The sequence below is a fragment of the Callorhinchus milii genome, unplaced genomic scaffold, assembly GCF_018977255.1.
Source record: "Callorhinchus milii isolate IMCB2004 unplaced genomic scaffold, IMCB_Cmil_1.0 Scaffold1, whole genome shotgun sequence".
Lineage (NCBI taxonomy): Eukaryota > Metazoa > Chordata > Chondrichthyes > Chimaeriformes > Callorhinchidae > Callorhinchus > Callorhinchus milii.
In genome coordinates this window covers 72,751,721-73,040,078 of record NW_024704742.1, presented here as the reverse complement: position 1 = coordinate 73,040,078, position 288,358 = coordinate 72,751,721, and the positions used below count along the sequence as shown (strand labels likewise).

Here is a 288,358-nt window from a genome sequence, read left to right as displayed (position 1 = left end):
AAAGACAAGTTAACTAAAACTCCAGAAAAGACAACTTTACATTCTTTATCTTGACCATTGCTTAAAAAAAAGTTTGCTGAACAGAAAGTGTTCATTGTTACCTTTACTTTTCACAACCTGAAATCTATTTCATATATTGACTGGTCTGCAAAGGGGGCTCAGGCACAGGAAAAAGTCCTCGGAACCTCTGGTCTTGCCGGAAGTTCATTCATTTTGCAAAAGTATTCTCCAGCTCTACATTCACAGTCCAAATTAAATATGATGCTTACATTTATGTTATTCATGCCACCAAGGAGTTTAAATATCTGAATAACCCTCTTTTGCAATCTTCTGGTTGACTACATCTCTTCATAACTGAATGCTCTCGGATCCAGGATAATTCCATTTTCAACAAATCAAAACATTACATACATGGGATTCACTCAAATTGTCTACACAATAGAAGTAAAAAATCTAGCTTGGTAGTTAAGCATGCTTGAATTATGTTCCAATATTTGACTGCCTTTTTAATAATATTCAACCTTAACTGGATGCTGTTATGCATGTTGTGTAAACTTTATGCTAAACATGGGAATATTTAACATAATTTGTAAATTGTGAAGGGATTGCAGATAATAATAATCCTTGCATTTGATAAAGCACCTTATCATGTCTTCGGGACGTCTCAAAGCGCTTCACAGAATATACCATAAAGTGAATTGACTGCATATTTTGTGGGTGAAACGTAGCAACAAATTGCACACAGCAGTGTCCCAAAACCAGTCGTGGATTGAATGACCAAATATTTTTATTGATTTATTTATTTTGAAGTGATTATTTCCCCCCAGAAAAGCGACCTGCTAATCAACTAACAACCGGGTTTCTACTTACTGCTAAGTGAACAGAGGGGTGTGGAATAAGGAAACTTGCCTAATGTTTCACCTTGCCCGGGAATCAAACCCAGGTCTCTCGCTTGCTGTTCGGTTATTCGCTTTATCTTTTTTGTTTAGTTAAGTCAATATCGCATTAACTAGCAGTATAGTGCAGAAGTCCAATGTGCAGTGCAGCCAGCTTCTCAGCCAACTATTAAAAAGTGAGCCGAAGGAGTGGCAGTGGGATCCTGTCTCCAGCAAATCTGGGAGCCAGTCAGTGTGTTAATCATGTTAAGGTCGCACCAAATACAATGCATGTGTTAATTGGCATCATTTTGCATGAATTCACACATTGCAATTTACAACCCACCATTAGGGAAGTACAGGAGGAGAGTAATAATGCAGAACAAATGTGACACTTTGTATCTTCTTCTAAGATCACTTGCTTACCTGTTTGGGCTGTTCTACGATCTGAAGATAAGGTCCATCAGCTGGAAGAAAGATACAGAAATGATTACACCTTTATACAACAAAATGCATATTAAAAAACCAATTGTCAATACTGTCAATAATTAAAATATTGAGTAAATACTGGAAATTTAGCTGAAGATTACCAACTACATTCTCCCCACCATTGAAAACACTACTAGCCTCGCAGGCTTTAAGACCAAAAAAACGTTTTGGACTTGGTCAAATTCAATTTGCTGATCAGAAGATAGTGAACAACAACAACAAAATTACATTTGTATAGTGCCTTTCACATTGGGAGGACGTCGCAGTAGTTAACAGTAGTTCTTAAGTTGAATAAAAGACCAGAAGTGATAATAATCCTTACAATTGATATTGTGTCTTTCATGTCAGAAGGATGTTTCAAAGAGCTTCACGGGACATACTATAATGTGTAGAAAGTGTAGTGACTGTGTATTTTGAAGGTGAAACTGGCAACTAATTTGCATACAGCAATATCCATTGCCAAATACCCAGATAAACCAAAGAAATACATGATTTACATGTACAGACAACATTTTCACGAAAGGATGGACATTGATCAAGTGAGCAACTAACACACTTGGACTGGGAACCCTAGGTTTAATACATAAGACTGTAAGGAGATAGTTGATCTCAGTTAGAGTGGCAGTAAGGGTGCTAAACTTATCCTCAGTGCTCCAGAATAGAGAGAAGAAAATTATCCCAGATTCTCGCTCCTGATCCTTATCCTGCAACACGTTGGAAAGTACATGTGGACTTTGGGCGAGGATTAAACCAGCTTTGCTGTGATTTCCACTTGTGAATAAATTTATATCAACGCCTTGGGATGTCCTCCCGACGTGAAAGGCTCTATACAAATGTAATCTTGTTGTATATTAGATTTTTCCCATTAAAATCACACAATTTATTGTCAATACAATACAATTTACATATATACAGCGCCTTTCACGTAGAGAGGATGTCCCAAGATGAATTCACAGCACTGGATGGACACCCGAGCTAATGATGGGAGCTGAGGGGAGTGAGGAGCAAAAGATGATCAAAGAGGTACATTTGAGACGGACCTTAAAGAGGGGAGGGAGCGAGTGAGTTAAGGGACTCTAGGATGGAGTTCTAGAAAGCAGGAGAGGAAAGAGCAGAAGATAACAGTGTTTTTATATTGCTTTGTAATCAAATATTGATATTCTTTGTCTTCAAACAGCAATGCTAGGAATGATGGTAGTGAAAGCTAATCCTAGCAATTGCAAGTATTGATAAAATACTGCAGTGAACTGTGTACAGGCCACCTCACAACAACCAGATTTATTTACAAAACTTTTATAAATGTCATCCGATGTGCTCATGGGTAAAAGGCACCTCACAATGCAGCACTTGATCGTACATACTGGAAAGCTGATCTCAGTCCGGGCAGCAAATTCCTTTTAGTTAAGAGAGGGGGACATCTGCCAGAGTTGTCACTGCTCTGGAGCTCCCAGCTGGAAAGTGTGTGTATGTGGATGCTGAGCTTAGCTGTGATCTTCCCATAGTCTGACAGTCTGACAACACTCAACATGAAGACTCAACGTCAAGACTCACTATCAAATGTTGGCCGCATGGCAAGGTATTATTGCATGCTCAGGACCCATGAAACCATACCCCAATAGAAGGAAAATTAGTCAAAGTCTTAGTCAAAGTCAAATTAGAAAAATTAGTCTACGGTCTTCTGGAGAAGAGAAAATGGGGGTGCGGGGGATAGAAATTCAGATACGGGGAAATAGAAGCTGTAGACATAAAATGACATTTTTAAATGTTTCTACTACTTTCAAAGGAAATCTCAATCAGATAAATCATGGGCTATTATCTAAAGCCAGACAGGGTAACAAACTTATAGCAGGCACTAACGTGAGAGTGTGATCAAAGTCAAGAGACTTCTCATTCTCATATTCTCATACCATCAAACAGTTCCTTTCGTAGTACAGAAAATAAGGGCAGCTAAACTGAGTCACCAATCTCTCTCCCTCAATTTGTTTTTTTCTCCCACAGTGGAAATCTTTACACAATTTCTGTTCACAATTTCAAGCAGAGCTGGCCGTAAATCTGTTTATTACATTTCAATCCTCTCTCACAGTAAAGATAGTTGCACAAATCTACAACCATTGTACTGTTAATAACTGCAAGCAGGAAAACCACAAAAGAAAATGCAATTCTCAAAATATAAACTAAATGTCAGAAATGTCACATGCTTCCTATATCCCAGTCACAAACACTACTATTGCAAACAACTGTGAGATGAAAAGGATGACATTTGGTAACAGATCTAATGGAATATTGAACCCTTTGTAAAAAGGAACCAAAATTTTAGGTGATAATTATTGTCTGGTTTCTGGTTTGAGAAAATGATTTTATAAGGCGGGGGTAGAAGTCTTATTTTTCAGTAAGTTCAGAGACAGCACCTAAGTGTATTGGGCAGGCTCCGGTCTGCTTTACGTCCCCCGCCTCACTCGCCCCACTATTGGCGGGTGGGCCTTCTGGAACTCCATCCCACAGTCCCTCTGCCTCTCCCCTCCTTTGCCTTCTTCAAGACCCATCTCAAGACCTTCCACTTCAACTGTGCTTTCAATCCAGCTCGGGTCCGAAACTGTGTCTATCGAGCGCCTTGGGACGTCCTCCCAACTTGAAAGACGCTATACAAATATAAGTTTGTTGTTGTTGTTGCATTGAGTCTACAAAACCAAGTCTATACACATACGAGGAACACTTTGAGGTACATTTCCCATTTTTAAACCCTCATGCCCTTTTGACTCTCCTCCACTTCCAAGAAATAGTAAGAACCTTTGCATTTGATATATTGCATTTCAGATCAGGAGGATATCGCAAAGTAATTCACAGAATATAATGCAAAGTGTGGTAACTGAGCATTTGGAGGCAAATGCCTAGAACCTGCTCTTCCCTCAGCAGTAAGAGCAATTCAGGAAAAGAGTAATTTCAAAAGAGGGACATTACCACAGATAGCAATGCCCTTTTATGCTTCCTTTGTAAATTGTGGCATGTGTATGGGAAACAATGAAGAACGCTTCCTTCCTGAGAGGAGGTGAGATTTCACCTGGTCTTCAAGAAGCCCCAGTCTGACGGTAAAGACCGATTTGGATAATGGTTATGAAAATAACCTAACAAATTAAAAGTCATACTTTAGGAAGAGTAGATCTTGTCTGACTAACTTCAGACTGGAATAGAATGCAAATGATTTTGCCCCATATACATTTATAAAGTAAATTAGAATTCTTCACACCCTGACACCCTCCTCACTCCAAATATAAGTTACTCCAAATTCTCAGTTTTGTAATGCGTTACAAAAGGGGACCACAAACAACTATACTTATATAGCACTTTACATGATTTATATGTATTTATGTATCATTTTACTGGATTTATATCAAACCGTTGGTGCAAGATAGTGTCTTGGAACACTGTTTTAACTGACACATCTCTTAATGGGAATACTTACGCGTCTGCAGTGGAGGGTCTGTTGGGCCAATTGGACTATTGAACATGCCGGCAGAATAGTTGTCCATGTTAAACATCTACAGGAAGGACAGAAAACAGTCAGCAAGTGGAAGCCACATCCAATTGCGCAGGAAATTATAGTTATAGCTTGTTTCAGCTGTCAAAGTTATCCTTTCAAAACCAGAAATAAATTCACTATTTTGTACGTAGATAAGGCATTTGAGATAATCTTTAGATTTGCATACGCTATCTAACAATATGCTTACTTAAGTTTTTTTTCTTATTTTTACATAAGATTCTTGCCCAATTAGGCATATTTGGCCAGAAGGCTTTTCAAATGAAAAGGGAGGAAAAGTAGCAAAAAAAAGCATTTTCAATATGATGAGAAAGTTTAATCAAATCCATTGAAGTTCAATGTTCTAGAACAAGCGAGTGCCCCATCTGTGGTATAATTATGGGTCTTTTCTATCCCAGTGCAGCCGAGATGCTGTGAGTATCAGCACTGTGACTGGGTGGGAAGAATCCTTCATTGTGTATGGGTGTATTCTGTAGTGCATGTGCATCTTAACCAGCAATAGGATTTATTAAGCTATCTTAATCTCTTTTCGAGATTTGGTTTGATGGCCTAATAATGTGACCATTGTTTTCATATACATATTTATCAAGTTACAGACAAACGGTTAAACTCTGCTGGATTGCTGCCTCTTTTACCTTGGCTAAGCAAATTTTCCAACCTTACCATCCCTAATTCTGCCCGCTATAATGATTACTTGAATTGACCAATAAGATCACAAACACATTTTCAACCCCTTAATTTTTCCCAATATTTCAACAGGAATAATTTAATCTGTTCAAGCAAAATGAGCTGTAACCAAACTAGTTCAATTGCTGCTTAAAGCTGTGAGTGAGACAATAGAAGCACAAAATTCCACCTAACTTAGCCTGCAAGACAATTTTATTTTAAAATCTAAGATGGTTCAGACTTGTGGCAAATACTCAATTTAATCTTAATTTCTGCAGTTTTTTTTAAAAAAACTTACATTTTAAGACAAAATGGTCCTGCAGGTTAGACGGTCCTCCCATGGAGGATTTTTAATGCATCAGTTAGTCCTTTATCTAGATCTCCATTCAGTGCTTTTACATCTTTATAATTTATTTCTGATTTGAACACAATATTGATCAATTCACTTATGTTTGTATCTCAAGAATGATGCTGCAGTTGATTATTTTCATTTTTATCCCTGTGGAGAAGCTTCTGAGCTCTGCTTGGTTTGCCCTCAGCAACAACACAGATAACAGCTGCTCAGCAGTATAATGGAACGAAGCTTCACCACTAATGGATGCCCATGCACTTGCTGCTACTGAATTTTTTCTGTGATCTGATCCCATCAGATCGCCCTTAATTAAATCACACCCCAAACCTCCAATACTTACTCGAAGCTGGTATGTATCATCTTCAGCCATTTTATTAACCTAAGAAAGGAATGAAAAGAATATTTAGTTTAAAAATCAATGTTCTTTACATAAAATGCTGTAGTACAGACATTGCATTGTGACTATTCTTCATATACAACTTACTGACAACTCTTTGCCTTTGGTAATTAATCCAAAGGACGGTTGGAATCATTTACCACTTATGACATCTTTGGAAAAAACTGGACGAGAATTTTAAGTAATGGATATCCTGAATTATCACACATCCAGGCAAATATGAATTCTACAGAACATCCAATTTGGCTGCCTGGCGAAAAAGGGTCTTATAGAGAAGCTTCTGAGCTCCGCTGTTTCCCGCCAAGAAAGGCGCTCAACTGAAAGCCAATCATCTGTGGTTGTCAGGTTGTCAAATTGTGCTAAAGGTACTCCTCTTCTGTAAAATTAAACACAATTATCCACTACAATTTGGCTCATAGAAGTCGCTCAGCCTCTTCATTGCCATCTTCCTCATTCCTCAAATAGATTCAATGTTAAAAAATGAAAAACAACATTACTTTTGTCCACTGCATACCTAAACATATTATTGACAGAAAGAATAAAGGGTGTGATAATTCCTTTCATAAGCATCGAAAAGGATCAGAGTGGAAATTGTGAAGAGGATATTATATTCCTTGTAAAAAGAAACTACCAGGAAGTGCTTCCAGTAACAAAAGCATTAATGTAAATGTATAGGTATAAACAGAGATGAGGAATACGTGTTGGGACATTCTCACGACGTGAAAAGTGCTCTATAAATGTAATTTTGTTGTTGTCGTTCTAGTTTCATTGTGTTGTCTTAAGGCATGATATAGCTCAGCATCTTTGAGGTCCCAAACAAAAAATGTGCTAATTGCAACTCAGTTACAATGACTTTAGACAAGGATGACACCTCTGACAAATTGCAGCAAACCCTCAGACTGCACTCATGTGTCAGGCTGGACTATGGGTTCAAATTCCCAACATGGAGTCCCGTAGCGTATTGGTTAGCGCTCTTGCCTCGCAAGTGTGAGGACCCAGGTTTAATTCCTGAGTAGGGCGAAACCTTAGGCAAGTTTTCTTACTCCACAAGCCTCTGTTTATCTAGCAGCAAGCAATAACCCGATTGGTGATCCACTTTCTGAGAAATAAACCTTCCGAAAAAAAAAATTTGGTCACACAATCCACGGCTGCCGCATTTAGCCCATAAAATATTCAACTAATTCACTTTACAGTATATTCTGTGAAGTGCTTTGAGACGTCTCAACGACATGACAAGATGCTATATCAAATGCAAGGATTATTATAATTACTGTAAAGTGAATTGACTGTATATTTGTGGGCGAAACACGGCAGTCAATTGCGCACAGCAGTGTCCCACAAACAGTCGTGGATTGAGTGACCAAATTGTTATTGTTTTTTTTCTTGAGGGATTATTATCAGGCGTGTAGAATAAGGAAACTTGCCCAAGGTTTCACCCTTATTATTATTATTATGGGGCTTGAACCCACAATCGTCTGACTCATAGGTGAGAGTGCTACCAACTGAGCAAGGCTGGAAACTGATGACTGGCACTGGTACTGTGTCGTGCCAATATATGTCACAGATCTCAGGGCAGTTGGGGAGAGTGGAGAAAGGGGAAAATGGATCAGGAAACTCAGATGAACTGGATTCATGAAATGAACAGAAAGGTATGACTATCTATATGGAGGCAGACCAATGGTACTCAGAGACACAGTTATAGTTTTAAGTGTAATTGTAGACTAAAGAGGCTTTAATGGAAACAAATAATTGGTCAGTTTGTTCAGAGAGAATAAGAACATTGTTCTGGGATGATTCAGCCCACCAAACGAAACTATGAATTGTTTAACTTGTTTTGAGATTTATTTTCCAAAATGAATCAATCTTCTCAGTGGCCAGGGGTAATAGGCGATAAATCGACACAATGTAAAAATCACAGGATATCTGTGTAAAAATTCACTAACCACACACTGGTGGTTAAAGTTTGTTGTCGAATCTGTGTTGATCTTTTGGTAAAGGTAATTACCAACATGAACTTAATTTGTGTAAAGAAGTAACTTTAAATAGGGTTAAATTTGTGGTAAGATAACAAGACACATTTTACAGAAAAAAAAGTGCTGGTCATCAGTTGCCAGTCTTGCTCAGTTGGTAGCACTCTCACCTCTGAGTGAGACGATTGTGAGTTCAAGCCCCATAATAATAATAATCCTTGCATTTGACATAGCGTCTTATCATGTCTTATCCTGACCCCTGAGTGTCCAGCACCTTGGGACGTTCTCCCGATGTGAAAGGCGCTCTATAAATGTAATTTTGTTGTTGTTATAACAAAGGACAAGAAAATTGAAGCACAAGAACATTGAAACAAAAAGGGCTATTCATCTCATCTGCATGCTATTCTTAAGCATACCTTGTACAACCTTTACTATGACAATGACTTTAATAAGGAAGTCATCCCAAAGTTCTTCACAGTATATACAGTACTGAAGAGTGCAGTGACTATTTTTCTAGGCAAACGTGTGCTTTGCAGGTGAAGCAACAGCCAATTTGTACACAGCAATGCCCGACAAATAACCATGAAGCGAATGACCAGTTTTATTTGGGGAATCGGTGCCAGGAAATTGGGAGAAACTCCTTTCTCGTTTCAAACAGTACCATGAGATCTTACACATCCACCTGAACAGGACCTTGGTTTAATGTATCATCTGAAAGATGGCACCTCAAGCAATGCAGCACATCCCCAGCACTGGATTGGAGTGTCAGCATAAACTGTGAGTTCAATGTCCCGAGGTATAGCTTGAATCCACAACCTTCTGACTCTGAGGCAAGAGTTCAAGCATCTGAATCAGCCTGATACACTTGTTGAATCGCTTTAGTGAGATGATTAGCCACAGATAAAGTGCACAGACACAACTCCTTAAAACTTCTCCCTGATCAAAAGGTAATTTACGAAAACTACCTGCAGATCCAACACCTCAGCCTTCATTGAACCCAGATCAGTTCCATCTGCTGATTAGATTTCAATGGACTCAGGAGCAGAGGATCGATCCACTGTACTTAATAGTGTATTGGATCATCTAAGCCTACATTTATCCTTGTATAGTGTGTGTTGGTATGGCTCAGTTGGTAGCACTCTGACCTTTACACAGAGCCTCGGGTTCTGTAGAACTTGCCCTATTTACCCAGCATGGAAAGCCTGTATTAGTGTTTTTTAGCTGTCCATTTGAAACTTATGTTACAACCTTGTTTCCTCCTCAAGTATCAAGCACTCCGGTGGCATGATCTCAATCCCCACCATATTTATCATAGGATAGTTTTTAAAACAAGTGACGGCAGATGAATCCAACGGGTAACAAAAAGAAGAAGTTATTGAGGAATGTGACTGGTTAGTCTCTGACTTACCCTATGAAACTTGAACAAAACTGGTTAAAAAGTAGAGGACGTTTAGAAAGCAAAACCCAATTAAAAGCTGGGACATAAATGTAACAGAATATGAAGAGGGAATCCCTAACAATATAGTTTCACGTGTTTTCAGTGTGAGCGTATTTTTTGTTTTGAAATAACTGTTTCAAGAAGTGACTGTTTCACTTTGCAAACAATAAAAACATAGGTTTATCTACAGTCAGATCCTGTTATAATGCAGTGGTGTGTATCCGTTAAAAAAAACAGGCCCTTTATTAAAATGAGTAAGGTTATAAAAATAGCCTCTGGTCAGTACTTCCATGTGTCAGGCCATTGTCACCATCAATCCTATGAGTGTTTCCAGTTATTTCTGAGACACCACTAGACATCAGGACTGCTAGTCATTGCTAGAAACCAGAGTGTACTGCACTTCTGATATACAATCTATCAGTCCATGGTATCTATAAATGGGCCCCCACAACTATAATATAAAAGAAAACCCTCAATGCTTTATAGAATATATATATATATTATTTATATATATTTCCTTCCTCATTCCCTTCACCTCTCTCCCTCTCTTCCTACTTTCAGGTCCCTTCTGAAGACCTTTCTTTTTGACTGCGCCTTTGGTCACCCTCTTCCCCCTCCCCATGGCTCGGCCCCGGGATTCATTACTGTGAAGCGCTCTGAGACGCCGTCCGGCGTGAAGGGCGCTATATAAATCCAAGTTGTTGTTATATATATATTTATAGAATGAGATTAATTAGAAATCAAGTGAACATTGTTACGTAAATGAGATGTCCAATAAATAAATTTCAATAAGTGGTGGAATTCAAGGGAAGATTAAGACTCCGGGTTTGGTTGAAATAGTGGCAGAGGTTGGAAACCTTTAACATCCACCTGAATCATAAGGCATTGGGACCTAAATTCCTAAACAAAGTGATGTCTCAAAAATAACTAGTTTTCATACAGAAAACAACCATTTAATGGCTATGTTGTGGTATGTTGTGCATTTTGTGCAGTGTTCACTCACAAATACACGGTCACTGCATTTTACAGTAACATGTACATGGTCTTCAGAAAACTTGTTTAAAGATATTTTTTTAAAAAGTTACTTTATTAATAAAGAAAAACTACTGTTTTTAACAAAAATGTGAATTATGCCAACAGGTTTATGAAAATACTAAGCAATTTTGGAAATGAATTGGTTATTTAGATACGAGATAGAAATGTTTCTAAATAGTACAATACTATACATTAGGTAAGTTGTATAGTTTTGCACCATTTAGAAACATTTGTAACAACTTGTACTATTGTATCTAAAGAACCATTTCATTTTTAAAATTACTTAGTATTTTTACGCTTGTAGGATACTAATACAGCAGTATCACTGATTATTGAAACAACTCCTGTGCTCCTTAAAATTACTATTCATTGTAATAATTAAAATGTTACATCAGCTATTCGATTATTTAATTCCCAAGATTTTGATGCTGAGAAATCCCGCAACATGGAAAAACAGGAACAGGAGGAGGCAATTCAGCCCATCAAGACTGTCTTACCAGTTTATTAGACCTTGTCAGTCCTTTAAATCCCAATGCCCTACCCTTTCACTATTTCCCAAGCCAGTCAGGAGCTCCGAGTGGATCCAGTAATTCAGTTTCCTGGTGTTTGCCTTTGGGGGCCTCAAAACTTAACCTTTGCATGGGGTCTCCAAAAGGCAAACACCTTCATTGCCCCTTAATATCTTTAGTACATGATAGAAAAACATATTAGCATCTTAACTTTCTAAATCCTGCATAATTTTCAATATGCCTGGCACAATAGGCTGGTTCCTTGAAAATCATTCCTTGTTATTTTTTCTCCAGCACTCTCTCCGTTAAATTCTACAATTACTCTTGTAGTTCCCTGCATTCTCTTTAAATTCTTAATTGCCTTTTATTTCACAAGGGAAATAAACAATTCCTGTGGGTTCCATTCACCCTCCCCTCAGGAAAATCAGGAATAAGTTTCCCAGGTCAGAAGTGTAATGAACATTTTACTGTAATAATAAAAATCCTTATATTTGGTATAGCACTTTTCATGTTAGGAGCATGTCTCAAGTGCTTCACAGGATATACGGTAAAGTGGAGTGACTGTTGGTAAACGGGGCAGCTAATTTGTACACAGTAATGTTCCACTTAAAGCCATCAAGTGAATGACAAATTTTATTTGGGGAATTGTTGGCCAGGACCCCGGGAGAAATTTCCTTCTGTAGGGAGGCTGGCGGCCAAAGGCCATTTCACAGTTTGGTCGTGAGTGGAATAGAAGCAATATCCCCCAGCCTTCCAACAAGGGAAGTTAATTTTCTTATACTGTAAAAATTTAAGAATGAAAAAAAACTCTTGCTGGATTCCTTCTCTAATGGGTATGGGATTCAGCTTTAAAGGTTTATACAAACAAATATTCACAGCATTTATACTAGACCCACTTTGAATGGGCCTTATCTTCTCATAAATCCAAATATTTGTTGCCAGACACCTGTAAAGAATAATTAGGCTCAATTCAAAAATAAAGAAATGAGTCATGCTTCCATTAACATTCCCAACAAATTTCACCTACGCAAAACAGTAGAAATCATGATTCATCTTTGACTGTAGGAAACTGCTTCTTTTTAGGTAAATTTTACACAGTTGCACAATTGTACCGGCTCTCACATATATACACATTGTTTCAATATGAGGTGGTTATTTATAAATGTACCAAATATAAAAGCTGTAGACTAATACGTGGGAGTTAAATATCACCGATTTTCTATCTTTTAAGTAAGAAATACACAGTGTACAACTTATACTAAGAATATTTCTTGCATTCAATGAAGTGCTTCTTCATGTCGTCAAAACATTTCATAGCACATCACAATAATTTTACTGTAAAGTGTTGTGGGTGTATTTGTTGGTGAACATGGCAGTCAATTTGTACACAGTGACGCCCCACAAACAGCCATGAAGTAAATGACCAATTCTACCTGGAGGATTGTCGGTTAGGTCAACTCCCTTCTCTTTTCTAACAGTGTGGTGGGATTTTAACACCTACCTGAACAGACAGGTGGGACCTCATTTAAACATCTCATTGGAAGGACAGCATTAATAACCTGCAGCGATCCTCTATCATTGCGTTACTGTGCCAGCCGAGACAATGAGCTCAATGTACTGATGTGGGGCTTGAACACACAATCAGCACATAGTTAATGTACATGAAAAATGCTTCGAAATATTGATGTAAAGGAACCATAAGTAATTGCAGGATTATTTGTTATTACAATAAAAAAATCTAGTAATGATTTAATTTGAATACTGCCACTAATAAAAATGGGCTGTTCCAAGTTATTCACATCTAAACACAACTACTCAACATTGTTGGAGATAATCCAACCATTGATGATAAAATATACGTTGCAGGCCTCCCCCTTGTTACATTGTTCTTTCACCACAAAAGTAACAAGAACAAAATAAATGTTTTTCATAGATGCTTTCAGTGGCAATATGTCCAGGTTTATAGCTGAAGGCTGCCAAGTCTTTTGGCCATCAGCTGTTATGCTTGTAGAGGGCTTCCTCAGCCATTAGAGGATCTACAACTGTCAGCATGACAGCCAAACCTCAATTTCAAGGCAAGCACCATGGTCAAGCTACAGCTTTATAGTTTTATAGCTGCTGTAGAAACAGCATAGAAACAGGCCTGGTCAAGGTGACAAATAACATTCTGTCCATCTGTGACCAGGGCTCCCTCTGTCTCCTCGTCCTCCTTGACCTCTCTGTTGCCTTTAATACCATTGACCACTCTTTCCTCATCCACCGTTAATCCTCTCACTTCAACTCCCTGCTTGTTGGTCCAACTCTTCCCTCCACAAGCTGCAGATCATCCAGAACTCTGCAGCTTGTATCCTCTCCGGCACCAGTTTCCGTGACCCTATCACCACCACCCTCACCAGGCTTCATTGGCTTCCCATTCCACAGAGGATAGAGTTCAAAATCCTCATCCTCACCAACAATGGCCTTGCTCCTTCCTACCTCTATCTACTAACCCCATATCAACCTGTCCGCTCCCTCCGCTCAGCAAGCTATGGCCTTTGCCATGTCTCCCATGCCCCCTGGCCTGCCACACCATCAGAGGTTGGGCTTTCAGCCTCTCTTCCCCCACCCTTTGGAACTCGATCCCACATTCCCTTCACCTCACTCCTTCCCTTGCCTCCTTCAAGGCACGTCTCAAGAACCCCCTCTTCGACCGTGCCTTCAGCCACCCTCCTATCCTCCACCCTCCCTGATCCCAACCACCCCCCCCGCTCGGGTCCAAATCCCTGACTGTCCAGCGCCTTGGGACTTCCTCCCTGCATGAGTTAATTTTGTATTGGATAGAAATCCCGGTGCGACTGACCATTTCCCAACCTGGTCTGGTCCCCCACTTGTACCCACCCATATACACCATATTATAATAATAATAATCCTTGTATTTGATATAGCGCCTTATAATTTTGTTGAGATATCTCATTCTCAAAGCGCTTCACAGAATATACTGTAAAGTGGACTGATTGTATTATTTTGTGGGTGACACTATAATAATCCTTCATAATAATCCTTGCATTTGATTTAGTGCCGTATTACATCTTCTAGATGTCTCAAAGTAGACGTACATTTACAGAATATACAGTAAAGTGAATTGACTGTATATTTGTGGGCGAAGCGTGGCAGCCAATTGCGCACAGCAGCGTCCCACAAACAGTCATGGATTGAAATGACCAATTTATTACTAATACATGGATATTTTTGAAGGGATTATTACACCCGGAAAGCAATCTGCTAATCGACTAACAACCGAGTTCCCAGTTACAGGTCAACAGTGGCATGTGGAGTAAGGAAACTTGCCCAACATTTGCCCTGGCTGGGAATCCAACCCAGGTCTCGGACTTGCTGAGGCTAATGCCCTTAAACACTGAGCTCCTCACTCACTCACAGATTTCTCCACAATCCAGAGCCACACAACAGAAACGCGGGCTGTACATTGCTGGGCACCAGGTGAGATGATGGCAATGAATTAAAGCACATAAATAAAATGTAAAAGAGTTAAAAAGCAGCGGAAACCTCCCCCCCCCCGAGTGTGACAGTGAGAGCGAGGGGTGTGTGCGGGGGGGGAGAGCTGCTACTCTACAGCCAACAGCAGAGAAACAGGAGCAGAGAGAGGCAGTAATAATCCTTGCATTTGATATAGCGCTTTGATATAGGCAGAGTAGCCGGGGACAGGCAATCTGTAGCCCTGTTGGCACATACTCAGGGGATCGGGTGAGGAGCCCGGGCTGCTCGGCACAGACGCCACTCGCGGCCTATAGAAGCTGCAGAGCAGCTCTCACTCTCTCTCACTCTCTCTCTCTCACGCTGAGCCTCGGGGATGCGGAAGTGAAGTCCATCATTAATATTGTGACCGGATTTTTTTTAGTAGCAAAATTACAATTTAACGGAGGTTAGAAGAGGGGCAGAGAGTGGGGGAGGGGGGGGGGGGCAGAGAGGGGGAGGGGGGGGCAGAGAGTGGGGGGGGGGGCAGAGAGAGGGGGGGCAGAGAGGGGGGGGGCAGAGAGTGGGGGGGGCAGAGGGAGGGGGGGGCAGAGGGAGGGGGGGCAGAGGGAGGGGGGGCAGAGAGAGGGGGCAGAGGGGGGGGACACAGAGAGGGGTGTAGAGAGGGGGGAAGAGTGTGGAGGGGGACAGAGAGAGAGGGGGGGAGAGGGAAAGAGAGAGGGGGGAGAGGGAGAGAGAGAGAGGGAGAGGGGCAAAGAGGGGGGAGGCAGAGGGGGGGGAGAGTGTGGAGGGGGACACACAGAGAGAGAGAGGGAAGAGGGCAAGAGAGAGGGGGGAGAGAGGAGGGAGAGGGTAAGAGAGAGGGGGGAGAGGGAGAGGAGGGAGAGAGGGAGGGAGAGGGAGGGAGAGGGCAAGAGAGAGGGGGGAGAGAGGAGGGAGAGGGAGAGAGGAGGGAGAGGAGGGAGAGGAGAGAGGGGGAGAGGGGAGAGGACAAGCAGCACAGAGTGTACAGGGGGTGTTGTCGGCTTCAGTCACTGAAGTTACTCACAGAGACGGGGAAGCGCTGCCGCGGGCGGGTCAGCCTCGGCTGTGAGGAGAGTGAGGGCCGTGCGGTGCGGTGCCGTGCGGTGCCTGTCCCTGTCACTGCCTGCTCAGGAGGCTCCTGCCATGTGACGCTGCCCTGCCCTGCCCAGCCCTGCCCTGCCCTGCCCGCCGCTGCTGCCACTGCTGCTCCGCGGCTGCCCCGCCAGCCGTCCCCGAGCTGGAATTTCCCCACCGCCTACCCCGCTCCCAGAGCGCCCCAAGCGGCCACTTAGCCACATAGCACACGCCTCCCCCCCTCCCCCCTTCCCCCTCCCCCCACACACACCCCTCCCCCCCCCCCGTGTTAACTCCACTTGCGCCCACAATGTTAACCCCTCCTTCGCTGAAGTGCCGGAACGTTTCGCCGGCACAATACACAGTCACTACACTTCGCTGTGCACCCCGCAAGGTATTGGTTAAGACGCTCGCCTCGCAAGCGAGAGGACCCGGGTTCGGTTCGGTTCGGTTCGGTTCCCGGGCCCGGGGCGAATCCTCAGCCAAGTTTCCTTACTCCACGCTCCTCTGTTTGCCGAGCAGGAGGCAGGAACCTGGCCCTTAAGCCGATTGCTTTTACCGGAGGTAATAACCCCTTCAAAAAAATAATAAAAGAATAATAATTTGGTCACCCAATCCAGGGCTGTTCGAGCGGCACTGCTATACGCAATTGGTGGCCGCGTTTTGCCTACAGTTAATTCACTTTACGATATATTTGTAAAGCGCTCCGAGATGTCTCGACGACGTGAAAGGCGCTACGCCAAATGCAAAGATTATTTATTCTTATTATAACCTTCGGGTGAAAGAGGACCCTTCTGCTCATTGGATCTCATCCCTCCAGAATGCCCATCCTGCCCTCTGCCCACCTCAACATCAAGCTGCTTTTTTTAAAAATAAATGAGTCCTCCCATCAAGATCCGGGTATTAAAAAGAAGATTCCTGGTGCCTGTTCTCGAATTACCCCATGCAATCATACACCTGTGTGTCCTCTTGTTCTGCGGGTCCCAGTGACGTGGATGAGGGAGGAGAGGTGTTGGAGGAGGATAGTATGATCAACTGTGTTGAATGCAGTGGAGAGATCCAGGAGGAAATGAGGCAGAGGGAGTCCTGGTCACAGAGGGAGAGAACAAAAATTGTGACTTTGACGAGTCCTGTCCCTGTGCTGTGGACAGGGCAGAAACTGGACTGGGAGGGCTGGTGTAGGGAGTGGAGGGAGAGGCGTAAGCAAAGTCGTTTTGCAACAATGTGGTACAGAACTTTGGCCAGGAAAGGCAAGTTAGAAATGGCCTGTAGTTTGCTAGATTACGGGAATCGAGGGTGTTTTTTTTTAAGGAGGGGACTAATGACAGCTATTTGAGGGGCAGTGGGAACAAAACCATAGGAGAGCAACTGGTTGACTGTGTCGGCCAGCAGGGCGCAGAGCAAAGGGGAGTTTAGTGACCAGCAGCTGGATGGGGATCTGGTTGAGGAAGCAGGTTGGTGGACTTCATATGGGTGATGAGTTAAGAGTGGAAGTTAAGGCTGAATTAATCAATTGCCAAATTCTGGAAACTCTAAAGTGGCACAAAAATAGAATTTCTCCTCAACTGTTGGTTCCTCATTGGGTTGAGTGTAATTTTTTTGGTCAGCTGAGTGTCTGACACATGCAAAACCCATCACCACGAGTTCCATGTATTCCACCTACACATGGAAATTTCCCCATTTCTGGAATGGAATGTGTGTATTCTCTCTTGGAGGGATTCATCCTACTTATTTAATTCCAACAACAACTTGCACTTGCATGCAGGGTGGAATCTCTGAGCGTATTTGGCACAAATCCAGAGAATATTAGGCACAAATTGGCAAGAGTGAAGGCTTGGAGACCTCAGAGTAAGCATTGGGGGTAGTGCTGGGATTTATTAATAATAATACTAAAGCGCTTCATAGGATTTACTCTGAGGTAGTAACTGTGTATTTGTAGGCGAATGTAGTAGCTCAATTGCACACAACAATGTCCCACCAGTGAACCATGACCAATTTTATTTGGATTGTTGGCAGTGGCAGCTCATCAAGTGAGGCACTGCCTCATTTAGAACTTCAGGAGCACGGGAGCAAGGAGCAAGACAGTACCAATTTGGGAGCTAAGGGAGCAAGACAGCAATGCCGTGGGAGAGAGATCAGGACCAAGAGAGTATGCGTGAAGGGCGCTTTGCCATGATAACAAGGTAGCTTGGTTAGGCAAACTCAGACGGCCTCATCTGTCAAAAAGATCACCAGCCACCACTGATTGTTGGCCAGGACACCGGGAGAAACTCCTTTTTCTTTTCCAAGTACAGCACCTCCCACAATGCAACAAGCCCCTAGCACCACATTGGAGTGTCAGCTTAGACTATGTGAGTTCAAGTCCCAATGTGGGGTTGGAACCCACACCTTCTGACTCAGGCGAGAGTGCCATCAACTGAGCCAGATTGACACACAACCAACTCAAATCACAATTGAGAACATTGCCTGGGAAGATTTCTGCTCCCTATCCAGCTCGGGCATCCTATCCTTGAGTGCCCTGGCTTGCAGGGTTAAATAGGAGTCTACAACAACAACAAGTTGAAGGTGCGAACGCATGAAGGGATTTTAAAATGATTGAAAGGATTTTGAAATTGATCTGGTTGGTAATTGGGATCCAGTGGAGCCTGACAAGGACTGGTGTGATGGGGGTATGGAGTTTTGTGCGGGTGAGAATCCGGGCAACAGAGTTCTGAATTAGTTGAATTTTGTGTATGGTGGAACTTGGGGACCAGCAAGGAGGGCATTGGAAAAGTCCAGCCGGGAAGTGACAAGCTGGGAAGTTAAGTCTGAAGCAAAAGTCTTCAATTTAAATCGAGCCAACTTTGCTGGTATGAGACAGGATTTAGCCAGAATAAACTGGGAGACTAAACTTAAAGATTTTACAGTAGACCAGCAATGGCAGACATTCAAGGAGATAGTGCAAAATTCCCAACGAGCACATATTCCTTTGAGGAATAAGAATGCCATGGGAAAGGTGGTGCAGCCATGGCTAACTAGAGCAGTTAGGGAAAGTATCAAATCAAAAGAAAAAGCCTATAAAACAGCGAAGATGAGTAGTAAACCCGAGGATTGGGAGAACTTTAGGGAACAACAGAGGAGGACCAAAAAATTGATCAAGAGGGAGAAAATAGATTACGAGGGCAAACTAGCAAAGAACATAAAAACAGACTCCAAGAGTTTTTACAAATATATAAAGAGGAAAAGGCTAGCGAGGGTGAATGTGGGTCCATTACAGGCAGAGACCGGAGGAATTATAATAGGGGACAAAGACATGGCAGAGTCATTAAACAAGTATTTTTCTACAGTCTTCACCGTAGAAGACACTGGAAACATACCAAAAATAGAGGACCAAGAAGACAATGTTAGCGAGCAACTTAGGGAGATTAACATTAGTAAAGAGATGGTTCTAGGTAAATTGTCGGGTCTTAAAACCGATAAATCCCCTGGACCGGATGGCCTGCATCCGAGAGTTTTAAAGGAGGTGGCTACTGAGATAGTGGATGGCATGTCTATAATCTTCCAAAAGTCTGTGGATACTGGAAAAGTTCCCATTGATTGGAAGATTGCAAACGTAACTCCACTATTTAAGAAGGGTGGGAGAGAAAATAGGGAAAACTATAGACCAGTTAGTTTGACGTCAGTTGTAGGGAAAATTCTTGAGTCCTTAATAAAAGACGTAGTTATGGGATACCTGGAAGACCATAAAAAGATTAGGCAGAGTCAACATGGCTTTACAAAAGGGAAGTCATGCTTGACTAACCTTTTAGAATTTTTTGAGGATGTATCCAGCAGGTTGGATAAGGGGGAACCAGTAGATGTGGTATATTTGGATTTTAGGAAGGCATTTGACAAGGTGCCACACAAAAGGCTGTTACTCAAGATCAAGGCCCACGGGATTAATGGGAAAATATTAACATGGATAGAAGAGTGGCTATCGGGTAGAAAGCAGAGAGTAGTGATAAACGGATCATTCTCGAATTGGCAGGATGTAACTAGTGGAGTGCCACAAGGATCAGTGCTTGGGCCTCAGCTATTTACCATTTACATCAATGATCTGGACGAGGACATTGAATGTAATGTGTCTAAATTCGCGGATGATGCTAAACTAGGTACAGAGTGAGCTCTCAGGATGATGCAAAAAGATTGCAACAAGATATAGATAGGCCTGGGGAGTGGGCAAGTAGGTGGCAGATGGAATTCAATGTTAGCAAGTGTGAAATTATTCACCTTGGTAGCAAGAATAAAAGAACAGATTATTTTCTGGAAGGGGAGAAGTTAGATAGTGTTAGTATTCAAAGGGATTTGGGTGTCCTTGTACACCAGTCCCAAAAAGTTAGTTTGCAGGTGCAGCAAGCAACTAAGAAGGCGAACGGCATGTTAGCGTTCATTTCAAAAGGTTTAGAATATAAGAGTAGGGAAGTCTTGCTGCAACTGTATAGGGCTTTGGTGAGACCGCACCTAGAGTATTGTGTGCAGTTTTGGTCTCCTTATTTAAAAAAGGACATACTTGCCCTAGAGGGGGTGCAGCGTAGATTCACTCGGTTAGTTCCTGGGATGAGGGGACTGACCTATGAGGATAGGCTGAATAAACTAGGGCTGTATTCTCTAGAGTACAGAAGAATTAGGGGGATCTTATTGAAACTTATAAGATTCTTAAAGGGCTGATAAAGTAGACACAGAGGGACTGTTTCCCCTGGTAGGAGAATCTATAACCAGGGGTCACAGTCTTAAAATTAAGGGTCAGCCTCTTAGAACAGAGTTGAGGAAACATTTCTTCACTCAGAGGGTAGTGAACTTATGGAATTCACTACCCCAGAAGGCTGTAGATGCTCAGTCCTTGAACATTTTCATGACTGAGAGTGATAGATCCTTGAAAAATAGAGGGATTAGGGGATATGGGGATAGGGCAGGTAATCAGAGTTAGGTGAGAAGATCAGCCATGATCTTATTGAATGGCGGAGCAGGCACGAAGGGCCGAATGGCCAACTCTTGCTCCTAATTCTTATGTTCTTATGTTCTTAAAGGTGTGGATGAGGGTTTCGGATGCATTTGTTGTGAGGTATGGACGGAGGCGGACAATATGACAGAGGTGGTAAAAAGCGTTCTTGGTCATGGAATGGATGTGGGGTAGAAAGGAAAGCTGGGGATCAAATCTGATGCCTAAGTTGCACACGGGTTTGGAGAGTCTGAGGGAGAGCCCGGGGAGGTTGAGGAGTTCAGGCCCACAGGAGAGAAGATGTTGATGGGAGCCAAAGAGTATGGCTTTGGTCTTGCCAACATTCAGTTGCGGAAATTTCTGCTTATCAAGGCCTTGATATCTGTCAAACAAACTGACACAACATCAGTGGATTGGGAGTCACAGCTGGAGGAGGAGAAGTAGATTTGGGTGTCATCCCCATACATGTGGAAGTTGACCCCATGTCTGCGGATCACATGAGCGAGAGGGAGCATGTAGATGAGGAAAAGAAGGGGGCCAAGGATGGAACCTCAAGGTACTCTGCAGGTGAGTGGTTGGGGTGGGAAGGAAAAACATTTGCCGAGATAGAAGTGGAGGCAGTTGGTTAAGTAGGACTCGAACCATACGAGCGCCCTGCAGATGATTGGGCACGGGTGGGAAGAGAAAATGTTTGCGTTCCCTAATTCTTGTCCCACCTTATGCCTCTGCTCCACCCCTAACCGCACCCCACTCCACTCACCTAACTCAGTTTGAAATCAGAGTGCAGTTTTATCACAGTATTTGCTACATCAAAGTGATTCAAGACTCTATCTCAGCTGATATTGGTGATGTTTGTGTTACTCTGAAGTCAGATCACATTGAATCTAAATAAACTGTACAGTACTATTTCCCTGTGAGGGTTTCACTCACCAAAATAGGTCATATTTTGCAATCAAAGTGAGTGGTTGTTACTATATTTAGTAAGGCGTGGTAGTTATGTCATGGGTAGAAAACAACAGTTGTAACTGCAGCAGCAGTTCCTCAACTATCCTTTCTACCCCACATCTGCGCCATGACCTGCTCTGCCTTCCCTGACCTCTGCAAAGTCGCCTGGTTCCGACATTGTCTCATACCACAGGCCACCAAAACCCTCATACATGCCTTCATTACCTTGAGACTCGACTATGCAAACTCCCTGCTTGTCGGCCTCCCCAACTCCTCCCTCCATAGGCTGCAGATCATCCAGAACTCTGCAGCCTATGTCCTCTCCTACACCGGCTCCGTCACCCTATCACCCCCATCCTTGCCCGACTCCACTGGCTTCCCATCACACAGAGGATACATTTCAAGATCCTGGTTCTCACCATCAAAGCCCTCCACGGACTTGCTCCCCCCTACCTCTCCGACCTCCTAACCCTCTACCATCCTGTTTGCTCTCTCTGCTCAGCGGCCTCCGGCCTGCTTCTCGTCTCCTGCCTTGCTCGCCCCACTATTGGCGGGTGGGCCTTCCACCACTCTGCCCCCACCCTCTGAAACTCCATCCCACAGTCCCTCTGTCTTGCCCCCTCCCTTGCCACCTTCAGGACCCACCTCAAAACCTTCCTCTTCGACCGTGCTTTCGATCTACCTGCTTCACCCCCCACTCACCCTCCACCCTCCCCCACCCCGAGCCCCAGCTCAGGTTCGTAACTCTGTCTGTCCAGCGCCTTGGGATGTTCTCCTGACGTGAAAGGCGCTATACATATGTAATTTTGTGGTTGTTATTGTTAGTGTTTTTTACCTCAGTTGCCTTAGCCTATTGTATAATGATTCCTTATACTGATAAGCTGCAGTGTGGGATGGTTCAACTCTACAGTAAACCAATGTGTGTTTTTTGCTGAATTTGTCTCTAAACGTTGACTTCCGCCAACCTGTACCTATTCCCTACCCCACCTACGTATATATAAGATATTATCTTATATATTATCTTATACTTATACTAAGTTAATTATCTTATACCACACTGGAGTATAAGAATTCCATGTGTGTCGAACTCCTGGTTACCAAACAATAGTACCTCACATTTGGAAACAATATTGAATTAACTGCCAATACTGCAGCTGGATCTTCACTTAGCATTCTGAGCTTTGATTGACATCTGTTACCAATTTTATGATGGTTTCAGATCAAGAAAAAAATGTTTTCATTTCATTGAAAATTTTCAATAATGGTAGAGACCAAAAAAGAAATGTACAGCTTGTTTCAAATCAACATATTTTAGAGGTTTGGGTTGGTGACAAGCTCAGCTTTAACATCTTCTTCCTGTTATAGTGGATCTTCTACATCTGAATATCCACTAAGTAATCCAACTGTGGCCATTGTTTCTTCATAAATGATTATCTTAAACAACCCAAAAATTGACAAAGCCATTCTTGCCAGTTCCTCAGAGAAGTTTGTTGAAATTATCTGAAATTAGATTTTACATCTTTAATGTCAAATGTTTAGTTTAATGAATTGTACTCAGAAGTTTGCCTGAGAGCACAACACTCTGGTGATTATTTATAATAATCCTTTCATTTGATATACAGTCAACTTCTGATAACTTGACCCTGCTTAACTTGTCACTACCACTTAAGTAGCTATGCTGCCAATATCCTGGCTGCATTTCCATGCAAAATGTTAACAACAACTTCAACAACAACTTCCATTAATATAGCACCCTTCACACAGATAGCATCCTGGAGTGATTCACTGTGCGGAGCGAAGGGGAGAGGGAGAGAGGATGTGACCTTAAGCAAGATCACGGACTTCGTTTGACTTGCTCTTTGCTTAATACCTGAGTTCAATTCCAGGCAGGGCGAAACCTTGGGCAAGTTTCCTTACTCCACACCCCTAATAATAATCCCTCCAAAACCCCCAAAAACAATAATAAATTGGTCATTTTCAATCTACGACTGTTTGTGGGACACTGCTGTGTGCAATTGGCTGCCGCGTTTGCCCACAAATATACAGTCAATTCCTTTGGAATGATGAGTTCTCCAGAGTTTTTTGCCTTATTACATCATCGAGATGTCTCAAAGAGCTTCACGGGTTACGTTGTAAAGTTGTGTGACTGTGTATATTTTTGGGGTGATCCAGTAGCCAATATACACACAGCAATGTCCCACAAACAGCCATGAAGTGAATGACCAATTTTATTTGCTGGATTGTTGGCCAGGACACAGGGAGACATTTCCTTGTCTTTTCGAATAGTGCTATGGGATCTTTAGCATCCATTTGAACAAGCAGATGAGACCTCAGTGTCAAAAACATATGAAGAGCAACTGCCACATTTGGAAATGTGAGCCCAACGCAGATAATTGCACTGGGTGTGGCTTCCCATGCCACTGGCAGCGGATCAGACAAATTATGTGTCATTCACTGCAAAGTGAATTACACACTGTGCAGTGCAGTACAAATGCTCGGGGCACTCTAGCCTCCTACACCTGCCAAATACCTGCAGAACGTGGCTGTGTAATAATAACAATAATGCTGACAATTAAACTCCAAAGAGTAACTGTGAAATAATTTGAAAGAAGTGTGTTTTTGTTGCAAATGCGGGTGATTAACTGTGTTTCAGTGCCAAGGTTTTAGCAAATTGGTAAATAGGCTGACGATTGCAGGCTAGCGGGGTGGAGGGTGGTGGAATGTGGTATTGGTAATCGTGTGTGTGTGTGTGTGGGAGTGGGTGGTGGGGCGGGGGGGGTGGGTCGGGGGGCACACCCATTTTACAATATCTAACCCAGATCAGCAATCAACCAAACTGAACCAAACGCAGCCGAGAGCAGGACAGAACAATCCAACCCAGCCAAAGTAAACTAAACCCAAGTCTTTACTTGCTGGTTGTGTCACTCTTCAGGTTGTTCTCCGTGCTGCTCCTCACCAGATTGTATGAGGCATGGAGACGAGGTCTGAGGGGGTTACGGATTTTGTTGATGCTTCTATTTCCCGGATAACTCGCGAAGAGTGCCGTAAAGGCGACGGAGTGGCAGATACGTCATACCTCCCGCTCCACCAATTTTTTCATCACTCTCTGCACTGTGTTGTATGAGGAGCGTGACGGGAAGAGAGGTGCAGCCGGGAGGTAAAGCCGTCAACAGTATCCAGGGGCCCCCTCAAACCCTGGGGTCCTAATCAATTTCTTGTCTGGTTTATTGGTTAATCCGGCCCTGTAGCCTAGTGTCCATAATCATGTACAGCAGCCGTTGCTGTCTACTTTGGCAGCATTACAATCCTCCAGAGATTTGTGATCAGAATTATTCCATTGATGATGATAAGTAATGTAATCTGTGCAAACTTCTCTAATGTTGAAATGCTATGTAACTGTCAGGGATGTCTCGTTGACTGTTCAGTACTGTAATTATTACTTCACTCATAACATACTCTATGTGAGAACACAAACTGTGCTTCAATACTGCTCAGAGTCCAATCTTCTTATTTTGCCAAGAAACTGCTTAGATCCCTAATAAAAATGGAAGTGTATTGCTCGGCTGCTAAATTGTGTTACCCTGCATATGAGTTTCAATGGATGTTAATTGCATTATATGCAAAGGAAATGGAACTAACGTTCACATGCTATTGGCAGCTGAGTCTGTAATGCCACCTGCAGCCTAAAGGTCTTACTGCAAAAAGTATTTTCAGGATCATGTTTGTATATTAATGCAGCAGTCACACTGATTTGAAAATAAATACAGATTTCTACTGAAATTGCCTGATTTTTATGGTGTCAAATTCCCCCCCTGAATGTCTTCTGATGTTTTGGCATTAAAAATAATCCCACCTCCCCCCTCCCCACATACTCAACCTAAAAATATCCAGGTGGGTAAAAACTGACTTGAATATTCTTTAGCAATATTCAGTGGTGAAAAAGTGTTTATGTCTTAGCAGCTATATAGCATTAGACGAAAGAGGTCCAGAGAACGATCCAAATATTTTTGGAATTTCACATGCTGAATTTAATAATTTTCCACAATTATGTGTAATTTCAATTTTAAAAACAAATAGAAATGTCAGTCTTCAGTAGATGTCAGCCTGAATCAGTTGGTACAGCTCTCGCTTCTGAGTCAGAAGGTTGTAGATTTGAATTTATATATATATAGACATTTTGATTCTGCATTATCAGGGGTACCCTCTTTCAGATAAGATGTTAAACCAATGTCCCGACTGCCTGTTAAAGATCCCAAGGCACTATTCAGGAGTTACTCCCAGTTTCCTGACCAACAATCATTCAGTTAAAATTGATGGCTGTTTGTGAAGCATTGTTGGGTGTAAAAAAAGTTTGCCTACAAAATATCTGTATGTACTTCACAGAAACTTTGAGAGGTGATAAAGCTGCTATATCAAATGTAAGGATTATTATTAATGCCTTAAACGTTGGATTTGCACTCGTTGTAGCTGCAAAGGCAAAGCTGCATTAAAAAGACATAAAAGGAGTGATTGTCCAATTGTTGTTAAATTTACCAACTTTGCCAGTGTGAGCTCATAATGAGAAAATCTTATTCTAACCATACCAATCAAAGGTCGATAAAGTGATAAATACAATAGGAAATTACATTTGTATAGCGCCTTTCACATCGGGAAATGAAATAGTTGGACAATAACATTGGACAAGCAGCAATGAATTGAAGGACCAATTTGTTTTGAGGTAAAATTAGCTAATTGGTGAGGATGCCAAAAGATCTCCCAGCTCTTCTTCAAAATTGTACCACAATGCAGGCAGTTTAATAAACCTTGCATTTTGTATTGGAATGGATAGCTTTGATATTTGACATTTTATCTGAAGGATAATCTCTTAGGACTACACTGTAGTGTCCTTCAACAAGATCTCAGTATTTCCATGGAATGTCAGCTTTGATTATGAACTGAAATTAGTCAGTTTGACTCAGATGGCAATACTATTTCCTCGGAGTCAGAAGAGTACAAGCTGAAACCTCACAGCTCACCATCTAGAGTAGACTGATACATGTTGCAGCTTTAAGGGAGGGCTGCATTGTCAGAGGTGACATCCTTTGGATGAGATACTAAATGAAGGTCCCATCTATTGGTTCTGGGGATATTAAAGATTCCAAGATATTAAGGTGTTTCTCCTGGTGTCCTGGCCAATATTCTTGCAGATAAATTATGCATTCACCTCCTGGCATTTTTGGGACGTTATTGGGCTGCCATGTTGGCCTACCATTTCAATGGAACTTGAACCCACAGCCTTCTGACTCAGAGGCAAGATTGCTACCAACTGAGCCAGGCTAACACACAGAGATTCAGATAATAATCATCTCTGGCATTCCTCCATTCTCAACCACAAAGGTTGCCCTTTTTAACTCTGAGCAGTCATATTATTCTTTGACTCTTATTTCTTAGGTGCTTTGCCATAAGTCTTTATGTTCACTACCAGTCTTTTTCATATTTCATGTATCTTTCTTAATCTTTCCTTCCCTCTAAATTTTTAATAACTTCTCATAATTTGTTCAGTATTATGGGTTCAATGTTAATCATGTGTTATTTTTTGTTCTAACCTACTAGAAACCTTTGATGCATCTTATTTACTTCTCATTAGAGTGCATTTAACCTATTCCTTATGCATCTCATATTCAAATAATTCCCACTGCTGCTATACAGTTTAATTTGCCTATTTTTCCAACTCTTTTATAAGCATTAGGTCTCCCTTCATCCCACTGAAATTTGCTTTCTTCCAGCTCTAAATCTTTTATGCTCGACTTCTTTCTCTAATTTCACTGTGAACTTAAGTAAGTTATTGTCACTTGAGTATTTCCTAAATTCTCATTTTATCTGAATTAGTTGCTCTGTTTTGTTGTCAGAACCTGATCTTTCACTTCTTTTTCTGGTGGATGTTTGATACATTGATCAAGGACATTTCAAGAATTCTTCACCATTTTGACCTAAATATTTGCCTTAAATCACCTTTGGGACAATTAAAGTCTCCCTCAAATCTCATCCTGAATTTTTTCCTGCTATTTATTTGTCTACAATGAGGTAGACTGATTCTGTATGAACGGCACTTTCTATAGTATCCTTACTAATACTGCCATTGTGCTTTTAATAGTAACACTTACTCCACTTCCCTTTTTTCCTCTCAATCTGTCCTGAAAATTCTGTTGTTGGATATTTAGTTCCTTTCACAAGATCGCAAGAGAGGGTTTAGATGAATAAAGCCATTAAATCATTTGATATCATCCTTCCAAGATAAACATCTTAACATTTTTCTTAATAGCATCCAACTGGTTCTGAATAAATCCAACACCTTGATCTCAATCTGGTAACCTATTCCAGTAATTAATGGCCCTCTATGTGTGAAGTATTACTTCCTGGTGTTAGTCCTGAAATTGTTCTGAACCTGTGTACACTTGTCCTGCTGCACTGATGTATCTGAAGGCATTGTTCTGGGTTTAATTCTTAATCTCATTTAGCATTTTATATAAAAGAATTCTCTAAAATCTCATCTGAGACATCCATCTGAGTCATTAATTATGTTTAGTGTAAATCAATATTTTCTGTTAATTGTAGAAGATTTTGCTCACTTATCAATATACTTATAATCCAAGATTCATGCACAGTTAATCACTCTTGATAAAAGACAATAGAATTGATTGAAGGGCTGTGTGTGTGTTGCATACGTAACATACATTTACAATTTAATGATAATAAGCCTTGCATTTGATATAGCGCCTTCTCCCATCTTTGAGACATCTCAAAGCACTTCACAGAATAGACTGTAAAGTGAATTGACTATATATTTTGTGGGAGCCAATTGCACACAGCAGTATTCACAAACAGTTGTGGATTGAGTGATCAAATTAATATTGTTTGGATTTTTTTGAAGGGATTATTGCCCCGGAAAAGCGATCTTCCAATTGACTAATAACCGTGTTCCTACTTACTGCTAGGTGAACAGAAGTGTGTGGAGCAAGGAAACTTGCCCAGTGTTTCACCCTGCTGGGAATCGAACCCAGCTCTTCACGCTTGCGAGGCGAGTGCCCTAACCACTAAGCTACAGGACTCCACAACATTTATATAAACAACAAAATTACATTTATAGAGCGCCTTTCATGTCAGGAGGATGTCCCAAGACGCTGGACAGTCAGGGGTCAGGACCCGAGCATGGGGGAGGGGTGGGGTCGGGCTGAGGGAAGGCAGAGAGGTGGGAGGGTGGCTGAATGCACGATCGAAGAGGGGGATCTTGAGACCGGCCTTGAAGGATGCAAGGAAGGAAGCGAGGTGAAGGGACCATGGGATGGAGTTCCAGAGTGTAGGGGCAGAGAGGCTGAAAGCTTGGCCACCGATGGTAGGGCGGGTCGGGCGGGAGACATGGAGCAGACCAGAGCCCAATGAACGTAGGGAGCGGGCAGGTTGGTAGGGAATCAGCAGGTCAGAGATGTAGGAGGGGGCAAGGCCATGGATGGCCTTGAAAGTGAGGATGAGCATCTTGAATTCGATCCTCTGAGGGATGGGGAGCCAGTGGAGTCGGGTGAAGGTGGGAGCGATGGGGTCATGGAACCTGGTGGGTGAGTGTTTTGGATGATCTGCAGCTTGTGAAGGGAAGAGTTGGGAAGGCCGATGAGGAGGGAGTTTCCATTATCGAGCCTTGATGTGACGAATGCATGGGTGAGGGTTTCGGCAGCCTAAGGGGTGAGGCAGTGGCGGAGTCTGGCAATGTTGCGGAGGTGGTGGTAGGCAGTGCTGGTCATGGCATGGATGTGGGGAAGAAAGGACAGTTCAGGGTCAAGCAAGACATCCAGGTTCCTGACTGTCTTAGTGAGGTAATAATAAAAATAAAAATAATAATCCTTGCATTTGATATAATTTTCACGTTTTCTATACGTCACAAAGCGCTTTACAGAATATACTGTAAAGTGAATTGACTATATACTCGTGGGCAAAAAGCAGCAGCTAATTTCACACAGCAGCTTCCCACAAACAGTTTGGATTGAGTGACCAAATTCTATATTTTTTTCTTGAGGGATTATTATCCCCGGAAAAGGATCCGCCAATCGACTAACAACCGCCTCCCTACTTACTGCTAGGTAAACAGAGACAAGGAAACTTGCCCAACATTTCGCCCTGCTGGGAATAGAACCCAGGTCTCTCGCTTGCGAGACAAGTGCTTTAACCACTGATCTACAGGACTCTGCATATAGTGTCTTTGACATTGGGAGGACATCCCAAAACATATTCCACTGGAGCTGGGGATGGGAGCTGATTGGGAGGAGAAAGATGACCAAAAGCACGGTCAGAGAGGTACGTTTTTGGCTGTGCCTTCAAAAAGAGCAGGAAAAAAAAAAGAGGAGGAAGCGAGGGGACTTATATTTATACTTCAAACCTGACCATAATCTGCAGTGAATCTTCAGATCACCATTGTAGAAGTAAGATAAGTTATTTTTCAAAAGGAGATTGTAAAGAGATTATCTTAGTCAATATCCAAACACTGTTACTCAGTATTAGTCAATGTAAATTCCACTGGTTGAGGCGTACATAAAATACCCAATCTCACCTTTTCCCAGAAAGCCCCTATTTTTCATTGCCATTTGAAAGTAGTTTTTCATTCACCTTAACCACAGTAGTTCTGAATTGTTTTTGATAACTCCAAATGTAGATAAAGCATTTCCTGTTTTTTCTGCACGGTTTCCAGCTATCTATTTAAATATTCATTCCAGTTTCACTTCATTTCTCCACTTATGATAACTGAAGTAGATTGATCACATTTTCCTTTTGATTGTAAGACACAGCTGGTATGAATCTTGCTATGACTTCAACAATTCATGGTTCATGATGTGAACAACAAGCAATAAAGCATCTCATTATGCTCAGACCAACAGTAAGGCAAGGAAAGGCCAAACCTATTTTTCAACTTATTCTTTCTAGTTAACATTGCACTGTACCATAATATTAAATACAATGTTATAAAAAATAGATAGAGGTAACACTTAACTTTAAAACAATACCAAATCAGAGATTCACAGACTTACATTCAGGCCATTGTGTCAGCTGTCTGAAAGAACGATCCATTTAATCCTACTCCACTACCTTTTCTTATATCCTTTCACATTATTCAAACTTTTGTTCAGTTTGATTTTATGAATTTGTCCTTCTGACCTGCTCGACCTCCTTGGCCTCTCTCTCAAACTCACCATATCAGTGTGCAACCTTGTCGTTCAGTTTGATTCTCAGCTCTACTTCCTTCCTCACATTTGGTACCTGACAAAGACTAATTTTCTTTACCTTTGCCACATTGCCCGCCTCCGCCCCATCTCACAAAAAAACACCACTGAAGCTCTCATTCACTCCTTTGTTACCTCCTGATAACTTCTCTAACTCACCTCTCACCAGTCTCCCCTATTCCATCATGCACAAGATGTACCTCATTCAAACCTACTGTATGCATCCTTGCCCGCACCAAACTCTGCTTGCCTATCAACGACAACAAAATTACATTTGTATTGCGCCGTTCACATTGGGAGGACATCCCAAGGCGCTGACCCCTATCCTGGTTAGGGACTGGATGTGGGATGGGAAGGTCAGTGGCGGATAAAAACTTGTTGTCAAAGGTGTGCACAGGTTGGGTGAGTGTGAGGGATAAGCGGGGAAGGTTAAGGAGTTCAGAACCGCAGGTGAGAACATGTCGAAGGGAACCAAGGAGGATGGCTTCTGTCTTGTCTGTGTTCAACTGCAGAAAGTAGGAGCTTATCCATGCCTTAGTGTCAGAAAAGCATGCAGTCAGAGCATCGGTAGGACTGGGCTCATGACTAGAGGAGGAAAAATAGATTTGTGTGTCATCTATAAAGATATGGAAGTTGATCCCATGAGATGATGACATTGCTGAGAGGGAGCATGTAAATGAGAAAAAGGAGTGGCTACACTACAGGTGGCCATGTGGGGGCAAGAGGAGACAAAATGGTGGCGCTGTGTCAAGTATGACTTGAACCAAGAAAGGACAGTACCATTGAGGTGGATAAAGGAGGACAGATGGTCAAGGAGCAGGCACAGTCAAAAGCAGAGAAGAGGTTCTGGAAAATAAGGGGGCAGAGGGAACCCTGGTCGCAGAGACAGAAGATGTCATATGTGACCTTGATGAGTGCTGTCTACGTGTCTACATGAAGGGCATTGCTTATAATATAGCTTTTATGGATTCTTCCTGAACCACTGTTTATGGTAGGGCATTTCATATCTTAACAACCCTCTGTGTAATAAAAATAACCTTTCCCTTGTTTGTTGATGATCTTAAAATTTTTGACTTATAGAAATAATTTCTCCCTGTTTACCTTATCATAACCCATCATAATTCTGAAAACCTCTATCAGTGCTACTTTCAACCTCTGGTCTAATGAAAATAATACAAATTTCTTATCCCTTTTATCATCCTAGTAAATCTCTGTAACTTTCTTCAGAAGATAATGAAGAGGGAATAATGGAACATAAGAAATGCTAGACGAAAAAAAGACCAAGGTCAATCTTGCTCATCTTCCACCCATCTGGTGGTTGCAGGTACATATGTCCCAAACTATCTATGTACTATATTCTATAATGTTATTTCCTAAAAGAAAACTATCTCATCTGTGTTTGAAGGAATCAACATTTCCTGCTTCAACTGTCTCCCTAGGGAGCCTGTTCCACAGGTTTACTATTTGCTCATTGAAACAGTGTTTGCGTAGATTTGTTCTGAAAAACATGAAAGAGAAATAGAAAGGAAATAAAACAGAAACATTTTTATTGTTTGATTAAATGTTCTGGGATTGATGGAAAAAGACTTAGCAAAAATAGATCAGGGCACATATAGCACGTCCGTGTGTTCATTGGCTTAATGCCTGGAACATGTCTCACGTAAACCATGATAACCAAGCAGAGACTATTGATAAGAAAATTGCCTGGTTCGATTCTGAGCCAGCTAAGTACAAAGTTTACAACAACAGCAACAACAAGATTACATTTGTATAGCACCTTTCACATCCGGAGGACGTCCCAAGGCGCTGGACAGTGTACAGCATTTCAGTTCAGATGAGGAAAATGAGAGGCTGACCACCAAAGAACGTTGTGAAGAAAAAGGTAAACTGCAGTAGATTGGGGGCAATAGCACAAGTAAGGAAGCAGAGGGAGTATGCAGATTATCAGTCTTCCAATAGAGCAAAGATTACTTTTCCACATTCACAAAGAGCATATCCAGGAATCTGATCTGTGCAGCTGAAGGTTTAGAGTCATAGCAAGTGTAAGGGAACAGGAGCCTGCTAAAATGGTGCTTATTTAACGGTTTAAGGCAGAATAAGGTGAAGGGGAGCTTTTTACATTATCAAATGTACATTACCAGCAGGTGTAAGGGTGTATAGACATATCAAAGGAACACCAATAGCAGAAAGGTTTTTGGAATTTTATGCACTACAAGCTACAAAAAAGCATACCACATAAATCATATATCCACTGTTCTGTACAAAGTGAATCTCAATATTTCATGCATCAACATCCACTTAGGTATTATCCACCAACTAAAACTTAGCTAATCTTCCATCTTTCCTTATTTGGAGTCCTGTAGCTCAGTGGTTAGAGCACTCGCTTTGCAAGCGAGAGACCTGAGTTCAATTCCAGGCAGGGCGAAACCTTGGGCAAGTTTCCTTACTCCACACGCCTAATAATAATCCTTCCAAAAAACAAAAACAATAATAAATTGGCCATTTTCAATCTACGACTGTTTGTGGGACATTGTTGTGCGCAATTGGCTGCCACGTTCTCCCACAAATATACAGTCAATTCACTTTATAGTGTGTTCTGTGAAGCGCTTTGGGACGTCCTCCCGACATGAAAAGCGCTATATCAAATGCAAGGATTATTATTATTATTATGTAGAGTCCTGTAGCTTCGTGGTGAGAGCACTCATCTTGCAAGTGAGAGAACCCAGGTTTGATTCCCGAGAAGGGCAAAACCTTAGGCAAGTTTCCTTACTCCATGCACCTCTGTTTACCTTGCGGTAAGTAGGAATGAGAGTGTCCAAATCTGCCTAGGAATGTTGCAAGCCATCATCTTGAATTGCTGCTCAGTGGGGCTGCTGTTTTCCATGCTGGGAACAGGTGCTGCTTTACAGGTGATGACTTACGTCATTATCTTATAAAGAACTTCAAAAATTGTCCCAAGGACATAGGTCACAAATAATGATAATCCTTGCATTTGATAAAACGACTGAGGTAAGATGCCTCAAAGTACTTCACAGGATATGCTGTAAAGTGGTTTGACTGTATATTTTGGGAGCAAAATGCCCACAAAAACACCCACTATGCCCACATAGGGGCCACGTTTGTAGACAACACCTTCCCAGTCATTACATTATTTTAGGCCCAGATGAATAGATGCATAAAATGCCATCCTATTTCAATAATTAAGTCAATAGTTAGGCCAGTATTCCTTCTCCCCAGAAGACTTGCACCTTCTGTGAGGTAGTTGTTGGCAGTCTCTTGTTTGGAGCTATTGTTCTCCCTGTGTTTCTTCATGACTGTGTATGTCGCCTTTTGATGTTACTATTCTGTTGTAGCCTGTGGCTTACTTACCTTCACCTTCTACTAGTAAAAATAGAATTTTTCTAATCCAGATTCTGGGAAACTATTCTTGTTTTTGAAGAGTAATTTTCTGTGGCATTTCATTCAGTGACAGCTAGGTCAAGTTCAGATCAAGTACCCTTATTTTCTCTTCTTAAAATGATAAACTAACATAATTTAATCTAGTTTAGCGCTACATTTAGTAATGCGGTAAATTACCATGCAGCACATTTTGGCAGAGTAATACCTTCAGCTGAACATTGAACAATGATAATTTGGAAAGTGTTCAACAGAAGGTGACAAGAATGGCTCCGAGCTTTAGGATTCTATATGATGAAGAAAGGCTGGCAGAGCTGAACCTTTTTTTTACATTGGATAAAAGAAGAATAAGGGAGGCATGGTTCAGATCTTTAAAATGCTGAGAACTTTAGATAAAGTAGAGATACACAGAGTATTTGACTTAGAGAATAAGTCTATTTGACTGATTTGACTGATTTAGACATTAGTCTAAAATTAACAGGTCACAAGTGAGACTAGAAATAAAAAGGATTTGTTTCTGTCTCATAGAGGAGTTGATGTTTTTGATAGTGATTGTGGATAACTGATGATCTCCACTGATTCAAAGACCCTCTTCACTCAGATTGCTGTTGCAAATTGAATCCAATGAAGACAAATACACTACATGAGAGAGAAAGGAACAGCGGGATATAGGCATGGGTGATTAGCAGGAGTGGAGGTTCATGTGGAGCAAGTTTCCTTACTCCACATGCCTAATAATGATCCCTCCAAAAAAAATAATAAATTGGTCATTTTCAATCCACGACTGTTTGTGGGACATAAGGACATAAGAACATAAGAATTAGAGCAGGAATAGGCCATTCGGCCCCTCTAGCTTGCCCCGTCATTCAATAAGATCATGGCTGATCTATAAGTCCACCTACCCGCCTTATCCCCATGTCCCGACACTGGTGTGCGCAATTGGCTGCCGCATTTCGCCCACAAATATACAGTCAATTCACTTTACAGCATATTCTGTGAAGAGCTTTGAGACGTCTAGAACGCGTGAAAAGCGCTATATCAAATTCAAGGATTATTATTATTATTATTATTATTATGTGGAGTATAAACACTGGTCCAGATTATTTGGGCTGAACGGCCTATTTCAGTACTGTAGATGCAATGTAAATAGTAATAATAACCTTTGTATTTGATATTACATCTTATTATCTCATTGAAGTGTCTCAAAACGCTTCACTGGATTTATTGTAAAGTATAGGATGCAAGTGCAGACCCTGACACAAAAAGCATTGGAGAGGCAGGGGGAAGGCTGAGCTCTTGGGATTACTTTGCTCTGCATCGTCGATTACTGCATTTCGACAGAGGAGATGTTGGACTTCATTCAATGTCATCCCACAATCACAGAATGCAATCGAAAATTATAACACAGGAGGCTATTGAGTCCACCTAGCCTATGCTTATGCTGATGCTTGCTAGTTTTTCCACTGATAATTCTTTCCACTATCCATTCCAATCTCAATGTTCAACACAGGTAAAGGATTACAAAGCAGCTTAATTTTTTTACCAACTTGTCCTTTGCTCCATTTTATTACAGGTGTAAATCTGTCATGGTCAGTTTTCATCAAATCTGAGAGGAGGAAACCAATAAAACTGAGAGAAGTATTTAACTGAAGTTGCATAAGATAGTTTTTACTTCTAAAAGAATGAAGAAGAGTGAAGCTGGAGAATAGAATTTTGTTCGTCCTGTAGTTAAAAGGAACTGTTTTTCTATTGACTTGGCAGTGCTTCAGGTTATGCTCAATTGGATTACACTGTTGTGTTTGAGTGAGTTTCTGTGTGAATGAAATTTTGTTGGTCTCTTCACTGCTGTGTTTAGAAGTCGTTTGTGCAATGTTTGCCTTAGCTGCTTACAGTATATTATTCATTAACTCTGTGCTCAGTCAAAATGTTGCTCCAAAGGCATTCGTTGAGGACATCCTTAACCAATATGGTAACGATGAAACACTCACTGCAAAGCAACACCACAAACTACTGGATAAATTGGGAATTGTCAATGTGCAAAAAACAGATGCAGACGCATTGGAGGACATCATAAAATCACGGATAAAGGTAAGGAAATGCAAAGGTTAGTCAATACTAAAGCAAATATCCAGAAACAGGTAACAATTCATGGCACTGTAAGGTTGGTACAGTTAATTGGAAAGGGTATATGCTAGGCAAAGAAGAATCCAATATTTCACTTATTTTAGTGATACAATATATTAGTTTTTCCTAGTGTTTTTCCAGAATGAAGGATAATGATCATTGCACTTGATATTGTACCTATTTAATTGAGAACGTCTCAAAGTACTTTGTAGCATTTCTGGAAAGAGTAGTGACTGTAAATCTATAGGTGAACGAAGGACCGCACTACCGACAATGCAGCACTTCCTCAGTACTGCTGGCAAGTGTCCAAAGGAAGGTGACAAAGATGACTCCAAACTTTAGGATTCTATATCATGAGGAAAGGCTGGCAGGGCTAAACTTTGTAAAAAAAAAATTGTAAACTACTTCTAATTAGAGCAGATTACTGATGTAAGAACTAATGATACTGTGAAGCCCTGAGTATTCTATATCCTAGATATATTACACAAAGTGTTACTTACTGCATAGATTGAGGATAACCTGGGCACAAGTTTGATCAATGTGAACTGGACAGTAATACAGAGGAACAAAATACTGTATTATTTATGGGGCTTTATTCTTTCCTCAGTCTGCAGTATCTGTACCACTCAAGTTCTGTATTTGCTGTGTAAGTTATTGCAGTTTTTCCTTTTGTGTTGCAGTGCTTGTCCTCTGCAAAAACATTACACCTGAGGGAGCAGAATGCCTCAAATCAAGTGTTGCCCAAAGATTGGAGAAATATCTACAATACTATTCTACAGAAAACAGTGGTTGAGTCTTCACGCATCTCAAGTGAGACAGTAAAGAAAAAGCCATCTGCCACCGAAGGTAAAACATGCCCCTGCACGCTTCATCTTAGTACTGCAACCATTTCTTTTAAGAGCGTAAGTGAGTAAACTTGATTGTTTTGATTCTGATGTGAAGTAAAAGCTCGCTGATAACAATCAAAATGGACTTCAGCCAAAATGACCAGGTAGATACTGAGGTGCAGTATTGTGTGAGTAGCAAATTGGCCCACAAGTGAGCTGAAAATGCAGTATTACTGTAAAGATCAAAAGCAAGATGTTAGCATCAGAAAGTGGCCTGACCACCAGTAGTAATGTAATTCTCCACACATAGATCTCAACAGCATAGAAACAGACCATTTGGCCCAACTAGTCCACATGAGTCTAAATGGTCCGAGCTTCTCGTGCCAATCGCAGTAATACTCAACTATCGTAATAATTAATAATAATAATTCTTACATTTGATATACAACAACAAGATTCCATTTATAAAGCGCCTTTCATGTCGGGAGGACGTCCCAAGGCGCTTATAGGGCCTTATAATAATAATAATAATAATTCTTGCATTTGATATAGCGCCTTATCACGTCTTCTAGACGTCTCAAAGCGCTTCACAGAATATACTGTAAAGTGAATTAACTGTATATTTGTGGGCAAAACGCGGCAGCCAATTGCGCACAGCAATGTCCCACAAACAGTCGTGGATTGAAGTGACCAATTTATTATTGTTTTTTTTCTTGAGGGTTATTATCACATCTTCAAAACATTTCAAAGCACTAACATTATTTACTGTAGAGTGCAATGACTATTTTCTAGGCAAATATCTATACTAGTGTGAATTGTTGGGATATTACTCCTGACAGAATGGTCACTAGGTATTAAGGGCAATATATGGATGTGGATTCAAAATTGGCTGAAGGAAAGGAAGAAGGGGAGCGAGGTCAAAATATGAAGAGTTCTAAATGGGGTGCCTCAGGGGTCTGCCCATGGGCTAATAACTGACAAATGAAGTTTAATATTAATAAATGTAAAGCACTGCATATAGGAAACACAAGTGCTCATGAATGGACAGAACTTGCCATTGGGGATGCTGAAAGAGATCTAGGAGCGTTAGTTAACTTGTTGCTCACTATGTCAAAACAGTGTGAGGAAGCAATAAACAAGATAAACAGGATTCTGGCCTGTATTGCTAGATCAGTTGCGTTTAGATTGTGCTGACTTGTCAGAAATCCTTAATTTTAGTCTTGATTTGGGAGACAATTCTTTATAAGAACTGCACGAATACGGTATCCAAAGTAAGATTGTATTAAAACAACTTCCACCATTCTGTATGATCTGAAATTTAAAGACAAAATAGTCTTAGAGTCTAAGATTAGGTTGCATTTCAGAATGAAAATTGAAGGTTTTGCACTAAATTAGCTAATCTCAGCTCGGGCCGAAATAGGCGTGTTACAAAGTCTCTTTTAAAATTGCATTTCTATTGTTATCCTTTGCCAAATACAGTTAGTATTTGACAAAGGATTGTCAAAGTCCTGATTCGTAGAGTCATGTAGTTTAGTGGTTAGAGCACTCACCTCACAAGCGAGAGGACCTGGGTTCAACTCCTGGCAGGGCGAAACATTGGGCAAGTTTCCTTACTCCACACACCTCTGCTTACTTAGCAGTAAGTGGGAACCTAGTTGTTAGTCGATTGGTGGATTGCTTTTCAGGGGATAATAATCCCTAAAAAAAAGCAATAATAATTTGGTCACTCAATGCACGACTGTTTGTGGGACACTGCTCTGCACAATTGGCTGCCCCTTTTTGCCCACAAAATATGCAATCAGTTCGCTTTACAGTATAATCTGTGAAGTACTTTGCAATGTCTAGAAGACGTGAAAAGCGCTATGTCAAGTGCAAAGATTATTATTATTATAAGTAGGAACCCGGTTGTTACTTGATTGGCAGATCGCTTTTCCGGGGGTAGTAAGCTCTTAAAAAAAATTGGGCACTCAACCCACGACTGTTTGTGGGACACTGCTGTGCACAATTGGCTACTGCGTTTCGCCCACAAAATATAGTCAATTCACTTTACAGTATATTCTGTGAAGCGTTTTGAGATGTCTCAAAGATGTGATAAAGTGCCATGTCAAATGCAAGGATAATTATTATTTTTTAATTCTGTTCTGTTCACAGTGTGGGGTTTCGGGTTCCTGACTGTCACTATCATCAACCTTACCTCCCTGTTTGGTGTTGCACTTATTCCTCTCACCAAAAAAACATATTTTCCAAAGGTTATGATCTGCTTTATGGGCCTAGCCATTGGGTCAGTTTTCTCCAATGCTATTTTACAACTTATTCCAGAGGTAAGGAGCTTTCTGTGTCAGTCGGTGCTGCCGTCCATTATGAAGAACATTCTTCAATTAAGAGTCTGTCACCCTGAGTTCTTGTGGTAAATTTAGCGCTTTTCACAAATAATCATCATGTTTGCTTTGTGGTCAGCCAAGTGTCAATATTGAGTCAAACGTAACTTGAATATTAAACTTAATATACTATCCCATCCATGGAGCACTTGTGTTTCCTATTCTTGGATGCTATACTTAGTACTTTATAATTATCAATATTAAACCTCACTCTGAAAGAATAACTGTTATGATATGAATTTGCCAGTTTCAAGAATGTCCCATACACCTTCCCTAAAACCTTCCAGCAAATGGGAAGTGACCGAGACAATCACGGGCTGGGATGTGCAGGAGACCTGCGGAGTCCTGTAGCTCAGTGGTTAGAGCACTCACTTTACAAGCGAGAGACCTGAGTTCAATTCCAGGCAGGGCGAAACCTTGGGCAAGTTTCCTTACTCCACACGCCTAATAATAATCCCCCCCCAAAAAATAAACAATAATAAAATTGGTCATTTTCAATCTACGACTGTTTGTGGGACATTGCTGTGCGCAATTGGCTGCCGCGTTCGCCCACAAATATACAATCAATTCACTTTACAGTGTGTTCTGTGAAGCGCTTTGGGACGTCCTCCCGACGTGAAAAGCGCTATATCAAATGCAAGGATTATTATTATTATTATTATTCCTTAGCTTGTGAGATTAACCAGCTCCAGTAACCTAGCAACAATGCAAGGAGGAGGAGAGATCCACTCTAAAGATATTTAGGTCAAAAAGCAGCAATAGTTGAAATATCAAAATTACATTTGTATAACGCCTTTCACGTCATGAGGACGTCCCAAGGTGCTTAAATGAAAGAATGAGTGCCTTAAACATAGTTGTTAAAAGAAACAGAGGGGAAGGGAGGAGAAATTTTTTCATACAGTGAGTTGTTCGGATGTGGAATGCATTGCCTGAAAGGATGGTGGAAGCTGATTTGATAACAACTTTTAAGAGAGAAGTAGATAATTATTTGGGGAGGACAAGTTTGCAGGGCTATGGGGAGAGAGCGGAGGAGTGGGATTGATTTGGATAGCTCTTTTCAAAGAGCCGGCACAGACACGATGGGCCGAATGGCCTCCTTCTGTGCTGTATAATTCTATGTTCTATGGTTAATCAGGGTCCCAATCATTTGCTGCCCAATCCATCACCATGGTTCCTGGCACAGTACATTAGCACTATATTAATATTAGTAATAAAAACCTTGGAAAAGATGGACTTTGAATAGGAAAATAATGCTGTAATGAATCCTACCCTTTAATGAGTAACGGTAAAGGATCTTACTCTAGTAATGTGGCAATGTTTGCAACAGAAAAAAAGATCTGCAGAATTTGTATTTTAACAAAACATGTCTTACGTTTCCCCCCACTCCAATTCCAGTAGTGTCAACATTTTTCTTGATAGAGAATTCCATGGAATTTAGACAGTTTTTAGCTCAAAGTACCAAAAGAGAGCTCAACTTCACAACCTTCTGACTCAGAGCTGAGAGTGCTATCAGTTGCACCAGGCTGATATCTAGAGGAAGGATTGTTTCCGTTACAAGATCCCAAGGACACTGTTTAGTGCTTCTTCCTGGTGAACCACATTCAGTTTATCTGCTTTAATCTCTCAGTGGTGGAAAAATAGTGAGGTGGAAAATGCAGCATGTTATAACATCACTCGCAATGATTGGACAGTCAAATACATTCGGTATTATCACTGGTTTCAGGGGGGAGATTTACCTCTGAACCCAGTGATAACTATTGACTGCTTCTGAGCGTAATTTGGTCAACATTCAGTGAGAATTATCATAAGGAATGAATCTGAGGGAATACTCATTTCCTTCCTCCTATATGTAGGCATTATGAATATCCCTGTTAGTGCTCTATAATTATAATTAAAATAACTACTTGGCATCCGTTATCCAAGGGCACAAATGTTGTGCACTTTATGGAGTTAGTTTAATGCGTTTCATTTTATAAATTTGAACTCTGAGGATTCTGGAATCCGGGAATGTGCCGGCAAAGATTGTTTGTTGCACTTTGCTGGTTCCAATATTAAATTATTAAACAAAGAAATAAATATTCATGCACAATTCTAATGTTTACAATTTACGATGTTCGACACCCTAGTGATAATTACCACAAGGAACACATTAACAAACAAATTTCATATCTTAATCCATTGCCAGCATAAACTCACCCAGCAATCAGTACATGTCCTGTAGCTCAGTGATTAGAGCACTCGCTTTGCAAGCGAGAGACCTGAGTTCAATTCCAGGCAGTGTGAAACCTTGGGCAAGTTTCCTTACTCCACACGCCTAATAATAATCCCTCCAAAAAAAAACCATAACAATAATAAATTGGTCATTTTCAATCTACGACTGTTTGTGGGACATTGCTGTGCGCAACTGGCTGCCGCGTTCACCCACAAATATACAGTCAATTCACTTTACAGTGTGTTCTGTGAAGTGCTTTGGGACGTCCTCCCGACATGAAAAGCACTATATCAAATGCAAGGATTATTATTATTATTATTATTATTATTATTATTATTATTATTATTATTATTATGATGATGATGATGATGATGATGTCGATGGCCGCATGTTTACCCCAAACCCCTCTCACCCCCACTCCCATGACCTCAACACAATGGTAGAGTCAAAGACAATCCCAAAGTAAAACTGCTTTGGGATTTAAAAATAGGGTTTCAACACCAGACAACAGGAAACTGACTAAATAAAGTTAAAGTTGGCTTTTTCTCCTTTTTTAGCGATTATTTGCCTGGATAGGGGTAATGGGGATAATAATCATAATCCTTGCATTTGATATAGCACCTTATCACATCTTTGAGATGTCTCAAAGCGCTTCACAGAATATACTGTAAAGTGAATTAACTGTATGTTTTGTGGGTGAAACGCGACAACCAATTGAGTACAGCAATATCCCACAAACAGTCATGGATTGAATGACCAATTTATTATTATTTTTTTTACGGAATTATTCCCTCCAGAAAAACGATCCACCAATCGACTAACAACAACAACAACAACTTGGATTTATATAGCACCTTCCACGCCGGACGGCATCTCAGAGCGCTTTAAGTAGGAACGCTTTACAACCGGGTTCCTACTTACTGCTAGGTAAACAGAGGCGTGTGGAGTAAGGAAACTTGCCCAATGTTTCGCCCGGTCGGGAATTGAACCCAGGTCTCTCGCTTGCTGAGGCGAATGCTCTAACCACTGAGCTACAGGAGGATATAGAGACTCCTGTTCCTGCCTCCTTTCTAAAAGTCTCTTCCAAAACTTTTTGTCTTGTAACTTCTCTCTCTAGCATGAAAATCCACTTAAAATGCATCTTTTTGTCATGCCTTTGGTCAATACCTTCCAATTTTCCCTAATTTCCTTTCTGGTCATCACCACAAAATACACACTTTACAGTGAATCCTGTGAAGATCTTTGGGATATCTTCCTGACATGAAAGGCAGTATATCAAATGAAACTACTACTACTACTATTATTATTGTTATTATTATTATTATTATTGTTGTTGTTATTATTATTATTATTATCATCATGCTCCTCATCTTTGTGGATTACTTCATGATGTTCATCCTATGAGAAAGGTAGAATTTAAGTGTAAGTTAACACAAAAGTCTCATTTAGGAGTTTAGGCACGAAAATTGTCCTTTAGTCCATTTTGCCTTAAAATGTTGATCCTTTTGCTTTTAATTATTGTGGAATTATAATGAGATATTTAAATATATTCCCAAATGACTGCATACTTCTCATATCTTTTGACAATGAGACCTATTTTATATGTAATATAGACCATAAGAAAATGGCTAATAAGGACAAACTTAAATAATTTGCAAATGTCTGCCCATTTCCCTTCTGCTTCTACTAAATATCTCTGTGTTTTTTTTAGGCATTTGGACTTATGCCCCAAGACAATGATTATATTTTGAAATCAGTGGTTGTGCTTGGTGGATTCTATCTCCTTTTCTTCATAGAGAAGATACTTAAAATATTACTTCAGCCTGATGAGCAAGTAAGACAAAAAGAATGTCAACCTTTGCTGTGCCGGTCATTGCCAAGTGTTATAAAATAAAGCAGAGGTGTTGTATGATGCAGAACCATACATGGCTCTCCTCACAATCATCTCTGGCCTTTGGAAAATGGACTGCTTCTCTCACGTGTTCCTTGGCTTTGGATGTTCACTAATTCCATGCTGATGCCTCCCATATTAACCTGTCCGCTTTTTCTGCTCAGCAGGCTCCGGCTTGCTCCATGTGCCCAGCCTGGCCTGCCCCAACATCGGCGGTCAGGCCTTCAACCTCTGAACCCCCACCCTTTGGAATTCCATCCCACATTCCCTTTGCCTCGCTCTCTCCCTTGACTCCTTCAAGGCATGTCTCAAGACCCTCCTCTTTGATCACGCCTTCGGCCACCTTCCTATCTTCTCTGCCCTCCACCCTTCCTTTCCCACCGCCCCCCAGCTCGGGTCCAAATCCCTGACTGTCCAGTGCCTTGGGACATTCTCTTAACTTGAAAGGAGCTATACAAATGTAATTTTGTATTGTATTGTTTTCTTACTCTTTCGCAACAGAAGGTTGGGCATTGCTATAATGAGGTGATGACACTTAGAAAATAGAGAGGAATGACAGGTACACAGACCTGTGACCCATCACTGCGAGTTCTAGCATTCATGACAGAATCTCTTGGTTGGGACTGTTACCCTCAACTGAACGTTCAACACTCACTCTGTTCTGTCCATTCCATGTAGTGATATTCTTGCCTTAGGTACTATGTTGTGTCACTGGCATAGGTTGCCAATTTGCTGCAGTGTACTTATAAGTACCTTTAATGAAATTTAAAGGTTTCATTTAATGTTTTTATGTATGCATGCATATCAAAATTACATGAGAGGTATGAGGATAACTACCACTGAGAGGTACTAAATAGAAAAATAGCTCACAGTAACCCATTCACTTCACAATGCATAGAATGATATAGCACGGAAACAGGCCATTCAGCCCAAACAATCCATGCTCATGTTTCTATACCACATAAGCTCCCACCCTTCCTATTCCCTTCTCCAATATCTCTATATGCCCTTCTTCCTCAATGTGAGCATCCAGTTTTCTCTTAAATACATTAATGCTTGTTTACTTCAACCACAGCTTCCAGCAGTGAGTTCAACACATTCTGACCACCCTCTGTGTGTTGAAATTCCTCCTGAACTACCTATTAGATGGAGTCCTGTAGCTCAGTGGTTAGAGCACTCGCCTCGCAAGCGAGAGACGTAGGTTCGATTCCCAGCAGGGCGAAATGTTGGGCAAGTTTCCTTACTCCACAAGCCTGATAATAATCTCTCAAGGTAAAAAAACCTAAATTGGTCACTTCAAACCACGACTATTTGTGGGACACTGTTGTGCGCAATTGGCTACCATGTTTTGCCCATACAGTGAATTCAATTTACAGTATATTCTGTGAAGTGCTTTGAGACGTCTCGAAGACGTGAAAAGCGCGATATCAAATGCAAGGATTATTATTATTAGATCTACTACCAGCAAACTTATATATATGCCTTCTCATTTTTGGCTCACTCACAAGTAGAAACATGTACCTTATAGAATTGTTTCAGAATCTGAAGAAAAATGAGATTGAAATAGAGAAAAAAGGTTTGTTACAATTACATTTTCCCCACATTCTTAATTAGCTGCGTACATTAAGCAAACATCAAAGTTGATTTTGTTTACTAGTATATGTAGCCAAATCCACACACACTTGTAAAGAAAGTTACAAAGAATATACAGCACGGAAACAGGCCACTTGGCCCAACCAGTCCGTGCACATACACCACTTAAGTCTTCATTTATTTGTTACTCCCTCCCATACTCTTTTATTCCCCTCTCGGTCATGTGAAGGTCTAGCTTCCTCTTGAATGCATATACACTAGCTGATTCAACCACCACTTTAGGCAGTGAGTTCCACAGTCTCACCGCTCTCTGTGTGAAGTAATTGCTCTTAATTCTCTGGTCGCAATCTTAAATTTGTGTCTCTTGTTGCAGACTCCCCAACCAGTCGAAACAGCCTATTTATGTTAACCCTTTTATAATTTTAAACATTTCTGTTCGCACCCTTCACATATCTCTTCTCCAACGAAAAAAGGCCCAGTCTATTCTGACAGCAGTAAACTGTCAGCCCTGGTATCATCCCCTACCTACCTGCCCGTACTCTCCGTTCCTCTGGCTCCGGTCTGCTCCACGTCCCCCGCCCCAACCGCCCTACCATCGGTGGTCGGGCCTTCAGCCTCTCAGCCCCGAGGCTCTGGAACTCCATCCCCCAGTGCCTTCGCCGCCTCCTCCCTTTCTCCTTCAAGGCCGGTCTCAAAACCTTTCTCTTTGACCGAGCCTTCAGCTCCCCTCTCGACTCTCTTCCCCCTCCTCGCCCCTCCCTTCCCTCCCCTCACCCTGACCATTTCCCCCCTCCTCGCTCCCTCCCTCCCCCTCCCCTCACCCTGACCATTTCCCCCTGCTCGGGTCATGACCCAACTGTGCAGCGCCTTGGGACGTCCTCCTGACGTGAAAGGCGCTTTATAAATGGAATCTTGTTGTTGTTGTTGTTGTTAAACTTACACTGTACTCTTTCCATCGCTTCTATATTCTTCTTATAGTGTGGAGACCAGAATTGGATATAAAGCCCAATATCCCATTGGCCTTTTTATAGCCTTATCTACCTGTGTAGCTACTTTTAGAGAGTTGTGGATCTGAATCCCCAGATCTCTTTGCTCCTCTATTCCTATTAGATTCCAACGGTTTCTTTAATTTTCTTGCGGATGTGAATTTTGTTGCATTTTCCTATATTAAACTTCATTTACCAATTAAGTGTTATTTGCCATGTCTCCTGTTCTTACTCATTGTATCTTTGTTCATGTAGCACCACAGTCATTTTAGGCTTCCTGATCAACAAGCTTCTCATGAGAAGAATGGTGGTATTTCGATGGTGATCCAGACAAATATAATTTCTAATCCTGGCAATGACACCATAGTATTAGAGAGTCCAGTGAATCACTCGTGGAATGAAAACAATATTGCTACTCAGGTAACAATACCCAAACATTGTTATGAAACATTGTTATGAATTTAAGAACAAAATGTAACCTAGAATAAAATATGACTATCCAGTCCATACAGCCCACTGAACAAGTTTTTACATGTTTTGTTTGATTTACTTGTTTCCTCAACTGAACTGTATGCCATCAATTGTGATGATTTGTTTTGTTTATAGTCAAGTGATATAACAACAACAACTTCCACTTATATAGCGCCCTCCATGCAACGGTAGCGACTCAGAACCTTAACAATGGCGGATCCTGACTCCGAGCCGGGGGTGGGGAGGGTGGGAGGTGGTCGTAAGCACGATCGAAGTGGAAGGTTTTCAAGCGGACTTGAAAAAAGGGGAAGAGGGGGCAAGGCAGAAGGATTGAGTAAGAGTGTTCCAGAGCTTCAGAGTATAGTGGCTGAATGTGTGACCTCCGATGGTGGGGCAGAGGGTGCGAGGGACGAGCAGGAGGCTGGTGCCAGTTGCACGGAGGCGCTGAGTGTTGGATTGGGGACTGAGGAGGTTGGTCGGAGAGGTAGGGAGGTGTCAGGGAGTGATGGGATATGAACATGAGTGTAAGGATCTTGAAGTCGATCCATTTGGTGATGGGGCATCAGTGGAGTCTGGCCAGAACTGGTGAGATGTGGGTACGGCGTTTGGTCCAGATCAATACGTGGGCGCCAGAGTTTTGAATGAATTGGATCTTTTGAATAGTGGAGCTGGGGAGACCAGCGAGGAGTGCATTTGAGTACAACAACAACAACAACAACAACTTGGATTTATATAGCGCCTTCCACGCCGGACGGTGTCTCAGAGCGCTTCACAGTAACGGATCCCAGGCCCGAGTCAGGGGGAGGGGGAGGAAGGTGACCAAAGGCGCGGTCGAAAAGAAAGGTCTTCAGCAGAGACCTGAAAATAGGAAGAGAGGGGACGAGGTGAAAGGAGTGAGGAAGGAAGTTCCAGAGCCTCGGGGCACAGTGGCTGAACGCACGGCCGCCGAGGGTGGAGCGGAGGACTCGGGGGATGAGGAGGAGGCCAGACCCAGAAGAACGAAGGCAATGGGCACTGTCTTGAGGAGAGAGGAGGTCAGAGAGGTAGGGGGGTGTGGAGGAGTGCAGGGACTTGAATACAAGGGTGAGGATCTTGAAGTCAATCCTCTCTGGGACAGGCAGCCAGTGCAGTCTGGCAAGGACTGGGGTAACCGGGAGCAGAGTTTGGTGCGGGTGAGAATGCGGGCAGCAGAGTTTTGAATAATCTTGATTTTATGAATGGTAGTGGAGAGGAGGCCGGTGAGGAGGGTGTTTGAATACTCCAGCCGAGAGGTGACACAGGCATGGACCAAGGTTTCAGAGAGAGGTATTGGCTAAGACGGGTGTTGTGTCGGAGGTGGAAGAAAGCAGTGCTGATGAGGATCCGGATGTGGGAAAGGAAGGATAATTGTGGGTCGAATCTGATGCCTATGTTGCGTACGGGTTCGGAGAGTTCTAGGGGGAGGTTGGATAGGCAGAGGAGGTGGGAACCGTGAGATTTTAGATGTTGACGAGAGCCAAAGAGTATGGCTTCCGTCTTGTCAACTGTCAGCTGAAGGAAATTTGTGCCCTGAGATCGGACAGGCAGGCTGACAGAACATCAATGGACTGGGGGTCGCAAAGAGAGGTGGAAAAATAGAGTTGGGTGTCGTACGCATACATGTGGAAATGTACCTCATGTCTGCGGATGACATCCCCAAGAGGGAGCATGTAGATCAGAAAGAGGAGGGGGACAAGGATGGATCCCCGCAGGTAACCGGGTGAGAGTGGGAGGAGAAGCCGTTTGTGCAGATGTACTGCTGCCGGTTTGTGAGGTAGGACTCGAACCAGGCGAGTGTGGTCCCACTGAGGTGGATGATGGAGGAAAGGCAGTGGAGGAGGATGGCGTGATCGACTGTGTCGAACACGGTGGAGAGGTCCAGGAGGACAAGGAGGCAGAGGGAGCCCTGATCACAGATAGAGAGGATGTCGTTTGTGACTTTCACAAGCGCAGTCTCTGTACTGTGGGCAGGGCGGAAACCGGACTGGAGGGGTTCGATGAGGAAGTGGGAGGAGAGGTGTGCGCGAAGATGATTGCCAACAAGGGCTTCAAAAGGTTAGAAATAGGGCGATAGTGGCTGGGGTTTGAGGGATCTAGGGAAGGTTTTTTGAGGAGGGGGGTGATGACAGCAGTTTTGAGAGGGCAGGGACTGATCCGGAGGAGAGGGACTGGTTGATGACATCAGCCAATAGTGGGCAGAGGAGGGGGAGCTGAGTGACCAGCAAGTTGGTGTGGAGGGAGTTGAGGCAGCAGGTGCTGGGTTTCATGGAGGTGATGGTGGGTGAGAGGGAGGAGGGAGAAATGGGGAGGAAGGAATGTAGGATGGGTATGGTGGTAGGAGCAGATGATGGGGAGGATAAGGGGACAGAGAGGGGGTGGTGGTTGGTGACAAGGGACAGGTGGATGAGGCTGCCTGGTGGATGTTGTGTATTTTAGATAAAAAAAATTCCATGACTTACTCGCACTTGGCATTGGATATGAAGATTGAAGAGGCCTGTGGGGCAGCACGGAGGAGGTAGTGGGTGGTGGAAAAAAGGATTTTAGGGTTGTGTTTAGCCTCCAAGATGATGTTGGAGTAGAAGGTCGTTTTTGCGCGTGTCAAAAAACGGCGGTAGCTATGGAAATGCTCGAGCCACAGTTGGCGGTGAACTATCAGGCCAGTTTTCCGTCATCTGCGTTCGAGCAGCTGGGTTTGGGTTTTCAGGCGGCGGAGATGGTTGTTGTACCAGGGGGATCGGGTGGGATTGGAGATGGTCCTGGATTTCAGGAGGATGAGGGAGTTGAAGGTGGAGGAGAGGTGATCATGGAGCAGTTGGACGGCTGCTTCAGGATCTCCACGGGTGGAAGGCCAGAGGAATAGGATGTTTGATGATGAGAGGGCCTTTGTGAGGGTCTTGGGGGGTAGCCTTTTCTAAGGGCGGTAGAGGATGGTTGAGGGCTTGGTGGAGGAGAGAGGGATGTGGGAGGAGAAGGAAATGAGGAAGTGGTCCAAGATGGCCTTGTCCACTATGCTGAGGTCAGAAATGTCAAGGCCATGGGTGATAACGAGGTCAAGGGCATGACCACGGTTGTGGGTAGATGAATTTATATGAAGGGTGAGGTTTAGGGAGGAGAGGAGGGCAGTGAAAACGTCAGAAGTGGTGCAAGAGGAGTTTAGGTGGAGGTTGAAATCGCCCATTATGAGCAGGCGTTCGGAGCAGAGGGATAGGGAAGAGAGGAGAGTAGAGATGTCTGTGTGGAAGGAGCTGGGGGGCTTAGGGGGGTGGTAGACAAGGAGGATTTTCAATGGGAGAGAGGGGTGGAAGAGGGTGAGGTGCTCGAAGAAGGGGAAGCAGCCAGAGGGGTAGGGGATAAGACCAAGGGAGGCTTTGGAAATGAAGGCCACCCCGCCGCCATGTTGATTTGGACGGGTGGGTGTAGTGGAAGGTTTAGCCTGGAGGGTAGCCTTCAACTAGGGGGTCATTGGAGGAGAACCAGGTTTCGGTGAGCCCCAGAATGTCAAGGTGCTCGTCCAGGATGAGGTCATGGATGGTAAGGGCTTTGTTTGAGAGGGAAGGGACATTTTGAGCAAACCAGGCGGGAGGTGACAAATGCATGCACAAGGATTTTGCCTGCATTTTGGGTAAGGTAAGGTTGGAGGCGGGCAATGTGGTGGAGGTGGAGAATGGTGGTCCTGGTCAGGGACCAGATGTGGGGGAGGAAGGACAGCTGGGGGTTGAAGTGAAAGCTTAGATTGCGCACTGGTTCGATGAGTGTGAGGGAGAGCCCAGGGAGGTTGAGGAGTTTAGATCTGCAGGAGTGAAGACATTGACGGGAGCCAAGGAATATGTGCCAAGTGGATGTTCTCAATATTTGAGGCAAAGAAGTCTAGGAACTCTTCGCACTTGGCGTTTGATGTGAGGATAGAGGGGCTTGAGGGGGTGCACAGGGGAGGTGATGGACGGTGGAAAACAGCATCTTTGGGTTATTGTTTGCCTCCAAGATGACTTTGGAGTAAAAGTCAGTTGTGGCCTGCGAAAGGGAGAGGCGGTAGGTGAGGAGGTGCTCGAGCCACAGCTGGCGGTGAATCGTGAGACCAGATTTCTGCCATCTGTGCTCGAGCATCCAGATTTGTATTTTGAGTGAGCGCATATGAGTGTTGTACCAGGGGGAGCGGTGGGTTTGGAAACAACCCTGGATTTCAGGGGAGCCAGGAAATTGAAGGTTGTGGAGAAATAGTCATTCAGCAGCTTGATGCTACATCAGGATCACTGCTGGTGGAGGGCTGGAGGGAGAGGGGGTCTAAGGCACAGAGGGCATTTGTGAAGAACTCAGGAGGAAACTTTTTCCAGGGGTGGAAAATAATGGTGGAGGGCTTGGAAGAGGGGAGGGGGATGTGGGATGAGAGGGAAATGAGGAAGTGGTCCGAGATGGCCTTGTCTGTCAAGGACAGATCAGAAATGTCAAGGCCATGTATGATGATGAGGTTGAGGGAGTGGCCATGGTTGTGGGGTTTAGGGAGGAGAGGAGGACAGTGAAATCTGAGGAGGTGGTGCAAGCAGAATTTAGCTGGTGGTTGAAATCACCCATTATGAGCAGGTGTTCAGTGCAGAGGGACAGGGATGAGAGGAGAGAGGATATATCAGTGAGGAAGGAGCCAGGAGGTTTTGGGGGGGATGGGTAAACTAGGAGAATTTTGAGGGAGTGAGGGAGAGTAGGGATGAGGTGCTCAAAGGAGGAGAAGCAGCCAGAGGGGCTGGTGGGAGGATGGAGGAGAGAATGGTATAGAGAGGATTTGGGGTTGTGGGGGAGAAGTGAGCGTGGAGTTTGAGAAGCAGGGAGAGTTGGGGAGGATATGGATGAGGGAGGGGAAGGGGTGTTTGCTTTTTGGAGGCGGTTGCTGCGGAGAGAGTGAGTGATGGGACAGTTGATGTGGCTGCTCTGGGGACAACCAACACTGGGCCTGGTGGAGCATGCCCAGGCTGGAGCAGAGGGAGGTAATGGTGAAGTCCAAAAGAGAGAGAAGATGAGGAGGATGGTGGGAGAAAAGGACAGAGTGGGAGTAGCCGAGTGTGAGGGGTAGGAGCAGGAACATTTACAGGGGCCGCGGCTCGGGTCGGGTTGGCAGGGAAAACGCACACGCAGAGACTGGGAGCAAGCGATTAGCAGGACAGCATCAGCCCCTGGGCTATGGGAGACAGTTCAGTGGGGGCAGAGAGGAGATGGTGGCCATGGCTCAGGTGCCAAAGTCCAGGAGGGAAGGGAGGACAAGGTAGCAGAAGGATAGTGAAATATACCCTTGTGACGTCACACCGTGACATTCAGATGTTTTTTAGGCAGGGGATTTTTATCTATATACTAGATAAATATATAATATTTGAATATTAGAAATCTGTAAACAATGAGTCCCAAATTCCATCCAGTTTTGACTTGTTCAGACCATTTTGTCCTGAACAGTGGCAAGCTATGCGGTTTTAGCTGGTTAGACTCCAGCAGTACACCAACGCACACTCAGTTGTCCCCTCCCGGCTGACCCCCCAAAAATTATTTTGAACGTTAAGATGCAAGTGTGGACAATTCTTCAATTTAGTCTTAATTTGGGAGCCACTTTTCCACTGTTTTTTTAAAAGAGAATCAGCTGCAAATTGGACTGACTTGAAGAATTTTGTACCAGATTTATACAATCTTCAATTTTAAGACAAAATAGTCTTTCAGGTTAAGACTTTTTGGAATTTCAGGACCAATATCTCAATGATATGTTTCTTGCTCTCATAATTGTTAAATTGCAAGAAATACAGTATGCTGAATAACTGCACTGCATTAACTTCTACAGTAATTATAGCATGAGCAGATAACAATAAGCACAAGTGCAAGTCCTGAGATTGCATATGGATCTTTATTTATCATTATCATCCTTGGGTTTGATAAAGCACCTAGTCACATCATTGCAAAGTCTCAGAGCACTTTACAGGAGGCAAATCAATTTTTTGGGTGAACACAGCAACCGATTTGTGCACAGCAATGTCCCACAGACAGCCATGAAAGTGAATAATTAACTTTATTTGGGGGATTGTTGGCCAGGACACCAAGAGAAGTTCCTTTCTCTTTTCGAATAGTGCCATGGGATCTTTAACGTCCACCTGGACAGGCAGATGGAACCCTTGGTTTAATGCCTCGTGCGTAGGACAGCACCTCCAACAATGCAACACACCCCAGCACTGCATTAAATAATAAAAAAAAATCCTTGCATTTCAAACTCAAAACTATGATTTCAAAGCCCCAATGTGGGATTTGAACCAACAACCTTCTAACTCAAAGGCGAGAGTGCTATTATCAGCTGAGCAGGTTGACACTTAATTGTTTTATGTACTGTTTGTTTGCTGTGGCCAGAGTGTATATTCATTCATACTGCTTCTCATCTTTCAGAAATAGCAGTGTGATCATAGATGTATAGAAAACACATTTAATGTTTTCCATCACTGTGTGAGCCTGTAAGCAACTTTTACCAAAACTTTGCTAAGAAGATGAAATGAATAGAAAGTTTACTGCTGGTTTAACGTGAATCATTTACTTCATTCTGTTACTGTATTACAGGAAGCACAGTCACAGCAATCCAGTCCATGGTTTAGGAGAACTAAATTATCTGAAATCTCTGCTTTAGCCTGGATGTTAACATTGAGTGACGGTACCCATAACTTCATTGACGGCCTTGCCATTGGTGTTTCATTCACAGTATCCATAGCGCAGGGGTTCAGCACGTCTATTGCAATACTGTGTGAGGAATTTCTTCATGAGCTGGGTAAGAGAATTCAAAAAGATGTTTTAATCCATTTTACTTCCTCAAGGTGAACCCAGAACAAATATACAGTCAATTCACTTTACAGCATATTCTGTGAAGCGCTTTGAGACGTCTAGAAGATGTGAAAAGCGCTATATCAAATGCAAGGATTATTATTATTATCATTATAACAATAAACAACACATTGCACTTATATAGCACATTTTATATAGGAGGATGTCTTAAAGTGTTTCCAGATGCCTGGACTGGAGGGAAGACATGGGGGGAGGAGAGAGGCGGCTGAAGTTTCAGTCAAAGAGGTAGAATTTTACATGGCTTTTGAAAGCAGAGAGAGAGAGATGAGGGTGGGTAGAGCAAGCCAAACAGATTCAGAAGAAGGTACCAGAGAGCGGAGCAAAGTGCCAGAACATCCACTCACCAATGGTATCGCGGAGATGGTGGGTAACATGAAACAATCTTACAGATGAAGTAAGACTCACTTGTGAGCCAAACAATAACAGTCAGCTCCTGATTTCAATTGTGGTACTGTAGGTAGTATGGAGACCAAGCATTTTGAAACAGGAATTGACAACTCGTCCCCAGGGTGTTGGGGGAATCTCTGCAGTCCAATGGCATTTCCCTGCCTTTGGCTGCTCGAGAATAATCAAAGGAAAGAGAGCACAGTACCAAATGCTAGCCTTGTCATAGCTCTAGAGCTCTTGTGTTGGTCAGGCTGAGAATGGAGGAACTGAGAGATAATAATAATAATAATAATCCTTGCATTTGATATAGCGCTTTTCACGTCTTCTAGACGTCCCAAAGCGCTTCACAGAATATACTGTAAAGTGAATTGACTGTATTTTTGTGGGCGAACGCGGCAGCCAATTGCGCACAGCAATGTCCCACAAACAGTCATGGATTGAAAATGACCAATTTATTATTGTTTTTTGTTTTGGAGGGATTATTATTAGGCGTGTGGAGTAAGGAAACTTGAGATGGGCGGGATGAGCAGAATTAAGTTGGTGGGGAATGAGATTGTGGACTGTGTTAAGAGCACACTGATCATGACAAATTTCCAAGATATTAAATAAGTAATAAGAATTTTAGGTCGTAACTTTGAGCTAATTTGTATAAAAACTCGTGGTGCATTGTAGGTGATGAAAGTTAGAAATGTAGCTCATGGTAGGAACAGGAGTTGTGGGCTCAAACCCTACATTGGGACTTTGAGCTTACAGTCTAGACTGACATTGCAATGAGGTGCTGGAGTGTGCTGTACTGTCAAAGGTGCCATTCTTCAGATTTGACGTTAAACCAAGGACCTGCTGCCTGTTCAGATGGACATTAAAGATCCCATGGCACTACTCTAAAACAGAAGGGAGTTTATCCTGGTGTCCTGGCCAACAATCCCCCAAATAAAATTGATCATTCACTTCATGGCCATTTGTAAGACATTGCTGTGTGCAAATTGGCTGCTGTGTTCACCTACAAATTACACAGTCAAAAAACTTTGCAGGATATCCTGTGAAGTGCTTTGAAATGTCCTTCTGATATGAAAGTTGATGTATCAAATATTAAGATCATTATTATATTACAGCAACAGGAGGAAGGGATCGAAGATTTTGTTTTTTTGACGTGAGTTAAACTAGAGAGGGGGGAGAGATGGAGAAGCAGAGAGAGGTTAGTTCCAGAGGTTAGGGACATAGTAATTGATAGCTGGTAGTTGATCATTAATGGTGATACGGAGACAGAAAAGGATGTGCAGCAGGCATGAATGGAGAGGGTGAGCGGAAGAGTGGGGTAGGAAATGATCCCAGATAGGGAGGTACTAAAGTATGAAAGAATTTTTAGGTAAGTGTGATACACTTTATTTGGCAATGAAATATAATAATAATAATAATCCTTGCATTTGATATAGCGCTTTATCGTGTCTTCGAGACATTTCAAAGTGCTTCACAGAATATACTGTAAAATAAATTGATTGTATATTTTGTGGGTGTGTTAGATGTTTTGAAGGAAAAATTGAAAAGTTGAGCTAGATAGACCTATGTTAATTATGCAATGCTGAATAACAGGCTATTGAAGTACCACGATGATCTGTACCAGGTCCTTTATCACTCGTTAAAGGTGTAGAGGTGGGGACTGGGAGCCTTGTTTTTGGAGGATGTTTAGAGAAATGTTACATTTTGTGGAGAAGAAGCTAGAAATATTAACACAAACCAGACAAGTTGAACCCTGATAAAGCGGAGTTTAATATGAATAAGTGTAGAAATTAAAACTATTAATATTAAGGTTGATTAGAGGACCCCAGGTGAGGAATGATTACAGATGACACATACTGAAGCATATCATCAGTAATAAGGCACACACTGAAAGTAGCTTGCAATGAAATGTTAGTCTTGTTTAACCTAAATGTTCACTGTTTAACATGTTTTTCCTTAATTATTTTAGGAGATTTTATGATCCTTTTGAACTCAGGTATGACTATTCCCCAGGCTCTAACGTTCAACTTTCTGACAGCGTGTTCCTGTTACCTCGGTTTGACGTTAGGCATAGTAGTAGGAAACAACTTTGCTCCAAACTACATCTTCGGGCTGGCTGGAGGAATGTTCCTGTACATCTCTCTGGCTGATATGGTAAGATACTAACAGGAGAAATTGTGCTGATTAGTTAGCTGGCAATCGTTCAGAAGTATAAAATATGTCTTCAAATTAAATAAACATGTTTTAATTCTCAAAAGTGCAAAATGAATTGTTAGCATGTAGCACTCCAAATCAGATACAGCACCGACAAGACACAGATGTTACTGCAAAAGTTCTCCAAAGTTTCTTCCCTCACATCCAATTCGTTTCTTTTTTTAAAAAAGTGTGTACAATTATTCTCTTAATTTTCTCCCCATTGTCATATCATTCTCTGCTCCTTGCCTCCAGTCTTTGTTCTGAGGTTCTGGAGATTGAATCATGAAAGTAACATTTTTAGTATATTATATCAATGAGAGGAATCCCCTTAGATTATTCCCCTTGAAATATTGTAGAATGTTGAGTATATTTTAATTTTATATTTCCAGCTACTTCCAATATTGTTAACAATTATAATAAAATGTATTGTTTGAAATGAGTCACACAATGAAGGCAGAAGATACAATTATTTGATTGAACAGAACAAAAACATTTGTTTTATTATAAAAAGTTGCTTAAAAAAGAGTTTAAAGAACACTGGGGAAAGGTTTGCGCCGTTTCATTCCACATCCCTTGTGTTAATAGCACAGATATTGATTGACTATTGCAGGAGGCACCATAGTTAATACTGATCCTGTTACAAGATTGCAAGATTGGTTTGGATGAAGAAGGCCCTTCGGTCATTCTGATCTCATCCCTCCAAAACACCCACTCTCCTGTCCTTCCATCGCAGCATCAAGCTATTTAATAAATGAGACCAACCTCCAGACTTTAACCACCCTTCCCGCCAATCTGTTCTATGCATTAATTATCCTTTGGGTAAAAAAACACTTCCTGTTATCTGGTCTGAAATTGCCCTTTACAACCTAACACCTATGACCTCTTAATCTAGTGTTTCGGTGCATCCTGAAGAATTGTTCTGGGTTACTAATTCTATCCCATTTAAATTGTTTACACCTCTGAATTGTCTTCTCTTAAGACTGAAGAGCTCCAGCTTGTCTAATCATTGCTATCTTACCTGGCTAGCAGTCACTTTCCAACGGGGTTCTGTGATAGTGATCAGGAACAGGAAACCTTTCATGTACCTTCAGTCCACATAATTGCAGTATCCCCACTGTTTTCCTTTCTCAGAATGTGAACATATCTGGGACAGAATCTGAGACCTTCCTGATCTATGTGTTTCTATTCTGTGCGATGAATTTTGTGCATTCAGTACAATTCTGTGTGGTCTGTTTACTTGATTCAGTCTTATCCTCTTGAACCATTGTCAAAACCCTTTATACGAACTTCAAGATTTCGCCTACTATAGGGGATCCTTGTTAAATTGGGATCATCTGGGTCCACTGGCCACGTTGTAAGGAAAGCACTAAAAATGGCCAATTTCTGGGTTGTCAGGTCTCTGCTGACATCACTTCCTGCTTGTTGTTGCATGCACGATTTGGACAGAAAGCACCTCTGATATTGTTTCCTTTGCACAGAATGCACAGAAAATGATCTTATTAGTGACCTGACAAGCCCATAATTCTGCAATTTTTTACATGGGCAGTCAAGTAGTCAGTGCCAGAATCTGAGTGTAATGCATTTCTGGTAAAGCACAGATCTTCTGTGGAGTGCAGCGCTAAACAGAACAGGCCCACATTTATTTGTGCTATGATGTTTGTCACCAGAGATTTAATACTATTAACATAAAGAAAGTTTTGGTACCATAAAAAAAGAGCACTGTATGGTTTTGGTTTCTTCTGAAAATATAACGCCATATTTATTTTGTTTAGTTTCCAGAGATGAACCAACTCGGTAAAGAACTAGAAACTGGAAGAAAATCAGAAATAATAATATTTGTTATCCAAAATGTTGGTCTGTTTACTGGATTCAGTCTTATACTCTTGATAACTTGGTTTGCTGGTGATATCAAATTAGGCTAGGCAAGTAATAACCTAAAATGACACTTTAAGTTTTAATCATGTTAATGTGTAAATCATGTCACTAATTATCTGCTCCCTTGTTCTGTAGGTCAAGGTGTTATATAATATCATGTTAAATAGATAATGATGATCCCAGCATTTGGTATAATGGCATTGGTAATATTTCCGTAAAATGCTGTGCTTATCAGACTCAACCACTGCTTCCTGGGCACTCAGCCATATATGACAATTTAAAACAAAGTTGAGACAGAATAATTCTGTGTGTTCATCTACAAAACACAGTCTACAGAAACATCTTGTGAAGCACTTTGTCACGAAAGCTGCTATACCGAATGCAAGGATTATTATTATTATTAGGATAACTATAGCATTTTACAGATACCTTTGTGAAGCCCATTAACACATTTGGATAAAATAGATGCTAATAGATATAATGTGTCAATTGCAAAGATTATTATCATTATTATGTGTATCTTCAGATTAATAGAAATCCTCAAATCCTCCTCCTATAACTGCATCTCTCCAGAAGACTATGTCTTTGCAACTTGAAATGGTAGTGCCTTAGTTATCCAGAACCAGCAGCTCTGGATTTATACTTACATTGATTCAACATTGAACCCTGATTCCTGAGCTCTTTAATGGGATCCAATAGTTAGTCATTTCTAATGGGTTTCACCAAGGAAACCAAGTAGGGATACAGTATTTTGTCATTTCATAATTAGATTGTGATATGACAATAACACATCTCCACTTTGATTCATTAATTCCTTAGTGAAACCATTAGAAATGAATATATATTAGATCCCATGTATCATAAGATCTCATCACACTATTCAAAAGGAAGAGAATTTTCCCTGATTGATATGTTGACATGTTTGTTTGCTGTGTCAAACAGCTGCCACACTTGCCAAGAAAAGCTACACCTAACCTGAGAATGAAGAACCATGAAACATTCTGAGATATTTTGAAACAGCAAAGGGCTGTAAAAAATCATTTTTTTTTTACATGTGCTACTGGAGGGTTAGAATCATAAAAAGAGGCCATTCAACCCATCGAGTTGTGCCGGCTCTTAGAATAGAGCAATTAATGTCAATCCCACTCCCCAGCCCTTTCCCCATAACCCTGCAAACCCGTCCTCCTCAAAAACCCATCCACCGCGTTTTTAAAAGTAGTTATCGAATCGGCCTCCACCACCCTTTCAGGTAATGCGTTCCAGATTCGAACAACTCGCTGCATGAAAAAATTTCTTCTCACCTCCCCTCTGCTTCTTTTAGATACTATTTTGAATCTGTGACCTGAATCACTGACACACCCATCAGTGGAAACAGTTTTTCCCTTTCTAACCTTTCAAATCCCCTCATGATTTTGAAGACCTCTATTAGGTCTCCTCGTAATCTTCTCTGCTCCAATGAGAATAATCCCAGCCTCTCGTGCCTTTCCCCATAATCAAGGTCCCTCATTCCTGGTACCATCCTCATAAATCTCCTCTACACCCTTTCCAATGCCTTAACATCCCTCCTACAGTGTGGTGCCCAGAACTGGGCGCAGTATTCTAACTGAGGCCTAACCAGTGTTTTATATAGGTTAATCATAACCTCCTGACTCTTGTACTCTATGCCTCTATTTATAAAGCCTAGAATCCCATTTGCCCTTTTTACAGCCTTATCTACCTGTCCTGCCACCTTCAAGGATTCTTTTACCTGCACCCTAAGGTCTCTCTGTTCTTTTCCCCCCCTAAGATTGTATTACCAGCCTATATTGCCTCCCCTCATTCTTTCTACCAAAATGCATTACTTAGCATTTCTCTACATTGAAACTCATCTACCATGTGTCTGCCCATTTTACCATTCTGTCTATGTCTTCCTGCAGTTGGCTCCTATCCTTCTCACTGTTTACCACCCTACCCTACCGTTGAGAATTTGTTGTTTCTCTTCCTCTGTGGTTAACACATTTAAGAATATAATTTAAGAACAGAAACAATTGCACAAGGTCCTTCTGTGTCCTGACTGAATTGATGTAGCAACAAGGCAGCTTATGCTGATCCTTTCACTTCCTTTACTGTCTACCAGCTCCTCACCACTGGCACAGTTTTGATACTCTTGTCTAGGTTATTACATTAAAGCTGGTAATAAACCACCATTGTACTGAATATGGAGGCAATATAAAGTATAAGAATTGTGGTTTAGTTGAACAATACAAGTTATATGTGAGCGAGCAATGGGCTTCAGAAATGTTAATGTTAGTGATAGGACTTACTCTCATCTCTGATTACCAAGCAACATTTAGCACTTGTTTGTACTTTATTAACGGTGTTATTAAATGACTAAACAACAAAAATTACACTTCATACTAAAAAAAACTTTGTGAGAAGTGCTTTGATATATTCTGATGAGGTATATCAAACATTATTATTGTAAGAAGTATTATAATTTTCTGAGTTGCAGATAACGTTAATTGTATTTGTCTGTAGTGTTTCTGTGGAGATCTCTGTGATACATCCAGCAGATTGTATCTCTTTTGGTTTTGTTGGATCACAGTGTGCGGTACTAATAATGGTCTCCCCTTCCCCCATCCGACATCATCCTTTTTCCCCTTCATCTTCCTTGCAAATCACAATGACTCAGCTGGTAATATCTGAAGTGCTTTGAACGTGTGCAGATTAAAGATTGAATTTATGGAAAACTGATTTTGAACTGTGCATTGTGTGATGGAGCTATCACTGCTTGCCACATCATGAGATTTTTTTTGATCATGAAATTTGATGATAGAACCTGCTATCGATTGCTGTCTACTGTTATTGTTGTTGTTGTTGTTGTTGTTGTTGTCTAATAGGACATTCTACCAGAGGGAAATCACTGAAATAGAAAACTATGAAATTGTGAATTGTTTGCATAATAATAATTCTTGCATATGTTTCAGTGCTTTCACGTCAAGAGGACATCTCAAAGTATTTCATAGGATTTACTGTAAAGTATAGTCACTGAGTATTTTGTATGCGAACACACACAGTCCACGGAGTGTTACAAGGAACTGACAATACAATGGGTTGAATGACCTCCTAATATAGAACATTTCGTCAACCTGTCCCTCTCCTCTGGCTCTGTTCCCATTCCCTTAAAAACTGCCACCATCACTCCCACCTTGAAAAAACCCTCCCTCGATGCGTCGCAGCTATCAAGCTACCGGCCCATCTCCAACCTCCCCTTCCTGTCCAAGGTTCTGGAACGAGTTGTCGCCTCCCAGCTGCACTCTTTCCTCTCCACCCATTCATTATTCGAACCCCTTCAGTCGGGTTTCCGTGCTGCCCATAGCACAGAAACTGCCCTGGTCAAGGTCACCAATGACATCCTGACCATCTGTGACCAGGGCTCCTTCTGCCTCCTTGTCCTCCTCGACCTATCGGCAGCATTCGATACGGTCGACCACGCTATCCTCCTCCACCGCTTGTCCTCCCACCTCAACCTTCAAGGCCCTGTCCTTGAGTGGTTTAGGTCGTACCTCTCCCACCATCTTCACTTTGTTTCCACGAATGGCTTTTCCTTCAGCCCCCGCACTGTCTCGTGCGGTGTCCCTCAGGGCTCTTTCCTCGGTCCCCTCCTCTTCACCCTCTATATGCTCCCCCTGTGGTGACATCATCCGCAGACATGGGGTTAACTTCGGATGTATGCAGATGACACCCAACTCTACCTTTCCTCCTCTACACTCAACTCCACAACCACCGATGTCCTGACAGACTGCCTGTCCAACATCGAGTCCTGGACGAGAGACAACTTTCTTCAGCTCAACGTGCGTAAAACTGAGGCCCTCCTGATTGGCTCGCGTCAGCGCCTCCACTCCTTAGGCGCTGACAGCATCAGCATCCAAGGCTGCACTATAATAATAATAATAATAATCCTTGCATTTGATGTAGCACTTTTCACGTCTCAAAGTGCTTCACAGAACACACTGTAAAGTGAATTGACTGTATATTTGTGGGCGAACGCGGCAGCCAATTGCGCACATCAATGTCCCACAAAGAGTCGTAGATTGAAAATGACCAATTTATTATTGTTTTTGGGTTTTGGAGGGATTATTATTATTAGGCTCTTTGTGGAGTAAGGAAACTTGCCCAAGGTTTCACCCTCTGCCTGGAATTGAACTCAGGTCTCTTGCTTGCAAAGCGAGTGCTCTAACCACTGAGCTACAGGACTCCACACCTCTCAAAGCCAGTCAGGAACCTCGGTGTTCTGTTCGACCGTGAGCTGTCCTTTCTCCCTCATATCCGCGCCACAACTGGCACCGCCTTCCATCACCTCTGGAATATCGCCAGACTACGGCACTACCTCACCCCTCACGCGGCTGAAACTCTGGTCCACACCTTTATCACCTCAAGGCTGGACTATGGGAACTCTCTCCTCACCGGCCTTCCCGGCACCTCCCTCCACAAGCTGCAGGTCATTCAGAACTCTGCAGCTCGTGTACTGTCCCGCACCAGGCACCGCGACCACATCACTCCCACCCTCGCTCGCCTCCACTGGCTCCCCATCCCCCAGAGGATCGAATTCAAGATCCTCATCCTCACCTACAAGGCCATTCACGGCCTCGCTCCCTCCTACCTCTCCGACCTACTATCCCCCTACTTACCTGCCCGTACCCTCCGTTCCTCTGGCTCCAGTCTGCTCCACATCCCCCGCCCCAACCGCCCTACCATCAGTGGCCGGGCCTTCAGCCTCTCAGCCCCGAGGCTCTGGAACTCCATCCCCCAGTGCCTTCGCCGCCTCCTCCCTTTCCTCCTTCAAGGTCGGTCTCAAGACCTTTCTCTTCAACCGTGCCTTCAGCTCCCCTCTCGACTCTCTACCCCCTCCTCGCTCCCTCCCTTCCCTCCCCCTGACCATTTCCCCCCTGCTTGGGTCCTGACCCAACTGTCCAGCGCCTTGGGACGTCCTCCCGACGTGAAAGGCGCTCTATAAATGGAATCTTGTTGTTGTTGTTGTTCTATGGTTTCAATCTAAGAGACTATCTCAGAGGTCAAATCAGTGTGATAAACCAGGCTCAAACTTCATGGTATAATCCCAGCCCCTCAATGTACTGTCAATCTGCAGTCTGTGTGCTGTATTGTGCAACATTCATGAATATTGATGTACAGATGATAAAATCATGTAATATGAACATAGGAACAGGAGGTGGCCATTCAGCCCTTCAAGCCTGTTCCACCAGTTAAATAGATCATGGCTGATTTGTACCTCAACCAATCCTTTCAATTCCAATTTCCCGCTTTCTCCCCATATCCCTTAACACCCTGACCTACCAAAAATCTGTCCATCCACAACCTTTTGGGGGAGAGAATTCCAGATTTCTGTCACCTTTTGAGTGAAAAGATATTTCCTGATTTCACTCTTAAATGGCCTGGTTCTAATCTGAAGACTATGCACTTTGTTTTGGATTCCCCCAGCAGAGGAAATAGTTTCTCTGTATCTACCCTATCAAATGCCTTTATCATCTTAAATACCTCGATCAAATCATCCCTCAACCTTCTAAACTCAAAGGAATACAATCCAAGTTTATGCAGCCTTTCCTCGTAACTTAAGCCTTTTAGGCCTGGTAACATTCTGGTGAACCTGTGCTGCACCTCCTCCAGGGTCAACATATCTTTCCTGAGGTGTGGTGCCCAAAACTGAACACAGTCTCCAAATGGAGACTGTGTTCAGTTTTGGGCACCACTTAAGCATCATTTCTTCCACTTTGCATTCCAGGCCGCTTGAAATAAATGCCAACAGTCCATTCGCCTTTTTGATTACTGTACTAATGAACATGAATGTATGATTTAACAATCTTTAATAAATTAATTGCACACAACAACTTGGATTTATATAATGTTGGGTTATATGGGAAATAGGAACATTTCCCAAGTGAATGGTTCCCGACCACCCTTGTGATTGGCTCCCAATACTTACCACCTCGGAGCCTGTCAACTGGCTGAATGACAGCTTGGACCAGCCAATCACTGCCCAGAGCCCTGCCCACGTTGATGAGCGACAGGTACGATAGGCAATTACTGCCCGGGTCCCACCCTCCTATTTAAACCCTGACAAAGTTTTAAATGTGTAGGGTTTTATGCTGTATTGGTGCCCCCACAAATTGGCGCCCCCATTTTACCTGAAAATCCCAGAGCCCTTTCAGGGAGCCAGTCTTCCACTGATAGTGCCTTTCACACAAGGTAGCATTTTAGAGTGCTTAACAATGGCAAAATTTGAGACTAAGCGGGGATAAAGGGGAGGTGACCACAGTCACGGTCAAAGAGGAAAACCGTTGGGTGTGATCTGAAGACGGGTAAAGAGGGGGCAAGGTGGAGGGATTGAGGCAGGGAGTTCCAGAGGATCGGGGCATAGTAGCTGAAAGCACGGCTGCTGATTGGGGAGTGTTAAAGTTGAGGAACGTGCAGAAGGCCCAAGTTAGCTAAGTAAAGGGGTGAGTAGAGGAGCTGCACTGAGGGTGAGGTATGGTCAGCGGCAGGCAATGGGGCAGAGGTGGAGGAAAGCATTTCTGGATAGAGACCACATCATTTACTATTACAAATTTAATACTGATTAAATAATCTTGAGTCATTCAGAAAAGTTAAATGGCTCATTTCCACCTTTTAACTGATTTATTTCTACAATTTCACTTTAAATTCAATGCTTCAACTGGGTTGAATTACTGAATTTGAAGAGTCATGCAGTTCAATTGGTTTTGGATTAACTCTAATTCAGTTTTGTGGCCAAGAGTTTTTTTTATTAAAATGTTTTAATAAAATACAACAGACTTTGTGAAACTGAAGACAGTAAATTAAACTGTCAGAGAACAGGAGATTTTGACAGGAGACAAATATACTTTGGATGAGGTAGTCAACTATAGACAAGTATGATGCTTCTTTTCTTAGACAATATTATAACTTGGTTTGATGTAATGTGGATTTGCTTTTGATGTAATGTGGGCTTGCTTATAGCTTACATGGAGTGCAGATCACAATTATTACGTATGCGTATAGTCAGCGGTTCGCTTCCGCCCGTTGGTTGGCTCTTGTGCTAAAAAATGACTGATTCCCAGGTCCACGCCGTCAACATTACTTCCTGCACATGTACATGCACAGTGAATGCAGAAGAGCTGATGAATTATTCTGGCCCTATCATAAGGTGGGTAGGGATTTTCCAGAATCCACAAAATTTACAGTCAATTCACTTTACAGTATATTCCGTGAAGCGTTTTGAGACATCTCAAAGTCACGATAAGGCGCTATGTCAAATGCAAGGATTATTATTATTAAGAGTACCGCAAAGTCATAATTTGTTTCTTCAGATAGAAGAACAATACATATCAGCCTGGCTCAGTTGGCAGCACTCTCCCCTCAGCACTCTTGCATTGGGACTTGGAACTCATATATTCTAAGATGACACTCCAAAACAGCACTTGAGTATCTCACATTATAAGAGGTCAAGAGAACATTAAAAACCCCATGGCACTATTCTCCCAGCTCTTGGCCAGCAACCTCCTAGATAAAATTAGTCATTTGTTTCATGGCCATTTGTGGGACATTGCTGTGCACAAATTGACTGCTGGTTCTTCCACCGAATACATTCACTACATTTTACAGCATATCCAGTGAAGCTTTGAGACATCCTCCTGACTTGAAAGGCGCTGTATCAAATGTAAGGATTATTATTTTATTATTAGCACACATTAGAATCTGCACGAAGGATTAGGAAAATACTGTATTCACAATGCAAAGCTCATAAACTGATCAAATTTATAAAATGATGATGTTCAACTCTGTAATTTGTACAATAGTACAATGTTTCTGAAGGCCCCGTTGTTATCTAAATAGTCACAATCAGTGAATTATAGAATCATAGAATAATACAACACAGAAGGAGGCCATTCGGCCCATCGTGTCTGTGCTGGCTCTTTTAAAAGAGCTATCCAAATCAATCCCACTCCCCCGCGCTCTCCCCATAGCCCTGCAAACTTGTCCTCCAGTTGACAAATTTAAATTGTTTATCAATCTGTGCCACTAGACCTGTGCAAATCAAATTCCTGATCTGTCCAGCGCCTTGGGAAAGTGAAAAGCGCTATACAAACATAATTTTGTATTGTATTGCATTATCACTGAGAACATTCCCTACATTTTTAGAAGTTCTCCTATTATTGCAGAGTTGCTGTTGATTGGCGTGACACACTCCATTTATAGGCAGGAATTGTGACTCCTGCTAGCAATATCACAGACATTTTAGTCACAGTCTGTAGAAGGTGTATGAAGGTCAAATGGGGTTCAAGTTTCATCATTACTCTCACTCAGGGTAGCTTTACATCACTTGATTTGGGGATCACAATAGATCAAGGTACTCAATGATATGACATTCACTTGAAATTAATGGTTGACGCTAATAAATCCTGAGCACAAAACAATATGAATGGGATTTGAAATCTTCATAAAAAAATGTAGAACCAGGAGGGAAGCAATCCATTCACAATTACCATTATCTACTAATCAAAGTCTCCAGCACAGACCTTTGTCAACTATACAGAGAAATGATTTGACGTATTTTGCAAATCTTTTCTCAAACTGGTGAGAACTGTCAAGGGAGACGAGAAGATCAATTTGTCAAAGGAAGAGAAAGATGTAAAACTGGAAGTACAATAGTTATCACAGGGTGATAAAAGGCTTCATGCGTTTGCTTATAATGTCTGTGCAATAGATAAGAAAACTGTAAAATGCAGACAATCACTGAAAGACATGAATCAACATTTCATATGAATCTCTTACCCATTAAAGGAAGCAGACATTTTTCTGCTTCTGAATGATAAGAGATTATGCAGTGGGTTGACTTGTCCGGCAGACACTGCTATCTGCATTAGCTTTTCATATAGAAAAGAAAAAAGATAAGGAAGATGAAACGCTCTCACAGGGATACATTTTCAGAATTTATAATTTGCAGATAGAGGTGGTCGTGAGGCTCAGTACATTGTAACAGCTATCTTGTTTTTAGTCTTTCTCCAGGCACATGAGAAGTGTGAATTGCAGGTGTAAAGAGTTTAGTTAGCTGCCACAATTATTTTTCATATTTGGAAATTGGCATTGAGAATACCGATTTTCTGCCAGCAGTATTCCTTATCTTGACCATGAGCACAGCGTTTCAACTCCAGCAAAATATTCAAGCTGAATGCTAACTTCTGAGAGTACAATTTACTGAGTAAAAAAGCAAGAGCTTGACTGCCAGTCAACACTGGCTGGAAGGGAAACAAAATAATTTATAGCCATGTACATCTTAAATTACATTTCTTTGAAAAAGAAGGGAGTTTCTCCCAGTGTCCTGGCCAACATTCCCCCAAATAAAATTGATTACTCACTTCATGGCTGTTTGTGCGATGTTGCTGTGTGCAAATTAACTGCTGTATTTGCCCACAAAAATATAATTACTGAACTTTATGATATATCCAGTGAAGTACTTTGGGATATCCTCCTGATGGGCAAGATGTTACACCAAATGTAAGGATTATAATAATAATAATTATTATTATTAATAATAAATTTAAATTCCTTGTTCACCTCAGGCCTGAATCCCATATAGTCTAAAAGACCTCCTTGGTCCCCACCCCTCCCGAATCCAACCCCCAGCTCAGGTGCAAACCCTCGACCTGCTGTGATAAACGCTATATAAATGCAAGTTGTTGTTGTTAGAATTGCTGAATGTGCAGAATTTTGGAAATGTCTGAAATTCTGTCTTAATTTGGGAGCTGGTTTATTTGAAGAACTATGGAAAACTGGCTTCCTAATTAAAAGTGAATTTAGGATTTTAAAAAATTCCGCACAATCTTCGATTTTAAACATTTATTTCTATAACATTTTGTGGGTCATTAACATGCACAAATTAGCTGTTGCTGCCATTTTGTCCTACAAGACACACAGTCACACTTTATAACATATCCTGAGAAGTGCTTTGGGACATCCTTCTGATGTGAAAAGTGCTATATCAAGTGTACGTATTATTATTATTTTAAGGACAAATAGACCTTCAGGCTTAAACTAGACAGAATTTTAAGCCATCTAGAATATATTCATTGGCTGTTCTTCATGGAGAGCAAAAACATTATGAACAAAATAACATAAACCCAAGAGAAGTCCTGTTGTCAGTATTATTCCAAGACATGATGTTTTGCAATTAGAGTTCCCCTTCAGCAGATCTGGTGATCTCAAGTAGGATATCAGGGAAAGATTGAGCTGAGACCACAAGGAGGCAGTCTGCTCAAATTTATTTCCTTTTGCTGTCAACCCCCAATGTAACTAACCTGATTGCTCACTTAAACCTTAATTGAGACTCACTTGCTTGAGCACAGACAGGTTGTGCAGAGAGAAGCCTAAAGTGCTGCTGTTACAGGGATAGATGCAATATTGTAGTCATGTGATCTTAGCAATGTCTTGTTAAAAATATTAACTTTCAAATTCGATGTGCAATTTAAGGTGTCAATGTCAATTGTATTTAATAATCATTACATTTGGTCTAGCACTTTTTGCATTGGGAGGACATACCAAAGCACTTCCCAGGATATATATTGTACAGTGCAATGACAGTGTTTTGTAGGCAAATGCGGCAGCCAATTTGTGTACTGCAATTTCCCATAAACAGCCATGAAGTGAATGACCAATTTTATTTGGGGGATTGATGGCCAGGACACTTATAGAAACATTCCCTGTTCTTTATGAAAAGTACCCAAGGCTTTTTAACATCCAACTGAATAGGCAGACTGAACCTCACATTAACATCTCTGATGTTATGAAACATTAATGAAACATCTGACATTTCAAATGTCATTTCAAATCCAACATTTCTGCAGCACTGCATTGGAGTGTTATCCTGGATTATGTGAGCTCAAAATCCCGACATGGGGCTTGAACCCCAAATCCTCTGCCTCAGAATCGAGAGTGCTACCAACTGAGCCAGGCTGACACCTTGTATTTGTTAGGCCTGGCCAACAAACATCAATAAAGCCTTGACCAGTAATAAACTAAACATGAATACATAATGGAAATAAAAAATTGTGAAGGGTATAAAAAATTCAGTGCAATTCTATAAGACTGTTAAAAAAAGGAGGAAAATCATCTCAAGAACAGAAGTGAAACAATCAAAAGCTCCATCGTCATAACATTGTCATCTTAAAGTAACTAAAAAAAGTTTCTTAAAGCTAAATGACAGCAAAACATGGAAGCAACAAATGTAATGCTGAAGGTATGTAATTAATCATGTCAACTTCTGCCATACGTATGGTAAGTGAAGGTGTCAGTCTGGCTCAGTTGGCAACATTCTCACTTCTGAATCAGAAGACTGGAGATCTGAGTCCCACCTTTCAGGACTTTGAATTCACAGTCTAGGCTGACACGCCAATACTGTGCATTAAACCACTATTCCATCTCAACTATTTAGCTGGATGTTAAAGATCTCATAACATTAATCTAAGGGAGTCTGTCCTGGTCAACAATCCTCCAGGTAAAACACTGGTCATTCACATGACTGTTGTGGAACAGGTTTGCTTTGTTCATTTAAAAATACAGTCACTATACTTTACAGAAAATGCTGTGAAGTGCTTTTTGATATGATGAGGCATTGTATCAAATGCAGGAATTGTTATTATATTAGCTTTTTAAAGGGAGAAAAAGCAGTCTCACAAACCAAAATTTAACAGTTTATCTGAACACCAAAGCAATGTAAATTAATCTAAAGTTTATCTCCACTTCACAAGTGTAGAGGATACATCAGCTGCTCCCTCTCCTCAGTGGGTACTTGCCTGCTTCACTCCTCCCATCTTACCTACCATCAGTGGTTCGTTTTCAGCGTATTTGCCTCTGGAACACACAAGAGTCCCTCGAACTCCTCCCCTCCCTCAAATATTTCCTCTTTGAATCTGTTTTAAGTCAGTTTTCTCCTCCCCACCCATTTCAGCTCCCACACCCAATTTGGATGCCACGCTAGAATGGTCAAGCAGCTTGGGACGTCCTCCTGATGTGAAAGGCGCAGTATAAATGTATATTTTTGTTATAATTTATATTGCATAGTACAATTGAAGTTGAAATGAAATGCAAAGAACAGTAAGGTCGCTTCTAACAATAGTTCTACTTTTTGAATGGCACTGTTACTATACATTTCATAAAAGCTTCTAACAATATAAAATGTCAATTTTATAAAATTGTATTTGATTGATGAACATTTTTGCAACACCTCTATATAAATTATCAACTTATTTCTGTGACTGGGGGCACTTTGCTTTCTGCCGCTTGTTCAAATCCTAGGTAGTCACTTGTTTCTAAGGAGCTAGAGACATTCTCTACCAGAGTGTAGCAATGTGCACATTTAAGGGTAAGACGGGTAAGACGTTAAACCGAGGTTCTGTTTAACCTGCGTGCATAAATTGCAATTCACTTCATGACTGTCTGTGGGATCTTCCAGTATGCAAATTGGCCACTTTTATACAATATACAATATCAAACACATACAATCACTACATTTGACATCAATTAATTGTGAATGACTTTGAGACTTTTGGAAAGGTGCAATAGTCATTGTAATAGCGTTTGTAGCACTCTATCAGATGGAAGGATTATTAAGTATCATAGAAAATCTCTGGTTTCCTTTTTTTAAATTAAAATGTTGAATTGTGTCCAAAAGCGTGTGCACCACAGAGAAGCACTGAGTCATATTACAGATTTGATCATGTGTTCTAGGTGTAATGCTGTTCTGATGATCTCAAAAGACAATCTCAGGAAGTGCCGAGTTTGAGTGAAGAAAACTTTCCAATCTGGAGGCAGGATTGCTCCTGTGGTGCCAGCGCCTGGCTCTTTCTCTGTCTGATGTGTTAGGTGTGTGTGAGCAGATCCTGGAGGATCGGAGACAATTGCAGCGAGCGGGAGCCGGTGTAGCCAATCTCCACAACAACAACATTTCTGTGCAACTGCGAGGGTCACAATGTGGTCGCCCTGCCCGAGACAGGGAGAAACCCAGGACAGAGCTTGTACTCCAGTCACACACAAGTAAGTGTCACCGCACCTGCCGAAACCTGTGGGCTGGGGCTTGGCAGCTGTACATTTACTCAATTTACATGTGTTTTCAAATAAAAGTTTTTAAAAACTTGTGTTTTTATATAAAATAAAACCAGAACTTCTCTAAATGGAAGATATATCTTTAGACAAGAAGTAACAATTTTCATAGTTCCCTTTTTGTCTCATGACCAGGTCAGTGAAACTTGAAAAACAGTTTTGATCCTTTCAAATAGGATGCAGAGCTAAACTTCAGCTGGACTTTTTCTAAGAGCTTTTCTCTTTAGCCGAATAGATGCTGTGGAATTTGTTCCACTATCCCACAGTTTAAGTCTTGCAAAACTGTATACAGTATATTTTAACTTTATTTGTGAACTGGTTTTGAATATTTCCCTGCATTGCTCTCTGAATTAGTCTTTATATGAACAATTTATCTCAGCACATTTTGGAGCTGAACGATTTTATTACTCAGAGTAACAACAACTTGCATTTATATAGTGCTCTTCACATAGGATAAGGTCTTGGAACTCTTTACAGTGACAGGGCTAGATGCTGGGAAAGGGGAATGAAGGAAGGATAATAATAATAATAATCCTTGCATTTGATATAACGCTTTTCACGTCTTCTAGACGTCCCAAAGCGCTTCACAGAATAAACTGTAAAGTGAATTGACTGTATATTTGTGGGCGAACGTGGCAGCCAATTGCGCATAGCAGTGTCCCACAAACAGTCGTAGATTGAAGATGACCAATTTATTATTATTTTTTGTTTTGGAGGGATTATTATTAGGCGTGTGGAGTAAGGAAACTTGCCCAAGGTTTCGCCCTGCCTGGAATTGAACTCAGGTCTCTCGCTTGCAAAGCAAGTGCTCTAACCACTGAGCTACAGGATGAAGCAATGTGAAGTAGGATTTGTGTTGGGGCTGAAAAACAAAGGAAGAGGAACATTGCATTCACTTTTTAGGAATTAACTGTGATGTTGTGGTGGACTCCAAAGATCCCATAGCACTATTAAAAANGGGAAGCCAGTGTTCTGACCAACAATCCACCAGTTAAAATTGGGTTATTCACCTCATGGCTATTTATGGGACAATGCTGTGTGCAAATTGACTGCTGTATTTCCCTACAAAATAGAGTCACTACACTTTACAGTAAATCCTGTGAAGCTCTTTGAAATGTCATCTGTGTTCTGGGTGTAGTGCTGTTCTGATGATCTCAAAAGACAAGTACTGTTGCTTTGAGACATCCTCCTGAAGTGAACGCTGTCATGGATACAGTGGTTCTAGCTGGACATACAACAGGAAGCTTACTAGTTAGTGGAAATTACAAACTCGCTGGTAAAGCTCAAACTAGTGCATACTCTTTGATCCCCAACTCTTGGTTATTGCTAACCTGGGCTTTATATTCTAGAATTAGGTAAATATTCCACTGAGAAGAGTGTGTACATTCCATTACAGATAAATGTAGTTGACATTACAATATTATGAACTCTCAGTCTGGCTTGGATTCTCTTACTATATTTGTAAGACACCTAGCAGACAAATTTTTTTTTGCATAAACCTGTGTTAGACTGCAGCTGCCACTTGTCCAACCATTTCTGTAATCTGTTACGGTAGTCAAACAAAAACAGTTTTTAATTTTTCGATAGGTCCATTAAAACAAGGAATACATGTCCTTACGTTTAGCGATTGATGCATATCAGAATATCTATAGTAACAGTGGTTATCAGAATAAAATTCAATGCAGTTTAATTTCTGAGTAAAATAATTCTGGGTTTGTAGGATCTCCTCCATCCAGTTTCTAAGGATAAACCGAGTTAAGCTTATTGATGACCTGGAGACGGTAATAGACTGGCTATTGGACAAAGCTCTACAACAGCAGTTAGTTTCAAAGGATGAATATGAAAATGTGAAGTACACGAATGGACCAAGAAAGAAAGTCCGAGTGATACTGGACATCATTGAACTCCATGGAGAAGAGGTGGCTGCTCTATTTTGTTCACTTCTGCCTGACGATAAATCAAGAGGCATACAAAAAAAGCAAACCAGCCCTCATGGTAAGTACTGTCCCTTGGAGATGTTTTCCTGACTTGAAAGGCACTATATATTGTATTGTGCTGTAGAGGCGGAGAATTCAATATGTGATATGACAACTTTTAATGTTGGGTTAACCTGGCATATCCTGAACAAGCACCAAAATACTGGAATCTGTGTAGATCAAAGGTCATTCACATGTCCATTGGATGACGTGAGAGGCACAATATGAATGTAAATTTGTTGTTTTTTTACACTATTTTGGAAGTCTAAAAAGGTTCTAATTTCAGATCTTAATAATAATTCTTGCATTAATCATGGCTATTCACATGTGATTCAGACTTGATATAAATTCTGAAAACTGAATCTAGTCACTGAAAGCTGGTTCAATGTGAAATACTAATCTTGTTTGAAATGTTAAAACTTTCTTTCTTTACTTCATTTCCCATCCCTTCAGAATACTGGCCAGTGGTAAAAAAAGAAACACAAAGGAGTTCTTAGTCGGAGAAATGAGAAGGTTGTGCACTACAACACACGGCCTGGAGAGAAAACCCATCGGGCTGAGCAGTTCATAAACTTACTGCTTTATTGAAGGGCACTACAGTCCAGAACTAAAAAAGCATGAACTGCTGACATTTGGGCAGCAGCACACATACTTGCAAGAGAAGAGCACTGAGAGAATGGCAATTGAACCAAACCAGTTATTTATGCCGATCAATGACCAAAGAGCTCCAAGCAAAATTCTAGTCTCTGGCATTGCGGGCATAGGCTAAACCTTCCTCTTGCAAAAGATTGTTTATGACTGGGCAAACAACCAGATCTTCGAGAACTTTGAGTTCCTCATCCACTTCACGTTTCTGGATCTTAATTTGATCAATAAAGCGATGAGCTTCCGGAGTGTGATTTTAAAAAAGCATGGTCACTTGTCAAAAGTGCTGGACTTTGTGTTTAAAAATACACAGAAGCTGCTGGTGATTCTAGATGGCTTTGATGAGTTTAAATTTTATGACCGTTTCGATGGGAATTATTACATTATTACTTGACCCCGATGAAGAGAGTGACCTGCCGGTCATCATTAACAGTCTCCTCCATGGTGAACTTCTTTTCTATGAACCTGGTCTGGAGGCTTGTCATATTGACCTGAAGGATTTTGTCAGTAGTTTTCTGGACCAAACCTGTGTCCAGGAGCCAGAATTGGGGGAGGGAGTTTTCTCATTCACACACTTTCCTTTGATTTCTCTCAGGTCTGCTGTCAGACAGAAACCAGACTCTGCTCTCCAAGCATATCCTTTTGGATGAAGACACAAAAACGGAGTCCTATCTCTGTTGGTTACTAGCTGAGATCACAGAGCACTGTGAAAATGGATCAAACATCTTAAATCTTCTGCACTGTCTGTTTGAACAACAAAACCATTCTTTAGCAGAGAAGATAACCCCCAAAAGCCTACGCATCAATGTTAGTGACAACGCTCTTGGTCCAATCGATCTCAGTGTGTTGAAGTACTTTCTGGATATGAAGAGTGAAGACCTTGTCGAACTGGATGTGACAGCCACGAACAAGAATGGGGCTGCACTGAGGAGTTTACAGCCCTATGTGTACCGATGTGAGAAACTGTGGTAAGCACTTACATTAACAACCAGCGTTTTTAATTTCAATCACTTGAGCAACAAAGCTGTGGCTTAGTCTTGCTCTAAATGTATTGTGGAATTACCGAGCTCTCATAGCTGAGGGAAGGAAATCAGTTTCAGTCATGTTTAAACTAATCATCTTAGTTAAAGGTGACTGTTTCACTTACAATTCATGAAATAATTGGGGAAGGGATCTTTGAGAACTCAACTTGAGAGAATTAATATAGCTGAGACTTTAAACTCAGAGAACTAATGTCAGCTTCAGACTTGTTCAAAAGAACATTTAAGATTAAATCATTTCAAATGAATGTATTTAAAGCTATTGTTAAAGGTGTGGGAAGAGAGCACTCTAGCCTCTGAGTCAGAAGCTTGTGGGAGGACTTGGAGCTCGTGATCTGGGCTGATACTTGGTGCAGTTTTGGTGGAGCGGGGGAGGAAGGGAAAAACAACCAAGTTCCTCTTTAGCATCCTTTACTGATGTATGACAACCAGATGCAGAGAGGTTTGACCCAGATGTGAGATTCTCTATTTGAGTGGCCTGCAGACATTCACAGCCAAGGCTCACATAGGAATAATGGCCATTGAGGCAGGGTACCAGAGGGCAATAACAACAACTTGCATTTATATAGCACCCTTCACGTGGGCTTGTGTTTCAGAGTGCTTAAAACAGTCGCTATGGATGAGTAAGATGAGACCAAATGAGGAGCAGAGAGGTATATATCATGGGGAGAACGTTAGAAAATATAACCAGACTAAATTTTAAAAAATAAAATAAAATACCAAATTATCTCACTTTTATTGTTTGAATTGCTTCCCTGATTTTCAAGGTGCGGAGAAAATAAACTGGATTCAGAGGCAATTCAAATCCTGTGTGAACTCCTGGAATCGGCAAACCTGCGTCATCTGGGGTAACGTTTTGTGGGTTGTTGTATAGCTGAGTTCTTCAATAAGTACAGCCCCAATCAACTGGTTCACACTGAGCTTTTGTTAATATTTGTTAATATCCTGTACTTTGGCTGCTTTAATTAGATGTAAGAAGCTTGATGCTGTAAGCGCAATGTGGAAAGGTCAGTATTCTGGAAAGATGAAATTATCCAAAGAGTTTTTTTTCACTTGAACTGTTCTTTGAAGGACGTCTAAGAGTCAATAGTTGTCACCATAGAGCTGATTCTACAGACTATTCCTACAACTCTGGTTCAGTGTCAGGGAATACTCTTGACACTTGCAGTGCTACAGAACAAGTGACAGAGCCTCTGTGAGTTCCGTGAGACCAGTCAACCCATTTATCATCACGTCTCATGCGTTTCGCCCACAAAATACAGTCAATTCACTTTACAGTATATTCTGTGAAGCACTTTGAGATGTCTCGAAGACATGATAAGGCACTATAACTAATATAAGGATTATTGTTATCATTTGTGTTACTGCCCTTCTCTTTAAAAAAGTAAAGGTTAAATTTATGACATTCTAAGTGGATGTGAAAGTCTACAATCAGGCCACATTTCATGCTACTTTGCCAGACTTTGGCCAAAAATTGGCCAAAAAATTGACTAATTCTAATGACTGGGAGTCAAAAAGTTGACTTGCTAAGAATTTTAGCAAGTTTTACAATAAGTGTCAGTCAAACTGACTGTGAGAAGTCTGACGGGGGAAACCATTTTCCTGAAGTTAGGATGGTAATTCAGTCCCAAACCCATCATTAACAAATGTAAAAGGACATTATTTTTAACAGGAAAATTCTTTACCATTTCTTAATTATTATCACCCACCACTATTTTCATCCAGAATTAATAGAAATTAATCTTTGCACTCAACTGCCAGTTTAGCAGGATAGCTTTTTGCTTTGAGTTTGAGTAAATCCTGTGGTGTCAGCCGGGCTTGTCCCAATGTTGTGACTTTGAACTCACAGCCCAGGCTGGCATTCCATTGCAGTGGTGGGGGAGGGAGGCATTATTAAAGATGCCATCTTTTGGATGGGACAATATACAGGCCTACCCATTTCTGTCAACATGTCACAAGCAGGCAATAGATATTCTGTGATTAAAATCTCTGTACCATGGATTAACATGTATTTTTATTCATTTACTGAAAAAGTCATAAATTTAATTCAAATTCTTGAACCATTTATTTACATGTATTTTCATTACCTTATTTACAAAAATAATCATACAAGTAAAAAATAGTAATTTAAGAGTACACTGTCGACATCAACTGTAATAAAATAATGCCTTTAATACTGTTTGGGACCTAAACAATTTGTCGGTATAAGATGTGCCAGAGTTTATGTCGACATTGACATAGATGATAATTTTTCGGTATTAATGTATAGGGAAGAGACCGGGCCTTTTGGGCCGATGTAACAATAATCCTTGCATTTGATATAGCGCCTTATCACATCATCGAAACATCTCAAAACGCTTCATAGAATATACTGTGAAGGGTGACTGTGTATTTAAACGCAGCAGCCATTGCTGGGTGCAAATTAGCTGGTGTGTTTCCCTACCTATGAGCAGTGACTATGCTTTACAACAAATCCTATGAAGCTCTTCGAGATGTTTTGACAATGTGATTTATCCCGGAACAAAGGATTTTTAATGCCTGTTGGCAGTAGAAAAGGCTGGAAAGAAAAACCACTCCTGGTTTTACGGACAAAACATCGAGAACAACAACAACAAAATTACATTTATAGAGCACCTTTCATGTCGGGAGGATGTCCCAAAGCGCTGAACAGTCAGGTGTCGGGGCCCGAGCATGGGGGAGGGGTGGTGTAGGGGTGAGGGAAGGCAGAGAGGTGGGAGGGAGACCAAAGGCATGGTCGAAGAGAAGGGTCTTGAGACCGGCCTTGAAGAAGGCAAGGGAGGAAGCGAGGTGAAGGGACCGTGGGCTGGAGTTCCAGAGTGTGGGGGTAGAGAGGCTGAAAGCCTGGCCACTGATGGTAGGGCGGGTCGGGTGGGAGACATGGAGCAGGCCAGAGCCCGCTGAACGGAGGGAGCGGGCAAGTTGGTAGGGACTCAGCAGGTCAGAGAGGTAGGAGGTGGCAAGGTCATGGATGGCCTTAAAGGTGAGGATAAGGATCTAGAACTCGATACTCTAGGGGCTGAGGTGCCAGTGGAGTCGGGCAAGGGTGGGAGTGATGGGGTCACGGAGCCTGGTTCGTGAGAGTACACGAGCTGCAGAGTTTTGGAGAAAGGTGCTGGGTGGGGGAAGTGGGAGGAAGCCTACTTCCATACATCTGGGTAATTCATGTTATTCATATTTGATTTTTCAGGAATTGCGTAACTTAGACTGCAGCTACACTCTATTGTTATGAATCTGTGACTGTTGTGATCATGTTGGACTGACATACTGTTAATTCAGATGAAAGTATTTATTTTCTTCTCACACACAGTCTTGGCTGGACAAACATTGGAAACAATGAGCTAAGAGAGCTCCAGAAAGCAATGAAAGATAACAAAACTCTTCTGGCATTGTGGTAAGCTTTATTATCCTCCCATCACAGTATCAAGCTGTTATTTAAATTAGTTCAATGTCCTGGCCTCAACCATCAACTTAACATATATGTTCTTAAATATACTATTTGCTAATGAAGTAGTAATTTGAAGTATAGCCCTTTAAAACATAGGTGAAAGCAGAGGAAATCCATAGATACCACTCCTTCTTTGTGGTAATAGAATTTTTATTGAGGGAGTCCCATTAGAATTCCATATGTCCAGTGGGATTTCTTCCCGGGAAGTTGGCCATAATGGAGTAGAGTTATTGTGAGTGGGAGTCACAAGATTGGTTTGGATGAAAAGGCCATTCAGCCTATTTGATCTCATCATTCCAGAATACCCGTCTTTCAGTTTCTTCCCATCACAGTATCAGCTGTTATTTAAATGAGTCCAGTGTCCTGACCTCAACCACTCTTTCTGGTAAAATGTTCCAGTTGCTCACTGTCTGAGTAAAGACAAACTTCCTGGTGTCTGTCCTTTATTTGCCCTTTACAACTCTAAACCTATATCCTATTATTTTATTGTCTTGGTTCATCACAAAGTGTTGTTCTGGGTTTACTTTTTCAATCATATTTAACATTTTATACACCTCTGTAAGATCCCTTTTGAGATGACTTTTTTCAGCAATGAAGAACCCTAGCTTGTGTAATTGTTGCTCATAGCTCAATTCATAGCTCTAACAAGTTGGGTCATCTTTGTTGCTCTCCTCCTCACTGCATCTGGGGCCCTGGCATCTTATGTTGTGGTAACTAGAACTATGTGCAGTCGACTGCAATGTTTTTTCTGTTTCGGGATGGAATCCTTTTTTGGTGACTCGGATTCTTTGTCAAGGATTCCCATTTAGAAATACCTCAAATTGGACTCCTTTATCTGTGAAGTGTTCAAAAGGGTTAAATAAAGAAGATATGGGAAGGTCAGTGAATACTGTGCTGCATTCCTTAGTTGCCTCTCTATTAATTCAAACCACTTTACTAATAATGGAATTGAGGCTGTTCACTCAAGTGCTTTGAGATGTCTTGATGGTATGATAAGGAGCTGTATCAAATGCAAGGGTTATTATTATTATATTTTCATCAAAGTAAAAGGTCAGATTGATGTCTCCCAGCAAATGTTTTTTTTAATTTCATTTTAAGGATTGAAGGAAATAACATTGACTATGAAGGGATTTCTAGATTTTCCGTGTTCTTGAAGAACAATTCTACGTTAAAGAAAGTGGTGTATCTTGATCATGAAAGTGGGATCTGGGGAGGGGAAGGTTGTGGCTGGACAGTAACATTAACGACTCTAAGAACTCTTGTATCTATTTGTAGCTGATTGTCAGCACAGTTGGTAGCATTCTCATACTTGTTCTAAAAAGCCCCACAGGATTGCCAGTTCAAGCCCCATGTTGGAACTTTGAACCCACAGTTGAGGCTGACACTCCAGTTGTTATTGGGGGTGTGCTGTAGGGTTGCATTTGCTGTTGTTTGTATGAAATGCTAAACTGAGGTCCAGAATATGTTCAAGATCTTAAAGATACTACGGCACTTTTTGAATTTCAAAAGAAAAGGGAACTGCTCTGGTCAAGGTCACAAATGACATCCTGACCATGTGTGACCAGGGCTCCCTCTGCCTCTTCATCATCCTCGACCTCTCCGCCACCTTTGAAGCACCGTGGGAAGGACCTCCAACACACTGTAAAGTGAATTGATTTTTCACCGCCTCGCCCTCTCCACCTCAAATAACCTTCAAGGTTCTGTCCTTGACTGGTTCAGGTCCTACCTTTCACACTACCTCCACTTCGTTGTGGCAAACGGCTTCTCCTCCAGCCCCCGCACTGTCTTGTGCGGTATTCTTCAGGGCTCTGTCCTCGGTCCGCTCCTCTTCACCCTCTACACGCTCCCCCTTGGTGACATCGTCTGCAGACATGGGGTAAATTTCCACATGTATGCGGATGACACCCAACTCTACCCCTCTGCTTCGACCCTGAACTCCAGGACGACTGGCGTCCTGACCGACTGCCTGTCCGACATCAAGTCCTGGACGAGGACAACTTTCTCCAACTCAATGTCAGCAAGACCGAGGCCCTCCTGATTGGCTCGCGCCAGCGCCTCTGCACCTCAGGCGCTGGCAGCATCAACCTCCACGGCTGCACACTCAACCTCACTAAGCCAGTCAGGAACCAGGGTATCGTTTGACCCTGAACCTTCGACTCTCCTTCTCCTCCCCCCCCCCTCCCTCCCCCCCCCCCACCCCCCCCCCCCCCCCCCCCCCTCCCCCCCCCCCCCAACTGTGCAGCGCCTTGGGACGTCCTCCTGACGTGAAAGGCGCTCTATAAATGGAATCTTGTTGTTGTTGTTGTTGTTGAACTGTCCTTTCTCCCCCACTACCGCGCCATGACCGGCACTGCCTACCACCACCTCTGCAACATTGCCAGACTCCGCCACTGCCTCACCCCTCAGGCTGCCGAAACCCTCACCTATGCATTCGTCACCTCAAGGCTTGATTACGGGAACGCCCTCCTCTTCGGCCTTCCCAACTCTTCCCTTCACAAGCTCCAGATCATCCAAAACTCTGCAGCTCGTGTACTTTCACGCACCAGGCTCTGCGACCCATCACTCCCACCCTCGCCCGACTCCACTGGCTCCTCATCACCCAGAGGATCGAGTTCAAGATCCTTGTCCTCACCTTTAAGGCCATCCATGGCCTTGCCCCCTCCTACCTCTCTGATCTGCTGACTCCCTACCAACTTGCCCGCTCCCTCATTTCATCAGGCTCCGGTCTGCTCCTTGTCTCCTGTCCGAGCTGCCCTACCATCAGTGGCTGGGCTTTCAGCCTCTCTGCCCCCACACACTGGAACTCCATCCACGGTCCTTTCACCTCGCTTCCTCCCTTGTCTCCTTCAAGGCTGGTCTCAAGACCCTTCTCTTTGACTATGCCTTTGGTCTCCCTCCACCTCTCTGCCTTCCCTCACCCCTACACCACCCCTCTCCCATGATCGGGCCCCGACACCTGACTGTTCAGCACTTTGGGACGTCCACCCGACGTGAAAGGTGCTCTATAAATGTAATTTGTTATTGTTGAACCTGGTGTCCTGGCCAACATTTTCCAAATAAAATTGGTCACTTGAATCATGGTTGTTGGTGGTACATTGCTGTGAGCAAATTGACTGCCACTTACACCTACACCAATGCTTTATAGAAACTTTGAGACATCTTTGACATATATTACACTGTATTAAATTAAGGATTATTATTTTTAGAGGATAGTTTTTGATTTTGCAACTTTATATGTCAGGTGAGGTGGAATGGAATGGCCTAAATAAAATTCTAATAAAGATGAAATCATACAACACATAATGCCAAATATCTTGATTATACCACAGTAAAAATATCCTCCAATAATCGTTCTTGTATTGGATTCAGTGTTTAGAACACTGATACACTTTAAGGTGCTTCCTAGGTAAATGTCATCAAGTGTCATCAAATGACTGTTTATTTAAGGCAAATGTGGTAGTCAATTTGAGCACAGCAAGTTCTCAAAAACAGCAATGAAGTGATTGTTCAATTTAACTGGAGGATTTTTGGCCAGTATATTGTTCAGTTGAGCTCCATTATAAGGCACAATTGGCAGTTATTGCCTCTGCATTCACCATGCAGGCACACAAGAAGTGGGATCAATGGCAACCTGATGACCTCTAGGTTGGTCATGTGGTCTTTGGGTGGTCAGTGGGTTGAAGCACTGGTGGAGTTGACATTTTCAAATGTTTTGGGATGTTTAAGCAAACCTGCTTTATAACCAAGTACATTATAACAAGGTTCCACTGCATTAGCATTGTGTTTTTGCATGCCTTAAACAGTGGATTATATAATGTGACAAAGGCAATGTGTGGTCTGCTGTGTTCCTTTCATCAGTCTGACTTGACATTTGATATTGTGACCCCATTTTTTAGGTTAATTGGAAACAAGCTTGAAGAAGAGGATGTTGAAAAGCTCCACCAGAACCTGCTCGATTCTAGTCTTCTGGTCACAGGCTTCAGTAATGATTGTTTGTGGGAGGGATGGTGTGATTGGATACTCCAGAGGTGTCAGGTATGTGACAGTGAGACCCTTGTCTATTTCCTCATTAAAATCTTTCATGGGATCAGCCAGAATCAGAGTTTTGTCTGGATGCCAAAGTGGTGTGAAGATCTCCAGGTATTGTTGAAGGACAGGATAGGTACCTGCAGAAAGGAGGATATCAAAAAGAAACTGGAAAAGCTTGAACATACCATTAGCCTGCATTGCTGAGAGAGATACTATAAACAGTATGACCAATGTCACCTATCACTGAACTCATCCTATCCCTAAAACCAACCACCTGCTCCCTTGACCTCATCCCCACTCCACTCCTTATCTCCCAGCTCCATTTTCTTGCCCCACACATCACTGACATCATAAACCTGTCCCTCTCCTCTGGCTCTGTCCCCATTCCATTAAAAACTGCCATCATCACGCCCACCCTGAAAAAACCCTCCCTTGATGCGTCGCAGCTATCAAGCTACCGGCCCATCTCCAACCTCCCCTTTCTCTCCAAGGTCTTGGAAAGAGTTGTCGCTTCCCAACTGCGCTCTTTCCTTCACCATTCTCTTTTTGAACCCCTTCAGTCAGGTTTCCGTGCTGCTCATAGCACAGAAACTGCCCTGGTCAAGGTCACCAATGATATCCTGACCATCTGTGACCAGGGCTCCCTCTGTCTCCTCGTCCTCCTCGACCTATCGGCAGCATTCGATACGGTCGACCACGCTATCCTACTCCACCGCTTGTCCTCCCACCTCAACCTTCAAGGCACTGTCCTTGAATGGTTTAGCTCTTACCTTTCCCACCGTCTTCACTTCGTCTCAACGAATGGCTTCTCCTCCACCCCCCGTACTGTCTCATGTGGTGTCCCTCAGGGCTCTGTCCTCGGTCCCCTCCTCTTCACCCTCTATATGCTCCCCCTTGGTGACATCATCCGCAAACATGGGGTTAACTTCCACATGTATGCGGATGACACCCAACTCTACCTTTCCTCCTCTACTCTCAACTCCACGACCACCGATGTCCTGACAGCCTGCCTGTCCGACATCGAGTCCTGGACGAGAGACAACTTTCTTCAGCTCAACGTGCGAAAAACCGAGGCCCTCCTGATTGGCTCACGTCAGCGCCTCCGCACCTCAGGCGCTGACACCATCAGCATCCAAGGCTGCACTCTCCACCTCTCAAAGCCAGTCAGGAACCTCGGCGTTTTGTTCGACCCTGAGCTGTCCTTTCTCCCTCACATCCGCACCACAACTGGCACCGCCTTCCATCACCTCCGGAATATCGCCAGATTACGGCACTACCTCACCCCTCACGCTGCTGAAACCCTGGTTCACGCCTTTGTCACCTCAAGGCTGGACTATGGGAACTCTCTCCTCGCCGGCCTTCCCGCCACCTCCCTCCACAAGCTGCAGGTCATTCAGAACTCTGCAGCTCGTGTACTGTCCCGCACCAGGCTTCGCGACCACATCACTCCCACCCTCGCTCGCCTCCACTGGCTCCCCATCCCCCAGAGGATTGATTTCAAGATCCTCATCCTCACCTACAAGGCCATTCACGGCCTTGCTCCCTCCTACCTCTCCAACCTACTATCCCCCTACCTACCTGCCCGTACCCTCCGTTCCTCTGGCTCCGGTCTGCTCCACGTCCCCCGCCCCACCCTTCGGTTCACCTTCACAGGTCTGGAATTCCCCAGTCCTTCCACCTCCCCCCCCAAGTCCCATTTCACCGAATCCTTTTACCTACCAAAACCATTTTTGCTCCTCCCTTTCACCCTGACCATTTCTGCTCTCATGACCACTGTCAGCGCCTTTTCCTGTGGGCTTTATGGTTTTTTTTGTTGTTGTTGTAAAGATCCATTCACAGTCCATTCTCCCCTAACCCCCACCAGGCTTCCTGTCTGTCAGAAGATCCTCAGCCTCATCTTCAAATGACTCCATGGCTTTGCACCAGCATGTTTCTACGATCTCCTATGAATTCTCCCTCATTCACTCCCCCTGCCAGCTGTAACCTGCTTCATGTCTTCATGTCAACGACGAGTGGGCATTCAGGCACTTTGCCCCTGCCCATTGGAACGTTCTCCTGAAATCCTTCTGCCTCATCTCTTCTCTCTCCGGTTTGAAAACCTGGCTTACCTCTTTAACTCACGTTGTTCAGGTGGATATTAAGACCCCAACAATTTTTCAAAAATAGAAGGGAGTTTCTCCCAGTGTTCTGGCCAACAATCCTCTAAAACAAAAAATGGACATTTGTTTCATAGCTGTTTGTGGAACATTGCAATTGTGCTTCCATGTTTGCCTACAAATACGCAGTCACTCCATTTCACAGTAAATCTTGTGAAGCACTTTGAGTCTTCCTTCCAACGTGATAATGTGCTATCTCAAATGCAAAGATTTATTATATGTTAATATTATTATTTCAAACATCTGCCTTGCCCCAGCTCCTTCTCACCTCTGATCCATTGGATATTTTAATTGTATATATGAATGACTGCTGACATTGCTGTTTATGTGCTATGTCTTACTGATATATAATTTTTTTTTACGTGGTTGCTGTTTGACTCACTATTGTACCATGACTTGTCCATATATGTAAAATGTTTGTGTATAGGAGTGTTGAGTAAATCATACAAGCCTTTTCCCAATATGTACAAGTAGAATAAAAAGCATATGAAAGTTTGCTTATTTGGACTGATGATAATTTTACCATTGAGCAGGAATAGTCATTTAAGCTGTATCTGTATTTCCAATGGTCCATGTTTCTCTGTTTGGTTTAATTTAACACTTTGGTATCTGAACAGCCCTAGGAGTCGAATACATTTTGGTTGCCAAAAATAGTGATTTTTGATGAGTTGTTAAAATTGTTTTCCCATGAGACCAGGACTTCCCAAACCTTCTGGTTCCCCCATAACATTAGGCAGCTTGACCGAGGCCCTCACACAATAAATCCAATTCCTCACCTGCCTCGCTGGTATACTGCCCCTTGTTGTCAATGGTGTCCTCATTCTTCTGCAGGTTTTATTTATATTTGACAATACAGTTCTTAAATTTCTAGAGTTAAGTATGTGAGGTGACCTTCATAGTAATTGTAATCTTGGAGTGTGACACAAGAGCTGTGTAACATGTAATTAGCATTGCTTGGACTGTGAGCTAATTTTCCTAGCAACTAATTAAATACTCTAAAATGACCCCACCATTATCTGTTAAGCTCCAAAAAGCTTTTAATCCAAACCATTATCCCGCTCGCACATTAAGTGAATGATAATGCAGTGAATTAAAGTGCAATTACACATCTAGAGGAATTCCCTGTTTTATTCTATTGTAATAGGTTAGCCAGTTTGGCAATTTTAAAGGCTCATCCACAGCTTTATTAAATCCAGGCTCAACTACGCCAACACACTGATTACCAGACTCCCGAGCTCTTTCCTACACAAGCTGCAAACTATCCAAATCTTCAGCCTGTGTACTCTCCTGTACAAGCCTCTGCAAGTTTATCACTCTCATTCTTCTTTGGCTTCACTTCCTCCCCAGCCCCCAGTGTTCAAGATTTTCATTCTCGTATTTGAATCCTCCCATGATCTTGTTCTACTCTATCCTCACCTACTTGATCCTTACCAACCCGGTCGTTCCCTTTACTCAAGCAACACTAGCTCACTTCAATTCCCCACTCTATCGAAACGCAAAATACTGCAGATGCTGGAAAATCTGAAACAAAAACAGAAGTCGGTGGGAACACTCAGCAGGTCAGGCAGCATCTATAGGGAAAGGAAAGTGAGTCAACGTTTCGGGTCCATGACCCTTCATCAGAACTGGGGCATGTTGGGAGAGAGAGGCTTTTAAGGGCTAACAGAGAAAGGGGAGGCAGAGCAAGGAAGACAAAGGAGAAAATGGGGTAGAGGATAGGGGTTGATGGGTTAAAGAGATGTTAATGATGCAAAACAAAGCGGGGGGATTGCAACAAAACTGGGGAATAGAGGTGTTAATAATACAAAACAAAGGGTGGGGGGGGGGAGAAAAATTGCAACAAAATAGGCAGACTAAAGAGAGAAAAGGTGTATCTGGGACCCAGATGATGTAGTAATGGTCACAGAAGAGGGGGAGGAGGAAGGTGATTTTAATCTTTCCTCCCCACCCCCCCTTTGTTCTGTAGTATTAACACCTCTATTCCCTCTGACGAAGGGTCGTGGTTCCAAAATGTTGACTCACTTTCCTTTCTCCATAGATGCTGCCTGACCTGCTGAGTGTTCCCAACAAATTCTGTTTTTGTTCCCCACTCTATCCGCCCTGCCATCTCTAGAACTCCATTCCCAGGTCCCTACAACTTGCTCTCTTCCTCTCCTCTTTCAAGGAATGTCTCAAAATGTGGCTGCTTGATCATCTTTCCATTCCCCACACCTCCCATTGGCTCTCACCCTCAGCCCTGGCGCGCGGTGCGCAGCCAGAATTGTTGAGCACTTTGTGCTTTTGCCAAACAGCATCTATTACTTTCCAGGATTAGGTAAAGAAGATGAATTCCTGCAGGGAGAGAGTGCACAGTTCATTACACAACGGGAAATTTCTATGCGGAACTCTGTCTGGTTTCAGTAGTCTTAAGCACGGCAAAGGGTTTCTGTGTGTCAGACCAAGCTCTCTCCCCCACTTGTTCCAGTAGTTTAGTTTATGCAAATGTGCGCTAGATTTGAAGTTTATGAAATGAAACGTCTTCAAGAGTTGTACTTGTTCTTTATTGACAAGCTTTACATAAGAACATAGTAACAGAGGGCAATTTGACCTGTCAAGTCTGTTCTGTCAATTTATTGGATGTTGGTAGATCTTTTAATTCCATCTCCTGGCCTTTTCTCCATAACCAAGTATCTATCCATCTGGCTCTTAAGCATTTCAATCGACCTGACATTTAATAACATGACAGACAAGTGCAACTGCAAACTCAGTCGTAAAATATTTGTCAAAGTGCTACACAGAAAGTAAAAAAAGAGATAACAGTCTGAGAGATAATCAGGAGATAAGCTAAAACAAAACAAATCTGTCCTTGATGTTTCCCAGTTTGTGAGTCTTTACATTCTTATACTATAAAATATCACTCAATGGACTAGGTTTTTTGTAAGGACCAATAGTGCCTGCTCCTGATAAAAATGACTGATATTGCTTGAGCTGCTTACCATATGTATTACCAAAGGTAACCTGGTAGCTCAATATCTGCTTCAGCTAATAGCCTTCTAATAAATGTTATAAACAATATACATTCTGAATGCTCTATGTGCAGATTGAAAAGTATTGTGTGCTGAAGTCAGATATCTCAGTAGTTGCTCAGGATGCAGAAAAGACGATCCAGGCTGCATAAATCTACAGAAAGCAAAGACAACATTGAGAAGCAGTTTCACTTTTATGCCTTTAAATACTGTAGGTATGAAAGGCAGACTTTAACAATAATAAAGTAACAGAATCAAAAAGCTTTTTGTTTCATTACAAACTGGGCATCAAAATGGGTGAATTAAATATTTAATAGGAGGTACAGGACTGCTTGAGATTAATGATGCGGTGAGAATCACCAAGTCCTGTCCAGTTACCAAGCTAGCCAATTATATGTTGGCCACGAAAACATCATATTACCTCTTATTACTAATAGGGTACTTGCAAAATCTAAGAAAATCACTTGTAATTAATCTTACTTAAGCTGAATAAAGAACTCCAATATTGTTCACACTAGAAATGTTAAATTGATCCCAATTTTAACAACCCATGGTACTTAAGTGTTATGTCTAGACTTTTGGGTTACAAGCTCTTCCTTGGAGAAGTTGACTGGCAAATAACATGAAGAATGGCCCTTTGCTGGTTAACTCAATGGACCTTTTTGAATATTGGTTTGGTGGCCAGGCCTCCAGGAGATGGGATTTGACCAGGTGAAACTCCCGCCTTTTTACATTGTTTTGTGTGCTATGAAAAACAATTTTTTTTTGTTCTCTCTAGTGCAGGGAAATGGAGATAATTATAGCATCCTGCTAGATCAGCAAACCCCACATTTGAATGTGGAACTTGTGTTTTTTCTGTAGCCTCGTGCTTCATCAGGTGCCTTTACCAATTGGACCACCAATGAAGCTCTGGTCTGTTTCTAATATATAGGATGTGAAACTGTCTGTTAAAAATTCCAATACACGGTAAGTATTACATACATATCTACAATACACACAGAAGTACTTGGATTTAGTGGGACAGATTATAATAGTAGTGGGAGAGATTGTACAGAGGATTGTTGTTATATAAAGATCCATGCCTTTAAAAACAATGTACATGTTACCTTTATTTTGGTTGTGGTCTGGCATACAGTCCTGCCATTTTAGTCGCTCCTGCTGGACTTGGATGAAGAGCCTGAAACACAAAGCATTTAATCTTAGTAATAAAAGTTAGGTTTGTGCTAGTGACTTCAAACTTACTTTTGATGCATACACATGTTTATTGGATCATTTCATCAATTTCTCTGCCTGTGTCCCAGTCGTACAGGTGATAAACAAAAAGGTCACAATCTAACAGGTGAATTAGTATCAAAGAAATGTGTTGTATTTCTGAGATATAAGGTAATGAGCAACTTGGAAGAAAATGCTTCCATATATTTGCAGGCTCTGCGAATCTTCCCAAATGTAGGTGGGAGTCTGACTACCATTAGATTGTAACCTTCCAAAGTGAAAGGTGTTATGTAAATTTATAATTTGCATTGTACTACATCAGGCTGTTTGCTGCTCTGGTCAAGACCTGGATACAGTTCTGGTCACCTCGACATAAAAGGGCTATTCAGGCCATAGAGGCAGTGCAGTGGAGGGCAAACAAGGATGATTCCCATTGTTAGGGGAATGAGCTCTGAGCAACAATCAAACAAACCAACTCATAGCAGTGTATACAATTTTAAATGGGATTGAAAAAGTAAACCCAGATCAATACTTTAGGATGCACCAAAACAATAGAACAAAATTTTGAGTTCTAAAGAGTAAATTCAGGCAGATACCAGGATGTGTTTCTTTACTCGGAGGATAATTAATGACTGGAGCAGGTTGTAGGAAGACTGGTTGAGGCCAGGACACTGGACTTGTTTAAAAAGCAGCTTGATTGTGTGAGTGGGTGTTATTCTGGAAGGATAAGGTCGGGTTGTCTGAAGGGCCTTCTTCATCCAAACTATTTTTGTAATCTTGTGAGAAAAGACTCATTCTGGGGAGGTTAGTGGCCACAATATCATATAGATTTTCCTGCTCTCCTGAACCCCATGCCTTTTCCTGGGTATAATTCTACAAGTTTACCTTCTGATACCTATCCCAAGTGATTATCCTTCATGTGTGATTCTACGACAGTAAGTGTTGACAGGCCATTTATGCAATCATGGAGACTTCACAACTTAGGAATCCTCACTTAACCTGTACATAACCATATATCCCAGCAGGGGTCAGGAGAGAGAATCATGGTTGATCTCTCACTTTGCTGGTCTAACATACTGGCTCGTACCATTGGTCTGACTGAGATTTGCTAATTAAACTATCAAACCTCAGATATACAAGTGCTGAATTGAACAATAATTTAATATTAATGTAAGGAAAAGTATTCTTATTTCCCATGTTTACTTGTTTTGAACTGCTTCAAATGATTTCATGTGTATTACAAATACCTTATTTAGCTGCCAATTGTGAAATAATGTCTAGTGTTAAGTAATTAAAAAAAATAAAGTGAAAACTTGCTGCCTCAGAAACTAAAAGAGTAAACTCATAGAAGTGTGCTGTGCAGAAGGAGGCCATTTGATCCATCGAGTCTAAATTGGTTGTCAAAGCAAGCAGTTCATTCAGTCCCACTGCTCCACCTTATCTGCATACTCCTTCAAGCCGTTATCTTTCATTTATGTGCCTACTACCCTCTTGAAAGCCGCAATGGACTCTGCTTCTAGCCCTTACTTGTCAGGGCACTCCACATCCCAGCAACTCTTTGCACTTTAGTTTTTAAAGGCTGAATGCTACTGTAACTTCTCTATCTGCAAAGTAGACTTTATTCCTTGTACTTTTCTTTGCATTAAAACAGTGCTGCAAAATATAAAAGTGAAGAGTTTCTCCACATTCCTATGCGTGCTGTTGGACAGTTGGTACCCATTCACAATGGGGTAACCTGTTGAAAGTGGGAAATATGATTTTTAGAGAACCCAGGTGGCCATTAGTCTGCAACTCTACCGTTAATGGTCTTGCTGATGATGGTATGCTGTACACATCTTGTGGTTTCGCATTCATTTCTGCAAAGAGAGAAGATTGTATTTTAGCCACACAACATTATTGCTGCTATAAGTAAAAGCACATTAACAATGGCCTAGAATTCCAGCAAATCACTAGAAATAAGCCAACAAAAGCTTTATTATTATTATTATTATGGCTTAACAGCAAATATATTAACAAATGTACCTATTGTCCCATGTCTCCGAGTTTCCTCATCAGCTATTTGAGGGACATCTGTCTTCAGCGCGGTGGGAGAACCCGTAGAGGACAGCTTATGACATGCCAGCCAGCTTGATACTGCAGAGGTTCAAGTCCAATGCCATGTACCAGTCTACTCAGAACCAGTTGCTTTAACCACATCCCCATGTGAGGGGCTTTGGAAAATGGATGTTCCCACTGTGAAGCCAACTCTGCCTCCAGGTGCTTAGCAACAGGTCAGTGTAGGTCAGAGCCCTCCCTCCCTGCAGGCATTTCCCCTGTTTACCACAAATCCGCCTCTGTTTGGTCCTGAATTTCACAAATGGGTCGAATGAAACCTCCCCATTGCATGCTCAGGAGCTCATAGCTATTAAGATGAATTGTTTGTACACATATATTATACACCACAAGCTTGACTTGCATTGGGACCTCATTGTCTTTGAAGAGGGACGAGAATGACCAGAGTGCTCTTTGCTCATTCTCAGGACAGTGTCTAATAATAATACTTTCATTAGATAGCACCTTATCATGTCTTCAAGACGTCTCAAAGTGCTTCACAGAATATACTGTGAAGTGACTGTACTTGTGGGTGAAATGTGGCAGCTAATTGTACACAGCAGTTTCCCACAAACAATCGTGGATTGAGTGACCATATTATTATTATTTGTTGAAGGCATTATTACCCCCGGAAAAGCATTCCACCAATCCACTAACATCCAGGTTCCTACTTACTGCTAGGTAAACAGAGACATGTGGAATTAGGAAATTGCCCAACATTTTGCCCTGCCCGGGAATTGAACCCAGGTCTCTCGCTTGTGAGGAGAGTGGTCTAACCACTGAGCTACAGGACTCCACAGTTAAAGTTGGTGTCTATCACAACCCTAGATACTGATATGAAACAACATTTGGAACCTATGTCCTTGTAACTTTCAATCAATCCCTTTGAGATCTCCTTTTGAGCCATGCAGAGCCATAATGTTGCATTTGGGGGAATCCACCATCATATCCCATTGCATGGCCTAGTGTTCAAGATAGTGAGTGTGGAACATAAGATCCTCAGGTGAGTCCACCATCAGAACAACATTATCTGTGAACAGAAGTGCTGAGGTTCTGTCAGGAATGCCTGGAACAGACATCAAATATCTTGATGCTGAAAGAAACTGTTGAGCAGCCAGTGAGGATGAACAACACAGCTGGTGACTGTAGGATATGCCCAGCTATTCACAACCATGTGATCAATTGCTTTACCATTCTGAACCTCTTGTCAATGCCATATAAGTGGCAACCTTGAAAAGGAAGCAGAGCGTACCACTGAAAGAATTTTACTCAACCTTTGAACCTCCAGTCCCTAACACATTTCAACTTCTCATAAGGAGCAATCACAAAACCATCATGAGGCTATCCAATGAGATCCTCCTGCGCTCAGCACCATGAAGCTTCTGATATATGATATATGGATCCCACAAGCCATGCTCTAGAGTATCTTTGCCCAAATATGGATCCCCTGTGCAATGTTTAGAACCATTAAACAATGGAACTTATAGACAGCAGTGTTGCCTTTAAAACGTATTCCTTATAGATTTTGTTAGTGAGTGAATAAATACATTTTATATGATTGCACAACAGGCTTAGTTGTCAAAGATCTTGCTTCCAGACTATGAATCCTATCGTCTTCCCATTCTAGCATTTACTATTACTTAAAAACATACAGTATATTGGCCTCAATCACGCTTACATAATCTGTTCTAGTTGTTAATTACCTACTGTATGTGTGTGTTAAAAAAATAAATATAGATTGGGTGTTTATCTGAAACTGATCCTTCACAACCTTAAACTTGCTGACATTAAGATACTGCTTCAGATACCTGAACAGCTTGTTTCTGATCTACTTTCGCTATCCATTTAGTACTTCATATATTTCTATAAGGTCTTCAAGGACCCAGCACAGCACAGCTCTAATTGCTACAACATATCCGAGCTGCCCAGGTGTTAGATGAGAACAATGAGATTGATGCTGAATATCATGGGGACAAGCTATAAGAAATGACCAGATAATCTAGGTCTCAGGCCTTTAAAAGAGGCGACTAAGAGATGTATAAAATGCTAAATGGAAATGAGAAAATAAACCCAGAACAATGCTTTAAGATATGCCAAGGCTGCAAGATGACCAGTTGAGAGTTCCTTTTTATAATTACTTAGGGCGATATTAATATTTTTAATTTCTTGTCAAATGTTGCGAGGTGGAGCATGTCAGATCTGTAACTCACTCCAGCTAATTAATAATATATTCTTAAGAACTAAAGGTAGTCGCCTGGTTCTTGACAAAATGTAGCTGCAGTTCATTTTTCACTTCTATTGCAATGTAACTTAAAGCTGGTTAGATGGTGTGTGCAAGCTATTTTTATTGCTTTAGTGTGCACAAGCAAACCTGAGATAGGATTAGCAGATTATTTGTTCATCTCAGAATTCTGGTGTTATTGAAGCCGAGTAAGAGCCAGAACAGACATCTGTTTAAGCACAGTGTAGCGATCAATTGGAAAGGGTTACTAGGAAGGATATTAAGGTCAGGTTACTAAACTATTGAAGAAACATCCTAATGTTATAAGGAAAAAATGGAAAGTGGATAATCAAGAGTGATGCAGATAAACAAGGTTCCTTCAGCCCATTTGATCTCTTCCCTCCTTATCCACCTTATCGTCCGCCTCCCATTACAGCATCAACCTTTTTTTTAAAAAAATGAGTCCAATGTCCTGGCCTCAGCAATCCTTTTGGTAACCTGTTCCAGTTGTTAATTACCTTCTAGGTAAAGAAAAAATTCTGTTTTTTTTTAGAGTTGTGAAAGGAAAATTGTCTTTCACGATCCTAACACTATTCTCTTATCCTGTTATCTTGGCATATCTGAAAGTATTGTTCTGGGTTTATTTTCTTAATCCCACTTAATATCTTGGGTTCTCAACATCTCTTTTCAAGCAGTAAAGCCCTAACTGGCTATTCATCTCTCAAAGGTCATTCCTCTTACACAAGGGATCATTATTGTTCTCCTTTGCACTGCCTCTAAGGCCCGGACAACCCCCTTATGTTGAGGTGACCAGAACTGTCCACAGTACTCCAAGTGTGACTTGACCAGAGCACCGGAAAGCCTGAGTGTGGCACCTGGGGATCTGAACTCTACTAATCATGCAATTTTGGAAGTTTAAGATTAAATGGGCCAAAGTAATGCATTCTCATCTGTAGCTATAATGTGATCCTTAATTTTTAAGATATCATAACTACTTACCATCTGAAAGATGAATAATTTTGATCCTGTCTGTGAAAAAAAGAGGATATTATTAATAATGGGGCATATCTGTTGGAAACTAATCGGTTGCCTTATATCTCCTATATCAGCCGAGAATGCGAGCTCAAGTCTCAACCTGCGACTTAAACTCACAACCTTTTGACCCAGAATCAAGAGTGCTTCCAACTGAGCCAGGCCAACACCTGTAATAGAAGGGGACCCCCATGCATCGCTGCAGTTTCCTGTTCCTCAGTCCTTCCCTGGTTTCTCACTGCTCTCTTTGCTAATCTGCAGCAAAAGCATCTCATTTCGTTCTCCTCATGACTTTAAGAGCAGTGTTATTGCACTGAGGTGCTGTGCCACAGGGTTCCTCTCAAATGCATAGCGAGCTGCTTAGAGTCAGGGAACCTACGCTGAGGGAGGAAGAGTAGAGTAAAGCTTATCGGTCCCATACGCACACATACCCCACACATGCTTCTTGCATTCAGTATGGCAGTTTTCATATTAAAAGGCCAAAACAATTTACTGTGAAGTGGAGTGACTATGTATGATGAAGTGTCTTGAAGACATGATAAGGTGTTATTGTCAAATGCAAGGATTATTATTATTTGTGGGCGAACGCGGCAACCCAATTGCACACAGTGGTGTCCCACAAGCAACCACAAAATGAATGACCAAATTTTATTTTGAGGATTGGTAGCCAGGACACCAGGGTCAGGGGTGCTATCATTCAGATGAGATGTTAAAGCAAGGTCTTGTCTGCCTGTTCAGGTGTATGTTAAATATCCCATGTCACTTAAAGAGAAGGGAGTTTCTCCTGATGTCCTGGCCAATAATCCCACAGATAAAATTGGTCATTCATTTCATGAGGTGGCCTTGAATGGGAAGAGGGAGCGGTGACTGTGAGGGACTCTGGGATGATGAAAACGTGCTACCAATGGTGAGACGGATGGGTGATGTGAGGCAGGTCAGGTTGTTAATGTTGTAGGAGGTCACAGAGGTAGGGTGGGGCGAAGCCATGGAGAAAATTAAAGATGAGGAAAAGGATCCTGAATTTAATCGGCTGATAACTGAGTACAGTAATGCTTAATACAAATAAATATGTTCCTTCCAAATTGAATTAAAATGACTAATAGACGTGTTTTTTTTGAACGCAGTTCAGTATGTCTCCAACCTCGTACTGGTAGTAACGGGACAGGAAGATAACATTGTGTACTTGAAAAACTCTTCTTGATGCTTCTATGCCACGTACAGTAATTTAATGAAATGGTATTTCAAGGAACTGTATAAATAGGAATAAAAAGTCTGCTTTAAGGATCACTGCTGTAGTTGACACATTTCTAGATTAAACAATGAATTCAAAGGTTCTTGGTATTACCGTACAGAAATTCATCCTCGTGCCTGTCTTTTATAATGTTCTCTCGGAGATTACGCAACTTTCCCTTTAAAAGAAGAAAAAGGAAATATAAAATCCAAACTTCAGCATCTTCATTTTTCATTGCCACCCCTGACATTTCACACATTTCAGTTGTTGTAACCTGACCAGACTCTGGAGTTATGCTGCGGATCTCTAACAATGCATTAGCCAAGCTGAGTTTGCAGCAGTCTTGCTTCTGAGTCGGGAGGTTTGGGTGCAAGCCTCACTTTAGGACTATAAACTTAGTCTGGGCTGATATCCCAACACAGTGCTTGGGAAGAGATGCATTGTTGAAATCCCGTTTGCCTGTTCAGGTGGAAGTTAGGGATCCCATGGCACTATTCAGAAAGAGAAGGGAGTTTTTCCCAGTGTCCTGGCCAACAATTGCCCAAATAAACTTGGTCACTCACTCCTGGCTGCCGCGTTCGCCCACAAAATACACAGTCAATCAACTTTCCAAATGTAATTTGTTGTTGCATATCCTTTGAAGCACTTTGAGTTGTTCTGATGACCTGATAATAATAAATAATCCTTCCATTTGATATAGCGCTTTCCATTTCTTCCAGACGTCTCAAAGCGCTTTACAGAATATACTGTAAAGTGAATTGACTGTATATTTGTGGGTGAAACGTGGCAGCCAATTGTGCAAAGCAGTGTCCCACAAACAGTCGTGGATTGAAGTGACCAATTTATTATTTTTTTCTTGGGGGATTATTATCAGGTGTGTGGAGTAAGGAAACTTGCCCAAGGTTTTTCCCTGCTGGGAATCGAACCAGTGCTCTAACCACTGAGCTACAGGATTCCACAAGACTCCATAAGATGTTATATCAAATGCAAGGATTATTATTATAATAAAGGGGCAAAACATAAGGGAGTCACTAGAGAGTTTAGGGGGTACATCTTTACACAGATAGTGATAAAAATGTGGGACTCACTGATACACACATGAAGGAAAAGGGAATGGAGGGGTATGGTTTGAGGCGAGGAAGGGGATACCAATATACCTGTGGTGGCTTGTGTGAAGTATAAACACCAGCATGGACTAGTTAGGCTGAATGGCCTGATTTGGTATGTAAAGTGCAGAAATGCTTGAGGTTAAAGAGAAGAGGTTAATATTTATTCTGTTTCTCTTCACCAGTAGCTCTTGGTTACAAAGATGCTCCGTTAATATTTTTATTATGGTTTATCTCAACTGGTGAGATGCAGGATGTACATTCCTGCAAAGTATTCAAACGACATCTCTATTTGTCTGTCCTCTGCTCTTCCAGCTCTGGTCTACTGCTTGATCCTTACTCCCTCTAGCCCACTATCATTCAGCAGCTCTGCCCCTCCTCTCTGGAACTCTTTCTCCAAAATCCTCTTAAAAATATATCTCTTTGAAAGTGCCTTTGGTCAACACCATAAAATTGCCCCTCATTCCTCCCTGCTTGATGATACCCATTATCTTTATGAGCACTTTGGGACATTCACCCTCAGTGAAAGTTATTGTCAGGGCTATAATATTGGCCTCAGCACACATTCATACTCTTGATCACTATCCATAGAGCCATTGACATGTATATACATTGGTTGAGAACAAACTTGAGTTCGGCTGCAATGGCCCTTTGACTGAAAAGCCAACAGACAGGCCCACACATTAGTAATTGCCAAAAGAACACCTGTCCCTGTACCTCAGTAGAATGAAAAATGAATCAAATGCCTTCAGGAGAGGGGGTGGGAGGAGACAAACGTGAAAGATAAGAACAAGTCACAAGCTAACTTTTGCAATTGCAAGGATTATTATTAATTAGAAACGTGCTGTTATCGTCTTCAAGATGAGAAGAGCCTGCCACCTAGTGGAGTGAGCACTGACTGAGGACAGGAAAATTTATTAGATTCATGATCAACATAGAATTCATGGGTAAGAGATTGCAGTAGAAAATCGCTAAGCACTTATTTGTTTGGGGACCACAGAAACAGCATGGAAGGCTAATCTGCCTTTGTCTCCACTAACGGTTTCTCCTCTAGTCACCGCACTGTCACATGTGGCGTTCCTCAGGGCTCTGTCCTTGGTCCCCTCCTTTTCAACATTTACATACTCCCTCTTGGTGACATCATCCATAGATATGGGGTCAACTTCCACATGTATTCAGATGATACCCAACTCTACCCCTCCGTCTCCACCCTCAACTCCAGGACCACTGCTGTCCTCACAGATTGCCTGTCGGACATTAAGTCCTGGATGAGAGCTAACTTTGTGCAGTTGAATGTCAACAATACTGAGGCCCTCCTGCTTGGCTCCTGTCAGTTCCTCCATACCTTGGGTACTGACAGCATCACCCTTCATGGATGCAGTCAACATCTCACAGAGCCAATACGGAACCTCGGCATCCTGTTCGACCCTCAGCTGTCCCTGCATCCCCCACATCTGTGTCATGACTCGCTCTGCCTTTCCCCACCTCTGCAACATCACCCGGCTCCGCCACTGTCTCTTACCGCAGGCCACTGAGATCCTCATCCATGCATTCATCATGTCCAGGCTCGCCTACACAAACTCCCTGCTTGTTGGCCTCTCCAACTCCTCACTCCATAGGCTGCAGATCATCCAGAACTCTGCGGCCCATGTCCTCTCTCGCACCAGACTCCAAATTCCTATCACCCCCATCCTCACCCAACTCCACTGGCTTCCCATGACACAGAGGATATAGTTCAAGATCCTGGTCCTCACCTTCAAAGCCCTCCATGGTCTTGCTCCCCCCTACCTCTCTGACCTCCTAACCCCCTACCAACCTGTCCGCAACCTCCGCTCACCTGGCTCTGGCATGCTTCACAACCCCGCCTTGCCCGCCCCACCATTGGCGGGTGGACCGTCAGCCACTCTGCCTTTACCCTCTGGAACTCAATCCCACAGTCCCTCTGCCTCGCCCCTCCCTTGCCTCCTTCAAGACCCTCCCCTTCGACCGTGCCTTCGGTCACACTCCTACTCCTACCCTCCCGTCCTCCAGCACTCCTGATCCAACCACCAGCTTGGGTGTGGATCTCTGACTGTCCAGCACCCTTGGGACGTCCTCCTGATGTGAAAGGTGCTATACAAATGTAATTTATTGTTGTTGCTGTCGGTTCTTTTAAAAAGCAAACCTTTCAGTGCTATTTTTCCTACCTTTCTCCATACTCCTGAGTTTACTCCTTTTTAGATATTTATCTACTTCCATTTTGAAAGCTAATATTGATTCTGCTTCAACCACTGCTCCTGACAAGGCATTCCATATCCTAACTACTGTGTGCATGAAAAAAATTCTAACACGAAAACAGATAAATGATGGAATCTTTCTAACTTCCATTACCCTCTGGCTACACTGGATGAGAAGTATATTTGCTTACAAAATACAAGGTCACTGCGTGCTGCAGTATATCCTATCTCAAATAGGTAATAAAGTGCTATATCAAATGCAAGACATTATTATTTTAAAGGATGGATTAGCTCTGACTTCTTCCAAACATTTTACACCCAGTAATCCTGTGAAGAAAGTAATTCACTCACTGATCAAGATGACCATTTGTTCATTTACTAACTATCTTAACTTGGTGCCCTCTAGCTACTGACTCACCGACCAGAAGAAATGATGTCTCCCTATTGACTCCCTATCAAAATCCTTCGTAATTTTGAAGACCGCTCTCAGGTCAATCTTCTTTCTTCTAATGTAAAAAGTAAATACAAACTAGAAGTTCTCTTGAATGAGAACTAGAGAGTGAGGCTCACACAGATTTTTTAGCACCTGTCAACATGAAATGGAGCTACGCATGGCAGCTATTTATCTTGATCAGTGAGTGAATTACAGTGAGTTATCCCCAGCAAGTAAGAAAAGCCAAATAGAATAAGGCAGTTTTAACCTTTCCTGGAAAAAAAATCAACAGGAAAATGAAAATAAAATAATAATCTTTGCATTTGATGTTGTGCCTTTCCCTGTTGAGAGGACTTTGCAAATTTCTTCACAGAATTTACTAGAGTGCAGTGAATGTGTATCTTGTTGGCAAATAACAACAGTAACAACAACTTGCACTTGTATAGCGCCCTTCATACGGGGCAGCATCTCGCAGCGCTTATATCTGAGGTGAATGTCCTCCCGGCATGAAAGGTGCTATACAAATGTAATTTTGTTGTTGTTAAGTAAATAATAAAAATGATTTTTGGGGGTCATCTAGGTGTCTGACAAGCGGAAACCAGGCAGAGCTCCGCATTTGGAAATGTCCTTGTCTTTCAAATGCAAATGCACAGTCCCCAGAGGGATACACCCTATTTACCTAATTTCGGAGAGTATTCGGCGCAGGTTGGGAAGAGCCAAGGTTTGGGGACCCCAGACTGGTTGTTGGGATTCTGCTGGTGTTTAATCAGCTAAAACTGCATAGCTTGTCATTGAAAACACTGTCTGGCAAACTTCCTACTGCTTGTCCAACTATGATAACCCTACCTGTTAGGGCTTTGGCTTGCAAGGGTAATAGGAGCTGGGTGGAAAGAACAAAAAGGAAAGACAAAACAATAAAAAGAAAAGCCCATTTTGTGCAAAACCTCACAAGAAGCAATCCCTCCATTTACATTGCTTCCTCAAATAATGTTTTGATGCCAATTGTACCAGCAAGTTTTCTCTAGGTATAAGAGGTGACCGCTAAATTATTTAGAGGCAAACGTGTGGATTGGGTTCTAAAAATAGTTTTTTTTTAAATAATGTATTGAGTCTTGTAGCCTCAGGAACATGGTTTGCTCCTGGACCTGTTGTATGGTGTCTTGATCCTTTTGTTCTCTCTGCCACTGTTTGAATTTTTCCTCAGCTTCATCCAGTTTCAGCATGCCCTTCTTGACTTGTTGTTGCAAATGGATGAGCTGCTGCTGGGCTGGGCTCTGGAGTTTTCCAAATGTATCATACGTGGGGCTTTCGCCTCTGGCAGCTGGTTTGACACAAAGAGGTCAGTTAGAAATATGGGCTGCTTCAGTTGGCAGCAACAGGATAGAACCCAATGTAATTATTGTGATAAATGACTTTGAGTTTTCAGTTAGAACTGGGCATTACAGAAATATAACTTGTGTCCAAGTCTATAAATACAACAGGTATTTTGAAATGTGCATCAATATAAACCATCTCTTCACTTGGCAAACATTCTGGTACAGTTAAGCTATGCTATCTGAGATATGACATAATTGATGTGGTGCCAAGCCATTGTATTGGTTTGATAAAATATGATTGGGAATTGATGCTTAAAAAGGGAATTTATTGAAGCATATCTGACACCTCTTTGTTGCTGCAGGATTACAAATCTGCTTGTATGGTACAAAGCCATCTGTTTGCCGAGTACTAAGAGTTTTTAATCATCTATCTTCTAGTTCCAGAGCAAGATACAACAGAGGAGCCATGGTCTATTGACGTGATTAACCTTTGCCCAAAATTGGTAACCAAAATTTTATTTGTTAAATCCTTTTGTGCAGTCTGTAAAATTCAGCTTTTTCATGGTCTGTCAGACAGGCTGTGTTTATCAGCCAAAAAGTGGAGTTGATAATGTAACAGTCCTGTTGGCAACACAATAGACGGAGGCTTCCCTGGGCTCAAAGTGGCTGGGAGCCAGCAGGCTTTGACAAAGCATGTGCTACCTTCAATTCAAGGATAGGAGTGTGCTACACTGTTGAAGATGCCATGCTATCATCCTGTTCAGGTGGACTGTAGTGGCACTACTTAAAGAGATGGGAGTTTTCCTGCTCATTTCCTGCATGTCCGTTGGCTTTTTGCGCTACGATCGTTTGTAGCCAGCTGAGGGTCACCTCCGATGTTATGTCTTGCTTTGCAGGACGTGATGTTGGGAGGAACCTAAATGGCTTAACGCTTTGCAGGAAATCGAGCAAATCTCATGGCCCATAATAGTGCAGGAGAACTACCCTGTACTATCTCCAAGCAACACAACTGAGCAAACCTATCAACCTCCAGTAGCTACTGTGTGGCTTTGTAAAGTAACAAGCTTCTTACCATCTCGGGGCACAGCATACAGTTTCTCATCGGCTTCCTTTGTAGTCTTTTGCTGAAACACTAACAAAATAGCAGATTAGTATTTATTAAAAAATCCTTTGCAATAATATTTAAATTTGCACAGACCTTCAATTTGTCAAATGATTGATGTGAATGCAATATGACTGACTCAGTTAATGAAATTGAATGAAAGCAAAGATAGGAGACAACAACAACAACATTATATTTGTAAAGCGCTTTGCACGTCGGGAGGATGTTGCAAGGCGCTGAACAGTCAGGGATCAGGACCCAAGCGTGGGGAGGGGTAGGGTTGGTATGAGTGAGGGCAGAGAGAGTTAGGACGGTGGCTGAAGGCACGGTCAAAAAGAAGGGTCTTGAGTCGTGGCTTAAAGGAGGCAAGGGAGGGAGCAAGGCAAAGGAATTGTGGGATGGAGTTCCAAAGAGTGGGGGCAGTGAGGCTGAAAGCCCGGCCGCCGATAGTGGGGCGGATCGGGTGGGAGACCTGGAGCAGGCCAGAGTCTGCTGAATGGAGGGAGTGGACAGGTTGATAGGGGATCAACAGGTCAGAGATGTAGGAGGGGGCAAGGCCGTGGAGGGCCTTGAAGGTGAAGACAAGGATTTTGAACTGTATCCTCTGAGGGATGGGGAGCCAGTGGAGTTGGGTGAGGGTGGGGGTGATAGTGTCACCGAACCTGGTGCGGGAGAGAACACGAGCTGCAGAGTTCTGGATGAGCTGCGGCTTGTTGAGGGAAGAGATGGGGAGGCCGACAAAGAGGGAGTTTCCGTAGTCAAGCCTTGAGGTGGCGAATGCATATATGAGGGTTTTGGCGACCTGGGGGGTGAGGCAATGGTGGAGTCGGGCAATGTTGAGGAGGTGGGGAAAGGCAGAGCAGGTCATGGCACGGATATGGGGGAGAAAGGACAGTTGAGGGTTGAACAAGATGCCCAGGTTCCTGATTGGCTTGGTGAGGGGGAGTGTGAATAAAGCAGGCAGATGTTTGCTCAGCAGAAGTAGTGGCCAAGGCTGTAGGGAATCAAAGCTTGGCTGAGGTGAGCCCGTGGAGACTTTTGAAAGTGGGGAAAGAATATAGAATTTGATTGGGGGGAGGAGATGGGAGCCAGTGGATTTGAGCAAAAGTGGGATGATAGGCTTGCGGAGCCTGGTGTGGGAAAGGACATATGTTGCAGAGTTCAGGATTGTCTGTAGCTTGTGATGGATGAGTTGGTGAGCAGGGCATTTGAATAGAGGTGATGGAGGGAAAATGGGGTCAAGGTGGTAGGTTTCATGTAAAAAATGAGAAGAGGGATGTGGGAGAGGCAGAATTAAAGATGTGGAAGGAGTGGTAAGCGGAGTCTAGGATGGGGGTTGTGGTTCTGTGCTGGAAGAGGTAGCGGAGGTACAGGTAGTTGAGGGAATCCACTCTGTTTTTGACATTAGGAAGTCCATCGTCTCCTGCATTTGGATTTGGGGATGAAGATGGAGGTTCATGGTGATATTGTATATTTCCGGGTGAACAAAGCAGCCAATTTGACATGCACAACAGTGTTCTCACGAACAGCCAAAAAATAACCAATTTTATGTGGGTGAGTGCTGTACTTCACTTCACGGTTGCCTGTTGAACATTACTGTGTACAAATTGGCTGCTTTGTTTGCCTAGAAAATGCACAGTAACTACACCTTACAGCAAAATCCTATGAACATAGGAACAGGAGGAGGTTGTTCAGCCCTTTGAACGGCCTTCTCCTGTTCCTGACGTGTTTGAGATGTTCTCCTGACATGAAAGGTACTATATCAAATGTAAAGGATGCACTAATGTTGGCCAGGACACCTGTAGAAACTCCCTTCTCTTTTCGAATAGTGCCATGGGACCTTTAATATCTACCTGAACAGGCAGACAAGAGCATGGTTTAAGCTTTCATCTGAGGAATATCAGCAATTTTCAGACAGGTTTAAAACTTAATTATTATTATTATAATAATAGCTGTCCTGCAGTTCAGTGGTTAGAGCACTCGGTTTGCAAGCGAGACACCTGGGTTCAATTCCAGGCAGGGCGAAACCTTGGGCAAGTTTCCTTACTCCACATGCCTAATAATAATACCCCCAAAACAAAACAATAATAAATTGGTCATTTTCAATCCAGGACTGTTTGTGGGACATTGCTGTGCACAATTGGCTGCTGCGTTTCGCCCACAAATATACGGGCAATTCACTTTACAGTCTATTTTGTGAAGCGCTTTGAAACGTCTAGAAGACGTGAAAAGCGCTACATTAAATGCAAGGATTATTGTTATTAATTGAGGAATTTCTCCCAACCTAATAATTCAACCTTGTGTTGTACATGGGAAAAATGTAGGGGAAAGGGTTGAGGGTAGTTAGCTCCAGTGGAGGAGCTGCTATCAGTATAAACAAAGGACAATATGACCTCTTCCTATGCTGTAATTTCAACCCAAAAGATATTCTATACATGCTGTATCCATGGTTACAGCAGCATGGGAACTATTGCATTCCACAGGGAATTTGATCCTACAGATAATACACAATAAGTAAATTGTGAACTTTGAAATGTTATTTGGCTCAACAAATCCCATCATTCAGTAAACCATCCAAAACCCGGTCTCTATCCGTCCTGTCTGTTCTCATGACCAATGAGTGACTATAATCCTGGGGAAGGGAGGGGAGGGGAGGCAAGTGTGTCCTCCTTGGGGCTGAGTTGGCTCTAAGGTGACATGCCTGTCAATGGAAAATCAGAATCAGGATTGAGTTGATCTTTTGTGATGGTTTTGGTAGTCTGGTTTCTGAGTTGCATGTGGCTGCACTATTCCAAAGCACTGCTGATGACAGACTAGCCAATCGTGCTTGTTGGCAGGACTTGGATAACAACAACAACAACAACAACAACTTGGATTTATATAGCGCCCTCCACGCCGGACAGCGTCTCAGAGCGCTTCACAGTAACGGATCCCGGGGCCGAGCCAGGGGGAGGGGGAGGAAGGTGACCAAAGGTGCAATCAAAAAGAAAGGTCTTCAGCAGAGACCTGAAAATAGGAAGAGAGTGGGCAAGGTGAAGGGAGTGGGGAAGGGAGTTCCAGAGCCTCGAGGTCGCCGAGGGTGGAACGGAGGACTCGGGGGACGAGGAGGAGGCCAGACCCTGAGGAACAAAAGCAATTGGTACTGTTTTGAGGAGAGAGGAGGTCAGAGAGGTAGGGGGGTGCAGAGGAGTGCAGGGACTTGAATACAAGGGTGAGGATCTTGAAATCAATCCTTTCTGGGACAGGCAGCCAGTGCAGTCTGGCAAGGACTGGGGTAATAGGAGAGCGGAGTTTCCTACAGGTGAGAATGTGGGCGGTAGACTTTTGAATGATTTGAATTTTATGGATGGTAGTGGATGGGAGACCGGCGAGGGGGCATTAGAGTAGTCCAGCCGAGAGGTGACAAAGGCATAGACCAGGGTTTCAGTGGCTTTTGGAGCGAGGTATTGGCGGAGACAGGCGATTGGTCGGAGGTGGAAGAAAGCTGTGCTGGTAAGGGACTGGATATGGGGGAGGAAGGATAATTGGGGGTCGAACCTGACGCCTAGGTTGCTTACAGGTTCGGAGAGTTTTAGGGGGAGGTCGGGTAGGTGGAGGAGGTGAGAGCTGTGAGATTTTACACGTTGATGAGAGCCAAAGAGTATGGCTTCCATCTTGTCATCATTCAGCTGAAGGAAATTTGTGCTCATCCAGCCCCTGAGATCTGACAGGCAGGCTGACAGAACATCAGGGGACTGGGGGTCGCAAAGAGAGGTGGAAAAATAGAGTTGGGTGTCGTCTGCATACATGTGAAAATATACCCCATGTCTGTGGGTGACATGCCGAAGAGGGAGCATGTAGATCAGAAAGAGGAGGAGGCCAAGGATGGATCCTTGGGGTACCCCACAGGTAACCGGGTAAGAGCGGGAGGTGAAGCCGTTTGTGCAGATGTACTGCTGGCGGTATGTGAGGTAGGACTCGAACCAGGCGAGTGCGGTCCCACTGAGGTGGATGACGGAGGTGCAGTAGAGGAGGATGGGGTGGGGTGATCGACTGTGTCGAATGCGGCGGAGAGTTCCAGGAGGACAAGGAGGCAGAGAGAGCCTTGGTCACAGATAGAGAGGATATTGTTTGTGACTCTCACAAGCACAGTCTCTGACTGTGGGCAGGGCGGAAACCGGACTGGAGGGGTTCAAAGAGAGAGTGGGAGGAGAGGTGTAAGCGAAGTTGGTTGGCAACAACACATACTAGAACTTTTGAGAGGAAGGGCAGGTTAGAAATAGGTTGGGTATAACAATCACTGGGAACAGGGATTCTTCCCATTTAACTTTGGTTAACATTGTAAATCAAAGCCATAAATAATAAGGTGGTTCGTGCTGCATCAATAGTGGGCTAGTTAGCCTCCAGTGGTACTCAAATGCACATTCTGGGGTCCCTAAACCTTGCTCTCACCATCCTGCACCTGATACTCTCTGGAATTAGGCAAGTAAAGTACATCCCTTCAGGGAAAAAATGCACTCTCCATTCCATTCTTTTCAAAGGTGGTTCACATATGTGGAACTCAGTGTGGTGATAGCACCCCCATCCTTGCCCGACTCCACTGGCTTCCCATTGCACGGAGGATACAGTTCAACATCCTGGTCCTCAGCTTCAAGGCCCTCCATGGTCTTGCTCCTCTCTACCTCTGCGACTTCCTGACCCTCTACCATCCTGCTCACTCTCTCCGCTCAGCGGGCTCCGGCCTGTTACACGTTCCCCGCCATTGATGGACGTGCCTTCTGCCACTCTGCCCCCACCCTCTGGAACTCCATCCCACAGTCCCTCTACCTCGCCCTCTCCCTTGCCACCTTCAGACCCATCTCAAGACCCTCCTCTTTGACTGTGCTTTCGATCTCCCTGCTTCCCTCCCCTGCCCTCCATTCTCCCTGACCCCGAGTTCGGATCCAAAACTATTTGTCCAGCACCTTGGGACGTCGACCCGATGTGAAACGCGCTATAAAATGTAATTTTGTTGTTGTTGTTTGGATACAGTCAAACACACCAATGGGTTTATTCATGTATCAAATACCCAACTGACCAAATAGCAGTACTTTTAAAAAAAAAATCAGGAGATCACCTCCCACAATGAGTAATATGGACAGTTTTTTTTTGAAAATCATGAGCTTCAGATTATTTTCTTTGTACTAACTGAACACTTCAGGCACTCGTTTCTTTTAATGTCTGATGCTGGCAGAGGCATTTGTATACTATATGGTATCCTAGCAGTATTGGTGTGGGATTATGAAACAGTTTGCTGTTAAACAACCTTTCCTGTGCGAGACAATATAATGCTCCATTCGGTTTTGAAAAGATCCCAGAATAGATAAGGCAAGACAAGATATTACCAAAGATGCAGACAGCCCAAATCAGGTTAGTAGTGATTTTGCTTTAAAGATTAGCACAGATATTTTGAGATCTGATATATTTTCATCCAGTTTTAATGAACATTTTCTCTTTATTTAACTTTCCTGTTGACCTTGCTGACTGTCAGTACTTTATCAGAACTATTATAGACATTGTTCTTCCCTATCATATTCCTGGTGAGCTTCAAGTATGCATTCACAGATGCTATGCATTTACTTCCTGCGACCTTTCAGCTGAAAGTGGAAGATGGTATCTATATATCTATATCTATATTAGTTCCATCATTGCTCACCGGGTACATAAAAGATTTGGACTCAGATTTAGGAGGTATGGTGTTAACTTGCAGATGACACCAAACTGGAAGATATGACAAATAATGATGAGGAATGCAAGAAAATGCAGGAAGACACAAACAAGCTTGTAGAATGGGTAGATAGGTGGCAGATGAAGTTCAATATAGAGAAATGTAAAGTGATTAATTTTGGTCGGAGGAATTAAGAAGCCATTCATAGGTTATATATGGTAAGAACCTAAAAGGAGTAAGGAAGCAAAACGATCTGGAGATTCAGATTAATAAATCTCTAAATCTAACAACATGGATGGAATGGACCATAAAATATGCAAAATTGGCAGTTTCAGTGCTGTAGTATAGTTTATAGATACCGGTGTGTTTGGTAGAGACAAAAATCAACACCAATTACAAACTTTCCTTTATATAGCGCGTTCATAGAATAACATTTCTGAGTATTTTACAGAGATGGTGACAGACACTAAACAGTAGGAGTGAGGGAGAAGGTTTGGTGAACTGTAGGTACAGTTGAAGTGGTAGATATATATATATATATATGTATGATGAGATGGAGGGTTTGATGGAGGGATTTCCAGAGGTTGGGCGCATAGCGGCTGAAGGCTTGGTTAACAATAGTAGGGTGAGGGACATGTAGCAGGCCCCAGTTTTTCTATGGTGGGTGGGGTGGGGGTGAGTCAAAGGTAATGATGACGAGGTGCAGTATTGCAGGGGGTTATGATAGTTGGCAGTTCTTATAGAAATTGTGGTCAATAGGAGGACTCCACACATGTAACTACAAAAGGTAGTTTAACTTGGAGTTCTTGCATCAAAACTAGTGTTGCAACATATCAGTTATGTGAAGAATACTGCAGAAATTTGATGTAGTTTTCCAGAGGATAATGATGATCTCCTAGTCTAGGCTATTATTCCAGTGCATTACTAGGAAAACACTGCCTCATTGGATGTGCCAAACTTAGCAATGGATGTTGAACCAAGGTCCTGTCTGTCTGTTCACTATTCAAAACTAGAATCTCCTGGTGACCTAGCCATTAGGACTTCAGATTATTGGTCATTTGCCTCATGCTTGTTTATGAACCTTGCTGATGGAAATGGCTGCTATGTTTGTCTACTAATCCAGTCACAGCATTTGACAGAATTTACTAGTGAAGCACTTTGAGACATTTCAATGTGATAAATGGTGATGAGAAATGCAAGTCCATCTATAAAAATGCAAGTGGGGAATTTCCAAAGGTTGATGGTTATCTGGGCAGAACTCCAGGTTCTCAGTCTGTTCTGGAAATGGTGTTGTCTGTTAAACTGTGGAAGGTCTACATCAGTGTTTGGAGAGAGCAGAATTGACGTGCAAATGTTATTGATTCAAAGAACCTGGAGCCGCCCAACTGGAATTTAGAGCCAGAATCACTGATCCCTAGCCTCCTGATCAATTGACCATATGGCCCAGAATGTTATTTTTATTGCTATTTGCTAAGAATGAAAATAATAATCAATATTCCTAGCATTTGATACATCACCTTATCACACTGAAACATCTCAAAGTACTAAACAGTTGTTGATGTTAAGTTGATGTTAAGTATAAAGCATGTGTAGTTGAACATGGCAGCCAATTTTTGGACAGCCAGGAGATGAATGACCAATTTCCTTTTTATGTGACTTTAGTGTGTCCATTTATTTTCTCAAATTTTTCCTTCTCACCAGCAACAACAAATTATATTTGTATAGCGCCTCTCACATCAAGAGTATGTCCCAAGGTGCTGGAAGGTCAGGGATCCACACTTGAGCTGGTGGTTGGGAGCAGGAGGGGTGGATATGCTCCTGGTCTGGCTTCCTCTTGCTGAGCTGCCACTCCACAGTTATTGGTTGTGCTTCAATAACCTGCCCACATGGCCATTATTTATTTTTGAACCTTGGCAGTGAGTCCAGGGCAAACTTCTCCTTTCAAATAGACACTTTAACATCTAGCTGAACAGGCAGACGGTTCTTGGTTTAACATCTCATCTGAAGGACGACACCTCCGACAACACATTGCTACCTCAGCATGTCACTGAAGCGTCAGCCTGGAATTTAAACATGAAGTCTGAACTGAGACTTGAACCAGCAACTTTCTGACCCAGACGTAAGAGTGATAACAAAGGAGCCAAGCTTATATCTCAAGAAATGAAATACAGCACATTTTTTGCTGTTGCAGAGAATGCAAACAAAATTCAGCAGTGGTAGATCATTGTGTTGAATCAAGAAGAAAAAATATTAACTTCTGCATTTGGAGCAGTGTGATCAATGTGCTCCCAAAACCAACTCCTTGAATGTTGGCAGATTTTCAGCTGGTGCAGCAGCTACAGTTAACCTCAATGGCTGAGCAGGCAGATGGTGCGTCAGTTCAACATTTTATCCATAAGTGCACCTTGTACAATGCAGTCCTTCCCCAGTACTGTATTGACTGTCCTCAAGACCAATATGGAGCTTTAACCCACAACGGGACTCAAACCTGTACTTGTCAAAAGTTTTGGTAATCAGACAAGTTCAAAGTACTCTAAGGCACTGTTGAAGACCAGCCAGCCTCATTAGCAGGATATGGAGGGGCAGACCAGTCGCTGAAGATTGGGTTTCTTCCCCCTCAGCTGCTGTTAATCTTGGAAGCCATAGCCCTAATGGATATGGTGGTCCTTTTGGGCCAAGCAGCAAGATCCTTGTCAATGGCAAGCTAGCAAACTGCTTGGTTTTAGTTGGCTAAACCCCGACACACACTCTGGAGGTGCCCAAGCTACAGTTATTGCTAATCTGTACCTAATACTCTGGTGTTATTTAATAGTAATAATCCTCACATTTGGTATTGCGTGTTTGAAATTGGCAGGATATTTAAAAACAGGATAAACTCTAAGCCCAGTGATGGCCGTCAATTTGCGTACAGCAATGTCCCACAAACAGTCATGAAATGAATAACCAATTTTATTTGGGGAGATTGTTTGCCAGGACACTGGGAGAAACTCCCTTCTTCTTTTCAAGCAATACCATGGGATCTTCAACTTCCGCCTGAACAGGCAGACAGTTCAACGTCTCATTCAAAGGATGCACCTCCAGCAATGCAGCATACCCCCAGCAATGCATTGGAGTGTTAGCCTAGACTATGAGTTTCAATTCCTGATGTGGGGCAATTTCTGCAAGACTGACATGCCTCAAACTAATGAGCAAGCCAAGTACGTCCCTCCAGGCAGAGAATGTGTGTTACATTCATGAATATGTAGACTCCCAGTAGTTTGGTTGGGAGACTCGTAATGAACATGGTGATGGGCTTCTGCAAGTCAAACACTCGGCTTGATTGACCCCCCAAAACGTTTTGGTACCCACTGAGCCCAAGAAATCTGGACACATAGAAGGGATCTAAAATGAAACCAAAATAGTTGTGCTTTTCTAGCATTAACACCCATTCAAAAGTGGAGTAAAGATTTTATGAACTTGGTGCTCATTAGTTTGAGGCATGTCAGTATTGCCAAATTATTTTTTCCAGTTTGCCTTCAGCAACAGCACTCTGCACATAGTTGTTAAATGTGCCTTAGTCACTAGACATTGCCTCCCGCACCAATGTGACACAGTGTAACCTGACTTCCCTTTTAAATGCTGATAACCTTCCTACCCATTTCCTACATTTCAGTATTTACTTCAGGTTTTGAGCTTTGGCAGTATCTGATCTCAGGCAGTCTAATTTCTCACACCAATGATCCTCATGCCCTTATTAAGTGAGGTGCCCAATTAGTGCTTACAATGTTAGTGATGTTTTGCTCAATCCCACTGTGAACTCATTCCCACATTTGACTACCTCGACTGCCCCCTGTTCTGTCATTTAATATCATCTGAAATATTATTTTAAAATGTGGATGGATATGTCTGCAGCAAAGAACATTTCCCCCTTTATCCCTCATGTCTATTTTCATCTGCAGTCTAAAACTTATCAGTGTACGTGATGACAGGTTCCATCCCCAATGTAATCTTCCAGGAATATCAGGCGATCAGCCTCCAGTGCGTAAGGTCACATTTAATTTTGCTAAGTGACAAATTAGAAACTCTACTTGTCAATGTATTTACATTGCTCAACAGTTAGAAGTGTGTGGAGACAAGTTACAGCTTACAAGTTTACAGGTAGCTGAAAACCTGGATCTTTTGGGGCTGGTGATGCATAAGCTCAGTGCATGCAGCTCACAAGTGGGACTGAGAGGATTGTACCTTCAAGGCTGTTCTCAAATCTCATTCTGAAAGGTACAGGCCTCATTTTAGCAATGTTTTGCAAACCAGGTTTAAGTCGGGGAGGGGGGAGTACAATGGGGCCTAAACATATTCTTATGAGGGAATCAGGACTCCTGTGGGAACTCTGATTTGACATGTATATCTGGATTGAAAATCCCAGGATTAAGTTGACACTATTTGTGATTGTTGTTACAAATATGACTTTTTAAGGTCTCAATAATAGCTGACATATCCTCAATATGATGCTATGCTTTGTGATAGCTTTGTGATAACACAGTATAAATAACAAATTAAAAACAATGCACCAAATATATAAGCACTGAGGTAAAGAACCAGAATATTCTCTTTGACCCCCAGGTGGCACTCCTGGTCAGCCTTACAATGCACATAAGGCAGACATTAACCCCTCTGAGTATAATATGCTGAAATAAGATCTAGATGTTTGAGATTAAACAGTTCGATGATGATGATAAAATGAATCAAACTAAAGGTAACACTTAACGATTCTATTGAGTTTGCACTAAAGACTTGAATTGATACGCTTCCTATTTTTGCTGAAAGCTGCAGTATCCAAACATTCTGAAATGCATCAGTCACTGCTAATACACTTCTGAAACAGGAAGCAAAATTATGGGTAGGATTAGGCCATTTCATTCTTATTTAAGTTTATTTTTAGAAACATAGAAACAGGAATAGGCTATTCAGCCCCTCGAGCCTGTTCCGCCGTTCCATAAGATCATGGGTGATCTGTACCTCAACTCCAATTACCCACTATTGCCCCTTATCCCTTAATACCCTGACCTAATCAATATCTATCCACCTACGTCTTGAAAATGTGAATGGATCCAGCACCCACAACCTTTTGGGAGAGAAAGTTCTAGATTTCCATTACCCTTTGGGGTGAAAAACTACTTCCTGATTAGGATTAGGATTAGTAACTCTGAGGTGTTTATCCTCCCCTGAGCTTATGTCACTTTTGAAATTGTTTAAGAAAAACGTGAAGCTAAGATACTGCTTTTATTTTGCTTACTAAATGTTTTAAAAATATATTGATGCATAAAATGGCAATGTTTCCATGAATTTGAACCCTAATTCTACAATTTATTAAAATACATTCTACCAATGTACTACTGACAACCTTTTGGGTGATATGATGCATAATGATAGAATAATTTTGATTTCTGTACATTATTGCTATGCATAAAATTACACACTTGGTCACCCCATATTGTAATGTTAATATTTAAATTTTCTTAACTTGCATTTATAGCATTGTTCAAACAGCAAGATTGTTACAGAATTTTACATTGTAAGAGTTGGCAGGTTAGAGGCTTTCTCTCCAGAGATGAAACGATTAAGAGGGGATAGAGGTGTTTCAAATTCTGAACGGATTTTATAAGATGTCCAAGTAGTAACAAGGACTGCTTCCACTTATTGATGAGTCCAAAACGAAGATAGCGAGTAGAAAATCCAAAGGGATGTTAAGGAGAAACTTCAAGTAGTGGGTGGTGAGAATACAGAACTCAATGCTGGAAGCTGTGGTTGAAGCAAAAAGCATCAACAAGTTTAAGAGGAAACTTGATGCACACACAAGGGAGAAGGGAGCAGAGGGATTTGTGAAAACATATTAGGAAGGGTGGATGCTCTTGAGGAATACTGGTGTGGAACAGTTGGGCCTATTGATCTGTTTCCGTGTTGATACATCCTACATAATGCTGTGAACAGTCAAACACAAGTTAAATGCAAAGTTGAATTTTGGCTAAAGTTTGAAGTTCATTTTTCAAAAAACTTCAATTAACGTCTTAGTTACAGACATCTGCATGTGCTCATCGGGATAGTGTAGCAATCAACATTTTTATGCTTCACTAACCATGATAGCAGGTAAAGCAACCTGACACAAGTGAATCTTATAACATCCCTGTAGTGCTATAATCATCTGTGAGGAACAAATTGATAACAGTTGGATAACAATGTGCTGTTATGTACATTTCTGTACTTAGTGAATACAATTTGTAGCATGGAGAGGTCTCTAATAGCTCTGCTGTCTGTTATTGTGACTCTACACTAGAGAAAGCTGCGGAGAGACATTCTCTTTGACTGAAAACTGGATATAAATCTGAACAATTATAGGGGTGGCGACATTGGATTTCAAATAACACCTTGCCTTGGCAAGATGGGATTTACTAGCAACTAACAGAAAATTAAAATATATATTTGTATGTGTGTATATGTTCAACTAAAATAGAACAAATTGCATTAGTTACTTGTTCTAATTTAGAATAATAGAGAAAATATATTCTTCTAATATATTTGAACAATATATTATTCATATATTGTTCAAATAATATATTTTATTATACCGCTGTCTTAACTACAACTAGCTGGGTTTTCATGTTAATGTGTCTTTTTGGCCAGCTGGGTGTCTGTGACAGGCAATGGAAACCATTGCAGTACGTAAGAGTATCCAAACTAAACAGAGTTCCACAAATGCTTGGATATTTCCCTCTGTATAGAACAGGTGTTCACTCTCTCCACAGAAGCATGCACCATCATCATTACCTAATGCATTACCTAATCCCAGAAAGCATTAGGTGCAGGTTGGCAAAAAATAATGTGTGTTGATGATTTTTAGCCAGTTTAACCAGCATAACCAGCATATCAAATGCAAGGATTATTATAACATTGAATAAATTAGGCCCAAATCGACAGATGTCATTAGCAAGCTATATAATACTCTACTGTCAGGCCTTGAGTATGGCATACAATTCTGGTCAGGTCATCAAGACATACAACAGCATGTTGTAAGGAATGAGATAACACAGAGGATGATGATTCTTTAAGAAAGCTGGTGTCCCTGCTAACCCTGGTACCAACTCTGCCTTGAAGTGATGGATTTGAGTGTTATCCTTCTCTTGCTTGGTTGGGTTCATCAACAGATGGTTTGTATCTTAGATGAGGATATTGGTGCTTTATGGTCAATCAGGAGGTAATTATCTCCCGAGAATGTGTCAAAAGAATGATGTTGGAGGATGCTTTATAGTCCCTGGCTTGCCACACACATAATGTTTTACCTCTTGACCCCACTTGGTATCATACAATAAATAGGGATTGGCATATTTTGGGGTGAGAACACTGTTGTCACATGTGCAATGTTTCTCGTAGACAGTTGGACAAATGATTTCTCTGATTCATGTCTCTCTGCATGTAGAAATTGTTTAGATTTTTATCCAAGTTTCGGTCAGAGGGAATGTCTCTCCGCAGCTTTCTCCAGTGTGGAGTCACAATAACAGACAGCAGAGCTATTAGAGGCCTCTCCACGAATTGTATTCACTAAGTACAGGAATGTACATAACAGCACACCAAGCACACTGTTATTCAATTGTTATCAATTTGTTCCTCACAGATGATTATAGCACTGCAGGGATGTTATAAGATTCACTTTTGTCAGGTTGCTTTACCGACTATCATGGTTTGTGAAGCCTAAAAGTGCTGACTGCTGCATGATGCTGGTGTGCACATGCAGATGTCTAAAACTAAGACTTTTGGGATATAAAAGAGGGAGTTTTAATCAGTGTTAGTGAGATGTAGATCTGACTGACTTCCACTGATTGCTGTTCTCCCATGGAAAGCTAACTGATCACTACTTTATTCACTGAAACCTGGTTGCTATGATTATTGTGCCTAGTGATAGTGGTTCAATGCTTTCTGAATAACCATTGACTGTTGAACTGTAAATAAAGGAAACAATGGTTTAACATCCAAATTGCATGCACTATTTCATCATTAATTAATAAGAATGTTTCTTTACAAGGCGGTGCAGAGGAGAATGATTAGCAAGCTAGGGCTCCTAAGTGTTGAAAGAAGATGACTCAGAGGGAACCTTATAGAGGTATATTAAAATTTTAAATAGGATTGAAAAGGTAAACCCAGATCAATGCTTAAGGATGCACCAAGACAGTAGAACAAGAGGACAGAGGTTCATAATTGCAAAGGGCAATTTCAGCACAGACACCAGGAAGTTTTTCTTTACCCAGAGGGTAATTAACCAATGAGGCAAGTTACCAGGAAGGGTTACTTAGGCCTGGACTAAAGAGTCATTTAAAAAATAGCTCAATGCTTTGATGAAAGAACAGTAGGGTGAGAATTCTGGAAGGATGGGATCAGATGGGCCAAAGGGCTTCTCATGCTAGTCATGACACCCTATCCATTTGGGCTCTGACTTGTAGGATTAACAGGAGTTAGAAGTGTGAAGAAACCATACTTTAGTGAAAGTTCATTCCCAAATATAGTTTTAGTCAAGCACGAAGCACTAGAAAAGGCTTGATGAGGCTAAAGGTCTCCTCTACTACCACTTCTATGAAATAGGTTTGATCATTATAATAACAATCCTTGGATTTGATAATTATTTTGTTAGTCATTGAAATCTGTGAACAATAACATTTATATAGCACCCTTCATGTAGAACAAGGTATCAGAGTGTTTAATAGGAACAACTGAGAGAAGTTGCTCAATGATTTTCCCTTTACTTTGGGACCTCCACTAGCTCAATGGCTTTGTGGAAATAGGAACTTCCCACGTGGAGATTTGTAGACACAAATGTACATATTTTTACTCCACGCTTCAAGCACATTGTCCAAACAATGACTGAAAGTAATATGCCTAAATGTTACACTGGTGTATGTTAGGAACATACCTTGAGCTATAAAGGGGGTATTTCCATACTGAAGTGTGCTTGGTCGAGGTATAGGTGCTGGTGGTCTTTTTGAAACATTGGCAGAAGATTCCTTTTTCATTGCCCCATTGCTGTTCTCTTCTGGTAAAATCATATCGTAGGGATCATCATCCAAAGCCAAGGTGTAAATATCCTCATTATCGTATTCTTCAATGTCTTTCACACTTGAGTTGTCTTTTCTTTCTTTAGCTGTTGAAAGTTTATAACAAATCTGGTTGATTACAGCTTTCTTTCCTATTTAAATAATATTGGATGAATTTAATGTAACACCTTTCACAAAGGGAGAATGTTTCAAAGCGCTTCACAGGATTTACTGTAAAATGCAGTGACTGTTTATTTTGTTGGTGAATGCGACAATCAATTTATTCACAGGGATATCCCGTGAACAGCCATGAAGTGAAAGACCAATTTTATCTGGGGGATTGTTAGCCAGGAAACCATGAGAAACTCCCGTCTCTTTCCGAATAGTGCCATGGGATCTTTAACAGCTCAACAGGCAGACAAGACCTTACTTTAACATATCCTCCAAAGGATGGCCCCTCCGACAATGCAGAGTGCCCAGCATTGCTTTAGCGTATAGCCAAGCCTCTATGAGTTCAAAGTTCCAATGTGGGCTTGAACCCACAACCCTTTAGACTCTGAGCCGTGAGTGCTACCAACTGAGCTAGTCAAAACCATTTAGTTATTACCTGGGCCAATAGAAAATGTGGCTGCACTTTTACTGCGGAATCCGCCATAACGCCCCAACTGCTCCAAACCCGCTACAAATTAAGTTTCTGGCTCGCGGGCCACTCGCGGGTTACCTGATGTCACTGTGGGCCTAGCGGCTCTGGACACATGTGTGGGGCAACCGGCAAATGGGCTTCACTTGGAGCTCCCGCTGTTGTCTGTGTATTTATGTGATTGTTAGTGTCTGTGTGTGTCTCTGTGTTTGTGAGTGTCTGTGTGTCTCTCTCTCCACGGTATGTCTGTGTGTGTTTGTGAGTGTCTCTCCTCTGTATGTATGTTTGTGAGTGCATCTGAGTGTATCTCCTAAATGTGCACGTGTGTGTGTGTGTGTTTCTGAGTGTCTCGGTGTGAATGTGTAAGTGTCTCACCTCTGTCTGTGTGTGTGTGTGTATGTATCTCTGTGTCTTTGAGTGTGTGTCTGTCTGTCTGTCTCTCTTCTCTGTCTCTGAGAATGTGTGTCTCTCCGTGTCTGTGTGAGTGGTGTGTGTCTCTCTGAATCTGTGTGCTGTGCCAGCCATGAGAGACAGGAGGTGGTAAGCTCCTGTAGTCTCGTTGTGTTCCCCTCACCAAAAAAAAAGGGCTACCCAGTTTATGTTAAAGAAGTAATTAATTTTTTTGCAACAATCTAATATGTGTTATTTCCTTATGTTTAGTTTTTATCAACAAAATTTAAAAAAAAGGTTGGCAGTAAAATGCACCTCAATAGCATCAATATTAAGCCACAGTTTTCTGCAAAATTTGTCAAAAATTTCCCCGCAATTTTTAGCAAATATTTCCCTACTTTTCTATTGACCCAGGTTATTAAGCAACATACATGTTTTTTACAATAAACTGTTAAATACATGGAACTTTCAACTAAGATTGGACAGAGATTAATAGATGTAAAAGTTGTAACCAAATGTCAACATTTCATGTGTATACAGTAAAGAGCAGATTATCCACACTAATTGGGAACTGTTATGGATGATTGAAAGGTTAAGGGATGATATGAAACAAATTAACAGGTTAGATAATGGCTGAACCACTCTTCTGTTTGGTAGAGGAATCCATTACAAAGGGCACAGCCTTAAAATCAAGGTGATCAGCACTGAGTTCAGCAAACATTTCTTCACAAAGGGGTTTGTGGAGATTTGGAATGCTCCAGAAGAGGAAGCAAAAACGATGTTTAAAAGAGAGATGAACTTAGGTGGTAGAGGTACAAATGGATATGGCGAAAAGGCAGGGATAAAAGGTCAAGACCTAATAAACTGGTGGAATAGACTCACTAGGCCAAATAGCATCCCCCTGTTCCTGTTCTCATATGTTGCTAAGAACACAAGCTTCACAGAATATACTGTAAAGTGAATTGACCGTATATTTGTGGGCGAACGCGGCAGCCAATTGCGCACAGCAATGTCCCACAAACAGTCGTAGATGGAAAATGACCATTCACATTTATTTTTAATAAACTACACAAGACTGGAATGTAGAACAACAACAACAAGATTACATTTGTATAGCGCCTTTCACGGATGTAATTTAATCTACCATTGCTACATAAAAAACTGAATCTTTAGGCACTCAATGACTTGTTTTAGTCAAAAGGTCAGCAAGACTCCAACACACACTCTGGGGTCCCCAAGCCTTGGCTCTCGCCAACCTGCACCTATTATTTTCTGGGATTAGGTAAGCAGGATGCCTCTCTCCTGGGAGAGGGCCACATTCCATTCCAACAATCTATCTCTGGAATTTTCACATGTAGAAGCATGGAAATCTCATCTTAGTTTGGATACTCTTAAGCATGTTGATAGGTTTCACATGTGTCAGACACCCAGCTGATCAAAAAAAACTTTACTGAATCCTACAATTGATTTTGTAGGAATTTAGGACATGAGAAGGCGATTCTGCTTCTCATACCATATGTACCAACACTAATACAATGGGTCATAAAGCCTCCTACTGTGTCGTAGTTTTCTGTGGAACAAGGATTGCGGCTCAACTAATTATCCAGAGAACCTGTTGTGGAATAAATATTTTTACAATATGTTTTGCAAGAGTTTCTATTGTCACTAGTGGAGCTGATTCTAATAGGAAATATATATTAATAATAATAATTGCATTTTTGCTGCTGAGTAAAAATCTACATGGGTAAATAAAACTTTCATTGAGTGCAGTACTTGACTGGTACATATGGTCTGTTGCTGTGCTACCAATGTCCTGTACCTATTCTATACAGAAATCTTCACTGTCAGCCTCATAACTTAAATTGCAAAAGCTAGTCATAGCACCTGGGAGTTATATTCCAAAAATGTTTGGAATCTGTTTTCAGGAAAACAATGGTCAAACAACGTAAATTTAAATTACACCAATGCAGACAAAATAGGCCATGGACTTTGCAGAATAAGATTAATTAAAAATGAAGTGAATATTGTTATGGAAGCAAATGTGTGAAATGGGAGGAAGTATCAATTCATGTTCACATGAATTGCAAGGTAGATGGGACCCAAATGATTGTCTCAATTGTAATCGGGATGATGATCCAGAAATAAATCAATAAATACATGCGGAAAGAGCAGGGAATTGGGATGAGAGTAGATGCCAATAGTAGAGGAGTTAGTACCAGCTAATTGACAGCCTCTCTTCAGCAATGGAATCCCAGGAGGTGGAGGCCAGGACACAGTGACTCATTTTAAGAAGCAAGTTTGATACTATGATGGGGAGGTGATGGGTTTGGTATTATGGAAGGATGAGATAAAATGCTTGGGCTTGGTGGGCAGAATGGCGCAATGCTGCAATTTTTATGATGCTACAACGTATACATAATACAGAATGTTGTTATAATAATAATCCTTACATTTGATATGGTGCCTTATCATGTCATTGAGACGTCTTAAAGCGCTTCACAGAATATATGACTTTCAATAATAAGTGTAATTTAATGACACATGCTTACAATTAAACCTATTTTGTAGCAAGGATTTTATTGAAGCTTTTTGACTATGTTGTGGGCAAATGTGTATTATGTAGGCAAATCTGATATCATAATAATCCTTGTATCTGATATAGTGTTATCATGTTGAATGAAGTACCTCAAAGCATGTCACGGTAAATTATCTTAACAACAACAAGATTACATTTGTATAGCGCCTTTCACGTCGGGAGGACGTCCCAAGGCGCTGGAGAGTGTACTGGATTTCAGACCCGAGCTGGGGTCAGGGAGGAGAGGGGGTGACCAATGGCATGGTTGAAGAGGAGGGTTTTGAGGCAGGACTTGAAGGAGGCTAAGGAAGGGGCGAGGTGGAGTGATTGGGGGATGGAGTTCCAGAGGTTGGTCGAAAGCTTTCCCACCAATGGTGAGCCGGGTGGGTCGGGGGATGTGGAGCAGGCCAGAGCCAGCTGAGAAGAGGGAGTGGGTGGGTTGGTAGGGGGATAGGAGGTCACAGAGAAAGGGTGGGGCGAGACCATTGAGGGCTTTGTAGGTGAGGACTAGGATTTTGAACTGGATCCTCTGAAGGATAAAGAGCCAATGGAGTCGGGCGAGAATGGGGGAGATGGGGGTCACAGAATTTGGTGCGGGAGAGGACACGGGCTGCAGAGTTCTGGATTATCTACAGCCTGTGGAGGGAGGAGTTGGGAAGGCCGACAAGCAGGACGTTTTCATAGTCGAGCCTGGAAGTGATGAAGGCATGAACAAGAGTTTCAGCGGCCTAAGAGGTGAGGTAGTGGCGGAGTTGGGCAATGTTACGGAAGTGAGGGAAGGCAGAGCGAGTCATGGCTTGGATGTGGGGAAGAAAAGGCAGAACAAGACACCTAGGTTCCTGACTGGCTTGGTGAATTGAAGTGTGCAACCATGGAGGTTGATGTTGCCAGAGCCTGAGGTGCTGAGGCGCTGGCGTGAGCCAATTAGGAGGGCCTCAGTCTTGTTCACATTCAACTGTAGGAAGTTTGCTCTCATCCAGGACTTGATGTTCGACAGGCAGTCTGTCAGCACAGCAGTGGTCCTGGAGTTGAAGGTGGAGGCAGAAAGATAGAGTTGGGTGTCATCCGGATACATATGGAAGTTGACCCCATGTCCCTGGATGATGTCACCAAGGGGGGAGCATATAGATATTAAAGAGGAGAGGACCAAGGACAGAGTCCCGGGGGACGCCAGATGTGACAGTGCGGGGGCTGGAGGAGAAACCGTTAGAGGCAACAAAGTGGAGACAGTGAGAAAGATAGGAATTGAACCAGGCAAGGGCAGGTCCGTGATGATTAAGTAAGGAATAGAGGCGGTATATGAGGATGGAGTGGTCGACAGTGTCAAAGGTGGCAGAAAGGTTGAGGAGGACAAGGAGGCAGAGGGAACCCTGTTCACAGATGTTCAGAATGTCATCAGTGACTTTGACCAGGGCTGTTTCCGTGCTGTGGGCATAGTGACTGTGTACTTGTAGTTGAATGCAGCAGTCAATTTGTACACTGCAATGTCCCACAAACAGCCATGAGATGAATGAGCAATTTAACTAGACAAGTTGTTCGCTGAGGCATTGAGTTCAATTTCTTTCTCTTTTTCTCTAATGTTTATCTGAACTGGCAGACTGGACCTAGATTTAATATCTTCAAATAATAAAACCAAATAGGTTAGCATTGATATTGTGGTCTGGCAAGCTTTCCAGCTGCTTGTCCAACAAGGACCCCCTACCCGTTAGGCTTTCGCTTACATGGTTAACAGGAGCTGAGTGGAAGGATTCCCTGCCCCCGAAGACAGGTCTGCATTTCCAAGTCCTACTGATGACCCGGGCTGTCACCAGTAGTGCCCTGTACTGGGTAAATGTTGCAGTTTGTTAACACCCATGTGCTAATTAATACTGATCTTTCACCTTGCAGATTAGAGTATAGAGTCCTGTAGCTTTAGTGATTAGAGCACTAGCCTCAAAAGCAAGAGACCTGGGTTCGAGAGAAGTGAGGAAAGTAGAGAGGTGGACCTGAACAGACAGACCGGATCTCAGTTTAACATATCATATGAAGGATGCCACCATTGACAAATGCTCCCTGTGCACTGTATTGGAGTATCAGTTAAGACTGTGAACTCAAAGTTGTGATGTGGAGTTTGAACTCAAAACCTCTGACTTAGAGGCAAGAGTGCTACCAGTTGAGACAGGCTGCCACCAGCTTCACTGAAGAAAACCAAATCCGTACCCAAAAGACCAGCTTCTCAGATGCTTCATTTGAGAATTGTTGGGGAGATCAACTACCAATACACCTAGGGAGCAGTCAATGTGCTAAATATTATAGGGTGGCTAAATTTATTACCAGAACATTGAAGTTAATTATCAATTTATAACATCACAACATGTGCCTCAAATCTGTATTCAGCACTCAGTCACTTCTCTTTCCCCTACTCTATTCTATGATGTACTGCATTGGAATTAATAATATTAATTATAATAACAGTAATCTGCATTTGGTATAGTGCCTTATCATGTTGGAAGATTTTCTCAAAGCACTTCACAGGAATTACTGTAAAATGGAGTAACTGTGTATTTGCAGGCAAATGTGACAGCCAATTATGCGCATAGCAATGTCCCACATACATCCATGGAATGAACGACCAATTTTATTTGTGGCTTGTTGGTGGGGTCATTGGGTGAAACTCCCTTCTCTTTTCGATTAGTGCCATGGGATCTTTAACATCCACTTGAACAGGCAGAAGGGATCTCAGTTTAACGTCTCATCTGAAGGAAGGCACCCCCCTCAGAACTACATTGGAGTGTCAGCTTAGACTATGAGTTCCCGACATGGGACTTGAACTCATAACTTTCCGACTCAGATGCGAGAGTGCTACCACTGAGCCAAGCTGACACAATCCTTGGACAGAATTCGGACAGAAATGTAAAGCTGAGAGTGTTATATAAAAAGTAAATATTTCATGTTACATAAACCACTCAGTACTCGAAGGGTTTGTGTGAACTTTAAAAGAAAATTTAGTGGTACGGATTGAGCTGAACCACACAGTGACTTAGTGTTGAGGACAGCATAGCTGTTATTAGATGTTTGAGTGGTCAGATGTCAGGAGTCACACACAGCTCAGCTTTTCTTTGCACACAGTTTATTCTATGGATTTTCCTGTTCCTATTCACTCTTGTGTGCAGCCACGTTCTGCAAGTGCCTCCTTCAGATGTTTCTATTTGGCATCTCCTCAGCACAGGAAGTTCTTCCAAAAGGAAATTCCTGTCCAGTTCTGTCATCTCAGCACAAGCTCTCAGTTTAATTAGGAAAAGTGGTCTCATCTGCATGTCACGTCTGGTGCCAGTGAAACAGCCAGGCATCAAACGGCCACAAATGGTATATGTTAAACACGCTTTGACTTTTGATATGTTTGAATGTACAAAATATGTTCACTAAAACAAATATCAAGCCTACATACTTTTTCTTAGGCACGTAGAGTACCATTCACACAGTGCGTTGCTGTATTTTTTTTACAGCTTTCAAACCACTCTAGGTCTAGTGACCTGACTCTTTTAGCAAACTGAGGAGGTTCAGCAGTAAGTCTTCTGTTTACCTAGTTCTCTCCCAAACCAATGTGAAGCCAAAGTATATTAATCTTGTTGATTCGCATGTCTGCTTTTATGGCTACGCACAAGTAATCTCTTTGATCGTTTAACTATCGTGAGTCATAAAACCATAATTCTGCTAAAGTTCTTTTTCATTTGTAAAAGATTAATTATTTTCTATCCTTGCCATTCGGTGGTCTCCCTGTGTCAGATGCCCTTTTTCCTGCCAAAGAAAGCAGGCAAGCAATCTGCTCCCATCGCTCAAACTAATAGTGCTATCTAATCGCACACAAAAGCTGCGTGGAGTGACTCTCAATTTGAGTCTCTCTATCTCCGTGACTTAGTCTCTCCAGGACTCCCTCCCCACAGAGACACAAATGAGATCAATAAGTTTCCATGTGCACGAATCCACACTCCTATCCCTCCATCTTTCGGTGTATTGACTTTCAATGACAGAACTGGCCAGTGAATAAGTACAAATTCTAAGGCACATGGTAATGGAAACCCATTGACATGAACCATATAAAGGTTACAACAGCATTGAGCAATGCACTACAATAACTATTTTACATTTTTAACCATTTTAGTACAGAAAGACTTTTATATTTCAAATCTTAAAGCTTCTGCTGGAAACAGCCGACTGTAGAACTTTATAGCCTGCCCTGACATTAATCATTGGTTACATTGACGCAAGTTAGAATTGGCTTCAAGATTTAAAAAAATAAATGTGCTTTTTGTTCAAGTTCTATGGCACATTGCCGGCTCTCACTTCTTTTACCCTTCTGACATTATTTCCTGTGTTAGAACTTAATGATGGTGTGTGGGTGAAGACTTGATTCATTATGGAGCTTTATCACATTGAAAGATCTCAAAGCACTTTACAGGTAACTACTGTCAGATGTAGTGACTAAATTTATAAGCTCTTTGTACCAGCAAGATCTCACAAGCAGCAAGAAGGTAAGGAACAAATTTATCAGGAGGACATTGATACGGGCACTGGGAGAAACTTCCCTCTCTATTGGATCTTGAAAGTCCACCTAAAAACAGGCAAGCAGATCTGGGTTGAACGTCTCATCCATGTTCAATGCAGTATTGACAAACAGGGAAAATGTGGGTTTGTGCTCTACTCCTGACACATTGAGTTCCTAATCCTAGTGCTGGGGAAGGTGCAGGCAGAAGCTTGACCTTTCTCCACATCATAACAGATTCTCCTTCCACATCATAATAGATGTAATCTGGTTAATTTTTAACCAGCCTGGACATTTTTTGAACTGCCTTACTGGTGAAAAGATTTAATGTGCCTTTTTTTTTTACAGTGATCATACAGTATGCGCATCCCTCCCACCCACCCCTGACCCCTATGCATTGTGCACATTGTCTTTAGCAAGATGGACACCCCACCCTCAGTTCCAGGTCACTATTCCATTTGCAACAGTTACACAGCAGAAAATGGTCAGCTACTTGCCTGGGTTATAAGGAGAGGCCTTAAGAGATTTAAAGAAAGGGAACAGAAAAAGAAAAGAAGTTAGGTTATACAGCTCATTTAAGGAAATTGAAGACTCAGAGCATGCTTACCATTGGGAATGTGTGTCATTATTTCATAGACATTTTCCTCTTCGTCCAGACCTACGGAGTCCACATCATAATTACTCTGCAGTGTTTCGTGCCGTTGATCCTCTGATCTTTCAAATTGTAACTATAAAACAGCAAGGGTAGGAAAACGTTATTCCACACGATGTAGTACAAGGATTCTTATCTGTAAAAAAAACTTGTATTTTATATAAGTGTCTCAAAGCACTTCACATAATTGCTGTCAAGTGTAGTGGCTGTATTTATAGGCAAAATAGCAGCTAGTTTGCACAAAATAATAAAGTTCCCTGAACAGCTATAAAGTGAATAGCCAAATAATTTGGAGGATTCGCTGGACAGGGCAACCTGACTCTTTTCTGAATAGAGTCTTGGGATCTGTAACATCCATCTGCACAGAAGGACAGAATCTCGGTTTACTGTCTCATCCAAAGATTAGCACCTTCAATAGTGCAACATTCCCCCAGTATTGACCTATTTTGTCAGACTCCAAATTGGGCTTAAACTCTTAACCTTCTGACTTAGGCGGTCGCAGAGGTAGGGGGGAGCAAGGCCATGGAGGGCTTTGAAGGTGAGGACCATGATCTTGAACCGTATCCTCTGAGTGATGGAAAGCCAGTGGAGTCAGGAGAGGATGGGTGCATAGTCAAGCCTGGATGTTATGAATGTGTGTATGAGCATCTTGGCGGGCTGCAGTGTGAGAAAGTGGTGGAGCCGGGTGATGTTGTGGAGGTGGTCGAAGGCAGAGCGGGTCATGGCATGGATATGGGGTATAAAGGATAGTTGAAGGTCAAATAAGACGTGAGGTGGAGTGTGGAACCATGGATGGTGATGTTGTCAGCGCTTGAGATGTGGAGGCGCTGATGGGAGCCAATCAGGAGAGCCTCGGTCTTGTTGACATTCAACTGAAGAAAGTTAGCTCTCATCCAGGACTTGATGTCTGACAGACATTCTATCAGGACAGCAGTGGTCCTGGAGTCAAGGAAGGAGGCAGAGCAATACATTGGGTGTCATCTGCGTACATGTCAAAGTTGACCCCATGTCTGCGGATGATATCATTAAGAGGGAGTATATAGATATTGAAGAGGAGGGGACCAAGGACAGAGCCCTGAGGAATGCCACACGAGACGGTGCGGGGGCTAGAGGAGAAACCATTTGTGGAGATGAAGTGCAGGCGATGTGAGAGGTATCATCTGAACCATTCAAGGACAGCGCCGTGTAAGTTGAGGTAAGAGGAGAGGCAGTGGATGAGGATAGAGTGGTCGACGGTGTCGAAGGCAGCAGAGAGGTTAAGGAGGACGAGGAGGCAGAGGGAGCCCTGCTCACAGAAGGACAGAATGTCATTTGTCACTTTGACCAGGGCTGTTTCTGTGCTGTGGGAGGCACAAAAACCTGATTGAAGGAGTTCGTAAAGGCCGGAGAGGAAGGAGTGAAGCTGGGAAGCAATAACTCGTTCCAGGATCTTGGAGAGGAAGGGAGGTTGGAGATGGGGCGGTAGGTTGAGAGCAGGAATGGGTCCAGGGAGAGGATTTTAAGTATAGGGGTGATGATGGCTGTTTTTAAAGGGGTGCACTACATCAAATGTAAGAATTATTATATTTGTGGTGCAGAAAAAACCATGATCAGATATCTAGATGATGAGAAAAACAGGACATTTCTCTGTAGCTCAGTGGTTAGAGCACTCGCTTTGCAAGTGAGAGACCTGAGTTCATTTCCAGGCACAGGGCGAAACCTTGGGCAAGTTTCCTTACTCCACACGCCTCATAATAATCCCTCCAAAACCAAAAGCAATAATGAAATTGGTCATTTTCAATCTACGACTGTTTGTGGGACATTGCTGTGCGCAATTGGCTGCCACGTTCGCCTACAAATATACAGTCAATTCACTTTACAGTGTGTTCTGTGAAGCGTTTTGGGACGTCCTCCCGACGTGAAAAGCGCTATATCAAATGCAAGGATTATTATTATTAATATTATTATTTGTTTTAATATGAACAGATTTGCACAAGGTTTGTGTGATCTCTGTACTTTAGCCTGAGTTCTGTCTTATGAATAGGAGGGAACCAATGACACAGAGCAAAAATTAGTACGCAGAGTGTACAAATTGTTTGATTCTGAAATACAATACAATTTACATTGATATGGCACCTTTATGTCAGGAGGACATCTTAATTTATTGTCCTGGTAATTGCCCTGTGTTGTGAAAACTATGTACATTGTACATTGGAAAAACTTGTACATTGGAAAAACATATTGCAACAACCGTGGTGTCTCTAGCTTTATACGGCTGTAACATGGCAGGTACATAAGGTACCAGCGGTGAATGCATGTACCTTGTTGACACAAGGTTGTCAGGAAACATAAAATGTGGTTTGGACTGGAATTCTGTAATATTTCTATGGCTGTAACAATCCCCCTTCTCTGCTGATATGGTTTTACCTACAGGAACCAATTACATACCTTGCAGAACACACCAAGGCAGCCATCATGGGGAACACATTAAACGTTTTAAAGCATATTTTCATGAAGCATTTATTGCAGCCCTGCACATATATACAGTCAAAACCTGCCTTTTCTTTCAATATTACATGAGAAAGAAAAACCTGACTAATTGTACCTATTCTCTTGCTGGGAATAACTTTTTGTTGCTCCCAAATCTTTCTTTAGGCTGCTGTCACCTAGCAACGAGGCAATTCAGCTTCTAAATCATTGTTCCCACTGTTACTTGTTATTGATATTATGAAGAATGACAAGAAACAAACAAAATAATTGTTGCCGGCATTAAATAATTTATGAGATATCTATTTCTATAATTTTACATTGACATTGTAAATGACGAGTGAAAAAATTGTGTGCATGCACAGTAGCTTTTCATTTACATAGTTTATTATGAGTCGGGAGCTCTCCTCCCCCACTTCAGCCAAACTGAGAGTAATAAGGCCAGATCCTTTCCTGCGTCTGTGATGCAGTAAAGCATTAGTTACTACTCAATAATTCATTGTGCAGAAAAAGATGGTGCCTCCAATATTGTAATGCTTAAAAAATCCCATGTGCTTGGACATTAATGGTAATACTTTACAGAACAATATGGTTTGTGTTGCGACATGTGAATGGAATATGTTGAATGCAAGCAGTAATCTCTGATTTTAATGTTAGCTGTGTATTGTGGAAAAATTGCTGAATTACATCTGGGAATAAGAGAGAAACAGGTGATATTTGACATTGAGCCTGACCAGATGGACGAATAAAAAAAAATCCTTGCATTTGATACAGTGCCTATTCAAAACATCTCAAAGTGCTTCATGGAATATATTGTAAAGTGTAGTGACTTTTGTGTCTCTTGTGGGCGAAAATCATTCGGTTCAATCTCCTCTGAGACCTTATAATCCGTTTTTATTTTAGAAAATATTTAAAATGATAGAATTCTATCGGGTTTTATCGTAACACATATTCCTGGGATAATCTAAAATCTCATTTTATTTTATTATTTTGACATTGATATGTCAATGTGCCACTCAAATGTTAACAGTTATAAGAAAGCATTCCACGTACTGTGTGGAATTAAAATAGATGGAGCTGAGCCTCAACAAAGCAAAGAGCAAAATAATAGCGAGAGTGAGAGAAGAAAAAGACCCATTCTCAAACAAGATGGGGTGAAATTTACAGCATTTCATGGCGCATTTGATATGACACCTTTCACCCTTGTATCTTGTGGAGTCCTGTAGCTCAGTGGTTAGAGCACTCGCTTTGCAAGCGAGAGACCTGAGTTCAATTCCAGGCAGAGGGCGAAACCTTGGGCAAGTTTCCTTACTCCACACAGAGCCTAATAATAATCCCTCCAAAACCCAAAACAATAATAAATTGGTCATTTTCAATCTACGACTGTTTGTGGGACATTGCTGTGCGCAATTGGCTGCTGCGTTCGCCCACAAATATACAGTCAATTCACTTTACAGTGTGTTCTGTGAAGCGCTTTGGGAAGTCCTCCCGACGTGAAAGGCGCTATATCAAATGCAAGGATTATTATTATTATAATGAATGGATTTACATGTACAAGGTATGTTGATTTTACCATACTTTGAACAATATAATAATTTTTTTTGCATTTGATATAGTGCCTTATCACATCATCAAAATATCACAAAGCATTACTCAAGATTTATTATAAAGTGTAGTGACTGTATTTTGTTGACAAAGCAATGTAATATTGATAAGCATTTCATACAGTGCAAATGCTGCAGTCACGAAGGAGAGACCAATTGTAATATATTATGTATTCTACCCATGCTCAGCATTTGGCAGAATGGTGTGAACCTGAAATGGCAGATATGTTAAAGAGTATGAGTTGCAATATATAATCAATTGAACTGGATTCATGGATTTTTCATTAGATTACTCCTGAGTCCACAGATTCACACTTTAATTAATTGGCAACCATGATACAGATACATAAAATTGTAAAGCAGTCTGCCTGTAGATCTCTCAAATATCAGCAGCAAACAGTGATTTACTTTTTCAGATATTGTATAAACTAATACTGCAATTCTTCCGGAAAGAATTCTCTTAGCTTATTTGATAAATTATGTCTTTGGTGCAGTATCAATAGCTAAGATATTACAGGAATAAAATTCCACCTAGTCTTAGTCTGTTAGACCATTTTGCCCTAAAATGTAAGATTTACATAGACTACACAACATAGAAATATGTCAGGATATGTCGGATTGAGCCCGAATCTTATTCTTGTGTCCCCTGGTTACATATTCCCCCCNAAAAGTTGTAACAGCCTGTTTATGTTAACCTTATCAAACTGTTTTATAAACATCTGTATTATGTTCCTTTTTAAATGTCTCTTCTCTGGTATTTATACTCAATGATTCTCCACCCACTCCTTACTCCCACTCCTTAAGAATACTATTAGGTTATATCAGAAATGTACAAAGTACATACAATTTGCAATATGTCCTGCTGTCTGCCTGTTTCCATTCCTTCACAAAGAACTGAGAGGATGCAATAGTGCTTTTGAATAAAGCTATTCTGTAGGATTGCTCGGCTGCCGCAGACTTTTAAGACCATGAAGAAGAGCAAGCTATGAATCAACAACAACAAAATTACATTTGTATAGCGCCTTTCACGTCGGGAGGATGTCCCAAGGCACTGGACAGTCAGTGTTTCGGACCCGAGCTGCGGGTCGGGATTGGGGAGGGTGGAGGGCAGGGGGAGAAGGCAGGGTGATCGAAAGCCTTATCAATAAGAATCACAATTTCTCTTTTCCTACAAAGATTAGGCTATATTTATGGGACACTGAGGGGTTTAACTTGTAATATTCACAATAAGATTTATTGCATTAATTATGTTCTATGTGTCACCCTGGCTCAGCGGTAGCACTTTCGCCTCTGAGTCAGAAAGTTGTGGATTCAAGCCTCACGTCTACGCTGACATTCCAATGCAGCTCTACAGTTGTTGACAGTATATCATGTGAAGCGCTTTGGGACATCCTCCCGATGTGAAAGGCATTTTACCAAATGCAAAGATTATTATTTTTATTTGCAGAATTCACAAGGTGTGAATTACGAATACCAAATCTGAAAAGGTGAGTAAGCGGATGGTCCTGCTGTGGTTTTGAGTTCTGACGAAAGTCAGCAACCCGAAACGTTAACTCGCTTTCTTCTCTCCATAGATGCTGTCTGACCTGCTGAGTATTCCCAGCGACTTTGTTTTTAATCTCTAAGTGCTTTACTAAGACTGAATGGGAGCCTGAACATGGTGGAAGATGGGGAGAGGGGTAGGCAAGAGGTCGCCAAACGCACAGTCATAGAGAAAGGTTTTTAAATGGGTTTTGAGAAGATTTTAGGGAGAAAATTCCAAATTGCTGTCAACACTATTGGCTTATTGTATCCAACAACCTGCTTGTTCAAGATCCTCCTCTTCGACCTCCACTTCAGTCACCCTCCCACCCCCAACCCTCCCTGCCCTCCATCCGTCCTGAACCCAACCCCCAGCTTGGGCGCAAATCTGTGACTGTCGAGTGCCTTGGGTCATCCTTCTGATGTGAAAGATGCTGTATAAATGTAATTTGTTGTTGTTCATCATTTAAAAGCATTATTTTTGCTGTCACAAATTAGAAATACAATAAATGTAGGATAATATGTAGGGAGTGAGTGACCTTTGATTTGTACCAGAAGGAGGTAAAAGGAAGGTCTTACTGACTTACAGTTTGGGAATTTACTGCAATCGATAAAGTGAATACATTTGGTGTGTATGAATGACTGCAAGGCATAAATCATTTTAGATGAAAAAAAAGTCTCTGCAATATATTTTTATTCCAACGGCTTGAATGTTTTATTAAATCTAAATGTTAGTGAAGCATAATTAAGAGAAAAAACATTCTTGCAAGTTAGACGTTGATCTTTAAAATTACATGAAATCTCATTTAAAAGCTAATGCAAATGGGTCTTGGAAGCACATTTTAATTTGAAAGCAAAACTTGGATAGCAATCAATATCTTTTCCATTAAATACTATCAGACAGCGATATAAGTTGATTAGTAATGTACAGATTTGCAGGAAACTTCAGACTATGGTTTAGATATTGCTGTAAAAGTGATAGTTGACTGCCCTCATTTTTTCAGAGGTCCATGTTACTACTGGACGCAGTGCATCTTTCTTGGCATTATAGACCATCCACTGAATTTATAGCTCACACCCTTATTGCAGGTCTACACAGCAGGAATCAGCGAAAAAACATGACTTTCTTTACAAAAGAGCTTAACTGGCTTCAGAATTAAGGCTGTAATTATGAATTTGCCAAATTCAGGATTCTCTGAAATGTTAAGAAAAAATCTAGAGACAGGTGAAATTTTTTTTATGATTCTAATCAGGGGCATTTCCCTGCCTCTATCCTTGCAAACCCCAAAACTTTTCTTTTGGAAAGAGGGTTTCCAATCACATTCCATGAGATCTGCTCCACACACTGCAGTGTATGTCTTGACTGAGGATCCTATCTTTTCACCCAGATTCTGTCATTATGCCCATTGTATTGCGAGCAGAGCCTCAAGGAGATTATAATTGCTTGTTAACCTCGTTCCTTCCACTCACTCAAATTCCATTCCTCTTCTTCCCCCACTCTTTCCTCAGACTTACCTTAGCTTCCCATTCTAAGTTTTTATGGACGTACTCCTGGTTACTGGTATGATACCTACCATTCATTCACCAAAATGCCATGACAGTAAGGTATATTATAATGATGTAGGGAAAACAATAGCTTGCAAGTGTGCATACAAAATTTTTCAAAAGCTCATAAGATCAGTTCAGCTGAAAAATGCCCATTAGTTCACCTGATCTCATCCTTCCAGAATATTCACCCTAACAGACTCCCATGACTGCATCAAGCTGTGTTTATTTTTACTGAGCTCAGTACCCTGCCCTCAACCACCCTTCCTGGCATCCTGTTCCAGTAAATTAATCTTTAGGTAAAGAAACACTTCCTGTGTGTGCTGCCTGTACTGAAATTGCCCTTTGCCTGAACATCATTTTACTATCATGCTAATTTTTGGGGCTTCTGAGCAAATATCTCAAGATTGTCTAAAGAGGCAGGACACCCCGATTAATAGCTCACACTTCCCAGATTGGTAAATTCGCCCATGGTTGGAGAATACCCTTCCCCCATTGGGAATACCAATGGTTCAATGATTCAGTATAAATCTGATACTGATTTTGTATTTTATTACACAAGGAAGAAACGTGATTTAAATAACTCTTTATTTGATGAAGGTAACTATCATTGAAAACAGTGAGTAGACTCAAGTAGACTAATTTTATTGCATTGCTTGATATATGCAATAAAATTATGTGCCAAAATGATTTTGTAACACAAGGAAAACTGATAGAAACTTTGGAAGTTCTGCAGAACTGGTGAGAGTTGAGCCAAAAATGTGCTTGATTGTGAAACCTGGAATCTGCCAGATACTCTGGGCTGTTCTGTACCATCGTTCTGTCCGTGCATTGTTTCTAATGGGTTACTCTGGAGAATAATTGTCCACCTTTGTGATACATCAGAACATACTGTGTCACAGAGACAAGAGAAGAAGCTGAATCAGTGAAATGCTGCAATGTGTTTTGGGTCAGCCTTAGCTTAATAACTGATTCATTGCTGTGGCATATGGCGATGTCTCCTAATGTTCCAGTTAAAAGCTTTTGTGGCAACAGTGCATTTCATTCATTTACTGAAAGTACTAAGAGGTCAACTTTCATTTTGATTTTCAGCTTCTTTAAAGTATTAAGATACTTAAATTGCCAAGACACATTCACATTTTTCAGTTTTTACCTCATGTGACTTCTGAAAGTTAGCTTCAGTGATCTACTGCATTTTTTTTAACCTCTCAGTGGGCTCATGCTGTAGTTGTATTTCTGGGAGAGTGGGAAGAGAGAAAAAGTTACTTCAATGGAGGAGAGAAAGAGATTGTCTAGCAGTGGGGAGATAGATGGGTTGGCAATGGGGAAGAGAGGGGGCTGGCAGTGAGGAGAAAGAGAGGGGCTGTCATTTTAACATTATAACTCCAGCTGTGAGACTGAGAGTGGTTTAGGTCGTACCTCTCCCACCGTCTTCATTTTGTTTCCACAAACAGCTTTTCTTCCAGCCCCTGCACTGTCTCGTGCGGTGTCCCTCAGGGCTCTGTTCTCTTCACCCTCTATATGCTCCCCCTTAGTGACATCATCCGCAGACATGGGGTTAACTTCTACATGTATGCGGATGACACCCAACTCTACCTTTCCTCCTCTACCCTCAACTCCACGACCACTGATGTCATGACAGCCTGCCTGTCCGACATCGAGTCCTGGAACAGAGACAACTTTCTTCAGTTCAACGTGCGCAAAACTGAGGCCCTCCTGATCGGCTCACGTCAGTGCCTCCGCACCTCAGGCGCTGACAGCATCAGCATCCAAGGCTGCACTCTCCACCTCTCAAAGCCATCAGGAACCTCGGGGTTCTGTTCGACCCTGAGCTGTCCTTTCTTCCTCATATCCGCGCCACAACTGGCACCGCCTTCTATCACCTCCGAAACATTGCCAGACTACGGCACTACCTCACCCCTCACGCGGCTGAAACACTGGTCCACGTCTTTATCACCTCAAGGCTGGACTATGGGAACTCTCTCCTCGCCGGCCTTCCCGGCACCTCCCACCACAAGCTGCAGGTCATTCAGAACTCTGCAGCTCGTGTACTGTCCCGCACCAGGCTTCGCGACCACATCACTCCCACCCTCGCTCGCCTCCACTGGCTCCCCATCCCCCAGAGGATCGAATTCAAGATCCTCATCCTCACCTACAAGGCCATTCACGACCTTTCTCCCTCCTACCTCTCCGACCTACTATCCCCCTACCTACCTGACTGTACCCTCCGTTTCTCTGGTTCCGGTCTGCTCCACATCCCCTGCCCCAACTGCCCTACCATCGGTGGACGGGCCTTCAGCCTCTCAGCCCCCAGGCTCTGGAACTCCATCCCCCAGTGCCTTCGCCTTGCTTCCTCCCTTTCCTCCTTCAAGGCTGGTCTCAAGACCTTTCTCTTTGACCGAGCCTTCAGCTCTCCTCTCGACTCTCTACCCCCTCCTCGCTCCCTCCCTTCCCTCACCCTGACCATTTTCTCCCTAAGGCTCGGGTCCTGACCCAACTGTCCAGCGCCTTGGGACATCCTCCCGACGTGAAAGGCGCTCTATAAATGGAATCTTGTTGTTGTTGTTGTTCTTGTTGGTATTCTACATTGGAGTCCTGTAGCTCAGTGATTGGAGCACTCACCTTACAAACTAAAGGATCTGGGTTTGATTCCTAGGCAGGGTGAAATGTTAGGCAAGTTTCTTTACTCCCCATGTCTCTGTTTACCTAGCAGTAAGTAGGAACCTGGTTGTTAGTCGATTGGTGGACCACTTTCCTGGGGGTCATGCTGTGGGGGGCCGGGAGGTCATGTACTTCCCGGTAGCAGTTACTATTTATGAATTCAGGTGGTAAATATTGCATTAGAAATCCCATAGTATTTTGTCTGAGTACCTGTTATCCACATGTCTTTCATATCTCTGAGGGGCCAATCCCAATCAGTGAACGTGTTGGGCTCTCTACTGAAAAGTGAAAACCTGGGACATAATTTGTTGCTGCCTGTAAATCACAGTATATTATACTCGGTAATGATTCCAGGCTTAATTATGGAGTCCTGTAGCTCAGTGGTTAGAGCACTCGCTTTGCAAGTGAGAGACCTGAGTTCAATTCCAGGCAGAGGGCGAAACCTTGAGCAAGTTTCCTTACTCCACACGCCTAATAATAATCCCTCCAAAAAACCAAAACAATAATAAATTGGTCATTTTCAATCCAGGACTGTTTGTGGGACACTGCTGTACGCAATTGGCTGCCGCGTTCGCCCACAAATATACAGTCAATTCACTTTACAGTATATTCTGTGAAGCGCTTTGGGACGTCCTCCTGACATGAAAAGCGCTATATCAAATGCAAGGATTATTATTATTATGCTAACTCTCTGCTTGTCAGTCACCCCAACTCTTTCCTCCACCAGCTGCAGATCAGAACTCTGCAGCTTGTGTCCTCTTCCATATCAGCCTCAGTGACCCTATCACCCCCATCCTCACCCAGCTCCACTGACTTCACATCCCCCAGAGGATAGAATTCAAAATCCTCATTCTCGCCTTCAAGGCCACCCACTTCCTTACTCTTCCCTATCTCTGTGACCTGCTAATTCCACACCATCCTGTCTGCTCCCTCCACTCAGCAGGCACTGTCCTGCTCCATGTCCCCCGCCCATCCCACTATTGGCGGTCGGGCTTTCAGCCTTTCTGCCTCCATCCTCTGAAACTCCATCCCACAATCCTTTTGCCTTGCTTCCTTCAAGGCCGTTCTCAAGTTCCTCCTCTTCGACCACACCTTCAGTCATCTTTCTACTCCTACCTTTCCTGCCCTCCACATCTCCTGATCCCAAATCCCAGCTCGGGACCAAATTGTTAACTGTCCAGCGACTTAGGACATCCTCCTGACATGAAAGTTGCTATACAAATGTCATTTGTTGTTGTTTGTTGTTGTACATTCTTTTTGTCCCAACAATTTTCTACCCATAATAATAAGATCTTAACATTTTTGATACAGGGCCTCATCATGTTGCTGAAAGATCTCCAAGAACTTCACAGGATTTGTTTCGTTGTGAATGACACAATGCCACAAAGTTGCCTCTAATTTCATGAATTTCAAATCTCTTTTGAAAATCATGTAGGTGATATCCACTGAACTCCTTTCATCTACCATCTCACATTTTCTGTCAAGCATCACTGTTAGACCAATTAGATATGATCTACTTTTCACAAACCCATGCTTACTCCCTCTGATCATCCTGGATGTAGATATTGCTCAGTCCATGATAATATAATCCAATAATGTTCCTACTGTTAACATTTTCATATACATAGCCTTTTCACATACAAACTACATTCACTACAATTTACACTGTGACGTGCTATGGAGTCCTGTAGCTCAGTGGTTAGAGCACTCGCTTTGCAAGTGAGAGACAGGGCGAAACCTTGGGCAAGTTTCCTTACTCCACACGCCTAATAATAATCCCTCCAAAAAACAAAAACAATAATTAAATTGGTCATTTTCAATCTACGACTGTTTGTGGGACATTGCTGTGCGCAATTGGCTGCCGCGTTCGCCCACAAATATACAGTCAATTCACTTTACAGTGTGTTCTGTGAAGCGCTTTGGGACGTCCTCCTGACATGAAAAGCGCTATATCAAAAGCAAGGATTATTATTAATAACATTATTCTAAAATTCACAGCAACCACTAATTTCTTGAAATGTTCTTTTCTCCCTTTCAGAATAACAATTTATTAACTTCCAATTCTCCAATATCAACCTTGAACCCATGGATGCTTGAAAGATTGTAATGGATTGCTAATCCCTTTCTTCTTTGCTTCAGTAACTCTCTGGTCCTGAGGATTTGTCAAGGTTTAGTGCCATTAATTTATGCATTACAATAATTTTGGTTATGTTAATTCCTAAAAGTTTCCCCTTCTCACCAATCTCTTGCCTTCCCCATACCTCTGCCATTGTATTCTCTCGACTGACAATGGAGACCAATTTGAAATATTTATTTAACACGTCCTTATGTTTTGCTCGAATAAGATTTTAATTGGCCCAACGTGTATGATACCACTCTTGCTTTCTTGGTATCTTTATGTATTTATAGAAGCTTGTGCTATTTCCCTTGATACAATCTACAGGCTTTTAGTTCACACTCCCTCTTTGCACTCTTAATTATTTTCTCGGTCTAGTTTTTGCTTCTTTGTGTAAACCTTCCTGCAGCTGATGCAAAGCTGATGTCATGAGACTATCTCCAGGAAGGTGATGGGATTGATCTCTTACGACTTCTCTAAACTGAAATCCTGTAGCTAAACTTGAGTTTCAGCCATTGAACCAGTAAAAGCTTTGTCGTAAGAAGAGTTTGCACATGTTCTGGTATCAATAGAAAACAATAATATAATTATAACAATCCTTACCATATCACGGTGCCTTATCATGTCTTTGAAACGTCTCAAAGTGCTTCACAGAATATAATGTAAAGTGAATTGACTGTATATTTTGTGGGTGAATTGCAGTAAGGATAACATATACAAACTATAGTATAATGCAATCATTTCAGCAGAACAATAAAGATACTGCAGCACCCAGTTAGGAAACAACAACAAGAACAACAACAAATTGCATTTGTATAGTGCCTTTCATGTTGGGAAGACTTCCTAAGGCACTGTTCAGTCAGGGATTTGGACCCTAGCATGGGTTTGGGATGAGGGGGATGGAGGGCAGGAAGGGTAGGGATAGGAGGGTGGCCGAATGTTAACATGGAACAATCATGGATGTAGAAATTCCACCTGGGTCTAGATTTACTCTAATTATAACAATCCTTGCATTTGATATAGCCTTATCACATCTTCGAGACATCTCTAAGCCCTTCACAGAATATACGGTAAAGTGAATTGTCTGTATATTTTATGGGTGAAATGCAGTAGCCAATTGGGCACAGCAGTGTCCCACAAACACTGGATTGAGTGACCAAATTATTATTATTTATTTTTGAAGGGATTATTACTCTTGGAAAATGATCCACCAATTGACTAACAACTGGGTTCCGACTTACTACTAGCTAACAGAAGTGTGGGAAGTAAGGAAACATGTCTAAGGTTTTGCCCTGCCCAGGAATCGAATCTGGGTCCTTTTGCTTGGAGGATAGTGCTCCAACCAATATGGGACTCCAAATTTGGTAAATTCACCCACAAAATAAGTATTTTTGAAAAAGATGAAAATAAGTTTTATTTTTAATTGGACCACCCACACTGAGCAATCTCTCTGTTGTATGTTACCACTTCATTTTCAGTTAACCAAAAAGTTAATCCATATTGAATTGTGGGAGACCACATTGATACACATTGTACTAATAAACATAGACTGTACAGAACTAGAATAGTTCTGTGAGCTCTGATTATTATCAGCCTCATGTGTAATATAAACTAGTTGGACCAAAACTATCTAAATCCTTCCTCCATAGTCTCCCCCATATCCATCTAATCCCTTCTCCCTCATGAATGTGGTTTATTTGTTCCACTAACCTCCTTGGGTGTGAGATAAGCAGGATCTCCTTGGAGCTGAACAGGCTCAAAGATGACATGCCTGGCAACAGAATATCAGAATCGAGCCAGCCCTCTGTAATAGTTTCTAGTCCAGTTCCGGAGCCAGGTGGGTCCACAGTATTCCAGGGCACTGCTGATGACAGAACAGCCCAGCCTGGCTCAACAGCAGGACCTGGAAGGGCAGACCATTCTCTGGGGGCAGGGAGTCACCCCATTCAGTTCCTATTAACCATCCTAGCCAAAGCTCTAAAGGATAGGGTGGTCCTAGCTGGACAAGCAGCAGGAAAGCTTGCCAGAGAGCAATATTAACGGTAAGTTATGCTGTTTTAACTGGTTAGACTCCCGCAGTTACCCCAATGGACACTCTGTGGTCCCCAAACCTTGGTTCTTGCCAACCTGTGCCTAATAATTTTCGGAGTTAGGTAAGCAAGGTATGTCCCTCCAGGGAGAGAGTGCACATTCCATTCTCTCTCTGGGATCTCCAGTGCAGATGGGATGCATTCAATTTTCAGTTTAGTTTGGATATTCTTACGCATGGTGATTTGGTCAGTCAAAAATTAGGACTCACAAGGCAGATGGAATAGAAAATTAATAACAGTGAAATAATGGGAGATGATGATCTAGAAATAAATAATAAGATTGTACTTATTGTAATTAATTACAATCCTAGCATTTGATATAGTGCCTTAGGTTGTCCTTCAGCAATACCTTAACGCACATGCTGGGGTCCCCATCCCTTGTCTCTTTCCAACCTGCACCTAATACTTTCCAGAATTAGGTAAGCAGGATGCATCCCTCCAGGGAGAGAGTGCGCATTCCATTTCAACAATCTATCTCTGGGATTTCCATGTGTATTAGGATGCTTGGAAATCTCAGCTTGGTTTGGATACTCTTAAGTTTGATGATGGGTTTTCCGCATGTTTCAGACAACCGGCTGATCAAAAAAAATGTATTTGTTCTCTTCAGTTGCAGGATATTATATTTAATTTTAGCCTGAATTGTATTCCTCCAGTTAAATAGAGAGAGTACCTCTGGGTGACAGGATGTGCTTAAATAAGAGGCTTCAGAATGTAACTGTTCTTTACGTAACCATGGTCAATAGTGGAAAATCCCTCCCATGAGCCACATGAAACTGATTAGGGTTACGGCAAAGCGGCAAGAAGAGTTCCTCTGATTGAGAACTCTGCCGCCTATATTCTCACACGTACTGAACTCCATACCCCTATCACACCCATTCTTGCCACTGGCTCCCTATCACAGAACAATTGATTTCAAGATCCTCTCACTCGTCTTTAAATCCCTTCATGCCCATGCCTTTCTGGTCTGCTTTCTCCCCACTCCACTACCCACTGCCTCCGCTCGGCTGGCTCTGGCCTCCTGCTTGTCCTTCGTCCCCTCCACTCCACCATCAGCGGCTGCGTTTTCAGCTACTTTGCCCCAAAGCTTTGGAACTCTGTTGAGGCGTATCAAAATGCTTCACAGGATATAATATAAAGAGCTTATGACTTTTGTGTATATTGTGAGTGAAACACGGCAGCCAGGTGTGCACAGCATTGGAGTGTCAGTTCAGACTGTATGATTCCAAATGCCGACTTGGGGCTTGAACCCATAACCTTCTGACTCAAAAGGCGAGAGTGCTACCATTATGCCAGGCTGACACATATTGCAACAGAAAGAAGTGGTGTTCTGGACACTAACTGGGCATTAACTATGATTCTATTTAATAAGAGACTAAATACAATGAAATAAATGACCCCCTGGCTTTGGTGTTATGGTGAGACCAATGATCTCTGTGTTAAATCAACACAAATATTCCACCATTGTGGAAAATGATGTATTTGAGACATATTTGTCAGTAAACTGGAAAGCAGTATTCAACTGCTGCCTCGAAGCTCATAGAACATTATGTTTCTTCCTCAATTGCCTGGTTCCGACCTAGGATGGCGATCAAATCATTTTCAAACTATAATTTTCAAACTCAGCAAATTCCTAGGCCTGAAACTAGTCAATAATTAACAATTAAAGTTCCACAGTTTCATAATAGATTTGTTGCGGTAATTACCGTATCAAGTGCCAGCCTCTCTCAGTTGCCTCTGAGTCAGAAGGTTATGGGTTCAAGCTCCATGTCAAGACTTTTAGGTCATAGTCCAGGCTGACACTGTAATTCAATGCTGGGGGAGGGCTGCATTATTGGAGGTGCCATATTTTGGATGAAACATTAAACCGAGGTCTAGTCTGTCTGTTTAGGTGGATGTTAAAGAACCATGACACTATTTCAAAACAAAAGGGTGTTCCTCTTGATCTCCTGACCAAGAATCCCCAAATACAATTGGTCATTTACTTCATGGCTCTATGTGGGACATTGTCGAGTCCTGTAGCTCAGTGGTTAGAGCACTCGCCTCACAAGCGAGAGACCTGGGTTCGATTCCCAGGCAGGGTAAAATATTGGGCAAGTTTCCTTACTCTACACGCCTCTGTTTACCTAGCAGTAAGTAGGAACCCCGTTGTTAGTTGATTGGCAGATCACTTTTCCAGGGGTATCCCCAAGTCTTGGCTCTTACCAGCCTGTACTTAATTCATTTCAGAATTAGGTGATCATTGTGTGTCCCTCCAGAGGAGCCACCAATCCATTCCAGACACAAGGAAATCTCCATGTTTCTATGGCATACATATATGGATTTATTTCTGGATACTCATAAACACGATGATGGGTTTCTGCATGTGCTGGACATCCGACTGGCCAAAACAAATCCTATAAGTTTGGTATAATGTTTGTAAATTGTTTGGCTGCCATTGTGTATTGGGGCTAAGTGTGTACTGGGACAAATATCCTTTTTTAAAGGCCATGACTAGAATCTGAGTGCCACTTTACAGGATATGATTTGAATTAATCTGATATCCTATTTTTAGATGTTCAAATATACATTCCTCATGAATGGAAGCTTGGTGATATTTGGGTCCAGACATATTTGCCAAAGCCTGAGGGGGTTCAGAATTGAAACCAGTCAATAAGTATTGATTGAAATTTCTTTGTTTCTCAACAGATTCAATGTGATGTGATATACCAAATCTATTGTGAAATGTCACTTTTTCACCCTGTTCTGTTTACCTTTTATGTTGGGGGATAAGGATTGCACTGGAGTTCTTTAAACAAATGATATTAAGAGGAAAAAGTAAACCACAAATATCAGCACTAACAAAGCTGAAGGCACACACTAACCCTCAGGAAGAACAAACACAGCTATAATCACACGAAGCGTTATCACTCTAATCTGATGTTACTGGCATTAAATGTAATGGCAACGTATTTGCTTATTTGCTTTAGAATAATCTTCCCTCAGAAGTAATAAATTCTTTAGATAGAGATTGAAGGATATTGTTTCACGTAGTTCAAATAACTGACAGTAAACACAGCACGTTCAACTCAGGCTTTTTGCAGCTATTCTAACATGAGAGAGTGTGCACAGGATTGCTATGGCAACCGCAAGCTGAGGCACATAGCTGTCACGAGAATTAATTGCTGAAGAATGTTCTTATAATAATAACCTTTGCATTTGATGTAGAACTTTCACGTAATTTCCAGGATTTACTGTAAATACCACTGGATGTGTTTTAAACACCTAGTAGTACTTTGGCACAAGCTATGGTGCATCTTTCCGTTCAACATTAATTCCAGTGGAACCTCACCTTGTCGGCCCTTCAGTAATGAGTTAACTCACTATTCATGACAATTATTTGGTCTATCTTTTTTTTATTATTTGTAACTGAAAATCCCCAAATCCCAAATTCACTGAAGAGAGGCCCTCCTTAATAACGATAAAATAGTCCAACCTATTGACTGCCTTAAGAGTGAGTTTCCACGGAATACTGGATCTTCAGAGAAAACTATAGGGATTATAGGTTTATAGGTTAGAATATTTTGTATATTTTGATACATTAGTGATACAAATGTTCCTGGATTCTTCACTGTGCTGCTCTTGTTTCTCATTTTCCTGCTTGACTAACTGGCCTACTGTGTGTCCCTCACCCCATGATCTAGATGAGTCTTCAGTGATTACATACCCACCCTCTGGAACTCCCTCCCTCAACCCCCTCTATCTTGCCGACTCTATCTTCAAAACCCACCTAAAAAAATCTCTTCAACAGTGCCTATGGTCACTTCCCCATTACATACAGCACCCAAACAGGCCATTCAACCCAGCTGGTTTATTCCAGTGTTTATACTCCATAAGAGCTTCCAACTAGCACAGTCTTAAAACCTACCTCTTTGACCGTACCTAACCCTACGCTTCTTCACCTTCACCTTCCCTTTTCCACTCCCCTGCTTAGGATCCGACCCTTGTCTTCGGAAAGCACGCCAACATGTTTTCTTAAGTGAAGGACACTATATAAATAGTTATATAGATGATAGATAGTTATGCCTTCACCTCTTATATGTCATTAAAACTGTCATTTGGAGATTGGAGCAGTTCCTGGTTCCAATGTAATCTGGTTTCCAAGTGACATCATAGACACAATGGACTCTTCTGTAAGCAAACAAACTGTAGCGGACATTATCAATCAGTAGAATCTGCTTCACATGGATCAGGGCAAAGCCAGATCCATCGGTACTGAGAAGCATCAAAAGACCATTTCTCCTCCTCACAGAGACCAACTGCAACACGTCAGTGGTATTGACTTAAAAGTTGCTGACTCTGATGCTAGACAGGCCGTGGAATGATTTTATGATGGAGCAGCTGGATTGTAAGTTTCGCAGAAATGGAAAGTCAACTGCGTTAATTAATTTAATCAATTCTTGACTTTCTCTCAAATTAAATGTTTAAGTTGAGAATGGTGAAGAAGCTATTTCATTTACTGAGTACTATTGATTTCACAAACTATACTGCAAGGAATGCAGCCTGAAGGAAGTTGGATTTTGTAGACTGGCTGGCAATATGTCTTGTTTAGCGGAGCTCTCCTCATGTTTGATACCTGGAAGAATTCATTTAAATCCATGTTGTGCTCACTTGCCAGTGATGCTAAATGAGAGAGACAAAGTAAACCCAGCATAATAATTCCAGATGCACCGAAGCAGCAGGACAAGAGGGCAAGGGTCCTTATTTGAAAGGAAGTTAAGATAGATATCAGGAAATATTTCTTACCCAAAAGGTAAACAACAACAGGAAAAGCTAACAAGGAAGGGTGATTGATTCTGGACTCATTTAAGAATAATCTTGTTGTTGTAATGGGAGGACAATAGGGTTGGTGTTCTGGAAGTGTGAGATTGGTAAAACACATTCAATGAAGTTAAGAGCTTTCTTCAATTGGAAGTTGTTTTCCCGGATTCTGTGACAACCCCACCATAATAGCTATTGGCGATTGTAAAACAAATTCCAATTGTGTTTTGTGTATCTGCAAATGTCTTCCTACCTTTGTCTTACTTACCCTGTTGATTAATGTCCAACATGCACACATGTATGGGTTAAACATACCTCGTTCAGTTATCTTTCTCCTTCCCCACTTCCTCAGCTCTCACCCCCAGCTAGGACCCATCTAACATTATTAAGTGCTTTGACCATGACCTTCCAACATGAAAGTCGCAATATAAATGTAAATCTGTATTGTATTAACTCGCTCCAACTTGGTATCTTTCCATTATCAAATCGGGTTCACTTGTGTCAGAGTCAGATCTTACGAGGTATGGAGCTGGGACACATGGTCACTGCACAATAACCATAGTCTCTGGAATCACACTTGTTCCGTTTGTGTCAGACAAAGCAAAAAAAAAGCAGACTATTGGGAGCCAGAACTCCTTCCTGAAAGTACAAGCACCAAGGCTTATGAACATGCTAATATATGTAACAATTTTGCATGGATGCCGATTGCAAAGAAACCACAACATCAGTATATGTTTATATTTATGTTTCTAAGAACAAGAGCAACCAAATATATTCCAGGAAGTTTTTGCTCTGATAAAAATCTGCAGCTTGGTAATAAAAGCAGGGTGAAAACAAGGTTACCTGAGTGACTTCTCTTACAGCTGTACTATAGTACTTTTATCACGCTGCAAGTACAGATAATACCAATCCATCTACAGTGATAGTGTAATGTTACAGTAATCTTTTAACTAGTTATGCAAAAGAGAAGCTTTATTTTTCATCTTTTAATAATAATGTAATAAAAATGATCCTTGCATTTGATATAGCGCTTTTCACGTCTTCAAGACATTTCAAAGCACTTCACAGAATATAGTGTAAAGTGAATTGACTGTACATTTGTGGGTGAAACGTGACAGCCAATTGCACACAGCAGTGTCCCACAAACAGTCGTGGATTGAGTGAATAAATGATTCTTTTTTTTTGGTTTTATTTTCTTGAGGAATTATTATCAGGCATGTGGAGTAAGGAAACTTGCTCAAGGTTTTGCCCTGCCAGGAATCGAACCCAGGTCTCTTGCTGATCTAAATGAGAAACATTTGGATATTTCTTAGTAATCCTGTATTCTTAATATTTAGATGTAGACAGCAATATTTGGTTAACAAATGCAATTGTGTAGGTGTCAGTTCGTAGCACTTGTGCCTCTAATTAAGAAGGTTGTGAGTTCAAGCATCACACCGGCAATTTGGAGCTCATATTTTAGGCTGACATTCCAAGTGCTGAGGGTATGCTGGTTGCTGTAGATGCTGTTCTTTGGATGAGACCTTAAACTGAGGTTTGCTTGTTCAGGTGAAATCGTGTCCTGGCCAAAAATCCTCCAGATAAAATTGGCGATGTATTCCCTTCGCTTCCAGTTTCACCATAAGGACTTCACTAGTTTGAAGGCCCTGTGGAAATCGATGAACACAACATAGATGGGTTCCCCTGAGCTTTACAACATTCCTTGATTTCAAGAAAAGCCAGAGCCTGCCCCATACACACCTCACAAGAACCGAACCCAGCCTGTTCCTTTCCAATCAAACCGTGAGCCTCCAATGCGTCCAATAAATGTGCAGTGACTACGTAAAGCACCGCCTAAAGAGTTACTGAAATTAGTGAGGTTCTTTTGTAGGTCTATGCCCTTCTTGTGGATAGATACCACAATTGCCTCTGAAACTCTGAGAAATTAAAGTGAAATGTGCAGCAATATCAAGCAAGTTTCAAGCTGGCTCAGGCGGCAACAGTCTTAGCTCTGAGTCAGAAAGTTGTGGGGTCAAACCTGAAATCAGGACTCTGAACTTAGTGAAGGCTGACACCTCAATCCAGTGCTGGGGGGAGTGCTGCATTATTGGAAGTGTTATCTTTTGGATTAGATGTTAAACCGAGATCCTGTCTGCCTGTTCAGGTGGATGTTAAAGATCCTAATATTCACTATTCCAAAAGAGAAAGGAGTACCTCCCAGTGTCTTGGGAAACAACACAAACAACACCAATATCAACAACTTGTATTTATACCCATGTTAGCGTCTCTGGGCTTTCTGTGGAACGTTGCTGTGCACAAATTATGGTGCTGCTTCACCTACAAATACACGGTGACTCCACTTTACAGTTAAACCTGTGAAGTTCTCTGAGATGTCCTCCCAACGAGAAAGGTGGCATACCAGTGCAAGGATGATGATTATATGATTTAATATGATTATAATATTAAACTATCACAGAATCAAGATGGCAATTTCTGTTCCGCAAATAAAGGCAAAAGTCTCTATTATAGATCGTTTGTGGTTTGCAAAGTTATACAGTACATCTGTTCACAGAACTTAATGTGGCTATACGACAATATTGTTTTTGTTTCTTGAAACAGATATGTGGCATCTCATTTAACTGTTTTCGCTTTAATATTTCTTTAAAAGTTAAATTATCTTCCACTGATACTGAGGTGTGAGCTCCACCTTACAACTTGTATTTAAATCATTTCAGTCTTGCAATTAATTAATAAGCTCGCTACTATTCCATCTGTTCATACTCACAAAATCCATGCCCTTAGTTACCATTTCCAAAGTACAGAACAGTTATTATAATTCCAGTAAATTAGCTGTTTGTCTTTTCTGCTCATTGTCCATTATTATCACACAAATGCCACAATGGAACTGAAAATGTGATATTTGTAAAATGTTAACCATTGCCTTAATGGTGACATCCAACTTGCAAATGCAATTGGATTAAAACTGGGAACAAAATCCCAATTACTGAAGAACAACAAAGGCCATTTTGTGACTGGCATTTTCTTTTTGACCTTTGTTGGAACTTTCAATCCTTTACCTGGCTGAGCCACAGCCTGAAAGCAAAACACCAGCAGCAATTTGCAAACCACAAGATATCAGCACTATGATCACCCCTTTGTGAATATCATGACTACAAACCAAGTACGGTAGGTCCAGATTCCTGGCTGGTCACTTACTGTTGAAATATTCATACAATCATTGTGACACAGTTTTAAGTATTTACTCTTATTTTCAAACTGCTAATGGCATTGCACAGTATATTCATTCATATTAATTTCCTCAATTTATATTTTTTTATGTTTTTTGTTCACAACTAGATTCAAGGTTCAGATGAAGAAAGTCCTTTGGCTCATTTGATCTCATTGTTCCAGAACACCCACCATACCATCCTCCCATCACTGCATCAAGCTACTTTTTAGATAAGTCCAGTGTCCTTGCCTCCATCTCATCTCTTGGTACTCTGTTCAAGGATGGTGAGGATGGGGTGATAGACTCGGGGAGCCGGTTACGGGAGAGGGCACAAGTTGCAAAGTTCTGGATAGTTAATTACCAAGTCGTTAGGACACCTTACCGGTATTTGTCCTGAAATTAATCTTTGCAACCCTTTGCAGCCACAGGCGCGGATAGCATCAAACTACTTGGATGCGCACTCCTCCTTGAGAAGCCTATGCGGAACCTTGGTGTCTTGTTCAACTCTCAACTATCCTTTAAACCTCACATTTGTGCTATGACTTGCTCTGCTCTTCTGCCACCTCCATAACATTGCTTGTTTCTGCAATTATCTCTCCCTTTAGGCTGCCGGGACCCTAACCTACTCAGTGGGCATCGACTGGCTTTGCATCCCCGCCCCACCTATCCCACCAATGATGCTTAAGCTTTCTGTGAATCTGCTCCCACTCTCTGGAACTCTATTTGGAGTCCCTTTGGCTCACTCCTTCCCTCGCCTCCCACAAGGTCCATGTAGCTTAGTGATTATAGTACTTGTCTCGCAAGGGAGAAGACCTGGGTTCGATTCCCAGGTATGACGAAATGTTGGACAAGTTTCCTTAATCCACATACCTCTGTTTACCTAGCAATAAGTAGGAACCTGGTTGTTAGTTGATTGGTGGATCACTTTTCCGGGGGTAATAATCCCTTAAAAAAATTATAATTTGTCATTTAATCCACGACTATTTGTGGGACACCTGCTGTGCACAATTGGCTGCCATGTTTTGCCCACAAAATATACAGTTAATTCACTTTACAGTATATTCTGTGAAGCTCTTTGAGATGTCTGGAAGACATGATAAGGCTCTATATCAAATGCAAGGACTATTATTATAAGGTTCATCTCAGACATTTTTCCTTGACCATGCTTTCGGCCATCTTTCACTCCACCACCACCCCACTCCACGTTCACTCAGCTCCCCCACCCCCCCAACTCAGGTGAGATGTTCTCCCAACATGAAAGCTGCTATATAAATGTAAATTATATTGTATTGTAATTTGTATTGTGCCCTCTTATTCTGTTGCACTGATATATATTTGAAAGTATTATTCTGCCCTTAGTTTCTCAATCTCATTTAGAATCTTATATACCTCTATAAGGTCCCCTCTGACTCATCTGAAGAGCTCTAGCTTACTAATTGTTGCTCATAACTCATTCCTATAACACTGGATATCATTTTTATTGCTCTCCTCTGTACTGTCTCTAGGGCCTGGATTTTTGGGGGGTTTGCCGGGTGTTTGACACATGCGGAAACCCATCACCATGCTTAAGAGTATCCAAACCAAACTGAGATTTAAATGCATCCCACTTACACATGGGAATTCTAGAGATAGATTATTGGAATGGAATGTGCACTCTCTCCCTGGAGGGACACATTCCTGTTTACCTGATTTCAGAAAGTATTAGGAGCAGGTTGGCAAGAGACCAGGCTTGGGGACCCCGTTGGAATGTAACCAGCTAAAACTGCATAGCTTGCCATTGATATTGCTTTCTGGCAAATTTCCTCGCTGCTTGTCCAGTTAGGACCCGCTTCCCGTTAAGGCTTTGGTTTGCAGGGTTAACAGGAGCTGAATGGGATGACTCCCTGACCCCAAGTTACTGGTCTGTCCTTCCAAGTCCTGTGCTGTTATCAGCAGTGCCCTGGAATACTGCGGATCTGCCTAACTCAGGAATTGGACTACGACAGCACCTCAGAGGCTGCCTTGATTATAACATTCCGTTGCCAAACATGTCACCTTAAAGCCAGTTTAGCTCCCTGGAGACCCTGCATACGTTGCCCCTGAGGAGGATGATAGCCCCCCTATATCAGGGCAATCAGAACAGTATGCAGTAGTCTAGGTATGGCCTGACCACAGCACTCTGGGTATGATTTCTTGGGTTCTTTAATGTCCACCTGAACAGGCAGACCTTTCCAATGAGGTATAAATCATGTCTCTACGTCAATTGGTTATTGAGAGCGCAAACAGACATTTTTGTTGTATTAGTATATATAATGTAATATATAATAATGGATAGAAGAAGATAGATAATAAAACTTGCATTTGATATAGCGCCTTATCACATCGTTGAGACTTCCCAAAGTTCTTTTAAAGGATGTACTGTAAAGTCAAAAACAGAAGTCGCTTGGAACACTCAGCATTCTTTCCTCTCTCCATAGATGCTGCCTGACCTGCTGAGTGTTCCCAGCCACTTCTGTTTTTCTTTTCAGATTTCCAGTATCTGCAGTATTTTGCGTTTGTCCTGTAAAGTTGTTTGACTGTTTATTTTGTCAAATGTAATGTGACAGCCAGTTACACACAGCAGTGTTCCACAAACAGCCATGGAGAGAGCGACTAGTGGAAAAAAGTGGTCCTGGTCAGGGAATGGATGTGAGGTAGAAAGCAAAGCTGGGGATCGAACCTGATGCCTAAGTTGCACACGGGTTCGGTGAGTCAGGTAGAGCCTGTGGAGATTGAGGAGTTCAAACCTGCAGGAGAGAAGACGTTGACAGGAGCCAAAGAGTATGGCTTCCATCTTGCCAACATTCAACTGCAGGAAGTTTGCCCTAATCCAGGCCTTGATGTACGTCAAACAAGCTGTCACGACATCAGAGGGCTGGGAGTCACAGCTAAAGGAGAAGTAAATTTGGGTGTTATCTGCATACATGTGGAAGTTGACCCCCTTTCTGTGGATGACATCACCAAGAGGGAGCATATAGATAAGGAAAAGAAGGGGGCCAAGGATGGAGCTTTGGGGTACCTACAGGTGATTGGGTGGGGCGGGGGGGGGGGAGGAAACACCATTTGCCGAGATGTATTGTATTGTTGGCGGTTTGTTAAGTAGCACTCAAACCATGTGTGTGTGGTCCACTAAGGTGGAGAGGTGATAGAGGAGGATGGCGTAGTCGACTATGTCGAACGCAGCGGAGAGATCCAAGAGAATGAGGAGGTAGAGGGGTTCACAGGTAGACAGGACCTCAGTTTAACATCAGAAGGATGGTATCACTGACAATGCAACACAATGTAAAACCTTAGTTTAACATCTCATATAAATAATAATCTACTTGTTTCCCATTGCAAACTGAGAACCACAGCAATACTCCAGTTGAGGCATATATAGGAACATTGGTAGGCCATTCAGCCTGTAAAGCTTGCTCTGCCATTAGATCATGGCTGATCTGTAGTTCAGTACAGTTTACCTGTCTTCTCCATAGCCCCAGACAACAACTACAATAATAATAATCCTTACATTTGGTATAGCACCTGTTCACTTTGGAAGGATGTCTTCAAGCACTTTACAGGATATATCTGTCAGTGACTGTATTTTTTAGGCAAAATGAGGCAGCCAATTTGTACACAACCATGTCCTACAAAAAAGAGTGAAGTGAATGACAATTTTATCTGGGGGATTATTGGCCAGGACATCAAGAGAAATTACTTATTTTTTCAAATAGTACCATGGGATCTTTGACGTCCACCTGAACTGGCAGATGGAACCTCAGTTATGTGTTTCATTCAAAGGACAACACTTCCACCAATTAACATGCCCCCAGCACTGCACTGGAGTATCAGCCTAGATTAATTGAGTTCAAAGTCCCGACAATCTTCCTACCAAGAGGTGAAAGTTCTATTACCTTGAACCAGTCTGATATCCTTTCTCGCTAAGTACTTGTCTGCTTCCTTTGAAAACCTTCCCACCAACTCTGCAATTAACAATGCTTTGAGGTAGTCAATTTCAGTCTTAGCCTTTAGTACCTGTATACCTGGCTTAATAATAATAATAATAATAATAATAATCCTTGCATTTGATATAGCGCTTTTCACGTCGGGAGGACGTCCCAAAACGCTTCACAGAACATACTGTAAAGTGAATTGACTGTATATTTGTGGGCGAACGCAGCAGCCAATTGCGCACAGCAATGTCCCACAAACAGTCGTGGATTGAATGACAAAATGATTATTTATTTTATTGAAGGGATTATTACCCCTGGAAAAGCAACCGCCAATCGACTGACAACCGGGCTCCTACTTACTGCTAGGTGAACCGAGGCGTGTGGAGTAAAGAAACCTGCCCAATGTTTCGCTTTGCCCCTGAATCAATCCTAGGTCCTCTCGCTTGTGAGACAAGTGTTCTAACCACTAAGTTACCGGACTGCACAATTATTATTATTGAAAGCAGGTTTTCTGCAATTCTTCAAAAGAAATTAAGACTCAATTTAAGAATTTTACATAATTCTGTGCATTGTATGACAAAATGCTCTCATTGGCTAATATTAGTATAATTAATATTATCAGAATACAGGCTAAGATTGGGTGGAATTTGGGGCCTGTGATCCTAACCTTGGTGTTGGTCAGGCAGTTTTCTTTCTGCACTGTGCTGTAATCAGGTGACTGTGCTGCTGGTTTGTTTGCTACAGGCAACTATTTCTGCTAACTTTACCTGCTGCCGCTTGCCAGTAAAGCAATTACACGACTGGAAAACTAATTTTATTCTCCTCACTCATGCACTGTAAAAGTTCCCTCGTCTTTAATTTATCATATACTGTATCATGGTGTATTCCGAGCTCAAAGATTAGATTTTTTACAAATTTACTAATGTGAGATGCGTGTCAGAGAACAGAGCAAATGTCAACACGTCATGACGTCATCAGATCAAGCTAGCCATCAGCACCAGTTAAAGAGAGGAGAGGGAGTGTCTGCACCATTCTATCAAGAAGTGAATCTTGCCATCAATTAAGTGGGGAATTGCACCAATAACTTAGAAAGAGAGTCTTACTCTTCAAATCCAGGACAATTGACAGACTGTCTGACTGACATCAAGTCCTGGATGAGAGCTAACTTTCCACAGCTGAATGTCAGTAAGACTGAGTCTCACCTGATTGGCTCTCGCCAGCGCCTCAGTACCTTAAGCACTGGCAGCATCAGCCTCCATGTTTGCACACTCCACCTCACCAAGCTATTCAGAAACCTGGGTGTCTTGTTTGACCCTCAACTGTCCTTTTTCCCCCATATCTGGGGTGTGACCGGTTCTGCCTTCCCTCACCTCCGCAACATTGCCCGACTCCGCCACCTGCCTCACCCCTCAGCTGCCAAAACCCTCATACGTGCATTCGTCACCTCAAGACTCAACTACGGAAACTCCTTCCTTGTCGGCCTTCCCAGCTCTTCCCTCCACAAGCTGCAGGTCATCCAGAATTCTGCAGCTCATGTCCTCTCCCACACCAGGCTCCGTGACCCCATCACCCCCACCCTCGCCCGACTCCACTGGCTCCCCATCCCTCAGAGGATACTGACAACTTTCAAGGCCCTCCATGGCCTTGCCCCCTCCTACCTCTCTGACTTGCTAACCCCCTATCAACCTGTCCACTCCCTCCATTCAGCAGGCTCCGGCCTGTTCCAGGTCTCCCGCACCACCTGGCCTACCTTATTCCAACCCTGCCCCCCACGCTCGGGTCATGATCCCTGACTGTTCAGTGCCTTGTGAAATTCTCTCGATGTGAAAGACGCTTTACTAATGCAATTTTGTTGTTGTTGTTGTTGCTAAACAGCGATTCCAATTGTTAGCACGGCCTAAAGAAGGAATCTCACCATCAGTATCCCTTAAAATAATCCTTGCACCTGATATAGCACCTTTCATATCAGCAGAACTTATCAAACCATTTCACAGGGTTTACTGGGAAGGGTATTAACTGTGCATTTTGTAGGTGAATATCAGAGAGGATTTGCTCTATCAAAGGCCCATTGTTAGTGGGATCTCGCTGATGCAGTTCCACTGCCTTATTTGCCAACATCACGACATTTGGAATCCTGTAGCTCAATGGTTAGAGCACTCGCTTTGCAAGCGAGAGACCTGAGTTCAATTCCAGGCAGGGCGAAACCTTGGGCAAATTTCCTTAATCCACACAGAGCCTAATAATAATCCCTCCAAAACCAAAAACAATAATAAAAAATTGGTAACTTTCAATCTACGACTGTTTGTGGGACATTGCTGTGCGCAATTGGCTGCCGCGTTCGCACACAAATATACAGTCAATTCACTTTACAATGTGTTCTGTGAAGCGCTTTGAGACATCTAGAAGACGTGAAAAGCGCTATATCAAATGCAAGGATTATTATTATTATTATTCTACATTAAACACAGTGTTATTTCGACATTATCATTCAGCTGGCTCCAGCCTCCTGCTTGTCCCTCGTCCCCTCCGATCGACTGTCGGTGGCCGTGCTTTCAGCCACTACACCCCGAAACCTTGGAACTCTCTCTCTCAATCCCTTCACCTTGCCCCTCCTTCCCCATATTGAGATCATGACTGCAGATCTACCTCTTCAACCGTACTTACGGTCACCTCCTCCCTCCCACTAGCTCAGTGTCAAGCACTGCCGCTGTTAAGCGCTCTGAGATTCTACCTTGTGTGATGGGTGCTATATAAATGCAAGTTGATGTTGTTGTTTTGGGTTCTGACTACCTTGTGATTCAGGTCTGTACGCCCGAAAGAAATATAAAGAGAAGACAGAGAGGTGGAAGGACGACCGAAGGCACGACTGAAGAGGAGAAATGTAAGTTTTTATTATAAATGGTAAGTAAATAAATAGAGGAACTGATAGATTTATAAACCCCGAAAACTAGCAAAACTTGCAATATCTCCTTCCTACAGAGACCATTACAGTCTGTTGCCTAACAGAGATAATTCACTGTGTTACCATGGTTACTAGAAGCTAGGAGCTAACACATTTAAAACAGTTATGTAATATAAGGATCTACTGATCAGCTCGCGCTCACTGAGAGATAAAATGTTTAACATCTTTTAGGTTAATGCAATTAGAAGAACCCCGTTAACCTTGCCAACAATTTCAGTTACAGAAGTGATAAATGCCGATTATATCCGCCTATCTCATGCAAATAATAGGATCATAAAGCGATTGTTTGCAGCAGGATTTTCTAATAACAACTCAGTGTCTCTAATGGGAATTTCTGCTGGGAACTGGAGGTATTTCACGACTGAGTGCAAGAAACCTACAATCTGATTCTAAAATTTCAGTTATGACTCCATGATAAAAAGTAAACAAATACTAATGCTGGCAGAACCATTCATTGCCAGAGGCGCTATCCTTCAGATGAAACATTAAACCGAGGTACCTTCTACCTGTTCAGGTAGACGTTAAACATTTCATTATGACTACAAGTAAGAGAACGACTATATGATTGAAGCTGACACTCCAATGTAGTCACACCAATAGCAATAGCACTATTTGAAAGGAGAAATAAGTCTCTCCGTTGTCTGAGTTCAACAATCCCCCAAATAAAATTATCCTCCTTAGTGGGGAGGTAAGTGGGGTCTCCTTGGAGCTGAACTAGCTCCAAGGTGACATGCCTGGCAATGGAATGTCGGAATCGTCTGTGGCATACTCTAGTCCGGTGAGCCTTTTCCTCCAGCCCCCGCACTGTCTTGTGTGGTGTCCCTCAGGGCTCTGTCCTCGGTCCTCTCCTCTTCACCCTCTATATGCTCCCCCTGTGGTGACATCATCCGCAGACATGGGGTTAACTTCCACATGTATGCGGATGACACCCAACTCTACCTTTCCTCCTGCACTCTCAACTCCACGACCACCGATGTCCTGATGGCCTGCCTGTCCGACATCGAGTCCTGGACGAGAGACAACTTTCTTCAGCTCAACGTGCGCAAAACTGAGGCCCTCCTGATTGGCTCACGTCAGCGCCTCCGCACCTCAGACGCTGACAGCATCAGCATCCAAGGCTGCACTCTCCACCTCTCAAAGCCATCAGGAACCTCGGGGTTCTGTTCGATCCTGAGTTGTCCTGTCTTCCTCATATCCGCGCCACAACTGGCACCGCCTTCCATCACCTCCGGAACATCGCCAGACTACGGCACTACCTCACCCCTCACGAGGCTGAAACTCTGGTCCAGGCCTTAATCACCTCAAGGCTGGACTATGGGAACTCTCTCCTCGCCGGCCTTCCCGGCACCTCCCTCCACACTGCAGGTCATTCAGAACTCTGCAGCTCATGTACTGTCCCGCACCAGGTTTCGCGAACACATCACTCCCACCCTCGCTCGCCTCCACTGGCTCCCCATCCCCCAGAGGATCGAATTCAAGATCCTCATCCTCACCTACAAGGCCATTCACGGCCTTGCTCCCTCCTACTTCTCCGACCTACTATCCCCCTACTTACTTGCCTGTACCCTCCGTTCCTCTGGCTCCAGTCTGCTCCACATCCCCCGCCCCAACCGCCCTACCATCGGTGGCCGGGCCTTCAGCCTCTCAGCCCCGAGGCTCTGGAACTCCATCCCCCAATGCCTTCGCCGCCTCCTCCCTTTCCTCCTTCAAGGCCGGTCTCAAGACCTTTCTCTTTGACTGTGCCTTCAGCTCCCCTCTTGACTCTCTACCCCCTCCTCGCTCCCTCCCTTCCCTCCCCTCACCCTGACCATTTCCCCCCTGCTCGGGTCCTGACCCAACTGTCCAGCGCCTTGGGACGTCCTCCCGACGTGAAAGGCGCTCTATAAATGAAATCTGGTTGTTGTTGAGCCAGATGAGTACGTAGTATTCAAGGGCACTGCTGATGACAACACAGCTTATCGGCAGGACTTGGAAGGGCAGGGAACCCTTCCACTCAGTTCCTGTTAACCCTGCAAGCCAAAGCCCTAACTTGTAGGGTGATCTTAGCTGGACAAGCAGTGGGAAAGCTTAAAGTTCTATCAATGCCAAGCTATGCGGATTTAGCTGGTTAGACTCCAGCAGTTACCCCAGTGCACACTCCGGGGTCCCGAAGCCTTGACTCTTACTAACCTGAACCTAATATTCTCCTGAATCAGGTAAGCAGGATGTGTCCCTCCAGGGAGAGAGTGCTCATTCCATTCCAACAATCTATCTCTGGGATTTCCATGTGTAGATGGGATACATGGAATTCTCAGCTGGTTTGGATACTCCTAAGCATGGGGATGGGTTTCCACATGTGTCAGACACCCGGCTGACCAAAAAATAAATAAATTAAATAAAATTGTCATTCACTTCATGGCAGTTTGTGGGACATGACTGCGCGAAAAATGATTGCATGTTCACCTACAAATACACACTGCATTGTGAAGCACTTTGCGATAATTTGATAAAGTGATACATCAAATGTTATTGTTATTATTAAAATGCTGACATTGAAAATATGTAATTTCCTTACACATTTGCCCTTAAAGTTCAACAAACCTGAATATCTATTAAATATCTGCATTTCATTCCTGGTGCAAAAATGGTCCACTTCATCAGGCAGCAGGTCTTGATATGAAAGGGCCATTGTTTCAGGTGAGAAGACATACATTGATGTGTACGACGTTAGAATAACAATTTCAGTTACAGGGAAATGTTACAAATAAAAATTGTTTTCCCTACTGACAAGTCTGACATTTGTAAATGAAATTATATCCATGTCTGTAATACAAATACAATTGACTCGTAAATTAACTCAGGCATCAAACTTCCAAAAAAAAGTATGGAAATCAGGGAGTAGTGAAACAGTCAAACCTTACCAAGTGCTTAATATGATTGGGTGGATGTCTTGTGGGGTCAATATTCTTTCTCTACGTAGAAAAGGCCTACAGAATTTTCATTGTTTATACAAATTTCATATTGTCCCCACTCCCCATATTCTGTGATGCACCTTAATCAACGTTAAAAAGTGCTGCACACAATTTCTTTATCATTACCTTATACTCGAGAAAATTTATGTTTACTTGGGCATTACTGGATATCCTGAGTGATTCACAACTTTTAATATGTTTCTGTGGTTACAATGCTCAATGACATTTTCCTATGTGAAGGGTGCTATATGAATGGAAGTTGTTATTGTTTGTAACTAGCTACACCAGATCTCTCCTGTGTTTAATATATTTCTACTTATTAAGTTTATTTTCAGACTACCTGCTGTCTAATTGAATGCAGTAGTAAAATACGTTACTTCTGGGTGGGTGGAAGAAGCAAGTTTATATTTTTATTGTAACCCCATGGCCCTTGGTCCTGTCTGAGTATTCTGGTTCCTAAATGTAACACTGGGGAAAATGCAGAAAATAGCAAGCATCAACATCATCTTATAAAGGGTCAAATATCAGTAAAATGTTTCTATATTTAAAAGGAACATGTAAAAGTTTGGAACATATGAAGTTGTAGGTTATAACTTTAAGTTCCCCGAGGCTAGAATTCCACATGCTTCTCTTTAAACTTAAACTGTTCACTGTCATGAAAGGCACTACATAAATTCAATTTATTGTTGTTAGCAAAGTGCAGGAGAACTTATTTCAGAAAAACAGTGATAGGTAGTGGAACAAATTACCAACACAGATGGTGGAACAAGGAGCTAAAAATTGTTTCAAAAAGGAATGAGATAAATGCCTGGAAATTAAAAAGATTCAGGATTATGAGTCAATGAGATAGTTGCGTCAAAGGATTGGAAGATTGGATAGATTCATTCTCTGCTTCTGTCTGAAACTGTTATTCTGCAATAGGTCACTGAACCGTAACGGTTAAATATTAAAATAGGGGCAATCTATACTGATTGGAATGACATTACATTTGTTAGGTATGTTTCTGTATGTGGCCTCACTTTATAATTGCACTGCCCAAATAGTCACTGTTCTTAAACATCTTCAGAATATAATAATAATCCTTACATTTGATATATCACCTTATCACATTTTTGAGACATCTCAAAGCGCTTCACAGAATATACTGTAAAGTGAATTGATTGTACATTTTGTGGGCAAAACGTGGCAGCTAATTGAGCACAGCAGTGTCCCACAAACAGTCGTGGATTTAATGACCAAATTATTTTTATTTATTTTTGAAGGAATTATTACCCCTGCAAAAGCGATCCGCCAATTGACTAACAACTGGGTTCCTACTTACTGCTAAGTAAAAATAGGCATGTGGAATAAGGAAACTTGCCCAACGTTTTGCCCTGCCGGAAATCTAACCCCAGTTCTTTCACTTGTGAAATGAGCGCTCTAACCACTGAGCTACAGGACTCCACGAATACACCAGTCGGTGAGGTTATGCAGCTTTAGGTGTTCAGAAGTACAGTAATTTTACTTTAATGAGTCATATTCTTAACTGGGCCAAAACAAAAAACACAATCTTGTTTCTTATGCAAATTGGAGTAGTTTCTCCAGAAGCCTTATTTAATCAACTGAATTTGCCTGGGGGTAAACACAGACACATGACTGCACTGAAGAATTATAAACAGCCAACTTCTAATAAAGACGCTTCATCATAGTAACACACTACTACACATATAATCCATCCTAATCCTGTCTGACAGGTGCTGTGGAATAGTAATGTGAAAGTGAGAACACCATCATTTTTATAATAAACAATTACTGAAGGCACCACATTAGACCTGAATACAATACTAATAGTATACACGTGGAGGGTTTGCATTGAAGAGTTCGCTTAAGATTACTATAATAAAATTAAAACTACCTAGCTTACCATTACGAATATTGGCTGGCAAACTGCCTGCTCCATATCCAACTACGACCATTCTACCCTTTAGGGTTTTGGTTTATTGGGTTAACAGAAGCCAGCTAAGAGTATTCCCAGTGACAGTGATCCGTCTGCTCCTCCAAGTCTTGCTGATGAGCCATGTGACTGGTCTGTCATCAGCAGTGCTCTGGAATACTGTGGACCGGTCTGTCTCAGGAACCAGACTACTGAGACCATCACAGAGGATTGACTTGATTCCAATATTTGACTAGTATTTGGATCAGCTCCTATACTTATACCTTTATATTTTTCAATCTTCTGTGGAAAGGTTCTGCAAACCCCGGCAGCTCAGGACTGATTGTTCTACATTGCACTAGACTATATTATTTGTATTGTTGACTCAGTTGTTAGCACTCTCACCTTTGAAGCAGAAAGTTGTGGATTCAAACCCCATGTCAGGTCTTGAAACTCATATAGTCTAAGATGACACTCCAATGCAGTAATGCAGGTGTTAGAGGCGCCGTCCTTTGGATGAAACATTAAACCAAGATCCCATTTGCCTATTCAGGTGGATGTTAAAGATCCCATGGCACTATTTAAAAAGACAAGGGAGTTTCTCCCGGTGGCCATCATCCCTCAAATAGAACTAGTCATTCAAATACGCCTTTCACATCAGGACATCCCAAAGCACTTCACAGGATATACTGTAAAGTGGAGTGTCTATGTTTTTGGGGGGGCAAATGTGGCCTATTTGCATACAGAAAAGTCCCACAAACAGCCATGAAGTGAATAGCCAATTTTATTTGGGGGATTGTTGGTGAGGACACTGGGAAAAATTCCCTTCTCTGCAATGCAATTTTATCTTTGATGATTCATTTCAATCCAAATCACACCACTGGGCTGGAAACATACTGATCAAGAAAGTTCTCCTTTACATATTTCAAGAATTCTTTCCCCCCTTGCCCTTTAAACTGATTTTTCCCCTGTCTATGTTTTTCTGAAGTTGTGAGTTAATACATGTTGTTGGAACAAAGTTCTTTGCTCTGCATTCGATCCCTACCTGAACTAGTATGAGGGCTTGAAACTGACAGTGAATGACAAAGGTGGAAAAACCTACCATTTATCACCACTGACATCCCTCACCTGGCTGGGGTGAGTCTGGTTCAATTGGTGGCACACTCACTTCTGGGTCAGAAGATTCAGATACCACATCACCAGCGTAGTGCTGGGGAAGTTCTGATTGTCACAGTTCTATTAATCAGATGAGACATTAAAGTAACGTCTGGTCTGCCTTGCTAATTAATCATTAAAAACTCCTTGACATTTATCCAAAAGAGAAGAGAATTTCTCTGGGTGTCCTGGCCAACAATCCTCCAGATAAACTGATCAACAACAACTTGGATTTATATAGCGCCCTTCACGTGGAGGCCTTTCTTGGAGCGCTTCACAGTGGCAGAGCCTGACGCAGAGCCAGGAGAAGGGAGGAGGTAAACAAATGCACAGTTGAAGAGGAAAGTCTTCAGGTGTGATCTGAAAAAAGGGAAAGAAAGGGCAAGGCAGAGGGATTGAGCAAGAGAGTTCCAAAGTTTCAAGACATAATGGCTGAAAGCCTCATGTGGGTCCTTGCTGTGTCCAAAATAGTTGCAGTGTTTAACCTATAAAAAATAGTCACTGCACTTGACAATCACTATAAAGCACTTTAAGTATTTAGATATATAATTTGGTAGAAAAATATATTTGTTCTAAGTATGTACACACCAACAGCAACAAAATTACATTTGTAAAGCTCATTTCACGTTGGGAGGATGACCCAAGGCGCTGAACAATTGAGCGTGGGTCGGGATGAGGGAGGTCGGAGAGGTAGGAGGGTGGCTGAAGGCATGGTGTGTACACAGACACCGACAAGCATTTGAAATGAACATTTCACATTTTTTAAACTAGTTCCGATTAAAACGATGGTCACGTTGCATATACAAAAATGGAACCCTTTAGGTATCAGAATCACTATTGGCATTACCCAGATTCTGTTGCTGTGGCTACCGCGATTCACGCACAAAATACAGTCAATCCACTTTACATATATCCTATCAAGTGCTTTGAGATGTCTGGGTGATGGGACGTCCTCCTGACGTGAAAGGCGCTTTATAAATGGAATCTTGTTGTTGTTGTTGTTGTTGGGTGATGTGATAAGGTGCTATATAAAATGGAAGGATTATTCTTATTATTTATAACCCTGATATAGGGCCTAATGCAAAATTATACAAAAGTAGGTCAAGATCAGGGAGTAAAGAAAGAACTGAAAAGGGACATAGTAGCAGGTGCAAACCCTAAACATCATAACGTATTACACTAGTCTAATTAATACTGTAGCAAGTGTGTAGTTAGAGGAAGTTATAACCAAAGATAAAAATAAGGATGAACAAGAAATGGTAAACATATTAGATCACTACCTCTTGATGATTGTGGCAACCTGTGCAAAACATGTCTCCAACATTTGCCTACAATTACACACTTGAAAGCAATTTCTTGTGTACTGCTTTGAGATGTTTTGATGTAATAAAGCCCCATATCAAATACAAAAAATAATATTTGGTACTATTATTTACTGCAGTTTACCCTTAAAAAATCTAGCCTTTCTCTAAATATGTTTTAGTTGTACCTAGATATCATAATGCTTATCATAATTCTTGTTTTATGGTACTTTAGAGTTGATATAAAGTCAGCACTGTGTTGGGTACGCTGACTAGGATCAGTTCAAGAACTAGATAACAATAACTTTATATAGTGCCCCTTCATGTATCGTAGCATCCCAAAGCGCTTGACAGTGGCAGAGCACGATGCTGAGCTGGGTGGAGGTGACCGTAGGCATGGTTGAAGAGGAAAGTCTTCAGGCGCGACCTGACGATGGGCAAGGAAGGGACAAGGCGGAGGGATAAAGGAAGATTGTTCCAGAGTTTCAGGGTGCAGTGGCTGAAAGCACGGCCACCGATGGTGGAATGGAGGGGCATGAGGGACTGATGTGATGGGGATACGGAGTTTAGTTCATATGAATGTGTGGGCGGATGAATTTTGGAGGATTTGGATCTTGTGCATGGTGGAGCTGGGGAGACTGGCGAAGAGGGCATTTGAGAAGTCGAGTTTGAAAGTGACGAAAGCTGCATCTGGGATGAGGTATGGTCGGAGCCGAGCAACATGGTGGAAGTGGAGGAAGGCGGCTCTGGTCAGGGACCGGATGTGGGGAAAAAAAGATAGCTGTGGGTCGAATCTGATGCCTAGGTTGTGCACTGGTTCGGTGAAGCTGAGGGATAGGCTGGGGACGTTGAGGAGATCAGAGCAGCTGGACAGAAGATGTTGATGGAAGCCAAGAGTATGGTGTCCCTCTTGCTGACATTTAGTTGCAAGAAGTTTGCGCTCATCCAGGAAGTTTACCCCGTGTTTGCAGATGACATTGCCAAGAGGGAGCATGCAGATGAGAAAGAGGAGGGGGAAAAGGATGGAGCTACCTAACAAACTGCCTCCACTTTGTCTCTTTGAATGGTTTCTCCTCCCACCCCAGCCGGTCACCTGTGGCATATCCCAGGACTCCCGGATAATCTTAAGAAAAATTCTAAGAGGAGGCAAGCAAGGCTGGGGGGACCAAAAAGAAGCAAAACACAGGGGCTGGCACTTGGAGGCACTTCTATTGAGGATGGTTGTGATGCTTTTAGGAGCAGAGACCTTATATGAGACTCTTATTGCAGGAGTGGAGCTTCCGATACACATTGTGGAATTAAACTCTGGTGTTGGTCTTGTCGATGGAATGGAACAATGGAGGGAAACTCTATTCGGAGAAAAATGTGGGGAGCAGGGGTCAGTTTTCTCTTTATTACGGCTGTCAGAGATGGTTCACCCTTCAAATTTTCCTTCATTGCTCAGCATCTCTGGCTCAGCACTTCCTCCCAATGTGAAAGGCACTATATAAATGCAGTTTGTTATTGTGTTGCTGAGTTCCTCCAAGTGAGACTAGGAAGTTACCCTGCAGGTTATTGTGAGATTGAACCAATGTCTTTTACATGGGTCTTTTGTGCTGGATACTATTAAGGAAGAAAGTTGTTGATGAAAAGGTTGACTGATCTGCAGCAAATTCAAGCACTTGTTATATTTATACTTTATAGCTTTTCCTTTACTTAATATAGAGGAAGTCTATATACATTGACTTTACTGGCAATGGCTTTACTGGCAATGGTTAAAAAATAGTTGTATTCTTATCTAACAGAAACATCTGTTAAAACAGTATCTTCAAACAGTCATATCTAAAATCTGTTGAGAAATATGAAATGTATTTATTATTGACAGAAATAGAACTCACAACCACTGAATTGAGAACCATTCATCAAAAAACAGCTATCACAACGAATGGCGTATTGAACATCAGAAACCTTGTCTCATATTTCTTAAAGACTTGGGAACAAAGGAATTTCATAGCAAGAGAAGGACATTCAGATCCACCATAGTCTAATCACTGTCAATGCTGCTGAATGTCAGGACGATATTGACCATACATGACATCATTGATAAGCCTGCTCATGTCCTCACTGACAGTCACATACTTGCACCTTCCAGCAAGAGTCTCTAGAGAGCAATCAGAGGCAGGAATCCACTCTAAACTGAAGTGTAATGAGATCTGAGATCACAAGAGAGAGGTTTGTCTGAAAAAGGTCCATTGGATCTCTTTCGGAATATCCACCCAACCATCCTCTTATTTCAGTATCAAGCTGTTTCTTAAATGAATCCAATGTCCTTAGATCAACCACATTCCTTCGCAACTCATTTCAGTCATTCATTACCTCCCAAGTAAAGAAATATTTCCTGTGGGCTGAAATTCTGTTTGGTGTCTTAAGTAATGGTAGATAACAATGGAAAAACCACATTAAAAAATTACATCGCTCAAGGTGCTATATGTTAAGTCTAATGGAGTCAGTCCTGAACCTGCCCTTCAGATCTCTAAACCTGTGCCCTGGTGATAGCGTTTGACTGATATCAGGGTTCTCCTCTGCAAAGTGGAAGAAATATTTTCAAAGAATCTCTAATTTTTACCAGTTTCAAGTGGTCAAAAAGAAATGCATTTATATTCGCTGTAATTAACATAAATAGTCTGTTTTTAACAAAATTAGGCTGTTTCCACTTGTTTGGGAGTCCATAATCGGAGACATAATATAAGATAGTGACTAGCGGATCTAAAACAGAATTTAGGAGAAACAACTTCAAGCAGAGGATAGTGGGAATGTGGAATTTGCTGCCTGAAGTAGTAGTTCAATCAGATAGTGTAGATACATTCAAGAGGAAGCTAGACCTTGAGGGAGAGGGGAACGGAAAAATGTGGGAGGAAGTAAGGAATGGGAGGAGACTTGTGTGGAGTATAAACACCGGCATGGAGTGGTTAGGCTGAGTATCCTATTTCCGTGCTGTACACTCTGTGTAAATCATTGTAATTCATCAACCATGAAGATGAAAGATGTTTACTAATTGAATAACAAGACACTGGGACCATTATTTCACTGGTGTATAATGAAAATAATAATCATTGCATTTTGTATAGTGCTTTTCTTGCTGGGAGGATGCTTCACCTGATTTTATTGTAATGTGTAATAACTGTGCATTCTGTAGATGAACATGGCAGCCAACTTGCAATGTCACACAGCAATGTTTTACAAACAACCATGAAACAGACCTGAAGTCATACCTTTGATAAACAGTGATAAACAGAAATGATCCACTAACAACCCCACCATCTTCTTCCCACTCCCCCCCCCCCCCCGTATATGAATATACTAATCAGAAATTAAGTATATAATTGTGTATCTCTATGTTAAAGAATGTTGTGATTCTCTCACATTGTTAGGAGAGACTTTGTTAACCAGCTTGTGCTCACACCACAAACCTGAACACCCAGAGCATTTGCTTAACTACATCATAGAACGTCTTGACCCTGAGGAAAAAAATCATTTCTTTCCAAAATAAATCATAAATCACTGAGAATGAAGAATGCTGTAGAGGAAACGCATAATTATATAGCTCTCTGTACTGCAAAGAAAACTTCAATTCAAAGAAAATTCAATTCAGAGCAATGTTTTTCTCAAGTACCTGAAAAGAATGAATTATGAAACATGAAAATGGATTTGAACCATCGATTCATTCAAATAATAAAATTCTATAAGCTACAGTCTTTCATACAGTGCTAGATTTCATTGGCCTCGAAGGGTGGTTGAGATTTGCTAAAATGTTGCTCACCAAGGAATGGTACACCGCATAATGCCCGAGGGTTGTGGTATCCTGTTTTTCAGGGATGAGGCAGTATAAATATTACTGTGGTTCTCGAGGCACTGACAGCATCATTAAAATTATTTATAAAGGCACAGCAGCCTTCGCCCTTGCAACATCCATCTCACTATCAAAGAGTGACTTAAACGCTGCAGTGCATCACTGAGTAGAATAAATCTGCATGGCTCAGATGGTAGCATGCTCACCTCTGGGTCAGCGGGTTGTGAGTTCACACCCCCTGTCTGCAATCTGAAGTTAAACTCTAGGTAATTGTAACACAGTATTGGGGGAGCACTGCATTGTGAGACGTGTTGTCCTTTGTATGAGACCATGTCTGCCATTTCAGGTGGATGTTAAAGATCCCATGGCACAACTTGAAAAGAGAAGAGAATTTCTTCCAGTGTTCTGCCCAACAATTCCCAAATAAATGTCATCATTCACATCATGCCTGTGTGTGGGATGTTGTGTGCAAATTGGCTGCTGCATTGCCGACAGATATACAATTATTACACTTTGCAGCAAAGTGTAAAGTGAAGTGCTTTGAGAAATTTCAATGTTATAGGCGTTTTATTTAAAGGAAGGATTATCAGTTCACTTTGATATATTGGTAATTATTTTTTAATTCCTGACTGAATTGTATCCCTGCACTTAAGTCTTTCACTTAAATTGGACATGGTGTGCTGGGAAAAGCCATAATTTTCTATTGAGTAATGGTTTCAAAGTAAACATTATTTAAATCGTTACAAAACTCTGTTCGTATCATTTTGTGGACACAAAACTTCATGCTGATAGTCCAGCTACACTGACACCAATTCATGATGCTTTGTGTTGTTCATGGGGGTGAGGTCTCAGGGAGCATAGTGCCTCTCTCCCCATCCATTATGGTAAATGGCCATTACATTAGAGCACCTGGAGTACTGCATACTGTGACATAAGGGGCTGCTCAGGTGGAGCCAAGAAGCACAATAGAGCAACAATCATAATCCCCAGTGTTAGAGGAATGAGCAATAATGAGACAAACTAGGGCTCTTTAATCTAGAAAAGAGATGTCTCGGTGGGGGATCTTTTAGACGTATAGATTTTATATGGGATTGAAAAACCTAAGACACTACTTTTGAACATGCCAGAGCAATAAAACAAGAAGATATAGGTTCAGGGTAACAAAGGGCAGTTTCAGGATAGATACCAAGAAGTATATCTTTACCCAGAAGATAATTAACAACTGGAACAGGTTTTTGGGAAGGGTGGTTGAGCCCAGGACACTGGATAGAATAAGGATGTTCAAATATGGAATGTTTATCACATATAGCATTTGAAGCCAAGTGCATAATAATAATCCTTGTATTTTATATAGCGCCTTATCACATCTTCGAGATGTCTCAAAGCGCTTCACAGAATATATAGCAAAGTGAATTGACTGTATATTTTGTGGGCATCACAATATTTAAATGGTAATTGGATAAATACTTGATGGAAAAAACTTTAAGAGTTTTGGGGAACAGGATTAGATTAGATGGCTCCAGTGGAGGAAACTAGAAAAATGGGTCAAATGGCCTCCAACATATTTTCCATAATATTTTGAGAAAAATGTAACAAGTGAGTCAAGATTAGAACTGCAAAATATACTGTTGTCAGGTGTCTGTCGCACCATACCTTGTTAACAAAGTTCTTGCTTAGAACTCAAGTGCAGCAGAAAATAATACTTACATATGTACATATGTATACTCATATATGAGATGCTGCAGTTCAGCCATGCTAGACATGAAATGAAAGGATTAACTGGAGGCGATTACATGATGATAATAATAATAATCCTTGCATTTGATATAGCGCTTTTCACGTCTTCTAGACGTCCCAAAGCGCTACACAGAATATACTGTAAAGTGAATTGACTGTATATTTGTGGGCAAACACGGCAGCCAATTGTGCACAGCAGTGTCCCACAAACAGTCATGGATTAAAAATGACCAATTTATTATTGTTTTGTTTTTTTGGAGGGATTATTATTAGGCTCTGTGTGGAGTAAGGAAACTTGCCCAAGGTTTCGCCCTGCCTGGAATTGAACTCAGGTCTCTCGCTTGCAAAGCGAGTGCTCTAATCACTGAGCTACAGGACTCCATGATGGCCCTTGATTGCTTTTTCTCTAATTAAAACAACATCTTTTATTGCACAATTCAAACGTTGTCACTGTTATATTATGAATATCTTTGTCTGTCATACTAAAGTGTCATTTTCAAATCCAACTTGTGTCGACCCTACCACTCTTCCATACTTAAAACAACTTTTATGGAAAACAGCTTATTAATCGCTAGGAAACTGCACTAACATTTCAGCTTGAACACATTGTTTATTATGCCTCTGCCTGCTTGATTCACTAGCTTTTCCCCTTTGAGTATTGGGGAAAACAGAGAGATCTATTGGCCTTTTTGTACAAAGATAGATATTTTAAGCACAGAAAGAGGCCCGTCGCCTCTAGAAAACCTATAGCAATTTATTAAGGAGAAAGCATATTACATTAATTTATTTATAGATATATTAGACTGTCGAGCAAACACCTTACATCTGTGCCTTTATTGTAGAAATAGCTGTGGGTGTAATGCAGTCATGCACATCTGTTCCATTCTCTGCTTCAATATTTATTGTGAATATTTGCAGCTGCTGTTTATCACAAAGGTAGATTAAATTTCAGTGAAACATGCTCGTAGCAGCCATTTAACCAGGGTTTATCGCTGCATGCTGCCCGTGTGAATGTACCATGTTAGGCACCTCCTTCAGAATAGTCTCTGTGTTCTAATCGTAAATCATTGTGAAAATTCTTCCTGTCATCAGTAGAAGCAGCTACTTCATTATCTTAGGAGCTGGTGAACTGGAGTATTAATGCTTTCACTTCTGAGCCCCAAGTCTAAATAAGACCCAGCCATGAGCCTAACTTGAGCAAAATTTCTTTGCGAGCCTAATAGACTGCAGTTCTAGCTGCTGAGAGCTCATAGAAGCACACTTTCTGCATACCATTTCTGTAGGCTGCAATGTTCATTCCTACACAGGGAGAAAGGTATAGATTGCAACTTTCTAACAGTCTGCAATTAGACAATTTGGTTTTCAATTTTAAGAATAAGCAGAATTGTGGGAAACTCTCAAATCCAGTCTGAATTGGAAAGCTAGTTTTCCGAAGCTCTTAAAAAGAACTAGCTTCTAAATTAACACTGAGTTGAAGAACGTTCTACAATAGAACACAGTTGTACATTTTAAGACAAAATGGTCTTCTTGGCTTAGTATAGGTGGAATTTCAAGCCAATGATATGGATTGTTCTGATTATTCCGTCTATCCAAACCAAACCAAACCACGTGTAGGTGGGATGCATGGAAATCTCAGCTTGGTTTGGATACTCTAAAGCATGATGATAGGTTTCCACATGTGTCAGACACCCGGCTGATCCCCCATCTTTTAAGAAAAAGACTGACTAAAAGATTGTCAGAGTTATGAACAGCTGTCAACTTCTTTGCAATCACTCAATGATGATAAATGAACCTCTGGAAATTGCTTACATTTATTACAAACCCAATTGCATAGAAGCATGAAACATTTTGTAATTTATTATGTCTTTAGAACAAATGAATCAATATCTTTTTATCCTTTTTGCAAATAAATGTTGAAAGGGAATATTGTTGAAGGGGCTTCAACAAGTGCTTCCCTTATAAAGTACTTGCTAGTGGCTCAGAATTCAGAATTTCTTTTGACAGAAATCTGCAAGTGGTGTTTTGAATGTTTCCCCCTCCTTTGGTGGCTCTCCGTTTGGGTCTCCATAATCAGTAGGAGCACATCATTGACATCACAACTAGGCACTACCAGGGCGCAGCTCAACAGGACATCCTGTAGATCAGCAATCAAGACAATCCTGAGTGTCAAACAGGAGATGTCCAAGGCAGCAAACGTTACCAGCACACAACGCAACTCAGCCACTAGGTTTCCAATCCAGACTTTTAGTTTTCTGCCCTCAACAATCAAATGAAATAAATTCAGATACTGATTTGCTTGACTTTTACATTCATTGTGAAAGTAAGGATTGGCTACATTTTGAAGCTTCTAAGCCAAATTAATAATAATAATCCTTACATTTGGCATAGCGCCTTTCATGTCAGGAAGATGCCCAAAGCTCTTCACAGGATTCACAAGATATACTGTAAAGTGGTGTGATGTGTGTTTTGTGGGCAAATGCGTGAGCCAATTTGCAAACAACAACAACTTGGATTTATATAGCGCCCTCCATGCCGGACGGGGTCTCGGAGCGTTTTACAGTAATGGATCCCGGGACTGAGCCAGGGGGAGGTGGGGGAAGGTGACCAAAGGCGCGGTCGAAAAGAAAGGTCTTCAGCAGAGAAGAAAGGTCTTCAGCGACGTAAGATAAAAAGCCATGAAATGAATGATCAATTTTATTTGGGGGATTGTTTGCCAGGACACCAGGAGTGAGACACCCCCTTTTATTTTCACCCAGAGGATCTTTAATATCCACCTGAACAGGCAGACAGGACCTCAGTTTAATGTTTCATTTGAAGAATGACACCTCCAACAACAACAATTTGCATTTCAATAGCACCTATCACATCAGGAGGGGTTTGCACCCAAGCTATGAATTGTGATCAGAAAGGGGTGGAGGGCCACAGGGTTGGAGGAGGGGAGATGACAGAAGGCGCAGTCGAAAAGGAAGGTCTTGAGATGGTCCTTGAAGGAGGCAAGGGAGGGGCCTAGGCAGAAGTACTCTGGGACGGAATTCCAGAGCATGGGGGTAAAAGGGCTCAACGCCTGACCACCAATAGTGGAACAGTTAGAGCAGGGGATGTAGAACAGGCCAGTGCCTGCAGAGCGGAGGGAGGAGACAGGTTGGTGAAGTGATTCAAGAGGAAGCTAGATATACACATAATAATAATAATAATAATAATAATAATAAATAATAATCCTTGTATTTGATATAGCACTTTTCATGTTTTCTAGATGTCTCAAAGCGCTTCACAAAATATACTGTAAAGTGAATTGACTGTATATTTGTGGGTGAAACAAGGGAGAAGGGAATAGAAAGATGTGGGAGCGAGTAGGGAATGGAGGTAGATCAGAGGAAGACCCTAGAGGGGTATAACACCAGCATGGACTTTTGGGGCCAAATGGCCTATTTCAATACAATGTAATTGACTCTTCAAAATGAGCTGCAGTGCAATATCAAGATTCCTTCAGAAACTGATGTCGCTGGTTAACAACTTCTCACACAATATACAATCACTCCACTTTATAGTAAAGTCTGAAGCATTTTGAGACGTCCTTCCGGCATGAAAGACAGTATATCAAATGTAAGGATTATTATTTTTTATTAAAACATGGATATGGATTCAAAATTGGCAAGGAAGCAGAAAGCTGCAAAGGGAATTGATAGAGTATACACATATAACTTAATAGATGGGATAGAACTTGCCAAGGGGGAAGCTGAAAAGCACCGAGGGGTGTTAGTTGACATATTGCTCACCATGTCAAAACGTGTGAGATAGCAATAAACCATACAAACAGGATGCTGGGCTAGATTGCTAATCAGTTCATTTCAAATCCCTAAAATACATACTTACAACTTAAAATGATCTGGTCAGAGTATATCTAGTATATCTAGTATATCTAAATACAGTTCTAGGCGCTGCAACAGAACTGGACCTAGAGGCAATGCAGAGGAGAGCAACTAGGCTGATCCCCAATTTAAGAGGAAGGAATAATGCGGAAAGATCAGATCAGATAGAGCTACTTAGCCTTGAAAAGTAACGTCTCTGAAGGAACTATGAAAACAACAGCTTGCATTTACACAGTGATTTACAAAATAAGATTAATTAGAAATTAAGTGAATTGAATTTTGTTATATGGGCAAACATGGCAACTAATCTGTGCCAGCAACACCTGCAAACAACAGTGAGATGAATATTCAATTTGGCGCTAACTGTGGAAGGGAATTAATATAACTCAAGCTAACCAGAGAAAAACAATGCTATCTTGAAGTAGTGAGATGGGGGGATAGAATACGTATCATTCATCTAAAATAAGGACAACATTTTAAAATTAAATAAAGAATCCTTGTGTTCGATATAGCAATGGGATGGGTCTTAAAGCATTTCACAGGATTTACTGTGAAGTGTAGTTACTGTGTAGTTGTAAACAAATGTGGCAGCCAATCTGTGCACAGTAATGTCTCACAGCAACAGTTGTCTGGCTTTAGCTGGAAAGATGGAAAATCTGGCAGCTATGGGAAAATGAAAAATAAAATCAAGAAATCCTGTGTACACATACTATGTACACATGTTGTGGATGTATTGCTGAGCACGAATCCTGTGTGCATATGAATTTCAGTCCTGTGCCTAACTATAGCCCAGTTTATCTGGCTCCCACAGAGCTCTTCGTAGAGAAAATATTGTTGTGATATCAATATGGCAGCATTTTCCCCATTTCATCCTGTCACTACTTCATCCAGTTTGAAAGCTTTGTCTTTCGCCCACTTTGAATTTAAAAGGCCTGAGAGTGGGCATGAGAAGTACTCGCATTTCATGCACACTTTGAATGCACATTGTCTCTTTGAAAGGAATATCCAGTGGAGAACCCTGGGCTTGTTGGCTTTGATCTCTACAATGCAAATAAATTAGCTGGGAGTTTATGGAAATAACAAATATCTGTTATATTGGCCAACACTGAGAATATCACTATGGAGTCAAGGTTACTCCTTTGACCTGCATGGTTTTACCTCTTTTAGAAATAAGGTGCAGTTAGGAATTGTGTTACCGCAGGCTGCCGAAACCCTCATGCACGCATTCGTAACATCCAGGCTTGACTATGCAAACTCTTTGCTTGTCGGTCTTCCAAACTCCTCCCTCCATAGGCTGCAGATCATCCAGAACTCTGTGACCCGCATTGTCTCCTGGACCAGGCTCCACGACCCTATCACTCCCATCCTTGCCCGACTCCACTGGCTTCCCATCACACAGAGGATATACTTCAAGATCCTGGTCTTCACCTTCAAAGTCCTCCATTGTCTTGCTTCCCCCCTACCTCTGTGATTTTCTAACCACCTACCAACCTGCTCCCTCCCTCCGCTCAGCGGGCTACGGTCTGCTTCACATCCCCCGCCTCACCCGCCTCACCATTGGTTGGCGTGCCTTCAGCCACTCTGCCCACCCTCTGGAACTCCATCCCGCAGTCCCTCCACCTTGCCCCTTCTCTTGCCTCCTTCAAGACCCATCTCAAAACCCTCCTCTTTGACCGTGCTTTCGATCACCCTCCTCCTTCCCCCCTTGCCCGCCACCCTCCCCGACCCCAACCCCCAGCTCGGGTCACACTGATACATTGGCTTGTCTCGATTCCAAAGTTCTTTTGCCAAACATGTCACTTTGGAGCCAGCTCAGATCCAAGGAGAGCTATTTTATCTTCCCCTGAAGGAAAATAGTCATGAGTTGGTCATTTAACATCTGACAAATATACTCTACAAAGAAAACGCAGACCTTTAACTTTGATCTGCAACACAGTTAGTTCAGAAGCAAGCTTCACAGTAAATACTGTGACGACACACAGAGCTAGTCAGCAATCACATGTCAAGGTAACCAGGTGAAAGATTCCACATTTCTTTGAAATAACAACACCAGGGCAATCCCTTCATGTCCACCTGAATCACAAAGCAGATGGAACCTAAAATCAATAACACATAAAAAAATGGGTTGTTCAATGCTTCATTGCATTTTTATACTGCCTGTAACTTTGAGATGTCCTTCATAGATAATTGCTGTTAAATGCAATTGCTGTATTTTGAATATAAATGCAATTTAACTACCACAGTGTCCCACAAAATAATAAATAATAAACTTAATATAGAATGGAAAGTAGTTAAATGTATATTTTTGGAGGGGGGTTGAATTTGGTACATTTTATATTTGAAGAGCCAGTTCAAAAATTGGTTATCACGTTATTACATTTTGGTCAATTCATTCCAAATTGCTAGTTGGTTAGAGATGAGGTAATTTTCCACAATGGACTGATGGAGGAGTTAGTGGTTAATAATATGATAGTAAAGTAAATCAGTCACTTCCATTTGAGTCTAATTTGCAGTGTCTCTTGACAGTATTACATAATCACAATTCTGAGGCACAAATGTGAATTCTTTCTGGTAACTATGTGAATGCCAACCTGCTAAAACTCCATTCCAGTGCAATGCAGTTTTGTTTGCTACTCACTGGCATTGAAGGAATCCCAGCTTAAAAACCATTATTAAAGCATCTCATTAAGAAATGACGCAAATTAGATGGCGCTGTTTGTAGTAAATACTTCTTTCCTACAAGGTTGGCGATAACAGTGTCCATTTGCAGACGGGGCAAATCAACCCACAATCAGAGGCATGGGAATGAAGTGCAAATGCATACATCTTCCAAACTATGGTTTCATATGCCTCCCGTTGTCCTTCAACAGGAATTGGTCAAGCACACATCTTGCTCAGTTAATTTGAAGAGAGAAACACTCCACCAGGATAATCAGAGTTCACCCCCAAACAACAACAAAAGAACTTGCATTTATATAGTGCCCTTCATGCAGGGCAGTGACTCGGAGCATTTAACAGTGGCGGAGCCTGACACTGAGCCAGGGGGAGGAAGGAAGTGACTATAAGCACGGTTGAAGAGAAAGGTCTTCAGTTGTAATTTACAAGAGGGGAAGGAGGTGGCAAGGTGGAGGGATTGGGGGAGAGAGCTGTGGGGCATAGTGGCTGAAAGCATGGCTGCCGATGGTGGCGTGAAGGAGATGCGGGACAAGCAGGCGCTGTATCAAATGTAAGAATTAATATTATTGAATTAATTATTCTTCATTAATAGGTATCGGGAGCACCATTTGTATGGATGAGGTAAATGCAGAGCAAGGAAAGTTCAGTGTGGCTAGCTGCTAAAGGAAAAGGCATCAACAATGACTGAGAGAATATTTCATTTGGAGCCTTGACAATATTGGATTAAGCGTTGGTTTCTTTGTGGCCTGGAGCAAACCCAAATATAAGAAGATTGATGGGAACAATACATGAGCCAGCCAACAAAAAACAAATAAGTGAAAACTCTCAGATGGAAAGAGCCTAATAGGCTTAGTATTGCAAAACACTCAGGCTAGGAACAGGATGAGTGGTGTTCCCACTGCTGCAGTTTACCAGGATTCATTTATTATAACTTGCCAAGCTTCAACACTATGCTAACATACAGGAAAAAATTCAGATATTTCATTTGCAGTCAGAGTTTATAGCTCCCCTCTGTTAGCCAACTCCATAATTGAGATATAAATGACAATGTGCATTACTTGACTGCTAAGAATTAGGAAGCCTCGATATTAAGAGGCACTGATCAGTGAGGGGAATACACCAATCAGCTGTGATATCATTACCGTGCAAATGTACCGGTCTCCAGTAAAAATGGAAAGCACAAGAATATCTTCAGATCAGTAAAAAAAATTTCAGCAGTGAAATTATATTGGTAGTTATTGTGAATGTCTATATCGGTGCTAAAAGGGTTAACCCGATCATTTCTCAGATACCAGGTTTTAATATCAAAGCAAAAGCTCAACTGCACCATAATCCAATTAATCATGACGGAGAACAATTAACATGTTGAGCAGCACTGTAAGCGTGAAAGACTCTTAGTGATACAAACAGGTTGCCATGGTTTCATGCAGTATGCCGAAAATGACCAGAAGAGAACCATTGAGACTGTATTTATTCTGTGGGTGTGAATACTCCATAAACTCTGAATGGAGCTTTGCTGTTAAAATGGTGTGAGCACCAGCCATTCTTTTAGAGGTTTTCTGTGTATCATCTGTATATGCCCGCAGGCATCTTTTGTACTGAATCTTTTGAACGAATAACAACAGATCTGTTGTTAGCTTGGCTCAGTTGGTAGCACTTTTGCCTCTGGAACACAAGGTTGTGAGTTCAGGTCCCATACTAAGAATGAGCTCATAGTTCAGACTGACACTCTGGTGCAGTCCTGGGGAGAGCTGCCATGTCAGAAGTTCTATCTTTCAGATGAGATGTGAAACAAAATTCCTGTCCACTTGTTCATTAAAGGCCACATGACCATAGTTGAAAAGAGAAGGGAATTTCTTCTGATAGTCTGGCCAACAATTGTTCACTTGCCTTTAAGTGAGGCCTAAACCTCACAGTTACTTAAAATCTATTTCTGGGCCAAGGAGGGTGTGAGTGTCTCCCACTCATCCCCAGAAAACATACATTAAGCAAAATCACTCAGCAACTAAAATTTACATTTTAAAACAAATGTTAGATTAACAAAAATGGCTTTGGTCAAACTCTAAGAGGACAATTCTCCTTACCTGGACAGCAGTGGACAACCTGCTAATAGCTATAATAATAGCTTGCATTTGGCATAGCGCCTTTCATGTTAGGGGAATGACTGAAAGTGCTTCACGGGATTTCATATAAGGCATAGTGATTGTATTTTGTAATTGAATGCAGCCGTCAATTTGCACACAGCAATGTCCCATAAATAGCCGTAAACTGAATGACCAATTTTATTTGGGGGATTGCGGGGCAGGACACTATGAGGAACTCCCTTCTCTTTTCGAACAGGGTCATGGAATCTTTAACATCCACCTGAACAGGTAGACAGGAATTTGGTTACATTTCTGATCCAAAGGATTATCAAAGATTCCTTGTTTAATACATGCACTTTAAAATTACTGCAAATTTTACTCTAACATTGAATTTCCTATGGGTTGAAAGAAAGTTATATGAAGATATATATAAGAAGATATATGCTCTGTTGTTCCAGTTTTGTGCAACCAGGATGTTAATCAAGTCTCCAGGCAACTTAGTTATTTCTGACGATTGACATTATCCTACTTATTTGTTTTTCACAAATCTGTTTGCTCAGAATACATCTACATATGGTCTCATTCAAACCATAAAGACAATTCCAAGTTAATAGGTGATTTGGTCAAATAGAGTGTTGTAAAGATAAGGCTGAACTGCAGCTTGTTACCTCTTTGTGTTATATTCAGACAGCTGAATAAATGATGTTCACATCTAGTGAACTATCTCAAGTAAAAAGAGAGATAGAAAAAGAGGTATATAGATAGGGGGGCACAGCTCCTTATGATTATGTGACAAACACCTGCTGATTCTTAAGGGAACTGATGCAGGGGTAGCAGTTGAACTCGAATCGGCAGAGACCAACTGAGGATAGATTATCTCTTCTTCAGTTAAGTATGCAGAGTAATGGTGATGTAGCACCCAAATTAGTAGTGATGTTGCTTTATGTGGTATGTGTCCAAATGAAAGTTGAGGGAAATCTCTCAACATGTGGTGGGGAAAGCTCTTGGTTTCAGATATCTGTTCGAACCCATGAACTGGTAAGAGAAAAAGATTATTCATTTAGACTTTTGTTGCAATAAGTAACTAAGAATTTTCTGAAATGATCTACTTCTTTGCTGTTTTGAGCAAACAAAGAAAGGGCTTGGCATAATGCAATCTGTCTTTAGGAGGATGAGTCACTTGATTAAACACTTCAGCAATAGTTGAAGTGTACCTACCATATTTAAGGACTTGGAGCTCATTCAATCAGCAAGCTAAGATCTGAGCTGGATTGCTTTAAAAATAAAGGACAAAGCCCAAAACTTTAAAGGGCAACTCATTGCTCAAATTTCAGAGAGATCCCTGGCAAAGCACCACGGGTTTTGTGAATTGTCTCATTTGTCTTACAATGGTCTGACCAGTCAAGAGATGATGTGGTGCCAAAATGGCTGTCACATGTAGGCTAACACTGAGGTCCTATCTGCCAGATGAATGTTAAATATTCCACAACACTATGCAAAAAGAGAAGGGAGTTTCTGCTGGTGTACTCGCCAACAATCCTCCAAATAAAAATTGGCCATTCACTTCACAGTCACTAAACTTCAGAGTAAAACCTTGTGAAGTGCTTTGAGATATCTTGAAATGTGATAAGGTACTATATCAAATGTAAATATTATATTGAGCTTTTTTTAAACACCCTGCCCAATATAAACCAGGTTAACCCCTCCACATCTCTGTATTGTGTTCATAGCAGTAGTATATAATAATAATAATCCATGCATTTAATATAGTGCCTTATCCCGTCGTTGCGACATCTCAAAGCGCTTCGCAGAATATACTGTAAAGTGGAGTGAGTGTGTTTTGTGGGCAAAATGAGGCAGCCAATTGCACACAGCAGTGTCCCACAAACAGTCATTTATTGAGTGAGTGATCACATTTTTTTGGGTGGAGAGATTATTACCTCCAGAAAGCGATCTGCCAAACGACTAACAACCTTATTGCTAGGTAAACAGGCAGCATTGTATTTCCATACACATTCAATATTCTTCCCCATCCTCATTGATTTATTTGATGATCATTTAGAATTTATTTCTTCATTATGCTTTGTGTGAAAGGAAAATATTACACTGGTGAACTCAGGTCATTCTTCTAATTTTCTGGTTAAATGAATTGTCTGGGCAAATCAGTCAACAATAATTTAACAACCACTGCTGGGGGACAGATGCTTCATAGAATCTTTTGTCAGTTCTAGACTAATTGAAAATGGAGAATTAGCTCCTTTTTAAGCAATGGTCAGATGTGAGCAGGACCCAGAACTCATTCACTAAGAGCACCTAAAAGATAAGATTCTGAAATTGGAATGACCAGTGTAGGAAAAAAAACACTCATTGAGACAGCAACATCCATCAGAGATCTGAATCTGCATCAGGGTTAAAAAGAAATACTGGCACTAGATGAGATCCTAAAGCATATCTGAGTTGCAGTTGCTGGGAAACCATGCTTTAAAAACACACATTATCTTTTGAAGATAGTATGAATTTCAAAGGGTTTAAAATAAAACCCTTGCAATTTTTGATACTTTAATTAATTAGTTTCCTTTACCCAATGTAAACGTATAAACATAAAAGTAGCAGAGAACAACTCACAAATATAGGAGCAGTGCCAATATTTTAGTTGCAGTGCAGCCCTAGAAAGGAAAATGAGCTGTAGTGAACTGAACAGTTCTTTGGTGAAAAGGTGCAAAAGGACTGAGAATCCTTTAATTATAACTGTTGATGGTAATTTTAAAACAATGGTTCAGTATTTCCTCTTCAAACTCCAGCATTGTCTCTGAACCTTCTCTCCCATCCAGGACTTCCTGTCCTCTCTTTTGTCCACCCTGTTATATTTCTCTTTCTCTCTTACATTAACTCCATCATAGAGGCGCTTATAACACACGAAGATGCACAGCAATGTGATCCTAGCCAACAATTCCCCAGATAAAAATGGTCATTCACCTTATGGCTGTTTGTGGGACAATGTTGAGTTGCCACGTTTGCCCTCAAATACACAGTCAATATATAAGAGTTTTGAGACTTTTTTTGATGATGTGATCAAAACACCTCAACTGTCATCTTTCGTAGCTGGAGTAAAACCTTATTTTCAGTAATAAATGAATGGATTCTACTCTTGCTCAGGAGTGCACATTTTCACTTCTAGAAGAACGTGCACCATAAAGGAGGCCATTCAGCCCATCATGACTGACTGGCTAGATGGCCTGAGCTGGAAAAAGCTATATGTTTAGAACCACTTCACTGTCCTTTCCTCATACCACTGTAACCACAATGGTGAACCCCCATAGTCAGAGCCAAGTTTAACATGGGGGTGGGGAGGGGAAGAGATCTCAATGGCCTCCAATGCCAATGATGGAGACAGGCAAGACTGACCACTTGTAACACCTGGGTTTGTGCTCTCATTCATGGTTCCCACCCTGCTCACAATCTACTGCCCCATCTCCAACCTCCCTTTCCTTTCCAAGGTCCTTGAAAGAGTTGTTGCTTCCCATCTTTACTCTTTCCTCTCCTGCCACTCCCTTTATGAACTCCTCCAATCGGGTTTCTGTCCTGCCCACAGTACAGAAACAGCCCTGGTCAAGGTGACAAATGACATTCTGTCCATCTGAGACCAAGGCTCCCTCTGTCTCCTTTGGCCACCCTCCTACCTTTACTGCCCTCCACCCTCCCTGATCCCACCCCCCACCCCACCCCTGCTCGGATCCTAATCCCTGACTGCTTAGCACCTGGGACATCCTCCCGAAGTGAAAAGTGCTAGACAAATGTAATTTTTTATTTTATTGTATTGATCAGGTTTTCAGTTTCTCAGGCGTGCGATCAACCGATGCAATGCACTCTTCACAACAACCTTGACCTAACAGTAGCTGGATCGAAACTGAACAAATCCTAGGATCTCTCTGGCTTTGTTCTAGAAGCTAAAGGCCCACTTTTGCCCAGTTCTAAAGTAAGAAAGATTGGGGCAGATCAGTTAACAGCTTTTACCATCAAAACTCAGTCCTTCTCAGGTACAGTGCACCTAAAGGTAAACTTATGGCTAAGTCGGTCATTGGGTTTCTTTGAAATATCGACGGCAGAGCAATAATCACTTTAGGTTCACTTGAGTTAAAAGGCAGACAGAACCTAATAATGACTCAAACAAAGAATGGGATGATGTGGAAATAAATAATAAACCTGTGTACAATATCAAATGTTATGCTGGCAAACTTGGCAGCTAATCTTTTGCAGTGAGGTCCACAAACAACAAGTGAATTTACAATTGAGGAGGAGGATGAAAGTAAAAATTGGGGAAAAATAAATGAAAGACAAGAGGCAGGGATCGTAATTGAGGTAAGGGATGCTGGGTTAAGCTGGAACATGAACAAGGTGATTATTGAAATGAGTAAATATAACAAAGCACGAGAGAGTGGGGGCGGTGTGAGTGTGGGAAGATATTATCTCAACAGAAAGAAGGGAAGTAAGTATTCAGGCTGGTACAGCAGAGTTCATTTGCATTGATGGCTGTGATAAAAATAAAGGAGAAGGTGATGCTTTTTTTTAACCTTTTCTTGCACAGAAGGAAACTGTAAAGCGGAACGTGTTTCTATAGATAAGGGAGATCTGTAAAAAGGCCAGAATATTAATCATGGGAAATGTAATTGACCTAGATACTAAGTGTGACTGCAACAGTGGAAAAAACTAAGGAAGTGTGCATGCCGCTGGAGATAGTGCTGGGTGGCTTCCTTACACTGTTTGTGAGTAGCCGATGGGGTTAGAGGTTATTCTGGTGACATCATGGGATATGAGCCCCTGGTAAATAAGACTGAAGCTATAGAGCAGAGAGAATCTTTTGATAATAATGTTACTGGATTGAAAATTCTTTTTGACTAAGTGGAAAGGGCATGAGGATGTTGGACAATGTTTTAGAAAAGAGTTACTTGGGAATGCAAATTTGATTCAGGAAAATTCAAATGTTGGGGAACTCTACAGCAAAAAATGACAAATTCTCAAGCCGTGTAAATTCAACGCAGTAAAGTCAAAATGCATTTCGCTAAAGATGTAAGGAGGATCTGTAAAAAGGCAAAGTAGCTGGTCATTTAACAACATTAAAAAAATTGGCAAGTAGGAGAATTAAAATGTTTAAAAATTAAGGGAAATATTTATTTTAACAAATAAAAAGCAGTACAACAACATCAAATTACAGTACCTGTCTCTGAGGTTCCTCATGCTTTGATAGTTCTGATCTTAACCTTCCTTGGGTCAAGATTCTAGCCTTAGACTCTTTTCTAATTTCAAATGTATTTATACTGCAATTGAGCCTCCTATTACCGTCTACTATATCCCTATGCTCCCTTTTCCCTCATGCATTCATTAATTTTCTCTTATGTTTGTTGATTTTTTTTGCTTCCACATTCTTATCACCCTCTGCATGAAGAAGTTTTTTCTAGACTCCCTTTTTAGATTTCCTACTGCTTTTCTTATATTTATATCCTCTTGTTTTGATCTTACAAGTGGAAACAATCTATTAAAACACTCACCTAACCACAACTTGATTTACTTTCTTTTCTCCACTGTACTTTTCAAACTTTGGGATCCTGATATGGGTCTAGCCTCTTCAAGTGGTTCCATAGCGAGAGGACCCAAGTTCAATTCCTGGGCGGGGCAAAACTTTAGGCAAGTTTGCTTATTCCACACGCCTCCACAGCAGTAAGTAGGAACCTGGTTGTTAGACTATTGGTAGATCGCTTTCCAGGATTTATATTCCCTCAAAAAAAATTGTCCCTCAATCCACAACTGTTTGTGGGACACTACTGTGCAAATTGGCGGTTGGGTTTGCCCACAAAATACACAATCAATTAAGTTTACAATATATTCTGTAAAGCACTTTGAGACCTATCAACAACGTGATAAGGTGCTGTACAAAACACAAAGGATTATTATTATAAGTAGGTTCTCAAAAAGTTTTATTTTAAATGTACGTGGAGTAAACTACTGAGGCTAGGATGTTGGACTTGTTATTTTAAAACAAAAATAAGGTGGATATTCCAGAAGGATGAAATCAAATGGGCCAAAGGATTTTCTTCATCTGAACCATTCATTATTATTATTAAGAAGGAAGAACTTCCTCAGTTATGGTTGAAGCAAAAAAATTAATGTATTTCGGAATAACATCATTAATCATACTGATCCTTGAATTTTATATAGTATCTTATGTCATCGAGACATCTGAAAGAACTTCATAGGATATTATTGTGAAGGTGTGGTGACTGCATTTGTAGGCAATTAACTTGTGCATAGCAATATCACAAACAGTCATGACTGTCATGAGGGCTTTCCTCTACAACTGTGCTTACAGTCACCGGCCCTTTCTGCCCAGATCAGTGTCAAGCTCCACCATTGTTAAATAAATTGAAATGCTACCTAGCGTGAAAGTCGCTATATAAATGCAATTTGTTGTAAATAGTAAATGATCAATTTTACTTGGGGGATTGTTGACTAGGACATGGGGAGAAATTTCCTTCTCTTTTTGAATAGTGCCATGAATTCTTTAAGATGTCACCTCAGTGTTACGTCTCATCCATAGGACAGCACCTCGAACGATGCCACGCACCTCAGCTGTATTAGAGTGTCAGCCTGGACTGTGAGCTCAAAGTCCTGAAGTGTAAAAGAACTCAGTGGCTTACTTAAATGTCAGAGGCAAATAGAAATCTGTACTTAAGAAAATATCACATACAGGTCTTGAACAAATACTTGCATTTATGAAGAATTGCGTTTCGTCAGCAAAATATACAGTCAATTCAATTTACAATATTTTTTGAAACGCTTCGAGACGTCTCAATGACATGATAATGCAAGGATTATTATTGCATCTGCCTTTACATTATCATTTCTGTGGCACTAATGGCAATAAGAAGTGTGCAGATAAATATAGAAATTACATCATGGCCAAACCCACCAGATCCCAACAGCATGCATTCACTTGTGTTTCTAATAGTTCATTTGGCTCTGGAGAGGTTCCCGAGGATTGGAAAATGGAAAAATACTTTTGAAGAGTCATGCGCCATGCTTGGAAACTTAGATCAATTAATCAGTTGGAAAAAATCTTCAAAACAACTGTAAGGAATCTAGTGAGGGAAGCACCTGGACAGCAGCACCAGGAATCGGGAAGGGACAAGTTTGTTGCACAACAAAAACAGTTTTATCAGCAGTTTTTTTNGCCTCTCAAGCATTTTGATACATGTTTAAATGCATCGCTGTGCTTCAGAGTATCCAAACCAAACTGAAAGTTCCAAGTATTAGGTCAGCAGCAATTTGCATTTATATCATGTCTTTCACTTGGAGTAGCATCTCGGACTGCTTACAATAGCAGAGCTTGACGCTGAGCTGGGGACATGGGGGAGGTGACTGTAGACACGTTTTGAAGAGGAAGGTTTTCAGGTGTGATGTAAGGACGGGCAAGGGGGAAGCAAATGGGAGGGATTGAGGCAGAGAGTTCCATAGTTTCAGGGAGAGTAGCTGAAGGTTAGCAAAAGTCAAGGGTTGGGGACCCCCCAAAATGTGCTGTAGGATACTGCTGGAGGTATCCAGAAAGAACGGTGCAGTTTGCCTTTGCAAACACTGAGTTGGAAGCTTCTTGCTGCCTGTACAGCGAGGACCACTCTACCATTGGTCTTTGGCCAGCAGACTAACAGGAGCTGAGTGGAAAGAATCCCTGCCTCCAATGACTGGTCTGCCTTCCAAACCCTCCTGTCGAGCCAGATTGGCTGGTTGTAAGAAAGCATGAAAAAAGAAGCTATTCAGCCATTCGTGTGACTCTTGCCCCAGAACTTGCAAAGCTCACCCTATCACAGACTCCAGCTCCTTTGGGAAAGTATCATGTTTGATAGGTCATGAACTCCAAACAATACAATGTAATACTTATATTATATTAATAGAATATATTTGAACCAAGTCGCAAGTCAGCAACTGGAAGAATCTGACTCTCACCATCACCCCCTTGATCTAGGTTACTTATACTCTCAATGTTCTGCTTTCAACTTTGAGGCCTTGCAGCCTATTCCCATTCCTGGACATCTCTCTCATTCATTCGACAAGAACAATTTGCATTTATATAGCATCCCTCACGCAGGGTAGCGACCCAGAGTGCTTGACAGTGGTGGAGCACGATGGCAAGCCGGGGGGGGAGAGGAAAGGTGACCTTAGGAACTGTCAAATGGGAAGATCTTCAGACACAATCTGAAGATGGGGAAGGAAAGGGGAAGGCTGAGGGTTAGAGGAAGAGTGTTCCAGAGTTTTGGGGCATAGTGGCTGAAAGCGCAGCCACCGATGGTGGAATGGAGGGCACGAGAAAAATGCAGGAGGCTGGAACCAGTCGAACGGAGGCAGTGGGTTGTGGATTGGGGAGTAAGCAGGTCAGAGAGGTAGAGAGGTGCCAGGGCACGAAGGGATTTGAAAACGAGTGTGAGGATTTTTAAATCAATCCATTCGGCGATAGGGAGCCATTGGAGCCTGGCTAGAACTGTTGGGGTGGGAGTACAGAGTGAATATGTGAGCAGTGGAGTTTTGGATCAGCATCTTGTAGATGGTGGAGCTGGGCATTTGAAAAGTCAAGTTGGGACAAGTGTATCATCTGCGTCTGGGTTAAGGTATGGCCAGAGGTGGGCAATGTGGCGGAGGTGGAGGAAGGTGGTCCTGGTCAGGGACGAGATATGGGGAAGGCAGGACAACTGTGGGCTGAACCTGAGGCCTAAGATGTGCACTGGTTTGGTAAGTCTGAGGGATAGGCTAGGAAGGTTCAGGAGATCAGAGCCGCAGGACAGAAGACAATGGTGGGAGCCAAGGAGTATGGCTTTCATCTGGTTGATGTTTAGTTGCAATAAATTTGCGCTCATCCAGGCACTGTCGTCTACTAGACAAGCCAACAGAACATCGGCGGACCTGGAGTCGCAGCTGGAGGAGGAGAAATAGATTTGTGTATCATCTGCATACATGTGGAAGTTTATGATGACATTGTCGTGAGGGAGCGTGTAGATGAGGTAGAGGAGGGGGCCAAGACTGGTGCCCTGGGGTACACCACACATGACCGGGCGGGGGCGGGAGGAGAAATTGTTTGAAGAGATAAAGTGAAAGTCTTAAAGTGCTTCACAGGATATACTGTAAACTGTTTTTTTTTGAGTGAACCTAAATTGTGAGCTCAAATCTTGATGTGTGGTTTCCACCACAATCTGCTGACTCTGAGACGAGAGTGCTATCAACTGAGCCAGACTGACATAAAGTTAACATCCAAATTGAAGTGTATAAAGACACAACAGGACAAATTGGATGTGGTCTTTAATGTACATGACTGCTGTGTACAATCAATGTAAAGTATACTTTACTGTTGTCTGTGCACTACATACAGACATGCAAAAAAATTGGTTGTTTTTTGTATGTCTGTACAAAATGTACCAGTACCAAATGTAAAAATAGACACTTACAAAGCAATATATACAACAGTTGTATTTGTATAGCGCCTTTCATGTCAGGAAGGCAAGGACGTGCTTTAAACGTGATCTCGCCAATTTACAACCTGTGGAAGCATGTCAGCAAAAAGCCTCATTCAATCTTAGAATTGTCACACAAGTTAATTTGATTTTATTTTGCTTTCTGTATTTTGCACACATGGGTCACTGGTCAAAATAAGCTACACTACATACTTGTCAATAAACATGGCAGAGTTGCAAACTACATCTGATGCATTCCTTGGGGGAAATCTGCTGAGATTGATGTACCAATAAACTGTCTATGATACTCATCATCCACTAAAGTGTATTCTGCAATTTATGCATGGTGCCCTTTTCCAATAGAAAGTGGCAGTATTGCATTTATTTCCTGAAGGGACTCCTCACTTTTCCGTTATTTTCCCAACCTCTTGGTTTTCTGTTATTTTCTGGCCCTTCATTTTCCAGGTACTTTCCTAATGCCAAAGGCGATGGACTTTTAGCTATTTGTCAAATTAACAATTGAAAAAGAGAAGGCAGTTGCTTTGGGCCAAACGTTCTCCAGATAAATTAATCATTCCCTGTATGCTTCTTTATGGTACATTATTGTGCACACACTGTCTGCCATTCGCTTGCAAATAGTCACTGCATAGCAACGTTCTTTGAAATGCCTTCAGTCATTTGAAAATATTTAACGCAAAATTTATTAGCATTCAATATTTCAACTTAAATTAGTTGCCGATTGATAGGTTTATCGATGCCACGATTAAGGATTCCACCAAAAACCTACAATTACAACAAATGGAATATGAACTTCTTTTTGTGCTGGTTTTTGCACATCTCGACATAGCCACAAACTTCTCAAGACGCCAGAAGATCTTGGTGTACATTGTAAATGCTGGTATTGCAGCAAACTGAGACTGTGTAATGGGCAGTCACAGTTGTAGATTAGAATAATGTATAGAATATGAATGTGGTTACTGACCAGAAATCTTCCAATTTTGAGTAGTAAAGTTTCACGTTTGCTGTGGTTATAGAATAACCTACAGAATTTAAAAAAGTATACAATACAAATTAGCATTTGTATAGTGCCTTTCATGTTGAGAGGTTGTCCCAAAGTGCTTGACACTGGCTGGGCATCTGAGCTGGGGTGGGCGCTGTGGTGGTGGGGGCAGGGGGGTGGGAAATGCATCATATCTGATACATTCACATGACAATTTATTTGCCCTTTTATCTTAAACCTGGTTACAACCATTGTCAAGAACATGTGATCTTACAACAAACAAACAACAACAACAACAAGATTCCATTTATAGAGCGCCTTTCACGTCAGGAGGACGTCCCAAGACGCTGCACAGTTGGGTCATGACCCGAGCAGGGGGAGTATTTGGCTAATGTCTGCAACTGATGTTTAGAATGGGTATTTATTTTATGTGTAAACCATTTTAGGTGTAAGGTATTCCACCCATTAAGGTGAAAGCAGTTGTCAGACTGGATCAGTTGGCAGCACTCTTACCTCTGAGTCAGAAAGTTGTGGGTATAAAACTCATGTCAGTCCTTGAGCTCAAAATGCAGCACTGGGAGTATTTTCAATGTCTGGAATGCCCTTCCTTCAAATGAGATGTTAAACCATGGTCCTGCCAGCCTGTTCAAGTGGATGTTAAAGATCCCATGATGCTATTCAGAGGCTATAAACAAAATGCAAAATACTGCAGATGCTGGAACTCAGAGACTATAGTTTCTTCCAGTGTCCTAGCCAACAATTCACCAAATAAAATTTGTCATTCACTTTGTGTTTGTAGGACATTGCTCTGTACAATTTGGCTGCCAGTTTGCCTAAAATATAGTCACTACACTTTACAGTAAATTTTGTGAAATGTTTTGAGCCATTTCAACAAGATAAGGTGCCATGAAAAATATCAGATTATTCTTATTCTAAGCATATCAGCATTGGGGTAAAAATTCCATTGTGATTTTTATTGGGATTGTACTTGTGCAGCATGTGCTGGATGGAATTGTTACCCCTAGGTCTCTACACACAGTGATGGTGTAAATGGTAATTAGCAATTTAATTTAAAATAACAATAAACGAATGATACTACAGTGAAGCCTAGAGGTTAAGGTCACAATTTCCCTGAGTAATGCTAAGTACATGTAAAATAAGAGGTGATATTTTCATTAGTAAAATAAAGTTTGAAAACTTCGGACTTTTAAAACCTTTAAAAGGTGAGACCTAGATGTTATTGTGAGGAGGTGATTCTTGAGAAAAAGCCCATAAGATAAAAAGCGATCAGAGTAAGTGAGGACATAGAATAAACTCGTAAATAAACAGTGTTTGCTCTCAATTAACAGCAGTTTGCTTCATGTTCCCCTTCTAACGGCAGGCGAGTTTCCAGCCATCATAATAATAGTAATCCTTGCATTTGAACTAGCACCTTATCACCTCATTAAGACGTCTCAAAGTACTCCACAGGATTTACTGTAAAGTCGATTGACTATTTTGAGGGCGAAACACGGCAGCCAGTTATACACAGCAATGTCCCACAAACATAAATAACCGCAGACCAAATTTAATTCATTAATAGTATTACATTAAAAATTAAATATTTAACTATGAAATTGCCTTATTAATTATGAGTACAGAGTACATGGACAAATTTACAACATTCATTGAATGCAGCAATGCACTAGCTATATGGAATATACTGAACCCTTGGTTATGTAATAACAATAATAATATTACGTACAGCATAAAAGTTGAGACCTTTTTTCCCTGTAGGGTTTATTGATCATATCCTACAACAAAAACAACAAAATTACATTTGTATAGCGCCTTTCACGTCAGGAGGACATCCCAAGGTGCTGGACAGTCAGAGTTTCGGACCCGAGCTAAGGGTCGGGGTGTGGGAGGGTGGAGGGCAGGGGTGAAGCAGGGTGATCGAAAGCACAGTCGAAAAGGAAGGTCTTGAGATGGATCTTGAAGGATGCAAGGGAGGGAGCGAGGCGGAGGGACTGCGGGATGGAGTTCCAGAGATTGGGGGCAGAGTGGCTGAAGGCCCATCCGCCAATGGTGGGGCAGGCGAGGCGGAGGACGTAAAGCAAGTCGGAGCCCGCTGAGCAGAGGGAGCGAGCAGGATGATAGGGGTTTAGCAGGTCGTAGAGCGGGAGCAAGACCATAGAGGGCTTTGAAGGTGAAAGCCCTCTTACTCTGGGCTTTTATCTTCAATATCCTACTCTGGTGGTGGGAACTTTTCTCACTTGTATCTTATAGGTTTTCTGTCTCCACTCTGGAATTCCTTCCTCAAGTCCACCTAACTCATTCCCTCCCCACATTGAAACCTCACGTCAAGACGTAGTTTTTTGTTTGTAATTTTGGTCAAATTACCCCTCCTACCGTTTCAACTCCGAATCCCAGTTTGGGTGCCCAGCCATTAATGTGAGGTGCTTTTTGAGACACCCTAATGATTTGAAAGGTCCTCTATAATTCTAATTTCTACTGTTTTGCATTACATTTTCAGAAAAACAACTAAATACGTGCCTTCTTGCAAACAGAATTGTAGAACAAAGGTGTTGACTCAGATTAGCAGTGCTTTCCAAGATATAATGATCTCTGCTGGTGGTGATGGGGGACAAACCATTGAAATTTACACTACAGATCAGGTCTTTCAGCCTGTTGTGTCTGTGCTGGCGTTTTGAAAGAGTATGGTATCTCGAGGGAATCTTGTTGGTTGATGGAAGAAGGCCAGGGTTAAACAATGGAGGTGTGGGGATGGATGAATATTCTGGAGTTTCTGTTTGAATGTATTTTGATTAAAGACATATCTATACCATAACTGTTTTGCCCAGAATGTGGATTGAGTGGGATGGTGTCCATGATGGAGTAAAAGATTTTGCGTGGTCTGTGGGCTTGAATGGCCAAACGGCCTTTTCTCATTAAATGATTTAAATGGAATCAATAACTAAAATCCCACTGCCTTGCTTTATCCCATACCCCTTCAAGCCTCTATCTTTCATATACCTGTCTAAATATATAGTCAATTCACTTTACAGTTTATTCTGTGAAGTGCCTTAGACTTATCAAAGACATAATAAGGCGCTATATCAATTGCAAGGATTATTATTATTTCCCTCGTGAAACCTGCAGTGGACTCGGCCTCTACCACCTTACTTGGCAGGACATTTCACATCCCAATAACTCTTTGAGTGAAAAAAAACTCTTGAGCTCTCCCTTTTCTTGCGAGTATCTTAGAACTATGTCCCCTAGCCACTGACGTCCCTTCCAGTAGAAACAAATTTTCACTATTCATCCTGACAGAACTAGGAGTTGCAATGCCGGGATTTTAGGAGATCATTACCATATGGGATCCTGGGATTACAACCCCTAGTTCTGGAGTTTTGAATCCTGGGATCCCGTATGGTAATGGGATCATGAAATCCTAGGATTGCAATGCCTGGTCAAAACCCCTCATTTTGTACATCTCTATCTGGTGGCCTCTGAACCTTCTTTACTCCAATGAAAACGGAACAAACTTCCACACAGTTAATAGCTACTTGCTGAAGTATCATGAACTCCAGTATGAATCCAAACCTTCAGGAGAGGCAAGAGACAAAACTAGTAGTAGTTAAAATCTTCAAAATGCTAATTGGATATTAAGTAAGTTATTAATTTCATTGAATGAGCAATATACTGACTGCTTTGAATAATTGAAAAAATGCCTGACTGTACTTTTTATTTAAAAACATTGACTTTTGTTTACAGCTGTTTATAGAATGTACTTGAAATTGCTGATTGACATTTCAGTGATTGTTATATAAACCATTATTTGTGCGGTGCTATTAATCTGGACATTTAAGGCTGCATCCTCACACCTTGTTCCTCTTTGCAGGCTTTTTTTTCTAAATTAAGGGCTTGGCTCAATAGTCCTTAATATCCACAATATTCAAGAGCTGGAAATTTGTTCAAGGTATGAAAACGGTTGTGTTGTGGCCCTAGTGAAAGCAGTTATGAAGCAGAAAGGCAGCTAAGGTTTGCATACGTAGAATTACATAGAACGCTACAGCATGGAAATGGGCCATTTGATCCAGCTAATCCGTGCCAGTGTTTAAAGTCACATGAACCTTCACCCTTTCTAATTCCCTCTCCTATACTCATTGTTTCTATTTTCTTGTCCTTCCTTGTATGCATTGTTTCTTCTTAAATATATTGATGCTTTCTGCTTGGCAGTAAAGAAGCATGGGAATAGAGAGAGAGAGATAAATCGCAGAAAATCCTGGTAAGATCCACCGGGGGTCATATTTGGGTGTTGGGTGTTTAATTCTGGTCAGTATTACAGTAAGGATATTCTGGAACTGGAAATCTATGGCAAAAAACGACCAATTTATAAATGGGATTACTCACTCAATATGAGGAGAGGTTGTGGAAACTGCTCGAGCTCAATGAAGAACAGAAAGTTCTGGGGAGAGTTTACTGAAGTATTCAAATGACTAAAAAAAGGCATAGCTAAACAAATATGTTTAACGTAGTCCAAAGATAACAAGAACGGGGAGACATGGACTCGACTTCAAAAGAAGGTAAGTGAAACTATCTTACATAGTGGGGGGATTAGACTATCCAGAGAAATTCAAGAGAAAATTAAGATAGCTGTTTGGCTTTATTTTGATATTTTAAAATTTTATACTTTTACTTTGGGACCAGCTAAATGTACATTTTGTGGTTTGCATAAAGACCATGGCTGTCGTCTGTGTAAAGCTTAAACTACTGATGCAATGTTAACAAACTGATTACCTGTGAGTCATCCTGTAATTCTGGAATTTACTGCATTTCTGGGGCACATGAGCTGCTCATGTAGACAGCTGTTACAGTTGCGCTGATAAAAAATATATTGCACATTTAAATAGTTACTCAAGCAGATGTTTGCAGAGAAGTGTAGAGATCTCTAAAATTGCAGAAATCTTGGATGAATAAAAGATGCTTCATTAGCACTTTGCTTAATGAGCGCAGAGTAATGCTACCGGTGGTGCATCTGTTCTGATGATTCATTGTTCCATTTAGCAAGAGAGGGATTAATATACAGAATTTCCATCCATCAGTATTTACACAAATGTTACACATGTGATGCAGGATCATAATGGATTATGAATACAATTGACGTTATGCCCTTTTATAAAGGCATTCCTACAATAAAACACATCTGTAGAAACCATAGCAGAACTCAATGTGAAAAGTTAATCTATTCAGGAATAAAAGCATCCCACCATTTTTCATGTGTTTTAATTGTTTTCGCTAATTTTGACTGCAGGGTGCAATATAGAATCCAGTATTTCAATACATGTGCATATTTATAGACACTAAAGTGCAGTCATTACTGCAAGGCCATTGTGAATTTGGAATGTGATAACAAATGGACAACTTCTTCTCAAGATGAAAGTAAAAGTTAAATAAAGTTTATTGTTCCAGGCAATGTTTAATGTATGAACTTGCAGAAATATTTGCTTTTTTTTGTCTTAACACTGGAACAAACCCACTAGTCAAATAATGTAATCACACAGTATAGTCCAAACATATAGTCAATTCACTTTACAGTATATTCTGTGAAGCACTTTGACTCAAGGTGACGTGATAAGGTGCTATATCAAATGCAAGCATTATTATTATTATTAAGGAGGTTGGACTGAATAAGAGTCTACATCAGTCTATCCTCTAACACAAGCCATGCCCAGCAATGTCCCTCCTTCAAGATTGTGACCACCTCTTGGCATGACTGAGTCAAACCTACATATTTATCCCAAGAAGATAAACCTTCTGTAATTACATCAAAATATCATTATTAATCAAAAATCTTTTGTGTGTAATAAAAACAACAAAGTTTACACAGCACCGCCTGCACTGCAGAAATCTGTTTCACACAGTTTTTGTGACCTGAAATTCTCATTTATGCAGGAATTTAATTGAAGAGTAAGCCATTGTCTGCTGGGCCAAGTTTGATGCACGTTACATTGAGGCACAAGAAGGCACTGGACTTGGTTATTAACCTGAACACTTTCTCCAGCTTTTTCTGTACTCTGAACAGGAGCAGGAGAATTTGGGATGCCATATCCTTGATCCACATTCTTCCAGCTGATCATGAAAAGTCACTCAATTTAAGGCAAAAAGGACAATTGGAACAATAATACTTACCGCCAATTTATCTATGAGCTCTTGAAGTTTCTTAAACCCATGGCTCTCAGCAAGACTGCTTGGGCTCTCTCCATATTTATTGAGGACTCGGCAGGCCTGGATTGCACCAGGGATTTCCATGAGCACAGCTGTAAGATTCTGGAGTCCATTTTTGGCAGCAAAATGCAGGAGTGTTGGAAATTCACTGTGTGTATCTAGATATAAAGTGGATAAACATTAATTTTGAGAGAGAGGACCATCGATCTACACGAGAACTTCCAATGTAAGCACTGTTGAATTGCAGGTTATCTGAATTTGACACAGTTCGCCATAAAATATGCAGTTAATTCTGTGACGCGTTTTGAGACATCTCGAATATCAAATGCAAGGATTATTATTATATTATTTATTATAAGTACCAGACCATTTCTAATACAAAATTAAAAGCTATAAGACAAAAATCCCCATTTTTTTCCTCTCCTAAAGCCATTGACTTATGCTGCAGTATGACTCCAGTATCTCGTTTGTGGACAGTCTTCATATATGAATCTCAATACTGCAGTACATTATGGTAGGCTGTTGAACCATGGAGATAATTACAGGTGATCTCAATTCCTGGTCTACCCAGCACCAATCCATACACATTGTTCAACACAGCTTACTGGATAGTGACTGGCAAGAAGAACCCTGGCCATTTCTTTCAATTTTCCCAACCCTTGAGTATCCCAGGGAGAAGTGTAGCATTGTTTTGCTGATCTGCGCTGTGCTGAGATAAAGGGTTAGTGCCAGTTATCACATTTTGGAACCTGAGTAGCTGTGAGAACATGGACATTTCCTTTGAGTCTGTCAACTCTGTCAGAGAATGGGCAATGGCTTTAAGAAATGGTTTGGTAAGGCCATCCCTGGTACAGCTCTGTGCTTGTAATATGCATGAAATGATGCAGTTATTACCTGGCAGTGGCACAGAGTATTGAAATAGTTGTGGCCCTTGATGGAAGGCAACTCCATGTACTTCTAGAAACAATGCCATGTGTGTTTTGAAAACTGATTGCTTATTTAAGTTAGAAAAGGATACTTTGGTAATAAAATGCTGGTGTTTCAGTTATTTATCACTTTTCTGCTTGGTCAACTGGTTGTCTGGCCCATTGGCATTTTTAAGGGTATGCAAACCAAGCTGAGTTTCATGCATCCCACATACATGTGAAAATTCCTGAAATAATTGTTGGAACGAATGCACAGAATGATCTTAAACCACTCATGTTATTCCATTGGCTCTGTACTGGACTAAGTGTTGTATTTATTGCTAGTATCTTGGAAATTGACTCAAAAATGGATTGGAAAGTTGGCATTCAGGGAGCTGATTTAGAAACTGAGAAAGGATATACCCTCCATGTCAAAGGATATACTCTCCATGTCAAATCTTGTGGTACTCTCAGTGTTACTGCTGAAATCATTGACATCAAAAGGCTACTTACTGCTAGGTATTTTCAACACCACTATTGAGATCAAAGAGTCAAAATGCTTTACAAGTAAATTCAAGAAGAATGGCCCATGACCCTGGAGAGGTTGCCTAGCCCTAAGTAAAATATATTTTTGAAAAACATATTTTTCAAAACTAAATCCATAGTTTAAAACCAAAATGCAGCTTCCCCAAGAGGTTACACAGGACTGCGTACAGTTAAGTATTGTGTAAATGTAGCAAGTGAAACCTAGATTCTACAGGAATTTCAATTATCCAGCAGGAGGTGGTCTCCATTCTAGCAGATAATCACTGTCTCCTTGTCCTTCCAAAGTAAAGCTTTGCAGGAGATCTTGTTCTATCCTGTTTAGATCTATAAAAATCTTCACAAGTTGTGTCTGTGTTTTCGATATTGTGCTACACTTGGGTGCAGTACCACAAACTTTTACTGAACTGTCTTTCAAAGTTGCCAAACATCTTTCTGGAAATGGTATGCACATGTTATCTCATCGTTTTGAGTGCCAACAAGACTTCCCATTCATCTATTACACAAATGTTCTTTGTCCTATGAGCCAACGGAGGGAGCTTATTTATTTTGATTAATGTCAGACGAAATATTCAGAGAAAATACTTAGCAGCTACATCTGTGATAACCAGTTGCTTCATAAATCCAAGGAAACGGTTTGCTCCAGCACGTTTATAAAGAAGCTAATTGTTATCACTTTGGAGCTTGTTTATAACTTTTCAGCTTGACAATTTCAATCCTGGCCGGTCTATTGTAAAAAATCACATGCAACTTGTATACAAATACATTTCCTGTAATCAGCAGTTTATTGTCCACGTAACAATGAATCTAACCAAACCTTCTAAACGGGGGCAGCAGGGGGTGGAGAAATACAATTCAATTTACATAGAGCCTTTATAGAAGTTTATATAACAGTATGATTTCAACAGGATCCTTTGGCCAATCCTTTGACAGGGAATGGGGAAGAGGGAAAGAGAGATGATCTTTGAATAGCCTTCTTAATGTGTTACCTTAAAGCTTCATTATGATTTACTTTCTCAATCCATTTAGTTCCAGGCAGTAAAATATTTGTTTGTTACCTCATGTACTCTGATTAATGTATATACTGGAATGCAACTTTCAGAGTGATTTAGACTATTATTGGATTCCGTGTTCCTTGCAGTAATGTGATTCACAGTGAAGCAAAGACTGAACGGGGAAGCCTTTTATGGACACTGGTGCAGAGATAAAATGTGGTTTATTTTGTGTCTTATGCTATTAAGAGTGACAGGATCTGAAAGATATTTAAAATGTGATTCTGTGTCACAGAAGGCCCATGCAAAATATATTAGTTCTGATGGACTAAGATGATGTGTTAACTGGTAGATTGATGTACATATCCAATTGTTATATAAAAAGTGGATCCAGAAACCTGTTTTATAAATGTATTGAAGATAGAGTGGCCTACACAAGTTGTGTTCTGAATGTAAAAGTCAAATTAATGAATCTGCACTGCAGTGACTTATTGCATCCCAGCCATGCCTTTAGAGATAAACACTGTATGTGCACATGTGTAGATGGATGGAGGAGGTGTTCAGTTGGTATCTCTCTCTTTTTCTTTTTCCTCTCTCTTTACCCTCTCTCAGTGGAGGAAGGGATAAATGAAGAACAAGCCAGTCATTGCTGCTCTTGCTTACCAATGTCAGAGTTGGGCAAAGGGCTCAGAGTATATTACTCTCTGGAACCTGAGCTGGGAAAATTTTAAATTAAAAATAAGTAAAACTTCACCTTTTGGTGAGAAGGTGAATTCCTAACGTGTGTGTGTGTGTATGTGACTCCCTTACCATGAGAAGGTGCCTAGTTAAAGAAGGGTTGTATCACTCAGAGAGTATTCCCCTTTAAGTGACAGTCGGTTGTAAGCATGAACATCATGTCCTTTCAATGCCTCACCAACATCCATTTATCAGATGGCTTCAGTTCATTTTCCATCATCAGAGATGACTTCTAAAAGTACTGGAACAGACTCTGAGAGCTGTAGGCTGAATGGCCTGTTTCTATACTTTACAGTCTAATTAAATCTATGTAAACTGGGAATGACCTCTTTTATGTCAGTTGGATGTCTGACACATACAGAAACCCACCACTATACTTAAGAGTATCCAAGCCAGACTGAGAATTCCACATATGTATACCACTTACACATGGAAATCTTTCTATCTCTGGAATAGATTGTGCACTCTCTCAACAACAACAACAACAAGATTCCATTTATAAAGCGCCTTTCACGTCAGGAGGACGTCCCAAGGCGCTGCACAGTTGGGTCATGACCCGAGCAGGGGGGAAATGGTCAGGGTGAGGGGAGGGAAGGGAGGGAGCGAGGAGGGGGAAGAGAGTCGAGAGGAGAGCTGAAGGCTCGGTTAAAGAGAAAGGTTTTGAGACCGGCCTTGAAGGAGGAAAGGGAGGAAGCAAGGCGAAGGCACTGGGGGATGGAGTTCCAGAGCCGATGTGCATCCCTCCCTGGAGGGATGCACATTGCTTAGTTAATTCTGGATGGTATTGGACATAACTTGGCAAGAGCGAAGCCTTGGGAGAACCAGAATGTGCAACGGAGTACTGTGGTACCAGCTAAAGCCACATAGCTTGCCATGGAAAACACTGTCTAGCCAATGTGCTAAGCTGGCTGGTCTATCATCAGCAGTACTCTGGAGACTTAAATCACATAGACAGTTTGTTAATGTAGAACAGGATGAACGCTTGTAAAAGGGGTTGCAGGATAGAGATAGACACATTCATAAAATACACACAGACACTTAACAGTAACTCCCGTAAAGCACTTTGAGACATTCTAGGGACATAAGGCGCTCTATCAAATGCAAGGATTATTATTATGATGCCTCCCAGGATTGTGTAGCAATAGTGAATGTGGCGCATGTGTGTGTTGGGACAAGGGGGGAAATTGTGACAAGAAGATTTTTCTCCTGGAGTCATTCCCTTGAATAAAAAAATTGCCATCCACTTCATAGCTGTTTATGGGACATAGGTGCAAATTGCTTGCCACATTTGCCTACAAAATACAGTCACTATCTTTACAATATATTCTGTGCAGTGCTTTGAGATGTCCTCCTCATGTGAATGGTGCTATACAAAATAAATGATAATATTTGTTACATTTGATATAGCACCTTTCACATTTGGAGGACATCACAAGTGCATCACAGGATTTACTGTAAAGTGTTGTGACTATGCTTTGCAGGTGAGTTCGGCAGCCAATTTGCAATAACCACAGAAAAGCCATGAAGTGAAATTACCAATTCTTCTTGGAGTCATTTTTGGTCAGGACACTGGTAGAACCCCCACCCCACACCCCCTCCCCCTCCATCTCTTTGAAATGGGTTCTTTAATGCCCACCTGAACAGACAGACGGGACCTCGGTTTAACATCTCCTCTGAAGGATGGCACCTCCTACAATGCAGCACATTACTGTATTGGAGTTTCAGTCTAGGGTATATGAGTTCAAAATCTTAACATGGTCCCACAATCTTCTGTTTCAGAGGCAAAAGTGCTAACAACTGTGCCAAGCTGACACAAGGAATATTATTGTTTTTCTGCATTCCCGACTGGAGTTGATTTCTCATTCATCGTGCCAGCCACAATGGCATTCAGGAAACTGGACCAATTTGACAATGGACCATTGTGTAGCAAATAAGTTTTTATAGATAAATGCAAGATAATGATAATTTGAACAAGAAATCATAAACTCATGTCAGAAATAAAGAGCGTCGCCTAACAGAGAAAGGTAGAGAAGAAAAAACATTTGGATGTGGTAATAATTTACTGAACGCCTTTCCAGCGCCTTGGGACGTCCTCATGAAAGGCGCTATACAAATGTAATTTTGTTGTTGTTGAACATTTCAGCAATTTAATGTCATTGTCAAAAATGGGCTTTTGCCAATTATTTGAAATTGTATATGATCATTTGTGAGGCTATATTTGATGTACTATGTGAAGTTCATAGAATCATAGAATTATACAGCACAGAAGGAGGCCATTTGTGTCTGTGCCCGCTCTTTGAAAAGAGCTATCCAAACAATCCCACTCCCCTGGTCTCTCCCCATAGCCCTGCAAACTTGTTCAACCTCAAAAAGGACATTGAAATTTTGGAGAAGGTGCAGGGAAGAGCAACAATGCTGATTCTAGGAGCAGCATGGCTGGGAGAGGAGTAGGTTTGATAAATCCAATATCTTAACTCACAATCTTATACTGTAGAGAAATGTCCAGAACCACAGAACAATTCTGTGATCTCAACTGTGAATATATTTCGTTTATTTGGTGTGACTGTGTGTATCTGTCTGTGGCCTCCAAAAATACCAAAATTGAGACCGACAATCAGCCCCGTCTATTGCCAAAAGCAGTATTTACATGTTACTGCAGCTAGTTCTTTATAAAGAACTACAACAACAAATGTAATATGCATTTTAAAGTGTTTTTTGTCACTTCAAATTATAAGAGAGAGAGGGAAAAAGCTAATGCTTTAATATGTTCAGAGAAAATATCTTCTGCATTCTTCAGTCATTGTTAAACTACAAAATCCAGCTTTCGTGATTATTCATTATCCCTACCTACTTATCCGCCAAATAAAATGCTCGACTCTCCGAGGCAATACGAGTAAGAGAACAAAGTTAATTAAACCAAAGTGATTGAGTCTGAGCTCATTTTAATAAATAGGGAATATAGTATAAATCTTGACTGAACTGCTTATTAAAATATTGCTGGTATAGAAGTTTTTTTTTAGAATTTAGCAGGATTACTTGCAATGCAGCTGCTGTTTAAGAAGCAAAAAGGTGAGAAGGTCAATGAAATTTAGGTGCCATAAATACCTTTTCAGGCAGTCCATGTAAAGTAGTGTGTGCTGGCTGGTGTTTTGCACCATTTTCTCTCTCCCCCTACTCTTTCGTAGCTAAGACAAATTAAAAATCTTTGAACATTCAAACCCAAAGTTGCAGCAGTAGCAGAATTGCAGCAGTAAGACTGCAAGCCTTCCGCGTGTAATTGTCTGATGTGTTTGTGATGCTAAGTGTGAGTTACGTGAATTAATTACATTAAATCTATTTGTGCAACATAACAGATGGATCAGCTTAAAGTGGCAATGATTTAGTTTTGTATTATTTTTGCTCATCTGGATATCTGGTGTGTGGAAAACCCATCCTTATGCTTGAGTGATAGTTTTGTATGAATTACACTACCAGGTCAATGGGACTGAAAGGATTGATCTTTAAAAGAGCCACCACATACACGATGTGCCGACTGGCTGACTTCTATGATGAAACTGTCTATGGTTCTATCTTTTTCATTTGCTTGTTGTTTGATCCAACCACCAATTTCTCTTGTACATTAATTCAATGGCTAAAGGTGCTCCTGCTTTGCTGTGGCTTGAACAGTCATCACTTCATAACACAAGCCAGATATGAGTTTCTATGTATCTTGCTTTCAAATCCGTGCTTGCTGGGAACTGGCAGAATTCCATGGATTTGCACTGTACAAGGTCAACAACTTGCTGAAGAGCTTTGAATGATGTGATAAAGTGCTGTCTCAAAATCAAGGATTATTAATAATTATAAATCAAAGCGTGCTTGATATGAAATGTTACAGTACGTATTAACACATCCTACTGATGATGGCTTCTCCTCCTACCCCATATTGTCAATACAGCGTTCCTCAGGGCTCTATCCTTGGTCCTCTCACTTTCAATATCTACATGCTCCTACTCGGTGATATCATTCATAGGCATGGGGGCAAGTTCCACATGTAAATGAATGATGGCCAACTGCATCTCCCTGCCTTTACTTTTGAATCAGGGCCACTGCAGTTCTGACCAATTGCCTGTTGGATATCAAGTCCTGGAAGAGAGCTAACTCTTTCCAGTTGAATGTCAACAAGACAGAGGGTCCTGCTTGGCTCCCATCAGCACTTTCTCATTTCAGGCATTGACAGCATCAACCTACGTGGATGCACATTCCACCGTGTGGAGCCAGCGAGGAACCTCAATGTCTTGTTCAGCTCGCATCCATTCTCTGAACCTCTCGGTTTTCCCCATCTCCATAACGTGACCTCTTCTGTCTCTACCTCGCCCCAGGGACCGGCCGAACTCTAATCCATAGATTCATCACATCCAGTTCCGATTATACCAACTCTCTACTCCCCGGACTACTTGCCTCAGCCCTTCTCAAGCTGCAGACCATCCAGAATTCTGTAGCTTATGCCCTCACCCACTTTAGGCTCTGTGAGCCTATCATGCCCTTTATCTCTCTGCTCCATAGGCTCCCTAACTCCCAGCAGATGAGTTCATGATCCTTCTAACTTTTAATTCCCTCCGTGGTCTCACCCCACCCTACCTTTGTGACCTCCTCGAACCCTACTAATCTGGTAGCTTCCTCCACTCAATGGGCATGGTTCTACTTTACATCCTCCGCCCTACCAGCCCCACCATCAGCTGTCGGGCTTTCAGTCTGCCCCCACTCTCTGAAACTCCATCCTGGAATCTCTACAACTCACTCCTTCGCTGCCTCCTTCAAGATCTGTCTGAAGACATTTCTCTTCGATTGCACTTCCAACCATCTTTCTCACCCCCAGGTTGGGTGCCAACCCTGGTTTCTCCAGTGCCTTGGGACTTCTTCCCAATGTGAAAGGTGCTATACACAGAGAAATTTGTTGTTATTGTTTGCCAGTAGACCTTTTGGGATAAAGCACAAATACAGAAGATCATGTTTGTGAGAAGACCGCAAAGAAATTATGCATATCTGCCATCCCCTGTCATCTCCTTATACTGTCATTCTTTTTATATTTTGCTGATTTAAAGAAGTTTGAACCTCTGGACCACAGCTCAGCAATTCTGTTATTACAAGGAGCTTAGTTCTCCTGTTGGCTCAGTCGGAATGTTTGCTGGCGAATGAGCCATACAGTTATTAAGGTTTTCCCCTCTCTGTGTTGAACTGAAGACAGGAACACAGCACAGGTCTTAGCATCCCTTAGGCCAGGGAGCGGAAGAAAACAACTGGAGTTCACAAATCCACATGAACAAATTCCCTGCGTGGAGTGCACAAAGAGAATCATTCCTTCTGCATTTACATGGAGGCAGACATGCATCCATCTCTATCCAGTTGAGCGTATTTCAAGTAGAATGAGATGAAATGTGGTTGTGTGCTTTCTGTCTCCTTTTTTTCCTTCTATTCTCATCATCTCACCACACCCCCCCCCCCCCCCCCATGGTTGCTGCATTTCCATTCCTGGAGGAGGACCATGAAATCGTATCTGTTTAGGAGTCCGTGCCATTGGAATGGGGTGGGAAATTATTATGAACAATAGAACCAAAGAATATCCTTGCATTTAATACAGTGTCTTATCACATCACAACAAAAACATCTCTAAGTGCTTCACAGGATTTCCTGTAAAGTGTAGTGACTGTGAATTTCAAGTTAAATAGTGCAGTTAAAACAAGCCAACACTCAGTGGGGGAATCAATCCTATTTAAGATGCACTCTGAAACACATGAGACTCCTGCGTATAACCTGTGCTAGTCCTGGGTAGTATGGTCAGACACTTATTAAAACATATAATGAGACATTTTCCAGACTAACTATTCTGGTTGACTGCATTCACGAGAACAGACTGACCTATATTCTACTTTACTGACCCAGAATCTCCAGCATGACACGTGTGCTCAGTGAGTAGTGGAAAGCCGAATTTCCAGGGAAACAATTACTGCTGGTTTCTCAGCTATGTTGATGTATCCAAAACACCTGTATTTTAGCGGGTTAAAGGTTAATCTGGTGTAACATTTTAAAATGTGAGCAATCCGCCATGTGGTTTGTTTTACAAACATTACCTTAAAATATAGTAATAATCCTTGCATTTGCATTATAACTCCTTAGTCTGATATCATCCAGAATAATTTAGAATGATGTTTAACCTATAGGTTAAGGGCTCTGAGAAGCTATCCCTTGTGAAAGATGCTTTGTAAATGCAAGTTGTTGTTATCGTATATGGTAACGCCAGTTATACCAGCTTCACGTTGCTGAAGGCAAGCTTGATTCTGAGTCTGATCTCCTGTTTGGGACCAGAGAGTTCAATAACAAGTATTTGGATTGAAAGAGCAGACAGAGTACTATGATTAGAGAGGAGTATGGGTTAGTAAAAGGAAGATCCAAGGAAGAGAAAAGCTCCAGCACAAAGCAGGAGCGCAAACTACAATAGAGGCTTTGCACCATCTAGGACATGGAGATTTTCAGAAGAATCCATATTGTCCTTTCCGAAATCCCAAGTATGTATGACGAGTTTCATTGTCAAATTTTACTATCCAACTGTCAATTAAATTAAATCTATGTGAGTTTCTGACTCGCGTCTGACATACAATACATTTATTTTTAAACTAGCCAGTAAATTTACATTTACAGAAGACTTTAGCCATATATGAAGCCATATAATATTATATAATATTATATTCAGCCATATAATATAATTCTAATACTTTGTCTATAGCACAGCAATATCTTTTCACTACATGTTTTACTTGGATTTTCTTTGAATAGCAGTTTTGATGTGTCCTTTGCTAGCTCAAGCAGAGAGCCCAGAGTGAGCTACGTCCGGAGTGAGGCGAGGCCAGAGTGAGAAGGAATTAATAATAATAATAATCCTTGCATTTGATATAGCGCTTTTCACGTCGGGAGGACGTCCCACAGCGCTTCACAGAACACACTGTAAAGTGAATTGACTGTATATTTGTGGGCGAACCGGCAGCCAATTGCGCACAGCAATGTCCCACAAAAGTCGTAGATTGAAAATGACCAATTTATTATTGTTTTGGGTTTTGGAGGGATTATTATTAGGCTCTGTGTGGAGTAAGGAAACTTGCCCAAGGTTTCGCCCTGCCTGGAATTGAACTCAGGTCTCTCGCTTGCAAAGTGCTCTAACCGCTGAGCTACAGGACTCCAAATTGGGTTTGAGTGGGAATTAGGTGTAGAGGGGGAAGTATATCTTCTAAACGACAATAATATAGGGATAAAGAGAGTGAGAGGAGAGAATGACCTGGCAGGTGATGTGTGAGGAATGTGGTACGTGGGAGTTGATGGAGGGCAACCTGAGTCCAGGCAACTTCATCTGCAGCAAATATCTGCAACTGAGGAAGCCCCAGCTTAGAATAGCTGAGCTGGAATCTCAGGTGGAGACACTGTGCAGCATTAGAAATGGGGAGAGCTTCCTGGATAGTTTCATCCTGGAGCCAGACACTCCCAAGAGTCCCAGGGAACATTCTGTTGCCAGCCACGGACAGGACTAGGTGACAGACAGACAGGCGCGTAAGAGGACCCGAAAGAGAGGGGCAGAGGAACCCCAGGCTTTGACCTTGTCCAAAAGGTATGAAATGCTTGCAACCTGTGTGGACAAGGAAGTCTGTGAGGAAGGTGGGCAAACTTACCCCAACACCTCTCTACAGGAGGCCACACTGGGAATAGTCAGAAGGAATATAGTGGTAATTGGGGATGAGACATTCAGGAAGACTGACGCACTTTTCTGCAGCCGTGGCAGGGAGACAAGAAGACTCTGTTGCCTTCCTGGGGCCAGGGTGAAGGACGTCACTTCTGGGCTGGAGAAAAATTTGAAGCAAGAGGGAGTGGATCCAACAGTTGTGATTCACATAGGGACCAATGATGTAGGTAGGACAGGTAGGGATGAGTTGATGAGCAAGTTCCGGGAATTGGGAGTTAAGCTAAAGAGTAGAACTTTGAAGGTATTAATATCGGGATTATTACCTGAGCCAGGGGCAAATTGGTACAGGCAAAAAAAATTAAAGAACTAAATACCTGGCTAAAAGAATGGTGGGGCAGGGGTTTCACTTTATAGGCCACTGGCACCAGTATTGGGGAAGATAGGAGCTACTTCAAAGGAATGGACTCCACCTAAACAGGGCTGGAACAAATGTCCTGGCAACACAAATAAATAGGGAGGTAAACAGGTCTTTAAGCTACTAAGGGGGGCGGGGGGGGGGGGCGTAAATTCAATCACATGTAATCCGTCACAATTAAAATTAGGACCGATAAAAGTGGGAGAGCAGATTAACCAGGGAGATGAGCAAAGTGTGTCAAGCGGTGAAAAGAAGCCCAGGGATAGGGTACTGGTGAACAGGACGAATAGCTCGAAGTCAGAATTAAAGGAATTTTATCTGAATGCGTGAAGCATTTGAAACAAGATAGATGAGTTAAATGCACAAATAGAAACAAACGGGTATGATCTGTAGCCATCACTGAGACATGTTACAGGGAGATCAAGGGTGGGAGCTAAATATTCTAGGGTATGTGGCGTACAGAAAAGATAGACAATGTGGCAAATGAGGAGGGGGGGTGGCCCTGCTAATAAAGGATCGGATAAAAACAGTAGAGAGGAAAGATTTTAATTCAGAAAAACAGGAAGTAGAGTCAGTATGGGTAGAGCCAATTTTGCTGGTATGAGAGAGGATTTAGTCAAAATATACTGGGAAATTAGACTTAAGGATTTGACAGTAGACCAGCAGTGGCAGACGTTTAAGGAGATAATGCAAAACTCCCAGCGAGCACGTATTCCTTTGAGGAATAAGAATGCCACGGGAAAGGTGGCCCAACCGTGGCTAACTAGAGCAGTTAGGGAAAGTGTAACGTTAAAGGAAGAAGCCTATAAAACAGCTAAGATGAGTAGTAAACCCGAGGATTGGGAGAACTTTAGGGATCAACAAAGGAGAACCAAAAAAGTAATTAAGGGGGAGAAAATGGAATATTAGGGCAAACTAGTGAAGAACATAAACACAGACTGCAAGAGTTTTTATAAATATATGAAGAGGAAGAGGTTGTCAAAGGTAAATGTGGGTCCGCTACAGGCAGAGACGGGGGGAATTACAGTAGGGGACAAAGACATGGCAGAGTCATTAACCAAGTACTTTGCTACTGTCTTCACCTTAGAAGACACTGAAAACCTACCAAGAATAGAGGGGAACCAAGAAGACAATGTTAGCGAGCAACTTGGGGAATTAATATTAGTAAAGAAATGGTTTTAGGTAAATTGTCAGGTCTTAAAACTGATAAATCTCCTGGACCTGATGGCCTACATCCTAGGGTTTTAAAAGAGGTGGCTACTGAGATAGTGGATGGCTTGTCTTTGATCTTCCAAAATTCTCTGGATTCTGGAACGGTTCCCATTGATTGGAAGATTGCAAACGTAACACCACTATTTAAGAAGGGTGGGAGAGAAAAGATGGGGAACTGTAGACCAGTTAGTCTGACATCAGTGGTAGGAAAATTCTTGAGTCCTTAATTAAAATGTCGTTTGGGATTCCTGGAAGACCATAACAAGTTTAGGCAGAGTCAACATGGCTTTACAAAAGGGAAGTCATGCTTAACTAATCTTTTAGAGTTTTTTGAAGATGTATCTAGCAGGTTAGATAGGGGGGAACCAGTAGATGTAGTATATTTAGATTTTAAAAAGGCATTTGACAAAGTGCCACACAAAAGGCTATTGCACAAGGTTAAGGCCCACGGGATTAATGGGAACATATTAGCATGGATTGAAGAGTGGCTAACGGGTAGAAAACAGAGAGTAGGGATAAACGGGTCATTCTCGAATTGGCAGGATGTGACTAGTGGAGTGCCACAAGGATCAGTGCTTGGGCCTCAGCTATTTACAATTTACATCAATGATCTAGACGAGGACATTGAATGTAACGTATCTAAATTCGCGGATGACACTAAACTAGGTGGGAGAGTAAGCTCTGAGGATGATGCAAAAAGATTGCAATGGGATATAGATAGGCTTGGGGAGTGGGCGAGTAGGTGGCAGATGGAATTTAATGTGGGGAAGTGTGAAGTTATTCACCTAGGTAGAAAAAATAGAAAAACAGATTATTTTCTAGAGGGGGAGAGATTAGATAGTGTTAGTGTTCAGAGGGATTTGGGTGTCCTTGTACACCAGTCTCAAAAAGTTAGTTTGCAGGTGCAGCAAGCAACTAAGAAGGCGAACGGCATGTTAGCGTTCATTGCAAAAGGTTTAGAGTACAAGAGTAGGGAAGTCTTGCTGCAACTGTATAGGGCCTTGGTGAGACCGCACCTGGAGTATTGTGTGCAGTTTTGGTCTCCTTATTTAAAAAAGGACATACTTGCCCTAGAGGGGGTGCAGCGTAGATTCACTCGGTTAGTTCCTGGGATGAGGGGACTGACCCATGAGGATAGGCTGAATAAACTAGGGCTATATCCTCTAGAGGACAGAAGAATTAGGGGAGATCTTATTGAAACATATAAGATTCTTAAAGTGCTGGATAAAGTAGACACAGAGGGACTGTTTCCCCTGGATGGAGAATCTATAACCAGGGGTCACAGTCTTAAAATTAAGGGTCAGCCTTTTAGAACAGAGTTGAGGAAACATTTCTTCACTCAGAGGGTCGTGAATTTATGGAATTCACTACACCAGAAGGCTGTAGATGCTCAGTCCTTGAACATCTTCAAGGCTGAGACTGATAGATTTTTTAAAAATAGAGGGATTAGGGGATATGGGGATAGGGCAGGTAATTAGAGTTAGGTCTGAAGATCAGCCATGATCTTATCGAATGACGGGGCAGGCTCGAGGGGCCGAATTACCTACTCCTGCTCCTAATTCTTATGTTCTTATGTTCTCTAGTGAATTTTGCATGCTGTATTGATAGGATTTCCATTATAAACGCAGGGTATAAAATCTACTAGAGCTGGCAAAGAACACTAATTTAATATATTAATATAGCACCCTTCACACCGGGTAGTGTCACCACATGCACCTTTGTGAATCAAAGCCGAATAGAATTGCCAATTGTAATCTGTTCAGATTGATTTCAATCTGCTTACGATAGTTGACACAATTGCTGTTTCATGTAAATGCAATAACGGGAGCTCTCATATGAATAATTTCACCGTTCTGACCATTCAAATCCCCACAAGGTGTAGCTATCTCTAAATCAAATCAAGCTGACTTGTTTGAGTTGACAAGAACTGTCCTAGTTTGAAGTCCTCTTGTACTTGGTTTGTCTCATCACCTTTATTGTCAACCTTTTCCACGTGCTTACATCCTTTGACCAAAATGAATCCTGTTTCCTGATTTTCTTTTTCCTTCTCTTTCATTGTCCTTTATTTTCTCAAAATCCTTTTGGCATTTTAATTCTTAATTCAGGCATCATAATCTCCCTCACCTAATATGAATTACATTGTAGTAATAGCCAGGTTGACACTGCAGAAAGCAAGTTGGTTTTAAGTTCAGTCAGTGAAGCTGGTAGAATAGAGTAATGTAGGAGTAATGAACATGTTGGGGTAATTCTTTTAGGAAAGTATAGTAAGAATAAATCTGTAATATGGTTGGTTGTGTGTGGGTTTTGGTCAGATGAGTGCCTGATCTTTGCCAAACCTTTCGCCATGTTTAAGTGGTTTCTATGTGGGTTAGACACCTGGTTGACCAAAAAAGAAAAACAATTTCATCTTTCTTCTACCCATTTCAAAAGTTGAGGTTATTGCTTTAGCCTGTAAGAAGAAAATGAGTCAAACTCTTGTTAAAAGAAATGAGTCAGAAAAGTAATAAAGGAGAAGTGGAGGAGAAAGGGGATTCTATGACAAATGTATGTGAGGTATTAATTGTTGACTTTTCATTTTATTTCAAGAGTTTAACTTTAATGTAACAATACTAAATCTGAACTGATTTGAATATCTTTATTCATGTAAAAGCTTTCTCAGCCGTTAGTGAATTAATTAAACCATTTATAGCCCATGGAGACTTTAAACGGGCTGGCAGTCCGAATTGCATTTGGCTGTAAAAAAAACACAAAATACTGCAGATCCTGGAAATCTGAAAACAATAACAGAAGTCGCTGGGAACACTCAGCAGGTCAGGCATCATATGGAGAGAGGTTCTGATGAAGGGTCATGGACCCAAAATGTTGACTCACTTTCCTTTCTCCATAGATACTGCCTGACCTGCTGAGTGTTCCCAGCAACTTCTGTTTTTGTTTGCATATGTCTGTGTTCACGTGCATGCATGTGTGCATATGCTAGCATTTGTGTGTATATGGGTGCATGTGCATCCATGTGTTTGCATGTGTGTGCGTGTGTGTGCACGTGCATGCGTGTGTGTGCGTGTGTGTGTGGTAGGGAAAGGGAACTGAAGAGATCCTACACACCCTTCTCACTGATCTACCGCCATTTTTTACACTAAAGTTAAATAAACCCAAGAGAATGAGAGTTTTGTTTTCTTTACAAATAATCCTTGTTCACATGAAGGCAAACTCAACGTGTTCTCTTAAGGCAAATCTTCAAACCAAATCTGCATTTAAAAAATCGTTTGTCTCGTTTGCATAACCAATATAATCGCCTTAACTCAGTGAAAGGTCCCTACTGGGTAAGATTATAGAACCATAGAAACAAGAGTTTCACAAGGAGAAGCATAAAAGCTTCTTGTTTAGCACATCAAACCTCCAATCTTTATAGTAGGTACTTCTTGAAGGAATTAGATTTTGTACTGGATTTCTGGAACAATGTTAATTTTTACCTATGAAATACACAATCACTATACCTTACAGTACATCTCTTTGAAATGTCCTCTCAATGTGAAAGGCGTCATATCAACCATATCAAATGCAAGGTTATTATTTCAATTGAAAGAGGTGACTGACTCCCAAGTAAAAACAAGGGTAGAATATACTGTGAAAGTCCTCCCAGATGCTCAGATAACTAAACAGAACATCAGTCACGTGCTACAATGCTATCATTTAAAATAAGCAAACTTGGCCAAAAACACCCACAGATTCCATGCCAATGGATTGAAAGTTGCCAGGACTACATATCTAGACTGAAGGAAATGTTCTGCCTTCTCTGATGCTCCAAAACAGTATAAATTTACATTTATACAGCCCCTTCCACATTGAGAGGATGTTCTAAAGTGATTAACAGTATAAACTGGGGGTGGGAGCTGAGGCCGGTGGGGAGAGAAAAAATGACCAAAAGAGGTACGTCTTGAGGTGGATCCTAAATGCATACGTTTGGTATACGTTTGGTGTCCTGCATTGTCAAAGGTACCGTCCTTTGGATGAGATGTTAAACTGAGGCTCCATATACCTGTTCAGGTAGATGTTAAAGATCCCATGGCATTATTCAAAAAGGGAGGAGTTTCTCCTATTCTCCTAGTCAACAAATAAAATTGATCATTCATTTCATGGTTATCTGGGGACATTTCTGTGCACAAATTGGCTGCCATGCTTCGCCTACAATATGTACACTTTATGGTATATCTTGTGAAGCACTTTGAGCCATCCTCCTTATGTGAAAACCTCTTTCTCAAACATAAGGATTATTGTAATCCTTAATCTTCAATTCCATTCTTAACCATATGTTGGGTCATTTTACTTTTTTTTATTCAATGACTAAAGCAGCATTAACTTAACAGCATGAAGTATCTCCTTTCAATGGGAGTCTAGTGCATATATTCATTATATTAATAGAATCCTTTTTAATCACTAGTCTTAATTAAATCTTCTTGAATTTTATTTAATCCATAGCCTATATCTCTGATGTGCACAGCAAGAGTGAACTCCGTCCTACTCTTTTACGCATCCTTTTTGTTTAGTGACTGTCACTCGTATTTATTCTCTGTTTCCGTAGCTCTGACTTGGCCCTCATGACTCATTCTTATTGTTTCTGGATAACCTCAAATCTCAATCTCACCTAAATCCTCAGGTATGTTGGAGCGAGCATAAAGTATCAGTTATTACAAGATACCTTTTTTTAAAAACTGAGTGCCTGAAATGAGTGCTCTGTCATGCTACCCTGTGTGAGGGGTGCTATATAAAGCCAAGTTGTTGTTGAAATTGTTGTTGAATATGTTAGAATATTCTCTTTACATCTGTTGTAAGGCTGGATTATGGGAACTCCCTTCTCATCGGCCTTCCCAACTCTTCCCTTCACAAGCTGCATATCATCCAAAACTCTGCAGCTCATGTACTCTCGCACACCAGGCTCCGTGACCCCATCACTCCCACCCTCGCCCGACTCCACTGGCTCCCCATCCCACAGAGGATTGAGTTCAAGATCCTCGTCCTCACCTTGAAGGCCATCCATGGCTTTGCCCCCTCCTACCTCTCTGACCTGCTGACTCCCTACCAACCTGCCCGCTCCCTCCATTCAGCGGGCTCTGGCCTGCTCCATGTCTCCCGCCCGACCCGCCCTACCATCAGTGGCCGGGCTTCCAGCCTCTCTGCCCCCACACTCTGGAACTCCATCCCACGGTCCCTTCACCTCGCTTCCTCCGTTGCCTCCTTCAAGGCCGGTCTCAAGACCCTTCTCTTCAACCGTTCCTTTGGTCTCCCTCCCACCTCTCTGCCATCCCTCACCCTACACCATCCCTCCCCCATGCTCGGGCCCCGACAGCAGACTGTTCAGCGCTTTGGGACGTCCTCCCGACGTGAAAGGCCCTCTAGAAATGTAACAGAGAGCGTCCTCCAGTATTAAATATCAAGTGCAACCGGGCAATTGCTGCCCAAAGTCATTGCCAACTAATCTGCCAAGAAAGGATTAAATTATACAGAGCCCAGACCCGAAACAGCAAGGAATACAAAGACGGGTCTAATTATACTTATTAGATAGTCAGAGTGCTGCAAAAACAGATATATTGTCACTTGTAAAACCCATGATAATCTATTTCCCCCATTGTGATAATTGTACGTCACAGTAACAATTGTAATGCAGAGAAAACAGGAAAGATGGTTTCAAGGGAGTCTCGCTTTCCAAGATACACAAACGGGAATTCGTTTGACGTGCTATAGCTTTGCCAGTCCATTTCTGTCTTTCTCTTTGATTTACTTTTGTTAAATCAACAAGGGCTTCAGACATTTCAGGGGTGTTGACTTGAAATAATGATAATAATCTTTGCAATTGATATAGCGTTTTATCACGTCATCGATTTGTCTCAAAGCCTTCACAGAATATATTATAAAGTGAATTGACTGTATATTTTGTGGGCGAATTGCGGCAGCCAATTGCGCACAGCAGTGTCCCATAAACAGCCATGGATTGGGTGTCCAAGTTATTATTATGATAATTATTATACTATATTAATGTAGTATAATATAATTACTTGAATTTCACAATTAAATAAAAATAGTTACCGAGTCCAGCAGTGTGTAATAATATAACCCCAATTCTCTAGAGCCAAGCGGAATTTCAAAGAGACATTGAATTATAATTCTTTATCATATCGAAAAGTCTCAAAGCACTTCACAGGTAATTACTGATGAGTGTAGTGACTCTCCTTGTAGACAAACACAGTAGATGTTTTTTCACTCTGCTGTGACTGATCAACAACCATGAAGTCAATGAACATTTTTTACTGGGTGGCTGTTGATCAGGATATTGGGCAAAACTCACAACTTTTTTTGAATCGCAATTTGGTATTTTTAATGACTACCTGAGGACAGTTGGAAAGGACCTGGGCTTGACATCTCATTCCAAAGGCTGCCATGTCCAACAACATAAAGCTCCCATTACACTGCAGTCATGTTAGCCTGGTACTGACGTGAGGCTCTGAACTCACAACCTTCTGACCCAGAGGTGAGACTTGTGTGTCCAAACAGTTTATTTTGGTTTCAAACATCCGGGGAAGCAGTGGAGAGGTTTTCTTTAAACTATTTGCAAAGTCCAGGACCAATCATTGAGTAGAATTTGTGGTAACCATAGAAAGCTGCTGCAGAGAGAGTGGGCTCTGGCTCACTGACCTGTCACTGGAGACAAAGTCGGCTTCATGCCTATTTATCAAAGGCTCTCACATGAGATCCCTGATTAAGCAGTCTGTGTTGAATGAAGTAATAATACTTGCATTTGATATAACTCCTTTTCAGTTGTTGAGACTTCTCAAAGCACATCGCAGGATACACTGTAAAGCGATGTGGCTGTCAGTATCTTATGGGCGAATTAACAACAACAACAAAATTACACTTATAGAGCGCCTTTCACCTCGGGAGGATGTCCCAAAGCGCTGGTGAATTAACCTGGTATGGGGCATTGGATTTGGATCTTGAGAACATCAAGGTGGCTAGCACGTCGCAAGTTGTTCTGTGAAGGTCCTCCCACTACATTGAAAGCAGATGTCCATCAGATGGCTGATGAGGAATCTCTTGAGGCTTGGGAAGACAGCATGCTGGAAAGCGTTACCTGGAGACCAGGTTCATATATCCAGAACTTGGAATCCACCTTGTTTGGCCTGTAGAGACGTAAGCAGCTTTCACTCAAGCTTTGCACCTCCAACTAGTGTAACCATTGCTCAATGGGTAAGAATGTGTGTCCGAGCTGTGGGAAGGAAGATGATGGTAATGCTTTCACACTTAGACCTGGTTTGTCCACCGGGAAGCTCGCAGAGAAGGCTCAAACCATGGGAAGAGGAGAGGTAAGTGGGGTCTCCTTGGGAACGAGCTGGCTCCAATGTGATGTGTCTGGCAGTGGAATATCAGAATCAAGTTAACTCTTGGGGGGAGTGGGAGGGGTCTTGATAATCACTCTCGTGTGCAACAAAACAGGAAGTAAATGTTTGACTAATTTAGAGTGAAAGCTAACCAGTGCATGAGAAGTGAGCTGGCCAGCTGCACGCATGAACAGTGAATTGAAACCACATTGCATCTGTGTTAACAAATATGTGCTATAAAGAAATACCTTGGTTTTTTTTACAGAGCTAGACTGTGTTCTGAAACCTAGACATGATGAAGTCATCATGGTAACAATAGACAAGCAACGATACCAATTACAATTCCTGTATCAAAAGTAGACTGAACACCAGACACTACACAGAATAACAACAATTTCTGTGAAAACGAATGAAGTTTAATTGTAGCGTTGATTCATTCATTGATTCAGAGCACACTTGATTAGGTTTGAAATCATCTGCTTAACCCTATTAACTGCAGGAAAAATAATGACCACTTTGAAGGCAAAAGAAACAGTGGAAATTGCCAAGTTTGCCGGCAATTTATCTCTAGGGCCATTTTAAAGTTGAAAAGCTAGCAAGAAATACCCTGTACAAAGTAACCAAGTTAAAAAGAAGATTACATGCAAAATTACTATGTCAGGAAGTGGGTTATATCAAGGGAGAGCTGCATACAGTTGATGCTGAATTATTCCTGAGTTTAGGATTGTATCTCTAACAGTGATAATTCAACTCTCCTCCAGCTGGGTACAGTAACTCTTTCACACCATATGCTGCTCCCATTATTAGCACCCTCTGTTTGTACGAGTAGGTTTTAGCCTGATATTACAATTATGCATTATCTATAAAATGCAATCATTACACTTTACAGTAAATCCTGTGAAGAGCTTTGAAACCTCTTTCCCGACGTGAACGCTGCCATATCAAATGTGAGGATTATTAATATATTTCCCTTATCTGCTTTTCTCCCTGCTCTATATTATTGCCAGGTCTAATTAAGCAGACACTGCCAGCGACTAATGTTAGCAGGAGAGAAAGCATCACTTTTCTATAATTTGATGTTAAGAGACTGGAGAAGCAGTGATGATAGAACTTGACTGACTGAGGTACATTTTTCAAATGATCAGAAATGAGAAATTGTACCTGCTACTTGAAATTGGCTGAGCTTATTAAAAGTTTTGAAGCTTGACTTATTAAAGTAAAATAGAATCTTAACAGGTAAGCTGGTGTCTGACATACTCCGAAGCCTCTTTCACACCGAGTCACACCAGTTCCAGCTTACCAAGAAATCTCTGAGCAATCTGCCAACACCTCACCGAGTACAGGAATCACTCACCTGGTGATACTCTGCTCTTATACCCAGGCAACACTGGTGCCGGTTGGCTGAAGCAAAAGCATTGGGAACCTAAAAGTGGAATTGGCCCAACTATTGGTGTCAGCCCAGCTCAGATGGTAGGCACGCTTGGCTGTGAGTTAGAAGTTGTATGTTCAAGCTCTAGTCGGGACTTTGAATCATTGTCCAGGTTGACCCATCAGTATATAAAAAAAGTGCTGGGGGAGCACTACATTGTCAGGGGTGCCATGCTTCAGATAAGATCTTAAGCTAGTCCTAATTTGGGAGGCCATGTTTCGCTCATAAAATACTCAGTCAATCCATTTTACAGTATATCCTGTGAAGGGCTTTGAGACGTCTTAATGATGTGATAGGCGCTATATCAAATATAAAGATTATTATTATGCTTTCAAACAACACCACCAAATTACATTTGCATAGTGCCTTTCACGTTGGGAGGCAACAGTGCTTCAGAAAAACACCCGAACCCAAGGCAGTGTAATCAAGGAATCATTGCTTGTGTGGCGCAGAAGCATACATGGGCCACTCACAAAGTGCTTCAGTTGTTGGCTGACTCGGGTGTCCATTGTTTGGTGAATCAATGAGATGCAATTACATGGTCAAAAGACTGTCCTGAAGTGTGAGTAACCCCTCTAGGTTTGGGTGCATAAGGTCTCTGATTTCACCCTTTGGAATTTCATCCCACATTCCCTCCGCCTCGCTCCCTCCCTTTCGTCCTTCAAGACCCTCCTCTTTGACCGTGCCTTCGGTCATCTTCCTACCCCTTGCCTCCCTGCCCTCCATCCCTCCTGATCCCAACCCACACCTTCAGGTCCAAATTCTTGCCTGGGATGCCTTGGGATGTCCTTCCAACGTGAAAGGCGCTGTGTAAATGTAATTTGTCGTTGTTTTTAATTGAATAAGTCTGTGGCCCCATGTGTGTGTTGGCTGTGATTAGGGTAACACAACAGTGACCAATCTATGTGTCATGCTGCAGAACCAACAAACTCGATCTGTCTGCAGCGCTCATTATCATTGACAGACTTAACGTTTTAATGTTTCGTCCTTTTCAGTCCCTGATATTTCTCTGAATTGCAGTGGGGTTAAATGTAGGCTTCAGCACTTACAGTTACTTTGAATGGTATCATCAAGGCCATGCATTTGGAAGACGCCAAGACCCCCGGGAGGCAACCTGTTCCGCAGCATTCTAGTGAAGAGCTGATCCAGCCTGTCTCGCGAATTGATCTCGAATGCCTGGACAAAAAAAATTGAACAATTAATCTATCTGCTTTGTTTCTAAGAAAATAATAACCATGGGAAAAATGGTTAAATTTCTTCCATACCCGTTCATAAAATCAGGAGAAGCTCGCATAAGAAGGCCTTTTGGCCCATTCATCTCAACTTTTTGTTCAAACATCACCCTATTGCAAACGACTTCTGCTCCAGTCCCCGCACCATCTCGTGCGGTGTCCCTCAGGGCTCTGTCCTCGGTCCCCTCCTCTTCACCCTCTACACGCTCCCCCTTGGTGACATCATCTGCAGACATGGGGTAAATTTCCACATGTATGCAGATGACACCCAACTCTACCTCTCTGCTTCCACCCTGAACTCCAGGACTAGTGGCGTCCTGACCGACTGCCTGTCCGACATCAAGTCCTGGATGAGGGACAACTTTCTCCAACTCAACGTCAACAAGACCGCCCTCCTGATTGGCTCGCGCCAGCGCCTCCGCACCTCGGGCGCTGGCAGCATCAGCCTTCATGGCTGCACACTCAACGTCACTAAGCTAGTCAGAAGCCTGGTTATCGTTTGACCCTGAACTGTCCTTTCCCCCCCGCATCCGCGCCATGACTGGCACTGCCTACCACCACCTCCGCAACATTGCCAGAATCCGCCACTGTCTCACCCCTCAGGCTGCCGAAACCCTCACCCATGCATTTGTCACATCAAGGCTCGATTATGGAAACTCCCTCCTCATCGGCCTTCCCAACTCTTCCCTTCACAAGCTGCAGATCATCCAAAACTCTGCAGCTCGTGTACTCTCATGCATCAGACTCCATGAAAACATCACTCCCATCCTCGCCAGACTCCACTGGTTCCCCATCCCCCAGAGGATCAAATTCAAGATCCTCGTCCACATTTTCAAGGCCATCCATGGTCTCTCTGACCTACTGACTCCCTACCAACCTGCCCGCTCCCTCCGTTCAGGGGGCTCCGGCCTGCTCCATGTCTCCCACCCTACCATTGGTGGCGGGGCTTTCAGCCTCTCTGCCCCCCCACTCTGGAACTCCATCCCACAGTCCCTTTGCCTCGCTTCCTCCCTTGCCTCCTTCAAGGCCGGTCTCAAGACCCTTCTCTTCGACCGTGCCTTTGATCTCCCTCCCACCTCTCTTCAGACCATCTGATCTCATCCCTCCAGAATGCTATCACAACATCAAATGAGTCTGGTGACCTAGCCACTACCACCTTTCCTAGCAACCTGTCCCAGTTGTTGATTGTCCTCTACATAAGAAAAGCTTCCTGTTATCTGTACTGAAATTGCCCTTTGCAACTCTAAACCTGTGTCCTCTTGTTCTACTGTTTTGATGGATCCTAATTATTGATTTGGGTTTATTTTTTCATTCCCATTTAAAATGTAATACACCTCTATGAGGTCCCCTCAAATCATCTTCTCATAAGAGTGAACAGCCCTAGCCTATCTAATCATACAGTCCAGACCCCTGAAGCATCCTGCTTAATACCTTCCCCCATTTTCTGTTGGCAAATAGCTGGGCGTGGGGTATAACTCATCTTTGGGGTACAACTTGTCGGCTTTCCTTTTGACCAGCAAAACAAATTCTTTCTTATACCAAACATTTGGAGGTTGGAAGTGGTCAGGTTTTCATTTAAAAAAATCCTTCCCACAAGTGCAGATTTCATTATGCTATATTACTGTCTTGGCACATTTCGATTTTCCCAAACACTTGTATGCTCTGACCCTATTGGCGAACAGGAGTGGAGCTCGGCAACATGCAACCAGCTCAGTGGATACCTCTTGGTTTCCACCCATTCCTGATATATTTAGACATGAAACTTGACCTTGGAGAGGGAGAGAGCATAGGGAGAGGGGGGAAGGGAAGGGGAGAAAGTGTGGGGGGGGAGAGAGGGTGAGGATGGGAGGAGAGAGGATGGGGTGGGAGGCGAAAGGAGACAGGCTGAATCAATCTGGTGGGGTTGAAAGTTAGAACTCTTCTGGTTCCAAATGTGGGTCCTTAACCGACTGATTAAACTTGGGCCATGAAAGAGCAATGGATCACAACAAGAATGAAGGTAAGACCGAGTGAGGGAGATCAACTGTTGAAGACATGGGTTGCATGTAAGATACAAATGGCAAATATAGTCTAGGAAGATTCAGTCACTACTCAGTAGAATATGTCCCATGCCCTGCTTTAAGACATTTCAACAATGTGATAAGGTATTCTACCAAATGCAATTATTAGGATTATTTTAAGATAGGTTCAGCAGGTATGACTGGGGAAAGAAGACAGCAAAAGGAGACAGCTAAAGGGAGAGGAATCTACCAGTGTATGGGCTGCGTTTACTGGCGGATCATCCTTTGCTACTCGTTGTCCCCTTCCCTCCCCTTGAGCTGTTTTGTTTCTCTGCTGAAAGTGGCATCCCACGATACTGTCAGCATGAACAGTACTTGTTGCACTTTATGACACTAAAGTAAAACCATTAACATATTTAACCTTTCTTCTTTAGAGATGACAAGTCACGTGTGCTGAGAAAGTCACGTTCCATTCTTTCTACAATGAATGTAGTTCTCTTCCAGTTATTTCTGGCACACTGTCATACATTATAAATTCATGGATTTAAGGACATTCCACAGCTCATTGTCCTTGGTTTCCTGTGATAGAAAAGCTCTTGGAATTACTCTAGATTTCTGATGAAAGTAGCTCAGCTGGATAGCAAAATAGACCATGATGGCATGGAGCAACTTCTTATCCAAAGTCATAATTAAGGTCAAACTGTGCTGTTTCTGTATTAATACAATGTACTATCATCAATAGACTTGTTCATTCTCCCTCTAAGTAATTTAATAGGAAATTTGCTAAAGTAAGAGATTTACTCCAGGCCTTCTGAAGCTCTGTGTTCAAATCTCTAGGCAATAAAAATGTGCATCTATAATTACTGCACTGGCCATTTTATACTAAAAATGTAATTCATGAAAATCTTTCTATTCCTATCCAATTCCTCACAAAGGGACAAGAGCACAAAGATTGCTGCTAGGTTTAAAGTGAGTTTAAACTGAACTAATTCATTCATCCAATTTAATGCATGCAATTGTTTGAAAAGGAATGGCAACTTGTTACATTAACAATTATAGGTATTTTAGCAGATTTACCCAATGGGGAAATGTGAGGTACATTTGATCCTCAGCATGGCTGACAGAGCAAGCTGCAACACTTAATAATAATAATAATCCTTATATTTGAAATAGCGCTTTTCACGTCTTCTAAATGTCCAAAAGCGCTTCACAGAACACACTGTAAAGTGAATTGACTGTATATTTGTGGGCGAACGCGGCAGCCAATTGCGCACAGCAATGTCCCACAAACAGTCGTAGATTGAAAATGACCAATTTATTATTGTTTTTGTTTTTTGGAGGGATTATTATTAGGCGTGTGGAGTAAGGAAACTTGCCCAAGTTTTCGCCCTGCCTGGAATTGAACTCAGGTCTCTAGCTTGCAAAGCGAGTGCTCAACCACTGAGCTACAGGACAACTTGTTCTTGTTGTTGTTGTCTAGGCTCATACAATAATAAAAATTGTTGGCCAGGACATTAGGAGAAATTCCCTTCTTTTTTTGAATAGTGTCATGGGATCTTTAACATTCATCTGAGCAGGTAGACGGGACCTCAGTTTAACTTCTCATCTGACTTGTATCTCTGGTAGTACAGTGCTCCCCCAGCACTGTACTGGAGTGTTAGCCTAAACAATGCTTCAAAGTCCTGATGCGAAGCTTGAACCAACAATTTCTAACTCAGAGGCAAGTTTATTACCATCCGAGCTGGGCTGGCACCAATAGTTAGATCAATTCCACTTTTAGGTTCCCAATGCTTTTGTTTCACTTTCAACATTCATCTGAACAGGCAGACAGGTCCTCTTTAACGTCTCATCTGCAGGATTAGCACCTCTGATGATGAGTGTCGGCCTAAATAATATGAGTTCAAGTCACAACATGGGGCTTGAACGCATAATCTTTTAACTCAGAGGCAAAAGTGCTACCAACTCAGCCAGGCTGACACACCAATGCATGAGGTACCAGAGGGCTTCACATCAGGACTTTGAGCCATTGTGGAGTCCTGTAGCTCAGTGGTTAGAGCACTCGCTTTGCAAGCGAGAGACCTGAGTTCAATTCCAGGCAGGGCGAAACCTTGGGCAAGTTTCCTTACTCCACACGCCTAATAATAATCCCTCCAAAAAACAAAAACAATAATAAATTGGTCATTTTCAATCTACGACTGTTTGTGGGACATTGCTGTGCGCAATTGGCTGCCGCGTTCGCCCACAAATATACTGTCAATTCACTTTACAGTGTGTTTTGTGAAGCTCTTTGGGACGTCCTCCTGACGTGAAAAGCGCTATCTCAAATACAAGGATTGTTATTATTATTATTATTGTGTCAGCTAACACTCCTGCACCTGTGGCACTATATTGCAGCAAGTTGGCACTCTCAGGAGAAGACAGAAAGTTGGAAGAAAGACCTAGTTTGCTGATAGCTTACAACTTGAAACTGGAAGTGGATATATTATATTTAATAAAAGCAGTGAGCTCTGAATCATCCCTCAAAGTAAAATGTGCAAGATGTGAACTGAGATTGAGACCAAGAGGGTTCTTAAAGCACCAGTAAAAATAAAGTTATTAAACTTTTCTGTAATCACCGGTTGGCAACGTTTTTGCATTTCAATAGTTAAAAAAGTATTTTGAAATCTTTAGCTGGGCCATTTATTTGCGTTACAAGTTGTTTATTTCTCCAAGAACTAGATCAGAACCACATTCTGGCACTAGGTATAATGGGAGCATTACTGCACTTTTTGGCAGGGATATGTAGTACTGATTGCACATAGCACTGACTCCTGACTCTATAGCTGACTCCTGAACTAATAAAACAAGTGTGATAGTCTGAAGATTACTTCATAAATGATACAGTAGATCTGCATGGTCTTGACTGTCTGGAACTGCCACCAGTGCTCCAGGACACATCCTAAGGACCTGGTAATGATGAATCATCCAGATAAGGTGTAGGCAAATTACAAGCAAAGCTCAATTTTGAGTTGAAAATAGATCTTGTGTGATTTTATACCATAGAAATATTTTACGTAATAAGTATCAGTTGAATATAATTTGATTCTCTACACTCATAGTTGAAATAACAATCCGTGGCCTCAGTTTTTGTGGCCAGGTGACAAGTCTTAATCAGATATGGTGACGTTACATTTGTTGTTGCAGACCATACGCTGTTGGCTTTAATATTTTAAATTATTATATTTTCCACTGGCAGAATCCAGGTGTTTCACATGCCTGTGGGGAACAAAGGGAATCCCTCCAAGGAAAAGAGGGAAGCATCTGCTGCATATCACATGCCAGATAAAAAGTGAATAATTTCCATAAAGCACTCTCTCAGCCCAGGAAGGCTATGGAATTGCATATGGGCTGGAACTCTGGTTGGCGTTGCGTGTAATGCCTTTTGGCAATGCACAATTATAATGGGGAAATCCCATTAGTGATCTACATTATCAAATGTGCTATGTGTAACCTTGACTGTAATTTCAGACCAGTAGCTAGAATCTCGGCACGGAAGACCAGATTCCAACTACATTCAGGAAGCTGGGAGACTTATAAAGCAAATTTACATCATTGTGCAATAATCAGGATTATATGATCATCTGGAAAGCAGCAAAAAGAAGCACAGGGCTGATTGTCTGCCACCCACTCCACCTGCAGTGGCAGGTGAAAATTGTAGCACCAGCCACAAGAGACAGCTCTGTATTACTGTAGCAGGAGCCACGTTGTACAACATCATTGTGGTATGAGATGCTGATGCCAATAGAGTGCCAACTGTGTCACACGAAAATTCAGGACATCCTTGAAGTAAAATTGAGACATCCTCCCAACGTGAAAAGCAGTATATAAATGTAAACTGTTGTTGCTGTAAGGAGTGCAGTATCAAATACCACTGTTGATTTTATTTTATATTAAACTGAAGTGTGTCTGTACTTATATAAAAAGATACATGGCACTGGATGACCTGGATCCCGTTAATAATCCCACTGGAATCTCACTCTCTTGGTTAATGATGCCTTCAGATCCCTTTGTGTCACAGACTTGAAGCCAACTTTTTGCTCTGCCACACATCGGTGACTGTGATATCACTGCGGTTGTACTTCTACTTGGGAGGTATTGCCATTCTTTGCTTTGTATTTACTCAAAATTTGTGAATCTACTAATGTTTGGATCAAAGACCATGGAGCAAACCTTATGCAGGGTTAACAGCAGTCATGTTGAAAGAACTCCTACCCCCAATGACTCGTCTTCCACTCCAAGTTCTGCTGACAAGCCAGGCTGGCTGATCTGTCATTGGCAGAGGATGGTTTAAAATGTAGAGTAAAAATAGCAGGTTGGTGGTAAGAATATCCAAAAAGAAATGGCCTTGATGGGTTACGGGGCCTTTTTCTGACCAAAATGTCTTACATACTTATGAAAGCAGATCACTAATTTAGAATTCTGCATCAGTTCCCAAACCTGTACTGTTAAAGAATCAATAATTATGCACTTAATATCCGTACGTTTAATATACAGTAAAACTCACATGAATCATATCAGTTGGAACCATAACATTTAATATGACTTATAATAAATCCAAATTGCTGGCATAAATATGTGTAAATCGTATAAAATCTGATTTTAATCAATAATCTACACTGTACACGCGTAATTCAACACAGCCAGTAAGTGCCTGTGCAGTACTTTGTCACCACAGCTGGTAAGTTTGCATGGGATGATGGGTCAAAACTATGTTTTCTGTGATTCAATGTGTCTCCCATCGCTGCATGCGCATGTACCAAGTGTTGGAATCGTGGGAAATTAAGTTCTTCTGCGCATGTGTCAACTGATCAAGAATACGTTTTCTGTGATTTAGTGCAGCCGGGTGGTAATTGTACATGCGTCAACTAGCCAGGAGGTAATTTCCCGTGATTCATTGCAGAAGGTAAGTGCAGGAGTAATTGAAAGTTGGGGAGAGGTGTTACAAATTAGGAGGTGATTAATACAGTAGTGCAAAGAAATCAAAATGGTTTTGATAGGAAACTGAATGGGACTCGGATGAATGTATGACTCAGGCAATTGTACAATTTATAAAGATAACATCTATGTAGATTGTACTGGAGCAAAATTTCAGTGGGAAGGATACCTTCAAAGCACTTCACAGGAGTTTACTGTAAAATGTACTGGTTGCCTATTTTGCAGACGAATGACACAACCATTTGACACAGCGATAAGAGTGTTACCAAGTAAGACAAGCTGACACCAATAAGGTGAGAGCCTGACAGCAACAAGGAAAACTGAGAAGGACCAAGAATCAAAGACACAAGCCGATATGTCAGTCAAATACCTACTTGCTTAACGAGACAATGTTACAGCATTTTAACAAACCAGAACAGGGTCTGCAAGTCTGGGAGAAAAATTAAGTATTGTGGCTTTCAAAATTGCACTGTACTATAATATTACATTATTACAATATTCAATATGTTCCATCAAGGGAGAACTGTAAGTGGATTTAACTATGATTGACTTCCAGGAAAAATGCAGCTAACACTTGACCAGATTAACATTGAATTCTGTCAGAGAATTTGACATGTCAAGCGACTGCTGGGATAGTGGAAGGTGAACTGGATGGAACTTATTCTTCTTTCACCTAGCAAGTTCTAATGTTCTTAGAATTTGCCTAGCATATGGAAATTATTGCATTTATTTTTTTTCAATGCATGCAAATGAGAGAAATGGTTGAATTATTCTTAAAAAATACATTTTGAAATATGATGACATGCTGCAATGTCTTTTTCCTTGCCCAATCTAGCTAAACCCAAGCCTGTGGGGAAACCTCTTCAAAATAAAAATTGCTATTTTGAGCTGAAAATCTGTCCCAATTTATAGGGTACTTCAGTTCGCTTTGCTGCACATCTGGAAAAATTCTGAACAGCACAGTGGACAACAATAGTACCTAACACGAGGGAATGATTCATGTTAAAATTCTGTGAGAAGCTTTGATGCCAAATAGTACACCTTTTTCCATAAGCTATACTATACATATATAGTATAGTAATTGGGAATCTGTAGCTAAGAGTTCACGCAATATATTAACATGAAGAAATTCCAGTAACAAATTTAGATACAATGATATTTAGAATGATGATGGGTTTCTGTTTGTGTCAGACATCCAGATGACCAAAACAAAACAAAACATGATCTGCAACTTGTGTAAAAGAAAAATGACTGCAATTGAACATTGGACACAGTGCTATATCGAGTATCGTCAGTATGGAAACTAAGGAAAGGCTGTGCAATGACTTTGCAAAATCTGTTGTTTTATGCATTAACACGGAGTAAAGTGCAAACAAATAGGTAATTGTGTGTGTGCCTTTATCAGCCTTACCATCGGCCAGTTTGAAGGAGGATTTGTTTACTACATTGGTCTCTTTCCAACAATGGGTGTATTGGAAGGAATGCAAATTTTGACTTCAATGCTTGCACTGTAACTTTCTATGCTAAAATATACAACTGGAAATTGGATAACACAGTATGAATAGAGATTGTTCCGATTGGTCTTGTCAGCTATGATGGATTGTTTTAATGCTTGCTGCATTGAAACTGCATTTTGTTATGTCCATTAAAATGTTATTTCACACAAACACTACAGTTTTATCGAAATGTTGTCTATATGCAACGGGACAGTAGCAAGAATGATATAGTGCCACTGTTCCTCCTATAATATCTGATGACCTACAATTAATTCAGTATGAATCTTGGCCAGACTTTTCTCTATAACTACAACACAGAACCTAGTCACCATTGTGATCTGACAAAGGAAATATCAGTCTTTTTTTATTTACTGATATTATACTTGTTTGAAAGTTCACTGCCTGAAGACTAAGCTATTTGAGAAGTGTAATGGTTGCTGTTATTCTGTCTTTAAAGAAATATATAAGGAATCTCTAATTTTATAAACATCTGAATTGACTCCTACACCAACAGTAGATAACACAGAAACAGGTCTAATTTGCAAGAATTCGTAATTGGGATTCCTTAAGGAATCTTGTCAATATTCTCATCAAGCTCTGGGGAGCTGAACTTTGCTAGAAGATACTTTCAGTCCAGAGTTTACATGGCTCAGTGTGATTTGGTTACGAGAGGGAATATCCATTTTTTTGTTTAGAAAATTGCATTTCTCCGTCACTCCCTGAAGTATAAAAGAGGGAGGGGAATGTGGGCTTGCATTTTCTTCGCTGTCCTCTAGATGGGACATTAAACTGAACGCCTGTCTGCCTGTTTTCAGGTGAATGTTAAAGATCTTTGGCATTATTTGAAAAGAGTACATAGCAACAGGAGTAGGTCATTCAGCCCCTCAACAGCCTGAGGTGGGAGTTGGGGTCAGAAGGGGAGGAGGGCAGGGGAGTGGGGCTGGGAGGGTGGCCGAACGCACAGTCGAAGAGGAAGGTCTTCAGACGGGACTTGAAGGAGGCAAGAGAGGGAATGAGGGGAGGGATTGCGGGATAGAGTTCCAGAGTGGGGGGGAAGGGCTGCGGAATGCCTGACCGCCAATGGTAGGGCAGGTAATGCGGGGGACCTGCACCAGGCCGGTGTTTGCCGAGCGGAGGGAATGGACAGACTGATAAGGGGTTATGAGGTCGGAGAGTTAGGGGGAACAAGACCATGGAGGGCTTTGAAGGTAAGAACGAGGGTTTTGTACTCGATTCTCTGAGGAATGGGGAGCCAGTGAAGCCGGGCAAGAACTGGGGTGATAGGTTCATAAGAACATAAGAACATAAGGATTAGGAGCAGGACTAGGCCATTTGGCCCCTCGAGCCTGCCCCGCCATTTGATAAGATCATGGCTGATCTTCAGACCTAACTCTAATTACCTGCCCTATCCCCATATCCCCTAATCCCTCTATTTTTAAAAATCTATCAGTCTCAGCCTTGAAGATATTCAAGGACTGAGCATCTACAGCCTTCTGGGTGTAGTGAATTCCATAAATTCACGACCCTCTGAGTGAAGAAATGTTTCCTCAACTCTGTTCTAAAAGGCTGACCCTTAATTTTAAGACTGTGACCCCTGTTTATAGATTCTCCATCCAGGGGAAACAGTCCCTCTGTGTCTACTTTATCCAGCACTTTAAGAATCTTATATGTTTCAATAAGATCTCCCCTAATTCTTCTGTCCTCTAGAGGATATAGCCCTAGTTTATTCAGCCTATCTTCATGGGTCAGTCCCCTCATCCCAGGAACTAACCGAGTGAATCTACGCTGCACCCCCTCTAGGGCAAGTATGTCCTTTTTTAAATAAGGAGACCAAAACTGCACACAATACTCTAGGTGCGGTCTCACCAAGGCTCTATACAGTTGCAGCAAGACTTCCCTACTCTTGTACTCTAAACCTTTTGCAATGAACGCTAACATGCCGTTCGCCTTCTTAGTTGCTTGCTGCACCTGCAAACTAACTTTTTGAGACTGGTGTACAAGGACACCCAAATCCCTATGAACACTAACACTATCTAAGCTCTCCCCCTCTTGAAAATAATCTGTTTTTCAATTTTTTCTACCTAGGTGAATAACTTCACACTTCCCCACATTAAATTCCATCTGCCACCTACTCGCCCACTCCCCTCGCCTATCTATATCCCATTGCAATCTTTTTGCATCATCCTCAGAGCTTACTCTCCCACCTAGTTTAGTGTCATCCACGAATTTAGATATGTTAGATTCAATGTCCTCGTCTAGATCATTGATGTAAATTGTAAATAGCTGAGGCCCAAGCACTGATCCTTGTGGCACTCCACTAGTCACATCCTGCCAATTCGAGAATGACCCGTTTATCCCTACTCTCTGTTTTCTACCCGTTAGCCACTCTTCAATCCATGCTAATATGTTCCCATTAATCCCGTGGGCCTTAACCTTGTGCAATAGCCTTTTGTGTGGCACTTTGTCAAATGCCTTTTTAAAATCTAAATATACTACATCTACTGGTTCCCCCCTATCTAACCTGCTGGATACATCTTCAAAAAATGCTAAAAGATTAGTTAAGCATGACTTCCCTTTTGTAAAGCCATGTTGACTCTGCCTAATCTTGTTATGGTCTTCTAGGAATCCCATAACGACATCTTTAATTAAGGACTCAAGAATTTTCCCTACCACTGATGTCAGACTAACTGGTCTATAGTTCCCCATCTTTTCTCTCCCACCCTTCTTAAATAGTGGTGTTACGTTTGCAATCTTCCAATCAATGGGAACCGTTCCAGAATCCAGAGAATTTTGGAAGATCAAAGACAAGCCATCCACTATCTCAGTAGCCACCTCTTTTAAAACCCTAGGATGTAGGCCATCAGGTCCAGGAGATTTATCAGTTTTAAGACCTGACAATTTACCTAAAACCATTTCTTTACTAATATTAATTCCCCAAGTTGCTCGCTAACATTGTCTTCTTGGTTCCCCTCTATTCTTGGTAGGTTTTCAGTGTCTTCTAAGGTGAAGACAGTAGCAAAGTACTTGTTTAATGACTCTGCCATGTCTTTGTCCCCTACTATAATTCCCCCCGTCTCTGCCTGTAGTGGACCCACATTTACCTTTGACAGCCTCTTCCTCTTCATATATTTATAAAAACTCTTGCAGTCTGTGTTTATGTTCTTCACTAATTTGCCCTCATATTCCATTTTCTCTCTCTTAATCACTTTTTTGGTTCTCCTTTGTTGATCCCTAAAGTTCTCCCAATCCTCGGGTTTACTACTCATCTTAGCTGTTTTATAGGCTTCTTCCTTTAATGTTACACTTTCCCTAACTGCTCGAGTTAGCCCCGGTTGGGCCACCTTTCCCGTGGCATTCTTATTCCTCAAAGGAATACGTGCTCGCTGGGAGTTTTGCACTATCTCCTTAAACGTCTGCCATTGCTGGTCTACTGTCAAATCCTTAAGTCTAATTTCCCAGTTTATTTTGGCTAAATCCTCTCTCATACCAGCAAAATTGGCTCTACTTAAATTTGAAACCTTTGCTTCGGATTTAATTACTTCTCTCTCTAACTTAATGCTACATTCCATCATATTATGATCACTTTGCCCTAGAGGAGCCTTAATTTCCAGTTTGCTGATCAACCCTGCTTCATTGCACAAAACAAGGTCTAATATGGCTTGTTCCCTGGTTGGCTCCTCGGCATGCTGATCTAGATAATTATCCCTAATACATTCTATAAACTCTTCCTCTATCATACTTTTCCCAATTTGTTTGCCCCAATCTATGTGCAGATCAAAATCACCCACAGTTAATGTTTTTCCTTTACTACATGCTCTGCCAATTTCCTGATTTATACCTTGAGACTTACTGTAACTGCTGTTCGGGGGTCTATAAACTATTCCCACTAGAGTTTTCTGCCCCTTGTTATTACGTACCTCTACCCACACTGACTCTACTTCCTGCTTTTCTGATTTAGAATCTTTCCTCTCTACTGTTTTTATCCCATCCTTTATTAGCAGGGCCACACCCCTCCTCATTTGCCACATTGCCTATCTTTTCTATACGCCACATACGCCCTAGAATACTTAGCTCCCACCCTTGATCTCCCAGAGGTTCCCAGAGCCTGGTGCGGGAGAGGACACAAGCTACAGAGTTCTGAATAATCTGCTGTTTATGGAGGGAAGAGTTGGAAAGTCCAGTGAGCAAGCAGTTGGCGTAGTCAAGCCGGGACATAATGAAAGCATGGATCAGGGTCTTGGCGGCCTATGATTTGAAGCAATGGCGGAGACAGACAATGTTGCGGAGTTGTGGAAAGGCAGAACGGGTCACGGCACGAATGTGGGGTTTGAAAGATAGCTGAGGGTCAAAAAGTACACTGAGGTTTCAGATTGGCTCAGTGAGGTGAATAGTGATAGTGTCAGCGGCTGAGGTGAAAAGGCTCTGCCGGGAGTCAAGCAGGAGGGCCTCTGTCTTGCCAACATTGAGCTGGAGGAAGTTGGCTCTCGTCCAGGACTCAAGCCTGTTCTGTCATTCTATTAGATCTTGGTTGATCTGTATCTCAACTCCAATTAACCGCCCTTCCCCCCATATCCTTTGATACCCTGACCTAACAAATATCTATTCATCCATCCATTGAAAATTTGAATGGAGTCAGCATCCACAGCATTTGGGTGGAGAGAGTTCCAGATTTCCATTACCCTTTGCATGAAAAAATGCTTCCTAATGTCACTCCTAAATGGCCCAGCTCTAATTTTTAAGATGATGTCCCCTTTTTCTGGATTCCCCCACCAGAGGAAATAATTTATCTGTAGCTACCCTATCGAATCCCTTTATCACCTCAATCAGATCACCCCTCAACCTTTTAAACACAAGGGAATACAGACCAAGTTTGTGCAACCTGTCCTCATGATTTAACCCTTTAAGCCCTGGTTTCATGTTGGTGAATCTGCGCTGCACCCCCTCCAGAGCCAATATCTTTCCTGAGGTGCGGTGCTCAAAATTGAATCCAGTACACTCCATCATACACAACACCATATACGCCCTATTATACTGTACAAAACTATCAAATGTTACAAGGCCCAACACTAGTAGTTCTTAATTTGATCACTGTGGTAGGAATTCCTTTCCACTAAGCTACTATGCTGCCATTTGCTGCTTCCTGGAGTGTTCTCCTTCATATATTGGGTTCCTAGACATGTGGCTGAAAGATGTATATATGAGTTCCAGGACCTTCTTACGAGATACATTTTCATCCATGCCCCTTTGCTGTTATCTCTTACATGAGGATCAGGCTAAGCAGTTAGTGTCCAACAAGCCTGGAACACAACATTGGTTTTGGATCTCGAGGAAGTCAAAGAAGCAGGGACATTGAGCGGCAGTGCAAATTTACATAGTAGACATTGTACCACAAGGAAACAGACCATTTAGCCCAACTAGTCTGTGCTGATGTTTATATTCCACATGAGTCTCCACCCATTCCTTACTCCCTTCCATACCCTTTGATTCCCTTCTTCCTCATGTTACTGATGTCTCTCCACTATCCTAAAAGCGGACATTCATCAGAATCCTGACAATAAAACTCTTGAGTATTGGTACAACTGCTGCTGGAAGGTATTTCTTGATGAGTGGTGTCATGGTTACCCTATTCTTGCAGTCTATTGTTATGTATAAATAATAGTGAAGTTGCACTGGCTCCATAGTGAAATGCCTAGTGAAGGAAGGAAGAGTGGGTCTGGGTCATCTTTGTAAACAAGTAAACTCTATGATCCAATATCTGAGCCTGACTGACTCCAGTGATCCCCAGCACTTTTGGTGACCAGTCTGCCAGACTTATCAAAGGAAGTTTGATAATTGAATTGGAATTGCAATGGTTTGGTTTCTGACTATCCGTTCCGTAGTGATGAGTGTGGAGGGCACTCGATCACAATGGATAGAGAAAGAAAGGGGATGAGCTTCCTAAGGAAAGAGGGGTCTCATCCCCTAGGAGAGAGATTGTACACGTGAAACTCTGCTTCAGTCATTTCTCAGGAGATGGAACTAGAAACTTTTAAGCGTGGACTTCCAAGGACTTACTTGTATCTTAGACTTTTTATCCAGAAAATACACTGGAGGAGGAAGAAATGATCACTGTGCAAATCAAGCTTGTTCACTTTGAGAGGGCAAGTCACTCTCTTTAATTCAACTTTTAGTAGGCAATATGTTTCTTACCTGACAGATGAATTCTATTGGATCAGCTGCTTTAAGAAGCAAACATTCAATCTCTTCCATGGCAGTGTAGTATACAATGTGAGCTGTGGCTTTGATGAACCCTTGGCAGTAAATATTAACTGTCACAGGGCCGGCAGGAAAATCTGTGGAAAATAAATAAGTGAGAGGGTCATGACTGGAATTACAATGGCTAGATTTCTGACTACCAAATAATTGCAGATGATTTTCCTTTCAACCGAACTACCATATATTTTATATGTATACACTAGATACAATTGGTCATTCACTTCATGGCTGTTTGTGGGACATTGATGAGTGAAAATTGGTGGAAGCCTTAACTTATAAATACACATTCACTACACTTTACAGTAAAATTGTGTGCCTTTTTTGAGATGTTTCAATGATATAATATGGTGCTTTATCAAATGCAAGGATTAGTATTATACAATGAGATCCCGAGTGTTGGAGGAACAAGCCAAGAGTAATGATTAGGCTTAGAGTAATGAGTAAGCCAGGGCTCTTCAATCTTGAGAGAAGATGTCTCTGAGGGGACCCTCTAGAAGTGTATAACATTTTAAATGGGATTTGAAAATGTCAAGCCAGAATTATAATTTTGGCTGCATAAAGAGAGTAGAACAAGATAACATTGATTTAATGTTCCAAAGGGCAATTTCAGGACAAATACCAGGATGGTTTTCTTCACCTAGGAACTGGGACAAGAAAGTGAGGAGAGTTGAGGCTAGCACACTGGATGCATTTAAATGTTGTGATGCTGTGATGAGGTTGGGAGGGTGGATATCCTGGAAGGTTGAGATTTGTGCTGATCTATGACAATGCATAATTTTCTTTGCAAGTTTCCAATCTCTTTGTCACAATTGCCAATTTAGTTATATTTGCATATTGTGGATTTTTCACCAATACAGCATTTGTGGGTGCATTACGTAGCACCTTCCAATTGGTGAGGTGTATTTCTTTACCACGATAGGGAAAAGGTTTACACCATCCATACACTCCATACAGTGTATTATCAGGCCACAGTGAGAACAAACCAGACCAGAGCAGGAATTTTCCACATGGATACAGGGGAAGCTCAAGGAAAGCCAATATGATGCATTTTTGTCCATATTCTAACTGTTGGTCATAGAGACTTCACCAACTTTGTGGGGTCTAATTTTGATCATTGGTCCTAATAACTGTCAAATTAGATAAATTCTGTATCAATAAAAATAAACAGTCCATTTCTTGCAAACTTGACTTTTTTGGAAGGGCGGGGAGGTTTACTCAAGTTCATCCAATGGGAAGCTCCACAACTTTACACAGCCAGTTTACATTGCAGAGAAGACATTTATTCTGCTTGTATGTGAACTTCAGCACTTTGTCTGTCTTCATGATGATGTACAGTAATTGCAGGCCATTTGCAGTAATGCAAGATATCAGCTTGCTTCGGTTGGTAACAATAGTGCCTCCGGCTCAATAGGTTGTAGATTCTACATTAGAACTTCATGATCTATTAGTCTGTTACTCCAGTGCAGTATTTGAGAGTGCTGTATAGTTAGAAATGCTGTACTTTGGATGAAATGTTAAATTAAGGTCCTTTTTGTTGTCAGAAGGTCGTTTAAAATGAAAATCTATGAAAATAGAATGTTTATTGTTTCTTTGATGACTTGGACAATAATCCTTTGGATCATTTACTTCATGGTTGTATGTGAGATCTTGTGTGCAGGATGGCTGCCAAATTTGCCTACAAAATTGACAATCACTGTAAAGTGCTTTCAGACTTTTGACGTTAAAGGCACTTTAAAAATGCAAGTCCTTTCTCAAATACTCATTAAGAAACAGCTTAGGTAACTTTTTTTCTTTCCTGTTTAAATATTTGTATGGGGAAAAATACATTTTGAAACATGTGCCTCTTTCTGTACCCTTATTTTGACACTTATTGTTTTTTACTGCTACTCCTTATTATGTTGTTTATTCTGTAGGATTCCTTGAGAACTTTTTAATGTGTGAAATAAATTTTATGTTCACGGTTATAAAAGGTTAGAAATTGATCGAATATTGTGAAAAATTTTCAACATTTGAAATAAGATGTTCTTTGTTTCCCATTTTATTGTAAATAAATGCAAAAAAGTAGGACCTATTCTGCTCACACAGTCAGAAACACATGAGCTCTTGTCATGTCTTCATTACATTAAACCTTCAAACAAAACACTTAATCCACCTCCTCAGGACTTTGCAGTCAAAGTTGCCGAAGTCATAAAATCCCAGGAGCATAGCAACAAACATCTACAGAGAAGTGGTAACACTTATCCCAGTTGGATTTACAAGTAGAAAGTCATGGAACCATTTTAAACAATCAGCCCCATTAGCTACTTCATCGACAATCCTCTTCTCAGTAATAATCCTTGCATTTGATACAATGCATTATCGTGCCGTTGAGACATCTCAAAGCGCTTTATAATATTTTACTGTGAAGCGAAGTGACAGTATATTTGAATGCAACACCCAATTCATGCACAGCAATGCGACACAATCAGGCAATAAGTGAATGCTCAATGTTATCAGAATTCTTGGCCAGGACACTGGAAGAAACCTCCTTCTCTTTTCAAATGGATTCATGGGATCTGTAACGTTTACGTGTACAGGCAAATGGACATTGGTTTATCATAAGATTCAAGTCTCATTTGCTGCACAATTTGCTCTGTTTTCCCTGGAGGGGGATTGACAGGATCGATTGGCAACCACCAAAGAACTGAGGTAGATTTTAGCTCCACCAGAGAATTAGTGTTACATTTCAATATTGCACTAAAGATGAGCCAGAATGGCTGGGCAGTCATCAACAGTACCCTGGAGTACTGTGGACCTGCCTGGCTCAGCACCTGTACTACGAATATCACCATAGTGCAATGGTAATCAACCAGTGGTCCAAGGGCCAGAGGTGGCTATCAAGAAGTGGCCTCCCCGAACATTTGCACAAGTCTAGGTAAATCCGTGTTCAATCGGTGGTGTGTTTTCTGTTTTTTTTATGGCATAAATCAAGAAATATTCAATCAAGAAAATGTATTTTGGACAAACATAAAGGTTGGCCACCACCGGCATAAAGGGTTGACGCGATTCTGACATTCCATTGTCAAGCACATCACCTTGGAGCCAGCTCAGTTCCAAGGAGACCCTGATTACTTCCACCCCACCCACCCACATTGAAATTTCTGTGAAGTGTCATGACAAGGAGCATAGCTAGAACTGAGCTGTAATCTACCTCACTCTGGCAGTAGGATATTTGGATAGCATCAGTAAGGATCCAAGTTTCCATCACTAAACTAATTGCACAAAGCTTCAAAGCTGCTTCAGCAACTTTGGCACTTCAGAGTGGAAAGTTACAGAAAGACATTTACAAGTAGACATTTACTGTAGCAACTCTTGAAAATAATAGTGGGAAATTACAGCATTTCAAGAGACGTTTTAGAATTGTCATTCAAGGCTTCAATTGTAGCGTTTGCAATATCTGCGTTATTATAAATTAGGTTACATAAGAGAAAATAACATATTATTCAAATTCCTATGAAAAAAAACAATCTTTAAAACTTCTGTTCAATCAGCCAAGTCAATGAAGAACAGGAGGAAGCCACTCAACCCATCGAACAAGTGTATTAATTGATGATGGCAGCTCTTTATGTTTCTAATCCTATTCCAGTCTTGTCTCCAAATCCCTTATAACAAAACTTGCCTTTCACGTAAAAAAATAAATGTCTCAAAGCACTTTGCAAAATATAATCGATTGGAAGTGAATGTTATAAAAGCAAATGCAGCAAGTAAACTGCGCCAGCAACATCCCATAAACAGCAATGAGATAAGCAGGAAACTAATTTGTATTTGGGAGTAAATTTGGATGAGGGCCAGAACATGAAGAACTCTTACCATTCAGTCACTGTGGGCAGGGAATCCTCCCACTCAGCTCTTGTTAACCTTGCAAGCCAAAGCTCTAACAGATAGGGTGGTCCTAGCTGGACAAGCAGCCAGAAAGTAGACAGACACCAATATCAATAGCAAGCTATGTAGTTTTAGCTGGTTAGACTCAGTTACCCCAGTTACCCCTAGTTACCCCAATGCACACTCTGGAGTCCCCAGGCCTTGGTTCTTGCCAACCTGTGCCTAATAAATTTCGGAATTAGGTAAGCAAGGTATGTCCCTCCAGGGAGAGAGTGCAAATTCCATTCTGTCTCTGGGAACTCCAGTGTAGATGGGATGCATTCAATAATCAGTTTGGTTTGGATATTCTTACTCATGGTGATTGGACACCTGACTGACCAAAAAAAATAAGGTTCACCTGACTCACAAGGCAGATGGAACTGAAAATTAATTTCTCATTGAAAGAATGGGAGATGATGATCTAGAAATAAATAATAGAATCATACTTTTGTAATTAATTACAATCCTAACATTTCATATAGTGCCTTATGTCATCTAGACGTCTCAGAGTGTTACCCAAGATTTTACTGTGAAATGTAGTGACTGTGTAAGTGAAGGTGGCAGCCAATTTGCGCACAGCAATGTCCCTAAAACAGCAGTGAGGTGAATGCAGGCAAAAGCAGTAACTAATTTGTGTCAACAGCATCCCACAAACAATGACACAATTAAAATTGAGGAAGAAGAAAAAGAGTGGGAATAAAATGATTAAAACGGGAGATAGAGCTCATGGTCAAATTAAACAAACACCGAGGCTGTGTACCTTCTGAAACAACAACTTAATAATAATAAATAATAATCCTTGCATTTGATATAGCGCTTTTCATGTCTTCTAGACGTCTCAAAGCGCTTCACAGAATATGCTGAAAAGTGAATTGACCGTATATTTGTGGGATAAACGTGGCAGCCAATTGCGCACAGCAGTGTCCCACAAACAGTCTTGGATTGAAAATGACCAATTTATTATTGTTTTGGAGGGATTATTATTAGGTGTGTGGAGTAAGGAAACTTGCCCGAGGTTTCGCCCTGCCTGGAATTGAACCCAGGTGTCTCACTTGCAAGGCGAGTGCTCTAACCACTGAGCTACAGGACTCCACAATGAGAGGGGCATTAGGTAACTTGCAATTATATAGTGCCCTTCTCATGGGATAGTATCTTGAAGTGCTGAACAATGGCATATTTAAGGTTGATTAATTTCTTTTAGTTCACAAAATGAAAATCGAGGTAATATTATATTTGGGGATGTGGAGTATTTTATTTGTCAAAAGATGGGAGGAAGGAATTTAATGCAAACACCAACCTCAGGTAAATTTGGTGAAAATAGGGTTTTATTTTGGAAACTCACCTTTCCACTCGCTTTGGAAATCCAGCCTGGTGGCAATGCTGGTTCTGTGAATACATTAAAACCCTTTCTGATATTGCATGCAATGAATAAAAACACAACTTTAATTAACCTTAAAAATGGAAAAATGTGGTGTCCTGTCATGTATTGATTAGATCACTCGCCTCACAAGCAAGAGAACTTGGACTCGATTCCTGGGCAGGGCGAAACGTTAGGCAAGTTTCCTTACTCCACACGCCTCTGGTTACCCAGCAGTAAGTAGGAACTCAGTTGTTAGTCGAATGGCAGATCACTTTTCCAAGGGTAATAATCCCTTCAAAAATCCCTTCACTGAATCCATGACTGTTTGTGGGACACTGCTGTGTGCAATTAGCTGCTGCGTTTTACCCACAAAATATACAGTTAATTCATTTTGTGGTATATTTTGTGTCGCGCTTTGAGATGTCTCAATGATATGATAAGGCGCCATATCAAATGGAAGGATTATTATTATTAAATAATGTACAATCATCAACACCACATAAAACAAGATTATTTATAACTTCTAAATACTGACCCTATGTTACATTATTTTTGTGGAACTCATGATTCATTAAAATATCTGCAGGGATAAAACTGTGGACTGGCAAATGTTTCTAGCTTTTCTGCCTCTCTGTTATGTTGATACATCACTTTTTTATTGAAGCTCCTCGTTATTATTTGGCTGCTGTAGGATTCCCTGTGAATTACTTTCCCACATGGGGGATGAGACTTAGTGCTTTGTAGTTTCTGCCCACATTGTGGAGCAGACTGCACTGAGAACCATTTCTCAGTTGTGCACAAATCATCACGACCAAGCAAAAGTACGCCAACTTTCTGCCCACTACTCGCCTCTTCCTATTACAAACTGCAGACTTTCAAAACTCTACACCTCATGTGCTTTCTGCACTAGACTTCATGAGCCTCTCACCCCCTTCCACACCCAGCTCCACTGACTCCGCCGTCTGAGTATTCCCAGCCACTTCTGTTTTTTATGTTACATTCATACCTTTGTCACATCCAGACCAAATGTTTCAATTGCTCTACGTGCCGATTACCTCAGCTCCACTCTCCACTAACTCCAGACCATCCAGACTCTGCAGCCCATATCCTTTCCTGCACTAGGCTACTTGAGCTCATCACTCCTATCCTCACCTAGCTCTTAATTCCCCATCTTCAAGATCGTTGTTCTCATCTTCAAATTCTTCCATTACCTTGTAGCACCCTATCTCCTACCTTGCTATTCCTCAGCCTCTGCTCCACAAACTCCTGCCTGATTCATACACTGCACCCATTCTGCCCCACAATCAGCAAGTGAGCCCTGAGCCACTTTGCCTCAACTACCCTTTCTTGGCAATCCTTTCCAATCATTAATTAATCTCTGGCATCTGCCCAGAAATTGCCATTTGCAGCTCTAAACCTATGTCCACTTGTTTTGCTGTCTTGGTGCATCCTAAAGTATTGTTCTGGGTTTAGTTTCTCAATTCTATTTAAAATATTTAATATTTCATTTTCTATTTAATACCTCTATAATGTCCCCTCTGACACATTGTCTTTCAAAACTGAAGCATGCTAGCTTGCCTAATGATTGCTCATAACTCTTTCCTCTAACCCTCGTATCATCCTCATTGCTCTCCTCTGCACTAGCTCTGGCACTTATGTCACGGCAACCAGAAATGTACATTTTTGTTTTGGTCAGCCGGGAGTCTGACCAAACCCATCCCCATGCTTAAGAGTATCCAAACTAAGCTGAGAATTCCATGCATCCCACCTACACATGGAAATTCCAGAGATGGAATGTGCACTCTCTCCCTCTACCCTCTACTACTCCCACTCGGTCCTCCTCTCCCTCCGCCCTCCTCGACTCCTATCCCTGCTTTACCGTCCCACAGCCGCCCTCTGCTCCAGCCTGCGAATCCTTCATCAGGCCCACCTGTGGCAGACGCTGATGGCTATACAATAGCTGCTACTCTGACTGCCCTATTCCCCATTCTCACCACAAGGCCCATCGGTCCCTGACCCTGGGGGCCAACCTTGCCTCCCTCATCCCCACCCTCTCTGTCAATCCTCCCCCTCCCACCCCTCGTCTCCCACATTCCTCCACCACCAACTGTCCCCTCTACATCGGCTACAAAATGTCCGCTCCCTCTCCAATAAAACGATTGCAATCCAAGACCTTATTGGTGATGAAAAGATCGACATCCTCGCCCTCACCGAAACCTGGGTCACTCCAGATAACACCTTCCCCCTGACAGAGGCCACATCACCCGGCTACACCTTCCATTATATCCCATGACTTAACCGCTGTAGTGCGGTGTGGCTCTCATCTCCCGGTCCCCGTATGGCCTATTCCCTTACTCCTCCAGATCCTTTCCCTCCTTTGAGCACCTTATCCTTTATCGCTCCTCCAACCTTTCCCTCAAAATTCTGCTTATTTATCGCCCCCCCCATCCATCCCCCACCTTCCTCCCCAACAGCCCCACCCTCCTATCTTCCTTCTCCCTCTGCTCCGAATGCCTCCTCATCCAGGTAACTTCAACCTCCACTTCACCCCCTCCTGCTCTACCTCTGCTGACTTCTCCTCTTTCCTCTCCTCCATGAACCTCTCCCTCCACATCCACTCTACCACCTACGTCCACCATCACCTCCTTTACCTGGTGATCACCTAGGGCATCCTGTCTCGGATCTCACCATCACTGATAAAACTATCTCAGACTACCACTTCATCTCCCTTAACATCTCCACCTCCCCTTCCCCCTACTCAACCGACTTCTATCACTTACCTTCCTTGGAAAAAATCCCTCCCTCCCTCCACGACCACCCTACCCATTAGGGCTTTGGCTTGCAGGGTTAACAGGAGCTGAGTGGGATGATTCCCTGATCCTACTGACTAGTCTGCCCTTCTAAGTCTTGCCAAGGAGCGAGGCTGGCTGTGCTGTCATCAGCAGTACCCTAGAATACTGTAAACCTACCGGACTCAGGAACTGGACTACTGAGACCATCAAAGAGGGTGCACTCGATTCCGATATTTGGTTGCAAGACATGTCACCTTGGAGCCAGTTTAGCGAAACGGAGACCTTGCTTAATAGTATGTGGTACTCTGGATGCAGTCTGACCAAAGACTGTGCGGCAATATATCCTACCATTCTGTTTACTTTGTTTATTGTTACCTCACCCTGTTTTGACATGGTGAGTGATGAGTAAACTAATTCCCCTAGATCTCTTTCTGCTTCCCCGTTTGTTAAATTCAGTTAAAGTCGTATAGGAATAAACTTCTAGAGTAGCTACAGTTCTGTATTGGCTCATGTCCAATTTCACTATTAAAGTTACAAACTAGTTCATTGGAATCGATGTGCGTTGCTGCGTGTTCATGATGGGAAATCACACTATAAAGATATAACTAAAAGATTGTAATTGTTGCTGATCAGCATAAGATAAACCCAAGCAGCTTGTGTCTGTGTGAGTACCTATTCCAGTGGGAGGGAAAAATCATAAGAACATGAACGTAATTTATATCCACCACTGCACAAGTATAATGCTGGATATTTGGCTTCTGTTGGGGTACCTGACTGGTGACCCATTTTTAATGGGAAACCTAATTTAATCAATCTTTCTCCCAACAGGTTCACATTCTGTTATTTTGCAACCCTGGTTTGAAGGGTTTGATTGAGACCCTTGCTTAAAGTACATATGGTCATGTGTCCAATTTGGTATTTTGTATGTATTTCCACGCATACTTGGAAATCAGCCTGGTTTGGATATTTTTAAGTATGATGATTGTTTCTGTATGTATCAGACATCTGGCTGACCAAAATACAGACACGCACGCACCCACCCACCCCCCAACAACAACAACTTGCATTTATATAGCGCCCTCCATGCCGAACAGCATCCCAGAGCGCTTAACAATGGCAGAGCCCAATGCCGAGCCAGGGGGAACGTGACCATAGGCACGGTCGTAGAGGAAGGTCTTCAGGCGCAACCTGAAAATGGGAAAGAGGGGGCAAGACAAAAGAATTGAGGGCAGGAGCTCCTTAGCTTCAGGGCGTAGTGACTGAAGGCACAGCCGCCAATTATGAAGCGGAGGATTTAAGGGACAATGACACCCACCAACCCACACCCACGCATCCACACACACATACGTGCTGTACTTAAAGCGAGCAATATATTTGGGCCAACCAGTGAATTTATTCAGCCATTTCATTTCTGTGTCATAGTATAACTCTTCCAACCTGCAGTGAGAGGGAAGTTAAAATTCCATGCTGAACTAGAATTCATGTGAAGTGTAGTGACTGTATGGGTGAACGCGGCAGTCGATTTGTACACAACAAACAGCAATGAAGTGTAATGATCAATTTTATCTGTACAATTGTACCACATGTATAGGCAAGGGCTGGTCTCTATCAAACCCTTTGCACAAAACCGGAAAAACAACAAAATTTGAACATGAGGATGATTGATTAAATGAGGAAATTTCCCATTAAAAATGGGTCACTTGTCAGGTTCCCACTTGTCTGAGCATCCAGCATTATACAATAATGTTCCTTGCATTTGGTATAACATCTTATCAAGTCTTTGAAACATCTGAAAGAGCTTCCCAGGATTTACTGTAAATTGCGTATTTTATAGGTAAATGCTGCAGCTGATTTGCATACAGTAATGTTCCACAAACAGCCACAAAGTGAATGGCCAATTTTATCTGGAGGATTGTTGGCCAGAACCCAGAGATAAACTCCCTTGGTGCTTTGAGTAATGCCATGTGATCTTTAACATCCACATCAACAGGTAGACAAGACTTTTGTTTAACATCTCATCTGTTTAGCATCTCTGACCGTTCAGTGCTTTCTATTACCAATGCAATGGAGTGTTAGCATTGTCAGTGACTTCAAAGCTCTGTCTGCAATTGTAAGTTTGGCTCAGTTGGTAGCATTCTTGCCTCTGAGTCAGAAGATTGTGGGTTCAAGCCCTACATTGGGACTTTCAATTCACAGTCTATGCTGACACTCCAATGCAGTGCTGGTGCGGGCTCCATTGCTGGAGATGTCGTCATTAGGATTATACTTTAAATCGAGGTCCTGTCTGCCTGTTCAGGTGGACGTTAAGATACCATTGCACTATTCGAAAAGAGAAGGGAGTTTCTCCTGGCCAGCGATTGCCCCAAATTGGTCATTCATGTCATTGCTGTTTGAGTGATATTGCTGTGCCCAAATTGGCTGCCCAATTTGGATACAAATATAGAGTCACTGCACTTCAAGTAAAAATTGTGAAGCACTTTGAGATGCCTCGATGATGTGATAAGGTACTATGCCAGATTCAAGGATTCTTAATACCTACTGTGTATATTCAACAACAACTTGCACTCATATTGCGCCCTCCACACAGGGTAGCGTCTCAGAGCGCTTAACATTGGCAAAGCCTGACTCCGAGCCAGGGGGGAGGTGGCTGTAAGCACGATCGAAGAGGAAAGTTTAATACGGGACTTGAAAGAGGGGAGAGAAGGGACAAGGCAGAGGGCTTGAGCGAGAGTGTTCCAGAGTTTTGGGGTATAGTGGCTGAAAGGATGACCTCCGATGGTGGAACGGAGGGTGCGAGGGACAAGGTGGTGGATTGGGGTGTGAGGAGGTTGGAGAGGTAGGGAGATGCCAGGGAATGAATGGATTTGAACGTGAGTGTGATGATCTTGAGGACGATCCGTTCAGTGATGGGGAGCCAGTGGAGCCTGGCCAGAACTGGTGAGATGTGGGTTCGGAGTTTGGTCCGGGTCAGTACGCAGGTGGCAGAGTTCTGAATGAGCTGGATCTTATGAATGGTGGAGCTGGGGAGATTGGCGAGGAGTGGATTTGAGTAACCCAGGCGGGAGGTGACTAACACATGCACGAGGGTTTCGGCTGTATTTGGGGTAAGGTATGGTCAGAGGCGGGCAATGTGGTGGAGGTGGAAGAAGGGGGTCCCAGTCAGGGACTGGATGTGGGGGAGGGAGGACAGTTGGGAATTGAACCGGACTCCTAGGTTGCGCACTGGTTTGGTGAGCCTGAGGGAGAGCCCAGAGAGGTTGATGTGTTCAGGTCCGCAGGAATGAAGATGTTGACGGGAGCCAAATAGTATGGCTTCCGTCTTGTCCACATTCAGCTACAGAAAGTTTACATTCATTCAGGCCTTGATGTCTGCCAGACAAGCTGATAGATGATCGGTGGACCTTGAGTTGATACTGGAGAAGGCAAAGTAGATTGGTGTGTCGTCCGCATACATGTGGAAGTTTACTCTGTGTTGGCAAATGACATCGCCTAGAGGGAGCATATAGATAAGGAAAAGAAGAGGTCCAAGGATGGAGCCCTGGGGTACCCTGCAAGTGACTGGCCGGGGCGGGAGGAGAAACCATTTGCTGAGATGAAATGGAGGCGGTTGGTTAAGTAGGACTCGAACCATCCAAGTGCGGTCCCACTGAGGTAGATAGGGAAGAGAGTCGATGGAAGAGGATGGTGTGGTCGACTGTGTCAGAAGGACGAGGAGGCAGAAGTGATCAACAATTTGACACACTTGATCAACGATTTGAACAGTGATTGTGTATATGTATTGGCTATCCCCCAAGATCAGGAAACATTTTTACTCTATCAGTTCCACTGTAATAAAGGCGAACAATAAAAATTATAAGTCCTTGAAACTTCTGTGTAAACCATCACTTGAATAACAATAACACATTTGGAAATTTATGTCTGTGGTAGATGATGTAACTAAATATCTCTCAAATGAATTATATAAAAAAAGGTATAAGATATCTTAAACTATGCATTTTTCATGGTCTGTTTTTGCTGATATTTAATATGAGAATTTATCACTGCTTTAGCCATTAAATACAGAACCTTAGAATTCTATTGATATTGGATGTCAATCTGGTTCAGTTGAACAAATTTAATTTTAAGTAAACACAGCTGTTAATTTCATTATATTTTCAACTTATTTTCACAAACTCAAAGTTTCGAATGGCTGCTGGCATTTCTGAAAGCCAGCTCAACAGAGCAATCAATGAACTTGAATGTACTTGTGTGAGTTTCTTTCAAAATCTACAAATTGGCAAAAAGGTTGCCACGCACTGGCAAGGGGGTGTTGCAAATGTATTAGCTTGCAGCAATGTGAATGAGTGGGAGTTACAAGCTGAGAGAAACATGGAACATCAGCATTCCACTGTGTTTCCCGATTGCTGCCTAACATGGAAAGAAGCCTGAAGCTATGAGCATTACCCTTGTGCTGATTCTCCAGCTCTACACAGAGAATCGTGCGATTTTTCCAGATTTTTACTTAGATTTGACTGGGTATTACTCGGATTTTGTCAAGTTTTTATTTGATTTTACAAGAAGGTTTTAAAAGATGAATGTATTCTGTTGGATTTTATACTTTTTATGAAATCTGTGCAGGCCGCTTAAAACTGTACAGCTGTTCCTAACAATTCCTTATTCTTTTGAATTTAATTTTCACATAATTTGCATCATGGCATGATTGTGCTATTGAGCTCTGAAGCACTGATGTACACCTCATCCCTCACTCTGTTCCCAAACTCAATAGTGAATCAACAGACAGTAAATATTTCCAATTCTTGTATGTATGCGCATATAATATAGTCCTTATATATCAGCCAGGATTTGGTGAGGGGAAGATTTGATTCTGAAAAAGGAATTGTTCTGAAGAGCAAATCTTTGACATGTCTGGAAAATATTTATCACTGACAATCACTGATGCTGGGTGTTGATATTGTGGATGCTGATAAACTGTTTCCATTCTTTGGTGAGTCCAAAACGAAGGGGCATAAATGTAAGCTAACTAGTAATAGATTTTAAAGGGGGCTTAGGAGGAACTTCTTCACACAGACAGTGGTGAGAATGTAGAACTCACTGCCACAAGCTGGGGTTGAAACAAAATGCATCAATCTATTTCAGAGAAAATTTAATGTTTACATGAAGGAAAAGGGAATAGAGAGGTATAGTAGAGGGGAATAGAGAGGTGTAGCAGAGGGGAATAGAAGGGGTAGGTGCTCGTGGCAAGTATAAACACTGGTAAGGACTAGTTGAGCCAAGTGGCTTATTTCCTTGCCTTATCACTCTACGTAACTATGGTTTAAGGAGATGTGAGGTGTGAGTGTGATGATTGTTATTTCAGAGCATCCTCATTTTGACTCATTTTGACTCTATAGGCTAGTGTGCGGGAATGGGTTGAAATCAGTCTCACTTTGCGGGTTTAGATCCAATATCTTTACAATTAACTTGTGATCCAATACACTTTCAATTAACCTTTGATTCAAAGCACACTCTGCAAATAGTTCTGAGTGGCATTAATTCAGACTGAAAGCACACTTCTCTTGCTCTGGCTCTTATTCTTCATTTTAAAGCAGTTTTCTCTACAGATTCAGCTGATGTGATCAAGTCTGTCAAAATGAGATGGATTAAGGTACCCTGAAACTACTGAGTTTCAGGCAAGAAATGAACCATTTAAAATTGTTTGATATGAAGATGGTACAGTGGAGCAGCACATCAGTGCCTGATCTGGTGCGTCACAGTGGAGTTGATAATAGCGTCAAGTAAATGACAACATTTATCTGGGGGATTGTCAGCCATTACATTGGGAGGAGCTCTTCCCTTATTGAGTAGTGGGATCATTAACATCTGTCTGAACAGATAGACAGGATCTTGTTTTTTTAAATGTTTTATCCAAAGGTCAGGACCTTCAACAATGCAATGTTCTTGCAGCACTGCATTGGGGTGTCAGCCTACACTAGTCAGTTCAAAGTCCTGACATGGGGCTTCAACCCACATGCTTTTGACTCAGTCAAAAGTGCTACCAACTGAGTATATTGCTTGGGAACCTCGCACAGAATCATAGATACAATTGGACTTTTCCCAAATAATAATTGTTACAGAGCAACAGTAAAATAATCTGTCCAAAAATAAGTGTTGGGCCTTTTAAAATAAAAAAAACTCATTTTTTTAGAAAAACTCATATCTTCGAGTGAGATTTATCAGAACTTATTGGTCAATAAAAATAGCAATCATCCACCATGTCAGTACCTGATCTTCCATTATAAAGACATAGTGACAATATTGCTGTAGCGCAGGATGGTCCAACCTTTGGCTGCCGGGGGCCAGATCCTCTATTTGAGAAATGTCTGCGGGCTGCATAAGCAATATTTTTGTGTTTCCCTTTCAGAAACAATAACATAATATTTATGGGTTATGGACGGAGTGGATGGGTCAGATGAAATGGAGGGAGGGAGATGAAATCGGTCCAGGGGCTGCATCCGGCCCGCAGGCCACCAGTTGTACTACCCTGCTTTAGCGTAAAATAACATTAGACTGTCCTTTCAGTGAGAGTAGAAAGGAAAAGGCTTTTGTTTTCTCTCAGGCTATCTGTGTGTGACTGAGAGGCAGCTTGGCCGGTCAGCTGAGATCAGTAATAGAGAGAGGGTTTTTACCTTGCAGCGTAGCTGCGTTAAGCATCAAAGTTGCATTCCCACCGCTTTTGCAAATTGCAGCAGCGTTTGAACATACTGCTCCTCTACATCATCAGATATTTGATATTTAATATTATTAATGAAAAGATTCCACAAAAGAGAAACCCATTAGCACAAATTTCTGATTGTCTGGCTTATCTCTATCAAAAGTCGTCAGTAGCCTCTTTTCACGGTTAATACTAATTACAGCTAACCCGGCTTCACTCAATTCCGAGCCTATTCTCCGGCATGCACTGTTTGCAGAGGTACAAACAATCAAGATCAGATTAACTTTGGCCAATAGTAAAAGATCAGGAATTGTTCTTTAGTCTCAACAGAAAACAATCCATTTTCAATAGCCTGTCTTTTGCAGCTCAGGTGCCAAATCCCAGGTATCTGTTTAGTTGCACCCTCTCTGGGGTGCCAACTGTTGTAAGGTGTTCAGGATTATTATTAGTGCTCTAGATGGAGCCAGGCCATACAAGATGACTAGCACTTCTTGACACTTAAGCTCTATTCCTCTGGCATCATGAATGACAATTTATATGTCGGCCTGGCTTACTGGTAGCACTCTGGAATCTGAGTCAAAAGGTTGAGAGTTGAAGCCCCACATCAGAACTTTGAACTCCCAGTCTTGGCTGACACTCCAATGTAGTGCTGGGGGAATGCTGCATTGTCAAAGATGTTGTCCTTTAGATGAGACATAATCTCCGACGTAATGCTGAAATGCTGAAATGCTAGGACTGATAGGTGGATACTCTGGAGGAACGAGATCAGATGGGTTGAAGGGTCTTCTTCATCTGAATTATACTGAGATCCTGTCTGCCTGTTCAGGTGGATGTTAAAAATCTCATGGAGCTAGCAGAAAAGATAATGGAGCTTCTCTCAATGTTCTAGCCAATAATCCTCCAAATAAAATTGGGACAGTGATGAGTGTTAATTGACTGCCATGTTTACCTACAAAATACACAGTCACTACAGTTTCCAGAAAAATCCTGTGATCCACTTTGAGATGTTTCGAATATGATGATGTGCTTTATCAAAGGCAAGGAAAGTTATGATTTTTTTGCTTTCTTCTTTACTGCTGTTGAACATTCTGTTTTTGCGCAACTACCCCTTCCCCATATGTGGCGTAGCATATAAACCTTACCCAAGGCTTGGACACAAATGGCTTGGGAGTTCCATACGGTTGCTTGGATCTTGACTTTCTTTATGCTCCCCAAGAATTCCACCTCAGGGTTTTCACCAACTGTTCCATCTCTCAGCAGGATGAACATTTTGGTGGGATTCTATATGTTAAGAAAGCAAAATATAATCATTCCATATAATTTTACGTTGTGAACAATTTAATGTTCATTACAGCTTGAGAATACCCTTGGTTGAGACCAAACCAGCTAGGGCTCTTCAGTTTTGAGAGAAGATGACTCAAAGAGGTGTATAACATTTTAAATAGGATTGAAAAAGTAAACCCAGAACAATACTTCAGGATGTACCAAGACAGTAAAATACAAGAGGACATAAGTTTAGAGTTGTGAGGAGCAATTTCAGGACAGATACCAGGTAGGTTTTCTTTACCCAGAGGGTAATTAACGACTGGAACAGGTTGCCAGAAAAACTGGTTGATGCAGGGATCCTGGACTCATTTAAATGGCAGGTTAATGCTGAAATGCTAGGATTGATGGGTGGATATTCTGGAGGAATGAGATCAGATGGGTTGAAGAATCTTCTTTATCTGAATTAATCTTGTGATTTTGTGAAGGTATATTGGACGATATCACTTTGTATCCCAGAAATGACACCAATGGACTTTAAATGTTTTAGCCACAGTATAAAAGAAGCAATAGGGATGAATACACTTCTAGATTAGCTCAGACATTTGACTTCAATTGATTTGAAATGCACCATAATTCCTGCTTGTTAAATAAGGAATTTTATTTCACTCTCACTTTCTGCCTCTTGCTTGCTAATCAGGTGAAAGATTACATTGTGGGTCGTTCTCTTAGCCACTTCAGATCAATCCCTCTCTCCCAGGCATGAATCCTTTATGCACACATTACATCAGTGCTACACTCATCTTCTGGCTGAAGTGACTGAATTAGTGACAATTCATGAGAGTGCTATTCTGTGAATTAGGACAACATCATGCTGTGAACGTTGATGAACCAAGAAGTGGATTGAGAGCACTGAATCCCTTTTTAACAGACATCAAAGGGAACAGCTTTTTTCAGAACCATATATCTTGTGAATTCAAAACAGCAATGATCATGGATCATAAGGCATCAGTTTCCCTCTAAAGAGCACTATATTCTCTGCTTTGTTGCTCCTTACCAGCTCTCCCCACAACCTCCCACCCCAACCAACCCCCCACCCCACCCCGTATTAGTTTTACTTCCACTGTAGACCATTATCACTTTTGAAGAGAGTGAAAATGACATTAGTCGCTCAGGGGCAATAGCTCTAAAGCATTGTACCATCCAGTCCACTGAATGTTCCTAATCAATAATTGGCCCTCTAATGATGGATGGATACCAGAGCAATCGGTATTTTACTCTTTAAGTACCATATGCATTATGTACAGATAATGATGTCTGTAATATATGTACTGTATTGGTTAGTTCTTTGCTGCTATCATTTCTTGCGGCGCAGTGACAGAGCTGTTTGAACAGAATTGAGGTAAAGAGGTGAGTGATGATATTCATAATAATCCTTGCAATTGATTTAGTGTATGTAACATTAAAACGTCTCAGAGCATTTCATGCTTTTTTGGATGTTTTGATCAATCCATGTGTCTGACACACATGGAAACCTATGACAATGCTCGAGTCGCCAAACCAAACTGAGAGTTCCACATATGTATGCCACCTACACATGGAAATTTCTTTGGGTCTGGAATGGAATATGCACTCTCTCACTGCTTACCTACTTTCAGAGAGTAATAGGCACAGCACAGCTCAGGGACTCTAGATTGTGTGTTGGAGAACTGATAGAGTTTAACTAGCTAAAATTGCATTGCTTGCCATAGCACTGAAAGTAAGCTTCCTGCTACTTGTCCAGTTAGGACCACCCTTAATAAGGATATTAAATTGTTAAGGATTTAATAATAATAATAATAATCCTTGCATTTGATATAGCGCTTTTCACGTCTTCTAGACTTCTCAAAGCGCTTCACAGAATATGCTGTAAAGTGAATTGCCTGTATATTTGTGGGCGAAACGCGGCAGTCAATTGCGCACAGCAATGTCCCACAAACAGTCGTGGATTGAAAATGACCAATTTATTATTGTTTTGTTTTGGAGGGATTATTATTAGGCGTGTGGAGTAAGGGAACTTGCCCAAGGTTTCGCCCTGCCTGGAATTGAACCCAGGTGTCTCGCTTGCAAACCGAGTGCTCTAACCACTGAGCTACAGGACTCCACTCGGATTGCAGAATTAGAAGGAGCTGAGTGGAAAAAATCCCAGTGACTGGTCTGCACCTCTGAGTCCTGCTAATGAGCCAGGCTGGGCTGTCATCAGTAATTCACAATTCAAAAAGAGAAGGGCGTTTCTGTTGGTGTCTGGACAGTAATCAGATAAAAGCAGATAAAATTGGTTGTTTCCCTTCTTGTCATCTGTGGGACATTGCTGCATGCAAATTGCATGTGATAAGTTGCTGTATCAAATGCGAGGATAATTGTTATTATCTTGTCCTATTTTTAACCTCTGTCCTTACTCTGAGAAGATGCTGTTCTTTGCTGGGGAATGGCTTAATGGATCAGGTCTGGCCTGTTCTCATCTAACAGGCACACTTTCTAACAATGGGCTATTGGAGAGGGATTAGCAATGGGAATCCCTATTGATTTCCTCACACTAGCCCAAATGCCACTGTGATTAATAATAGCAGCAGACAACTCGATACAATCCGAGGATCAGTCCTGGGAATTTCTGACTTTGTATGGTTATATTACACTAGACAATGGCTTTATCTGTTGTCCCATCAGGGAACAACAACAACAACAAAATTGCATTTATATAGCATTTCAGAACCGAGCTGGAGTCGGGGGGGAGGAGAAGGGAGGGGAGGGGAAGGGGGGTGACCGATGCTATGTACAGGTTATAAAGGTTAATCACAGGCACAGTATGTTACAGGGCAGAAACCCATCTGGGAAAACATTGATGAGTTATTATATCATCCCAAACCCTCATGTTACTAGCTTTGTAACATCACTGCAAACTGTGTGTTTTGCAATATTTATTGTGAAAAATATAAGTGCATATTGTAACTGAGGTGTCTAATGTTTTCTATTAGCGCTTATATAGATTAGAGATTACATAGAGAATCCATAGAGAATAGAAAGGACACAATGATTACTCAGCTGATATCATAACCAATAACAATGATGCTTCACCAGTTTGTAATTCTCTACCCTTCCATTAGTTTACAGTCTTGAAATGACACTGTCTGTTATTGTTTTAATATCTATTGTTAATTTTAAGGGTGTTTTTATTAGTTTCAAGTCTGGTTTCCTAGCAACAGTGGTTATTGATACAGAGCCAAACGCTCGTCTCTTCCATGCCTTTAATGTACTGGAAGATTCATGTTGTAATTGCTGGAAGCTTGTTGAGTTTCCAAAGTAACAAATGGCATCTTTTTTTCTCTGTGACCAGGACTCTCTTTGCCTCCTCATTTTCCTGGATCCCTCCGCTGTGTTCGACACAGTCTACCATCCTCCTTCACTGCCTCTCCTCCCTCATCCACCTTAGTGGGCCCGCACTCACATGGTTTGAGTCCTACTTAACCAACTGCCAACAATACATCTCGGCAAATGGTGTTTCCTCCCCCCCGCACCACCCAATCACCTGCAGGGTACCCAAGGCTCCATCCTTGGCCCCCTTCTTTTCCTTATCTACATGCTCCCTCTTGGTGATGTCATCCACAGACATGGGATCAACTTTCACATGTATGCAGATGAACACAAATCTATTTCTCCTCCTTCAGCTGTGACTCCCAATCCACTGATGTCCTGTCAGCTTGTTTGATGAACATCAAGGCCTGGATGAGCGAAAATTTCCTGCAGCTGAATGTTGGCAAGACAGAAGCCATACTCTTTGGCTCCCATCAATATCTTCTCTCCTGGTGGGTCTGAACTCCTCAACCTCCCCGGGCTCTCCCTCAGACTGACTGAACATGGGTGCAACTTAGGCGTCAGGTTCGATCCCTAGGTTTCCTTTCTACTGCACATCTGTTCCCTGACCAGGACTGCTTTTTTCCACCTCCGTCACATTGCACAACTCCTTCTGGAGCCGAAACCCCCTTCGTCACTTCCCGGCTGTTCTATTCTCATGCCCTCCTCACAGGTCTCCCCAGCTCCACTGTACACAAAATTCAATTAATTCAAAACTCCGCCGCCCAGATACTCACCCTCACAAAACTCCGTACCCCCATCACATCAGTCCTTGTCAGCTCCACTGGCTCTCAATTACAAAATGGACCCTCTCATTAGTTTTCAAATATCTTCATACCCTCGCACCTCCCTACCTATCCGATTTGCTTACCTCCCACTCCAGCACCCACTGTCTCCGCTCGGCTGATTCCGGACTCTTGTTCGTCCCTCGTCCCCTCCGCTCCATCGGTGACCATGCCTTTAACCACTATGTGGCACCCATCCTTGAAACTCTGGAATTCTCTCCCTCAATCCCTCCACCTTGCCCCCTCCCTCCAACTTTCAAATCCCACCTAAAGACCTTCCTTTTTGATCATGCTACAGTAACCTGCCCCTTCCCTCACACCCTGGTTTGGTGTCAGACTCCACCGCTGACAAGCACTCTGGGACGCTACCCTGCATGAAGGGTGCTATATAAATGCAAGTTGTTGTTGTTGAGTTGTAATCAACAGTCGACTCCGGGGAAATCACATACTTCAAATGTATTTTGTGGACCATAATAGAAATGGGGAGTGGGTGATCACAAGGCATTAATATTATCAAGCATTTTCCATTATTGCAAAGTACAATAGTGAGGGTTGACCATTCACAATGCAGCCTTCATCTAAGCCCAGAGCTAAGATTGCAGATTCAAATCTCTTAGTCTTCCCTGGCATTCCTTCTCCTGTGATACAATGCACTGTTTGTAGAAATAGATTTGCTTTGGTTTCTGCCCAATTTGTAACTTGTATGCACCCTGTGAAGTACTGACAGCTAATGTGCTCTGTGCTGTAATGTTACAACATCCACAATGAGTGTCTGGCATTGGACTATGTTATATGGAAAAACACGCACAGAGGCTTGTTTCCAGATGATAAAACATTGCAGGTTTCAGGTGAAATTTACAAACCTTTTGATTTTTGCTCATCCTTTTTAGGGGGGGTATCATCTTATCATTTGAAGGAATAGTGCCACATAGCACATTGCTAACTGTATTATAATAAACAATAATAATCCTTGCATTTGATATAGCACTTTTCATGTCTTCTAGACATCTCAAAGCGCTTCACAGAAATATACTGTAAAGTGAATTGACTGTATATTTGTGAGCGAAACACGCAGCCAATTGCAGACACCAGTGTCCCACAAACAGGTGTGGATTGAAGTGACCAATTTGTTATTGTTTTTTTTTGTTGAGAGATTATCAGGCGTGTGGAGTAAGGAAATTTGCCCAAGGTTTTTCCCCGCCGGGAATCAAGCCCATATCTCTTGCTTGTGAGGCAAGATCTCGAACCACTGAGTTACAGGACTATTACCTCTTTCAGTAAGGATTTCATTATCTTTCTTACCACCGATGTTAAGCTGACAGATCTATAGTTCCCTGGGCTTGTTGTATCTCCCTTTTTAAATATAGGTGTAACATTAGCTATCCTCCAGTCCTCTGGCACTACTTCCTTTTCTAATGAATTATTATGCGTGTAATAGTGCTTCTGCTATCTAGATTCTTTTAATATACGCGGATGCAATTCATCTGGACCAGGGATTTTATCCTCTCTGAGTTTGGTTAGTTTATTGATTATATTTCCCCTTTTATCTTAAATCTATTTATGCCATTTTTGATCTCTTCTTCTACTGTCGTGTCCATTTTTGTACATTGGACTGCAGAACATGGCCATTCACATCTCAAATGCTCCAAATATATATATATTTTAAAAGCTTAACATGTTCACCCAAATAACTTGCAAATAAATTTTACCAGAGTCAAGAAAGTCTTCAAAACTCACTAGGCTGCAAAGAGTAATCGACACGTTGCCAGGAAAGATGGGATAGGTCAGGAGATTGGGTTAATTTAAAAAGCAGCTTGATGGGGGACAGTAGGGTGGGGGTTTTTTTAGAAGGAAGAGATCATATTTTCATCCAAACCAATCTTGTAAATCAGTACCATGTGCGGTGTGAGATGTGCAATTTCCAATTTTGATTGGTCAATTAAATGCTTTGGTAAAACTACTGTACTTTAGCGAGTATCCTATATATTCATCAGTTCTGATTAACTGAGATTAATTTCATGCACTATTTTGGACAAAGTCAAGCCCTGGGAGGCTAACTTACTTTACATTGTATCCTGTTGGGAATCACCAATACAGATGAGCTAGCAGAATCTGATGATGCAGCTTCAACTGGATCGCTCAATCTCATCTCTTCAGGCAATGGACTGGGATCAGGCTTGACCAGTGAACCTAAATTTAAGTAAAAAGAATTAAGTACAAATGAGTGTGGCTTTCTGAATACAGTGCATGCATGTGTGTCATTGTCCAATCTCTGAAAAGAGTTTATTTAAGAGATTGAGTTAGTACTGTTAGGTTTTAGCTGTTCCCCTTCCCAACCCAAACCTGTACAAACACAAGGGGTTACATACTGTACCTTTGCCAGTTCTGTATGCCTGCACTTTTGTTCCATTTGTTGAACTGGGCAGAGATAAAGGGGGAAAGCCATAGCAAGCTACTACTATTAATCTTTCCCATAATGTCAATGATAAGAACTTAAATCATGATAGCCCAGAGTGACAGAGATCGAGGTTAACATCTAGGGAACTGCTTTTATAAAAAGGACATTGCTGCACATAAATTGTTTGCCACATTTGCCTGCAATAAAGTGATGTATGCATTGTAAGGATGATGATTATTATATTATCCTATTTTTAAACTATATCTTTAATCTTAGAAGATGCTTAGGAATGGTTTAACAGAGGGTGGCCCAATCTTTTGGCTGCTGAAGGTTGGATGCTCTATTTGAGAAATGTCCGTAAGCCGCATAAGCAATAGTTTTGTGTTTCTCTTCCAGCAACATAACATAACTATGTTTGCAAAGTCAAACAGTTTCACAAGGTAAAACAGCACAGTTTGCTTTTGTTCGAAGAATGCTAAGAATTAAGACATTATTTAAGGTCCAATATCCTCACAGCTCTCAGCAATCAAAATAGTATAATTTGGTAGATGTTACATTATGCAAAAGGATAATGTATTAAAACAATCCTTGGGTTTCATGACCTACCTTTTTGACCACACTTTCGGTTATCTTCCCCTCCTTCCCTACCCCCCCCCCCCCCCACCCCCATCCCACAGTTCCAAATCCCAGCGCAGGCGCCAAGCCAGTACTGTTAAACTCCTTGGGATGTCCTCCTTTCATGCAAGGCGCTATATAAATTTAAAGTTGTATTGTATTGGAACTTTCATGTCAGGAAGGCATCCCAAAGTGCATCACGGAATATAATGTAGTGGCGATTGTGAATGTGTAGGTGAACCCTATACAGGTAGCAGATAATTTACACAAAGTAATATCCCACAAATAGCCATGAAGTGAATGTCCAATTTTATTTGGGGGATTTGTTAGCCAGATCACTGGCGCAATGAATTCTTATTATCCATCTGAACCTTGGTTTAATGTTTCATCTGAAATGTTATTATCTTTCAGATGCCTGGTTGTTAACTGGTGATTTGTGGTAACTGTCTGGCTCAAATAACTGCTGTATTTGTCTAATAAACAGTCATTATACTTGACAGGATTTATTTGCGGAGCACTTTGAGACATTTCAGTGTGTTAAGGCACTCTAACTCCAAGTTCTTTATTTTCTTATGTGAACCATACCACCATTAAAATAATTTAACCTCATCTCAATTGATTCCTTTGAGAAGCAACATAATTAATATCTGGTTTTGAAAGGAATCGGAAGTTTTAGGGGTGATTAGATGATAAAGTATTTTACGGAACAGTATCTTACCTACAAAATGCACATCACCACATTTTCAAAGAATGTGGTGATACAGGCTACTTGGCCCAACCAGTCCGTGCCGGTGTTTATTCTCCACATGAGTTTTCACCCATTCCTTACTCCCTCCCATACCCTTCTATTCCCCTCTCCCTCATGTGAAGGTCTATATTCCACTTGAATGTATATTAGCAGCACATCCTATGAAATGCTTTGAGGCATCCTCTTGACATGAAAGGCACTATATCAAATGTAAGGATTATTATTATCTCGCTCTTCATATTAACATTAGAATTGGCATCTGTGGAAATCAATGGGTTGTTGGGTTCCACAGATACTATGGCTGAATTATGCTGAACTGCTGAAATGCTGTCAGAGTTAGGGAAGCATTTCTCAGTATTCTCTTCATGGAATTCTATCATTATTTATTTGACTGCTTCAGCAAAATAACTAGGTTGGAAAGAGTTCAGGAGTGCTAATCATGTATGGTTCTTTGAATAAAGCAGCTCAGTTGATTGAAAGGCCTGTTCAAACTCCACACTTCTTAATGTTCTTTAGTACAGTAAACCTACTCATCAAATAGTAGATCAATAAAGCAGGCATCTGGATAAGCCCTGCATCCCAGAAAAAGCTCTTAGAATACAAAAAGAATGCTCTCCATAGCATATCACTTTGCTAAGTTGCTGCATCAAGCTCAAAATTCTCGTCTTTCAGCACACCTTTTAATAATCATTAATAACAGTACCATCCTATAATACATCTGTCATGAATAAGACACTTCTTTTTTGTCTGATTCAAGGAGTGCAAATATGAAAATGAACAGAAAGTGCTCTGGTTCTTTTCAAGAACTACCAAAACTGTCTATTACATTAAGGCCAAGTTTAAATGTATTACTGGATAAGACTATGTGCATTTTGGGCCTTGAAAGTTTAAGCTATGTAACGTGACCTATCATGCTCACTTGATCCTTCTGATCCAGCCACTCTCTCTGCTCAGAGAAACCTGGCTGATATCATATCCCTCGCCCCATCATTGGTGAATGAGATTTCTGCCATTTGGCCACCATTCTCTGGAACTCCATAATAATAATGAATAATCTTTGCATTTGATATAATGCCTTATATCTGTAAAGCATTTTGCCAGGTCCTCCCAATATCAAAAATGCTGTATAAATGCTATTTTTGTTGATGAAACAGTATAATGCTGAGAAACCGCTTTTGGTATACATTTACATAGAAACAGGAACATTTAGAACCAGAAAAGGTTCTTGCAGTCCACCTGGACCTAAATTTAAAAAAGTAAAACAAATATTTCTTCACAACTTATTTCTTATATCTCTCAATTAAATTACAGTATTTGTCAAATAGCTTTGTGAATTCACTGACACAATCTGTTCTCCCTATTCTACATAAATTACCACTCATTATGTAAAATAATTCAATCTGAAATGTTTGTCTATCTTCAACAGCAACAATAACAACAATTTACATTAATATGTCGCCTTTCATGTCTCAAAGCAGTCCACACAGCTGTCTGAGAGCCCAAGTTGGAGGGAGCTGGAGCTCAAACAACATTACAATAATCTAAGATTCACAAGCACATACAGACAGGACAATTAACTGTAACAGACCAGATATTGTCATAAAGAATCAACTAGATTTAACAGTGATTCCGTCATTGTTAAGTGCTCTGAGATGCTACCTTGTGTGGAGGATGCTATATAAGTGCAAGTTGTTGTTGTATTGATGTGACTATCCTAAGTGAGTACAATGTGAAAAATAAGAGAAAATCAGGAAATATATCAATCTCCAAATTGAATGCGGATGTTGGTGGCAATATGAAACAAATATAGTACCTATAGCCATTGGTGCAACTGAGACTGTTAATAAGACTATTCAAAGGTGGTTTGACAAAATACCTGGTGAACAAATATCAACCTTAATGTAGCTATTATAGGAAGCTCAAATATATTAAGAAAAGTAACATCCATTCATATGTAAAGTGGCAGTGGTATTGATCTGGCTGACCCATCACTGAAAAACACTTAGAAATTACATCTACGGAGTGATTTACACTGTAATAACATAATCATAATAATTTAATAATATCCTTGCATTTGATATAGTGCCTTATTATATCATCGAGACATCTCAAAGTACTTTACAGCATATTCTGTGATGTGTTATGGCTGTTTTGTATTTTGTGGGCAATTGCAGAACCCATATGTGCACAGCGATATCTCACATACAGCCATTGAGTGAGTGACAAATTTTATTTGGGGGATTATTGGCCAGGACATTCGGATAAGCTCCCTTCTCTTTTCGAGATCTTTAACATCCACCTGAACAAACAGACAGGACCTCAGTTTAAAATCTCATCCGAAGGACGTCACCTCTGACAATGCAGCATACCCCAAGCACTGCATTGGAGTGTCATCTTAGACTATATGGGTTTTTNGACCCAACAAGGGCTTGAACACACAACCTTCAGACTCAGAGGCAAAAGTACTAACAACTGAGCCAGGCAGACACACAAATTATAAATTGCTCCCTGGTGCCATTGTGAAAATGGCATCATGAAAGTGCAATGTGCAGACCTTTCGATAGAAAACACTCATCCTTCTAGAATACCATCCCTATTCTTTTTCCATTACAGAATTAAGTTGTTTCTCAGACAAAATCAGTTTAGGTGGCAAATGTTTTACTTTAAAAAAAAGTAAAATTTATAAAAAAAGAATTCCAGTTGTTTGAAGTAGACCGAAGGGTTTCTTTCTCTCTCTGTCCTCACATACACATTTTCTGTTCTGAAAGAACAGACAACAACAAGATTACATTTGTACAGCGCCTTTCACGTCGGGGAGACGTCCCGAGGTGCTGAAAGTGACAAGCATCTGTCACTAGAATTATACTAATATTGGTCTGTTAAGTACTGGCTAAGTCTCAAATTTCCCCTCCTTGTCATGTGACAACCCTGTGATTTGCTGCTTATCAGTGAATACACATCCTGTGCAGAGCCTTCTTCCAATAAGAATTACAAGCACATACATTTGCTACCAAAGCCTGTACATTTACCAGCAAGCAGAAGATCACTTCTTAGTTTGATGCTTCCCTGGCAACTTGTCTAAGACTCATGCCCTACTAATCATTGCAGCAGCACGTTGATGCACTCATTCAATCCTATTTATATCTAGTTTTATATGAGGCCGAAGACAAATAATTGGTCATTTCATGTGATCATGGAGGAGAGCAGGTTAGTTGTTCATTCCAACAATCAACTGAGTGTTTGTGTGCAAATGGTATACCATTAATTGAAGATTGAGAGCAAGTGAAAGAGTTGAGAATGAACACGTTTGCAAATAAAGATGAGGCATTTAAACTCTATGGGGTAAAATTTGCAGTAGTTTGAAGCATTTTTTACCTTAGCAAACCTTTTTTTAAATATCTACCAAAATGTGGCATATCCCTCTCTGTGGTTTGTTCCTCTCCAGGTCCTCAGTTTGTTACTTTGCTCTCCCCACCCCATCCAAGTGAATTTATGTGAATTTTGGGCTCTATAGCCAGCTCTAATTTTTTTTAATCAAATTCAAGGGTGGTTTCCTATCCATATCAGCTATGGGCTGGAAAAGGGCAGAGTAGGACCTTGGGACATCCTCCTGACGTGAAAGGCGCTATACAAATGTAATTTTGTTGTTGTTGTTGAGTAAGGGATCTAGCATGGCACAGAACAAACACAATGTGCCAAATAGCTTTCTTCTGTACTTAAATGTTTCTGATTCAGTAGAAATGGGGTGAATATTGCTAGATATATTCTGAGACCAAAGCATTCCTGACAGATTGATGAAAACTAATGAACACAAACAACTTGGCCGTTTGCTGGTGTTTACCAATTCACCAGAAGTGTTGGTTTGTATAGTTAATGCAAAGTGTGTTGTGGCATGGGAGGTCTCATGACAAATTAAAATTCCCAAACCATTTGGTTTGTAATTAGTGAGACACATTTATTTATGTCTGAAATACCTACTATAAAAGAAATTATTCTTTAATGTGTAAATTAATATTTTATTGCCCAGAAAAATTGAAGTGCAGATTTTATGTAATCATTTCTAAAAACAAATAATCGGGACTTTATAAATAATTTGATATTGTTGTAGCTTACAGTGTAGCAATAGTGAAATTTACACTTTGTTTTCTTTCACCCCCCCTCCTACAACTAAAATGATTTAATAGCTTAGATGGCATTTACCTGAAACAGTTCTTTAAAGCGCTCATTACCCTCAGTGTGTGGCTCAATATTATGCTTTAACACCAAGATATTTATCAAACAGAGGTCAGCACAGTTAATCATGTAAAGCAGCCTGGAGCTGGGGCCGTTGTCAGGAACTCCCCCGCAATAAAAGATTGTACATACCTTAATAGAATCAAAATGAGTGCAGAGTCTGGGAGTTTCAATATCACTGATGCGACAATATGTTGAGTTTTCCATTTTCTTTGGAACTGCGTACTATATTGTCTGGAATTTACATGTGGCCCACTTATCTGCTGGGAATGTTTTTAGTCATTTTATTTTAAAAGCAGCCTTTTGTTACACAGTATAAGCCAGGCTTCCCCCATTAGCCTATCAGATGCACATTAATCGCCCCGCAACACTATCTCAAACATGAGTTGGGAGTTCTCCCATTGCTCTGGTAATATCCCCCCTGTCAATACAAATTCAACTAAGCGTGTTAAATTCAACTAAATATATTCAACTAGTCCTACTGCTATTTGCAGGATGTTACTGGGCTCTAATTAGCTGCCACATTTGATGATAGCAGTCACAGCACTTCAAAACAACTCATTGTTTTTAGATTTTGAGTGTGATACAGCACGTTATTAAATGCAAATATTATGAGAACACAATTTACATTGATCAATCATGTGTGACTTACATGTAACACCAAAGTCATTGTGTTTTGCAGGGATATAGATTTAGATCTTTGCACGAGTCTTACAAGTGGACCACTTAAAAAAAATCACAAAAATATTCTCAACCCAAACTCAGTTGTGCCTATTCTCTTACTTTCTTTGAAAATCATGCTCAGAATGTTAAACACCAAACATCAACTCAATACATCAAAGGCAACAATGCTAGATTTCTAATGAGTAAAAAATTCATCCATTATTTCAATGAGATAGCAGGCTTGAATAGATTCAATCTAATGAAGCCAAATAAGTCCATGGTTTCTATGTGCCAGTGTGCTAATTAAATTGAGTGATGCTGGGGCTGGAGAAAGGGATAGATTGTTCACTGTTTGCCCATTCCCTGGATCAATCACATCAATCAAGAGTTACATATGCCAAATGCCACACAAAACTTCTTTGCGTAGTCCATTTCCTATCTGCTAAAAGGTAACCTCAGGAGAAACCTTCTCTCCCACAGGCTTTTTGAGTGCAAACTGTTAAAAATGTAGGCTAAATGTGAGGGCAGTTTAGCCCTGGAGTTTGAACACTTTCTGGGATCTAGATTAAGATTCCTCAATGTTATTTTATTAGCTGTTTGGCAGAGATCTTAATTCCATCTGTTAAGATTGGAATTAGATCCAAATTAGGGATTGAGTTCTAATATGATTTCACTGTATCACCTGCTCCCTTTGTGAGATGTTAAAATGGGATATTAACTGAAGTTCCAACTGTCTGTTTAGATGGACATCAAAGTGTCTCCTGGTCTCCTGGCCAATTCTGCAGATTGATTAGTCATTTATTTCCTGGCTTTTCATAAATTCTTGCTGGGCTATCATTTTTACCAATTTAAGCAGTCACTACACTTCATAGTAATTACCCATATGAATTCCCTTGAATTGTGTAATTGTGATGTGTAATAAAAATGCAAGCACTTTCTTGTTTGAATTTTTTATAAGTTGTACTTCCCTTAAGTCTTAAATATCACTTATTCTCTATAGCATCCAAACAATGCACTTGTTTTCTACTCAGTGTATCTCGGTATACCTCGAACACTCAGGGTTCACCACTCTTTTTGCCTGTTGATATGTGCTGCTATTAGTATAGAATTAACAATGCATCTTATCAAAACATTGATGGATACATATTCTAGTGCAGGGATAGATAATCAATTAATACATCCCCTACAACTCATTATATACCCCAGGAAATAAAATAAATGCCAGTTGATATAATTTGGAACCTGGTAAAATATGTTCAAGTCATCATACTTTGGTCATTAGAAGCTAAGAAAAACTTCAATCTATCAAAAGCAGATAATTGCTCAAGAAAATCATTCATAACGCAATATGTAACCTATAAATTTACATGGAACTCCTCCAATCTCATCTCTCATGGCATGTCTAGACTGACTTGCACAGTACTGTAGTCTATTAATTATGGGTTAAATGAGGCTGTGTCACTTTCTCTAATGAAGGAGATCCACAATCCGGATTGAGAACTCATTTTGTTTAGACTGTGGAATTGCCTTTTAATTAAGAAACAGACATTGTTTTGACAAACAGAACTTAAACCAAACACAATATAATCATCCTGCCTACACTTCCAGTGTCACTCAGCCAGCTCACTTCCCTCTTTGATGGTTACACAATCATAGAATATTACAAAAGGAGGCCATTCGGTCCATTGTGCCTGTGCTAGCTCTTTGGAAGAACTACTCAATCAGTCCCACTTTTCCCCCATATCCTTGCAAATGTTTCCTTTTCACGTACCTATCCAATTCCCCTTTGAAAATTGTTATTGAATCTGCTTCCACCACCCATTCAAGCAGTGCATTCCAGACCGCAACAACTCTCTGTCTAAAAAAAAATTCTCCTCATCATCCCTCTGGTTCTTTTGTCAATAATCTCCAAATCTGTGTCGCCTGGTTACCGACCCACTTGCCAGTGGAAACAGTTTCTCTCTATCTACTTTATCAAAACCCCTTTATAATTTTGAACACCTCTATTAAATTTCCCCTTAACCTTCTCTGCTCTAAGAACAACAATGGTCAGAACAGCTTCTTTGTCCTTAGCTGTAGTTTTCAGTACTCTGCGTTAATAAAGTCAGAGAACAAACTGCTAACCGATTTGATCAGAATGCTGGTTCTCCATATATTGTTTATTTTCCATTCTGCTCCATTGAATACTTCTGCTATTTTACATTCCTAGCAGATTTAACTAGACTCATAAGGTTCACATACATTCTGCACAACAATCAAGTTATTATCCAAAGCACCTTTTATAATAATTGTTGCAGTTGATGTAGCTTTTATAATGTTGAAATGTCTCAAAGCACTTTACAGTAAGTAGGTTTGTCGGTATCCGCTGCATCAGATTTGTGCACAGGGATGTCTCAGATAAAGCTAAGAGGTCAATGATTAATTTATCTGCAGGATTGTTAGCCAGTCTTGTTTTCAGAGATGAGACAATTTCAATAGGAAATACAGTAAACACTACACAACAGATTAGATTTAACAATAGAAGAATCGATATATCCTAAATGACTCCCTGGGATTTCCATTCTTTGTACAGGAACACATGTATCACGCACTCCCAATAGATGAAATAATTATCCTTATATCTGATATAGTGCCCTGCACATCGGGAGGACGTTGCAAACCGTTTAACATGATACACTGTAAAGTGTAGAGACTGTGTAATTTGTAAGTGTAGTTTTTAGCAAAATGACAGCAGATCACAGTGCCTTTTCTACTTCTGCCTCCTAATGACACTGTAAACTCTGCAGCTTGTGTACTCTCACGCACCAAGCTCTGTGACCCCATCACTTCCACCCTCACCCTACTCCACTGGCTCCCCATCCCCCAGAGGATCGAGTTCAAGATCCTCATCCTCATCTTTAAGGCCATCCATGGTCTTGCCCCCTCCTACCTCTCTGACCTGCTGACACCCTACCAACCTGCCCGCTCCCTCCGTTCATCGGGCTCCGGTCTGCTCCATGTCTCCTGCCCTACCCGCCCTACCATCGGTGACCAGGCTTTCAGCTTTCTGCCCCCACACTCTGGAACTCCATCCCATGGTCCCTTCGGCTCGCTTCCTTCCTTGCCTCCTTCAAGGCTCGTTTCAAGACCCTTCTCTTCGACCGTGCCTTTGGTCTCCCTCCCACCTCCCTCCCACCTCTGCCTTCCCTCATCCCTACACCACCCCTCCCCCATGCCTGGGCCCCGACACCTGACTGTTCAGCGCTTTGGGAAGTCCTCTCGGCGTGAAAGGTGCTCTATAAATGTAATTTTGTTGTTGTTGTTGTTGTTGTAAAGCACTTGCAAATCTGAAATGATCCTGAGTAAACCTCCAGTAATGTACCCTAACCCCAACCTTAGTGAAGCATCCCTTAACTGAATCAATGAAAATGTTTCCATTGCTCGAACACATATCCTGGATGCCTTTTTGGGCATAATGACCAATTATTGGTGAATTGCTCAAAATTTGAGGTAGTTTTATGCTTTAGTCTCAGGTTTATTAGGACTGTCCAAAGCCATTTCAGATCCCTTATAGCCAATGGAAAGGAAGTTAGCAGTGTGACTTTAAATTCTGGATCCAGATATATTAAAGTAAATGTCTGCAACATACCAGCTTATGTTATATAGGAACTGAAGGAATTAAATGTACTGAAAACATTTGTGCCAGCTGGCAAACATCCTCATGAAAATGAGAAAAGAAATCGTAGACCATCTGTTTAACATTCTAGGCCACAATTCAGGAGCTCGACCAAGCTCCTGGGTGGGATGCGTGGAATTCTCAGTTTGGTTTGAATACCCTTAAGCATGGTAATGGGTTTCCACATGTATTAAGAGTCCTGTAGCTCAGTGGTTAGAGCACTCGCTTTGCAAGTGAGAGACCTGAGTTCAATTCCAGGCAGGGCGAAACCTTGGGCAAGTTTCCTTACTCCACACGCCTGATAATAATCCCTCCAAAAAACAAAACAATAATAAATTGGTCATTTTCAATCTACGACTGTTTGTGGGACATTGCTGTGCGCAATTGGCTGCCGCGTTCACCCACAAATATACAGTCAATTCACTTTACAGTATATTCTGTGAAGCGCTTTGGGACGTCCTCCCAACGTGAAAAGCGCTATATTAAATGCAAGGATTATTATTATTATTAGGCACCTGGCTGACCCCCAAACCAAACTGAGAATTCTATGCATCCCAGCCACAGCTGGAAATCCTAGAGATAGATTGTTGGAATCGAATGTCCCTTATTTCCCTGGAGGGATCCATCCTGCTTACCTAATTGCAGAAAGTATTAACAACAACAACAACAACAACAAGATTCCATTTATAGAGCGCCTTTCACGTCAGGAGGACGTCCCAAGGCGCTGCACAGTTGGGTCATGACCCGAGCAGGGGGGAAATGGTCAGGGTGAGGGGAGGGAAGGGAGGAGAGAGGAGGGGGGAAATGGTCAGGGTGAGGGGAGGGAAGGGAGGGAGCGAGGAGGAGGAAGAGAGTCGAGAGGGGAGCTGAAGGCACGGTCAAAGAGAAAGGTTTTGAGACCGGCCTTGAAGGAGGAAAGGGAGGAAGCGGCGAAGGCACTGGGGGATGGAGTTCCAGAGCCTGGGGGCTGAGAGGCTGAAGGCCCGACCACCGATAGTAGGGCGGTTGGGCGGGGGACGTGGCGCAGACCGGAGCCAGAGGAACGGAGGGTACGGGCAGGTAGGTAGGGGGATAGTAGGTTGGAGAGGTAGGAGGGAGCAAGGCCGTGAATGGCCTTGTAGGTGAGGATGAGGATCTTGAATTCGATCCTCTGGGGGATGGGGAGCCAGTGGAGGCGAGCGAGGGTGGGAGTGATGTGGTCCCGAAGCCTGGTGCGGGACAGTACACGAGCTGCAGAGTTCTGAATGACCTGCAGCTTGTGGAGGGAGGTGCCGGGAAGGCCGGCGAGGAGAGAGTTCCCATAGTCCAGCCTTGAGGTGACAAAGGCGTGAACCAGGGTTTCAGCGGCGTGAGGGGTGAGGTAGTGCCGTAATCTGGCGATATTCCGGAGGTGATGGAAGGCGGTGCCAGTTGTGGTGCGGATGTGAGGGAGAAAGGACAGCTCAGGGTCGAACAAAACGCCGAGGTTCCTGACTGGCTTTGAGAGGTGGAGAGTGCAGCCTTGGATGCTGATGGTGTCAGCGCCTGAGGTGCGGAGGCGCTGACGTGAGCCAATCAGGAGGGCCTCGGTTTTTCGCACGTTGAGCTGAAGAAAGTTGTCTCTCGTCCAGGACTCGATGTCGGACAAGCAGGCTGTCAGGACATCGGTGGTCGTGGAGTTGAGAGTAGAGGAGGAAAGGTAGAGTTGGGTGTCATCCGCATACATGTGGAAGTTAACCCCATGTTTGCGGATGATGTCACCAAGGGGGAGCATATAGAGGGTGAAGAGGAGGGGACCGAGGACAGAGCCCTGAGGGACACCACATGAGACAGTACGGGGGGTGGAGGAGAAGCCATTCGTTGAGACGAAGTGAAGACGGTGGGAAAGGTAAGAGCTAAACCATTCAAGGACAGTGCCTTGAAGGTTGAGGTGGGAGGACAAGCACAGGCTGGCAAGAGCCAAGGCTTGGGGACCCCAGAGTGTGCTTTGGGGTAAGTGCTGAAGTCTAACCAGATAAAACTGCATAGCTTGATATTGCTGTCTGTCAAGCCTTCTCACTGCTTGTCCAGCTACGACCACCCTACCCATTAGGGTTTTGGCTTGCAGGGTTAACAGGAGCGGAGTGAGATGACTCCGTGCCCCCAGTGACTGGTCTACCCTTCCAGGTTCTGCTGATGAGCCAGGCTGGGCTGAGCTATCATCAGCAGTGCCCTGGAATACTGCGGAGCTGCCTGGCTCAGGAACTGGACTACTGAGACCAAGGCTGGCTTGATTCCGACATTCTGTTCCCAGGCATGTCACCTTGGAGCCAGTTCAGCTCCCACCCCCGCTTAACCCACCCCCCATCTGGCCAAGGAGGATAGAAATTTCTTCTTAAACACATTGATACTTTCCGTTCAACCACAGATTCTCGTAGTGAGCTCCCACCACTCTCTGCGCAAAGAATTTCCTCCTAAATTCTCTTTGAGATCCATTCTTGATTAACTTACATTTATTCCACCTTGTTTTGGACTCACCATCAAGCGGCATTCATTAATTCCAGGCTTTACTACTCTAATTCCCTCCTTGCCAGATTACCCAACTCTTCCCTTCCACAAGCTGCAGATTATTCAGAAATCTGCAGCTTGTGTCCTCTCCCACACTAAACTTTATGAGCTTATCACCCCCATGCTTGCCTAGATTCTCTGACTCCCCATCCCCAGATGATCAAATTCAACATTCTCCTCTTCAATATATATATATATGTACATGTATGTATGCAACAGTCCGATTTCAATCATCTCATCTCCAAAGAGAGAAAATCCCTTACCTGTCCAATGTTTCTTAGCAGCCAAATTCACATGATTTACTGTAAAGTGAAGTGACTGTGAATATTGTAGATGAACTATAGATGGTATATTACCGCATATATACAGCATATGTACGAGTGATTTCAAGGCAGCAATCTAACTTTAGGATCAACCAACCTTTTCTTTCACATTTTTCTGTTGCTGTCAGAGCTCTTTGATTACAAACTGTCTTTTAATCACACAAGGGAACCATTAGCCTCGATTCACTCAATTACATCTGATTTGCCTAAAACTACAGGAAAAAATATTTCCTAGTAATTTGCTATGTCCAATTATAAGAAAGTGTTAGCTCTATAAACTCCATATATTAATTTAAGAACAAGCTTATTTAACTTTCTTGCCTTTCTTCCTCCTGATATAAAAGGAACTATATATGTGGAGTCCTGTAGCTCAGTGGTTAGAGCACTCGCTTTGCAAGCGAGAGACTTGGGTTCGAGTCCGGGCAGGACGAAACCTTGGGCAAGTTTTCTTACTCCACACGCCTGATAATAATCCCTCAAAAAAAATAATAATAAATTGGTCATTTCAATCCACGACTGCTTGTGGTACATTGCTGTGCGCAATTCGCTGCCGCATTTTGCCCACAAATATACAGTCAATTCACTTTACAGTCTATTCTGTGAAGCGTTTTGAGACATCTAGAAGACGTGAAAAGCGCTATATCAAATGCAAGGATTGTTATTATTATATCAAATGCACAGATTATTGCTATTGATGACAACAAAAACCTTTGGTTCTACAATAGATTGCAGAGCTGCTGCTGGAGCTTCCTTTCCCGATCGCTATCTAAACATCCCAACATGCTCCCCACCCCTTGCCAGAGGATACATGTGTATAGATGTTTGGTTAGGATTTGCCTTCCTCCCCTCCCCAGACACCCAACCACCCATCACAGCTGAATAACCTACCAACTTTCACTGTCAAGGCTCACACATACATGCTGCCCATTTGGGCAAAGTACCAAATATAATAACCTACAGTAACGCAGGAACAGGAAAAGGAAATTGTTGCCTCCAGTGGAGGAGAAAAGTTGGCTGAAAAAGGAAAATGTATTCCTCACCTGAATTGGATTTACACAATTTGCCTCCATATGTGGCTCTGATGAATTATTCAGCCCAAACCACAGTGGAGTTAATCCTGTACTCAATGACACATCACTGAATACAATTGAAAAGTAGAATTACTGGTAACAATAATCACAATGTAATAATCTAAGATGTTTACAGCATGCATATTAATCTTGGGAACAAAAAACAAGTTATTTAGAGCTCTGCACTGGACCTTAAGATAAAACATAACAATAGAGGGCAAGCGGATTGACTTCACCCAACTTTTGTTTCAGATATTCTGCTTCAATTTTGTTCATTGGTTTTATTTTGCCTGAGAGTCCTGGTATGTACTGCCAATGTGAATCTGTCAGTGTGTCACTGATATATGGTGAGATCTGTATGGTAAGAAGCATAATAACAGTAAGAGAATATAAAGTCTTTTTCATCTGAACCATGAAACATCTGAACACTTATGAACATTGTTATAACCAGAAATGTGAGTGAATTCAGATCTTCCTGTCTCTATCCATGTTCGACCTTATTTTTATGTATACTTTAATAATAAGAATGCTCCTTGCATTTGATGTAGTGCCTTATCACATCATCTAAATATCTCAAAGTGTTTCACAGAATTTATTGTAAAGACCAGTGATTGTGTATTTGTAACACAGCAGCCAATTCATACTGAACAATGTCTGACAAATAGCTAATAGCTCTACAGCTGAGTAAATACAGAATCTGAAGTTACCAACAATACAGATGAAAATTGTTACCTGTGATATGTCAATTAATGACTTCTGTATGTATGTGAATGTATGGACAGGATTTGGTAAGGCAGTCGAGGGCTTAGACATTGAGGAATGTAAGTTATTTGGCTATGGAGTGAGGGGATTAAACTGCCGAACCAAGTCCTGTGAGGTGATAATCAGATTTAAGATACAATCTGGTGAACTGGCAATGTTTCAATGTTTCGATCCACAGGCCAGCGACAGTATGGCCTGGTAGCGTGCTAACCATTGTGACAGACTGACAGGAAGGGGTCTATGTACAGAGTCTCTATTCATCCACTGGGCTCCCTGGGCGCATTTATCATCAATGAGCTTGCATTTGATGTAGTGCCTTATGACATCATCTAAATATCTCAAAACATTTCACAGAATTTATTGCAAAGACCAGTGATTGTGTATTTGTAGCACAGCAGCCAATTCATGCTTAACAATGTCCCACACACAGTTATGAAGTGAATGACTAATTTTCAATTCCTATGTCAGGATTTTGAGCTCATTGACACTCCAATGTAGTGCTGGAGAGTGTTGTATTGTTGGAGGTGCCATCGTTCATGTGAGATGTTAAATCAATAATTATTATCATAATTATCATTAGTGACTAAATTGAGAAATAACCAGAAGAAAAGAATAACAATTTCCACAACAACCTGCATTAATATTGTGCTCTTCGCTCGAGTAGCACCTCAGAGCGCTTAAACAGCAATGTGGTTTGACAATGTGGAAAGAGGAGAAAACAAGAGATATGCAAAAGACCCGAGTTAGCTTAGTGAAGGCAGCGGGTAGTGGAGTGGAATTGAGAAGGGAATTGAGAATTTTTTTTGTATAGTCAGTTGTTAATTCACAATATTATACCATAGATGGCTATTGAAGATAAGTCCATTACAGAATTTAAAAGGGAATTGAATGAATACATTAGCAAAAATATACCAAACGGGAATGGGAAATGGGAAGAGAGCAGATAGCTCCTATGTGGGAGCTCACACCAGCACAGATGCAAAAGGGCTGAATGGCTTTCTTTGTGCTGTAAATTGTTTATGATTTCCATAAAGACAAGAAACAGAGTTCCTCTTGCAAGCTGAATGGTGGTGTAAAGCAGTCATGTGACATTAAGCAGTGCTGCCAAGGTTATGTGTCTTGATTCAGATGCTTTGGAAGTTAGCCCAATCAAATAGAGGTCCAGCATACATAGATCACTGAAAATAGTACTTTTCGTGTATGGCATTTCCCATTATAAACATGCAATAAAAAGATTGCTATTTTTAAAAATTGCCATATGATAGAGTCTGGGATGTATTTTTGTCAGTTTGATCCTCTAATGTTTCTCCAGATATGATATCCCTTTCAGAGGTTACTATGCTTGCCAACTTGAATGACTTGACAACTCTGAGACGCTACCCTGCGTGAGGGGCGTGATATAAATGCAAGTTGTCATTGATCAATTTTTACCTTGAAGATTGTTGAGTACACTGGGAAAAATTCCCTTTGCTTTACGAATCGTATCATCTGATCTTTAACATCTAACTGAACAGGCAAATAGAACTTCAGTTTCACGTCTCATCTGAAGGACAGTACATCTGCAATGCCACACACCCCCAGCACTGCATTGGTGTGTCAGTCTGGACTATGAACTTAAAGTCCCAATGTGGGGTTGAACCCACATCCTCCTGACTCAGAGGCGAGAGTGCTATGAACTGAGCCAGGCTGACAGTAAACTTAATATGAGCAGTTTTACTAATCCAATTGCGAATGTGGTGTATGGATGTATCACTACTATGAAGGTAATACAGTTGAGGTTGTGACTTTACCTGGTTTGATAATGCTGGTGACAGCAGCCAAGTACTCCTGAGGATCCTGCTCACTGGAGATCTCACAGTACCCTCTCTCTGCACATATCAGCTCATATAGTTTGTCTGAGCTCACCACACCACACCGCAGGATTACCACATTGTCAGGAGGCTGAAAAATCTTGCCGAGGTGGATTCTCATTGATGTAGTCAATCCAGTCAGTAAACCATTGGTCAGTATAAGTAATTTACATTTGTAACTGGCTAGCTGTGGTGCAGCACTCTTCAGCTCCTTAGCATTTGTTATTTTATAACAGTGGAGACTGTTCTGATTGAAATGCTCTGAGAAAATCTGCACAAGGTATCTTCCCCACTCCTCGGCCTCTTCTTCATGCAGAATCAGTAGGTCTGTGCTGTGATCTTCTTTAATGAAAAATAAAGTGTAATTATTTGCGTTTAGCATAAAGTAAATGGGGACAAACATGAAGGTTGTTTAATGTGCTTATGAGGCATATTGGTTAGCACGCTCGCCTCGCAAGTGAGAGGACCCAGGTTCGATTCCTGGGTTGGGTGAAACCTTAGGCAAGTTTCCTTACTCCACACGCCTCTGTTTACCTAGCAGGAAGTAGGAACCTAGTTGTTAGTCGATAGGCAGATCGTTTTTCTGGGGGTAATAATCCCTACAAAAAAAATAAAAATAATAATAATAATAATTTGGTCACTCAATCCACAACTGTTTAGGGACACTGCTGTGCACAATTGACTGCTGCATTTAGCCCACAAAGCATGCAGTCAATTCACTTTACAGTATATTCTGTGAAGCGCTTTGAGACGTCTAGAAGATATGAAAACTGCTATATCAAATGCAAGGATTATTACTATTATTATTATTTTTTGATGTAGCACCTTATCACGTCTTTGAGACATCTCAAAGCGTTTCACAGGATATACTCTAAAGTGAATTGACTGTGTATTTTGTGGACAAAATGAGTAACCAATTGCACACAGCAGTGTCCAACAAATAGTTATGGATTGAGTGACCAAATTTTTTTTAAGATCATTGCCTCCGGAAAAGCGATCCGCCAAGCGACTAACTGCAGTGTTCCCACTTACCGCGAGGTAAGCAGAAACCTGTGGAGTAAGAAAACTTGCCTAAGGAATCAAACCCAGGTTCTCTCGATTGCGAGGCGAATGTTCTAACCAATACGCCACAGGACCCCACCATAAACAGCAATGAGATGATAAGGCAGCTAATTTGAAATGTAGATAAACTTAAAGAAATAAGGAATAAATTCTAGTGTGTAATCTGACCTGTGGTAACACGGCAGGAGGTGTTTTTGAAAGCAGAGAGCAAGGCTTCACATTCAATTGGAAGTCAATTTCAGCTCCATAACAAACTCCACCAAAATAACCCAACATTGCAGGAAAGCTTCTGTCACTGACAAAACTGACTTCCAGCAAAGCAACAGCCTTGTTTGGGATAGATTTTAAGCATTTAGCTGTTTTAGAATCATAGAAGTTGGTGCACAAAAGCAGGTCTTCCAGCCCATCAAGAGTTAAGTCTGGTTCCAATGGTCTGCATTTTATAGCGCCCTTCACATGGGGTAGCTCCTCGGAACTCTTAACAGTGGCAAAGCTTTACGCTGAGCCGGGGGAGGGAATATACAGATATATTCATGTTTTAAATAAAGGCATAGTAGCAATATAACATATTATATATACCATATATATTGCCTTCAAAGCCTGTAGTGAACAAACTCTGGCTACACCTTAACACACACTCTGGGATCCCCAAGCCTTCGCTCTCGCCAATCTGCATTTAATACTCTCCTGAATTAGGTAAACAGGATGCACAGCTCAGGTGCCCAGTCAGCACTTTGAAAATCCTCCTAAATGTTATAGGCCCTATATAAATGTATATTGTATTTACTCTCATCCCAATTCCATGTTCTTTCCTGGAACTTTGGTATCTTCCAAAAAATCATTGCCCTGGTTTATAATGTACATGACATGTAATACGGTGTCTTGCCACTTCCAACACTAATTGTTGGATGTGGCAATTTCTGAAGTCTGCCTCAACAAGAATGCGAGTAACGGACTGACTTCACAATTCCATCACAAATAATGATCAAAATTATGCAATGTAACATAAAGAGATTGTTGACATTCCTGTGTATCATCAATGAATATTTTGGTTTTCTATCTTGGTTCACAGAGTGAAATTTACCCTCAGAACTACAATGTTACATTATCTTTGTTCGTAGAAGTACAATAAATTAAATTGTGTTTTATTATAAGTACACCTAACCATTTCTTATGGAGTCCCTTGGGCTTCATTTTACACAGAAATGCATTTATCCTGTTGATAAAATCTGTAGCAGCAAATAATGCTGGACTGATCTGAAATCAAACCGATAAGCACATTCAATAAAAATAAGAATTAATTTCCCCTGAGTGTTGCATTGGTCTGAGATACACTAATAATGCCCATTATTGAGGGTAAACAGTCAGAGAAAATATGAAAACAAATTGGAACAACATTCACTAACCCAACAAATCTAAAGATTATAGACCTACCTGAACGCTTCATGTTATAGTGCCTCTTCGAAAGCAACACTTGCTTTTCTGCAGAAGAGCTAAGTATGATATCCTCTGGCAGCTTAAAGCACAGTATAAAGAGGAAGTTGGTCTCAGCAGGTTCTGTTTATTTGTAAAAATTTGTATAACTCGCATTTCCTGATCTATAATTACAGGCCAATAGCTGCATTCTCTAAAGCACAATATAGTGTAAGGTGCTGAGTTAGTGAGTATTTGAGTTGTATTAAACTCTGCTTTTTCCTGTCTATTGTAGAACAAAGAGCACAAATATTTGCTTCAGTAAGAGTTCTTGCACTTACTTGGCTTCTTACCGTAAGTGAACATTGTTCTCAGCTAAAAGCTGTTTGATGTTTAAAAGGGAAAAGAAAAACAATTTAGTTTAAGACTGTGACCACCTAAGAAGTTGGACTTCTGCTGGGTAACTGTGAGTAATAATAGATTGCGATCTGGCTTGAAATTTGTGGCTGAACTAACCACTTAACTGAAGTGCGAAACGCTATAGCCAGTGCGCCACCAGTTACCATCAATGATTAGAATAACCAAGAAGTGTAAAAATAAAAACTATTACTGTGCGAAACTACTATGGAAGGCTTTATAATAATTATAATAATAATCATCATCCTTGATTTGATATAGAGCCTTGTCACATTGGTGATACCTCTCAAAATGCTTCACAGGATTTTACTGTAAAGTGTAGTGACTGTATTTTGTAGGCAAATGCAGCAACTAATTTTCACATAGTAACGATGCACAAACCGCCATTAAGTGAATGCTCTACTTTATCTGGGTTATCTGGGGTATTGTTGGCCAGGATCCTGGAAGAAACTCCGTTCTTTTTTTTGAATATCCAGAAATATTTTACAAATACGGCAACTCAAACTTCATTATTGCCTCTTAAAGCACACCAATGTTACTGTGTCTGTATGAGAGCACAATATGTGAGTAGAACACTGTGGATGTGGTACATAGTGTTATGTTGTGAAATGCATATCATCTTCAGATAGTGTGAGAATATTTGACAAGCTGGTGAGTTTACTGCTACAGGCTTGGAAAAAGTAGCAACAAGTTGACCTGCAGCTAATTTGAAATGGAACAATTTGGGCTATTTATAAGTGCCGAAACAAGACTCAGTTTGTCATTATGAACAGAACCCAAATCGTTTATTTCAGAACTGGCTTTGGGTTAACAAATTTCAGGAGAAAGAAATGGTCTGAGATCCTAAATAATTGGGCAGTTAACAGAGCCTGGTTTCAACATTTGGGGTTTCAGTGTTTTTTGGTGCATATTTTGTTAGTCTGAACATTGTAATTAGATTCACACATTATTCTTGCACAAGTGGCTAAGAGTATATTAGTTTTGAGTTGTATTTTGAATGGGACAGTATGGTAGTGTGAAGCATTGTCAGTGTGGCCCGTGCTGCATTATTTTGGTCACATGTGGAAACCCATCACCATGCTTAGGAGTATCCAAACCAAGCTGAGATTGTTGGAATGGAATGTGTACTCTCTACCTGGAGGGAAGGATCCTCCTTACCTAATTCTGAAGAGTATTAGACGCAGGTTGGCAAGAGTCCTGGAGTGTGACAACTTCACTCGTAAACCAAGAAAATTCACGAAAGGAGAAATAATTTTTTTCCATCTTCACCTTAACTGCTGGTCACAAAACCTAAACAAAAACAACTGAATCAGAACAATAGTGACATAGTAGCACTGTATTATCAGATCCTGAAAATCATTCTCTTCTGTTAAAAATGGTCAAATAAATATGATTTTGAGGAACGAGCTTATAATAAACACCAATAAATACCACACATGAACCAACAGCGTCCAGACTCTGTGCCCCCTGAGCAAATGACTCATGACTCTCTGATCTACATTTTAGAAGTTTTTTTTCAAAAACCTGTGAGTGGGGAAGGGTGAGGAGAAATGGGGAACCAGGATGTATAACATTTTAGAACACATTAGTACAATACAGTATTAGGTAAATCATTGATTGAAAAATGCTTTTGCCGTTTAAAGGAGGGAAATGCACTCCACTGAATTGTCACTTTGTCTTAAATGCCAGAAAGACAGAGATCTGCACAATTCTCAGTCCTCCCTCATTCCCATATGTTTTTTTATTGCTTTCGAATGGCTGATCAGTGACACCTCAGTAGCTGACATTTTGTGTAGAGCTCTCACTTCACTGACACTGTGTGAGTTCCAGCCAGATTGCCGAGTGCTTGTCGACAGCCCACTCTTCCCCTGCACAATCTCCCTGGAGTAGGAATCCCACACACAGTGCTTGTTCGCCTCTCACCTGAGGATTGATGGAAGAATGAACAAACCATGTGAGGACATCGATAAAGCATAGGAATCTCTTTAATAAACTTCAGATCATGTGGCAATTCAGAAGAGGTCTCCTTCCCTTCTAAAGACTAATGTGTTATCACGCGAACACTATAAAGCTTCAGGTAAACAGGTCCTTTTATTACCCGGTTGATCTCATCCTTTCCAGATACTCTCCTGTCTTCCCATTAGAGTTGTTCCTTGAATGAATCTAGCAGCCCGCCCTCTATCACCCTTCTGAAAACCTGTTCCAGTTGTTGATTATGCTCTGTGTGTAAAGGAACATTTTCTAGGGCATTTCACATTCTAACCCTTTGTGTTAAAAAACTTTCCCCTAACCTCTTTCAGCAATCATCAAAGATGCAAGTGCACTAATGTTGATGAAATGTAGTGGGTGTTGTTCCATTTGGTTGATGTCAATCTGCTAAAGTCCTGCCAGAGCATTTAAACAATTTTCACATCCATATAGAGATTATCATAGGATAGCATGAATTATATCCAGTGGCTGCACAGGTTGAAGCGAAACTGTAAAGATATACACAGATCTTTGAGTTGTTTGTTTGTATTATGTCCCGGTTCTGCAGGATAAAGGGGGATCAGGAAGCACCTTTGCAATAATTTTCTCCCAGAAGAGAGTGGGTGGGGCATGGTCCATATGGTGTAGATCTTTGAAAGCAGTGCGCTTGAATGGCCTTCTCTTATTTCATGCTTTCTTATGGTTTATGTTCTTTCTAAGACCAATGCACAACCTGGATTTAGTTTTTAGGCAACTGGCCAGGCAATTTTTACTTGTTAAAAATTCTTAACTGTGTTTCTTTTAATGTGATTCAATGACATTTTTGTGTGAAATACTGACTATGTGCTTAACCTGGGGCTTATATGACTGAATAATAAATAGTTAATTGTATTGGGAAAATTGCTTCAAAATCCATACATAAACTATTTTGTTATCATCTAAATCCAAACGATTAATTTTGATCAATGTTGTTGAATTCAGAGTATATCAGACTGTAATGTCAATGTGCTCAGGCTTGATTAGATCTAATATGATTAATAAATGGATTATATCAGGAAAGGCATATTACTCTCTTCATCTGAGGGTAAATGACTAAAATTCAACTTTAATGATTCGAGAGTAACACGTTCACTGATACAAGCACTGCAACAACAACAACAAAATTACATTTCTATAGTGCCTTTCACATCGGGAAGCCATCCCAAGTTGCTGGACGGACAGAGTTATGGACCCAAGCTGGGGTTCAGGATGGGGAGGGTGGAGGACAGTGAGGGAAGCAGGAAGATTGAAAGCAGGGTCGAAGAGGAGGGTCTTGAGATGGGTCTTGAAAGTGGCAAGGGAGAGGCTGAGGTGGAGGGAGTGTGGGATGGAGTTCCAGAGGGTGGGTGGAGAGTGGCAGAAGGCCTGCTCGCCAAGGGTTGGGCAAGCGATGCACGGGACGTGAAGCAGTCCGGAGCCCGCTGAGCGGAGGGAGCAAACAGGACGGTAGGGGGTTAGGAGGTCGCAGAGGTAGGGGGGAGCATGACCGTGGAAAGCTTTGAAGGTGAGGACCAGAATTTTGAACTGTATCCTCTGTGTGATGGGAAGCCAAGGGAGTCGGGTGAGGATGGGGGTGATAGGGTCGCGGAGCCTGGTGCAGGAGAGGGCAGGGGCTACAGAGTTCTGGATGATCTGCAGCCTATGGAGGGAGGAGTTGGGGAGGCCGACAAGCAATGAGTTTGCATAGTCGAACCTCGATGTAATGAAGGCATGTATGAGGGTTTCGGCGGCCCGCTGTGTGAGACAATGGCGGAGCCGGGCAATGTTGCGGAGGTGGGGGAAGGCAGAACGGGTAATGGTGCAGATGTGGGGTAGAAAGGATAGTTGAGGGTCAAACAAAGCCCCAAGGTTCTGGACTGGCTTAGTGAGATGGAGTGTGCAACCATGGATGGTGATGCTGTCAGCGCCTGAGGTGAGGAGGCGCTGAAGGGAACTGAACAGAAGAGCCTCAGTCTTGTTGATGTTCAACTGAAGAAAGTTGGCTCTCATCCAGGACTTGATGTCTGACAGACATTCTGTCAAGACAACAGTGGTCCTGGAGTCAAGGGTGGAGGCAGAGAGGTAGAGTTGGGTGTCATCCTCAGACATGTGGAAGTTCACCCCATGTCTGCAGATGATGTCACCATGGGCACTGCATCATGTGCCCCAGAAATGTAGCCACTCTCCTCAGCTCTTATTTTCTTAATTAACGACAACACCTCTGATAATGTTATTGTGATTTTTAAAACAGTCTTATCTGCACTGGAAGGACAAAGACGAGCAAGTTTTTCAAAAATAATCATTGTTCCCAATTACTCTCTCAAATTCACAACAAGGTGTTAAACACACACCTTAAGCCGGACAAAACGGGCAACCCCAATGTGTCTGGCTTAACCATCTTCCACTATAAATATAAACTTGTATTGTATAGTATTTTATCTTTCATAATTGATCAAATGAACAATTATAATTGTAAAACACTTACATGGTGAGACCATAAAACATTCATGTGATAACCTTCCTCGGAGAGTGTGAAACCAAATCCCTGTTTGCGCATTGCCCATTCCTGGGCATTACGACTTGTTGATTATACCCTTGGAAATCAGTACATGCTGCAAGGGCTCAAGGAGCGACCTTAGGTGCAGTAAAAGTGGTCACCTCTATCTGATAATAAAACACCATGGTACGGCACTGGGATTCAACCTCAATTCAAGTCCCAACACAGGAATTCAACCCCAAATACAGCTTTCTAACCTAGAGGTAAGTATGCTACCAACTCAGTCAGGCTGACACTTACCATTGTCTTGGTCTCTGTGCATAAAGACGTCTTCTTGGTCAACTCTGCTTTCTGTGCCGCCTCCAAAACTAGAGTCGTATTTGTAGCCAATTCCTGGTAACTGTTGGCTCAGCAGTTGAAGTCAATGTCAGTTCCAGCAGCAAAGCTAGGCTGAGTAGTATCCTGTTTCATTAATGCTCTGCTATTTTGATGTATTCTGCTTTAGCCCATTAGAAGGAGTATTCCTTCATGTGTCAGCTATATTTAATAAGTTATCAAAAGTTTATTTTTTGTGACAGATGGACATTGTAAGAAAGAAATAATAATAATCCTTGTATTTGAAATTGCACCTTTTAGGTCGGAATGATATCTCAAGGCTCTTCACAGGATTAAATGTGAGTGGTGACTGTATATTTTGAAGGCAAACAAGCAGCCATGAAGTGAGTGACCAATTTTATTTGGGAATCTATGTCCAGGAAACTGGGAGAATCACCCGTCTCTTTTTGAATAGTGACTTAGGATCTTCCACATCCACCTGAATAGGCAAACGGGACCTTGGTTTCACCTTTCATCTGAAGGATAATGAAACACACCCCCAACACTGTATTTGAGTGTTAGCCTCAACTTTGTGAGTCCACAGTGCTAACATAGGGCTGGAACCCACAACCTTCTGATTTAAGAGTACCATGAACCAGGCTGCACACAATATGTTAGGTTTAGGAAAAAANTCATTGGAATTTGCTGAGTTCCAAATTCACTGTTATAATTTATCCACAAGGGTTCAATAACCTTTACTAAATTCAAATTTAGATTAATAGAAATTTGAAAATCTCAGAATACTCTTATATTTCTATCAATTAACTTAAAGAACTATATGCAAGGAACAAATACATCCAGTAAGCAAAGTTCTACACAGCATTACTAACGTCAGGTATCATTGACAATGCTCCAGGCCTTAAGACATTTTATTTAAATTTTCTTTCTTCCTTTTGTAAAAAGAAACACAATCAAATGAGAACAAGGTGTGAGCTATGCAGCAATCTGTAATGATATCCAGTTTGTTGGACAGAGACTCTTGTCACACAAGTACAATCAATGGTAGTCCCAAACCAGCAGGTGGTGCCACAGCAGTGGGGACACAGGCCGCATCCCACAGGCAACTGCGTTTGATCATCGTTGAACTGAGGACAAAGGCCAGCCAGTGCCTCCCGGCAAAGCAAGATACAAGAGTCTGGAGACCTATCTCCCAGGTTGCTTTTGAACACTTCTTAGCATCCCAGCAGTTTCACATTGCCACTTATTGTCCCAGAGTTAAGTCCTGCTCTTGCAATGGGACTCTAGAAAAAAGAACGGGTGGAGCTGTGGAGTAACCAGAGCATTTTATAGTGTCATTTAGAAACATCTTTTCCAACAATCATCATTGTTCAACACACTGAGACGCTATTTAAGAGAAAAGATGGATGGCGTTTAAAACTAAAGAGAGACTGGGTATTTTCATTTTCACATTTTAGAAAGAAGAATAATTTCAAATGCTAGAAATGTAAACTGACAACGTTGAAACCACAGCAGATAAATGACCAGCATATGAAAGAGAAAGATAACAGCCAGTCAATCAGAATTTGAAAGAGAATTATAGATTAAACTTTTATCTTTCAGATGGTTGTGTCACTTGCTATGTTTCCAGCATTTACTACAGTATTTTACCCTCTAGTGCTCTGTTGGAGTTGCTGCTTCCAGCCTGTGGGGACACTACTAAGGTGAAAATCCTTCCTTCAGATGAGACATTAAACCGACGCCCTGTTCAGGTGGATATCAAAGATACCATTGATACTATTTGAAAAGTGAAGGCAGTTTCTCCCTGTGTCCTGGCCAACATTCCCCCACAAAAATCGGTTATTAACTTCATGGCTGATTGTGGGCCATTCAAAGCACGTCTCAAGATCCTCCTCTTTGAGCGTGTCTTCGGACACCCTCCTACACTCCATCCTCCCTGACCCGTACTTCTCGGGTCTAAATACCTGACTGTCCAGCGCCTTGGGAAGTCCTCCCGCCGTGAAAAGCGCTGTGCAAATGTAATTTTGTATTGTTTTGCTTTGCACAAATTGGCAACCACTTTTGTCTCTAAAACAGTCATTACTATTTACAATAAATCCCGTGAAGCCTTTTGAGACATCTACCCAATGTGAAAAGGTGCTTTATCAAAAGTAAGTATTATTTATTATAAATCTACCAGGGTCTATATTTACCCATTTATCTACCATTTCACAATATGTAGTATCAGGGCCCACCATCAGGGCCCACCATGGTCCTGTTAGGTTGGCTGCCCCAGCCCATGGGATAATGTGTCCATCCACCTGACCGCTCGCTCCCGGTCCCCGCGTGCGCAATATGGCTGCCGCTATGACCCTCACCCCCTCCCTCCCTCTTCCCTCCTCTCTACCCCCAAACCCTCCCCCCACTGCATCTCTCCCGCTCTCTCCTCCTCTCTCTCCGTCCCTCTCGCCTTCTATCCCCACTTGACCCTCCCACAACCTCCCTCTGTTCCAGCCTGGGAATCCTCCGCCGGGCTCACCGTGGCACTCGGCGTTGGCTGTCCAGCAGCAGCCACACCGACTGCCCCATTCCCCACCACACTCGCCAGCCACCCCGGACACAGACCCGGGGAGCCAACCTCTCCTCCCTTATCCCCATTCCCCCACCCCTGCCTCACAACCTGGACCCCCTCCCTCCCACACACCCTTCTGTCAACCGCTCCATCCACATCGGACTACAAAACGTCCGCTCCCTCTGTAACAAGGCCCTGGTCATCAACGATCTCATCCTTGATGAGAACGTTGATATCATGGCCTTAACAGAAACCTGGCTCACCCCAGGCGACACCTTCCCCCTCACGGAGGCCACACCACCCGGCTACACCTCCCACCACATCCCTCGCCCCAACCGCCGTGGCGGTGGTGTTGCCCTTATCTCAAGGACACCACTTGCCCTATCCCCCTACTCCTCTGGCTCTTTCCCCTCTTTTGAGCACCTCACCCTCTCCCACCCCTCCTTCCTCTCACTTAAAATCCTCCTCCTCTACCGGCCCCCTAAAACCTCTCCCACCTTTATCTCTGATATCGCAACACTTCTCACATCTTTCTGCCTCTGCTCTGATCGCCTCATCATCCTGGGTGACTTTAACCTGCACTTCACCCCCTCCTGCTCAATCTCCTCAGATTTCTCTTCCCTGCTCTCCTCGTTCAACCTCTCCCTCCACATCAACTCCCCCACTCACAGTCACGGCCACCCACTCGACTTGGTGATCACCCGGGGCCTCAGTGTCTCGGATGTCACTATCACCGACAAGGCCGTCTCCGACCACCACTTCATCTCCTTCACCACCTCCACCCCCCTCCCCACCTCCACCAGACCCACCACCATCTTCTACCGCCCCTGGAAGAAGTTACCCCCTCAATCCCTAACCTCTGCCTTGGAGTCCTCTGAACTCCTCTCCCTCTGGCCTTCAACCCTCACCGACCCCTCTTCTGCTCTCACCCTCCTCCACAACACCCTCTCCTCCACACTTGACACTCTTGGCCCCATCACCTCCCATACTGTTTCCTACTCTCGCTCCTCCCCTTCGTTCACCACCCACCTCCGCTCACTGAAGAACCAGGTGCGGGCCGCTGAACGCACCTGGTCAAATCTGGCCTAACGGTCCACCGACAAATCTGGCTGGACCTCCTCAAAATCTACCGCTCCACTCTAGCCTCGGCCAAATCGTCCTTCTACTCCAGGATAATCCTGGAGGCGAAGGACAACCCCAGGCTACTGTTCTCTACCACATCCCAACTCCTCCGTCCCCCCCGCCACCCCGCGCAGGTCATCTCCTCCAACCTTCACTGCGAGGAGATGCTGGATTTCCTTGAATCCAAGATCAAGGGAATTCGCTCCGCGGTCACTTCCCCTCCAACATCCACCCACCACCCACCCCTTCCCTCCCACACTCCGACTCCTACCCATCCTCCCCTACACACCTTCGTACCCGTTTCCCCACCCTCTGTCACCAAACTCACCTTAAACCCTTAAACCCACCACCTGCTCCCTTGACCCCATCCCCACTCCACTCCTTATCTCCCAGCTCCACCTCCTTGCCCCACATATCACAGACATCGTCAACCTGTCCCTCTCCTCTGGCTCTATTCCCATTCCCTTAAAAACTGCCACCATCACTCACACCTTAAAAAACCCTCCCTTGATGCGTCGCAGCTATCAAGCTACCGGCCCATCTCCAACCTCCCCTTCCTGTCCAAGGTCCTGGAACGAGTTGTCGCCTCCCAGCTGCGCTCTTTCCTCTCCACCATTCACTTTTCGAACCCCTTCAGTCGGGTTTCCGTGCTGCCCATAGCACAGAAACTGCCCTGGTCAAGGTCACCAATGATATCCTGACCATCTGTGACCAGGGCTCCCTCTGCCTCCTCGTCCTCCTCGACCTATCGGCAGCATTCGATACGGTCGACCATGCTATCCTCCTCCACCGCCTGTCCTCCCACCTAAACCTTCAAGGCCCTGTCCTTGAGTGGTTTAGGTCTCCCAACGTCTCCACTTTGTCTCCACAAATGGCTTTTCCTCCACCCCCCGCACTGTCTCGTGCGGTGTCCCTCAGGGCTCTGTCCTCGGTCCCCTCCTCTTCACCCTCTATATGCTCCCCCTTGGTGACATCATCCGCAGACATGGGGTTAACTTCCACATGTATGCGGATGACACCCAACTCTACCTTTCCTCCTCTACCCTCAACTCCACGACCACCGATGTCCTGACAGCTGCCTGTCCGACATCGAGTCCTGGACGAGAGACAACTTTCTTCAGCTCAACGTGCGCAAAACTGAGGCCCTCCTGATTGGCTCACGTCAGCGCCTCCGCACCTCAGGCGCTGACACCATCAGCATCCAAGGCTGCACTCTCCACCTCTCAAAGCCATCAGGAACCTCGGGGTTCTGTTCGACCCTGAGCTGTCCTTTCTCCCTCATATCCGCGCCACAACTGGCACCGCCTTCCATCACCTCCGGAATGTCGCCAGACTACGGCACTACCTCACCCCTCACGCTGCTGAAACTCTGGTCCACGCCTTTATCACCTCAAGGCTGGACTATGGGAACTCTCTCCTCGCCGGCCTTCCCGGCACCTCCCTCCACACTGCAGGTCATTCAGAACTCTGCAGCTCGTGTACTGTCCCGCACCAGACACCGCGACCACATCACTCCCACCCTCGCTCGCCTCCACTGGCTCCCCATCCCCCAGAGGATCGAATTCAAGATCCTCATCCTCACCTACAAGGCCATTCACGGCCTCGCTCCCTCCTACCTCTCCGACCTACTATCCCCCTACCTACCTGCCCGTACCCTCCGTTCCTCTGGCTCCGGTCTGCTCCACATCCCCCGCCCCAACCGCCCTACCATCGGTGGCCGGGCCTTCAGCCTCTCAGCCCCGAGGCTCTGGAACTCTATCCCCCAGTGCCTTCGCCGCCTCCTCCCTTTCCTCCTTCAAGGCCGGTCTCAAGACCTTTCTCTTTGACCGTGCCTTCAGCTCCCCTCTCGACTCTCTACCCCCTCCTCGCTCCCTCCCTTCCCTCCCCTCACCCTGACCATTTCCCCCCTGCTCGGGTCCTGACCCAACTGTAGAGCGCCTTGGGACGTCCTCCCGACGTGAAAGGCGCTCAATAAATGGAATCTTGTTGTTGTTGTATTTGGGAAATTGTTGAATTCAGCCTTAACATTCAAGCCCATTTTCTGCAGTTTTTAAATAGAAAAACAGCTTAAAAGTTAAGGCTTTACTCAAGAATTTGCAAAATTCTGGACACTCTATAATGCTACATAACTAGGGTAAATCTAGCCTTAGGTAGAATTTACCACCAGATGTGTGCATCTGCTATGATTTCACAGATTCAGGAAACAATTGTGTTTTCTGCAGTTTGGGTTCAAATTTAAGCTGCAGCGGAGTCCGGAAATTGAAGGTAACAATGAGCCATGTTTGGTCATAAATATCATATTTTTATTATTGTTAAAAATTCCAGCATGTAAAGTGCAGTGAAAAGTGACAATGAAGAAACTCTAAAATTTAATTTTTTGTGAGCTGTGTTCAAATGATCAAATAAATGACAAACAAGCCTGGCTAAATTTGTACTTTAAAGACACTATTGCATTGGAAGGGTTAACATCTTAATTTGTATTATTCTTTGTTATTCCCTATTAATTTGGTGCCAATTACTGGTACAACCTATTGAAATTGGTTATTAAAACACTGCTAACTGAAATATAAATGAAAAGAAATTTAAGGTAAACTGCAAAACTACATTTATTTATTTATTGATTGATTGATTCTAATTACTCTCAAGCCCAGAATATATTATTTCAAGCACTGTATTAATAATAAATTGAAAACAATTCAGTACAATACTCATTTAATCATAGTGTTATTTTTCATGCATTTTTCACAATTGTTTCTCCTGGACACATTGACTCCCACATCTGTAGCCGTCAGAAAAATATGCATTCAGTGAAGAGCTTACTTTAGGCAAAAAATAACTAAAATAATAATTGAGGAAGTACTGTGCTTATGAACAAGTGGAATTGTAATTATTTTCTTTTAGCTCAGTGCTGCCCTAGATGTGCTGACATCAACCAGTGAACCAGAATCAGGCTGTCAATGCAGACTTTGAAGGCCTGTCCTGCACAACTAATAGTGGGAGATATTTCCATTTAGTGTACCTAGTATATTTCATAGAAAAAGCTGCCCAGCGGAACTCACATAACTTCCATCTATATACAGATACCAAAAGGGATTCTATTAAAATAAAGCAATCACATGAAGAACACTTGCGTGTTCTGTGAATAAATGTTACTTGCAATATGTTCTGGGATGCGCTTTGGCATGGTCCAGAAATCTCTACCTTTGATATCGGGTCAACTAAAAAGCATTTGATTTTTTTCTTTCCAGGGTAAAGAAATTACAGTTCTCGTCACTTAAAAACTGTTCCCCTCTTTATACCCAGTGTCACAATCAGTCATCCTCAGGGCAAGCATAACACGGGTCAGCCTCCTCTGCCCCCAAAACATACCCTAACTTCAAGCTCAGACGAGCATCTGTTTCCTACACCAGGTATACTCTGTGCTTCTTTGAATAGTTATACCAACTTAGGCAATTAAATTCTGCTTGTCAATAAATTTACTGACTTTGCCGCCTACCTAAGAGACTACAATACCTAAACTTAGGCTCTTACGCTGGCTGACAGGAAAGATGCACACTCCAGCAGCCCGTGTGGGCTGGATTCAAACCCAAATCTCAGAGGTTCTATTCCAAAACACTATGTCAGTTAATCCCTTGGGAAATGCATTCATGAAATGATTCAGTCGTCCGATGGAAAAATAGTCTAGAAACAATTCAGTGCACAAATGTAGAAAAGACAAATTTATCTAACTTGTGTGTAAGGGACTGAAATCAGCTATGATTTCTATCTCTCGTGCCACTGTGCAGAAACATTCTTGGATTTATCATTGCTCTAACAAAAACAGAATATTAACATTAATGTAAACATGTTACATTAAGAGATTCCTGGCTTTACATTTATCACTGGCCTAATTTTCTCTGCTTATCGAGGACTGACATTCTTCTATATGAAATTGGTCCCATTTGTACCATATCTATGATATTAATGACTGATTTTATTTCTTTGATAAATAATATTTTATAAATATGAACATACTCTGCTTTATTTAGCTACGTTTTCTAACAGTAACTCTTGTAACTCTTAGAATTATCCTCCATAATTTTTATGTTGCTTGTTTTCTTCCACCTCTCACCACATCATATAAAATACCTTTCTCCTTTTTATCTGGACTAGCCCACATTGTGAATCACTTCCTCAAATAAAAATGTTCCAGGAACCAGAAGCCTTCACATTTGCTCTACATTTATTAAAAATAGTGTTCAAAAATGTATTTTGGAATAACAAACATTTGTTTCTGAGTGGGGTGGGGTGAATTTGGAAGAGGGTCATTATTAAGGAATAGATTTGCATCCAGATCATGTATAGCACAGCCAGATATTTTAACCCCAATTTCAGACGGTGTTAAGGTGATATTTCAGTCTTCCACATCAGCAACCCCTTTGACCTATCTGAATAATATATTTTGGTTAGTCAGCATTTGATATATTGCCTTCACATCAGTAGAATGTCTCAACATGTTTCACAGGACTTACTATAAAGTGTAGTGACTGTGTGTGGGACATTGTTGACGAATTTGATAGCCACTTTGAGCACAGCAATGCCCCACAGACAGCCATGAAGTCAATGATTAATTTTATCTGGGGAATTATTAGCCAGGACACCCAGAGAAACAAAAATCCCTTATCTTTTCAAATTTTGCTGTGGGATTTTTCCCATCGACCTGAAGAGGCAAGAAAGGACCCATCAACTATGACAGGAATTCACCATGGAGTGGAGGTAAGCAGCTCGACAATGATATGAGATTAATATTAAAGTGTGGCACTCTTACCTATACAATTGCGGCTACCTAGAGGAGTTGTAAAAGATTATTTCTTAGTCCTCCATTCTTCCCTCATGCCTATGTTCTTGACCTTGCCTCTTTCAAGTGCCCTCATCCATAAAAGAGGACAGCTTGTTCCCATAAGACCATAAGATGTAGGAGCAAGAATAGGCATTCGGCTCCTCATGGCTGATCTTCTAACCTAATTCCATTTACCCGCCCTATCCCCATATCCCTTAATCCCTCCATCCTTTAGAAATCTACCAACCTCAGTCTTCAATATGTTCAAGGACTGAGCATCCACAGCCTTCTGGGGTAGAGAATTCCATAAATTCACTGCCTTCTGAGTGAAGAAATATCTCCTCAACTCAGTTCGAAAAGGCTGACCCTTAATCTTAAGACTATGTGACCCCTAGTTTTAGATTCTTCAACCAGGGGAAACAGCCTCACGGCATCTACCCTGTCAAGACCCTTAAGAATCTTAAAGCTTTCTATAAGATCACCTCTAATTCTTCTATATTCTAGAGAAGATAGGCCTAGTTTACTCAACCTATCCTCATAGGTCAACCCCCTCATCCCAGGAACCAACCTAGTGAATCTACGCTGCACCCCCTCTTAGGGAGTATGTCCTTTCTTAAATAAGGAGACCACAACTGCACACAATATTCTAGCTGCGGTCTCACCAAGGTATTATACAACTGGAGCAAGACTTCCCTACTCTTGAACTCTAACCCTTTTGCGACGAACGCCACATGGCATTAGCCTTCCTAGTTGGTTGCTGTGCCTGCATACTAACTTTTTGTGACTGGTGTACAAGGACACCCAAATCCCTCTGAACACTAACACTACATAGTTTCTCCCCCTCTAGAAAATAATCCACTTTTCTATTTTTACTACCTAGGTGAATAACTTCACACTTCCCTACGTTATACTCCATCTGCCACCTTCTTGCCCACTCACCTAGCCTGTCTATTTCCCTTTGCATTCTTCGTGTGTTATCCTCACAGTTTACTCTCCCACTTATCTTTGTATCATCTGCAAATTTAGATATGTTAAATTCTATTTTCTCATCTAAATCATTGATCTAGACAGTAAATAATTGAGGCCCAAGCACTGATCCTTGTGGCACTCCACTAATCACGTCCTGCCAATCTGAGAAGGACCCGTTTATCCCTATTCTCTGTTTTCTTCCTGTTAGCCACTCTCCAATTCATGCTAATATATTACCCTTAATTCCATGGGCTCTAATCTTATGCAACAGCCTTTTATGTGGCACCTTGTCGAATGCCTTTGGAAATCCAAATACACCACATCTACTGGTTCCCCTCTATCTAACCTGCTAGTTACATCCTCAAAAAGCTCTATAAGATTTGTTAAACACGATTTCCTTTCGTAAATCCATGTTGACTCTGTCTAATCATGCTATGATTTTCTAAGTACCCCACGACTATGTCCCTAATTAAAGACTCTAGAATTTTCCCTACCATCAATGTCAGACTAACTGGTCTATAGTTCCATTTTTTGTCTCCCGCCCTTCTTAAATAGTGGCGTTACAAGTACATAAACAGGAAGAGACCATCAAAAGTGAATATGGGTCCATTGCAGGCAGGGACAGAAGAAATTATAATGGGGAATAAAGAAATGGCANGTCATTAAACAAATATTTTGCTTCTGTCTTCAAGTTAGAGGACACTAAAATCTTACCAAAAATAGAGGGGAACCTGGAGGCTAATGTTTGTGAGGAACGTAAAAAAATGAACATCAGTAAAGCCTGATGTTATACTCCATCTGTCACCTTTTTGCCCACTCGCCTAGCATGACTATTTCCCTTTGCATTCTTCGTGTGTCATCCTCACAGTTTACTCTCCCACCCATCTTCGTATCATCTGCAAATTTAGATATGTTAAGTTCCATTTTCTCATCTAAATCATCTTCCAATCAATGGGAACCGTTCCAGAATCCATGGAATTTTGGAAAATCAAAAACAAAGCATACACTATCTCTGCAGCCACCTCTTTTAAAACCCTAGGATGCAGGCCATCAGGTCCAGGGGATTTATTGGTTTTTAATCCTATCAATTTCTCTAGAAGCAAAATATTTGTTTAATGACTTTTCCATTTCTTTATTCCCCATTATAATTTATTCTGTCTCTGCCTGCAATGGACCCACATTCACTGTTGATGGTCTCTTCCTCTTTATGTACTTGTAAAAACTCTTACAATCTGTCTTTATGTTCCTAGCTAGTTTACCCTCATATTCCATTTTCTCCTTCTTATCATTTTCTTGGTTTTCCTTTGCTGATCTCTAAAGCCCTCCCAATCCTTGGGTTTTCTGCTCTTTTTAGCAGTATTATAGGCCTCTTCTTTTAATTTTATACTTTCCCTAACTTCTCTAGTTAGCCAAGGTTGAACCACTTTTCCTGTGGTATTTTTATTTTTTGAGGGAATATGTGATCGCTGGGAATTATGTATTATATCCTTAAACGTTTGCCATTGCTGGTTTACCGTCATTTTTTAAATCTAATTTCCCAGTCTATTTTAGCCAAATCTCCTCTCATACCTGCAAAGTTAGCTTTATTTAAATTTAACACCTTTGGTTCGGATTCAACTATATCACTCTCTAACTTAATGTTAAATTCCACCATGTTATAGTCACTCTGCCCTAGAGGAGCCTTAATTCGTTACACAATACAAGATCTAAGATAGCCTGTTCCCTGTTGGTTCCTCAGAGTACTGATCTAGAAAACTATCTCTAATGCATTCTATAAACTCATCCTCTAATTTACTTTTGCCAATTTGCTTTTCCCAATCTATGTGAAGATTAAAATCACCCACTTTTAGTGTATTCCCCTTGTTAGACGTTCCTCTAATTTTCTGGTTAATACTCTGCTCAATACTGTAACTGCTGTTTGGGGGTCTATAAACTACTCCACTAGTGTTTTCTGCCCTTTTTGTTTCTTACCTCCACCCATACATCCTGATTTTCTGATTTAAAATCTATCCTCTCTACTGTTTTTATCTCATCCTTTATTAGCAGGGCTACCCCCCCACCTCATTTTCCACATTGCCTATCTTTCCTATACGTCGAATAACCCGGAATGTGTAACTTCCATCCTTGGTCTACCTGCTGAGAAGTTCACACAAGCAGCCCAGGGTGACTTACTTCCAGACCATGCCTCCCTGCCTCTGCTTGAACACCTTACCCTCTGCCTTCCCTCCCAGCTCTCTCTAAAAATCCTCTTACTTTACCGGCCCCCAAAATCCTCCACCACCTTCATCTCTGACATCTCCATCCTCCTTGCTTTCCTTTGCTCCGGCCGCCTCATCATCCGAGGGTACTTCAACCTCCACTTCACCCCCTCCTGCTCCACCTCCTCAGACTTCTCCTTTCCCCTCTCCTCTTTCAACCTTTCCCTCCACATCCACTTTGCTACCCACACCCACAATCATATGCTCGACCTGGTGATCACCCGGGGCCTCAGTGTCTCGGATGTCACCATCAGTGACAAGGTCATCTCTGACCACCATTTAATCTCCCTCAACTCCCATATCTCTCTCCCCACTGCCTCCACCGCCCATGGAAGAAGATCTCCCCTCAGTCCCTCTACGCTGCTCTGGAG

At 41.8% G+C, this 288,358-nt stretch overlaps 3 protein-coding genes and 1 pseudogene across 4 annotated transcripts in view; 2 read left to right on the top strand and 2 right to left on the bottom strand.

The window, feature by feature from the left end:
* The window catches only part of LOC103177625 (nuclear factor of kappa light polypeptide gene enhancer in B-cells 1), an 80,129-nt gene extending 64,116 nt beyond the window's left edge, over positions 1-16,013 (bottom strand). Inside the window, exons 1-4 of the mRNA XM_007891871.2 lie at positions 15,786-16,013; positions 6,258-6,296; positions 4,825-4,900; positions 1,302-1,342 (exon numbers count right to left, since the gene is read on the bottom strand). Of these exons, the coding sequence (XP_007890062.2) occupies positions 1,302-1,342; positions 4,825-4,900; positions 6,258-6,287 (147 nt within the window). The 5' untranslated portion in view covers positions 6,288-6,296; positions 15,786-16,013. The remainder of the gene's footprint in view (positions 1-1,301; positions 1,343-4,824; positions 4,901-6,257; positions 6,297-15,785) is intronic.
* A 19,979-nt stretch (positions 16,014-35,992) lies between these two features.
* LOC103177624 (metal cation symporter ZIP8) lies at positions 35,993-58,508 on the top strand. Its single transcript, XM_007891870.1, has 8 exons — positions 35,993-36,466; positions 37,183-37,348; positions 39,481-39,650; positions 43,631-43,753; positions 46,645-46,809; positions 53,452-53,656; positions 56,084-56,268; positions 58,083-58,508. The coding sequence occupies exons 1-8, from the start codon at positions 36,248-36,250 to the stop codon at positions 58,230-58,232; spliced, it is 1,383 nt and encodes a 460-aa protein (XP_007890061.1). The 5' UTR covers positions 35,993-36,247; the 3' UTR covers positions 58,233-58,508.
* Positions 58,509-71,004: 12,496 nt separating this feature from the next.
* LOC103177622 lies at positions 71,005-82,736 on the top strand (annotated as a pseudogene).
* Positions 82,737-87,173: 4,437 nt separating this feature from the next.
* LOC103177621 (B cell scaffold protein with ankyrin repeats 1) lies at positions 87,174-271,153 on the bottom strand. Of its 2 annotated transcripts, XM_007891866.1 has the most exons (16): positions 271,057-271,153; positions 268,501-268,902; positions 251,780-251,907; positions 245,422-245,560; positions 229,471-229,613; positions 214,629-214,755; positions 192,232-192,425; positions 125,088-125,208; positions 116,233-116,460; positions 101,582-101,641; positions 100,339-100,514; positions 95,553-95,616; positions 94,175-94,204; positions 90,661-90,719; positions 88,758-88,828; positions 87,174-87,805 (listed from the first exon to the last, which is right to left on the bottom strand). In XM_007891866.1, exons 1-15 carry the CDS (start codon positions 271,067-271,069, stop codon positions 88,760-88,762), a joined length of 1,953 nt encoding a protein of 650 aa, XP_007890057.1. In that variant the 5' UTR covers positions 271,070-271,153; the 3' UTR covers positions 87,174-87,805; positions 88,758-88,759. The 2 variants fall into 2 exon arrangements, with proteins under 2 accessions (XP_007890057.1, XP_007890058.1); XM_007891867.2 differs by lacking the exons at positions 87,174-87,805; positions 88,758-88,828 and having other exon boundaries at positions 90,657-90,719; positions 95,558-95,616; positions 271,057-271,142.
* Positions 271,154-288,358: the final 17,205 nt, after the last annotated feature.

Bases quoted from the DNA above. Each gene is read 5' to 3' on its own strand.
- LOC103177624 (XM_007891870.1), top strand. From the start codon at position 36,248: ATGTTTGCCTTAGCTGCTTACAGTATATTATTCATTAACTCTGTGCTC. The intron at 36,467-37,182 runs GTAAGGAAATGC...TTTGTGTTGCAG, and splicing joins TCATAAAATCACGGATAAAG to TGCTTGTCCTCTGCAAAAAC. The intron at 37,349-39,480 runs GTAAAACATGCC...TTCTGTTCACAG, and splicing joins AAAGCCATCTGCCACCGAAG to TGTGGGGTTTCGGGTTCCTG.
- LOC103177621 (XM_007891866.1), bottom strand. The intron at 214,756-229,470 runs GTAAGAAACATA...TTTTTTGTCCAG, and splicing joins CAATAGAATTCATCTGTCAG to GCATTCGAGATCAATTCGCG. The intron at 101,642-116,232 runs GTATGTTCCTAA...CTATTTTGTTAG, and splicing joins TACCCCCTTTATAGCTCAAG to TGTTTCAGCAAAAGACTACA.